The following is a 262,059-nucleotide window of genomic DNA, read 5'->3' as shown; positions in this document are numbered from 1 at the left end:
GCATTGAGAGGTAGACACAAAACAGTAAGTCAACTTTTCGGCTCTGCAAACCTTCTGCTGGCAGGTGGAAATCCTGAAACACAATTCAAACCAGCTGCAGAGCTGCTGTAAACACTGTTGTCTAACAACTGTGTTTCAAACAGCCCATCCAGGACCCAGTGTTCCCTGGAGCCACATCTCCTAACACGCTGGGACTAATATAAAGCTACGTACGCCATCTGCACACATCTGTACAATCGATAATGCCTTCTCTAAGAGAGATCTCCAGCTGGTTAGGTCAGCCAGCCTTACAGCATTTTGTATGTCAAAAGAGTAAAAAAACGGCCTTCATGAGACCAGAATCTAGTTCTTTTACTTTCTTTACTCGTATCTTCTAGTAGTCCTCAATGGCACAAGAGCTGCCATTTCCACAGTTCCTATCCTCTGGAATAATCTTTCTCCTCATAGAAATCAAAGTCTATCTGAGTGTGTCACTATTGCCTTTCCAGAACTGAATTTGTCTTTCTCCTCCAAGTGTTTTTTATACTTAGCTTTGGGACTTCAACAATGTCAAGCACTTGGAACACAGGATAATTTGGAAATGGGCGACAGGGAACAAAATAAAACCTTGTAATATTTATATAAACTGGAAGAATGAGAAATTTTGCCCTTATTAAAATAACCTTTCTACTCCCCTAAGAAGTATATTACCTTAAAGAAAAATGATATTAGAAGCGGACTGAGGTATAAGACAGAGTTCACTAGCATCACATAAGGCATGTATCTAGCCACATAGTAAAAACTGGAAGTAAAAAAACATCCTATGTCAGCCACTGAATAAGACAAATGACAGCGTTACATATGTATACTTATAAAATGTCCACTACAGGGACATAGCTGCATAGACAAATGAAATGGAAGAATAAAGATTATGTCATGGAAGACTAAAAGGTTATTTTATATCTCTTCTATTAGGGGATACAGTGTGTATGAACTGAGCTTGTTTTACAAGATACAGCTGTATTATTATTGAGTTTAGGGCAATGCATCTTTGTTTTAAAATTGCTGAAGTTTTTCTAAATGCCTGCCTATGTGAAATGATTAATGCAACGCATACTGTGTAGCAGGAGAGTGAATGGAGAATTAGAGCCTCTGCCAGTTCACCTAGAGGCATTTATCTTTTATTGTTTTCCCTGGTGCCCGTGCTGAGCCTCAGGGTAAGCTGACACATTTTTTAATATAAATTAAGCTTCTTTTTTTATGTGTGTTGAAAATCTTGAAGGAAATGAGAAATGTGTGTAGGCACCAATACCAGCTGCCATTGCATGAAAGAAAGAGGTGACAATTTCCTGCAGATTCTGAATGATTGTTTTAATGGGGTTGGATCGGAGGTAACAAGCACAAAGACACTGCGCTGCCAGAAAAGCAGGATCTCTTCTCCCCCTAGCCTCATGCAACAAGATGTAACATTTAGCTTCTGGCTCAACATGGCATCTCTTCACTGCTTTGATTTATTCCCACTTTTGCAAATCACTGTGGTATGCTACAGGAGATGCATTTAGAACTCTTGTTATAGTTCATTGAGTAGCACCGCTGTTATCACCACCAGTGGAGAATTTCACTTGTATCAGGTCTGAATGACCTAGAATAAAAGAAAAATAATAATAATAAAAGAAGAGGTGGGGAGGTTTGTTGGACTAGGATGAAACTGCATTTAGGTTGAATGAAAATCCCTTTATTACAAATATAATTTAAATCAAAATGGAAACCAGGCAATGGAAATGGAAATGGCAACTAGATTTGGCTTCCTGCCTTGTTTTGAATAATACCAAGCACCAAGCACAGAGCAGCTATGATAATGTGAGTGCATATGTAATGACTCTATTATTATGTTTGTATATGGAAACATCATTCACTGTCAGGGAAAATGAAAGATATCTTCATGGATTTGTCCATTCAGCTTCTTCAGCAGGAAGTGTTCAGCACTGTGTAGAAAAATATTAGTAAATAAAATATAGTCATAACAGCACAGACTCATCACATCCTGTGACAGAAAACTAATCATGGACAAGCATTGTAAATATATATATTAATTACTTTGGCTCTTACAATAAAAATAATGGTTTTACAGTAAGTGAAGTTGTATTACAATAATTTAATTTTATTCACTAATAAGTTAAAATATATGGTTTTATATATTTGGGCATTCCTCCCCTACTTCTCCCCCCAGGTACGCAGGTAATGGAAATTATTTAAGTTTGCTCTTTAGTTTACACTGAAAGATCAAACACGAACTGCGCTTTTAACTGAACTTCCATCATACTATGCATGTATCATATCATTATAAGGAATCTCCTGCTTCTTTCCTGCTTTTAGATACAATAGAATAATCTATATGGTTAATAGTATTACCTGCAAAAAAGTGCAAAACTTTCCAAATGTTTGTGTACTTCCGATTAGCAGGAGATTTTATAGGAACTGCCTTAAAGGCAGCTCAGCTGCTCTAGAGAAGTAATAATCTAAATGATATGGTAGATTTATAATCTTAACTGGTCAACAATTTCAGTAATTTTTTCTCAGAGAATATCACTTGAATTTCTTCATGGACAGAGAAAAAGAAAAGAAAAATGTGACAGTGCTTCCACCTAGCCTAACATGTGAATACAGAAGCTTAAAAAAAACATGCACAGTCAGGAAAGCAATGAGGTAGGTAAAGCCCTGGTGCTCAAAGCAGCACTGTAGGAGATGGACTAGTAGCTACATTTCTCTATGCAGCAGAAACAAATTGTCCCTACACTTTCATCTCTTCTCCTAATACTTCTCAGCCAACCATATACCAAGTGTGAATTCACCTTGTTCATGACGCACAAAACAATTACAACGTAGGAGGTCATTCCACCAAGGACCAGATGGCTTAAGCCTACTTAGTACTGAAAACTGGCTGAGCTGAGGCTTTCTCACATCAGTCAGAGTATCTATTCTGTACCAGCAATTCCTTGTCTGTAATCATTTAATTGTCTGAGAAATTCTGCATTTTTATGTCTGTGGAATAAAATTAGGTGCTCATTTCATTAAAGATCCTGCCACAGAAAGAAACATTTTCCAAAAATGTCCACTTATGCACTCCTTAACACGTTCAAACACAAGTGGACTGATGATTTGCATTTTAAAACACTAGCCAAATATATCGATTTAACACAAGTCTTCTTGACCTTCATCAGTTCATGATTTTCAATAAGAAACATCTCATTTGCACAATGGTTTTAATATATGTCAACAAATGTTTTAGCTGACATAGAAACATTTTTTTTGTCCTATTACAAGGCAAGTCTAAAAGACTTAAACTGTTTAAAAGATATATTAATTTTGTTTTGGCATTCATAGGAACAAACAGAAGTTTTATAGTATAGTGAACCATTCAAAGAAGCGTATTTCAAAAGCCAGCAGCTTCAAGTGTTCACAACTATTATTTCTAAACAATAATGACGTCAACATGGTAAGACATTTGTATTCATTGAGGATAAAAGCCTTGAGACTACCAGTACTTACATGTGTGCTTTGCTGACTTCAAACAACCTTTTTACTGTCCTAGAGGACTAAACATGGTTGCCTTTGAAACTCATGCATAGAAGACTGATGTCAGGTTCAAGGTTGGGTCCTGAAAGCTGATCTGTATTATTCAGCTATTAAAATACTGGGCTGTCTTGATTCTTGTGTAGAGACTGTTTCTCTCATACAGTAATTGAAAGACAATTTACAATCATGCTTGCCTTAAGGTACATGGATGAGATTGCATTTATGCACTTTAATAAAAGACCTGGTTTTCAGTAGTCTTATAGCTTAAGTAAAAGTTTTTTTTCTTTTTTTGGTGATGGATACTCAATCTGAACGTTTTATTCTGTTAAAGTATGAAAATAAGCAGGAGTGAGTGCAGATATAAGCATGTCCTCTGATATATCTTTTCCCCCGGCTGCATAATTCCTAGTCTTCAGCCTACATCTGAATATGCCCCAGCATTGCTGCGCTGAACCTTCCACACAACACAATAGCCTATGTCCTTACTTGGGACAGTGGTTCTCTGAACAAAAGCAACATCTTTGCTCCTGCTGCTATCCAAGGATGCAAAAACCCAAACAGAGATCATTACTGTCAAAAACTGATCTATGAGGGGAAAAAAAATAAAAAAAAAACATACAGCTAAATTAACATATACTACTTCTGGCATGGATGTACATGGGAAATTTGTAGAAACCTATATGGTTTAGATCTGGTAAAAGCTGATGTCCACATTTCCCTCTTGTTGTAAGAAGTACATTCATGCACGTGTTTTCAAGAATTGATCATCTTTAAAAAAAAATGAGAGAAAAACTCTGAATTAAAAAGGCCACAGGCACCTAATCAACCTGCAATACAGGATATATTAATTATACCTTACTATACAATTATATTACATTTAGGTAAAAATGTTTAGATTGAGCAATGCCATCATTTGCACATTAATGTTAATAAAATATCCGTGCAATTTTCTGAGTTTGTGTGCTGCTGAGGAATTTGAGAGGGCTATGCATATCAATGCACAGCTAGGCATTTAAGATCACTTTTTTTTTTTCAGATTCTTACCATGCAGGCAAGAGAAAGAGAGTTAAGAGGTACAGTTGGACAACTCTGAATGTAACATCAAAGGCTTGAGGATGAAACAAACAAATGTGTGCTGTAATACTGGTCAACACAGAGGTTCTTTTAGATACAAACTATGCGGAGAACAGCTAGATTTGACTGAACTGCACCTTGGGTAATATATACAGGCCTGAGTGCAATTTCTCTGGTAGGACTGTACATCAATTGTTTTATTATTTAATGGAAACCATAGCTGTTATTACAAAGATGACATATCTAAATTACAGGACATTGAGCATAATCAGAAATGCCGGACATCCTATGATATTACAGCAAGTACATCATCCTTTTACAATACTGTACATTCATAAAGGAACCTAAAACATTTAAAATGGCCTGATGCTGGGAGGTCCTGATCTGAAAGACCTTTTACTAAAACCAGAAGAAACTATAGCTGCTGAACATTCTGCAGAACCAGACCTTAGGAGTCCAGCCAGTGAAATTAACTGGAGTTTTGCCAAAATGAGGTCAGTAGAATTTGGTACAGTTAGCCAACATCGGTGCAGAATGATATATTGCAAATATCAAATGCTGAACTTTAAAGAAAAAAATTGAATTCACTTCAAATTGTCTGACTTTTTTATAATGAAATAGCCAGTGCTTTACTACATACTGATTCTGTTACGGCTATGCATATGGATAACCATCAATAATGAAGCCCATAAGCAGGAAGACATCTCTTTGGGGAAGCATGCAATTATATTCAGAGATTAGCATTACTACGCCAGGTTCCAGTTCAGCAGAGCATTTGGGCTTATGCTTCATTTAAGGCATATAAGAAAGTTTCTTTGTTTCAAGGGGGTTAGACGTACTCAAGGCTCAGTTTGTATCTGAGAACTTTGACTGGAACCTCAAATGTCTCCAAAGTAAATAAATAAGAAGACTGGGTTAGTGAAGAAACTGGGAATGTCCTTGGCTTTGGTCTCTAAACAAATTCTGTCTTCAGGTAAGCATAAAAAAATGGTTGTCCCCTTCCTGGGAAGCCAACTAAAATTAATCTCAATTCTTAGATTTGCCATTTGCTGTAATAACCAGTTGTAATGTAGTTCTCTAAAGAAATAAGGCTTATGCAATTATGCTGCATTTCCTTCTGTCCACCAGTTTCCTTTTCTTACCCCCTCCTCCTCAGCAAATATTAATTTTCTGACTATTTCAACCCAGATCTAAGAAATATAAACTTAATCTTAATTCTTACATAATCCAAAACACCAAAGGGTTTGATTACCTTAGAAGTTTTAATGAGTGGGCAATGCAACAGAGCAGTCTCTAGAACAAAAGCTGTTTGAACATACTCACCTAAGAAGTTGCACATCTTAGAACGTGAAAGGCATGCCATAGGGAGATTTTGTAATTTCCATACCCTGGAAATCAGTGACTGTGAAAAAAAATGTTGAGGCTTTTCTAGACAGACACCTCAAGGTGTTTGAACAAAGAGGGATATTGGTGTATTTGAGCAAGGGAGGGATGGGACTAACATTGGTGTATTGTAGATTGTTCTGTTGTACATCTAGAGATGTTAGAAAATTAGGGTAAAGACAAACATATTCAAGGACTGTAGAAAATACCTGGCAATCCCTGGTAATCAAATGGCTCAATCACCTTAACATAACAAAAATCAGATTATTTTACTCTGTAAAAATGTACAAGCACCTTCATGTGGGGAAAATCTAGGCACTACCAGGTGCCTACTGGAGAGCCACTACCATAAGAACTGGTAAAACCTGTCTCTTGCTATCATCCAGTCAAGCCTGCTATTTCAGAAGATCCATGCTAGCCACATACAAGCTAGGCTCAGTTAACTGGAAGTTATTGGTTCAATATAAGATTAACTGGGTGCAAATTACTGGCTACTGATACTTAAGCATCAAGGCTGTAAAAGTGCTACGGTCCCTCCAGGATTTAAGTGCTGTGAACGCATGTTTTCTCGTAATATTCTTGCCATGTGGAAAATGTATTACCTCTAGCTTAAATTGGGCAACTAAGACATAGAAATGCTAAGTGGTTTGCCTCAAGGTCTCAAAGGAATGGCACAACAAGGACTAAACCATAGTCTTTCAGAATCAAGACTATTTCATGAACAGCTAGAGCACTCTTCCTTTCCAATAAACTGTGTTTCCTATATGTGACATGGCCCTTAAAAATACCTGTGGGCTGAATGAACATAGAACAGCATTGAATGATTTTTCTTATTATTGGCAATGGTTAACATTATTATTAGGCAGCACGAACTGAATGGCAAATATTTTTATTCCCAGGACATACATGATATATGCTTGTTTGCTTTTACAATTACATGTACGATAAAGTATTTCCACGAGAATTAGGTCCTCTGGTATACAATAATGTGTGGTTTAAAACAAAAAATTAGTATGATCAGAAAAGAAACAAGATTTTGGATTCTCTGCTAAGCAATATTATCGAAATATCTGAGTACAGATTTTCATGCTAGACTCCAACCTGATCCTACCTTGAACAAAAAGCACAGGGAAATGCTTGTTGCCTCAAATAGTAACAGGATTCAGCTAAGCACCACAGAGCACAGCAACGGGCTATCAGAAAGGCCAAGATTTCATTTTCACACAGGACAGATCAGAAAATTTTCAAGTGTATTAAAGCTCCTCTTTAAATATTTCATATAAAGAATATACAATAACACAGAATAGAGCTAGGTAAATAAATAATGTTCTGCTTTGGTGTCCTGGGATGCACTTATCCCCTTTATGATCATTTGAGGCTGCACTGCATTTGTTTGCTTTCTGATTTCTGCCACCTCACTTGCACTTATAGAATTTTCTAAGATTGCAAAGGTCTAGCCTCCTTTAACAGCTTAAAATAAATTCTAACAGAATCAGATAGGAAGCCTTCATCCTAGCTCCTTATCAACTCTGCATTATTTGTTCCATAGTAATCCAAGCTAATGGTCTTTGGTTATTGCCCTGCTTAAAGGTACATTAAAGCTGTGTCTGCAATACTACTATTTACAAGAGTAAATTCATTCCTCCTCATTCCATTTGCTAATATTTTTTTATTAAATTAATGTTGGGGAAGAGGAATTTAGTACATTTCAAACCCTGCAGAAGTAATCAGAAAACATTTAGGAACGTCTGCAGTTGTCATAGGAGGAATAGAAAACAAAGTATTTTATTACGCTGATTTTTCCTATTTCTCTTTCTATTTCTCTTGGTGTTAAATGATGTACAAAATCCAAGGCTCATCTGAGAAAACAGATCTACAAATTTTCAAAATTCTCTCTCTATAAAATAAACTTGAGTGGAGGGCGGGGGAGGGAGGAGAGAGAGAAAGAAGTACTTCATACCTTACTATGTAAATTCAACTCCTAGCTGCTAACAGCCTGAAGCACTTGGACATACTGTTAAACAAAGGAATGAAAACTACTCTAAGAGACAATACCAATGCAGAAATCCAGTCATTGAGAGCTTGCTTCATGAACTGAAGCTAATTAATGCTCTCATGTAGGGTTGAACCCAAACCATCAGAATGATAGCAGCTCCACAGCTGAATTACTTTTTTAGTATGCTGCCACTTAAAATTCCACCCAGTCACTTTGAATGGATTGAGCACATGATTAAACCTTTCTATGGGAAGGAAGAAGATGAACAATTAAAATGAAAAACTCCTAAAAAACAAAGATGACTGAAGATACTTAAATACAGAAAGACTTTATAGTGCAAAACACTTTCTGCAAAAACCATCCTTTAATTATATCTATAGTTACATCTTGAGCAGATCTGTTTGGAAGCTCTAGAAAAGGCACTTTTGTCAGTTCAATCGCACATAGCTGCTTCAATAAAGAAGATGAATTAAAGTACAACAAGGAAGTATAGGGAAGACAGCATGAACTAAGCAATTTTTAAACCAGAATAATTTCTCCATACAGATGTCTGGAACAACATGAAAATAAAAACCAAGAGCAGATTGAGCAGATTCCTTTACCTGAGAAATGGGAAACAGGACAGATCATTCTTACAAAAGATAATTATCTGGAGTATTCGCAAGTTACATTCTGATTTTGCAAAATGACTTTAACTTGGGATACTATGAGCTTTCATGCCCTTCCAGTCTATTTGCATTCCTAGCTGCTCTTGTTTGTATACTTTGCTTTCTGAGGGAGACAAGAATGAGATTTCAATGTGTGTTTAGGCTGGAAGACAATGATCAGATGTATATGGCTATAAAACCACATCTGCTAATGTCTCTGAAAGATGCTACAGCTGCTTAAAATCATAACATTTATTTGTCTAGCTTATCAACTAGATCAAAATTATATTTACAACTGGATTTCTCATCAAATACATAGCATAAAGAAAGTAACATTTCAAAAGGAATTGAGTTAGGAAATTAAATCACATCAGCTTTCAGTGGAATGCAGGCATCTATGTGACATAGATATTACTGAAAATAATAATCTGTGTCAAAGGTATGAGGCCTATTGGGTTCACTGTGTTGGGAAACAGTATATAGGAACTGGGAATCAGCCAAAGGCCTTAAGGAGGGGAGAGGCAGAAGAAGCCTTAAGAGAACAGTCATTTGTAGTGACTATTGTTAGTGAGGAATGGTTTTCTTCTCAACTAGGAATAGCTGGAAGGCTGGCCCACGCTGCTCTGAAAGAGTATTAGAGTTTTATTCTGTTTGGTGTTTGGTTTGCCTTAAAATTTTTTTGTTACATATGCAAACAAAGCTAGCTTGTAAGACTCAAACCAACATGGCTTTGCCAATCACTTGTCTTAGTTAGAAGATAAGATCAGTCCTGCTGGGGGCAAATCTGGGCACTGAGGTCATAGTCCATGAGCAAAATAGTTCTGGTAGAATAGGTGGTAGGGCAGCAGGAGCTGCAGAAACCAGTAAAGCAACCGGAGGCCTAGTGACAATTCTTATTCTGACCACCGGACTAGACTCAGATATGACTGTGGTATAACATAAGAGAAGGAAATATTGATAGGGCAGCAGAACCTTTACAGATGTTTTGGAATGATCTGTGAGGTCCATAAATGATCCTGTGGTGTATGAGCTCTCTTTGTGTGTTTGCATTGGTGGGAAGCATGAGGCACAGAACTGCCATCCTTGACTGCAGCAGGTGTGCGTGAGTGAAGATGCTTACTGATGATGATTTAGGTAGGCCATATTTTTTTTCAGGTTCATAGCCAGGATATCACTGCAGATCAGTATCTGTGCAGCTTACTCAGAATGTTTCTATACTGACTCAGTGATTTTGCAATAGCTTCTATCTGGCACCATCCAGAGAAAAATTTTCCTTCCAGCAGCGTATCTAGTCCTAAGGAAACAAGAAAACACACAGAAAACTCCTAGGATGATGACTGACTTTACATAACCGGAAGAGCCCAAGCCTAAGATTCTGAACTCCTAAGTTTGTGAAGTCCTCCTGAACTCCTGAGTTGGGCCCCATCTCAGCTGTATCTTTCTTTTTCTATCTGCATTGACACTGGGAGTCAAGATAGACACCAAAAATGATTTAGGAGAGGTGAGCACCTCAGCAGAAAAAAAAAAAAAAAAAAAAAAAGAGGTCCTTAGTGTATTTCACTGAACAGGCAAACCTCATACAGTTCCCTCACACTGTGTACCTTTGGCTATATCTCAAAGGTCACTGGAGAGCTTTTAGAATTAAAGTGGAAAGCAACCTGGTCCGTATGTAGCACACAATTCAGTATTCTCAAAGCTGAATAACATACCTGGGACATGTTTATGGGCTGTAGCTATGGACCACACCATATGACCAAAGAGACACCGACACTGAAATCAGATAAAGTGATGGTGGCGAACAGCTGACTCTGCTGCATATAGGTGTAAGCTGGAAACTGAGACCTGTAAGACCAATTTCTAAAATGGGATAATGACTCAAGTTCTGTACACTTGCATAACTGCCTGGAAAAAAACCTTCCTTTTCTCTTACCAATTAAAATCACATCCAGAATGGTAGCTCAGTGGAAGATGATGGTGTACTCCAGAAAAACAATCTCTGTAGGCTAACATGGAAAGGTTTTGTGTTTCTGCAGAGGCCATATTCCATCATAGGTCACCAGATTGTTCAGTTCACTCTATGGATGACTAACCATTGCAAATGGAGTGCTAGTTCAATCCTTAAAGGATTTTCAGTACTATAGGTAGATGTCATGGTGAGGATAGCACAGGATGGAGGGATTAGGGCTTCCCGACATCAGATCTTGTTTCCCTGTAAGACAAAATGTTGCTGTATTTCTTGTTTGCAATTTAGCACGTCTCAGGGTCATATATAGATTTTTCTCCCTTTCCGTTATTACACATATGGCAGTTCCAGTGAATATTGAACCAAAAATAGAGAACTGCTCAAATTCAAGACACTAGGAAAATATTCAATGGAAAACCAGTCCTGAGTTAATGAATGGATACTAGCAGAGTCTGTTAGCTCTGAAATCCAAGAGTTAGCCTAATAGCCTTTCTGGTACCTAGATCAGTTGCACCTGTTCCATATCCTGCTGCTAGAGCTAGATGGAACATTTCAAGAGCTTACAGGTGAGAAGTTTTGGTAGTGTGGATATCTGAATATATATCTTGATCAATATCACCTTGTGAACTGTGTCCTTGCACACATAGCTCCTCAAGTCTGTTAGGATTTTTCCTCAAACAGTGCCACATAAACTACTACAGGTTTTAGTAATAACTAATAAGGTATTTATACCCTGTGCAGTCTAATTAATGTTGCTTTAATCAAGTTAAATTGCCACTTCCTCTTGTTATCTCTCACATCAAATATAAGCCACTTCACCTTACAGTCCCCCGATGGCCTCTCACTCTTCTTATGATGACTACTGTGGCTGTACAAGTCAGTGAACTGCTTATGCAAGTGAATTCATCCTTCAGATTCCTGCTGATTTTAATTCCTGTTTTCAAGCCTTTTTATTTAACATAGAAACAAAGTTTCCAAGCTACTGAAAGCAATAAACCTTCAGTCTTGCTTACACCTTCTTCTCTAACGCTCAGCTGTCCTTTCAGATCACAGTCAGATCCATGTAATGTAACCTTCTCATTTGCAGCTTCAGTCACAGAAAACTCCTGTCCTACAAATGCTTTCCTAAATTCTTCCTGCTATCATAAAGGGCCTTTCCCATGTGCCTGCTGATCCTGATTAGCACTTCATTCTTAGCACGTGCCGAAAGGCAAAACTGTGGTTTCCAGTTTTATCATGTACCTTCCTGCTTTGAATCAGGCCTGGTATGGTACGGTCTGGATGAAAATCACTTTAAAATAGTCTTCCTGAACACTCCTATCAGTATCTTGCCTCACCACTGTCAACAATACTACCACTGTGCTCCCATTCACTCACACAGAGTATCATCACCACCTTGGACCTCTAATTGTACTTCATTCACGGCCAGTCTTGCATACCTTTCTGAACAACATCCGTAATACACTTATGTATTCACGTAAAATTCTCAGCCAGGCTTCTCAGTACTTCATGCCTTGCATACTGAAACTGCCTTCTCTCTGGCCTTCATAAATGCATCCCTGCCCACTTGTCATATCCAGTCAAAATCACATATCCTTCATCATATACCCACATGTTGGCCTTGGCCAGATTCCTTCTCTTTTTACATCATCCACTATTTCCTCTTTTATATGCCACATACCTTCACATCTACTCTCCCCTTTACAACCCTTTCTGAGTCTGTTTCCTAACAACTTACTCACTGCTGTGATTTCAGTTCATTCATATGAGCAGCCCATCTTTCAAACAAGCATCTCATGTTTTTTCCCCTCTGCCCTCCCTGTAAACATCCACAAAGTTCCCTTATTACATCCTTTGGATCCTTCTTCTGTGATGCCACAGGAAAACACTTAGGTTTGTGCCTTGCTGAGACCACAGCTTGTCACACTGACCATGACTAACTTGGCGCTTCCTTACTCTCTTCATCTGTAGCTATTTTTTCTCCTTCTTTTAAGGTTTTTCTGACAGGTCATATCTTCTGCTGTGTTAGTAAAATTTTTGATATGCTAGAGTTCTGTTAGGGGCCTCTGGGTTTACTACAATAAAAGAAAAAATCCTTCCTAAGCTTTGAGTACAACGCTGAATAGCGTCTGTTTAATACACAAGGCTAATCAGATACAATCATTAGCAGTCTGAGCAGAACTGTAGCTCCAAATGAACTTCAAACAAGAGTTTTGCAGGTGAAGAATCTGAAAGAAATCAGTTATTTCCCATCTATAAATGAGCAGATCACTACTGCTGTATTTTCAAATATGTTAGCATATTTTGGTTTAAAATCAAATCCAACCATCAAAGCTTAAAAAGAATTAAAATGTATTCCTACATGGTGTAAATCAGCACGGTTCCAGTGACTTTAACAGAACTGTCACAATTTAAGGCAGGTAAAGCACAAGCACAATACAGTTAGAGAAGCTTCATATTGCTCATTAGGAGAGCAATTTTTTGTTGACAATTTTTATTTTCAGATTAGCACTTCCTTTAGTATGGACAATGAAGTGATAGCAGTTAGTTTTACTCTCCAGTACTCCTCATTAGAACAATGGTGGTTTTTCGCTGCCTCAAAAATGCATGGTTGTAATGTTGTGGTAGCTGGAACACCCTAATGATATAATATACTATATTTTATTGTACAAGGTGCAAAAGATGAAAAACAGATGTAAAATCTTAAAAATTAATGAAAATCTTTCTTATTAAAATAGATTTTGAAACAATCTTCTTACTCCTTTCTTAACAAAATGTGAATTCTGACCTAACTTGCATTAGAGCTTCCAAAGAGCACAGCAACTGTGATTAACAACCTACCCTTTCATGTAGTACATTTAGTAAATCTGCATCTCCAGGTTTTGTAGTTTGGATTTTGCTTGCTAAGTCTTCTTTTCTTGTTTATTGTAAGCTTCTATCATTGACCTTCTGCTTCCCCCCCCCCTCCCGATATGGCATTCATATTCTGGCAGCCTGACTTGACATAACAACATACAGTGGAGTCAGTAAACTTTTTGTTCAGTAGTAGGCTGTGACGTTCACTCACCATGGAACAAGGGTGGCACCCAGTGGCCAGAGAGCTTGGTCCAAATACTTATGCCCTGAAGTTTCTCCCTTCTGCATTTTAAATTCTTTTCCATAATTCTGAAGACAAAAACTCTTCCATGCTTGAGCATGCAGAATCCTCTCCCACCTCTGTACTTGAAAGACAAAAGAGAACTAAAATTTCTTCCCTGTACTCTTTTTGAATACCTCATTTTCTTATAGCAGAACATAAATCACAGGTAGTATGCACATAGCCAGGGTAACACTTATTTCTGAAGGATCAGGCAGTGACTGACTTGCTTGAGTAGAGCACATAAAAACTCACTTTAATCCATTGTATACTAGGTCCAGACCAGGTAAATGCCCTGCAGAACACTTGAAACAACAGGCTGCAGCAGTGAAGAAAATCCTGAGGACATAGCTTGTTTTTTGATCCCCCCCTTGTGGGGAACATAAAGGCTGTGTTTCTCCCAGCACAAGGCTGTGTTTTAACAGACAAGAAATTAGATTGTTACAAAGGTAGCACACACGATTGCATAGTGTGGCTATAAACACAGACATCTTTAAACAAGATTTTGTTATAGTACAAATTTTATGTGCTTTTCAGAGGTTCATGTAACTGTATTTATTTTTCATTATATGCAATCAAAGTATAATAGTTTGGATTTCAGTTGATATGGTACGCTGTGCTTTCAGTTAAATTCTTTGAGGGAGCTGTTGCAAGTAGTAAGAAAGTTTCTATTCTCTACCTGTATTTCTTACAAAAAGATCTTCCATTTTGAAAATGCTCTGACAGAGTGCCTATTTAAGATGCAAACTATTACCGTCACGGTAATACACTCAGTATTTGGAAGCCTGAACATGACCAAAATCACTACAACCCAGACGTTTCAAAATTCTGCAAAATTCCAAATGAGTGATAATGGAATCTTAGCTTGCCTATATACCTTCAGTTCACAGTGCTGCATCTTTTTTTTTTTTTTTTTTTTTAATGTCTTCAGGTCTTACTTCTGCTTCTAAAAAAACCCAGTTCTACAGAGACCACAGATCAGTTCTATAGAGATCCAAGGGGAGATTAGTTTTGATATAGTTCCCAGCATTCCTAATATTTTACCATAGGCTTTGCATTAACTTATATTCTTCCTAAATGCCCTGGAACATAGAATAGTTATCAGCTGGAAATCAAACCTGTCAACTAAAGTTTCCAGCCTGGATTTCTATGGCTAAAAGCCTGATAATGTGACCTCAGTAGATTAAATGGCTCAGAAATCAAAAGGCACATCAGAAGAATCAAGCATTAAAAGAAATCCTAATGTTTTAAAGTAAATATAATTATTTTTAGACATCTGCTATGGCAATACTGAAAGACGTGGATTTTTGTATTTCCTATGTTAGGAAAGAACTCAGCAGTCTGGATAGAATTTTCTGCCAGATTTTCTATTAACAGGAGTTCTTTGTTCTTTGAGTGTTTAGTTTTTGCTACATTACTGAAGCAGTAACAAATACTTTTCTTGATCATATTGTAGCCTGATGAATTCACAGTGGTACGCTGACAAGAGCAGGAAGATTTTCCCCATGACTGAATCATTTTGTTTTAGCTGAAGAAATGGATGCAGTAATTCTGTTTTCATTTTACATTGTAATCATTGATTGACTGGAATTATTTTTATTTCAAAAAAGGGTACTCTAAAATGCTTCACCTTCACATCAAAGAGCAAGAAATTGTCTTAGGGATCCCCTGTAAAATTAATACTGAAGACATTTCATGGCAGTTTTAGAAACTATGGCTTCTACAATTCCTGTGACTATTAATGCAAATATACCCCTCTCTTCTGTTACCTCACTTCAAGTTTTTCCCATCTGTTTATTTATTCAGCATTTTACCTAGTTCTTAAACTGAGAATTTTCTGAGGAAGGAGAACTACTGTATTGTTTGCACAGTGCCTGGCACAATGGGATCCTAAAATCTGTTCAGGATCCTTATGAATAGTGCAACTGAAATAATAAACACGTTATGTTAACAAACAATAGAAAGCAGAGTCTCCAAGAACAAGCTAAGAATAGAGGCCTTGTGTTATGAAAACACTTCCAGTAGGGTGGAAAATAAAAGATTTTCTTTATCTAACCTCTTTTAGGCTGTACATTTTTATACCATTCTCAGTATGATCTGGCCATTTATAACTTCTAATCTTACATACCTTAAGTAGATGTAAAATATTTGCCAAATAGATCTTTCTCTCTGAGAATTCTGATGGAGTATGGCATTGCAAGAGCATCATGTAAAGTTCACTTTCTAGAGCAAGATGCTACAATGTATAACTAGTAACAATAATTTCAAACAGTACAATCATTTTAGGTCAGAGGTACTGTTACTTTTTTTTTGGGGGGGGGGGGGGAGTAACAATTTTTAAGTTGCAACAACTTGAACACAGCATCAGCCAACAATTGATATCTATTAATAAGCTTGGAAAGTCTGTAAAACCATAAACTTTTGTAAATGCCAATGAAATTCCACAATATTGTGACAATTTTTCACTGGTACAGATGTTTTTTCGTAATCATGGCTGCAAGTTTAGTTTCAATTCTGCAGTGCAGGCAGGTGAACCTGAACTGAAGCTGCAGTAAAAATTAACAACAACAACAAAAATTCCAAGTGATCCTATAAGTGTGTTTCTGCACCACTGATCACAGGATCTCAATCTGAATTTTTTCAGGCGCCCAGTTTGTTTTTCCTTAACATCTGATCTATGGAAAAAAGTGTTAAATTTTGCATCATTTTCAAAATCAGTAGGTTATATCTGTAATGTCGTAACAATTTTTTTTTCCACAAGGATGAAAGAAGTCAGATAGTGGGTTCGTGCTATCCTCAACATATTTTACCATCATTCCAAAATTCTCTATTTTTGGTTGTATGTCTACACTTCTCACTCTGGAGAAAATAGATAAAAAAAATAAAAATAAAAAAAAATCTTTAATAGATTCTTAGGCTGAATCAAAAATGGAGTTGAGTAAAGTCTAATTTGAGGGATCATTAAAGTTTTATTTTTGCTATTTATGGCACTACTCTCCATATGCTAGCTGCTTTCTGATCATTTAAGGACTGTCCTCCACCATGGCACTCATAACCTTTTACTGTTACACAAATAGTTAACAGAAATATGGTCATTTCACCAAAGACCTTACATTCAATGTGGACAAGACAGCTACAAGGCAGTGAATGTACACAGACCTTATCTCCCGAGGATCACATGGCATATCACTGGAACAGCTAGAAACAAAATCCTATCTTCCTACTCCATGGCATGCTGCCTTGTCCATGACACCACAACGACTCTTCAGGTTTTTCCTCTGCCAGTAAACTCAGGAGAACGAATCCTTTCTTAAAAGTATTTCTTTAAAGTATTTAAGTACATAGCTATTATATCTTACTATTATTACAGTAAGAGTTGTGGTCACAATACATACCACAAACCTCAATATATATGCATCTAACCTAGGAATATGTACTATGATGGGACAATTTTTGTATAGACTTCTAAGGCTGTGAGATGAAAAAGTTCAGCCTAGCTGTCAGTTAAGTATGAAACATAATATTATAACAATGTTCTGACGTAACATTTTTCATGTACTGAAAAAAAATATTAAATTGGCACTCTTTTGCTTTAGAGTTAAAAGCAGGACTGAATGCTTCATTTGGTCATAAAGCTGATTTATCTCATGCCAGTTTTACACTTGTTCCTCGTCTAAAGTTATTAAGTAGAAAAGAAAAATTCATCATTACGTTTTTTTCTTGTTAAGCCCTTCTTGAAACTGGGTGAAGTACCATGTATCGTTTGAAATCCTACACTTTCACCAACAGGTGGAGCTTGCATTTTATATTTCAATTGCAATGACTTTATATTAATATATATATATGTTAAGACAAATCCCTTATAATTCAAAGGCTCAAAATTTATATATTTCAGTTAATCAAGATTAGGATCATGATACACTATTCCAATATTCGAGGGTATGTAAACAGCAAACACTGAGTCAAGTCCTCATCTTATAGATATTATAAAACCCATTTTGTTTTTAATGACTGCATGATTAGATGCATTTCCATTTTTCTTTAAATACAGCCCCTCAGGATTATATTATCATTGCTTTTGACTCCACAAATGCTCACACATGTATTACTGATCTTCTATGCATAGGTTTAAACTGTGACAAACTTAGATTGACCTTAGGTAGAACAGGACTGAACCAACATTGTAAAAAAGATGATGATGAGTATACTGCGGGATCAACTTCTTTCACTAAACTCTTCACAGCAACATTAACATATAAGACTTGCTGTTACACTTTTACTATGGATATGTTACTGATGGTGTAAGCTTTGTCCAATGCACAAAGCTATTTGGAATTACTCCCATTATTTATTCTCAGTAGGAAATTACTTTCTGGAAACCCTTTAATGATATTCATTTTCTAATCTCTATGTAACAAAATTCTTGACTACCTGCGTCTTTTTAGTAATTACTTAGCTTCCTGGAAACATTTTCTTAGAATTTATTTACACTGTCAAAAGCATCATCAAGCAAGAATCACAAAGGTAAAATGGGAAAAAAATCTTACACCTAACAATTATTCTACAATACTGTGGGAATGCGGACCTCCTTAATCCACTGTGAAACAGAATATTGCACACGCACCCTGCTCAAATGGCTTCTGATGCCATCAGTGAATTCTATGATGACCAGAACTGGAGAACAATGAAAGAATATATACATACATACATGTGTATGTAAATATAAATACACATATACACAGACACACATACATGTGTATGTAGGTACAAAATATTTTGTAGCAGAAATTGTATTGGAACATACAATTACTCAGTTTATATAAGCTAGTCATTCACAGGAATACTACTATTAAGCTTAAAAGCAAAAATCAATTACAAGTTCAATGACTTTTGAAAACATAAGTTAACATCTATGTGCCTACTCCCAGAGCTTTGTAGATTACATTACTACCTGTATGAAAACATCAGATAAACTGAGTTACCATAGAGATTAATAAATTGTACTTTAACCCGTAACACCACAGCAAAACTACCATATTTTTCTTATACTGTTTCACGAGTTTGTGCGTGCTTTAGGTCATCATGGCTGTGTTTGAAGCACCGTTTCTGCCGTTTTAGGCCCACTTTCACAGTCCATCTCTTGAGAAGAGCTGCAACAGCTCTAACCAGGGCCCTGCTCCAGGGGCCTCCTGTGCAGGTACAGCAGGATCCCCCTTGTGCAGTAATGCCAGAAATCACAGCAAAACAGAGAAAACTTTTTGGAAAGTTTCTACTATGCGTGCGAAAAGGACAAGCCGCCCCCATTAAAAAAGGGAAACAGCAACGAGGACTAAAGAAGGGCCAAAACCAAGCAAGTCCTCACACCACCACCACCTCCGACTACGGCTGCCTGACTGCGCATGCCCACAGACAAGGTCGGCTTGCCCGCCACCAGCTCCGCGCTGCCCTGCGCGCATGCGTAGCCCGGCAGCCCCGCCCTCAGGGCGCCGCGCAGCCGCATGCGCTCTGAGAAGGGCCGGGAGAGGGCACGAGAGCACCTTCCCTTTCCGGGTTCGGTCCTAGCCTACATCCTAAGAAAGCCTGGCGCTGCTTGGTCGCTCCTCGTAAGGCTTCCTCTCCGCAGCCGCGGACGGAGGAAGGAAGGGCGTTGGCGTCTTTACCGCGCGTGGGCCCCTGTCCGTTAAACGGCGCCAGATTCGGGTGCCGGCCCTTGCGCGCGCCGCAAGCTTCCCCGGCCGTGCTCGGGGCTTGCGCGCTAACTCCCGGTGGCCCAACCTCTCCCCCTTGCGTCACCGGGAGCATGCGCGGTGCCGGCGCCTGCTCAGAAGGCGGTGACGTTCGTGGGGCGGGGTGCGAGCTGGGCGGGGAGCGGCCGCCCGCGAGGCGGGGCCGCGCCGGGTCCTGCCCCGCCCCGCCGGCCCTGACAGGCCCTGAAGGGGCTCCGGGGGGTGGGGGGGAGCTCCCGCAGAGGGCGGTGATGGCTTGGCTTGGCTTGGCTTGGCTTGGCTTGGCTGCCTGCGGTGGGCACCCGTGGCGCCGTGCTGCTTCGGGAAGAAACTGCGGGGTCTCGGGGGCGGCCGTTGGGTTGACAAAACTGGCTTGCGTCTACGCTGGCTTCGGGGCTCAGGGCTGTTCCTGATGGCTGCTCCCTGTAGCAGGTTTCTGTGCTGCTCTCCCAGACCCGTGTGGGCACAAGCGGCTGTGAAAGGACACAAAACAACTCCTGCCCTGAAAGCTTCCCCCTTTTTCTGACAGAATTATCTAATCATCCAAGGGTTTGCCCTCGTCAGTCGTGGTCATGAGACACGATGCTAAGATATAAAAAGCTGAAAGCAGCCTCTTTTCAGATGGTCTGTTGCCTGTTGAGGCTGTGTCTCTGAAATGAAGGATTGTGTGATAGGCTGTGCAATACAATGTGAGCACTTCATGCTGGAATTCGTTAGTCTCAAGGTCTTGTGCCAGAGGGGGGTATCGTGAGATCAGAGGTGTCAACAAAATGTTTTGTTCTACTGTCCTGAAAGTGAAGAGAATTTTTGAAGAAACATACCATGGCCTACACTTGGGATTCCTTATCTTTGCCTCTGCTTAGAAGAGTAGATTCAGCAGGAAAGAAAGTTCCTTTTATTTCTTTTTGGGGCAATTTTTATTAAATACTTTCTGGCTATATATGACACCTTAAGTTCTATCACACTCCCCTTAATGATTTTTCTTTTAAGTAATGAATTTTGAAATGGAGCAGTTACAAGATGGTTTTGTTTTGCCTGCTGTTCTGGCAAACCTGTGTGCCACCACCATTACCCAAATCCAACAGCTACATGCTGAACATAAGTACTGCATACAATGAAAGTACCGATGGTTAAAATTCAGCATGTGTATAATGATTTGTAAATTTTGTCTTGATTTGTAAACATTAATAGAGTCTTTAATACTGTATATACCAGAATCTATTGCATATACTAGAATCATCTTTTCAATGTCTCTTTAGGAGAAGGGACAGTAGTTTTGGCTGATGGCTGTTCCAGGAAAAGTGCCTGCTTTCCGTCTGCCTCCTCTGCCAACTATTGGAGAGATTATTAAACTCTTCCGTCTCCGAGCACAGAAACAGCTTTCCCAGAACTTTCTATTGGATTTGCGATTGACAGGTGAGATATTTTATTCTATGTATTTTTAGCTACTATAAAACGTTTCCTGGTTTTCTTCAGAACTCAGATTGTGGCTGAGGTTATTACGTTTGCATGATGTCATCTGTCAAACTCACAATGGCTCAGTGGTAAACGTCTTTCGAAGATTTGATTCTGTGATTTCTTTAAAAAGTAGTTAAAGCAGTTTCAGCTTAGTAATTGGTTTTACTTGCAGATTTCAAGGAAATGAGTTCCTTTAGAGACTAAATGATGTAATTTTTAGGTAGAAACGATATTCCTGTATTAAATGTTCAGTTACTGATTGATAATGCAAGAATCCAAGCCTTAATAATACTATTAACATTGAGACATTGTCATAATTTGTAATTTGTTTGATTCAAAAATGAAAGATTTTTTTTCAAATTCTTTTGTGTCATAAAAAGCACTGTAACGCATTGTGCATTTTAATTTATTGTATATTGTGATTAGGAACATTGTGTGTCTCAGTTTATTGGGAATTTTGTAGCTTTTTAAGCCAGTTGCATTGTTCTAATCCATTGAGTAATTTCAAGCTTTGTCTCAGCACTGAGTGCCGAAGCTGGCAATGTTCTTCAATCTATGAGGGGATTCCTAACTATTCTAGGGTGGCTGGGCTTTGCAGTAATAAATGCAGAGTAGCTCCATGTAGCTGATGATTTTAAAATTCAGGCTGATAAAGTTTTAGTGTGTGAACATAAAACTCAGTTCCAGTTCTTGAATTACCATGCTCTTAAGCTTGAAATGAAAATTTCTGCATGCGTTCAGCACAACCTTACACACAAACAAGTCTTCAGATATCTGTTTTTTATTGCATACTTGAGAAGCTTGTGGTGTCAGCTGCATAATTTCCCTATCCATGCTTCTTAAGGAGCTCTTTGCTTCATTAGCTGAATTTTCATCAATGCTTCCTTTCCTTTTTTCCTTCTTTGCTGTTATCTCTTCCAATATTTTAATATTATATCCTTACCTTTTTGGACAAATGTTCCTTCCACATGTTTTAACTGCCCCAGTTTCTATAATTACCAGTTGTCCCAATTCCAGCTTTTACCTTTACTCTTGCTCTTTCCTCATAAAATTGTCCTCTGCATGTTGTAATCTTGGTAATGTTTCTCTTTATCCTTTTTCCTTCTTCAATTTCCTTGAAATGGATTTCCTGTAGTATATATTTAAAGTAGTGAGACTTTGGGATGATTAATACAGGCATGTACTTAAGGGAGCAGAATAGTGCTGCTGGTTTACAGATGAAAAATAATACTCCTTATGTGATTCTGTAATTAGGGACATTGTATATTAAAGGCCTTAAACTGAAAATAGTCCTTTTTAAACAGTTGAGCATATGGATGAAACAAAACTGAATTATGTGCAGTCTAGCATGCATGTGGTCTTTTAACTGGGATGGACCACTGTTTGTGTCTGTTCTGAAATAAGCACACTTGTATTTTAACAATAAACAATTAATTTATCTTAGTGATCTGAATTCTTTCAAAAATAAAGTCTTAGTATGTTTTTTATGTCTTACAGATAAGATAGTGAGACAAGCTGGCGAGCTGAAAAATGCCCATGTTTGTGAAGTGGGCCCTGGACCAGGAGGGATTACCAGGTCAATCCTCAGTGCTGATGTTGCACAACTACTTTTAGTTGAAAAAGATGCTCGATTTATTCCAGGATTGCAGGTATCAGCCAGAGAGTAATTTTCATAAATATATTTACAACATGGAAGAAGAACACTTAGAAACATTTAAAGATTCGAAGTGTCCTGTTTTGACCTGAAAATTTGAAAATAGCTTTACAAGTTCTATCTAAAGTGCTAGCATTTCCTAGATTTCTTCCTGATGTTCAGTTATTTTGCTTAGTTTTGACTAGAAGGAACAAAATAATTTATCTGATTATATTTATTTGGATGCTTTACCTATTATTTGGTAATAAGAATTAGTAAGAATCTTACTAATTCCAGGCCATATGAAAAAAAATTTAAACAGAGATTTAAATTAATTAGATATCAAATATCTTCTGTTTGATCAAGTTCTTTGTCTTTCAAAATGATGACTTTCCATATTTCTGATCACTTTATTTTACAGTATTTTTTTCAATGTAGGAAAAAAACAGAATCAGGAAAAAAGCAGCTGATCTCTCTGGTATATCTGTTTCTGCAGAAGCACCAGCATTAGGTAGTCTGAATTTGGCGATTATGAACACTTTTGTTCGTACAAAAGTTTATGTTTCTTTGGCTAAAATCCGCAGTCGTTTGCTTGAAAAAAAGATACATGTAGTATGACAATAAATTGCTCCTACTTTTTTATATATATATATATATACCTTTTCATTCAAGCAATCATTAAGTCTCTAGGACCTGATTCTGCAGCTAAATTAAGGCAAAGACCTATCTAGTTTCTGCAGGTTGAGATACTTCAGGTGCTTTATGCTTAGACCAAATAGTAGTTGACATCGTTTGATGTCCTTTGGTCTTACTTTTTCATTCTAATCCTAATGATTATTCTTTAAAGTTTGTAGTATTTTGCTTGTATGTCTCCATTTAATACAAATTAATACAAATTTAATATAAATTCAATGCAGATTAATATCCAGATACAGCAGATTAAGATAAGTATTTACATTTTCCAAAAAACACTGCTAAACTTTTGCTTATTTCTTTTACTGTCAGTGTAAGTTCACAACTCACTGTGCCATTTTGCAAGTAGTGTTTGCTTGTATTGTTACTAAACTTTAACATTTATGGAACTCAACCTTCTAAATCTAGCAACAAAAGGAGAGTCCAAAATCTGTTTAGATTTGACTCTTCGCATGGGGCTCTACAATCTTAGATCATAACAATTCAAAGGGCTTTCCTAGTATTGCATATTAATCCCCTGTGTCTTCTGTAGTGAATCAACAGTGAATAGCCAGTTCACTTGAGAACTGCTACCATTTCTTTGCATGATAGTAACAATGTAAGATGTTAATGAAACTGCTTAAATCATATCCTTAAAAACAAGTATGCATGTAACTATATCTTAGTAGGGTTAGCTGTTGATAATTATGCTATTTATACTTTTTTTCCCTTCAGCTTTTGACTTGAGTATTAGCATAGTGTCATTATTTTTCATTAGCCACTTTCTCACAGTAGAAATGAATATGTCTTGGTGAGGTTATTAAATATAAATATATTACAATTCAGGAACAGTGGATATGAATGAACAAGTAATATCTTGCCTCTATTAGTATTAAATTTGGTTTACGTTGCCCCCAATAACACGATACATAAGACAATGAGTCTTTCTTTTGTGATAATGTGAGTCATAATGTCTCTTTTTCTAGTTTCTCATTAAAAGCTCTATTAAAAACATACTCATAAAAGGGCTGAGATTTGAGTAGCAGAGAATGTGGGAGATTAAAACAACACTTAGAGACTGTTACTTAAAAGTTTCTTTTGTGATATTTATAAAATCACTGACATAAATCATTCAGCATTTTTTTCACTGGCTGTTTTTTGAACTGTGATCTTTATCACTGAACTGAAGTTTGGTTCCTCTTTACTGCAGAACTGAAGTACAGTGATGAACATATGTGCATAGAATAACACTTAAGCCAAGAGTCTGTCTATTCTGTCCCACTTTTTTTAAAAAAAGACCTCCCTGTATTATGCACTCTAATAGCTGTTAGGCTAGAAAGAATTATGACGAGAGAAAGGCCACTTTTAAGCAAGGAGTGGATTGAATACAAAAATTCTCTCAGGAAGACCATTTAATTCTTTGGAACATACCTTTTGTGTTCTTTATGCCCTTCCAGTGGCCTGTGCTCTTGTTTAGTTGTTCTTATTCTTATAAGAGCGTCTTCGTAATGGAAAATCACTTGGCCTGTATTTCACCATGTGCTCAGTGCACAGGAGCTCCTATAATGATGTTAGCTATACACATTTGTCTTAAAATTGAGAAAGTTTCAGTGGGTTTCTCAATCTTTTGTTCAAGTTAGCAGTGTACTACTGTGGTTTTCAGTTGATAAATTAAATGCAGTTCTCAATTATAGTAAGTGTAATAATAAAAAACCCCAGACACTCTTGACTTGGAAACCATTATTAAGAAACAATAGCATATATGGTGATAACCTGTACCTCTGTAGACAGCTGTCTGCTTCCTCTTATGCTGTTTTCTTGTTGACCTGATGTTAACTTTCATCCTATTACACATTTATAGCAATTTCAAAGAAAGATTTGACAAAGGCAGGTTAGTGGATTTGTATGCAGTATAATTGCTAGTGCAGTGTTGAAAATCTGTTAAATGGCTTGGAGTTGGGGTTAGATTTTTTTCCTAGTTGGAAATGCATTTAAAACATGTGGGAACACTTAGTTTTTAGTTAAGCTGTTTTTTTGTACTTTCTACACAGAATTTAGCTCACTTCGGGTTAAAAAAGGAATTCTATAGCTGTAAATAGTAAACCTTTGCAGAATCACACCTTCAGACTTGTATTATTAGTATTCACTTTTTAGGTAAATACTTACTAATAGTGCACTCAGTTTTAACTGCTATTGTACTTTTTCATACAGTGAAGATTAATGTACAGAATATATAGTAATGGTTTAAATCTTGCTGTTGCTGAAGCTGGAAATGAATGCATTCAAAACTTAGCATGAACTACACCTAATTCTGCTTGATTGCCTACAAACAGATGCTATCTGAAGCAGCTCCGGGAAAAGTGAACATTGTTCATGGAGATATTCTTACATATAAGATGGAGAAAGCTTTTCCAAAGCACTTAAAAAAGAACTGGGAGGATGGTTAGTATTTGATTGTGGTTTATTTATTGTTTCGTTTTTAAGGTTTCTGAGTTAAAGTTTGGCAATATAGCTGGAATTCATTGTATCAGTGCAGGTGCTACTCTCTTACTGGGTACATTTTGAAGGTAAGAAAAGAGAAGGCAGCTAGTCTTTTCTCTTCTGTTCTTATATATCAAAAGGAAACAATTAAAGAATCATCTTCAAAGCCAAAAATACGGAATTTGTGTCATGCACCTTAGTCAAAATTACAGTAGGGCTTTGCAGTTGTTAGCTCTAGTGTGTCCTCACTGTACAATAATGTCTCTTGGAAAGTATAAAAGTAAAGCAAACAATATACTTTCTCCCTAGTTTCTTCTTCTTTTGGAATAAGCCAAAAACCACCTCTGTTTTTCCACTGAACAAAACTTCTATAAATACCTTTGAAATTTGGAAGAACTCAAAAAAATCAGTTTTCCTCAAAAAAAATCAGTTTTCTTCTTGCATTGGCTTCAGCTGCATATCTTTGGCAAATGCAGAATATAATCAGAGGCTTTTTTCAAACCTGGGGTTCTCTTAGGACTTGATTTTACCTCCCTTTTGGAGCATGTGACTGTATTAGATAAATCAGAGATGAACTTCCAGGCCCCTTTGCCAAATTTCTTAATTTAAGAAATCTGCCAATCTGTGCAGGCCCAGAAGAACAGTAACCTGCTTTCTCATTTAGAACATAAAAGATCATGCCATGTGATCTTTACCTTGAAAAATTCAATGCTGTATTTGCCTCATTGCATTGGTAAGTGCCTCACAAAACAAAGTATGAACAAATGCATGTTTGAAGATGAAATGCAGTTTAAATAAAACTAGTTAGAGCGAACTAGTTATAGGTAAGATATGCTTCAGCTGTATTATTGCCATATGAAAATTAGAAAAGCTAGTGAATTTCAGAAGGATACTTATCCATCTGATATTTGTGAAATATCACAAATATCCTAGAAGTATCAAAGATAACCTACACAATAAGTAAGAAGTGACAGAAAACCAACTTGAAATTGATACAATTTCTCATTCATATTATTAACTACTGTAGAATATAAGAAACAATGTTATGCTTTCTTTCTGTTCCTTTTATTGCACTTCTGATTAGAGATAAGGGTCTCCACTAATGAAATGCCCCCTTATTGAACAATATATATAACTTCCATTGGCTAACAGGCACTCTTGTGCTTGCTATTAGACTTTTATTTTTCAGAGGATTCTTGTACAGAGGCAGAGTTGTGTCCAGTTGGAGCAAGGTAATTATTTGGGAGTTATGAACAGTCAGTAAAATGAACCCAGGGTGAAAATATTGGATGGAATGTTAAAATTGGATATTTATTCTGTACTTATAGTGTAAAACCATGGAAATGCTGTTGTCTAAATTATGTATTTCTGCTGTTCTGGAATAGCTCAGCTGAAATCAGTGGATTTATTCTGATATAACTGAAATTCAAACCTAATCATTTTTTGTCCAACTGGTTACCTTGAACAGTAACACAATTTTGGCAGTATTCTTAATAGGGTGACTGTAAGACAAGTGTAAGTGGAAATGTTTGTTTGGTATGGCACAGTAAAAATTGTTTTCATATTTTAAGTGGAGGTTGATATGCATGTTTTTAATACGTTATTTCATAGCAAAATCTTATTCAAAAAATAATTTTTAATTGTTATTTTTTTGTCTACCAAATGTTCACAGAGCCACCAAATATACATATCATTGGAAATCTGCCCTTCAGTGTTTCAACTCCTCTAATCATCAAATGGCTTGCAAATGTTTCCAAAAGAGATGGACCTTTTATTTATGGCAGGACCCAGATGACATTGACTTTTCAAAAGGAAGTTGCGGAGGTAAGATGTTACTTTTTACTAAAATTTTAAAAGATGATAAATTGAACACAACTTTGTTTAGATGCAACATTTTGCTTATAATTTGAAAGTACAAAACCCCTCTTAGTTGGCTTTAGAAAGAGGAAGGTGCTGATTCAGTTTTAATTTGGATATCGTCTGTGGCTGTAAAGCATGAAGTTGAGCTTTGATTAACAGTTCAGTTCTTTCCCATCACACAAAATTATTTTTAAAAATTTCTTATGTAGGGATATATTTCATTAAGGTACTGAAGTGCTTAATAGATTCTTTTCTGAAGTTTGACTGCTTCAACATGAATAGATTCCACAGCACTCTTTCTATAACTTTTTTCCTTTTCTCTCAGTCATTCTTACACCGTTTTGTCAGTCTGTTTTTCCTTACTTTTCAAACAAAAAGTAATTAACAAAAAAGTTATTTCCTTTGTCCTCTGAGAGAGGTGGACAGAGACAGAGAGGTGGACAGAGACAGAGAGGTGGACAGAGACTTTACATCAATTGATACTGGATAGCCTACTTCAAAATGCTTTCAGACTTAACTTTATTTCTATTGACTTCTTATCTGCATTCCATTCTCAATAAACAAATAAGGACAGGCAGAATGCTTTGAGAACTATCTAATTAGTCCAGTGTTCAGAAATACTTGGTTTTCTATGTGTGACCTAAATATATGTTTTTTTTATTTTTAATCTTTCAAAATAACAGCTCTAAAAGGAAGATGTTACTATTTTTTTACAATATTTAAATTAACAGTAATTATGTATACAAGTGGCATGTCTGTTGTTATTTTGAGGTCTTAGAAAAGCATTCTGTGCAGGTTTAGCTTGGCTGGTTAAGGCATAGTGCTGCTAATGCCAAGATGGCAGGTTTAGTCCCTGTAGGGGCTAGGCTGAGGGTCGTACTAGATGATCTCCAGAGGTCCCTTCCAACCTTACCATTCTATGATTCTATGATTACTTTGACCTTGAAAAGTTCAAGGTAAGAGGTGAAGTGGTTCCTGTAGGTGGCTCTAGAGAACATCAGGGACAAACATTTAGTATGCAGTAAACCAGATTTCTTTAATTAATTCTGAGTTCACGTGGTTTCTGGCATAAAAAAAAATCCGTTTCTGTTTTCCAGAATGATTTCAGGCCATTTGAGATTATACTACATTGCAAAGTATAGCAAATGGACTATGATTAAAAAATGCAAAGTGAGGATGGAAAAATTTTTAGGTTTTGGATGAAGATAGAAAAAAATGGGCATAGCGTTGAGAACGTAAATGCACTCAGTACTTTATGTAGCTGTAACCAGCTGCATATGCCATCAGTGACATGCAGATTATAGTGCTTCTGTACCCAACATAGCTCAAATGAGATGCAAAGTACCGTGCACTCTAAATTCCTTGTACTTAAAAAGTTGAGGAGTAAAAACATTAGGAAATTGAATGATATACTCAGGTTCACATAGTGAATCATTGTTAACTGTGGTTGAGTCTACATTCTTCTCCTCCTTCTCAAGGAGATTCTCACCTTGAGACTTACATGTTTGTTTAAACAGAGTTTCCACTGAAGAGGTAATCATTGTGCATGGTTTGCATTTCCATAATTGATTTGATATCCTGTTACATTCATTTTGGAGAGAAGCTGCCTTTCACATGAGACTGTTTTGTCTTATGATTAGGAGGAGCAATGAGAATCAAAATCTGTATCTTTTGTCTGAATCTCTATAGTAGCTTAAGTGAATCATTGTGATCTGGCATATTACAGACATATTTAGTACTAGTAAATAAACAGCAGCTTAATATTTAATACAGATAATAAATTATGTAATATTTCAGTACCAGATTAGGTATCTCTTGTATTCAAAAGCTCAGTGACATTATTGGACTTTTCTAAACAAAGAATCTAAGTACTAAAGAAAGTATGTCTGGCATAAGCTCAGCAGTAGGGGAACATTGTGTCATGGAATGGAGCCATTTGCCTTATTATTAGCTAAGATAACTTGATACTAACAATAAGGAAAAAAAACAACAGGTTTTGTTTGTGGTCAGGCTTGTTTTAGCTGGTGTAACAAGTGAAAAATTTCTTTGCATTTCTTGCTGATGACATCTTCCTGTTTCTCTGTTTCCTGGTAACACAACTGTTCAGCATGAATTATGTCAGTTTAGAACTACTGCTACTGGCTTCTCTGTTCTGACATGATTTGATTAAATTGATTAAAACTGTTGATGAAAAATAGCGTTTATGTTATCATATACTGAATTTTGAGGCCTATTAAGGAGGCTAAGGTTCTGTCTATTGTAGAACTATCTACAGTAGTAAAAGTGACACTATTAAGTGTTGGGCAGATCATTTTGTCTCCTTAGTTCTGTTTTGTAAAATTAGCATTAACTTCTGTGGAAGAAAACCCTCAAATCTGCCATAGAGACTTTTTAATATGTATTTGTGGAAAACAAAGTAATATGATGCAGCTTACTGAAGAACAAACCAATGTGCTGGTGTTAATGAGATAGTCACTGAAAGCAGTTGATAGCGAGCGGGTTTGAAAGAGGCATTTAGTATCATCTTGAGTAAATTCTGGGTTAAGTTTCAGAATCTTTGATTTACTTCATGCCTTGGTGAAATATTAGTAATAGACACAAAAATCTTGTCCAGTTAGGTGAACTCTAGCATGGGTAGATTAGTGCAGTTTCAGATACTGTCCATACTTTAAAGATAAGAACAAAGAAAATTTTGAGAAGAGAGGGAGAAAAAAAACTACAAAAATTACTTAGGTTACAAAAGTACATTCTTAGCTCCTCTGTGGGTCATAGTCTTTTAAGATGTTACTGCCCAGAAGTGGACTTGTTAACTTACCCCTTCTGTAGCTGAAGTGAAGGAACTGACCACCTGAAACTTGTTAGCTTGTTTTCCTGGAAAGTGAGAGTGGCTTGTTTAAATTGGCAGTGGAAGGATTACAGGCTCTGTCCTTATGTCTGTCTCATTTCCATTGCAGGAAAATGAAACAGTATATAGCATTGAGATTACGGAAGTGCATATCTGATTGCATTGTTAGACTTTCCAGTCTTGTTTTTTTGAAAGAGTAGTAACTATGGCTGATGGATTTTTAACAGGCTTCCTCTGAAACTATTTAAGGTAGCTTTAAATGCTGTTGTAGGCAAAAAAGAATCATTGAACTTTCTTTCAGAAAAGACTTTGAAAAATACTTTATTTGCTCTGTGCTGATACTTAAACTGCCTTTCAGGGGAATTGTTTAAAAAAAAAAGAAAAGAAAAAGAAAAGAAAAAAAAACTTTAGCAATAGGTTTAATTCTTTCTTCAGGCATAGTTTTAATACTCATGGCAGCATTTCATGAGTACAATTTTCATCAGAAGCTACATGAGGTACAGACGTTAGGGGATATGCAGATTGCCTTTTCATCATTTATTTGTGGTTAAGGTAGTGAAAAATAAGAACAGGAATCTTCAAAATTTGATTTCTGTTTAGTTAATGTAATATTCTCTAGCATTTTAGGATTGTTTTACTTAGGTCTTTTTTATATTTGGAATGTATTTCTTGCCAGATCATGAAAGTGTGGAAAACCTTCTGTCTTGACTACTACTTTACATGCTTTTAGGTTAATGTGATAAATTTTTGGAGCTTCCTTGCTCTACAGACCTTGCAGGATTTTGACAGACAACTGCAGCCTGGTGTTCTTCAGCAGATTGCTATTACTGTCTGCTGCATCCTTTGGAGCAGTTCCTTCCTTGTTAGTAAAAGAGAATCTGTATCTCAGTGGTCCTAGTTCATCATCCAGCATACTATGTTAAAGCTACAGCATGGTTAGATCTGTCCTAAGAAGCCACGTTTGAAGTGGAGATACTAAAGTCTGTGAATGTGATCTCTCCAACCACTACTACTGTGGGGGCAGAACTTGTTACAAAAAAAAGGAATAACCAGCTGCTGAAGAGCTGAGACATCTCTAGATTCCTACAGTTGTTTGCTCAGTGACTGAATTGGAGCCTCAGTCAACTGAAACAGCTTCCCATAAACTGTCCTATTTATCTGGCTTACTAAGGGAAGTTTTTCTTGTTTCTTAAATTTACTTCTCCTTCACTCAGTGTTATTTTTAATCTTAATAATTTATTATGTGACTTAAAACAACATCTCATTACCAGCTCCTCTGCAGCTGACTTCCAAGGATGTGGGACTATTTTGTTAGCTACTAGACTAATAGATATGATTTTTTATAACCTTGATGAGAAATTTCTTGTGATATTCCAAGAATTACTAAGTTGAACTTTTAAGTGTTAAATGCTGTGTATTGTTAGGTATTCTTAAATTACATAAAGTAGATATAATCTCCTTACATTTGTAGTAGGCATAGACCGGTTTATAATGGAGAAATTTTGTGAAGTATCTAATTTCCAGTTTGTGGAGCTCCATTTGATCTTGAAAGAGAATTGATGCAGTGCAAAGAAAGTAACAGTACTGTCAACCATTGCAATGTTTGACTGGAATCTTGCAGTCAGAAGTGTTTTAGTCGTCTTTTGTGTCCATACAAAATAATTTTGACTTTCGCAAAGTTCTACAGAAGTTCAAGTAGCTACATTTCATGTGCATTTGATTGCAGGACAGTGGGGGGAAAAATTCTAGATGGATGGTGTGTAAAGGTTGGTTTAATTGTTCCTTTTTCTTTTCAATTTGTCTTTACCTTAGATGATACTGAAAATCCCGCTTTAATATAATTTCCTCTTGATCATTAGTTTTGCTGATTCACATGTTTTGATTCTTCCATAGAGGCTCACGGCTAAGACAGGAGGTAAGCAACGTAGCAGACTGTCCATCATGTCTCAGCATCTCTGCACTGTTGAAAACTGTTTCATAATTCCAGGTCAAGCCTTTGTTCCACAACCAGAGGTAAGTATTGGTATGTTTCTTTGATTCTTTTTTTTTGATTAGTTTAGATTAGTGTATATTGATCTGGTGAAGGAACTACCAGCTTGATAGGATATTAATTGTATAAAAAGGGGTGGTGATGATGAGCAGTGTGAAATGCATTTAATTCCCTATAAGGCCTTTGGAATCAGGAACCAAAAGTGCTCAATTCTATGCAGAATCAAGTTGAAGAGTACTGTAGCTCTGGTTTTGGAAGAAATTTCTAAAATAGAGGAGGAGATCAGAATTGAAGAATAAAACTGTATAGTACCCTGGAAAACATAACCAAGGAGAGTGTAAGAAGCTTATAGCTGTTTGAAAGGGGGAGAAATGAGAGGATTAAAAACCAGAAAGCGTCCACTGAAACTGAAAATGCAAAATACAAAGCTAACGAAAGAAATTTTAAAAAAGCATTAATCTGTGGAATTTTGTGTCACAAAATGTCTCAGCCAAAACTTTAGTGGCACTCAGGAGACCAAAGAAGTGTTGGTAAAGATGTTGAGATATTCTGTCAAAGTGGATCACAATTTTTGTCATGCTTTGGAGCATAGATCAATGATTAGCTGAAAAAAGTTGGGAAGAGCATTCCCTTATAGACAGCTTCTACTTTAACCTCCATTATTTTTCTGAGGAATCTGATAATAGTCATGTCAGATGAGGGTTACTGAACTCCAGAATTATTATGTTAGTTTGAGAATACTGTTAGGTATTTTCTTTTCCTCTCTGCTGTGACTGAAATATGCATTAGGCTTACTGAGTTTGATTTATAACTTACACTATAATGATTTCAAATACAGTTTTAATTCTTTAAAAATTGGTGAGTTCTACTATTTCTGGTTAATTTCTCTTTTAAAAAGTAATCCATCACAATTCAGTTGTGATCAATACATCCACCTATAGTACAAGTTGAACAAAAATTATAATATTTTTTTCTCCTTTTAACAACTTTCTCCACTTTTGAAGAAGATCCTCATAGCAGATGTAATGTAAGGTCATTCTTAGTTTTGTATTAATGATAAACAGTGAGAGTCGTATTTTGTTTCAGAAAACGGGCTTCTTTGGGAGAATGCCATTAAAGTTGCTGAAAAGCACTAACAATATGCGATAGAAATGTTTTCTTTTTTAAACTGGCTAATAATCAGGAGTTATTTTAAGTATCTGATGATGTAGATAAATGCATGTTTATAATGAGAGAGTTGAAGGAAGTATGCTTTGTCCCTCACAGAGCAATAGCTAGAGTATGATTATGTAATTCAATCTGATCAGCTTCCAGTTACATTGCTGCCACTGAGTGCCTTTTGGAAAGGTGTTTTGGCGTTTCTATATTAGTTCAAGTTAATGTAGTGCTTGAGGCAGTTGAAGAAATCAGTATCATTAATAAAATTTCCAAGCTATTCAAACAGTTAATGCTCCTGGTGGCAATAAGAAACATATTTTACTATTCATGTTTTACTTACTTTCTAAATGTATTTGAGTAGCTAAAGTATCCATGTTACAATCTCTAGATAGAACGGCTGTAAGTAAATACTTCAGATGTCATTGCCCTTTCTATCATGACTATTTTGGGATATTGGAAACTGACTTGTCATACCAGTAAGTTTTGAAAGAAACATTATACAAATTGGCAATACTTGATGATATAATTTGATCAGTCCAGAAAAAAAATAATTCTTTTAACTGTAGATTGTTTTTTGTAAAGTGTAGAGTAGATGAGTAGTACTTATTAGTACTGGTATAATAACTGGGAGTTACCAGAAGATACCAGACAAAAAACTTTACTAGTTGGACAAGGCTGTAGTATAGAGAATAATGGAGTTGAATCTGCAACAGCAGCAACTGGATGTGGTTCTTCTAAAAAGCAGCCTAACAAATTGAAGCATAAAAAAGGGAAGAGAAAACAAAATATTTCTCATTTTTCCCTGGATTACTCCTGGCACTCATCTGTTGCTTGTTATTTTTCTCTGCATTGCCCTGTCAAATGTCATTTGTGCTATTACTTCCTGGAAAGAGCATATACGATGGATCTGATTATCAGTAAGGAGCACAGTTGGACGTTCCCATTCAATATCTCCATTCTTCTAAGTAGAGAGATGTGGTATACCTCTAAAAAAGGTGTATTTGGTTCAAGAAGATGCTTTTATTTTTGAATTATGGGCACTTGGTCTTTACCTTCAAGTCTGTCAGCAAGACTAATCTGTTTCTTTGGGTATTTCTGGAGGAGGAGATGTGGATTTAATGACAAAACAGTGTTGCTAGGATTGTAGCATCTTTGAGAAGTTTTCTATTTTACATTTTGCATTTGTGAACAGTTTGGGAAATACACCTAGAGAATTTGATAAGAACTATTAGAAGATGATAATAAATAAAAGCTTTTCATTTGTGATCTTTGTCCAAGATCTCTAATTTCCAAGTCTGTAATCTTTAAATTTTGCCCTGCTCATTCTTAGCGTATTTTAACTCCTTCCTATTTGCTACAGTAGTTTGTCACCTACATCTCATTCCCTGTTTAAGACAGTAACAATCTTTTCTCCCTCCTGTCTGTTCTTGGGTGGATAGAAGAGAACAATCTCTTTGCTATCTTCTTATCTACAATGGCATTTTTATTAACAGCCATTACAATTATGTGAATCAGGAATGAATAAATCAAACTGCATTTTGGACAGAAATCTGTTTTTTTTTGTTTTGTTTTGTTTTTGTAAAGATGTGACTGATTCTAAACCTGAATAAGGTTTGTTTGCCCTGAATATACGTGGAAATCCATTCTGTTCCAGAAATGTAACCTACTGCTTCTGCAAGTTCCTCTTAAACTGGTTGGTTCAGTTCCTCAGGCATCCTCCTTCACCTTTATTACAGTCTGTTTCTTGGTTTTTTTTCACTCAGGTTTATATCCTGAGAACTTCTGGAAAATCATTCCCTTTCCCTTATCAATGTGAATTTTAAAGCCTATATCTGTGTATAGTCTGATGAGGATTTAAAATACTGTTTGTATTTTTGAAGAGGTTACTGTTTAAATGTGGTAAGCTATTATTCATGATTTCAGTCTACTGTGGAAAAAAATGGCCTTGCTTATTTTTTGCTTTGCATTTTTGGGGAGTTTTTTTGGCTCCCTCTTAGACCTAATTTCCAGAAATGTCTTCCAGAAGTTTTATTATTAAATATGTGAAATAGTGCTCAGTAGTGCCAGTATTCCAATCCTATCTTTTTTTCTAAATATTGGGTGCAATTTGAGAGTATGGTAGCGCTAGTGCAATCGAAAGTCTTCTGCAGACTAGGTCTCAAAATTAGGAAGCTCTAACTTATATTCCCGCTTTCCTGTACAAAGAAGGCCTTAGTTGCCTCAGAGCATCTGTCCCATAGAGTCCTGACAAATGTCTTAGTATATGGAAATTCTGTGATCAGTTGGTGATCAGTTGAATAAAGCCTTTTCAAAAAAAGACAGTAAGGTTAAAGGCAAGAATGTATTTATTTAATACATTTCTTTGAGTTGAAACAAATACTGACTATATTACAAAAGCAGAAAGTACAAGCGTCTCAGACAGATTTGGCACCTGTTTCACTGTATTTTGTTTCCTTCAAACTCCTGTTGTAGATTTATCTTCTGTGTTCTCCCTATTTGTTTTAGCAGTAGGCTAACATGTGACTTTAGATACTATAATTGCAGATAGAACCTCTCCTTTCTTTGAAGGCTGTTGCAGCGTGTTATGAGTGAAATAGCTCAATGCTCTGGTTTTATTTCATAGGTATACAAAGAATTTCAGGTACTTCTGTATATAGTTTTAGCAATAAAAATTGGAGCTGTGTGTGTAACTTACGAAAACTTCATTTTTACTTGGAAGATGAAATTACTGCGTTTTTCCTATGCCTTCATATTAAAACTTTTTTGGTTCTTGTTTTATAAATGTCAATTTAATTCACATATTAGCAATGATAACTCAGTGTTATGTCAGGCACGTTACCAAGGACTGACAGGCTTGCTTTTCGAAATAGGTAGTTTACTTCATTTGCCTAAGGAATGAAAATTATTTCAATAGTACCTGTAAAGGTTTATATTTAATAAGATTTGGTTATGGAATGGAATAGTGCTGTACACTGTTATGTCTCAACAAAGAAAATTTGGGGTTTTGCTCATAGTTAAGTCTCTGCATTAGTGAATAATAGCTGATCAAGTATTAAGGCTAGTACAAAACAAGCTCCTTGATGAATAGATAGGTATTCAAAATGATCATCTAATAATAGTCATACAAGCAAGATGAAGTTCCATTCAGAGCTTATGGATATTAGAACAAAGACTCTTTGCATTACTTACATGAAGTAAGTTTTACTTTTTCAAATGCTATAATAGAAGATTTTAGTTTAACCAACAGCTCTTTTATGCTAACTGTATGTTTAAGATCATAGCTGCTTTGTAGTGTATTGGTGAAATTTAGGTAATAACCTGGGAACTAAGAGTTTTATATGAAAAAGCAAACTAAAAGTTGCTTTTGTTGTAAGAATCGTCCACTGTTGTCATATTCCTAAATTTGAAGGCCTGTGTCCTTTCTTCTTTCCATTTTCTTGTATATGCTAGCAAATTAACATGAATTTGATTCTCATTTAGGGAAGCTTTTAGATATGACAGAGGATGTCCAGACCCCATAAGAAACAAATTCTGTATTCTGAAAGAGAAGGTTAAAGGATTCAAGATTGTTAATCAAATTAACAGAGTTAACAAAATACATTTAAATGAAGACGCAGTCTCTTTACCACCATTGTATATTAGTTTACCATAATAGAATATGTAGCAGTGGGCCTGAAGCAGAGCCCACTAAAATAATTGATAGGAGCAATAAAGTTCTTTTAGAAGGCTAAAAATGTGCAAGCCTGGGTAATGGTAGCTGTAGTTAAAAGCTACTTTGAGTGCAAGTGTAAGCCAGAACACTTTCAGATTTTTCTTGTATGTGGTTACTTACTTTGTATCCTGTGTGTTAAAGTTTGCAGGCGTTTTCTTAGTCATGGTGACATTTCTATTCTTTTGTTGCTCTTCAAATCTATCATTTGTTGTGTAGTGGTAGATTCATAGCTGTTGGAGACTGCCCAATAGACATTTCTTTAACAATTAAAAGTGAAACCCACAGTAGGTGGCAGTTTGGGGCAGGAGAGTCATTTCTGGCAATATCTGAATGGTAGTGTTAATTCTTTAGCCTGATATGCAGCTACAAAATACAGTTAAGAGTTTTGTGGCTTTTTCTTTCTCTCTCTTTTTTTTAAATTAAAAAAAAAAAAAAAAAAAGGAAAAAGAAAAATCAGTTTCCAGTGCAGTTGAGAACTGAAAATGAAAGGCAGATGTGTCTATTACTTGAAAACCAATGAAATGAGCATCTTGGATAGCAAGTGTTTCCTTTTTTATTTTCTTTTACTTTCTTTTTTTCACTTGCGTTTCAGTTAAAGAATAAAAAGTAAATGACATAATCCCATGCTATATGTTACTGATAACCTTATTTGCTAAATATGTAACAGCATATTTTTAAACATCTTTTCTCTAACAAGACATCATTTTTAATTGTACTGAGAGTTATAGTTTAAAATGATTTCTTTTTCTCCAGTAAATTTTACTTGGAAAGATAAAAAGAACTAGGTTTGCAAAAATGATCAGAAAAAGTATTTTTGCCGCAGACTTAAGCTTTGTTTCCTACCTCGTTCTTTTTGCTGATATCATTAAATATAAAAATACTTTGCTAAAACAAAATTGCAGCCTTGGCATAAGAAAAAATATGTTATTTTGATAAATTCTTTAAAATAAGCAGACTCTACTTAGCACAAAAAAAGCTTCAACTGGTAGAAATAAGTGTATTTACACGTAGTCCTTCAGGTTGTAACCTGCATTGTTCTCTTGCTGTGTGGATGGGAAATGTTGCTGTTTTGCAGGGTAAATCCATGGTCCTTGCTGCTTTTTAAAACAGGAAGTGCAGAAGATCACACCTGCAATAAGCAGAAACCCTGCTGAAATGAATCCTATATAAACAGCTCCTCCTGGTTCATGTTTACTGCTCTCTGGAATGGTTGTGTCCAGAAAACTTGAAATTATTTCTCTTGTGTACCAAGATGTTGGTATTAATCCAAAGATTCCTGAAAGAATAAAGCAGACTCCTCCAGCAAAACAAGTGTGGCTTTTGCTGTCAGTGTCCCCTCCCAACTTTGTGCATTTCATTCCAACTGTAGTGATGCAAATCCCAAAGGCCGATAGGATACAAGACAGTACCATGGTGGTCCGTGCAGCCTGGATGTAGACAGGGAGAGAGAGAACGGAGTATTTCAGGGTACAGCTAAACATCCCGGTGCTGTACCATGTGCAGTCCATCCAAAGTCCTTGCATCTGTGTTATAGCTGTTATGATATTTGAACCAACATCTGCATTTACCTTCCAGTTAGGTAGGAGGGTGGCTGTGATGTCTCCAAAAATGCCAAACAAAGCAAGAATAAAAGCAAAGAACTGCAGACCTGCTGATGCCATGAGGATTATTTGCTGTCACCTTTTTGTCTGCTTGTTTCTGTCTTGCAAATGTGTGCAACTGGTTGGTAGCTTCGCAGCCAAGGCTGTAGCCGTCTGTGTGATGGGGAGAAGGGAGGGGGAGGAGGAGAAGGGCAGGGGGGAAGAAAAAGAAATCAGCAAACAAAAGAGCTTGCATTTAAAATTAGAGCTATCTGAATGAATATCTGAACGTGACCCTGCAGCAGATGAGAGCAGCCGAGCAGCTGTACAGAAGGTACTTGAACATAAATGATGACAAATGGGCAGTGTTTGAGAATTGATTGTAAGAAGAAGCTGCCCTTTCATACATGATTGCAAGCCATCAAGCATAACTTGTTTTGCTGGAGTTGTGTTCAGTAGTAATATGCAGATCGCTGGCTTACTAGGCAAGAATACATTGTAAGTGGAACATTAAAAACTTACAAATTTAAAAGCCATTCTGGAAAAATACTGTGATAGAAAATATATGTTACTCATAAAATACCTCACCTTAAGTATATAATAGATGGTTGTAGTCTGTTCCTGTTGACTATTTTTATAACTATGCACGTTGATAATACTACTTTTTGTTTAAAGTATGGCTAAAAGTAACCCTTTCATTTCTGCTGTTGAAACATTATATGTTGTTCTGTTTCATAACTGTCCCCGAATTTAATGCTTTTGAGAGAGAGAATGAGATGGTATTTAGGTTTTGCAGTATTATCACAATAAAGTGGCCACATATGTAACTTAATTTTCTAAATTAACATTTTATTTTCAGAAACGTAATTCTCAGTTCTTGACTTAGAGCAACAGTCTTGAGTCTCTTACAAGAAAGAATAAAATACACTTTTCTCTCTCAAATAAAATACCTATTTTAACACTAAGGAACAGCTCTGCTGTGTTTAGTCCAATTTTTTAATTGGCCACTTCCCTGCCTGAGATCACTGGCAAATTTGCCACATTGTTATTTTTAAAATTCATTCTAAAACTATATTCTACTATTCTTGCATGAAGGGTCAAATTACATTTGAAACGAACATTTAAGTAGTGTGATAAAATGGCTATGCACCTGGGAAATCAGAACTATTGCTGTTACATCAGTTGTGGCTTTGGGATAGCAGATGAAGTTAAATGGTTTGAAACCTGTGTGACTAGGAAAAGCTAAAGGTGTCCTGTGTTTAGAATTGGAATGTACAGAGGGCAGGTTGTATTTTTTCAGCTTGATAGAGAAAGAGAAGTCCTTAGTTTGGAATATGATCTCTAATACCTTCTGTTTAACCGATTTTTAACTTTTTCTATTGTGTAAATATGAACAATAGTATTAAAATAGTCTTTAGTATTAGAACTTAGGGGAAAAGCTGAAATAGTAGGAGGTGAAGTTGAAATAAGTGAAACACTTTCTGGAAAAGTAGAAAATCTCTGCAGTATACTTATTTCACTTTATTATCTATAAGGTGACCATGTTTTGATGAACATGTGTTCTTTCTAAGCAACCAAGTTTTCAACAGCATTATATTTCAAGTTCTGTAGAGTAGGATTAGCAATAAACCAGAATTTATATATTCTACTTATTCCAAGTAATTATTCAGAGATGTGCTATTTCTGTCGAGCATACATATTTTAATAAGGCTTACAATTAAAGTGAGAATGTTAACAGCTATTCAGTTTTAAAACGCTATCTCAAAGACCTGCCTATTTCAAAATCCCTTCAGTGTGTTCGAACTGTGAAGAGTTGCTTTGAGAAATGCATATTATTTTCTGTATCAGGCCCCTAGGAAAGAATGCTTAGCTTCCTTTTGCAGAAGGAACTGACATGACTGGATAGCTCAAAACTTTCATTCAAAAGCATAATCTGAGTCAGCTGATTAGCATCTTGAAATAGCTTTTTTCATTGCTTCATTTTAAAAAATTTCAGCGTATTCAAATGTGCGAACACCAACCTAAAGCACTGCAAACAGTAATCACACATTATAATTAATGGGGTGAACTAAATCAAAGGCACAATAAATTCAAGTATAAGCACTGTACACTGTAATAAAAGATACAGTTATTTTACATTCCTCTTTGTGTAGCACTTACTGCTAGATGTGAGGTCTAAGATGTTTTCTTCACTGTAGAGGCCCTGGAAAAATATAATTTCTCTTGATTAGAACTATCCCTTCTCATATAAAACTGCATTGGCATGTATTAACAAGAATTTCTCGGTGTTGTTTTTCCTCTCTTCTCTCAGAGTGTTCTTTTTCTCTCTTCTTCTAAGTGCGATCCTGCTGCTTGTTCCCTCTCTTAGTTCCATCTACCAGAGAATAAAGGATTACTTTGTTTAATGAGTTTTGTTTGAAAAACACTTAGTAAGGGAAAGCAAAGAGATTATAGAGAAAAACACATGGAAACCATTACTCCCAAATATATAATAGTGCATAGATTCTATGATGAGAATTGCAAACAGTGATAACAGCAAGAAAATCTTCAGAATCCAGAAATTGTGAAGACTTATATACTTTTAAAAGTGGGGTTAGAATTCATTTCTGGCAAACTGAGAGCTAGAACTAGAGGATGTTTTTTTTTTAATCACAGATAATCTTCTTATGAGTTTACATTTCCTAGGAAAGAGCTATGCAATATGTTTTGATTTGTAATTGGAAGAGCAGTGCATTTCTTTTCAGCTACAGTTTTTGCTTATCTCTTCTTGATATCTTCAGCAACCTATATGTTGTTGTTTTTTCATGAGCCTATGTAAATGAATGAAGGAATAAAACCTAATAATAAGGTTTATATGGTAACTGTAGTGCATTGGTGAAGTGGCTCACCAAGTCAGTGTGTGAAATTGAAAAGTTAGGGGGAAAATCTTGCTGACTGGAACAGTCATATTACCATAGGTTCTACATCTAATCTTTGCTTTCCGTGTGATATTCTTTGTGTTACAAAAGATTTTGGGAAACAATTTTGTTTCTTTATTTTCATTTGCTAATGAAGAACATTTGATACCCTCAGAACATATAGGGGTTTTCCTTTTGGACAAAGTGAAGTTTAATAGCTTGATCATGGACTCATCCGAGAAAAGCTTCTATAACCACTCTTTGACTCTTGTGTGATGATTCAGTAGCTGCAATATAAGCTAATTTAATGTATGCATTTTGACATAACATATTTAGATGTTCTTAGGAGTTTTTCCTGCTTGTCAAGAACTTTCTGCAGTACTAGGAAAACTGATACACACTACTGTAAAAAAGAGAATTAGTAGATAAGTTCATAAATGCTGCAAAAAATGTGTCTTGTTTCATAAATCTATTTGGAGTTCTTTGGAGCAGTCAGAGAATGTATGAACCAGAGTGTGTTTTACCTATGTTTTCAGGAGGCATGCATGATGGTCCTCGCAAGGCTCTTGAAAGAATTAAACTCTCAAAGAGTAAGAGGAAAGGTCTTGAAAGAGATAAATAGTTGGGAAAAAGGGGAAAAAAGGACAGAGTAAATTTTCACAGTGAATGAAATTTAATTTAATAGTGGAATTACACAGCAAATCAAAGTGATACTTGTATAACTTAAGTAGTCTGGGAATGAATGAAGGCTGATGTGATACATTTTACTCATGAAAGTTATTCACAATAGTAGAGATGAGATCTTTGAAAAATTGCAAAAGGACCTTTATAATACTGCAGATTGGATGATAAAACAGCAAATTAAGCATTAATAAATAAAAGTGGCACACAAGCGGAAGACCCACTTTCACTTCACATATACAATAACAGTCTCTGAATTTATTAATCTGAAATGAGGCTTTGGGACTACTGTTCCATAAAAACAACTCAATTCAGCAAGTTAAGTTTTAGGAATTAGTAGGAAAGTGCTGTACTACCCAGGAAAACCTCATCTTAGTGCTCTTTGCCCTGTCTCAAAGAAGTGATTAGTAAGACAATCAGAAATCTTAACTTCTGTATGAGAAGCTGTAAATAATCTAGAGCCTGTTTTGGAAAGGAACTCGTTCTGTGGAAGGTTAAGTTAGAGAGCTGGAAAATTTTGAGCGTCATGGGGAAGTAAAATCCTGTCTTTTCCAATATGATAACAAGAGGTCATATATTAAAAATAGCAGAAGGCACAGCTACAGAATGAATGGGCTACTTTGCACAATGTGTGTTTAACTGTAAAAGCTCATTACTACAAGATGCTGCAAAATGCACAATGCTTGCAGGGGTTCAAAAAGCAACAGGGCCCAATTCCCGGCAGAAAAATCCCTTGAGGTTTAGTAAATGTAAAGGCAGCATTTCTGGCTCCCTGTGCCCAAACCACAGAAGCGTGGGAGGGCATCCTCAACAATTCTGCTATCTGCTTGACTTCTCCTAGTACTCTTTCTCCATATGCATGCTGCTTGCCGTTGCTGGAGGCGGTATTTCGTCTCGATGGACCTTTGATCTGAACTTGTATACTTAATTATCATATTCGTATATTCTTAGTTTACATCAGTAAAACTCACCAGTGCTTTGGCTACTTGAATAGTATTTGGGGAATGAGTATCATTAGAATTAATAAACTTTTATCTAAAAATGGGTTTTTGACCTTTGGCTTTACTACTATTCTTTCTGAAGAAGTAGGGAGGGACATCAGATGAAATTAAACAAAGAGCTTACAAAAGCAAAACATTCTAGGGAAATTTTCTAAACCCTGAGGCTGATTTGAGCCTTGCAGTAGTGTGAGTGGAGTTAAATTATTTCAAAGCTGTTGTTACACAGGAACTAGATTATAGCTGTTAATGTGGTGGCACGATTATTTTCTGCTAAAAGTGAACCAAAATGAAACCCTCACATCAGAACAAGATAGCTGTGAGATATACGTATCTGGTGTTAGACACAAGCAATCTGTTTTTATGGAGTTGTACTATAGTCTGCTTAGATTTCAGTTCCTTATAAGAGGAAATGACAGCTTGGAAAAGGATATGTGGGTTTGCTTTTAATACAGCTTTGTTGCAAGATACATGTATGGCCTATTGTAAGACCTTTATTGCAAACAACTAGTAAATGCAAAAATTTTCTTATTTCAGCTCATTCTGATTTAGAGAGTTGATTTTATCAGCCAGGCAGCAGACTACGCTGAATTAAACTGTACTCCATGATATGTTCGTGCTTCCTTTGAACATAAAAATAATCAATAAACATATTATTCAACTGATATATACTGAACTTTCAATAGTGTAGCAGTTATTCTCCCCTCACTCATCAAGTGTATCTTCAGTACAATGAAGGTTTAAGTGTTGAGTATTATTTTATAAATGTTTCTAATATGTTTGGGGAAAATTAAAAAAAAATGTGTTACTAATGAAATTATCCACACACAACTTATGTGCTTTAAATGCCCTTGTGTACTCTATATGGACTTTCATATTTCTGCTCTCTGTTTTATGCAGGTTAGGGAAAAATAGCATGTGTAGTTCTAAGGGAGTGGCCAATTGCAAGTAAAAAGCTCTCCGCTGTATCTGTTGCTACAGTAACCAAGCAGCTTTCCTGGGGTTCCAAAGAAAACAATGCCTACAATGGAGCAAATGCTGAGAAGTACCATTTTTTGTTTCAGAAGCAGAAATTATTGCCCACTAGCCTTGAGATTGCAAATTGAGCTGTTTTTCTCTTAAATAGTACACTGCATCTGGATTGTGGATTTGTTTTCCCTTGAGTAATTTTTGTTAAAGATGCAGCTGCTACTTCTAAAAACAAGAGTCATCATATCTCACTTAACAGCAGTTCTGCAAAATTGAGGGGACGAGGCGATCCCAAGCGGTCCCTAGTGGCTTTTTGTCCCTATTTTTTGGGGGGAAGTAAATGCACTGTGTTATTTCATGGCAAAATTGTAAATGAACATACAAGTATGTAAATCAGCCCTTAGTATTTCTGTACAGGGAGCTGGATGGTCATGTGAAGTATGCATTTGCCCTGTTAAAAAAAGAAAAAATACACTTGCGTATCCAGGGTGTTGTATTTCCCTAGTCATTGGATCCTTTTGTTTAGGAATATAAGTGATTTGCATTTACATCTATCTGTCATGAATGCCCCTGGGTTTTGGCTGCAATGTAAACTTGGAACCACAGTCTGATGTTTGTTACACTGTTGTGACTCTAAAAGAACAACAGCTGAGTTTTTCTGGATATGCATGGTCCTGTGAGTATCTGATCAGATCAGAGGTCTCTTGCACAGATAGGTACTTCAGGGGAAGTTGTGAAACTTATGGGTACAGTAATGTGCCTATTTGGGAAGTTTCTAGACCCATACAATGAACGATTTGAGTGTCGTTCAGCATTATTAATGCATCTGTCATACCAGTTTATTCCTCTTTTTTGTAAAATAGACTTTGTGTTTGGCCACTTATTTCAGACTTGCTAAACAGAAAAAGAAAGTTGAGAAAGAAAAGGAAAGCACACAGAACGAATTGAATGTTATATTGTAGATACTGGCTTTGATTTGCCTTTGGTTATAGTGAAGACATTTCTAGTTAAGGTTTTTCAACATCAGTATTCCAATTTTGATCACCCATTTCTTAGCATCCTCAGTAGATTTGTTGGAAAATCCTGTGTCCTGTGTTTGGACTACTTTTTAATCTATCTTTTAGCTCCTCTCTTTTTTTTTTTTTTTTTTTTTTTTAACCTTTTTCCAAACAATTTTACAATTTTATGTTGCAGTCCTGAGCAGGACATCTAATATCCTTGACAGCTTTTAGGTCAGCTCTGTGCTTTGAAGCTGAGTACATTTATGTAAGGATCTGATCCCAAGTGAGTATGTTCCAAAGCAAAACATGTACAGGTATATTTATTGGGACCACTATAGTATACTGTAAGTATATATACTATACTATAAGTATAGTTGCAATCTGCAGCTGCATCTGTGGTCATACAGCCATGATCTCTGCCAGGCTAATCAGTATGTGTATTTTGCTGCATTGCACTAGCAATATTGCTTCCATTCTGGAGGAGGTTTGGTTGCTGGCAGCTTAGAGCACCCTGTATGAGACTGCAGATGACACAGTCGAACTACTTTGCCCAGAATGAGATGAACAGTAGAATCAAGGTACACCTCAGACACCACCCAGTACTCTCTTTGTGGGCTTATGGGTTTCTCTTCCCTGTCTCCAATCTTTTGTGTTGCCATTACCTTCGTACTGTATCATTTTTGAAGGGAGGTACAGACTCAGCTTGGGGCAGATTTCTGTTTGTACCACCAAAGTTGTTTTCTTAACTCTTGTCAAAACAGTATTTGATTTCTTTTTTCTCTGACATTCAGTGTGGGCACAAGTTTTCACTGTGATCCCGTGATCTTCCTGATAGGTTACTGCTGTTAGTATAGAAACTATCAGCGCTTGAATAATTCAGAAGCTGCTTTGGAGAACGTGTTTATTTGCATTTCTCTCTGCAGATTCCATCTGTCAGGTTTTGCTTTGTTACCTCACTTTTTAAAGGAAGATCTTGTGACTTTTTTTTTGCAGTACTTATATTTTATTAATTTAAATAATTTTACAGCCTTACTGTTGACTCCAACTTTCAGAAAGAGAAGAAAAGGAGAGAAAAATACTATCATCTGTAACATATACTTGAGGTTGGCACTGTTAATACTGAAAATTTACTATATGTTTTTTTCATCACCACCTTTAATCAGTGTTTCTTTTCCTTTCTCTAGCTAGTATTTAAGCTTTGTAAATTCTGTCTACACACAAAACTTACATTGTTCTAATTTCAGCATTTTTATAGGACAGAAATAAATACAATTTCTCTAATGTTGAAGTACTGAATTGTACATGGCTGATGTGATATTCCCATTGAATAAAGCAATCTTTATTGATGGAAGGTATTTTTGTGCCAGAAAATATGTCCACTGTGATTAATTTTTTTTTTTAAAAAAAAAAACAAGCTTAAAGCAGTTCTGATTACAGCTTTAGGATTTTTTTTTTTTAAGTACTGTCTTGCTGTGGGTTTTCTCAAAGAACTATCACATTGAGAATATAGTTTGAACAAAAGGTTTTTTTTGTGGTCTGTATTTATCTTTTATTTGCATCAAAACTAATGTTTTTTCAGTATAGTGTCAAATAGAATTTGTTCTGTAATTGCCAGTATTGGCTTTCAGACCTTTTGAAAAGATGTGTCATTTTCGACTGTATATAATCTGATTTTATTTTTTTTAATAAGAGACTGGGTATTTTTAATAGTCTGACACTTAAAATATGTATAGTAATTCAGTACCAGTATTGTACAAATTTTCAATGTGCTCCTCCACACAATTTTTTTTTAATTATTAATTGTTAATATCTAGTTTGGAAGATTCCACTTCAACATATTACTCAGTATTGTTCAGAACTGAATTCTTAGCCCAGCATTTTGCATAGAGAAGTGTGAGCATATAAGTTTGTTCATTTTGTTCATTTATATGTAATAAAATGTTACTGTCATTTCATGATATATTTTGTGTGTGTGTATGTATGTGTCTATATATATATATATACATATATATAAATATATATGTATATATATATATAGACACACACACACACACACATATGTAGGATGTTATTTCATACTTTTTCCAGACAGAGAAAGCAACAGTCGTCTGTGAACCAAGCTGACTTTAGAACTATAAAAGGATAAAAACAAGTTTGAATGGGATCTGTGTAGAAACACTCAAATGTGATTTTGAATGAACTATGATACACTGTGTAAATATAGAGAGTTCATTTGGCACTTAAATTGACTGTGAACTTACTTCTACCTTGCATTCTTTAGACTAGACTAGAATTTTAAAATGTTAATATGTTGAAAAGCAATTTCTTGGTTCACATATTAGAAAAGCCCTAGAGCAACAGAAAACATGTAGGGAATGGATTTGGTTTCTAATTATAATATCAATTTTCTCCAACTGCCCTTTAGCCTGGATAGTGAATATTGTCTCATTTGTATATCGTGTCAGAATTGTCTTGTGGAAGGATCTGAAGAAATATACACTAATTACTTTACAGATTACATGGAGGTTGTGCCAGATGGAGGAAGTGTCATGGGGGGAAAAAAGTACTAGCTATTAATGGTGTGTGAACTAATTAGAAATACATAGATAACTGAGAAATATAAAAATTCATCAGGGCCTTGAAAGTTAAGGCAAATCTTTATATTCAAATAGTATGACATTAGTCACCACACAGCTATTATGTTATCATCTGTCACAGTAATGTCTGATTCCTGATGTCTAACCTGTAAACTTACGAATAAGAAGATTTCTCAAAGGAATATGTATAATTCAAGTATCATCTGCCTTTTTTCTAGGTTGATGTAGCCGTAGTGCATTTCACTCCATTGGTGCAACCACAGATACAACAGCCCTTTGAGCTAGTAGAAAAAATTGTTCAAAGTGTTTTTCAGTTTAGAAGAAAATACTGCTGCCGTGGAATTGAGTAAGAACCCTTAATGAGAAATTCTCTTTCAGATAATGTTTTGTAACTGCATCAGCTATTAAATCAATCAAGAAACACCCTTAGCGATGTATTTGAGTTTATTCACTCTGTTTACATTTTTACTGCTTAAAAGCCATCATAGTTTATCAGCTCTTTACATTTCAGAATGTTCTCTGGAGTGAAAAGTATGAAGTGTATTGCTTTCTGTTGAATTATGTTAACGATTACTGTGCATTTTTGTTAATGATGTCAAAGTTGTTAAAAAGTTATGGGATAAACTGCTGATAGTTTGTCTTTCTCAGAAATTGGAAAAAAAACACACACAAAAATATAAGCAACTACACAAATGCTGTTGAAGTACAATTTGAACAAGAGCATATGTTGTTTGAATTAAGTGAAAGTCTAGAATTCTAAACTGAAGCTTGCGATGTGAAAGAGGAGACGTTACTTGGTCTGTCAGAAATTTTATTTATTTAGGGATAATGTCAAAAAGGTAATATTCATACTTCCATGCTTCCCTTTTATGGTATTCTATTGCCTCTTTAAATTTAATGCTGGATAAGGAGCCCTATCTAGCTGAGGAGAGACCACTGCAGCCTGTTCTCCAGGAATCCTATTAAATTCTGGCATAGACACACTTGTCTGATTTGGTAGGGGCAAAGCCCTGCGTTCAGCATTGTAGGAATGTGCAACAAACAGTTGTTAGGAAACAATAGGCATGCTGCTGCAATTTGGGCCCTCTGAGTATTGCTGGGCATTGTTTTGGTTCTGAAACAGTCTAGATTTAGGATGTGCACCACTTCGCTGAACTACGAGCCATGTATGTCTCTAGTATAAAGGCAAACATAGAATTTTACCTCTATAGTTTTTTTGGAGGGAGAGTTTTGCTTGAGGTGGTAAAACACATTAGTATTTGTCAAACATTTGATCTAAAATCATACTGATTTGCCCATTTTGAGTATGTCTTTAGACAATGAGACCCCCCCCCCCCAAACTCCAGATGAGTTGATATTTGATTTGCAGTTTTGTTTGTGAAAGACAGCGTTAGCAAACGGCATCTGTAACTTGGTGTGGAATATTTTTTGCCGAAGTTTTAAAAATTCAGCTGTTGTGTAAGCTGAAAGGGCTAGTACTGCTTTACATTCTTTTGAGGGAAGGAGCGGGAATCTGAACTTTTGGACGTCACATATCCCATAGCAGCTTATCGTGCTTTAGCCCAGTGCATAGCATGCAACTAAGAAACACAATCCTCTTATTCTTTAGCTGACCTGAAAAAGAAAGAAGAAAAAAAAAAAGGCAAATTCTGGTTTATAATAGGGGCTATTGAGTTAGTTATATCTCACACATACTGTATAAAAACGAGTTAATATGTGTGTGTAACTTCTATGATCTGCAAGAAACATGGCATGTAAGAGTATACAAGCCCATAGCAGGGGTGTGTGTGGGGGGGGGGGAGAGAGAATAATGAACTTGTTTGCGTTACTGTTCACAACAGAATTCACATGCACACTAGTACTCAAGATGGTGCATATTCTGTGCGTAAAGCATGATTAAGTGTTTTTGGCTCAATATTTTAACAACTAATTCAGAGATGAGCTTAATGGAAGGGATATCAAAATCAGGATTGGTACATTTCAGCCTTGCTGACCAGTATGCTGTAATAATGGTAACATGTCCTTGAGTGGCACACAGTTCAAACTAGGATAGGCTGAGAAAATTCTTCTCTTACCTGTCATTTTAAACCCTTTCTTAAGTAAGTAAGTTTGTATTTTCTCTGCCCACAAAGAGCCACCTTTCACTTACCTAAGCCTTTTAGACTAGCTTGTCCAGCCAACTTGTTAAAAAAATGGGGCGGGGGGGGTGGGAATGCATTGTAATAGATGCACAACATAGGTCTTACCTATGTATGACAGAGGCAGATGATGATCTAAAAATGAAATGTCATACTTCTTACTTACCAAACATGCACAAGAGTTCTTTCTGCCTTTCTGACTGAGCTTTCAGTAGTTTGTATAATGTATTTTTATGAGACATTGAAAAATATTCAAAAAAATACGAGACATTAAAATACTACTACTCGTTAAGATTTGGGGAACTTGTAATAGAGGGGTGCTAATGTTTCTGACAGCAAACAGAGTACAGGAACTGATGTGACCTTTTTGTGATCAGTGACCAAGAAGTAAATAAAGTCTAACTCCTGGCACTTTTTCCAAGTTGCAAATATTAAAAGTGAATGATTATGAAATATTCCTTCCTTTTGTTTCTTGGCTTTTTTTTTCTGCCATTAGGATTGCAGTATTAATGTCAAATGATAAGTCTTTCCCATTGGAACGGAACAGTTGTCTCGAGAGTTGTATGGTTTGGATCTGATTTAGTTTACACAGTTTACTCTGTTGTTGCTTTTTAAATATAGGCTAATTCTAAGAAGGCTCTGTAAATTGCTCTTAATGTTAGCATAAACAGTCAGTCATGTGTTTAATGTGGGACATAAGTATATACTTTCCTGTGTTATAAATTGCATTTGTAGAATAAAGGCCCCTTGTGTCCATGTTTACTTAGGCAGTGAGACTTACTAGGATTACCAGAGCTAAGGTAACGACATACTTAATACTAAACCTATATTAGATACAATCTCAACACTACTTTCTGTCTCTTAAGGGAAACTGAATAATTTGATTGCCTTTTTTTATTCCCCTTTTAGGATCTTGTTTCCTGAAAGTGAACGTTTGAAGAAAACAGAACAGCTGATGATGGCAGCAGATGTTGATCCAACTTTGCGTCCTATTCAGCTCTCCATGTCACACTTCAGAAATCTGTGCAATGCATATAGGAAAATGTGTGATGAAGACCCAAGCCTTTTTGCATACAACTACAGAGAAGAATTAAGGCAGAAGAAGAAATTACCTAAAAATACCAGTCCCTCAGAACAGATTGAAGAAGAGAATCAGCTGTAACAGCTGTGATCTCAGCAGACAGATTTTTTTTTTTTTTTTAAGTCTTTGATCTAGAGGTGTTGATGCAGTAAAAGAAGATTTAAATATATTCCTACATCTGTGCATGTATAAAAGAGATACTTTTGTACTGGAAGTGCTGGAGAGAGAGGGCTTTCCCATTTTATTTATTCATTCCATTCAACTGTAGAAAAAAAAAATGAAAGGACACTCCACTTATAAGATGTCTATAAGTTCTGTTTACTTCAGGGAATGGTCAGAGCACATACCAAAAGCAAGGTATGTTTCATTAGACATGTAATTGAGATACTTCTGAAATAATCAGTTTTGTATGAAAAGTGCATTATTGAATCAGAAGGAAAAATATTTCTTGTATTTCAGCATGTAAGATGATGTTTGGGTTTTTGTGTTCTTTTTATCCTGGAACATCCTATTGTGCACAGTAATTTAAAAAACAAAAGCCAAAACCCTTGTATAAATATACTCAAGTGACCGGCTTAAAGGAGGATAAAGTGCACAGATTACCTTAAGGTCTGCTAATACTCTTCTCATTTATGCCAAAGCAAAGAACTCAGGGTTTAAATCTCCAACTAGAAAAAAGCAGTACAATAAAAAGTAGAAAACATTGCTAAGTACAATACTTACTTGTCTTTTACTGTACAGGCTGGTAGAGAAAATAAAAAATACAGTCAAATAAAAGATTACAGTCCAAGCTTTGTTTTTATATTTACATATATATATATATATAAAGTATAAACAGCATCTTAAAACATACAAAAATGAAATTTCGGCACTATTGTGCACTAAAACACATTAAAATAACTTAATTCTGCTTTAAATAAAGCAAAAATGAAAACTAAAGAAATAAAATGCCCAAGGTATTGAAAAAAAATCACTTTGTAAAGCTAATTTCTGTTGTAATCTCCTCTGTCCTCTCACTAGCATCTTTTCCACATAACTTAAAATGCTAACAAAGCCATCCTTCCCCTACCCTCCTCAGGAATACTACAAAATCTCAATAACTGCTTGAAAGGGATGAACTAATTTACAGACCTTGGCCAACTCAATCTATTTTTGATCCACAATAAATTAAAATAACTTAAGAATCCTTTACAGCTGTTTTTGTGGGAAAAAAATGTATTAGTGCACAAAATCAAATACATAGTAGTTTTCCTGCAGCTTCCATGAATTTCCTTGTTTTAAAGCAAAGTAAGTTTGTTGAATTTTATGTGGACTTAAAATGAACTATTTAAATATAGTGCTTAGAAAGCTAGGATTTTCCATGCCTTTCCACAGTTTCATAAAAACAGTCCTCATTAACTACAGATGCTAAGCTCTGGACACTAAATTCTCTCTCTAAAATAGAGTTCAGATCCAAGTTTGCAGCATCAGAATGACTGTCAAGGGATTGGTGACGTTCTTGCATTGCCAGTAAAGTTCCTCTGTTACGCTTTGTGCTGTTTACTTTTCTCTTAACTGGGCAGAAATGGCCACGCACCAGCTTTGGATGCTCATCTGTCTTGAAACTATCCCCTTCCTCATTTTCAGTGGCCTGATCTCGTTCAGAGTCAGTACTTGGTTCTTCTGAAATCTTCAGTCGTTGGAACTGTATTTCAATATCTTTAGTAGGACTGCCTTTCTTTAGGCTCTGATAGTCATCATCATCATCATCATCACTGAGAATATCAGATTCCTTGACAAGAACATTGGAAAAGTCTGATGCACAGCTCTGTAAATGTTTATCAGGAGAGGAATTTTTGGGCTCCTGTGTGCTCTCAGTGGTGTGGCAGCTGCTGCTCTGAGTACTGCTACTCAAGCTGCACTCATCAGAATCCTGGAAGTTACCTTTCCCTGTGTCAGTGTTCCACTCGCTACTGCAGGAGTTCTTCAGTACCTTCAAAGACCTCGTGGAAGCTGTGCAAAGAAAAAAAATCAGTTTTATTTGTTCTGCCAAAAGATACTAGGATTATACGGTCAATCTCAATAGCCCTGTTGTAATTACACTGTATGTGGTCTCATTTGGTAATCATCCAGGGTCAGGTATGTCACCGTTCTGGTAGTCAGTGTAATCACATGTCAGATTTCTTTCCAGCAGGGTTTTATGCTTGCTTTCATGTGCAGTATGTACAAAATAATGCAGAAAGTGTAGTAACGATTTACACAAATCTGTAGGAAAGCAAGACAGGGTCCAGTACCTCAAGGACGAGAGGGCCAATTGGAGGTTTGAGTGGAACTGTTCCAATACCTGTCATGTTACAGGAACGTTACAGACAACCAAGCAGGTGGAGCACTTGAAAGACTAGTAGCCAACACTTACTTACTTACTCATTTTGCTAAATAGTCTGAAGCCTGTGCTTAATTAGGGTATCTGATGGGGTGCAGATTTAGTGCACTGAGAGAAGCAAGATCCCTGCCTTTTGTCAGTTCTTTGAGCTTTAAATGTTACTACAGCTGAGTCATTGAAGAGAACACAGAGGAAAGAAGTCTAATGCCACTTGCCAAGGGGAGTCCATTTCTACTCAGTAAAAGTGATTTGGAACTTACTAAGCTTTCACTTAATAAAGCTAATGACATGTCAACATGAGAACACAGTGTGGGATATGGCAAGCTTGCTTTGTCCTCTAGCCCTTGCCATGAGAGTAGGGCTGTGTGACTCTGCCACCTCCCCAGCCTACAGAAGAAACAGGATTTGAGGTAACACACTGTCATCATATTAATAATTGTGAACATCCTACCATCCTGGATTCCAGGCTGAATTTTGCACCTGGACAAAGAGTCTTACCCAGTTTGGCTGTTGCAGGCACACGGTTCTTGAGTGGCACAAGGCGATCTTTACAGGTTTTCTCCAGTGGCAGCTCACATTTTATGTGACGTCTGAAATTCTCCCGCAAAATAGAACGGATCACCTTCACAATGTTAGTCTTGTTCTCGCAGTCACTGCAAGTTTGAAAAAACAGGTAACCCAATTTTCTCCTCTGAAGAAAGACAATACTGGGATAAAAGTCAGCCTTCCTCTTTGCTGCTGAGTGCTTTAGTGCAGTGTTTGGTTCGGACCATTTGTTTTGTAGCAGTTTTGCAGCTGACTTTATGTGTTGCTAGACATTTCTCATACTTTTGCTTTTTGAGACTGTAATTATTTTCCTTCAGAAAAACAGCCCAAAAGATAACCTCCTGCGCTTAGGGATCATGCTATAAGTAAGTAGTCATTATCAGAAGGACATTTCTGCTAACCCACTAAGAATATCGTAAAATTGGTTACTTTTTGCCTATAATATACTGGAACTTAATGATCACATATCTGTAAATTTCTAACATGGTCTTACTCAGCTAAATTCACTCCAATTTCAAAATGTCATACTTTATGTAGTTACATACTGGCTCAGTGCCTGGAACCAGAGAGTGAAAGCTGCATTACAAGTGCTGACACAAAGGTCACTTGGAGAAAAAGCGTGTATTCTTTCAAATTCCATTAATTTAATTTGACAAATATAACCTCCATATAAAGCTTACCTGCTGCACAACTGAAAAATAGTTTCTGGTCTGCCTTCTAGTTCTGACTTGGTGTGAATCAGTTCCCAGACACAACTGTTTTCTGTTCCTGTGCATGAAAGGGAGTATTATTTTTGTAGATACTCCAAAATCCCTCCTCTCACAAAAACAGTGTTAATACAGGTACAGAGTGATCACACATGATCTCACATGAGGCAGAACCTAAAGGAAAGTCCCCTGAACTCTCACTTTCTAAGCAGCCTTTCCAGTTCTGCCTTTGAAAACAACCTTCTCTCTTGGAGAGTTACTTTACCCCATTCTTATACTTCCCACTGCTTTCTGGCTGTTCTGGCAATTGTGCAAAGCATTTGCCATTAAATACCTTGTGACACTTACACAAGAAATAGAACTGGATAGGATCGTCTTTGCTTGCTTCTAGCTCTGTTTCCCATGTGCTCAACTGTGAGCCCACTGTACAAGAAAGATCAACTTAAAGAGAGAACACAAAAACAGTCCCTTGCTACAACAAATGATGCAGCTGAGGTTTCCACATGGGAAAACACAATGGTCAGCGTTTTCGTGCTCACAGAGAACACAAGGTTGTCAACAGGGCATCACCCATGGCTAAACACCTTCCTGGTCATGGTATCTTTTCATAGGGGATTTCCACTCTGTCATTTATCAGTCCTTTGTGACCTTCTCAAATCACAGCAATAACATCACTGCAAGTCAGTCTCCATGTCATCTTGCATCTTCCTGAGCTCATTCATGGAAGAAGAGGGATGAAGCTGATGTAACAAATGGAAAAAGTATGTTGCTATATTAAGCCAGTACCCTCTGAGAGCAGGGGCAACAGTGGCTACTGTTTTCTCTACATCTGCCTATTTCCAGAAGCTCCCAAAAGACATACGGAAGAAGTAGCATTACAGAATCTCAGAAAACTCTTCATTCCTAGTGTACCCAGTGCAAGAGAATTACCTGCTGTATTCCCCAGTCGAACTTGAAGAGCAGATAAAGGAATCAGCCAACGAAATTTAAATGGATCCAAGTCACCATAATTATGTGCAGCACGAACATTAGTGGGCTGCAAAGGGAAAAAGAGGATATTTCTAAGAAGAAAAGGCAAGTGTATTTTTTGTTTTGCAAAAAAAAGACCCACATCTAAAGAGAAACTGCATTTCATTAGACTTTCTCCTACAGTAGGCTAATATTGACTTGTAAATGTAGCTGATGTAGCTGAAATAGTGATAGAATCAGCCTTTGAAATTTGTAATGGCTTCAGCTTTCAAAAGTACCCCTTTTTAATGGATAAAAATAATACTTTTATGTAAAAGTACTACTAAGGAACAAGTGTTCCACAAAGAAAGAAACCCACAGACAGTTGATTAGCAGGATACATTAATCATGTCGCTGCTGCCACTACTTTTAAAGCTCCTCCATCTGTTAGGATAAGCATGTTGCAGTACTGCACCTCTGGTATTTAGGATACACAACCTGCTGCTTGATCTCAGTATTCCAGCTTTGTAAATGGGAACAGACGAAGTTATGTTTGTAATACGCCTTTTCTTTCAGAGTGATCAAGGGTCTATAACCAGAGGCTTTAACCTGCACACCAGATTAAGGTAGCTATCATAAATGCCATCTGGAGGAATTCCTACATGGCAATGTTTCATATTTCACCTGACAGAACTAACATGTGGCTCATTCAGAGATGATGATGATGCTTACTAAAGGAGAAAAAATAATTTCTTGCTACGAAGATACTGAGTACTCAGTTTGTTTCGGCTATGAGAGCTAGAATCCCAGCCTAGCGTCGGAAGGTGGCATGTTACCACAGTCACTCCCCCTTCGACACTGGCATGGTCCATCTTCGACAGCAAGGCAGTAGGAGCCTGTGCTAAAACATCCACTACTTCAACTTATACCAGACTTACCATTTTCTTTTTCAGTTTGCAGTTCTCCTTATGTACAAGTATTACAGCCCTCTTAAAAACTAGAAGAAAGAAAGAAAGAAAAAGAAACACTTATCAATTACAGATGCAATATTCAATGAAAATGCTATCTTGGAGAAGCTGATTATTACAATCACAAGAATTTAAAGGATGATAAGCAAAGTAATTGAAAAGCATCTGCCCTGTATTAACATAACAGTGGATTTTTTCATCCTACACTTCTTCATGCAATGGCAACATTTTTTCTCAGATTTTGTCCTGAACACTAACAATGGAGCCATTCTGCATGTTTATTCTAAAACTATCAGCAGCCTGTCTCCTGCAAGTCTTCACATAAACAGACACAACACATGTAGTTTAGATGTAAAAGATTTTCTCTCTGTAGAAAAAAACAAACTGACAGATGTCTTCAAGGGGAACAAAAGGCCTATAGCAAAAGACTGCCACAAAAGGTGGTAAATCTTTTCTTCCTGCCATTCAGCATTTGGATAATTGGAAACATTTGTCTCAGTTCCTACTTTTTTATCTGCAGGAATTCTCTGGCTTCCACAACATCTGACTGGAGTGACTCACTAATGTTATCTAATCTCTCAGCCTCCTGTGAGGCAGGGACACATTCCCTGCAATCTGTGAGGAGGGAACAGAAACAGAGAGACAGTGAAGCTGCCTCTGACCTATGGGATGACTCTGCTCCCCAGGCCTTGATTTGGGCTGGAGGGCAGTACAGCTCTATCTCTACTCGTGCATCCAGGTTTCCTTCCAGTGGGGGAGGAGAGAAGGCAAGGAGTGTGTTAACTGGGTCTCATCCCTACATGCAACCAGGATGTGGCCATAGTGAGCGCTTTCACCCCAGAGTTCAGCACAGCTTTCCTACATCTCACACATTAGGTGCATTTCTTACACTGCCAACACAGAGTCCCAGCTGAAACTAAACACTGGGTTACCCAAGTGGCAGACGAGCAGTCTAGGCTAAGCAACAGGACTGAGTCCTTTCATTCATACATGTTCTGCTGAGAACTCTCTGGGCTCAGGTGCCTGGTGTTAGTGGACCACTGAGAAGCTCATCCAAGTGAACCTGTGGAGGTAGTTCCTGTTTGTTCTCTGAAGCACTCTCTCCCTTAATCTATCATGCTTTGCCAGAGGAGGAACATATGACAACCCTGGGAAAGAGACTTGTCTCACATGAATCTGGAATTGTTCTGTAAATGTTTTCCAATGTAGTTTTAAATAAATGTTATTTAAAGAAAGAGTCAAGTGGCTAAAATGTTTTGCTGGAACCTTTTAACTATTTATGTAATATAATTATTAAATGATTAATACTATAGATATTATTAAATAAAACTCTCAATTGTATGCCCTCATTTCCACATTCATTTTTCAAGTTAAAATAATCTGGATGCGGATTGCCAGACAACACATTTTGCTGTAATGGCTGTAAATCAGAGGTTAGCCTGGATTCACAGGGGTGAATCATCACTGTTTTCCTACCAGCCTCCTCTGAAAGCTTGGTTTAGCAGATTGTTCTAAACTTTTCATTTTTTTGTGTATTAGGAAACATAACAGTTCTGCTGTGCTTGTTGTCAGATGCGAGTCTATCCTAGATACCACAAGGCTACAGGGAAAGGAGATGGGGGCTTTCAGTAGTGAGAAAACGTAACTTGGTTATCTTTAGATTTGGAAGGATAGAGAGTCATTATTGAAGGCACTCACCAAACACTGTAAGTTCAAGGTCTTTTCTTGCTTTGCTCAGAGATGGGAAAGGATTCAGCCAGGAAACTGTAGAATGCATCAGAAGTTCTCCCATTGAAAGCTCTGTCACCTGTATAAATTATGAACAACAGATACCTCACTGTTGTGATCTACAGCTGTTAGATGTAAGATGTTTATGAGTACAGGTTGACATCCTTAAGGATGTACATTTTCTATATTTAGTGTATGGACAGAGAGATGAAAGAGAAATTTACACTTAAGTAGGAAAGTGTATCAAATAGGAAAGTGATCCCCTTTCCTCCCTTTCCTAAAAGGGTAACAAGCATAAAAAGTAACTGCACGTAAGTTATGCAAGCTGGACAGAAGTTCATATTATTAGTAACTTAGAAGACTATTAAGTTGACTTGATGTTCTATCACTGCCATATAGCCAGTTGTGAACCAGCTGACTTCTTAGCTGCAAGTATCTTTGTTTTCTATAAAGTAATTAGCATTAATGACAATGTCAAAAGCAGAATTAGTGGAGGTCTTTTATTCATACACTCTTCTTTTTTTCTGTGGAACACAATGTAAAACTGAAAACAATCTTTCAGGTTGTCAGGTTTGTTTCCCATCAATGACAGGAAACCAGGTGGCCAAGAAAACTGGGGATATGGCTTTTACTAGGGGAAACAAAACAACCAAGTAGGCAGCTCTCATGTCTGATCTCCATCTTTATGGATTTGATCTCCTTAGTAAACTTTTGATGTAAATAGCCCAGTTGAGATCTTATTGCCCCAGTTCTGGGAGATGTGTAAACGCAATCCATAATGGTTTTTGCTCTGACAAATAGCCATGGATGCCTCAGCGCTAGAAGCGTAGAGAATGACAATAATAGACCTTAACGTGAAAATCCCTAGAATTGCCATTTTCATTTATACGGATGAAGAAGAATCTTAAGAACTTCAAGAACTCTGAAGCATAAAATCTGAATGCCATCGGGCATAGATAATCTCTAAAATATTTCAGAAGAGGAGGATGTCTATTTTTTCCTATTGAGAATTATGTCTACTTCTGCTTGCAATTCTTGTTAGTCCAGAAAAAGGCTCTGGCAGCTGTCTGAAAATTTTACAGTAATCTGCTGACAAGAAGAAACTTGACAGGACAGACAAGAAATGGAAGTCATGATGTTAAAAGGCAAGGGAGAGCCCAGCACAAGTTCCCAGGGCGACTTCAGAAAGAGACAGGGGCACCCAATGGCTAGCAAGATTATGTCTCAAGAGTGAATAAAACAGGCTGCTTTTTTTCTTACCTCCTTCTCTGTTCCACTTTGGTCTGCAACCAGCTGATCAAATACAGTGCCATAATCTTCATATATCTTCTGCATCTCATTGATGTGACTGGCTACTTTTTCCATTGCCTTCAGTGCTTCTACAAGGTTTAATAATTACATAGATAGCTAGGTAATTAATTGCACTTTATAAACATGAGATTTCTTTTACTGAATCCTCTTTGAGGTGGGTAAAACTATGCAGCGTTCCCAGGATGTGGACAATAGTATCCTAGCTTTAGAGCAGTATTTTCTCATAGCGACCGTAGAAGGTATGCTTCACGATCAGTGAGTGAAAAATGCTTATCTGGTGTTCTAAGTGCCTCAAAAGACTAATAAGCATTCTTGTGATAAGCACCCAAATATATGAATATTTATAACACCATAATAGTAAACATAGTTTGTTTGTTTGTTTGTTTGTTTTTACTCTGTAACAACCTAGGACCACTAGGACATCTAATGTAATTACAACCATACTAGAGTAAATAATCTGATGAATTTTAATGGTAACATATTGAATTTGGCTCATCACAGAACACAGAAAAGAAATAGATTGTGCAAGTTCTTAACTGACTGTATCCATGATATTAAGTGTTGGTGGTCAGAGTTGGTTTAACTCATTTCCTAAACAAGAACGATGCTGGTTTTCATTACACTTTCCTGTTAATGCACACAGGAGTCAGAGAGGGGCACTTAGTTTCTCCAGTCCTGTCGGCTGTTCACTGTGCAGTCTTTCAGCAGTCTGGCATTCACTCTGGCCTGCAAGTCATTCACCCCCAGTTTGGTTGTAATGGCAAAAAGACAATATTAGAAGCTCTTTCTGAAGCCGGTAATAGTCTCGTGACTTTTTGCTGACAGTGTATTTTGCCTGAATCAATTTTGTTAAAATGGAAATCTATTCACAGAACAATTCTCTAGACTTTCCTCCTTCAGGAAACTGACAGCACTTAACTGGAATTTGCCAGTGTGAAGTCCCATGGATCTGAGCCTAGAAAAACAATCAGTTCTACTTCCTTCCTATGATATTAGACAGACAATTCTTTCTATGTGGGAAGATTGCAAAGCTTTGAGGCAGGTATTTTTTTATGCAAGAATCACAGCCAAGCCTCACATAACTTTCTTTGTTGAAGCTGCTAAACTTCTGACATATTTCACGAATCAAATAATAACCACAAGATGGAGCTTTGGTTAGTATTTCCCCTGTGAGGAGAAAAAAAAAATAAATAAAAAAGCAACACTGTTGCATTGCCCTGACATATGGTCCTGTCACAAAAATTAAGGAGCAAGATGTCTAGTCCTGTTTGTCACAGCAAATCCCGGGTATCCACTTTTCAAAGGGACTTGAACATGCAAAGCAGTAATTTTTGCTAAAAGCAGGAGAAAGCTACGTATTATTTTTACTGAGAGGGAGGAAATTCTCTCTAGGTTTTGATAAGTTCTCTGACATCTACCAGAGCAGCCACCTTCATCTCCCGAAAGCCTTGGAAATCAAACTTAAATCATATTAATTCCTGTAAAAGAATGACAGAAGTTACCTGTCAAATGATAGTGCTCCTCACTCTCGTTATCTGTCAGAGACACCAGCTCTTTTAACAGTAGAGGGTATTTCAGCACTCTCTGGACAGGCTTTATGAGATACGACTCCAGCGTAGAAGAATGTTGCTTCGTGGGGTTTCGAGCATCCAGAAAGGCCTTAAAGGCACTATCTGTTTTGGCTAAATATAAATGTAACAGTGAGTCAGTTTAACAGGGAAATCACAGAAACTAGAATAACTTGAAAGCACAGAACTGCAACTAAGAGCAATAATTATACCAAGCTGATGTTATTCCTTGAGACAGTTCTTCCAGTACACCACAGGCCCATTCTGCATTGAATTAATAAACTGATGGCAGAGAAAGTAATTCCTAACTTATTCTAAAGTCAGTTTATTGCAGTTTTGATTGACATCCACCTTTTCACCTGCATGAACACACAAACCAAATACAGCTGCTGCTTCTGCTGTTTCTGCAGACGGCACAAACTTTCGGAAGATGTTTCTATTGCTACTCAGCCTTATGCCTAGGTGTTACAAAAGGAACCTTATCCCTTCAGTTCTATATCGTATTTTAGCAGAACTGTGGATCTTAGCTATTGTTACTGTGACCTGCCTATTAGACCTTGCTTTATATCAATATTCTCTACAAGTCGATGAGATTTGTTACAGTAGTTCACTGAAGTTTAAATTTATGCAAATGAATTACAATAACAAAGACAATATATTACCTCTCTCAAGAACTTTCTGAACTTTGATGTGGTTTGCACAGAAGCCACTGTACAGTTTAAAGTGGTCAGCATAATACAGAAAGGAACCTCCGAGGGAAAACAGCAACTTCTGAAATCAACACAATCAAAATTTTTGCTTCATTATTAGAATCATAATCAAATGTTCAAGCCACATAACAGAGGCTTAGTGCTGTGATTATCTGCTGCCTGTCTATAGATATTCTCTATGTGCATGTGTACATACGTCACATGAATTAATTACTGGCAGTGGCTCCATGAAGTGCCTGTATTTCTCTGAGTGTAGACTTCAGGCTATTTAGGCAAAGCCTGCAATCTTCTCAGTTTTCTCTTAGAGGACACCACCACTGCGGACACTCTGTCTTACTGTATCTCAGACAGCACAGAAACAAAAATCAACAGACACGTAACAGTACGTCCTGGGAAAAAACATGGGCTATAGGAAGCAAGGCACAAAGCTGCTAATGCCAGAAGGGACAGTGTAAAACAAGCGCAGAGGATTGCTTCCCAATTGTTTCCCTTCTTTTAGGCAGGGGGTAATTACAGGGCACCTCAGTTTCTTAGATGTTTCTTAGATGTTTCTTAGATGAAAGCGAGGTTGGGAATATGTGGGAGGGACTCTGAATCATGAGGGAGATCTTTTTAGAAAAATATTTCCCAAAGCAAAGATAAGAAAAAGAAACAGTGAGGGAGGAGGAGGAGGAGGAAAGCAGCCCTCTTCCCCTTTTTTAATCAATGTTTGCTCCACAAAAGACAGCAAGTGCCAGGGAGACCTGCCAGCACCTCCCAGTTCTGTGACACTGACTGCATCTCTGGGACCACCTACTTCCTCCAGTTAGGTCAGGTACTGAGTGCTGCCACCGTAAGAGACACAGCACAGAGAGGGCACAATGTTCAATCGTTTGCACTTCACAGGCCCTGCTGGACCTCACCACACGAGAAACTCCTGCTGCATCTAACAGAAAAAGCTTCCAGTTTGTAGCCAGTAAACTGGGCGTAGTGGGGAGCACAAGGCAGGGCAGAATTCAGCATAGTGACAGTAAGCTTTCTGCAGAAGAGTTATGCATCGTAAGCATTGCTTGTGATATTTATAGAATATTCAAGTTCAGAGTTTATAGAATATTTAAAGTCTACACTGCACCTTCCATATTACATCCTCTGCCATGGGAATGAGGAATATAAAACCATGACAAATAGCACTAATCTTTAACTGCTGAATAGGTATCTGTAATCTAAAGCAAAGTTTCAAACATAAAAGCAACTGTATAAAAAAACAGGTAGAACTTAGAGCTCTTAAAGCTAGATCTCCACAAACATTTCCAGGCACACTGCGATATAGTAAAAGATCAAGTATTTACTCGGAACTGGGATGGTGTTTCCAGTGTATTAAAATCTGAGGAGGAAGAAATTCCATCTTCAAGGGTCTCCAGAAACACCTTCTGGAAATCCAGCATTTCCGGCAGGCTGCCAAACAAGGACTCCATCTGTGAATATCAAACATCAGGCTATGAAGCACAGCACTCCATACCTCTAACAGAGTCTTGAAAAAACAGTCCTTGTAGGACAATGTGACATACAAAGACATGCAAAGGCCAATAACATTTTCATTAACAGTTTTCAAATAGGCTTTATAGAAAAGTCATTAAAAAAGGCAAAGAATTCTTAGCAGCGTTTTAGTCATAAAAACAATTACCATTAAAAGAAGAAGTGACTCATGTACCAGACAGAAAGATATTAACTGGTGTAACTCTATTGCTTTGTTTGTTGTTTGCTTTTTCAGTCGTGCTCTCAGCAATGGAAAAGTCCAAATGCCAAGGTCTTAACCCATAAAAGAATGAAAAGAACATCTTTCACTTATTCCCTCACCTCATCTTGGGTAAGGAAAGTTTCATTCTGAAGGGGTTCCAAGTACAGCTCAAACAGGCAGCTCAAGTCCTGCAAGAAACAGAATTTAATTTATGGAACAGTTGGAAATTTTTCGTTAAATCACAACTGAGGGATAGGCAGTTTTCAGGAATGAAACAGAGATACAACTCCTTCTCTGTAACAAAATCACCCAGATTATTAGTGCTAAATGATTGCTAAGTTAATAGCAAATTCATTTCGATGTAATATTTTTGTTTCATCCTTATGGCTCTACAGCCTCATTATAACAAATTATATTTTATTATAGGATGGGGAGAGAAAGTTACAGATGGTAGTTTTCTAAAGAATATTTGTGTACAGATATGTACATATTCTGAAGAATGTTCATGTACCTGAACAGTATCAAGTATTTTAATCAGGCAAGTTAGCCATAAACCATACAAATGGCCCCTCATTTAAACATCAGTAGTAATAGTCAGAAGGACATATAACATTTTAAAATCCTCTCAGGTATTAAAGTGATTGGTTATTTTGTCAGGAGGTATATGACTGAGGACTTTTTCCATCTCTGCTCCAAAGAATTCGTGCCGCTGTTGAAGACTTACTGTCCCACACCAGAGCATGACAGCTGGGTTGGGGCCTGAGAAAAGAAACTGCGGGAACTCTTACGAAGAAGGAACAACGAGCATCTCGCCGAGAATCCCACAATGAGTTTTTACAACGTGCCTGTGCTACAATTTTGCCTGGTACTACCATGCATTTCAGTCACCTCCATATGAAAATCATGAGAGAAAAACTGAATCTGGTTACAATTTTGGTATGATTTCACCCAGGGAGAACTGTAGTGAAAGCATATGACTAATAATTTAGCATCACAGATTCATGCAGGCACCCTCCTCTGTGGTACAGGTAGACTTATTCGAAGATGCAAAGGCAGAGTTTGAGCCTTTGTTCAAGGGATTCCTGTATAAGAGACACCAGCTGGACATGCACGGGGTTTACGTTCTGTAAAGCTTCCTCAAGTTTACAGTGTATGTCTAGAGATTAGTGGATATTCTGAAGGCAATAAATTGAAAACTTTCTCTTGTTTACCACAAGTGATTGCAGCAAGCATAGGCATTTCTAAGTATGTTTTTTGAGATCAAGTAACATAAATGATTCCTCCTTGCCAAAGGCCAATGAAATCAAGCTTTCCACATTGCTTTTGGCATCCAGCCCCATGAAGTTTGGATTTATAAAAAGAAAGGACATATATCTAACAAATTACAGACTTACCAGTCAAAGGAGAAATAACACGTATGATGCTACAAACAACCTTTTAGCTTTGAAAACTGCCGAGTCAAAATAATTATGCACTATTTTCCACAGTTACACTCTTTGCTAGTTGGCAGGAGGCTTTTCTGTTCTTCTACCAAAATATATTTTCATTTGGAAAACCATGGAAACATTCCCTGGAAGACCCCCAATATTCAAATACTGTAGATTTCTACCTACCATGAATTTCCAGTCTCCAATATAGATACAAATTGACTAGAATTAAAGCTACTAGACCAAATCTTACAGTCTCTTTTACAGGAACAAGCCTACTGAAAGCAACAAGAAAAATTATGTAAGCAAACCCTGTAGGGTATGGCCCTTGTAGAGGGCAGTTCGTGTGTATTCACATGAGTTCATACATGCTCATACAAAATGTGTAAGACCATCCACAGATCATGGTCAGCTTCACAAAGAAGGCTGCAGCTAGTCAGAAAAATGTTTTTGTTTTGTTCTGTTTTGTTTACCTTGACATAAGATTTCTCAGTGTCCATAAGTTCTTGGATGACTTTTCTCAATCTATCTGCATCAGAAAGGTGCCGAGCCAGTGGTCGTGGTGGCGGATCCTGGTTGTCCTTCTGTCCTTCCATACTGCTTGCCTGGACTTCCTGGAAATTTCGGCACAATGCACTGATCTGTTCTGCACTCTGATAGATGAAAAGAAAGGGACAAGCACTGACAGTTTAGAACACAAACAGTTCCATAAGCATTTTTAAATTCCTCAAATTTTGCTTTTGCTCCAAATTCAGGGGTTAGGGCATGCCATTGTTTTTTGTCAAACATATCCTGATTGCTTTGACCAGCTTGAACTTTTAGCAGTATTACATCAAAACAGTAAAATAAACCAGTTTCTAGTTCCTTCTCCTTGCAAATCATTCTCACTCTTCAGATACAAACTTGTGGGATGCAAAAGATGAGAGAGTGCACTCAGGGATATTATATACTTTGATTCTTATGATGTTAGCATCACACTGTTTTCCATCTCTCTTATTTTGCAACATTCACTGCACCAAAACAGAAAAAACTAGCAGGTACAGATCTCTTCTTTAAAGCATCCAGAATGAGTGTTCTATTTGTCATCTATTTTTGTATGTATGTGTGTGTGTGTATAAAATACATATATATTTTTAAACAAAGGAAACTCGGAGCTCAGGTTTCAGATTCCAAAGGCCTGGACTGTTGAAAGATGTTTAGATGCTTCCCCTTCAAGGAGGTAACCAGTTATCAACTTTTTGCCTTCAGAAATGGGGAATGGACACCTAAATCTTTGAGCTTCTTCAGAAGAACGTTAAATATGAAAAAAAACCCCACAAGTTGTTTTTCAAGCAAGGTACAAGTTGGAGATGGAACAACAATGGTTAATCTTATACAGTAAAGATGGAAGAGAAAGAGAGCTTTTCTAACAATATGGAATGATTCTGTAATTGTTCTTGCATGACCACCACTGGCACCAGAAAGTCTCTTTCTGACCGCCTGATTCACCACAGGTCAGCCATGTAGTTAGGTTCACTAAGATACTGGGTTATCAAATGAGCTAATGTAAAAGTTATTCTGAAACTAAACTAAGCTATACTAAACCTCCTGTAAGGTGGAAGCTACACATACTAGCACTATAAAGTTTCAGCCATATACATCCCTCACACCTATTTTAGTGGAAATAAATGTTAATATGTCAAAATTTGCCATGTAATCCATATTACTCTATTGTTTCCCAGGCCTCAGTTTTGAACAGTGCCACTATCTCTTAAAAAAATTAAAATTACTTCCCTTACTAATATGTGCAAATATTTTTCACAAACCTGTGTAATGACAGCTTTCAGGACTGTGAAATTTAGATAAATTCCATATTTACAGCATTAAACAAGACTAGACAGAATTCAACATAAATTTAGTGGTGTTTGTTGGAATTATTGCTTCACTGTGAAGGAATACACCAAAAAAAAAAAAAAAAAAAAAAAGAAAAGAAAGAAAATCACAGTAACTCTGTACCACTAAAAATACTTAATGTGTTTTGGAAATAAATTGTAACTTCACTTCAGTTAGTGGGCTATTTTAAAACAACTTCTAAACAGCTGAATTCCAAAGTATGTGAGTGTTATTTTCTTTGATTCTGATGTCAAAAAGTTTTGTATTTTATCAGAATGACTCAGATTTTATGCTCTCTACAGCTCAAGGTGTGCGTGGGCAGCTTGATTTACATCAACATGAGGCCTGATCAAGGACACTGTATCAGGGACATGAGACAGCCTATTGAAAGCAAGTCATAAACATCATTGTCAGGCACAAATTAACAAGAAGGAGTTAGAAGTGCTCTGTTCCTCCCCACTCCCCCTTAGCACAAGGTGGTAGGGCCTTGGAGGACAAGCTGCAAGTCCTCCTTCCATTTCAGTCTGGGTTTCAGATGGATCTGTTCCCAAGAGCCATTCAGTAAGAAAGTGTATGGACTGAGATGATATCCTCAACATAAATAGTATTTGAGCACTCTGGTGCCAGAAATGGTTCTGCATAACTGAACCAAGCCCAAGGTGCTCACTGGGGTACTTCTCAGCCCTACTGCTGATGTCTTGTGATTTTACGAAGGTCACTACATTCCCGAACACGGGAGCACCTTGCTTCTGCCTCTGCATATTGCCTCTTTTCCGCAGTGCTGCTTGTAAGCTCTGATCTTTCCCACAGCCTCCTATCATCCCATTCGAGGGAGGCTTTCAGGCTGTGCAATATCCAGCCCTGCTTTTCATTCTCTGTACCCACTACAGTATTTACATTTGGGTCAAAGCAAGCATGAAACACTACTTGATCAGGACAGAAGTAGTTCACATTCAGCCCTACACTCTGCACAGACCATAGCAGATATAAGATTACATTTTGCCAGTAAAACCACAAAGTGTACAGTGGTTCTGGACCAAGAGCCCAATACTTGTGAGAAACTGGAACAACAAACTAATGAAGAAGAATAAACTTTTTTTGCTTCTGTGTTCCATTTTCTCATGTTTTTTTTTTTTTTTTCCTCTTTCAATCCACATTTATTCTCAAAGCTTCCTTACTACCCAGACTGGAATCTTTTCCTGCCTTTTTTCACTCTGCCCTGGATGTTTTTTCTGACCTTCCTCACAAAAAAAAAAAAATGATCTGCTCTTTTTGCTATTTAAAATGGATCTTTTCTAGAAACACCCTAATGACAATCCCTATGATCACCTCTCCTACATCAGGTGTGGTGCTTCACCTGGACACAGTATGAAAGGCCTAGCCTCTATCCCCTTTTTTATTGTAAGAAAAAATTTCCAAGCCACCTTGGCATTCTGGATGTCAAAGTAGAGTTTGGCAGTTCACTGCGCATAAGTCAAGTACTCTCAGGAGGAGCCCCAAGGTGCAGCACACATGCACTCACCATGCAAACCTATGTTCTTACTCAAATGTGTGTGGCAAAACAAGAATTATACCATGTGAAAATGACATTGCAATGGCTAACACAAAGGCAGGTTAGACTCACAGATACATCTGGTAAACTCCTCAGGCACACAGCTTGTATCTGCACAGGGCCAAGATGACTGGCAGCCCTTATTAAATGGTAACAAATGATTTATGCCAAAGTTTATAGCATCCAACTCATCAGAATCAAAGCATTTACATTAGTGAAAAAAAAAGCCCAGGTCTGACTGTGGCTGAGGCTGCAATGTAGCTGAGCACAGAGAAGAGGTGAGGACAGCAGACAGCTGAAGCAATAAACTTTCTCCATAACACATCCTGTGGCTACTTGATTTTATGTATTACACCTGTGGCAACATGTAAAGGAGACTGAAGGCAACTTCAGCTGACCGTTAGCACTGCAGAGCACACTGAGGCTAAGGATCCAAAAATGCAGACAACCTAAGCAACCAATACTGCTAATTTGAATGGCGGAGTTGGGAAAGAAAACTGGAGCTTATGCAGATACTGTCTTGTCCTCTAAGAAAATATAAGGACCTAGAGGAGCAACGTTAAGAAACTCTCCTTTTATCCCTGCATGTTTTCAACTCATAGTTAAATCTCACATCATTTTGAATGGAGCGTTTCCTGGAAATGAAGAACTGCTTACAGTAACGCTAGAAGGGAAAGCCCTAGGCCACATAACTGTCAGCTTCACGTATAGCTGTCAAAGACCACAGTTGTGCTTCATCTTGTTAGATGGAGATGAATCATGTCCCATTTTCAATAATACTCATGAGAAAAATATTAGAGAGTATTTCTTTAAAGTGAACAAAGGATATGCTTGCTAGGAACCTCTTGGCGGTTTTCTTTGCTCCTTGTACACAAGCATATCATCATCTAAGGCCATGCTATCCCCAGCAGAGTTAAAAATCTCCATAAAATTAATTGGAGAGAGAGCAGAAGACATTAATCAGCAGTAGTTAAGCATTAGCACCACAATTTCACAGCTACCCTGTGACTTTCTACAGAGTGACATTGACTGAGCACAAGTGGCACACAAGGTTAATTAGTGTTACGGTCTTTCTGTTCACTGCTGTTTATTTTACTGTCTCTCATTTATACACCTCAGGTACTCTACGAGGTACTCTGGCAGGGTTTGTTTGAAAAAGTGAAGGAAAGAAGGACAACTTAAATATATATATATATATATATATATATATTCTTTGATTAGTTTTCAGATTCAGGTACCCTTGGGTAAGATATTGACCACATCTGAATTCTTTATCAAAAGAGGAAGCATGCTGATAAGGCATGTTGCAGAAACAGATTAGTCCTGTATCTTTAAAAGTCCCGTATCTCTGCTCTGATATAGGTATTTTCAGGAAATAAAACTGAATGCACCTGTCAACAAAAGAAATACAATTACATGGGATTTTGAGAAATGAACCATCAGCCAGAGACCTTTTTACATCCTTCACATTGTAAAAAAGGAAAGCCTTTTGAGATGTCTGCCATTTTTCTTGTATATGAGAAAGCATTTCTCTCCTGCACAAAGGCAGGCCTTGCAGCCATCACTTCATGCACTTATTTTTGTCACTATGGACCGCTCTCTCTCATCCTCAGACTGGGAAACACTTTATAACCAAAGCAAAGACTAGAAAGTTGCAGGTCTTGGCTTCCTTAAGGACCACTGAAAAAGGTCCTTAAAATCCTGAGTTCTGGACACAGTGATAAAGTACACACATTCCTAAATTGTTTATTAAGATTGAAAAAGGCCAGTACAGTTTTACTGAAAACTGCCTTGTGGGATTTCCACCATAGCTATCTGGGGAAGACTGAGCCTCAGGCAACAGAAGTTAAAATAGTCATCACTGGACTTACCTTTTGGTCGCTTGCCTACTAAGTCACATCCCTTCTCCTCCCCCCCTCCTCGCCGGAAACACGTTCCTTTCTCCTCCGTTAAAAAGGAGCTTGGAAATGAAAATCTAACTCTACCTCAAAACGACCAAGAGCACAAAATTGGCCCTCATGGACACTGCTGAAAATTTTAGGGTCTGTTTTGCTTAGCTGCATTTCTTGCATGCTTTTTAATTAAAATGTTTAAAATATTGCTAAAGGAATTTTGTTCTAAATGCTAATTCAGATCTTGGCTTGTATCCATAAGCCTATTTCGAGTTATGCTCAAGGATGGAGAAAGAACCCTTCTATGGTACATTATGGCACATTATGAAAAACAGCCCTACCAGATCATTGGAAGAGTCCCTAACAGGCAATACGGGAAGAGCTAAGAATAAAGTTTTGTCTTGCAGTCAAAATTTCCCAATTTCAGAGAGATTTTTCCCTCTGAAACTTTATGCTATTTCTTCTCATTTAGAGGTTGACATCATAATGCCTTGTTCTGCCTTTTCTTTTGTAAATGAAAAATGTTCCAGTAATGCAACTAGGTATTACCAACCTTATTTAATGAAACAAAAGTACAATAAGATGACAGCTTGATGATTCATAACTCTTTCCTGACCGAGCAGGTCAAAATCTGAAAGAAAACTGAACACTTGGCTCTGTAAAACAGCTCAGATGCAACCCAATTGACTGGGTGCCAAACCTATTAATCTAAATTACACAGAAGAAAGTCTTCACTCTCACTTGCCACAGAGAGATGCCTATCTTTCTCCTTGACCACACAGAAGGAACCTCTGGCAACTCAGGTGCTTAACTGAAACACCTAGTTATAAACCAAGTCACGCAGACTGGAGCTGGGCCCAAGCTGCTGCATCAACCAGGTCCTGAGGACTGGCAGCTCCTGCAGAGAGCACAGCCGCTGCACTCAGCCTCTTAGAAAATCAATCTCCCAGGGCACCTGATCCAATGCATATCAAAGTCAAAGGCAAAATACCATGGAAGTTTAGATTCTGACTGTAAGAAATGTAAAGATGATGAAAAAGAGCACAAAAAAAGAAGGGGAAAAAAAAAAAAAAAACAGAGAAGAACCCTGGCAGCCCAAATCTCAAAACTCCTGTCAGGTAATATTAAAGCACATTTTGCAGATTTTCCCAAAATCTAATCTAATGTTAGCAAAGTGTTGTCATTCTCTCCTTTTCTCTCACCTTATCCCAACGTAGTCAATCTTTATGCAGAAAGTTCACGTATTTTTCTACCGTCTGTGTAATATCACAACTTAGTCATTTATAGCCTTCTTACTTCCCCCAACAGTTCCTTGACTGTAGCTTTTATTTTCTCCACCCTTTTCCACAATCCCAAATTGTTTGTCAGAAAGAGAGAAAGAGTTAAAACATTAATTTTGTAGCTACTTCCAAATCTTACTGAAGAATCTTTGCTAAACACTTCTCCAAATCTGGATCCCCTCTTAGTCCTTTCTCTGGCAGATGCAAGCAGTAACTATTTGCTTGAGCACTGCAATATCCACCAAACCAACCTCCTTCCCTTCCCCAAGCCTTAAAAAGCCCAAACCTTTTCCAATGCACTTTACATGCCGGTGTAAAGTCATCCACTGAGGACAGGTTACCAGAATCCATTATTTCATTATATGCTCTAATGGTCCCTACTTATCAAGTGCAAAGAGCCTGGCATGTGCGTGCAGCTCAGCCACCTTCCCTAGTTTAATAAAAAGCACCCCCCAGCGCAATACACACGGCGGCCGAACTTACCATAGAAAACATCCTGTGCAGCGAGCCGTAAGCGGCCGCTGCCTGCTGCTGGGTTTTGCGAGCCAGCGCTAAACTCTTTGCTCTGGTTTTACTCCTCCTGAAGGCCGGCATTGTGGCTTGCAGACACTAACTTTGCCGAAGGAAAAGGCCCTTCTAAAGGACACCGTGGTTTCACCCTCACGCACCTCTCTCCGTGCTCGGCTGCAGTGTGCCGGTGTGCAGAGGCACAGCAGGAGGTATTTTTGGTGCCGAGGAATGAAAATCTGAGACACTGTCAACATCCCAGTTTAACTGGGCTAAGCGTTGTAGGAGAGCACAGGCAGGAGACCATACCTCCTTTTATTACTGCAAATGCAATGAAAACATGCCAGGTAAGAAGGAGAAGGGTGATTTTTTTTTCCTTCTTTTTATAGCTTAAGGTAGTCAATGCATGACAAAATGCAGCTACAGCAAGAGAATGTGGGTTTTAAAGAGCAAGCCTCCCCAGAAATGCACCTTCCTCGGTGCATCTGAAATTCACTGCATAAACAAAACATCAGGTGCTTTGAGAAAATTAGCCCAATACCTAAAAATATCTAAAGGGTGCTGACTGCCCTGAAGGTCAACGTGGATTGCCAATGGTACAGATGCTCTGTCAAGGGTATTCGCCACTAAATGCTGCGGCATATAAATGCCCTCAGAACGATAAAACGGAAAACAAAGAGGCAGCACTCTGGACGCTTTGCTTACATAATTGTGCTTGTCCTTTGTTTGAACTTTCCATTTGTAATTACATCAATACAAAGAAATTTAAACTGTGCTCATTAATAAATTCATGCTGGAAAGTGTCAGTCCCCATGCTGATACACTTATACAAAAACAATCATGTCTACAAATAGATTGTTCTTTTTTTAAAAAAAAAAAAAAAAGCAACTTTAAATAAAACATTATAGGACATTACACCATAGAGCTGAAGGGTCAGAAGACTGATAAGCAATTCATTAGTAAAGCGAGAGCTGCGCCAGAGGAATAATAAACATAATAACCCCCACGTTCACCTTATTTCAGCACTTTCAGAGCACAGTGATGCAGAGATATAAGATTTCATTCAACATTGCCCTTTCCATCACCGATGCCACTCTAAAGCTTGCAAACCCTTTCCTTGAACCCAAACGCTGCCTTCGGCTATGTGCGCTACTGCCATGGGTTTCAAGGATTTTCAACCTTCCTATAAGCAGGGACTTAATGTAGCCCCCTTGTTTAATTACTGCAATTCAACTTCCATCCATCTCTTTCCAGATCATTAGTGCAACCTGACAGCTCAGCATTTGCTAGACCATAAAGCTCAGTTGCTGAGTGGCTGTCGAGCTGAAGAACAACGACCCTGGATCCCTGAAATAACAGGCCACTGATAAAGCATGCAGAACACATCAAAGTAGTAGGACCCTTCTGCTTGGCCGATGGACTCTGCCTTTTTTAGGACTGGGCTGTTGTCAGATTCACTGGGCAAGAAGACTGTAAAATAGAAAACCAAAGGGAATGGTTTTGGAGGAGCGACAGAGACGTTGACTAATGTTTCTTTTCCCATGGCCACAACAGCCTGTTTCAGACATCCAATTCCATGGACTACTCTGTAGCACGTACAAGAGCTTACTTTCCTTAGCCATCATCAGTGGTTGCCTCTCAAGTTTTCTGCAGACCTTAGACATCAACAGACAAAGTCTGAAAATAAAAGAAAAATCACTAGTCTTTAAAAGTTAAATGTTTAAAAGACAGCATATGGACTTGAAAAATCACACAAGCCAGTCCATCAGCTCCATGTTTATTAGAGTACAACTGTACTGGCCGAAAAGGTACTGTTTCTCCATTTTCTGTCAGCATGAGTTATGGCAACTTCCAGCTCCACTGTTGTAATAGAGAGGTATTAAAAGGACAACTCATCTACTAGGACCAAGAAAAAGCTTCTAAAATGCAGGTCCAAGCAGTATCATCAATCCTGATGAAAAACAACGACAGGTCTTTTTAGTTCCATATTAGGAAGTAATTCTTCCCCAGGCTTGCTAATTAAGCCTGAGTTATTAGTTAGCCATATGTCAGCTGAAAGATGTTACCAATTAGCAATTTTTTTTTAATGTGCATTCATTAGGAAAAAAATGCAATGTTTTAGTAACACTTCCAACTCTTACAGAGGAACTTGGATATATCAAAAAAACAAAAAATACAAAGGTAAACAAAAAGCCCCACCAAATACACCAAATCAAACATTTTTTTTAGCATTTCTTTTTCTTTAGACTCAATTTCTCTTCTAGGACAGATCTCCTAAGTCAAATGCACATCTGAAATAACCAATCACCTTGAAATACTTTTACGATGACTGGAAAAATGACGTATTTTTGTTGTTTGTTCTTTTGTTGTTTGCTCTGAGTAACACACATTCCCTTCAGAGACATCTGTTTTTCATCTTTCCATGGCACCAGGTTGATAGACACCATAACAGTAACATCCTTCGTACTACAAGCTTCCCTCTACTGTCCCGATTTGTCTAGGTGCACTTACTTAGAGAGAGTTTGTTTCCCATCTAGCTTTTGCCCTCAATGTATGAAGGCAAAAGGCTAATTTTGCTCTGTCTGTATAAAATTTGAATGAAAGGAAACAGTGGCCTGCCTTTGGGAAAATTTGGGGCACTCATGGGCTGATTTATAACATCAGTCTGGACCACCAGTGAAGCAGGAGCATAGTTTGTATACACAGTATGTGACACAAGTGGTCTCTAGGGATTACAAGTTTATGCTCAACCCTGTCTTCAGATTTCTACAGTCATTTAAGAGGACTTACTCTTCTTTTTTATAAATGTGGGTGGATTATTTAAATTTCTCTGAAATTTTTTCTATCATCAAGCTTATTATACTATTAACATGTTTTATAATGTCTTCAAATGCTATTTTCAAAATATAATTGACTACAGTGAAGAGATTTGCTTTAATTACAGCACTAAAAACAGTTAACATTCTGAATATTTAAAATGAATTCTTATTTAATTTTTAAATTCCAGCAGCCTAAAATACTGTTTGGAACGTTCTCACTCAAAGAGTTTTGTGCTGAATGCAAAACTTTTCTTGAATGCTGAATTAGAAACTATGGCAACCACTGAGACATTAATCTTTGCAGTTGCATTCATCCTTCACAGCATATTTTATGAGCATTCTTTCGAGTTGGAGAGGTCAACCCTTATCTTTTTTTATTACCAGCAGGCATATTATATTTAAAATGTTAAAATATGCACTTATCACACTGTAAATACAGATAAAGACCCCATGGATTCCACACACTGACCTTCCCCTTGGTTTTGGTGGGGTTTTGTTTAGACACTAAAGAAGGATTCTGCAGTTTCAAAACAAAATAATCATAATGTGAATGAAGGTCTAGCTTGAATATATTAATAAGTAGAGACAGAGGCACACAGTGCTATGGATAACAGGTTACAAAACATGAAAAATCTGCTGGGGTTTTCCTTTGTATTTAACTCAACTGTTAATTTCTGATCCCAGAATTTTTTCACTCTCCTGCTCTTCCTTCCTTTCAGGTTTTTTTTTTTTTTTTTTTTTTTTTTTTTTTTTTTTTTTTTAAGTCTTTGCTGTTGCAGAATCTGGTGCAGGTAGAAGATTCTTGCAGTTTTGGCATCTCAGATCTACCTTTGACCTTACACGTTCCTAACAGCATAAAATAGGGATCAAAGCCTAATCAGCCTATGAGGATACTCAGGACACAGTCCTTGTCCAGGATTACCTATTGCAAGTTTATCCAGCATACAGTGACTCTGTATCCTGTGAGTGCAGTGTTGCTGTAACTACTGGGCACATCACATGCCTACGCACGTGCTTAAATCTTTCTGCATTGCAAAGCAAAAAGTGTATCTTCCTGCAGGCACTGTAACTGCATGGTATCTCAGTCTTAAAAAGTAAATAATCTACAGCTGGCAGAGAGGTTATCCAGTTCCTTCAGTCTGTCAGAAGTGTGATTAGATATCCCTGCCTTTGATTTCCATTTGAAATGCTGCCGTGACATCTTGCACTGCTGGTGACTGAGGTTGCCTTTGGAGGCCTAAAGTGAGGGACTCTAATGCAGCCTCCTGTCTTTCATCAAGGAAGTTCAAAGCATCTCCAGAGACGATGCTGACAATACCTTACTGTGGTGAGCCACTATTGTTGTCACATGCTTCTCTGTGAGAGAAGTTACAGAGAAGTCATATTCTTCTCTGAGCCTCACAATTTTTTTCCTAGCACACACAAAAAAAAAAAAAAAAAAAAAAAAGAAAAAAAAAAGAAGCTGCATTGTAATTCATCTCTCACTGATTTCTTCCATTTGCAAGCATCAACACCTTTTCCTGCACCTTTTTCATTGACAAACTGTCACAGCACTTCTGAAGGGATGTTTCCTCCAGTCAGAGGAAAAACAACAAATACCACCTTCCCCTGAAACCTCAAGCAACACAATGTAACTGCACGACACGGAAAAACACAGGTTTGTACCTATGCATGCAAGTACTGCATACAACTCTTGCTGTTGTTTCTTTCTGTTCTTGCATCTCCCCATCAGTAACGGTGTATGCAGCTCTCTCTCCAGAGCCTTCAGTTCTGCTGGGGCCAGCAGTACTGGTTGAGCTTGCTACATGCTGGGCTCTCTGCTAGGGTGGCACAAAAATTAACACATCTCCCAGTGGGCCCTTTCACACTTTCAATGCAAAATTGCACCTCCCGGGCACAACTGACTCAAGGAAAACTACTGCTGATGAACATACTATTTCCCCATGTTAGTTCTTAGACTCCCTATATGCATCTGGAATGAACGACACTTGCACTGCAGAGAAGTAGAAAGGATTTGGAGACTGGTATGTTGATCATTGTTAAATCCCTTTCCTACACAGGACAGAAGAAAGACGTTAATTGCTGACTGCTCCCCAAGCTTTTCGGTCTCATCAGCTGCTAAAGAGAAGTTCTGAAGATTAAAATAGAGGAAATAGCCTTAATGTCCTATGGATGGTGAGTAAACCTTCAGGCAGACAGCTCTTTTGCAATTAACAGCATGCTGTGCAAGTGTGAACTGCCTGGGCGCTGCAAAATAGAGCTAATAAGAAGCTATCAACATGAACATCATTTAATTGGATTGCCTCCATGCATAAAATAGGTTTGGGGTCATCTCGGCAAACCAGTAGTTCTCTCTTCCTATTTTATTTTCCCCAAAGGGATCTCTGTCAAGGTTCTGCTCATTTCTACTTGCTTTTCTTTCAATTTAAATCAACAATTAGTGATCACATGATCAGTAATAGTATTTGCTTTCCAAGATTTTTACAATCTTGGCTTAACAAAATTACTCCCCACTCCCCGATATAATTTCCCCCCACACACAGCTTTATTTCAAAGTTAATGTTTCTTTGGGGATGTTTTGGGGGTAGGGATCACTAGCTGACTAGCAAGAAAGGATATGACTTACACTGAACAGAGAGAAATATGGCTCTGAAAACTACCAGACATGCTGAACATACGTATGCAGCCACATCATCCTAAATGTGATAAAAACACACCTTGCACTTGTCAGTTTTGAGGTTTTATGCACATTAAACTACAAATCTTCCTTCCAATTCAGTAAATTTTAACTTTCTCATCCAAGAATCATACTAGGAAATTGTAACCTTGTTGGGGGAAGAACAAAAAACATTGTTTTTGTTCTTGACATTTACCCATTAAAATCTTAAGAGACAGTCTCCCACTGCTTATATATGCTCTTTCAGGTCTACTGAATGAATGTCTTCATCAGATCAAAATAAATAAATGAACTACCATAACTGAATACATGGAACTATATTCACTGACAGTACCAACAGAAGGTTGTTGTGTGTGCGTCTAGGATAACGATGCCCAGCACTTCTTATAGATTGCACGCTTGTACACCATTTTCTAGGTTACGAGTTAGAGGAATGTATCATTACTACTGTCCACTTGCTTTCTCTTGAAAAATAAAATAGCATTCCTATCTTCCATAAACATTAAATTGCTGTATTAGTTTTCTACTAAGATTGGACTAATGATAGTAATGATTATTAACTGCTTCGACATCCACTATTCCACAGCAAACTTTTTGCCCTTCCCTCCCCTCAAAAGCAAAACATTTTCTTTTCTATAATAATGGAATGTCCAGCTGGACTAGCAACGGCATGCACATTCCTTCATTCAGGTTTGAATTCAGCCCAATACATGATGACTCAGGATTTTTACCCTTAAATTACTTTGCCTGCATGCGAAGTTGATGGCTGTAGTACCACTCCTTAAGATAGGGTTTCCAAATCAGGTTTAGACAGTTTGAAGACAAAATACAAATTTCTTCAACTTCAGAAGGGCGTCCCTCCAGTACATGCCTATGTTGTGTATAGAGGAAGCCAAAACCATATATGTAAAAACTGTTCAAAATATTTGCTCATTTTTATTGCAGAAATACCTATCTGAAATCAACCAACATGTAACACTAGTGATTTCTGCTTTGAAATTGTGGCATGTGTATTTTGCAGCTGTTGAAAGCACTGTTCCCAGAAGCTGATGGTGGTGGTTGGACGATGCAGCATGGAAACACGGGCTTTGCCTTCTGACCCAGCCTCAGCCTCTCCTTTTACCCTCAGCTCAGGCACCATCCAACATGCAAACTAGACGCTCAATTGCACATGCACTTTAGAAAGGTTGGAAGAGAAATATCAATAGTTACCCAGGTTAGGAATCTTTGCACATTGGTGCCTTGAGTATGAGTAGCAAGACTACACTCCTAGCCCAGAGCAATGAGTGGACATAGGGAGGCCAAAATCAGATTTCTCACCATGGTTCTTGGCATGCAGCATTCATGAAAACATCTACTTCTCATTACACTTGCAAAGGTCCTCTGGCAAATAGAGAACCGTCCAAAATTGGCACAACAAGGAAGCTTCAAAAGCACTGAAAGGATGATTTGACACTATACAGGACACCAGAGTTTTCAAAACAGACTTCTGAAATGCACAAGTGTGTCCAATATATTTTTTTTTCTATTTTCACTTTCCCTGTATCTACAGAATAAATATGGACATTTCTAGCTGGGTCACTATGCTGACCTGTATCTCCTCTCCATAAAAACCTGGTAGCTTTTGATGAAAATACTCCACTCTATTAGGAAACACAGATTTCTGTTTGCAAAAGGTTTCGTGTCTTCTGTTCATTGCATTAATAACGCATTTTTTATTTATTTTTTGTTAGAGGCAATGGAGATAGACTTATACTGATATAGACATATTGGCATATGACCAATAACCTGTCCTGAGAGCAGATCAACTGCTTCAAGAAGCATTAGCACAGCAAAGCAAAGCCAATTTCTATAAGAGTCCCTCCTACTTAATTTATTCCTATTATAATTTTTACATTTTGGAATGGTATATAGCGCTTCAAAACTTTACAAAATTAAACCTGCTGGGCATTATGCAGAAAATCTTGCATCTGCAATGTTAATTTTTAAAGATTCCAACATAAATCCATTCTGCATTCATTGACTATTTTACCATGATTACAAAGCATCAAAATAGCTATTTTTACTGGGTTTCTTAGATGTGTGAAGGTATTCACCTTTTTATAAATAACTCTAAGATATCCCTGAGAATATAGTGACATTATTTCAAACATTAGCAGTTTACTTTAATTTTTTGCTATAACCTGTAAAATATTCAAAATGAAAACATCTTCCCTTTCTCACAGCTGTATTTATATGAAGACCCAAATTTAATTTGAATGGAAAAAAACTGATCTCTGATGATACTCAAAAGATTTAGAACAACTGAAAGTCAGAGCACAGCAATATTACAAGAAACCCTTAGAATAGGAGTGATTTATACAGTCAAATTTCATCTTTTAGTTATATCAATCTTTCATAAAGGGATACTAAAAAAATGCAGAAAATACAAAGTAAAGACAAGCAAGTTAGTAACATAATACTGCATTTCTTGTTAAAAGAAACCACGGGCTATAGAAAACATTACTGACTAATACAGCTTGCAATTAGAAATCATGAGTAGCTCAATGAAAAGTTACATTTTGTATTCAGCTTTGTGCTACTGTGATGCTTGATTCTTGGCAACTGTCAACATCTCAGGATTTAACTAAGCACCAGGAGCACAGACAATTAGTTCTCGAAATGATTAAAACTCAGCTAAACCTAATTGCATTGACAGTCATACTGCGTCCCCAGATTTTCTGATGCCTTCTATTCTTCTGTCAACAGTACACCTACACCCTGCAGAAATAACAATTGCAGGGGCTACATGTCACTGCCACATAACACTATTTAACACTAATTGAAAATGTACTGTAGCAGAAAATGTTATAAGTATATAACATCTATCCTGGTTAAAAAAAAATGGAAATAAAGTTAAAGGAGGTTTTCTTTAAGGCTCTAAATGGGGCATCCCAGAAACTATAAACCTGACAAAACTGATCAGCGTCTGGAATGGGTGGTTCTTGATGCTCATGTGTTGTTAATAATGTTTTATAATTTCAGGAACAGCTTCCATTTCTGAAATGAAATAATCCTCTGTCATACTTCTAATTCATTAGTTAGCTCTAAGATGAAAGTTAAAAAAGAAAATATCCTAAATTTATTCATTTCTTGGATGACAAAAAAACGAATAAATGAATGACTGCACGTTCGAATGTAGTACACATCAAACAAAACACTTATTCCTTTCAAATTACCAGGCACTGATGAAATGTCTCATTGTACTTTCATTTAAGATGATCTTTAACCCTAGCTTGGTGTAAGATGAAGAGGGTAAGAGTGAAAAACAAAAAGAAAAATACTTCAAATGAGAAACATAAAGTCTAGGAAACAAACATACAACCATTATATCAAAAGCTTTAAGATTGTTTTTTGTGTACTTACATGTTATTAGGAAAAAAATCAACCAAACTTCAAAGGAGTCTGTTCCCTCAGAGCCAAGTGATTACATCTACAGCTGTTGTCAACTGGGAAATGAGCATCTCTAGCTGCCTCTCCCCTGAAATAATCCCAAACTGCCTGTTGTTCCAAGCTGTGCTCAGAACCTCTCAGCGCCACCAACGTCTTCTTCACAACGCTGTAGTTACAGCTCTTCTCTCCCCCATACTTCTGTGAGTATTATTGCATAATACTGAGGTGTCTGCACTACCCTTCTGCCACAGGCATGGATCAAGTTAGCACATGCAGGAAACAGAAGGCAAAGGGAAAAAGGAAAGAAAAAAAAAACAAACAGATGCTGTGCTGTGCTCTTTTAGGCTGCACAATTTCCTCAAACTAACTTTAATTAGCAATAGCTATTGTTCACTGGTGATCAGTCCCAAATCACAGCTATAAAACCAGAAATCATTTAGATTCTTTTTATAACCAATCGCCAGAGCACAGAGTATACACTATTTTCTAAATTTACTGTGGGATGGCTTTTTTCTTCTGAATTCTACATTTATTGGAGAAATCAAAAGGGTCAGACAAAGAGCTCTGACAGTAATAGGCACCCTCCAACAGAAAGACAGCAATCAATTACAAACCATTTGCAGAAATTGTAGAGCTGTTGCAGACTCATTTACAGCTGCAGTTCGAGTCTGACTGCCTTTGACTGCCAAACCACTTTTCCCCCTTGCACCTAGAAAACTAGGACAGCTTCAGCTAGTTTTGAACAAAACAACACAAGCAGACCCACATGCCAGCCCAAGAACTGTTCCGCAATATGGTATGGGCAGTTTCTTCAACAAATTGTGCACAATCTAGTAATACTGATAGACATGACTAATTTGAGACTGGAGAGAGGTCAGGGAACAGACCTGTCTGTTTTCCGCGCTTTCCTTCAGGACTGCAATTGCAGCATGTAATTTAGAGTACCAGAGTAGGTCATTCAGAGCAATAACTACTGTAAATTAATTGTTCTCTGTGTATTTAACTATCACCAAGCTCTCCCTAATTTTCTGTCATCTGGTGTATTTGACATAGACAACCAGAAATGACTTTGGCAAACAAATCCTTCGTTTTTCTACTAAAGCAAAGCTAAAGTGCAACAATCTCTTCCCCCTCCAGCCAGACGGGAACTCAGTCACATACAGCATCCTTGCTGCGCACTCGAGGCAAGGCAGGCACGGCAGATGCAACCAGGTGAGCAGACACCCGGAAGCCCACTGGACCCTGGACCCTCACTGAGCACCACGGCTGATCTACGCCTCAGGCGGCCAGCAGCAAGCTCCTCCTGCACTGCAGCCGGGACTGATCCACTTTATACTTTACTGGTCGCAAAGACACTGCGGGTGTGTACCCAGTCTGTAACACAGGATACAGATTACCCCTGTGGGACCCTCTTCCCATCCCTTACGGGATAGAGGTCCACAGTCACTGTGGAAACCACATACGGGCACCTATATTGGACTGAAGGAGATTACAGAAAAATTCCAAAAGTAGAAGACGATCAGCTCCTCCAGGTAGGAATGGCACAATATATCTTCTTCATTCTGCTGTTCAAAGTTCTTACATTTTGCCTTATCTCTACCTTTCATCTGATCATCTTCTTCTGGTGCAAAAGGCAATACACTCCAGAACCATAAAAACTGTAAATTTCAGTGACCCAATAGTGCAATGCAAGTGTTATCACACACCTGCCTTGAGACGCAACCAGCTCACCACCAGAAGTAACAAAAGCACATCCTTTGTCAAAATTGCAATGCCCAGTAAAACCACTGCCACAGACAGGAAAACACTATCCATTGCAGTATTTGGGCAGGACAACACAACATGCGCTTGAGTTGGATACAGGTTACAATTTGATGGACTTGCTCTCTGAGCAATAAGGACAAAAATTGCCATTTCAAGAGAAATGCTTTCAAAAGTGAACACTAATTTTTGGGGGTCCCTGCCTCTGCCTCCAAAGTCTTGATCTAAGGAAGTTCTGAGTATCTACTACTCCAGCTGACATTAAATGGTAAATGTAGATACATAAAGGTTCTCCAAAATAGACTGAACCGAACCAATCACTGGTCACTCAAACCCTGAGCTGCTCAAAGTCTGCAGTCCAGCCAAAAGGTATTGACATTAAATCGATGTTGCTATTTCACTGCAATCTTAGGTTTAGCTCAGCTGGTTAGAGCATGGTGCTGCTAATGCCACGGTTGTGGGTTCAGTCCCTGCATGGGGCTACGCTGAGGGTTGGACTAGATGATCTCCAGAGGTCCCTTCCAACCTTATGATTCTATGATTTTCTAGACTGCTCATTAATGACAAGCTTAAAATCTTAACAACAAGGCCCCCAAAAAGTAGCAGCAAAAAGAAAACTAACTAAATTGAAACAGTTAAAAAGCACCAGCAGTTTTACTGTTCTGTCAAGAACTAGGTTCAAGCAACACATACAGATGAATTCAACAAACTCCATCTATTTGTCATCTGCCCCTATCACAACGCTGTTGGAGATGCTACAGCTGGTCCTTAGATGTCAACCTGCCAGACTGACCTCAGGTTGATAAAACACTAAGCACAGGTATAAATACACATTTTTTTTCAACTAATTTGTGCCATATAGTAAACATTTTCCCCCAAAAAGCAGTGTGTTAACACTAAGACAGCACTGTCTTGTTAATTATCGTGACTGATGCAGCAAACAAGTTCTTACCCTGAAAGGCGGATCCTTTTCCCTGTGTGGTACTTGGTCCAGAGTGCCATCAGTACTGCTTCTTTTCAAGCTGGCTGTGACATCAGGCACATTACTGAAATCTGCATTTGAAAGAAAACAAATAATTTAAAGGGTTACAAGACAGGAACAGGAAAAGTATTTGCTTTTATTTTTCAAGGAACAATAGAACTGCTATGTGGGGAGGGAATGAATACAAAATCCTCCCCTCCTGCCTGAATATAACATAACAAGAGATCAGAGCAAAGAGAAACAATTCAGACTATGCATGGAAACTCTAATGTCAAAACAGTAGCTGGACATCTAACACCATCTAACACCAACATGAAGCAACATGCATATTTGATTTACAAAAATAAACCTAGCGTTCTTGCTAACAGCGTGCTTTCTAAGGTAGTATTATCTACAATCAGCACACTCCGTGCCAATTGCTGAGACAACCAATGAGAATAATTAAATGCACTCAGTTTTTCTCCTTGGATGATCACACTGTTCTGTGACATGATTTAGTTCTGAATCCCTTAAAGAGATTTAAAAAGAAAAGGGGAATTTTGCCTTGGAACAAACATCACAGTTCATAAAGCTGACAAAATCTCTTCTGGTCATTACTAGTTTGCCTTTTTTTCCAAATTTGGAGCACATGTATGTACTGCCTGGGACAATCCAAAACCACAATAGGTACTGCCCCACTCTACCTATAGACAGGTTATAGCAATCAATAATATTTACATGTAAAGTCAAGATGTATCCAACAATGCTGGGCATTTATACTAAGAGTGATATTATTTTTCTTCCCATCTCCTCAACTGACTACTTAAAAATCTATAGAGATGTTTATATGGAACTTCTACTTAAAAGTCTTATAAGAATATTCCTCTGATTTTTGATCTGCAGTATTATCACTCTAAGTATTTGAAAATCTAAGGCAGCCACCAAAAACCTAATGAGGATTGTTAACAACCTCAGATTGAAAAATAGTAATAAATTAAGGGGTTTTTAATTTGTTGCTTTGCTTTCTAGTTTTTAAACCTCTACGGTATAATTCACATCACATTTTCAAACTTCCTCTGAACAGCAACAAATGCTGGATTATTTTTAAGTGAAAACTGAGATTTTCATTTAATCACTGACTCCAGAAACTAAGGCTGTTATTGAAACAAGAATCACTTGCCTTGCAGTCAAATCATGAGAGTTGGCAATAATAAAATTGTGAAAGACAATAGTATCTCACCACTTGGGTGTTTAAAACCTGAAGCAGAGCTTTTTGTTTTGCTTTGATTTTTAATCTGAGGCAGTTGTTGTTTCCTCTCCGTCCTGTTGATCTGATGGACAGCTACTGACTGAATTTCCCCTTTCTAACTAGCTCAGAGTTTGCTCTGCAGTCAGCCGCCCAACCTCAGCTTTTTGCTGCAAATCTGGCTGAGGATGGGGCAGGGCAGTGCTGGTCTCCTGTCCCTGCAGGACAGAAGCAGCTCCTGTCAGCACCTGGACCACAGTGGAGATGGAAATGGGAATTTTAGGGCAGAAAAGGGCCCCTCATAGCCAATGAAGAGCCTTCTTGGGAAGACAAAGCACGGCAGAGAGATTAGCACTTCAAAGGAAAGTCAGAGGGAAAGAACTGTTTTTCTCTCCACATGGATGATGGGAAAAAGTAACTCAGCATGATGTCATCTTGATAATCTATTTTCCCATGTGTTATTAAGTCAAGTTTAGCATCAAGGTTGACACTTTTCCACCCAGATGCCACAGACTTGATTACTACATCCTTTACCCATCCATTTGTGCCTTTTCCTGCTAGGGTGAGGTATGGCTCCCGATACCTCAGCATTTATGTAACAGTCAATACTCCAAGAGTTACCGTCTTTGCAGAAATACCACCTTGTACACAACAAATAGTCACCCATCATCTTTAAAGACTTTACAAAGAGTGTACCCTTTCCAATGATTTTACTTATGCTTTTACCCTTCCTTCTTCACCATGCATGCCTGAATAATTTTCTTCTGGCCTCCTGACTTCTAAATGTATTTTGATCTTCTCTTCTATATATGGGTCCACATGAATGTCTATTGACTTCCACTGCTGTCAACCCTTTGGTTCACAAAAGGTGAGCCAATCCCTAAAAACATGCACTAGCTTTTAAATAATGTATTTTCTCAGGGGTGAGGCAATGCAAGGGACGCTGTTTCTCCTTTTGTACTCTCCTTGTTTCCTCCTGGATTTTAATACACTTCTTGTTATTCCTACCTCCAACCAAGATACATTTCACAGTCACATAAAAGATCTACAATTTGATCTCAGGAAACTATCTAATGGGAACAAAACTACATCCTTTCCCCGATTTTATAAAGTGGCCACTAAACTTACTAGTCCTTTAAAAAATATGAAGTAAAACTCACTTAGGTAAGCAATAACAAAAAGGTGCAAGTGTGAGAGACATAAATACAGGAAAACAACCAGAAGATAACAAGAAAAGAATGAATCAAGAAAATGACATCTAAAGTAGGCAGAGTATTATATCACTTTATCTGGATGATCTATCTTTTCCTCCCTTCATCCTAATCTCTGTTTTTAATTTGTAGTCTACAGGACTGTCAGAGGTAGATCTGTATTGTCGTGTGCATTTTTATAGTATTTGCTATTGGCTCAATCCATTTCTGACTGTAGTTAAGGCAACCAACAGTAATCGTCATTTTAAATAGCAGTAACTTAAAAAGCGATACAGAGGGGATCCAAGGTGAAAAATGACATCCTACTGCATGCTGTATGCCAAACTAACGCAGGGAAGGAAGGAAGGAAGAATGGCTTGTTGATCAGCTTAGCATCCATATCCTGTCTCCCTTTCCTCCTTTTACTATGAAAGAAGATTTCCTTTGGATTTGCTCCTTCAAGCCATCAAAACTATTCCCAAAGAGCAGAGAGTCATCAACATCAGCTGCATAGCTAAAAACCACAGATCTCCATTGCTCATCCTCTAACCCATGCAAAGAAAATTGAATATTAGAGAATGGGCAATTTCAAATAGAAGGCCTAAGGACATGAACACAACAGCATATTTAGTACTGAAATTCTCAATACTTGTAGTACTAAATGGAAGAGGAATAACAAAACAAACTGTTTTCTTTAAATATGCAGATTTGGATTTAGCTCTACAAGTGGATTTGTACTAATAAAGATGATCTGAAGTAGCAATGTCAAACTGTTATATTGTAAGCCTGGGCAATCATCATCCTTTCAAGCAAAACTAAAACTAAAACTGTAAAGAGTGCCTACAGAATTCAGAGTAATGTCACAGTCATAAGAGTACAGAAATCATGTCAGTATATAACATTCTGGATCTTTGCTGGAAATGACAGCAAAAAAAGTATGAAAGTGGATATACATTCCTAAAATTCCGAAAATCATCAAAATGCTATGTTAAATCAGCAATTCTTGACAATCTTTTTTTTCCAGCCACCTCTAATGTTACTTACCTCACCACAGTTACATTATAGACCTGTTGAAGAGAACATTGGCTACTTTGCTTGGAAATATATTGTCTGAGCAGAGTAATGTCTGGCACAGTAGTGATGAGTATACCATGACTAGCTCTATCTATACAGCTCCACATTACATTTATCTTATCAACATGCTTGTGACAATTCTATCTAGAAGAAAAAGGAGACTGAAAATGTTGGTTAAACAAAACTTAGTTTAAATTTTGTAATGTAATTTTTCTCCACTGCAGCGCACCTCCTTGAACGCACACCTTGCTGTTGCTTATATACACACAGAGTCAGTTTAAATGTATATGACTTCCATCTGAGAAAGACAGGAACTTCAGAAACAGACAGCTTTTTTTTAAGCAAACAGCAGTTTCCTTACACTAAAACACAATGCTGGCTTGTTCCTAGCTAGGGGAGTAGCAACCTCCCATATACGCCAAAACTCTCAAGAAGGCACAGGGGCAAAAAGCCACTGTATGAAAAGGTTAACTGCACCACAGTAAAGGTGTACCACACTTTATGCTTTGTTTCTAGTAATGAATGACGAAGAACTAAGAACCTTCTCAGCACCTTCAAATAGCAACACTCTCACCAGGGGAAAAAGGTGTGGAGCATGCTTCAGGATATGGACCAATAAATGCAAATGTTCTGATGAGTTTCCTCCTTAACAACATCGCTCCTGCTCTTTTGCATCTTGCTAGTAGGCAGACACATGATTCACAATCATTCAAGAGAAATGATAATGTAACCACCAAAACCGAAAGAAAGTATATTTCCTAAGTCATGCTCCTCACTACTAATTATTCAGTTAAAAAGTGGGCATAGAGTATACAGATGGGACAGTTGGTGAGAAAGACAAATACACACAGCACGCCCAAGAGCTCTGAACGCCTACAGGAACGTCTTGCATCTCGGCAGTGGTATGATACACGTACAACTGGTCAACAGGGAAGTTATTTAAACATTTGCGAGTGAGGAGGTACAGTGGAAACACATCCTCTAACAGATGTGTGAGACAATAGTAATCTGTGCTACAATTCTGGCCAAGAAACCAAAGGAAATCAACTGGAATACATCAATATTAACCATCTGGCAATTCATTTACCATAAAAAAGCCATCAACAAAGGCAAGTGTCACTTATCTTCTTTCTCTGTTTAATTAAAGAAGAAGACTTAATTACTTTCTAGTCTCTGCTGCTCTTACCACCTTAGCCACTCACTGCAAAAAAGGAAAAATTATCATGAGAAGCAAGCAGCAGCTAACAATCTTGTTTCTTTTATAATTCTTTAGGACTTCGGTTTTACATTTTTCTCATCAACTTCAAAAATGTTAAATACTCATCACAAGCATATTAAGTGTTACCAAATATCAAGCACCATGTATATGGTGTAACCACCCTCTTTTTCAAAGTACAAAAAGAAGGTGTGTTTCCACCTGCCACTCTACTGAACAATAAATTGGATAAAAAATTCTTTCTAGTTCAGTGCAGATGACACAGCACAGTCTCTCACTCCAAGACAAACTAGAAGCGCTAGAGAAGCATGATCTTCATCTTTGGGCAGCAGCTCTGTGCATCATTTGGTAAATATCTTCAGCAAGTAAAGAGGCATTTCAACAGTTACAGGTAATCTTGCCTTTGGTAAAAATATAGTGACTACACCAAGGTGGAAAATAAGTTTTCCATTCCACAATATTCCTGAGATTTCAAGAACTGTTCACTTTGTATCAGAATTAAACTATGTCCTTTTACATTATATTATTGATTTTTTTCAAAAATTCTGAGGAAGAGATACAACAGAGCAAAAAGAAATAGCTTCATATTAGGATATTCATCCATGATGTAGGAAAGAGAGGAAGTCTCCTGCTCTGTCAGATTCAAACAAAAAATAAATGTAAGTCTCTACTGTCTAAGGTAAGTGGCTTGTTAATAGCTGACAGCTGCCAAATGTGACTCCTTCCTGGTATCCTCAGTTCCCTCTGCTCCACTTACTGTATCACCCAACATTCATTACAACAAAGAGGTTCAGACTCCAAAACTCACCACTCCCATAAGATGCGAGTAACCTAGTTCAAATCTTTCCACCAATATCTGAACGTACATACAAAGCAGAAGAGCTTCAACAGGGGAGAGAGGCAGAATAGCAATTAATGACTAAAAAACAACTCAGTTTGCAGTGGGTGCAAATTAAGATCTACTCATGCACAGCAGAGGACTAGACCTCCTTCAGCCCCTAACACCTAAAAACTGACATACGAAACTGAAATTCAGGAGCAAGGATGATAAATGATTCACAGATGATGGGAAATGGAGGACGATGTTATGCATCCAGTTGAATAACAAATACCTATGCTTAAACAAGGAATGAAGTTCTGGGTTCACTAATTTAACCTAACTTCTTTGATCTCTCTCTCTCTCTCTCTCTCTCTCACACACACACACACACACACACATTATTTAAAGACAAAGACCACAGGATAGATTTAATCTTTCTGAATCTTACTGAAAAAGAGTCCTATAATAATCCAAGGGAGATTTTTAGCTGAAATGAAAAAGACAGAAATTAAAACAAGGTGGAGCTGACTAGCAGGGAAGATAACAATAGACTAGTTTGAAAATACTCCTAGGCCTGGGAGAGACTAACAGTAGATTTTGTCCAAGGTAGATTTGGGGAGCAACTGTACTTAATATTTTCATTATTTGTCTCATCAAAGAAAATACAATAGGAACAGCACTGATTAAACATGCTGATCATTCAAAGTTAACACCATTAAGACCATGACTGGACTACCACAAATAGGATACAGGATGATCTTGAAGATGGATCCACAGTCCCAGGATGAATTTCAATAGAACAGCGTTTCAGGTTCATATACAAACAACTCATTCTATAAGCTGTGGCTTATCAGTTGGAAACACAAAAGGAAGAAAAATACGGAGAAGCGGGTAAAATACATAGTTTCGAGGTAAAGCTAATTAAGCAAAGATTTGAATCTGCCACAGGTTAATTAGTTCCAAAACTGGTTTAGACCAATTACAATGGCCTTGGTCTAATTTGTAAAAGACAGATACTCTGATCTCTGATCAGAGCACTTGAAATATTTTTAAACAGTGGTATTGTCTGTTGATTTCAAATAATGTTGCAAAACAGCAGTAAACTGGATGAAAGCTTATTTCTGTGAAGCTAATATGAATTTTATATAATTATCCATAATTACGAGGAATTAGGAGGTTGATTCCATTCTCAAGGAATGCATGCATTCAGTACTTTCACTAACTCTTTCGTGCTCTAGATACTGCCAATAACGCATAATATAGCCAATTGTTAGCATGTAGGATTTTTCATTTGCAGATTCTTCCATTACAGAGTTTGCATAACATGGAAATGAGAAATTATGTTTGAGTAATGAGGTTAAGGGAGGTGTATGGAAAGCTGCATTTTTCACTGTTGTATGAATTCTCCACTCTGATCAGTAAATTAAGACAAGCTTGCAGTACCCATTTCTTCTAGCTGGTATTACTATCAAGAGAAAAGTAAGTTTCCCAGAGATCATAATAAATGTTTCTAAAATCCTGGGAGCAAGTAATACTAAGGCCTGAGCCAAATCTCAGAAAGGTACAGAGCCTTGGTGGTCCTAATTCCTTTAGGCTTACTGGAAACCAGGGAGTGGTAGATAAAGCATTCCAACATTGCCTGGAGACAAGAAATATCAGCGGGGTGAACTCTAACAATGTCTCCCTTGGAGATTAGTACTCTTATTTAACTTCAGTTAAATAGTTTGGCCTGGCAGATTGCATGCATATGTTTACTTCTCCTGTAAGAGAAAGAATCTATAGAATGGCTTTCAAGAAACATTCTTTAAGGAAGATTTTCACAAGAGGGTTACAAAAGGTTCTGGGTTCACTAATTTAATTTTGAAGAACTGTTACTCTTGTTTACATCAGGGCCAGACCTTTCTTTTGTTTCTTTCTTTGGTTCAGGTCCCAGGATCCCTGGGATCAGCTCCATAGAAGGAACACTCAGCTGCTGTCCCCCAGGACAGAGCCCAGGCAGCCTGTGTAGCCCTTCTCATTTCTGTTTAGGCTTCACAGAGCAATTTCAGCCAGGAAGGAGACAAACAAGAGTGCTCTAGGAGAAAGTAAACTCTCGTGAAAAATTCAGTAGACAATTTGGCTGTAGTAATTGTTCCACAATTGCCATTTGCGCTGAAGAAATTGCTAGTAAAAGTGAGGAAGGTCTAGATAACAAGGTGGATGGGTAAAGCTAGGTAGAAAGGTTTAGTAGAGCTGTGATGGAAAAGCCCAAGAGGAGACTGGAATTGCAACTAGTTGACCCAGAGTTTCCATCATGAAGGAAGGAAGCCTGGAAGGATCCGGAGTCTGGATGCAGACTGTTCTTTAAGAAAGACTTCACATAGAAGCAAATTATTTGCCCCCTAGGCGAGTTTCTGCACAAACAAAGCAGATCCAAGGCAAGGCAGGTAGGCAAGCTTGCAGACAGGTAAGTGAAATATCCTTTAAAATATGTCATATCCTCCATCACTTAAAGCTGAAAGACAAATCAATTTGTTGCAGCTTTCACTGAAGTTTGAATCTGGGCCAATGAAATAGATAACATGGATCGTAAGTGTAGGCTCTTACTAATCTCCTGTTAAATTTTACACAACTATGGAGATGGTCATGTCAGTTCAATTTAGTGATTTTAAATAGAATTAGGTAAGCTTTTAACTATTGCGCAGTGTCAGTCCATTTTTTTCACAAATACTACACTTAAGCACTCAAACTCCCATGTAGAACTAAATACAAAACAATCTGCAGGCAATAACTGTGAAGCTATTCCTATTTCACTGGTATTTTGCAGTGGTTAATAGCTCTTATGCTGCTTTAACCAAGCGTTCAAAAGTAGTAAAATACTAAATTTATGAACAATTCAAGACTTCTTCCTTTTTGTTTACAGAATTTTCAAGATTTTTTTTTTGAAAGCTTCTGACCTAACCTCAGAAACAAATTAGCTTGAATTCTCATTGTTAAATTAACCTGCCTTAAGCCTATTATTAGTAAACTATGGAGAAGCTCTAGTTTCTAAAAAACTAAAATTAATCATTTTAGAGAAACACACTAGATAAAAACTATTCAGATGATTTTTATCTCTGTGAGACATTTTGGATTTTATCACCTGATCGTCCAAGCCATTTTGCAGCTTAAGCTGGTCCTGCCTGGAAGGTGCATTCTCTGCTTAGCTTCACTGCTGCAACAGTTGATTCTTTGGAGAGGCTAAAAACTTCTTTCAGAGATTCAAGATGTTAAATTTGGAAAGAATATTAAAATACAGCTGCCCTAACAACAGTCTTCCTAGGTAGGGTTCTTAAAAACAGAATTAATAGATGCTTGTCACTGACAAGATTAATTGTTGCCAAACAAGAAATGCAGTTACTGGCCAGACAACAAGGTTCCGTTCAGAGCCTTTCTCATCCAGATGTTTTGTCCTCAGACATCAAAGGATCAAACACCAGAAGGTGCTCTATACACATACTAATGGACAACACAACCAGGCTGCTTCTTTGCATGGATCTGAGAGAACTGCAAGAGTCTGAAATGCTTGGCTAGGATAAGTTTCTTTTGTTCTCATCCTCCAGTGAGGAAAGCAATGCTTCTTCTTTAACCGTTTCACATTTTCTTGTTCAGAAAGTGCCAGTATGTTCACGCAAATATTCTTGGATCGTACAGCTTGTTTAAGACACGTTGGACCACATGCTGAACAGTGGCTTAGCTCCAATCAACCACCTACTTCTGCAAGTGTGACTTTCTGTAGGCTGCTTTATGCTCACTTTTCATTAATTTTTTCAAATATCTGCAGAAACATCAATTTTGAAATTAGAGCAGAATCCTTATGATCTCTTGGGAGTTCTTTTGTTGGTTAGCGGTTCATGGTGAAACAAAGTTATTTGACTCATTTGCTAATTCAGTAATCAATAGGGATACAAATTAGCAACATATTAGAAAACAGCTGCCTACACTTGTGTAGCAATGCTTGATGACCCTCTGCACCTCAGTGATTCGCTTTTATAGGGTTATTTAACTTGCTAAACTTTCTCATCTAAGTATCTGCCAGTCAGACAATTGCTCAGGATTTTCAGTTTTGAGCTTAACACTGCACATTGACTTCTCAAATTGTTATCTGTATATTCATTTCTAAAGCACATAGCAAATGCCTTCTTAGATAGTGCCTCACTGAAGAACAGTGTTAGCCGCACCTAATGCATCACACTCTTATTCAGAACTATTCCCTTCAACAGAATATACTTCAAGCCACTTGCAATATTCTATGGTTAAACTAGCTAGACAAGCTGGGGGGGGGGGTTCTGGGGGGGGGGGGAAGTGAGATTCATGAAGTCTCAGGAAGGGATGGGTGAGCTTCAACTACAGCTGTACATCCATTCCTTCGAATTTAGATGATAAAGCAGATCAGAGAGAGCAAAATGGAGGAAAGGAAGAATTCCTCTGTTCCTCCCTTCGCTATGGGGGAAAGGAAAGGAAAGCAGACAGACTGCACAGATGCCCTGGTAGTGGAGATGAGTGACCGGGATATGGAAAAGGAGAAAGAAATGGCAGAGGTTACATTGTGGGGTGAGTATCCTCGAGATCCACCATTGCTCTCATGTCCTTCCAGGCAGGTGTTCGAGGATATGCAGGGGTGTCGTCCAGAGCTCCTCTCCCAGTTTCTGCTGCTACTGTGGAATTACTTACACAGGACAGGCTTAGTCCCTTCACAGAGGTCCTCTGCACCTAGGAAAGCTGGGTAACAAACGGAGCTGGCCCTGTGTCAGATATCAACAGTATCACCTCAGTAGTGCGTTTGCTCTCCCATCTCAGATTTGTAAGCACAAACGTAATGAAAACAGAAGGGAACAAGGGGAAAAGAAGTTGTTACTTCAGTGTTTAGCAAGAATTTGCGGCTAGCTTGGACAGCTAGTTTTTATAATTACACAATCTATGTTACCTCTATGAAACACAGAACACCATCTGCTCTTTGGTGTGCTTGACATTTTGCCAAAGATCTCAGTCTGTATGTGGATGTTTCTAACTTTATATTATTAATAAATCTCCTTGCTGCCTGTACTGTCTCTCTACAAGATTTGGTAGGGTGGAGAATGTCATGATTTACACCTATGCATTGTCACAGAGCCGGAAGGTGCAACTCCACGGGGTTTCATGGAGTTTACACCAGGAAAAAACAAACTGGCCCGCTGACTTCACAGGGACTAAACCATAGCAACATTTAGCGAAACGGAACAGAACGCTCTTTCAGTAGAAAAGCGCAGCAAAGAGCATTTCCATTTTATAGTATAAACAGTCTTCTAAGCTGCAGTGTACTCATTTAGCAGGAAGCAGACTGGACAGTTTGTCAAGTGCCAGTAAAAACTCATTAAACCACCACTCTTGGGAAACATTCCGTATTACAAAACATGCAGCAGGCAGCAAGTGCTCCTATGGATTCAGTTTACGGACAGGCAAATGCTTTCTTCAAATTAATGTCCACCCAACTACAGTCCAAGGCATTGCCAAAGGCCAAAATAATTTTTTTTCAGTGACACAAGAGAGCACAGAAGCAGGACATTTGCATTAATGGCACAAAATTAACTGGAGTGGAAGCCAAGGTAGCACAGCTATCTTTACAAGCATGTATCTCAGCTTTGAGCTCACTTTGACAAAAGGCCACATCATATCCTACCATATTTACCACAGAAGAAATAGCTTCCTGCTGAACTAAATATGATAACAAGTGAAAAAAAGAAACCTGACAAAGTCGTTGATCATCCGATACATAACCAGTCAGGCCACATAAAAAACTACACTGTAACACTAAAATGCACTTTCTAGTGCTTTGCCTCACTCCATGCAAAGCTATCGAGTATCTATTATTAGAGCCAACAGGCAAGTGACAGCAATGTGTGCACACTGGTAAAACCGGTAACATCTTCCTCGCAGATCAGAGCCTACCTCTAAAATGAATGCGGGTATTCTTATGACTAAGGGTGCTAAGAAGCAATACTCGCCTCTGCAGACTTCAAAATAGTTTTATGTGAAATGAGAAATTTTTTGATTCCTTGCATACAGAATGTGACTTTGATTGCTTGCATACATAGGGTGGTGAAGGCCTTACCCTACAGCAAGATGAGGAGAATTTAACACAGGAACTGTGGCTAGACAAACAAAGAGAGCGTGATTTGGGAAGGATTACAAGTAGAGGTTATTTTAGAAATGTTTCCTAGTTTTGTTTATGAAATGCTTTAAACATTAGATTAAAACACATTTATGAAATGTTTTACGGGTAATTTTTCACAGATTTACAGAAGATCGGGAAAAGGCGTGGCAAACAGCAACAAGCAGAGAGGTCAAAACCAGTGCTTCAGGCAGAGCTTACAGCTACTGCAGGCAACAAATTACAATGGCTTCAAGTTCTTGTGCCTTTACCTCTTTCTCTTAAGAGGAGAAGCATGGGTCTTTCTGATACAGCTTTCATTACAGCAGGGTATGCTCTACGCTCACAAAAAGGCGCACACAGTGACATGCGGAATGCTGGTCAGCCACAGAGCCAATCTATAACTATCTCCCTTTTTCTCCCTAAATTCACGTACAGCTTTCAATGAGATCCGATAGCAGCCAAATAGAAAAAAGTTTTCCAGAAAAGCTGTGAATAGCAATTAAGTCTTCTAGAGGCACAAACATCAGCCAGCTGTTTATGTTCATGTAAAGTTTAATTGAAACAGTAAGAGCCTGGGAACTGAATACAAACCAGTTGTTAATAATACATTTTTAAAAGAACTTTAGGCATAGCAAAATTAAACCTGTGGCAAACTGATGTGCTTTGCTTCTGAGTGTGTTTATTAAGATTAAAATCAGAAATAGCTTTTTTTCTTGGTAAATAAGAGTCAATTCTCATGTGAGGGTTCAAACCACAGATCTTCCCGAAGCAGTTGCATTTTGGATAAACATCTCAATTTCAAGCAGACTAGGTGCTGAAGTATCGTCACTCCTCTCCAGCACATCTCATAGCTATTTGTGAGATTGCACGAAGTCCGACTTTCACACTCTGGCTCCAGGCATGTTTTATACAAACAGAAATAGCTTTATCAGGAGCAACTCAAATTAGGCACATCCCAAGATTATTCTGCTGCCCAGGCATAGGGGTATGCTTCTGAGAGGTGGTGGAAAAGCACAGGGCAAAACCCATACTCCAAAACAGTTTGCAAGAGGTGCTCTAAGGAAAGGTCAGCCAAAAAACAGTTTGCTGCCACTGAAAATAACTCGCCTTTCAGCCACCTCTGCCCCCACAAACCTTCCTGCTCCCAGCTACAGGCTCCTGCTGCTTACCTGGCTGCTCTGTCCCTTGTCAGACCTCTGCACTAGCCAGTTCAACCCACTGAGTTTGCAGGGAAGTGCAGCAAAAAAAAAACTCCTGAACTAGTCGGTCCGATGGTCGGATGGCTTCAGCAAGGCCTCCAGCAAGTGCAAAGGCCAGCACAGGGGAGGGACTAGGGCTGCATGGCTGGGAGGGAGGAGGAGGAAGCCTCCTCCTTTTCAGTAGCAACAGACTACAAGATTGCCTTCACTGCCTGTGGACCACACCTCTAGAAAGACAGGCAGGATAGGAACATAGATCTCTCACACAAGATATATGCCCTACAGCAAAGATAAGGAGCATGAGGCAGAGTTAAGAAATAATGTCTTCTTTTTTCTCTTCCACTTTTTTTTTCCTTTTTTTTTAAATAATTCCCTTGCAATTTAGTTCCTCAGCCCTCCCAAATGAAAACTTATCCTCATGGAAGCTTGTTTAAGTATATCCAGACTTTTTTTTTTTTTTTTTTTTTTTTTTTTTTTAATTCACAAGTTAGGGTTGATTTCAGCAGTGTCAGTTAAACAGAAATGGCAGCTTTTTTGGCACAGTACTTGCTGGAAAGAAAAAGAATGCTCAACTCCGAGAGCAGCTCACATACTATAAATTGCTCTCCAATGGGTTTTCACACCTACTAATGCTTGCTTCTACTTCCTGCCTCAGCACACTACAGATATCATTAACACACATAGAACCACCCTAAAATTATGGTATTCAATTCTTGTCCCTTCTTCAAACATCCATACCATCTTAAAATGAGGCATCTTTTTCCTCCACAGTTTTAAGAATTCCACCGCAATTCACTCATTTTTACTAATTCTATACAAATATTTGTTTAATTTTCTTAGCACTGGGGCTCAGAGCAAATTGCTTTGTTAGTTGCTTTTCCACATTTATGAGTATATTTTTAAAAGTGTTTCATCTTATTTCTTTTCCAGGATAAGCTTATTATGGCACACGGCCTTACCATATGGGAGGTCAAATTATATGACCACAGCAGCAATAGAAGTCCAACATAAAGCCACAGGGGTATGGCAACCACTTGGGGAAAATGAATCATTCTTCCAAAAAATTCCCTGGGAGTGATTTTTAGGAGTGGCAGTTAGTGGCTTTGGAGAAAGTCAATCACTTCCCTTTTGTACAGTAAAAGCTGCCAAAGTCTGGCACAAGGTAAAATTGGGCATTCTTAATACAGGAGAATAAGTGGGAAAAGGCATTCAGAGTTATACTAAGCAGTTACAAAACTGTAAACAAATGTGGACAAATTATTACCACCTAAGTTATATAAAGTGAGTGATTTACAGGAAATTCTGTGCTGACCCTCCAAGTGCTGAGAATTTCCATTTTCCAACCACTGTATTTTTTTTTAATTTATTAATCTTCACAGTATTCTGCAACAGATAAATAGCACTAGTTAATTTTTTAAAAGCAAGGAGGTGACAGCAGAAACATTAAGGTTTTTAATGCCACATATATACCCTTGATAAAAAATGTGTTTGACACTTGAAAATCTCCCCCACTGCAGGAACTAGCTGATTTTCAAAAGCACTGCCTTGGATGATCAGGCAAACAAACATCAGAAATATTTTTTTAAAACTGATCTTAAAATAGACTCACTCAACCCCACCAAAAGAGTCAGAACAGTGTCAACAACTGGATTAGAATTTACGTGTCCCTGGCTCCAAATCCCTGCTCAGATTATTAAATACCTTTTCTTCTTATCTAAAATACTAATTCAAGTTCTGAGTAAGTAAAAGGACATAGAACAGTTAAACCCCTAAGATTATCTACTAATTCAAAGCAATGCACTTTCTTCTGTTTTCATTTGAAACTGATCAGGTGATCAGAAACTAAGCATCGGTATTTGGTAATTCTGTAAACATCAGTCTTTCTCACGAAGCTTAATTTAGAACAATTTGTTCCCTTTCAGAACAAAATATGTCTGCATTAGCTTCTTTTAAGCAGAAAAGCAAAAACACTATGTCCCTCTATCCATTAATTCTTAGAGTATAATACATACTCCAGTAATTCCCTATTATAATGGAATATTTGCACAGGTTGTGAATTTATCCCTGAGGAATGACGAATCTAGTGAATGGACATATATATTTATTACACTGAATAATCAGACTCCAGGTAATGCTGGCTTATGATATCAAGCCAGCAAGCTGAATAATAGCCCTGGTATAATTATGTAATTAATTAGCTCTATCATAATTTTTGTTTTATGGCACTAACTTTTATATGCCAATAGCCAATTTAATGGCATTTGAAATTGAACTAAGGCCCCTGAGAGAGTTGCTACTTACCGTATCACAAATCTTGTATTCAGATTTATTTTAATTTCAAAAGATGTCCTAATAAAATTGTTTTATAATTAAATCCATTCTTACAGCTTCTCCTATGTGATTCTTTTATTCCTCCCTTTTTTAATTATGAAAAAAATCCAGTCAGAAAACACTTGCCACCATAATCATATAAAAATCAGAGACTCTTTTTTGTACCTCTTCCTGCCCTCTTTTACACAACAGCTATTTTGGGCCAGTTGTCGGCAGAATTTTACTAGCATCCCCCAGAGGTACAAAGAGGAAACTGCATCTTTTCCATTCAAGAAACTCAAATTAGATCTGCTTATACCTCAACTGAAAAATATTCAAGGTGGGGAAAGGAAGGAAAGCAAATCCCCAGATACTTTCTATTTCAGACAGGCATTTACAAGTGTTCTAATATTACAAGATGTAACGCTTCGACCGGTAATGGAAGGGATGCAAAGGTTTCTTTTGAGTTCACCAAGCTAGAGCAATTCCAAGGCAGTGTGTCCTCATCTTTTTGCTGACAAGTCTCACTTGAGGAAACTGACAGAGTTTTGCCCATCATCAACTGAATCTTGTTCTTTCTCACTGCTGCTGCTCCCTCCTTCCCCTTTCATCCTGCCCCTGCAACCACTTCCACCTCCTCCATATCTCTGGGGCTGCCAGTCTTGCCACACACAAGCTTTCCCAAAGCACCCAAACCACGACAGACAGTGCTAGAGCCCCTCTGGCTCAAAGCCAAAGCTAAGAAGTCCAGGTGGATGGGACCAGCAACTACTTCCAGCTGAGGACACATCCCAGCAGTAGCCACCATCTTCTTCGTTGCTGGTGGGCTGTGGGGTGACCCTGTCCTTACTGTGCAGGCTTTTGGCATCCTCCTCGCCTGGTGTTCCTCATGTGGAAACCCATCATGATCTCATCCTGACACAGTACCCATAAGACATGTCCTCTGATCCATGCTCAGGACAGGGATATTAGGTTGAGTAAGAGACATGAGCAGATGGTAGTAAAAGAATCATAGTGAAAGCTGATTTAATTGATGTTCTTCTATACAGTGAATAGCTGTATTAATCTGGAAAACCTTAGAGATAATAAATCTGGGTGGGAGCAGAGCTATATGGCTCCATTCTGAGGTGTTGTTGATTATTATGTTTAAGATGCCCTGAATGTATGTGGAACCTTACCATATGTGAAGCATGCTAAATGCAGAACTAAACTTCTGCCTCTGAAAGACACATCATTTCAACCACTGATGCCTGGGAAATGGATTAGTGGAAGTACCTGGCATCACACAACAGTTAAAAGTGCTTGACATCACTTGATGGTGCTACCAAATGAATTAAAAATATAATTTTCCCACAGAAATGATTATATTCTGTTACACTTCTAGAAAACAATGTAACAACAGAAAGATTTGAAGTGTAAATGGAACTTAATACAGTTTGAATTTGAGTTTCTCTCTGATGCATGAGAAAAATTTTAAATATGCGTGAATTTAAAGGAAAAAAGTGGTATCACAAGTGAGGTGAAAGTAATAAAATTAGCATCAATCTCTTACCATTTGCTGTGTTCTTTTTGAAGTTATCCAGAAACTCTTCCAGGAGCTGTGACTGGTTTGGAGGGGGCAACAAACTTTTTGGGTCCCTGGAAACATCACCATCTGACCAGGAAGCACATAATGGTTGCTGAGCTCCATAATGATTAATTCTTAGTGTGAGCATTACACTTCTCTCTGAAAACAGTAACTCCATCTGTCTGAGGTCAAGATCAGACACAACCTCTCCATTTATGCTCAAAATTTCATTGCCTACTCGTAACCCTGGAAGCATGTGAAAGGAAAAAAAAAAAAAAAAAAGAAGAAGAGAAGAGAATATAAAATGGAAACATCACTGTTGTTTCGTTTTTTATTTTTGCTTTTGTATTCACATATCCCAATCCTACAATCAGTCCATTAGACTTGACAGGAGTTTTATATGTGCCATAATTACAGAATTGGATCTCACGCTTACTTTTGTAGATGTTATACATGATACTGTGATCAGGTTTTTTCTTTCTATAGCTACTACAGGATGGGGATGGGAGTAATCTTCAGAAAACACTCAGAGACATGAAGTTCATTTTAAAAGATGGCCTATCAGCATATGCCACAATAACTCGTATTCTGTTATCTCAGTCTGGGAGGCAGAAGGAACTAGTTAAGCAGATCAAATCATTCTTGCCAAACTGGAATACTAACAGATGAAACTTTTATGAGCTTTTGAGTAAGTCTAAACAGTGGCAACTGTCGTCTTTCAAGATCAGCAGCAACCAAGTGGTCATTTCTCTTAGATGTGTGATGAACCTATTGTTTCTCTGTTTTTCAGAGAACAGAACTGATATGACCATGCTGTGCACATGAAGAGAATTGCACTTTCTGAGCACTGCAGAACAGAAAGCTTGCAGCACAGGCTCTCAGAGAAAGTATGAACGAAACTATTTTGGGGAGGGACGCTACTTTTAATTGCCAGAAAAAGTGGAAGTGATGGGCCCTGAAAACCAGCCAAACCCATGAGATGAACAATTTCACCAGATTGTTTCTCTGTGCAAAAGCACTTGGTTGTATTGCTGAGAATAGAATTTGTCCCCAGGGGTGACCAAGAATTCTCATCACTGTGTTAAAAGGGTAAGTCAGTTACTCCGCGTAAATTATCTTTTCTAGTACCACATACTTTCTATGGTCTTCAGGAAAGAGAACTATAACTCGTAAAAACCAAGAACCATTTCCAACAGCAATGCTAAAGCTCCTTCATGTTTTGGGAATTAAAAGGGTAATGAAGAACAGTATTTCTTATAAATGCAATACATACCTTCCTTGTATGCCAGTCCATCAGGGAGAACATCACTTATAAATATATTTGTGAGATGCTGATTTTCATCAACTTGAGCTGTGACAGCAAAACCTGAAGTAGAAGAGGTTTAAAGGTAGAGCACAATTAAATAAACTTTGTATGAAGTACTTCTCATTTTATTTTGCATGCTTAGTACGTTCTACCTGATCAGAGAGTTGATACTTATTATGAAACCACACCCGCAAATTATAGAGAAATTACAATATAAAGGCTTAGTCATTGTACAAACAGTTAAAGACTTTTTAACTCCCACGAAACATGATGTGCTGTAAAAAGACAACTTGTATTTTGAAAAAAATATTTTCTACCTCAGCCCTCTATGACATTTCAGTAACATAGTTCAGTAGAACACCTCGATCTACCTTACAAAACTGCATGGGAATGCAACTCCTATTTCTCCATTCACTTATTTCCTGCATCTCTTTTATGTGCACAGTTAACACATTTTCATTTTTTTCAACTTCTTCCTTTCTGCCTGTCTGCTTGATAAAGCCTGTACTCTTTAATGAAGTAAAACTCCCAACAAATAGTGTAAGGTTTCAACTGTAGCGTATTTATTCAATGCAGACTATAAGCCTGACCAGTAAAATGGATGAAAAGGAATAAAATGATACTTTTTTTTAAATCCCAAAGACATTTCAATTTAAAGGCCCAATCAAAATGACAAGGTCAATAAACTGCCACTGACTTCAACGGGCATGAAGGCAGCCCAAATCCCCCATTCTGTCTTTCCTCCCTCCCTCCTTCTCTGCCTCTCTTCCTCTTTCTCACACACACAGAATTTTACCTATCTGAACTCATTTTTTTGTTCGTTGCTCTGCTCATCTTTTACAGAATGCTAACTAAAAGATTCACATTTTGCAAGAAATACAATTTTTTTAGGCTTAGCCGCCTGCCATGGGTGGGGGGAAAGGCCTGTTAGCATTTGTTCCAAAGGACAGTCTGTTGATACTAGGCCAACAGAGCATCCTACTACCAAAAAAGAGGGCAGTTCTCGGTCATGGCCCGATGGATTGTATTTAGCTTGGTAAGCGACATTTATCTTCCGACAAGTCCACGCTTACTCAATTATTTGGCCCATACAGCAGAATTAGAAAGTAGATCTTTCCCAAATGGAGAAATAAAAGAATGCATTTGTCAGTGTAAAACAACCAGTTAAAGTCTGCTTTATATTAGCTCAAGTCTTTTGTAGACTCCATTTTTGAGCTATCAGTGATGGCTCTGCCTGCTCTCAGAGACAGAAAGCTCCTGAAAAGTGAGTAACGAGAAAAACAAGCAAAAAAAGATCCCTGGGAGCTGTTTGGGCTGAACTTACCAAAATCACTTATGTTTTCAGTCTTTGTAAGATGAACGTGATAAACACTTAATGGACAAATTTCTATTTCATCATATACCTGTTAGAAAAAAAAATCCAATAACATAATTTGTCAAATAATGAAATTGTAAGCATCAAAACCCCAAAATACAACATGGGAAATAAGCATCACTGAAATAAGTGGGACTAAAAGCAGAGTAAGCTAAACATGGAAAATCCAGCCTGTAGTAGAGACTGACATTTCACGTTTGTACCAAAAGTCCCAGTTAAATCATCAAACTGTTCTTGAAGAGGGTGTTTGTGGTGCCTAGCAATCTCAGTCTCTTCACAGATAGGAATACAGCCCTCTCTGAATAAGGATGGCAGAATGCAATCCAGGAATCTTATTTTAGATCTAAACCACACATATTCATTCAACCGCAGCTACAAACATCAAGGAGCCTTATCTAAAAGGAGTCACACTTTCCTGGTCTACTATGTACTCATATGGTTCAGGAGCACAATACTCAGTATTTTCATCAACGAGTCTTCTGAGTTGTAGGCCATAGTGCCTTGGTTCCAGCTGTTTCATCTAAGGAATAAAAAGAATGGTTTGGGAAATTCATTAGTTCCAGAATCCCAGATGACAAAGTCCCCCCTGCCAAGCACACAGAGCCCTTTAGAAATCATGCAAAAGTATGCTTCAGCAACTCATTTTCTGACTGTTTCTGTAGCAGAAATGTAACTAGCTGTACTGCTCAAGTGCAATTTCCATTTTCTCTTAGAATCCTCCCAAATCCTTTAATAAACAGTATGCCTTGGCTATTAGATTAACATGGCATTGTTATGTATTTCCAGCTATATTACAACTCCTTTCTGCCTTTTTGAACTTGCTCTCACAATCATCTTTTCTGTGACTATTCTCAATGACTCAGTTCCGCCAAGCAACTGATTCTTCTGATGTAGAAAACGTATATACACGTATGGGCTGCTAGGCAAGGAGTGGGATGGGAAGCAGATTCCCTAAGGAATGGTTTGCCTTTATTGGACTTTATTGTTATTGTCAAGTTTCATCTATGATCAGAGAGTTTCACCTATTTTTTTCTCCACATGAGGTCAAAGCAAAAATCCAGTTTCAACAGGAAGTCAAAGGGAAACAGGAGTACTCCTAAAGGATATTTGTCTGAAAGTGCTGAGCCCCTGATGGGAGTCTCTCTAAAAATCAGGATGCTGGTGAGACTACTGCACAAAATATTTTGCTTTAGCATATTAATAGAGCAACTTTGCTAAAACAGGAAAAAAAGACTGCATCCCTTAAGGTTATTTGAATTCTTTAACAGATCTCTGCAGTTTGAAAACTTAAATCTACTGAGTAAGTAGTGCTTAGCTGAACAATTTATTCTGCGTAATGGTATATGTATGTGTACTATACCTTGAAAAATTATATTGAAATGCACATTTTTTTTCTGTATCTGCTACCCAAAAGCCTCAGATGGAGAACAGAAGTGAGTAAAGGGTAAACCCCATAAAGTGTGAATGAAAAAAGAACCAACCCTTTGAACTTTATCCTTATACACATACCATGCAAATATGTTCTCTTAAAGAAGAAAGATTCCTTACACTCACCAGAGCAGAATGAAAATGTAAGAAGGAAAAGAATCAGGAAAGATGAGCAGAAAGTATTCAGCATTAGAGTATGCTTATGAAAAGCTTTACACACAGGATAGAAAGAAAAAATAAAACAGAAAAAAGTTTAAGAAAAAAGTCAAATAATTTAAAACTAAATTTTCAAGTGATACAGACATAAAAAGATTAAAAATAAGCTTTACAATTACAGATATTTTGGAATGATGGAGTGAGAGAGGTAAGGAATTTCCTTTACAACTTAATTTTATGTTTGTAAATTTTATTTCCTCTTTCTATGGTCTTATGGAAGTAGTTAAGGTACCAAATGTTTCAGCTCTCCTCTGCCATCTGGTGATCAAATACTGTCTCAAAATTCCTATAGCGCAACAGGTACAGTCAATTTTTAAAAAGTAAAACTAGGGAATAAAGGGCTTCTTCAGCATTCAGCCCATCTGGGAAAGCAGTAATATCATTTCTTCTCAGTGACATTACGTAGATGCATGGTGACATGACTAAATCAGCAGGCTTGTTTTGATTCATCAATCAGTTCATTCTAATTTTTTAAAACTAGTATCATTTCATCACTTTTATTGTTTACAACACTATCAGGTAAAAATAGCCATTAAATTGAGGCATTTCCTTCATTAGAAGCCTCATAACTCATTAACTTCAAGCCAGTTGTATTAACGCACATGAAATTCCACACTAGTCTAAGCTATAGTTGTATTTTGTGCAGAGTGAGACTCATTTTTTTCCTCCTTGTTTTCTGTTTTTTACTTGTAAATTAAACTGTATTTACCACTTGTCAGAAAGTAGGAAGTGAAATTTATTTTTTCTAAAAAGTTTGTTTTTATAACTTCAAAATTATTTGATTCATGAAGTCAGAGCCAAATTCAATCTCTGACATGAGTGAAGACAGAGGCCCCTGACCTTTCCGCTGTAGCTAAGATTAGTATTTCTACTTTATCTTTAACCACTGATTCAAGTTCTGTCACAAGAGCTATAGCAATCCCTCCTCAAATTTACGGCACTGCCTTTCACAGCTGAATGCAAGCTTTGAAATTCAGAAGCAGAACTGGAATTTAGCTAATTAGAAGCAAAAAGTAGTCTTCTAAGACACAAACCTATATGACAAGTCTTTGTCACTGCAGTCTTCACGATCTCAATCTCAGTCTCATAGCGTTAACTCAACTAGTCACCATTATGCATCAAACAGCCCAGTTTGTTGGGATGACAACCTAGACTGGGCATGTGCTAAGATTTCCCAGGCACTGACTACCCAGCAGACTGTCACCGCTCTTTAAGGATTCTTTGTGCATTGTCTTGAGCAAGGTAACTTGACAAGTTTTCCATGACCCCGCTCCCTTGACTACAATACGTAAATAATACAGCTGAAGAAAATGGAGCAAACACTCAGAATGTGCCTTAATACATGGACAGGGAGACGCTGGTATTATGCTGTTGCACTTTAGGTTATATCCCTGTCATATCCCACAGCTACTAACAATGCACAGTTATGTCTGAAAATTGAATACCTTGCACGCCAAAGATAAAACATCTTCCACTCTGTGTTCTGGCTTGAGGGTTAATGCCACTCCTTGACCATCGCAAAAATGAACATAGGTTTGTGCTTCCCAAGCACTCTCCTTCTGGATGCTCTCTGGCACTGAACAGTAGACATTCAAGAAATCATCAACCTGCTGCTGAAAATAAGGGAGAAAATTAAAACTTTTCTCGATGTTGCAAAAGAACTCCAAAACATAGTAAGTAGAATTATATTGACAATTTGCAGTAGATATGAACCACCATATTTTTAGACATGGTGCTACATATTTTCTCATGGCAAGAAAGGGATTAAGTTCTATTACCTGTTCTCATTCACCATCACTGTCTTGCAGTACAGATCTTCTTGAGAATGGATTACATTTCTACTGCATTCCCATTATGGGCTTTCATGTCTTTATTTCATATTATTTGATGATTTAACCCTTAAGTGAAAATACATAGCTGCTATACGTTATATCTCAGTGGGTGAAATTTCTGAAGAGCCACCAACTTCTACAACTTTTAGCTAATTAACAAATACAAAAAAAATGGCTAAAATTTTGACAGAAAATGATAACATAGTAAACTTCCAGCAGAGCGCACTGTGGAGCAAGGCTTGCAACAGCAAAATAAAGGACCACCACAGAATAAAGTGATTTTATTCTAGTTGCAGTTTAAGATCATATATTGTTTCATAGATAGTGTAAAGTATTTGCTTGTTTAGCATTTTGGTTTGCATTCACACTCATTCAAAAGCCACTCAGCTTGATCTAATACAACATCCATCCCCGCAAAAATCCTTGTTGTTTTCTCACCTTCACTTTTACACTCTCTTCTGTAATGTACTTCAGGCTAGGTGTTTCAAAGGAAGCCACGTAAGAAGAAGAAAATCACTGAGATCTGTTCTGAACTTGGAGTTTCACCTATATATTTTGGTCTGCCTATATAGCACCTTACTGCCCCCATCAAGTCATTTAAGTTTGCAGAGTCTCTATGAATTTCCTTTACAATCAATGGAAAGGGACAATAACCTATTAAAGTGGCAGAGCTGTGGCTCATGAAACATCTTAGGCAGAATTCTGCCTATCTCTGTTGTTGGTTTTTTGTTTGCTGAGGGGGGGTTGCTTACACACATTGCAATTCCTCCTCCTGACTTTGCAGGGACACAAACCCAACGGTGCATTGCAATTAAAAGCTCCAAAAAAATCACTAAATAGCAACTACTTCCTCCCTTGCTGCAGGCAGCAGTTATTGACAACAATCTACCAGTAGCAACAAAGCGACCAATATTATTTCTATTTTTGAAATAACAACTGTGGCTGTAAAAACGATATAGTAAGCAGTTCTATTCAAGAATTTACCAAACAATGCAGAAAGTCAGGTTGCAGCCAAACCAGAGTGTGGCACTGTAACAGTTCTATGCAAGAGTAACACTGGTTTTGTTAGAAATACAATAATCACTCAATGACATTCAAGAATCATGTATCTACTGCTCAACTATGCATTGTAACTAGCTTGAAAATTAAATATTAATTAGCACTGGCTCATGGAAATCTCACCAACGTACAGCCACTACTATATGGGAATCATGTTATGCTACTGCAATTCAGGGAATGTTGACATTTACACCAGGTAAAATTTCGCCTCAATGGCGGTTGTTCCAGTTTGCTCATAAAACTGCTGTTGTCTAAGAATAAAATCCAGCAGAGCTGCGGTCCTCTCAGAAGATACTAAATCAAGTGTCCGGGAATAAACAATGACTTCTTTCCCACAATGTAAATGATAGATAAGGAAAAGGGCAAGGCACACATGCTGCTGCAGTTATGATGCAAAGAGTTAAACTATTAATTCTCAGTTGGCTTCTTGCAGGAAAAACTGAAGCTATGTTGCCTGAGCTAGGAAGATGCTCCCAGAAATTCAGAAGTTTGTAATTACCAAGATGGTATATTGTACTGCAATAGTAACTCTTCAAATTTGTCCAGTTAAAATAAATCTCATTACTACCAGAGACAGAAAAAAAAAATCCACAGAACATCAAGGTGATGAAAAATAGGCTTAAGACCACCTTCGTGCTTCCCTGAAGCTTTTAAGCACAAGATAGATAGTTCTTCAATCAAGTGAAGATGTTTTCATTTTTTGGTTGTGTACACTGGTGCTCGAGAATAAGCTTTGAGATAAACTGATCTCTCTCTTATTAAACAAAAATATGTTCCTTAACTGTAGTCAAGATACTGTGGCTTCATCCAAATTTTCCATCTCAGAAAATCTGACATGAAAAGAAATTTTTTTTCCTGTTATGCTTGCAGTGACTAATACTACAATAGTTCATTCATTCATTGCCACATAAAGTTATAACAACCCATCCAATTTTCCAGCAATACGTGCCAGGATTTACAGACTGCTACACGTTGTGCCACAGTGTTGCTGAAGGACCAATAGGTTACTTCACAATTTCCCACAGTCTTTGCCTGTTTTTAACATCATTTTCACGGAAAATACAGCCTCCTGGAAGACTTCACTACTTGTAACTCACTGCGCTCCTCAGGCAGCATTTTATAAAAGTTCTGATCCTGTTTTTGCTTTTTATTCAAAATCAGCCAATGAAACTGGATTGATTCCAAAGTAACGGTTTTCAAAGCTATGATGAATCAGTTCTGAGTTGTCGTATGACTCATCAGAATGTCAGGATCTTAAAAATGCCCACGCTATATTTAATTCCCATTAAAAAATGTCTAGAAATAAGGTTGAGATCCAGAGCTCTTCAGTACCTAAATCAAATTTTTTAGTCTCGAAAAGCAACCTTGCTAAACTTTGTAACTGTCTGGAATCCAGCTGACCCCAGCCTGGCCCCAAAATAGCAGCAGCATCACCCTTGCACCAGTGCCCTCTACCCAGAGAGTGGCGCTCCCATTCCCTGCCCAAATTCAGGTGCTTTTATCCAGTAACCATGGATAAGGCATAAACCATGTTGAGAGGGGCAGGTCAAGAAACCAGGGCCTTTCCCTTCTCAGACTTAGCACCAAAGGAAACAGATCTCTCCCCTCCTTCTCTGTTGCACGTTTGAAACTTTCTGGATGTCCTCAAAATGGTTTGGGAAGAGCGAGCTACGCTAGAGGATGCAAGACCTACAAACAGCACTGTTGAACTAGCCAGCACTGTGAACATCCTACTCCTGAGGGTGTTGGGGCTAAACTGAGTAGCTCCTATGAAACCACTTCAGTATAAACCTCCAAGACTTGCACCTAGGAGACTTTTTCTGTCCTCAGCACTAGGAGGGACAGAATCTTCCCAAGTTTTCACAGGAACTGATAGGCATGAATTGTATTTGCTCTTTCTGAGAGCTGAAATACATGCAATCTCATAGCACATCAAACATACATTTCAGTGGGATTTGTGAGTGCTCTTCATAGGAGATTTTTCATCCAGAAATCCTATATAATTATACTATACTTTTAAAAGAGAGTGCTGCTTTTTAATACATATTTTCCCATCCCATGAGTATATTGCAAAGTAAATGGGATAGGAAATAACGGGCAAGTAGTCAAGTAACTCAATGAACTCATTTGCTTTGAAATTTTTCTTCAAAGTACACAGAAAAAGCAAAGGCACTCTCAGGAGGCAAAACAGCATTATAGGTTTAGCTATTGTCAGTAGGGGAAGTGGTACAGCTTTTCACAGTGGTATAGCTTTTGTTTTATTATCTGGCCATTAAATGAATACTGATGTGAAAATAAATCATGTATCACACCGTACACACACACACACACACACACACACAAAGATAAAAAAAAAAAAAAAAAAAAGTGAGATGATGAACTTTGTCCAAACTTCTCTCATGAAATTCACTGAAGAGCTTCATTATAGTTAATCATTTTTAAGGTAGCACTTCATTTTAAATGCAGATTTTGACTGTGTAATATTGTAGCATATATATAATATATATTTTTTTTAAAGTCTTCTTCTAAGTTTTAAACTACATAAAAGGAATATCTGGTTCAGGGAACAAGTGAGGAATAGAGATGGAGGATTAGTGGAAAGACAAATACTGTTTTTTGGTCTGCTGCATGTTGCAATTAAATAAATCTGGCTACACTATAATCAAAACAGTCTAGAAACCCAGCAACTAACCCTGGGATGTTCTCATTTCTTTTGACTAGGTGTTCTGCCTGGCAGCTACTCTTTTGCACTGTAATTACAGTGCTCTGTCAGCAGATTTGCCTCAGTTTCAACAGTTGGTTTGCTCCTAAGTTTAATGTGCACTAACACACGTGTTCGGATGGACAGGTCTTCTCCACAAACCAAAAAATAAGAAGTGGGAAAATTCTGTCACCTCTCTGAGCAACCCCACCCCAACCCTCAAAAATAGTTTCCTCATTTTACGCTGTGAGAAATCTGTTCTGGGAATGAAGAACCAGCTGCACCCAATTACTACAGCTACCACTTCTGATGAGATGTTACGCCTGCCCAACCTCAGGATCCCTCTTGCCATCCCTTTTAAAAGGGAAGAGATTGGGATTCAGTTGTTTTGCTTTTCTATGAAATAAAATCTGCAAGAAAACACGAATCATCCCATGTCAGTGATGTTAGGCACGATAATACATCATATGCCAGAAGAATAATTAAACTCAAGTTTTGTAAATTTGTCTGCTTAATCAATAATGATAGAATATGAAACCACAGAGAGAAATCATTTCACAAGATTAAATCTGAATATTTTAATTGGAGAGAATCTGCGCAAGCCTACCAAGGGAGAATGATTCTGTGTAAGCTCTACAGTACATATGCAAAACTTAGTGGTCCAACATGTATATAATTGTGAAATTCACAGTGTCTTGCTTTGTTTCCAGAGCACAAGACAGTGATATTATACCTAGGGATGTTTTGGAAACTGAGAGGAATCATGATTCTTGTGCTCTCAATTTGCTCTCTGCATGGCAGGAACAAGAAATAACTTTACCTCCTGTGTAGGATGTATTTCCATGAGCACTGAGAGGCAGCTAGTTTACGGGGTAATGCAGCTGAGAGAATACCACTTCCTCTTCCTTTACCTGGGCAATGCCCAGTTATATCTTAACTTACATTTTTCTACTGGTATGCTAACTAGAGTTTAATTAGACTTAATTGTCTTTCAAAATTTACAGGTTTGGTTGAACTAATCTGAGGCAAAGCAGAACAATAAACTTGGGTTTTGATCCACCAAGAAAGAGGCTTTCAGCCAAGCTCATTTCCAATTCTTTCTCTCTCAGACATCAACCTAAAATATATAGACAATGTATGTCTGCAGGCATTAGTGCTACAAAGAAGTTGTTTTTTAAAGGCTATCATACGTATTCAGAACCTTATGTTTTCATTATGTCATTTCATTAGCAGAATTATCATTGTCATGTAACACTAAGTGAAGTTTTATGATCCTCGTCTGGGTTTCTGAACCAGCCTCACCATACACTTGGTAACATATATTCAGGAATTCTAAAACATGATGGTGAAGAATAAAGACAGACTTATCTTACCTCAGCAGAGTTGGCTGAATTCTGGGTACCAGCAAATCCATGTCCTCCAGCTGAATCAAAAATCTATTAAAAATATTACAGATAAATAAGTAAGTAAAACACATTAAAGCTTTATTTATTATCTGTATTAGGTAAATTATTGTGAATAAGTAAAAATGAAAGCTAAATGAATAAAGATATATCAAACTATTAAACCCTAGAGATGATTTTTGCACTTTTTATCACTTCATTCCGATTAGAAGTACTAAAGAAATATCAATTCTCCTTCCATAAATAAAGCTGAAGCAAGTCTTTTCTTCCAGACTATACGCACACTCACATTCAAATACGTGCACAAGCATTCGTGCCCTGTTTCTCTTTTCCTTGCTCTTTCTTATCTACCTTTTAATTATAACATAAAAGTCATCTACCTTCAAATCATGCACTATGCCTGTAGTTTCTACCTTTGGTATATTCATAGATACAACTACAAATCTCATGATTATTTAAAGGAGCTGTTTCAAATCAGTGTTGCAGTTCTCTAAAACTCCCTGCCTTATAGTTCTTCTTCTCTTATACCTGAGCAGTTAGCTTCACACTATCAATGAAACTTTTTAACCTAGCTTTCAGTTTTGAAAGCACACTTGATCCAAAACCAACACTAGTAAGTAACGAAAATAGCTGACTATCATGTCTGCTTGGAAGAGAAGAAATTAGACAGAGATTTAAGTTCCCCACCTGTGTAGAAGGCAAAATTACTAGCATGCCATGAAGGTGTTATTAACGGGATTATTAATATAATTTTTAAAATATATTAAATGGCTAAAGATACAGTCAGATATTCTGGTGATAAGGGCTTCATAAACATGCAGACAGATCCACATAATTTACATATTATTTTAGGATTTGCAAGTAATAATGTTATCCTCCCAAAGCACAAATATAAACAACTTATTTCACCTCCTTCTGGGGTGAACAAATCAGGACAATATCAGACTTAACACTGAGCTTTTTGTTTAGGTTTTTCTTTTCCTTTTTAGAATTCTTTTTGTTCTAGCAAGAGACTTTGGATAATCCAAGACAATGACAAACTCTTTTAACGTTCCAGGGAAACACTGTTTCTGACGATGTGAAAAAAGGGCACCATTTCTGAACTTACTTTTCCTTATCTTACCCACAGATGCGGTCAACGTATTTTATTGTTTATGATTTTTCAAAATAGTTTATCGTTTAGACTCAAGAAAGCAGATAAGCATTTAAGAAACTAAGGATAATGTGAGCCTAGACATCCCCCATCTGCTACAGTTCAGTTTCATTAAATGATTTCTAAAAAGACTGAGCCACTTCATTAATGTTTACAAAAGCCTTCCAGCACAGAAACTTAGTACTTTATTTATTTTTATTAACAACATAAAATTGGACTTAGGATAAAATTTAAAATGTCTCTGACATAACGATGTTCCAGACTGCACCATTTGAATTTGTAGCTAGGGTCGTGTAGACAACACCATACCAACTTGAGTCAAAAAAACTTCAATGAAATCCATGAAAGCAAGAAAATGCAAATTTTTTTAATTTATTGTTTGACACAGACATCAGAGCACAATAGGCAAAGAAATAAGCACCACTTTTCTGCTGAATCCCATTTCCCAGTGGGTCATAAGAGATCACAAGAAAGGTAGCCTCAGGCCCATTCTGATTTTGATATTCGAATACAGTTATGTGCATACACACACATCTGCGCAATGATGTGGCTTCTCTTTTCAGTCACTTTCTAGAGTGGCTCAGTGTTTTAATTTATGCTCTTAAAAATTCTTTGCTTTTATAGGTATGAGTCATAACTCAGTGTTACTCATATGTAATACTCTGCATTTACATTTCCTTAATTTTAGTGTCGGATGTTTAATAAAACAGATGAAAAAAAAAGAGCTTGTGGAGGAAAACCAACACCTTTTGGGGCCATCTGGTTGCAAGCTTTGGAATAAATAGGGTGAGCAAAGCCTTTCCTCCTATCTGCCCGGGAGGGCAGGAGCACTCGGCAGAGAAGCACCTCTGCCCATGCCCTGGATCCCCTCTGTTGCCTGCCAAAAAGCGCCAGGGACAACAATGCCATTCTCCTCTCCTCATCATGGAAATATGATTTGCCTTTCTCCGAGTGCCACAGAATCCCCTCTGCGGGCTATAACGCATACAGATGAACGTATCACACACTTAAGACAATGAGAGGTATTCCCAGCTCGACTGGGAACAGAACTAAGGAGCATAATACCCCTCTCCTCAGGCCACTACTAACAGAGGAACAGAGGTGTAGGACTTGCAGGCCTGCCTCATCCGTCAAAGGAAAACACGTGAAAATGATCATCTGGGGAAAATTTCCGCTTCAGCTCCCTCTTCCATAAGGCACAGTTGAATGTTTATTCTTGTTCAGCTTCATCATAGAAACACATTACTGTTGATACACCATAGCGCATAAGAGCTACCCAAAGAACTTCATCTCAGATAAATATTTACCCATTAAGAATACAAACTGCTTGACCAGAAAACCTTGATATGTTATTTTGCAACACTAAAGCTGTTGCATCAACTCTTGGACTATTGCAATATGAATATGGATAGGCATGTTTAAATATTCCAAAAGCAGATTGCCTTACATATGTAGTAGCAGCCAATTTTTGACTGCTAAGTGAGTGTAGATTTTTATTAAAAAAAAAATCAAAATACAAGACCTAGGAACAATGTTATCTAATGCACAGTGCACAAAATACTGTTTTGCAGTAGATGCTACAGACATAGCAGAGGCTAGCAAAGAGACAGTGCTCTGAGCGTGAGTGCATGTGTACACCTTCTGTGTAGAGCCATGGAAGTATTGCTGCTCTTATTTATTGTATTTCAGGGGAGAAGACCTTTTGTGACCTTTTGTTTCACATTTACTTGTGTTTTTACTGGGAAAACATAGACTCCTGACATGTGGGGTTTACACTGAATATATGCACAGGCCATTTGTTTCATAAGCAGAAAACAATCCTGTGTGATGCCTGTGATTTCATAAGCAGGAGCACAGTCCTTCAGTGCGGGCATGCATGAGACCGGCTGGAAGCGCTGGCACAACCTTTCTCTTCTTGGGCCCATGTGCTCCAACAAGACAAACCTGTGCCAAGCTTTCAGCTGGTGTAAACTGATACAATTTTATTAGTCAGCTATCTACACAACAGGAAAACTGGCCTTCTGTATGACAGCAGTCTTCTCCTTTTGGCTAAAAAGAACTTCCAGGCAGCACATGCTGCTTTGCACATCCCCCCATAAGAGGTCCTGCTAAAGAGGTGCATCAATCTCTCCTCACTTACAGGCCGACATGTTATTCTGTATTTAAATCGCAATGTACTTCAGAGTCCCAGTTATAAGTCAGCACAACACTGTCTTAAGGGCTGTGCATACCAGGTGTCTCCTAACATACCCTACTTCCAAACAGTCTGCAGTCTGGCCAGAAGACAGGTTTCGTTACAAATTCAAGCCCAGTGGTCTTGCACTGCTGATAATCAGCTAGCCCATTTGGGTCAAAACCTCTCACTCACCAATCTCGCTCATCACAAAGTAAACCGAAATTAGACATATAGTAACACTCCTTACAAAGTGAACGCTCCCACTGTGAGTTGGCCTTGTCTACTGAAATGGCAACCACAACCCTAACAGACAGGCGACATCCGCTAAGCCACACACCAACAGGGTCTCATTGAAGGAGGCCTCATTAAAAATAAGCCTTTCAATGCTTTCAGTGGCATTGATCCTGGCAAATGACACCTACCTGAGTTATGGAAGGTCGCTTTTCTTTTCCTCTTCTTGCCAATGTGTCCAGTCCTTTCAGTGAAGAAAATAAACCCTTCTTACTTCGGACTCGTTGTGACAGAGACAGGGTACGCTTCCTGAGGGCAGCTTCATCCCTGGAGCAGATCTATTTAAACATATAGACAGGCCTTCCTGCATCACTTTCATAGGAGCAAAATAACTACAGTTATTTCAACTTGAGGCATCAAATGAGAGTTACTTTAGTTCATCTTAGTATAACATGCCAAGATTTAGCGACAGTGCTTTAACCTTCCTGCTGCTTGTTTTGGTATTTTGGTATTCAGTTGGCGTTAGAACGTATTTTATGTCATGGAGCAAAATTAGCAGGTCACACAGAGAGAGGACCTGAGAAAAGATTGCTTTGTGCAATGGAAAAAGTTAATGAAAAGACTCTGAAGAAGAATGATTTTGAGATGAAATTCCTGGAGAGAGGAATTCCCAAACACAGAAGGTAAACATGCTGCAGCATTATGTTATTAACAACCAAAAACACAAACCACACAGATAAAAATAGCAGCAGAAATAAGCACATTCCCTGAATGGACTTTCAGGAATGGACATCCAGTCTTACTTGTGCTGCAAATGTGATCTAGCCTGCTCTGCAAAGATCAGCCTCACAGCCCTCTAAGGTTAAAGAGCAGAGGCAAACTGTTACTGCCACAGTTCACTTGAAGCCAACACGGTGACAACAGCTTACAGCAGCCGAGTATCCTCCTCATTAATCTTTTCAAACACAGGCCACAGTCAAAAGTGACTTATAATTTTGGATTGCCTCCAGTTTTGGTCTATTCTAAAAATACTAACAGGGGGTATCAAACTGTTTCCAAAAAAACAAGCCCTCTGGAATCTTCAAAATTGGTAAGTTCAAACCAGAGGGACCAAAATCAGTTCTGGAAATTTCAGCTTTAGGTTTATTTCACTCTAAGTGATTAAGCTGTGAACTCGAGGAGGATGAAATGGAGTGACAAAATTTCAACACATTGACTTGTTTACATCTGAAAAGTACTCTGTTTTGTTTCTTGTTCAGATAGAAGTCAAAAGTAGCAGCTTCTGGAGTCTCAAGGGACAAAAAAGTGTTATGTCCATATTCTCGTGGTTTCAAAGTCTGTCCCTAGGGAAGAAAATTATTTGCTGCCAAGGAGCAAGCAGAAGGGAGCAAGGCTGTGTGGACAGTGTGTGTGGGTGCAACTATGAATTATCCTAGTACAATTCCAACATATAAATATAACATTAATGTTGGTTTTATATTACATACCCATGAAAAGCACACACAGACTTACCAGTGCATGGAAGGATGAGACAGAGAAGATGCCGAGCCTCCCCAAGGCCAATTTCGAAGGACGACTGGCAGCAGCCAAAAGGCTCTTCGGGTTTGGGAGCTCCCCACCTTGCAAACTGGCTAGATAACATCGCATTCGGAACAGGTCCATGTTAAATTTTTCCAGGTTCTGTTCCCATTGCTGGATCTGTTTAGATACAAAAAGGGACAATTAAAAGGGGGAGAAAATGTCTCTGCGGGCTGCACCGAAAATTTGAGCTCTTCCACAAACCCATAGTAAATTACTTTCATCTGGTGGTATATGGATTAGATTAGTTATTCCCCGCCAAAACACATTCAGTCATATTGTGTTACAACAACTCAAAAGACGGCTTGAAATAAAACAAAGCTGGTGGTCTTAAATGCATACTGACAAGATGAACATACCATGAACTTTGGGTAGTTCGATAGCCACAAAAGCAGTTACATAAAAACATAACCCTGTGATTCATGAAGGGCTTTTTTTTTTTTTCCTTTTTCTTTTTGGAGATTAGGTTTGTTTCCTTCAGTTTTCTGAGCTTAGATTGTATAGCTGGCTGGCTGAAATCATGCATGGCTATGCTAATTCAGTAAACAAAACAGCGATGCTGATAGGTTCTGTTCATGTTTTAATGCTCTTCCTATGGTCTCTCTATCTGTAAATAGGATACAGGCAACGCAAGCATGTATGGTTCTTTGTCTGTTTAGATAATAGGTAAAATACGGTTATGCTTAGGCAGAGTCATATTTGCCCAATACATATCATTGGACCCCAAAAAGAATGCATGCATACCCTTGATGCAATATTAAATATATGTAACACAGATATGTGTATACGTAACAGATATCTTAAGCCAATTTTAATATAAAATTAGGAAACTGAAGGGATGTAAATATATATCTAGATGAGTTAAGTTCTGAATCAAGTCTGAAAGGACAAATTTTAAGTCAGTGTTTGCGTATATACACACTCATCTACACAAATGCACACTTTTACATACTGCACAGAAGTCAAATTTTGCTTTTCATTTCTCCAGTTCACACATTGGTAGTTACGGTTAAAATCTGCCTCATAGTGTACATTAGTATTGATGTACATTAATATTGAGCAATACAACAAATAAAAAGAAAAGGGCAGCTGTGTTCAATATATTAGACACATTCACATGGGAAGGCAGAAAAACAGTAAGTCCATGCAGATAAGCTGAGGACTGTTAAAATCCCCTGACAGTGTTCTCCTTCAGATGTCAGCTCAGATTGCTATATGTTAGCTTGTAAACAGGAGGGTCAAGGTTGTAGAGAAAGTTTATCATGTTTGCTCTAGTGTGCATTGACTTCATACCTTTCCCTGTCACACCTTACTTGTGCCTGTGTTAACAGGACATTGTCACCTTAAATTTAGAATAATCATCTTAAAACACCTTAAATTTAGAATAAACACCTTTACAAACTCGAAAACAAGTTGATAAAAAAAATAAAAAATAAATAAAAATCCAAGGTGAACAATATGACCTGCAGGTTTGCCCTGAAGCAAAATCAGTTCAGTTTCCTTATAATGCTGCCAAATATCATAACCATTAAACACACATCTTGCCTCAGCAGAATCTTCGAGAATCTTCTTCTGCACACTGTTTTCTAGAGGTAAACTTCAAGAAGAGGCTTAACAGCAACGGTTCACCATTTTTTGGTTTGAGGCCCCTATTCCTCATTGCATTGTGAGTGACAGAGACAGAAGTGCAAACAAAAATATGATTCACTAAAAATAAAGCAACCGTTATTCTAAATTTCTTGCGAGAAGCTTTTTATTTCTGTTTTAAACTACATGTAACTGTCTTGAAACTTCTCTTTTCCTATTGTTGCTAACCTGCTGGTTTACTTTTGAGACATTTCTTCATTATAGCTGATGCCACTTAGCTTTGCACAGATGCTTAGAATTTGGGTACATCTCGCTTGCAGACACCTGCCGGGGAGGTCAGGAACATTACCACCAGCAGAAACAACTAATAGGGCATGAACTGCCACAGGCATGCTGACATGAGAAACACAGCCTTCCAAACAAATCAATTTTAAAGAACTGCTATGGAAAGGATAGGTTACTGCCCACTTGAAACATACCCCATACTGAGTTCTCTAAATGTTTACTTTAATTGTCAGGCTTCACTGAGCTGGAAAATGACCATTTCCCATAGTAGTGCCATTCTTTTTAATTCTTTTTCTTGGTATTTAAATTATCTTGAAAGTGGAGGCACTATAGGATATCTCCCATGAATGGGACAGGGAATGTCTGTGTTCATGGGTGAAGCGACTTTTTCATGTCCTGTAGGGAACCCAAAGCAGTTGATCAGCCAACATATTACCTTTATGTCTAGACTCAAGTCTCTTACTTTCCCCAATGAAAAAGTGAAGCAATGCAAGAGTGTAAAAGGCCCTGTTAGCAAAATGCCTAGGCTTGTGCTACAACTGTTGGAGATGCTATCTATTCTGACTTCCTTACACATGTGCTCACAAGCTGTAGCATCAGTTACAGCTACAGCAAGAGGCAATCTTTCTGGCAGTGTCCATGAAAAAAGGGAAGGGAAGACAATATGCCATTTTGTATCATTCGTAAATGCAAAATTTTCATTTATATTTTACTAATAGAAGAGAAAGAGAAAAAAATCTTCCAATGAATATTCTAAAAATAAAATACAGAGATTACAAAAGATCACAATATGAACGACTCAGCAGAAATCTGCAGATGAAGGATAGAAGTATACACTCAATGCAGGTGCCCTCATTTAATCTCTCACCACAGACACGAAAAACATGCACCCTCAAAAATAACAATTATTTTTTTCCTGGGTTTATCTGATTCTTTACTTTGTATTCTTTTTCTCTCAGGCACCCCAACAGAATATTTTTCTGTTCTCCAGTACCGTGTGCATGGGACAATTCCAACAAGAGGTTTTGTCACTATGCTTCTCTGTGTGTTGACACCCAACTAGAACAAAAACATCTTGTCAGCTTTCCACACAGCCCCAAACTGTAAACTAATGTGAAGTGCTTCCCTTCGGGGTGACATCTCTGTGGGTACAGAGCCTAACCCAACTTTGAACACCTCAGAAACAGAACAAGACTTGCTCCGGGTGCTGCTGGAGTAGGGCATCCAGTTCCCTTTGAAAGGAAGCTGAACACAAGCTTTTATGTGTTTCTGAGGCCTTCCTCAAAATCCTGATTAACATTTATACTAAAACCTTATTTTAAAATAAAGATAATCTAAGAATGAGGAGTGGGGAACAACATAAGGACATTCTAAAGGAATGATTAAATTACAGTGTTTTATCAGTCATGCAGGATGCTAGTTAATCAGCTCCAAAGCAGCAGTAATCATGACGTTACATTTAATGGCATTAGCAAAAGCTGTGGGCAGGGAATTTCTAGGATTGTCTTGTAGTCTTATCAAAACCAAAATGTCTGGAACCAATTGGAGACCAGAAACCAATACCAGCTGCTATTTGTCTAAACCCTTTAAACTATGATAATTCTTCCTAAGATTTATATTCTTGAGGACTAAATGAGGGAAGCTCACAATATAAAAAAATGAATAAACAACAACAAAAAAAAAAAAACTTCGAAGTTCTTTGAAGTATGACCTGGTCCATGAAGTTAATTTACAATTGGCAGACTGGATGCTGCAGTCCTTTTTCTGCTATTGTGTGAGGCAAATCTCAGACCCATGTGGGAGGACTACCTGAAAGAAAGCTCAAGGATTTAACTTCATCATGCGTATGCAAAATGGCCCTTTTGAAATCTGTTCTAAAGCAAATGGGAAAAAGTGGATGCATTAGACAGAATGAGAATTGAAGGCAAAGCCTAACAGCAGTAAGTGGTCCCACAAATAGATAAGAGATGTAAGTCCCAACATGGGGCATGCCAATCAGCACCCCTTATGACCTGCTTAGTTAGCATGACTTGTAACTAGAAGAAAGGGGAAGCTGGCCAGACTGCCTGCCTGCATTGCAAGCTAGAGCATCCAAACCCCTCTCCTCTAAAGTTTCAATCATAGTTTAAAAATCCTCATGCAACTTTACAAAAAAGGTATTAAAGGAGGTGAGCAAAGAGGAATGATGTCATTCTTGGTATGGCAAGTGTTAGGAAAGGATTACTAAGTTTAATGGCAACATGAGAGAAGACAAGAAGAAAGTTAAGAAGGGGTCACCAAAATTAATTTATTTAGACTCATAGCAGCCGTATAAGGTAGGGAGAATAAAGGAGACTATGGCAGAAGGGTATAAAGGAGTAAAAATTAGGATCATGAATCATTTAGTTTGGGCCACCAGGAGAAATTAAGGCAAGGACATCTGGTGTCAGGACAGGGTAGTAACTATGTGGGAAGTAGTAAGTGAAGAGATTAATTTTTGCGACAGAGAATTAGCCAGGAATGAAGTCTCAAAAGTTAACTAACAAAGAAACCATAACATAGTAAGTACTTTGGCAGTAAGGACTGGTTTCAGCTCTTAAGTAGCCATTTGTGGAAAATTAATTAAGACATGGAGAAACAATCATAAAATATTATATAAAATATAATATCGTTAAATTCAAAATCATATGAACAGATGAGCTAGAGGAAGATGCTAGAAAGCTGGCCTTTGCTAATTCAATAATCTTGTGAGGTTTGCTATAGCTATATAGCTAAAGTAGCAGGTTTGGGAAAGCAAAGGGCGAATCCAGTCAAAACAGACAACACAGATCAGTGTTTTCCAGCATGTGGTTTGGTGAGCTATTAAATACTTCCTAAGAAGTTACAAGAAGTGACTAAGAAAGAACAGTTCCTATATGCCACACCATCTTCTCTGTACGTGAAACTTCTGTCGGCATCTCCACCTCCACTAACAGATTTCCAGGGGTTCGCAGAGTGCAAAGAGAGGGCCCTGACACTCCGCAGCGAGGACAGGGACGGTCACTGGAGCTCAGGGGTGTCCAGCGGTGTCCCAGGCTCCTCATATGCTACACTGCAAACAGCGTCCCAAGAACAGCTCTTCACTAGGGGTTGGGGGGGGGCTATCTGTTTTTGTTTTTTGTTTGTTTTTGTTTTAAACAATTCCTGAACCAAGTAGCAGAGCTCAGTATAAAAAAAGCAAAATACGAATGGCTGAAAAAAAGCATATGTGAATGGCTGAAAGTGGTGCCAGAAATGACACTGTACTGACTCAAAAGAGAAGTACCTCAAGTATAGGAAAAACTCACTAATTTCCTAAAAAGAGAGTAGGCATGAAGAAAAAACTTCCTGGATAGGTCATCTGAAAAAAATACTGTTTTTCCACCTTGCACTTAAAGTAACAAAAAAGAAAAGATGCACAGGGAGGAGGGCATTCTCTCAATGCGTAAGACTTTGAAAGTGATTTGATTCAGGAAAAGTTCCTGCATCACACAGAAGTATGAGATCCTTACTTAGTTACTTAGGCAACTCACTTTCTACAGTAATGAGAAATTCAGACTTTTACCCTACAAAACTTATTCTCCCCGGATTGAAAGCGTTTCTGCAAGCTGATCTAGGGAATGCCACGGATTTGAAAGAAACCCCTGCTGCAGCTTTACAGGAACAGCTTTTCAACCACATTACAAACGACACCAAACTCTTGGCATTCCAGTCCCCAGTTCTCAGACACAAGTCATATTGTACCCATCTGGATAAATGAGTCACTCAGTATCTGGGGACAGGGAAAAGATTCTTATTGCCATTACTTCCTAAAGCAAACTTGGAGGATCACAAATGTCACCCTCCCCTAAATTCCATTATTATAAAACCCATTACTAACATACTGTTATAACTTTAAGTTTTTTAAAAATAAAGAATGGAATGTAATAGAGCAAAACAACAGTGATGTGCAATCAGCACAAGGATTTATGTTTCACCTGCCTAGTGACTTAATGCAATGGTTAAGAAAATTCCCTGGACTTTTTACTACTAATGCTATTTCTCGGTTTATTTGGAAGGACAGAATTTTCATCACCTCCAAGCACAACAGGTGAAAAACATCTTCTTCCCAAAACCCCTATCACCTGATACATGGAAGAGCTCCAGCATGTATTTTTAATCGTCAATAACATGATTGAAACCAGTAATATTGCATGCATGTTATAGTTACGGATGTACTTTAAAAAGCCTCTGAATCTTACTATCCCATTACCTCCTCCCCTAGAAAAACAGGGAAGACCTGCCATTTCTGTGCATCCCTCCCACTGGCTTCACCCTGTGAGACAACTCTGTGCAACCCTCCACTTGGTAATAGTTTATTCATTATTTTCATTATTATTCATTATTTATTCATATTTACATTATGTGAAAGAAAGATGGAAATTCATCCATCTGTAAAATAGTAGTTACAGTCATGAGGGGAAAAGAGATGACCTTCCTCAGCTTTCCTGGCTGCTGACTCACTCCCTTCCATAGTGACGGGCTACTACCAGAAGAGAAGGATTTTCTTACTAATGGAGAGAGGATACTGGAATGGCTCTCGCACTGAAGAGTAACACCTAAAAAGAGCAGAACCGAACTGCTCAGATGAGGAAACAGAGCTCTGCTGTAGCCAGTTCAAAGACCACCCAAACAGAAGATCTGTCATAACAAGTTTATAAAGTATTTGTCAGTTTAGGAGGATATAGAGGGGGGAAAAAAAGTAATTATGCATTGTAGTTAAAGTTGAATTGAGTGCAGCAAAACTGGCAAGCACTAGCAAAGCTCTCTGAGAATATTCTCTCTTTGAGTTCTCACTTAAATGTTAGAGAATATTTCATCGGAATCCCTATAAAAAATGAAAATATGAAATATGGCATTTTGAAGCCTTAGCAGTAGAATTCCCCAAATTATTCCAGTTATCATCATATAGGTCTTAGTGAGAGAAAAGATAAAAAGTTAGTTACATTTTAAACAAAAGAAAGGAATTAAGTTACTCCTTTTGTTAAAAAAAAAAAAAAAAAAAAAAAAAAGAGAGAGAGAGAGAGAAAGAGAGAGAGAGAGAGAGAGGCCACCACAGGGAACAGAAGAAAGATACCAATGGAGATTTCATGAAGTACTCAAAGTAAACAGAATACCATCTTATCGATCTCCTTATTTGGATTTGTGCAGTGACAGATAAACTATTTCTAATTGGAGGAAAGATAGAAAAACTCCACTGAAAATTATTTCTAAGCATGTGCCTGTTCTTCTCATTAATGTTTCATCCTTTCAGTGCCTGCAAGTAAATAGTTATGTTCATAACTCATCTGATAAGTACAGTTAAGTATCATATATACAGAAAATATGAATCATGTCAGACAACTGCAAATAGCCTGGAAAACATTATTATACCAATATATTAAAATTTGAAGAGCAAAGTCCAGAATGCTTTCAAGCAACTATTATTCGTATTATTGTTCTGAAACGAGACAACAGAAAAGTACCAAGTACCTGAATAAATACAGCGAGAGCCCTCACTGTGAGGTAGATTTTCCATGCCATTAAAAGTGTTCTGCCAGCATAGGCAGCCCCACTCCTGACTTAATGTGCAATATTTTGTTAAAAGAGCTCTGCATAAAGGCTAATAATCCTTTTCAGTAACTTCTGTTACTCCAAGGGGTTTGAAATGAATCTCAGCATCATGGGATTTTCAAATATGCCACCTTTTGTCCCAATTCTCTGGGGGTTTGGAGAGAAATTGCACCCTGAGGGAATATCACCACCCCCAGCATATTTATTGCATACAGTAATAGAAACACACGTGGTTGCCAGAGCTGTAAAGCTAGTGGGATTTCCAGCCATGTTGCCAGTGGCCTACTGGAACTTGTTGCTATACGAACACTGCTGTAGCGGGTGCTTCTTTGTTCGCTTCTTAACAAATTCATCAAAAGCTATGTGAAGGGCTGCCACTTGCTCTCACACAACTCGTAGATCTATTATTACGGGGCCCGTGAACCCAGAGAGAGGGAACATCTGATCTAGGCTGAAAACTTTTCTCAACTAGTCCTACAGCATCATTTCTAAAACAGCACTTTCTCTAGAGAAACACCATTTTCCTTGTAAATTGTTCCTTTGCACTTCTTCTGTTTAGCACTAACTTTATCAAATGCTAGCCTGTAAATCCATCAAATATAAAAGAAGCATCAAACTCTAGCCTCTGCAGTCCACCTGCTGGACACAAGAAAGAAACATATGTGTACTTTTAAATACGTGTGGTTATTTTTAAAGTCCAGGTTTCCTTACTGCAACTGCCTTTTAAGTGATGGTAACTGCGAGATAATAAAAAAACTTGCATGCTTGTAAAACCCTGTGAATTACTAAGTCTGCTGCACAGAAGTACTGGTTTTAAAATAAATACAGATGTAAAAGAAAATAGAAATTCAAAGTTGGTGATTGTTTTTCTGAGAAAGAAGAAGTAAACTGAGTCATGATACAGAAATCACAAATTTCCCAGACAATCCTTAATGCAAAAAAATTAAAATGTAGATTGTGCTTCATCTATTCACATAAAGAATATCCTGGTCCTTCTGAAGTCAATCACAGTACTTCCACTGACATCATCCCCCTGCCCCAAACTTAAAATATAACCAGTGATCTCTTCTGGAATGGGATGTATGGCACATTTATGAGCTATTGTATCTGCAATATGCTATATTTCAATGTGAAGGACCCCTAACTCCCATTCATTAACAACATCATCAAACCTAAACAGAACAAAACCCAGAATTTACATTCTTCTTGTTTCGTAAAGTGTGCAAAAGACAACTAAAAATTACTTATTAAATAATTGAGCTACACATATGCAAACTTTTCCCCCAGGAACAATGGTTTTTTTTCAAAACCAATGGTTTACTAATTATATCAAGATCTTTTTATAAAAAAACCTTTGTGATATATTTAAATCAAAAGATTAGGAAACCTGGTTATTCATAGACTTTTTTTTTTTGAAGTCACTTTGCCAACAAACCTTTAGCAGCTGTAGCAAGAGATGTTTATAGAGATCAAAAGGATGAAGACTGGGAAAAGGCTCATTATAAATTCATTGTTTGCTAACTACGAGACGTTTGCAAATGATCCATCTCTCACTCTGTCTCATTGTTTTGACCTCAGTCAATGTCTTGAGAAACTTACAGACACAATGTTAACAGGAACAAACTCCTGCAGCCCTAGTGATGCATTTCACTTATAACAGAATGCAGCCAACTTCTTGCCTGGACTGGCCTGGAAAACAATGGTGGTTGTTCAAGGATGGACTATCTAATTAGCAGAAATTAAGCGACCATCATGAATGCTATTTCAATGAGTCTAAATAAACTACTAATATCAGGATCTAATGGATGGGTAAATTAATTAAATTAATATGCATTAGGATTTGTCTTCAGTGCGTCACAGGCTACAGTAAGCACTGTGTATTCCAGTCTCAAACTCCGCTGCAATAAAGGAATGTTTATGGGTTTTCCTCCTCTATTTATCTCACTAGACTTTAGACCATGAAATACGTGACATGGAAATTATAAACATTTGAGCAGTGTAAGAGCTTATGAACATTTGCACTACAAATCGTTACACAAACCTGAGTATTTAAGCTCTGCTCAAAAGCTTTAGATAGAAGCGTACTGCTAGAGCTTTCTGGTGAAGTCAGGATGAGTCAGTCTGCCTTTGGTCAAATTCAGGCCAGTATAATAAGAATTTTGAATATGATAAGTATCAAATTCATGAAGCTAAGAGTGTTCTACTAACACCAAAGTAACATAATTATGCTACACTGGAGCAAAAGGAATAAACTGTGGTAGCTGCTCGTGAGGCCATAATATGCAGCCTGAAGTAACAACAGAGCAATAGCTACTCCAGCTGCAAAGGTAGGAACAGACAAGGTCTCAAAATATCAGTCTCAGTTATCAGATGTTTTCTGTTAATGGTCTAACAAGATAAAAGATATCACTACTTCAATTATATTCAGAATTGCTAATCTAACTATTAGACATGGTTAGTACACAAGAGGCCCTGAGTAGTAAAGCCTTTGTCTGAACATTGAGATGTCTCATTAAAGCATCTTTTGCCAGTCACTGCTTCTAAAACCATGGGCACAGCCCATAAAGCATCACTGGACTGATTTCTGGTTAACATCGTAAAAGCTAGAGTATGGCTTTATGTATATGCAACACTATGCACACAGTAAGGTGACTATTTTAACTGAAGAACAGTTCTAGCACAAAACATTTGCTGCTCATCAATCAGCCCTGGCTGTCTTAAGCATGGCTTGGCTAAAATCCCAAGGTACCTATACCCCACGGTGTTGTTCTGTTTTTTGTTTTAAAAACAAAACTTCAGTAGTGAAGCTTCCTCAGTTCCAAGCTATTACTTTAGCCAAGATTCACGCATTTCTACAATCATAATATGAACCTGTGATCAGAATAACACGTGAGGCATTGAAACCCTACACACAAATTTGCAGGGGGACGCCACAGATGATTCAGAACATTTTGTCCGCTCCACCTATGGGCGAAAAACATATTGACTCTAGCTTGTACAATGCAAGCTTTTGCAAACGAAGCAGTGATGGGCTTAGGCCATCACTGAGATTAAAAAGAAATTGCTAGCACACAAATGGAGTGCTACAAGAAGTGCTGTTAGCGACTGAGTAAACGTCCCCCGTCTTTCTGAGTTGATATTGGAGCAATGCTCCAGCTGCTGTCAGCATCACTCAGGGTATTCACGTAAGTGCTTTCCCATCTAAGGTGTAAAAACCATGTCTTAAATTCTTGTTCTCTTTTAGACTCCTACAGGGCTTTTGTAGACCTGACATTTCAGTTATGGCTGAATTTCAACTGAAGCACACATTTTTGCTGCTTTAGTCCTTCTTCCAGTTTTATTTCGATAAAGTACTTGTCACATCCTCTCTTAAGGTGCAGAATAGTATTACTATGAACCTAATCTTAAATCTCTGTTGTAATTCAATAATAAATTAAATATTCATAGAACATACTGTATATTCTGTGATATGCTCTGTAACAGCTAGATATTATTAATAATTATCTCATAAAACAGAGAAATAAAAATTAATCACATTTCTCCAGAAGCAAAAAGAGAAGGAGAAAAGACATAACTTATGTGCTCACAAAACAGATTGGTCCAATTCTCAGCTTTGAGTGCTGGCCTACTTCCTGCACTGTTCTCAAATGCAGCAGAAACCTGGCAATAATTATGACTACCATGCCAGCTATCTCCAAGACAATTTCTCTCAGGCCTAGAAAGCATTAACCATCAGAGCCTAAAGCAAGAAATAATGATTAATATGCTTCTATTGTAATATCCTGTAGTAGAAAGAAATGGTATTCTTTCCAGTACCTGATTCTCTATGGCCTTCCTGTTTTTTGGATCACTAACAATAGAGAGCTGTAACTCTGCCATTTTTTTCATCTTGCTGTCCATGTCAATCTTCTGGAAGAGACTCTTGGTTTGATTTTTCAGCAGCCTAACGGTGTCCTCTTTGCCGAGTTTCTTTGCAAAGAGGGAAGCACAAGCCGAATGTATGGCAGTAACCCAGTTTTCCAGATCCGTCTGGCTTGTCGCCTGTGGAAAAAAAGCATGGTGCAACATTATAATCAAATAAGAGATACCAAAAATGAATCAGCAGCTCTAGGAGATAATACGTATCTGACAGGCTTACTGAGATCTCAGGCATTTTATTTTAAAATGACTCAAAGTTTTATCTTTACAACTATGGAAATAAAGGAACTGCTAGCATTCTCCACACGCCCTCACGACTTGTCTGTAACGTTCAGCTTCTTAAACCTGCAAGATCTGAGGGGTCAGATAGCACAAAGAGACCTAGGAGCTGGAGAACAGATGAGACTTGTAGCCCTCAATCCCTCCAGCTAGTTAAGGTGAAAACTGACAGGTTTCACAGATGAAACTCCTCTGGTCTCACATGGCAAATGGGATAACTTTAAAAGCAAGGTCTAAGGAGAAATATTTGCTTACTTTAAAATGTCAAATTAGTTGAAAGAGCACAGCAAAGTAAGGGCAACACATTTGAACAAAATGTCTCCAGATATATTTACAAGTGCACCTATGAATCAACATGTTTTCATGCAGGCAGTTCACATAATACTCTTCTTTATTAAAATTTCTAGTGGTGCAGCTAAGCAGCCAAGATGTTCAGATTATTTTTAGCCTTCTTTTTGAAAGTCTTGCTCAAGCAAATGCTCTTTGAGGCCAGCAGATTCATGGTTGAGCCTATCATTCTATAAATGTGGAATGCTTACAGAGGTATAAAAATGTTAAGAGTACAGTTGATCTCCCAGAAGCTTGTGACCAGGAAGTAAATGTCTTTCAGGTTTGCATCACTCATTTTTGCTGTCTGTTCTCTTTATTTTTGACCTGTAATTAACTGAGCCCGCTGGAGTAATATCAAATCATACCACACACTTGCAATAGCACAGTGCAACAGTACAATTTTACTATAATTTTTAAGTGAGAGTTACAGGCATGATGTGTGTGTACATATGTGTATATATAAAATCATATCCATGAACACCTTAATTGGAAACAATCACAAATTTATGTATGCTCATTGTTACCTGAAAAAGGTAGACATCTCCAAAAGAATTGCTGAGACAGAATACATTTTCTTTCTTAGGATGCTCTGGAACAGACTGCACTATACTGTCCTCTGCAAAAAGGGCGTACCGAGGCAAACTGCCCTGTTCCATCGAATTCCTTCCATAGGTCTCATAAAACAGCAGAGTACAACCTTCAGGTTTAGGGGAAGGACCAAAAAAAGAGAAAGTTAGTTCAGGTTCTCATGTATTAATATTTTGGGGAATTAAGACATCCTTCAGTGACGGGGAACATCAGTTTCATTTCTCTCTTGAACTGAAGAGAAAAGGAGTTTCCTCTAAACAGAAAAATAGGCAAGATAATGCTGAATTTGCCAATGAAAATTTGGAACAGACAGGTAATAGGGACACATTCGTCCAACAAATATACAGAGACTGAAGAAAAAACAGAACAACTCAGTAGATAGCCTTCTAAAACATTAAAGCATGTACAAAACATTAATCCCTCCTTATTTAAATCAGCTTTTGTGTTTCTTTATTATTTAAGGGAACTAATCCTCTCTCATAACAACCACCGAGACAACCTTTGTATTGGCAGAAAAGATTTGCAGAAACTTTTTGCTCCGCCCAGCATACAAAGCATCATACAAAACTTACCAACTGTATTTCTGTGAACCTACCTGCAAATTGTGGACTTAAGCAATGAGCTCAATCCAATTAATTTGAAAAAGTTTAAAGAGTCTAAGTTTGGTTACTCTCAGTCTCAGAGATAGCATAACATGCAAGATCCTAGACTTGCATCCAGAAAACAAACTCCATCCACGCCAATGACAATCGCACATGTAACAAAAGGAATTATTTATGGAGGACAACAGAGGAGACCTGATCCCAGCCCCCAGAAATGTGTTACATTGTCATGTTGTCTTTGGCAGCGAAGCTCCCTTAAGAAGTGCCGGTCTCCTCCATCCCCTGCCAGCCACTCATTCCTGTGCAATGTTGCAATCCACTGTTCTCTATGCTGTGCTGGTTTACCTGTCCCTGAGGCCACAGTCTGAACAGCTCTACTAAAATAATCTTGTTAAAAATTATCTCTTTTTTTTTTTTTTTTTTTTTTTAAGAATTTCTTAGGTCAGTTCTACATCTAGAGAAAATACCTAAGTACATCTCACTTTCACTCCTAGGAAAGGGAAGTTTAATGATAGCATTTATTATTGTTATTTTTTAATTTAGCAGATAAATTATCACAGTGCCATGACTAGAAGTTTAACCTGGAAGACCCAAGATCAGATACAATACATACATCTTGAAAAACGAGGATAACCTAGCAGGTTTGAGCAGTCTGCTGAGGATAGTTATGAATTCTCCATCAAGGCAAGCCTTTTCCAAAAGCCATGCTCTAATTCACTCAGGAACTTATGTAGGGAAGGCCTATGGCCTGAGTTACACAGCAACTCAGGCTAAATGATCAGTGGTCCCTTAGGGCCCAGTACTCTATGAATACTGTTGTAACCCCTATACATATTCTATTCAGAATTTGAAACTCAGCCAAAATAAGGATTAACAGTTTGCTAGGGCTACATTATTGTTACTTCTCTGTCTGCTTTTTGTTGTTGTTTTTCCTTGAAATCAATGAGGTATTACAGCACAAGGCAGGCCCAAAACCTAGGCTGGTGGTGCGTCTGTGTGTGACGGACTGCGTGTATGTATCCACATACAAATGTATCTATAAAGTGCATATGGATGGGACATTGCAAAGCCTACAAAACAGAAATGTTTCCTTTATATATGATTTTAAAACATTTACAAAAATCTGAGTTAAACCTTTAACACTTCTCTAACATTTAACACTGTTGGAAATCCCAAATACATCATCCTAATTTAGGCAAATCTAAGGCAGAGCTTACTGAGAGGTAAAATCTAAATTCAGAATCAAAATCAAGGGCATTTTTATTCTTCTGTCTTATAAAGAGGGAGAGTGGTCCTCTTTGGGTTTGTAGGGCATATTTGATATGAAAAGTTATGAGGTGGAAACCACTGCCTCTCTTACAGACTCAATCAATAGAATTTGAAAAGCAAAAATCAGTCAGATGGATCTCGTTGCATTCTCTAGGGCCAATGAATGTAAAACAGCTACAAGAAAAGGGAAACAAATACACAGTAGAAATTAGTGACCAAATCAGTTGACAACAGAAAGGTTTTCAAAGGAAGGAATCCAAGAAATAGATATGCCTGAAAACTACCTATGTGCACCTTTTTCTATTACTAGCCACAGTATCTGGCAGATTATTTAGGGTAACAGCAAATCCTCTAGAGCTGATCCCATCTTTCCCCCTTACCAGCCATCCCTTATTCTCCCATAAGACACAGAAGCACTTGGAGATCTCTGTAGATGCAAGAGAAGAAAGAGGGTTTGTTCCACTCAATATATTAGGCACAGCATTTTTTTGGTCATTTCAACATAAGAGAGCAAACAAAACCAGAAAAGCTCCTCTTCCACTCAGCAGCAGCAACACTGTACAACCACTTCTACTTCTGTGTTTTAGGAAAGTGTAAATTAAGTTCTATTCTGGTACATGGTAGTATTTTGGTACGTGGTAGTTCTAAAGTCCCATGTTTCCTCTATATGTTATCAGAAATATAACTAAAGTTGTGTTGCTCTTTATGCTTACATTTACTTGTAACGACAACAACAACAAAAATGGTTGAAGAGTATGCATGTATGTTTAGGTGTAATGCATCTCCAGGTATACTTTTGGACTACATGAACTGAACCCTAAAAGTAGCTGGTTCAGAGATTCTGACAGCCCCACTGTGACTGACTATGATTCAAGTGTTTTGATCAAACTCGAACTGAGGGGGGAGATTGATGGGAAAGCAATTTCCCTTGTTAAAAATAATTAATTAGACAGGACAGATGGGAAAGAGAGTTCCTCCTGTTAAAAGGTTACTATTCAAGCTAAGATCCTGATGGCCCTGAAAGTACACTGGAGGTCTCAGGACATGTATACTTTCAAGTTTGGCAGGTAACCAGATGGTTATAAGCTTCTGCATATTTATAATTAAACACATCTCAGTAGAGTGCAAAGAAACATGCTGTTCTCCATTTGCATATGTGGCTATTTTAAGTCATATTTTAAAATATCTTGGCTATTTAAATTTCAAGAACAAATTAACCACAGATTTGTTCAAAACCCTATATAAGGAGAACTAAAGCAAATGCCTTGATCTTGATATGGCATATTATGAAAACAGAACTACGCCTTGATATCCAGACAGGCAAGTTTATCTTGGCATCAGAACTCTCTACAGGACAATAAAGGTATGAGATCAAGGAAATGAGGAATGTGTATTTAAAACAGCTAACAAAGCGGAAGACATTATGCACCATGAATGCACCATATCACTCATCCTATATAAACAGCATACCGTCTAATACTTTTTATAATATTAGCATTTAATAAAGCTTTTTACAAAGAATATTATTATTCCTCTTTTACAGATGGGTAAATTCAGGTAGCAAGAAGGAGCATAGCTTGCTCAAGGTCACCAGTAAGCTGATTTCACAGCACAGAACTGAACTGAACACAAGCCACCTGAGCTCCCTTTTCCAGAGCACCAAAGCTTCATTATCCCAGAAATGCACGGACTATCAGTATATAATATACTTCAGTGTAGGCACTTGACAAGATTGTTAGGAAACTACCTGTGTTTTAGAAGAGGCAGATCAGACTTGTATTCACACTCCATAACACAAACACATACAAGAAAAGGGTGGCATTCAGATATTGTTTTTCTCCTTTGTATATACTGCTTGTAAGCATGATTCATGCTATCTGATGATTGGGATAAGTGATTTAAACTGTTAAGACTGCCTACATTTTGATCCCTTGATAACAGGTCTCTGAATTGTGAGGTAGAATTACTACATTCGAGTTTACTTCTTTTAAATCAGCACTATCAACTATAACTTTCTCAGCACTTGCTGTTTGCTGTTCCATTTTTTTCCAGGGTTACACTCAAGCAGAATTTTGAAAAGGGCAACCTGTGGGAAAGTTGTTATTTTCTCTCCTCCAGTCCCAGATATGCTAGGAAATTATTAAGTTTGATCATTTCCTTACTCATTAACTTAGCATTATATTTACTGAAAGGCAAATTCCTTTGGATGTAATTCAGAAAAAAAAAAAATCTATGAACTCACGCATTAAATTTCTCTACCTCCCCACAATAGATGTTATTTTCCTTCTCATACTTCCTGACACCCATACACTTCTTGCGGCACACCTACCTCCTCCATTACTCTGAGCCATCAACGTGACCTGCTCGCTCGAACACAATAATCACACACCAGCCCACTGGCAGCACTCTCTTTTAAGTGGATTGCCTTCCCACAGGGCTGTTTCACAGCAAGAGAAGATGGGGAAGATGGCAAAGTGGGGACACGGAAAGGCAGCAAGACTCGAGCGTTCAGTAACGCAGGGAGCAGGCAACGTGAAAGACTCATCCTGAAAGCGAAGGGAAATCGGTGAGTGCTACAATGGGGCCACAGCTCTGGGAGCGAGTGCCCCACGCCAAGCCGTGGGTGCCACCGGCAAAGAGCTTCCCCTGCTGCTGCTGCCTCAGCTTCCTCTGCCCAGAATTGCACCTTCACGGGGCAACTTTTCTGTGTAAACGCCTCAGCACGGAGGCATTCAGCTCTTTGCTATGTTACTGTTTGAAGCACACGCAGCAAATTGAATGTTTTTACCTTGACTCACCCCAACTTTAAGTAAACCCAGGAAATGGTGGCCTGTGCACCAGGGACTCCTCCTGATCCCTAAATTTTTCCTGCCCCTGATACAGAGGTGCAACTTTCGTATTTTCATAAGCTTTGGCTCAGTTTGGTCTTTGACCTCCAAACATCTAAAAGCATCCTCTGAAGTCCCAGTTCTGCCTGAGTACAGAAATGGGAAAGTCAGACAAAACAAACCCAATTATGGTATAAAACGCAAGGTTGCACATGCAATACTAAACACATGTAAGCACTACTTTGACTTAGAAAGCTGCATGGGCCCATGCTCCATTTTCAGCACGTGGGTAAACCGCAAAGTCAGGCATGCTCACAGAGCTGCTTACAGAAAGCAGCATGCATGGAAAGCTGCTGTCACACAAAGCAAACACTGGCTGGTGTCAAGCTTAAAGAGCAGCGCTGCGATTTACCTTTGAGCGTTACCCAGTACTGCTTCCACTTCCTCCGGGTGACCAGCTCCAGTTTTTTCTCTTTCTGCAGAGTCACCAGGGGTTTGAAGAACAGCCACCCTGCCTTGCGCACCACTCCTTGCTCTTTCTCGTATAACAGATCGAGCTGCTCTAAGGAGCTGAGTGACTCGCTGCTGGAGTCTTCGGTTTCCGACGAGGTCTCCGTGTTCTCAACATTTGTCCTGCTCATCTCCAGCTCCCGCATGAAGTTCTCATAAATATTCTGCCTCAAAGCATCACTGCTGACAGCGTTAATGGATTCACTTCTCTGGGACAGGACATGGCTAGAGCCGGGTGACCATAGCAAACTGGAAAGCTGGGACGGCACCAGAGTGTCCATAGTAAAGTTGTCCATTCTGCTGTCAAAGTATTCGCTCCCATCTTTACATTTTGGCTCCTGTATATAAAGCAAATTGCCAGCAATCAGTCACCAGAGGTACGCTGAAAAGACACATCTTATTTGGCATTTACATTCGTTTCATGCTTGGCCACAGTGAATTCTTTCCTCAAAGGCAGCCTCTTTTCACCATTACATCACAGGCTCCATCTTGGCAGCCACTGACACCATCAGTACCACCACTCAGGTTTTACACAACAGCACTCCACTAAAGCCTAACCACTGTGTCACAAGTTTGGTAACCTGGAAACCTCCACCAGCTCTCTGACTCTGCTGATCACCGCTCTGGCTTCTGTTTCCCAAAATCTAATGGACACTGGGAAAATGACCATAACCACCCACTAACTCTGAACGCTTCTGTTTTCTCCAGCTGAACTGCAGGCACTGCCATTCACTCAGACTGCCTGCCTGAGTGCAAGGCGGGGGACAATGTCATGGCAAGGTTTTTTTATTATTATTGGATTTTCAATACTTGTACTTCGGTGATGCTCCATTCGCGTGAGGCAGCTATATTTAACTTTAGCACACCTAGGCTAATTTTACCTCCACTTCTAATTTGTCATATAAACTGTGTTTAAGCAACACAAAAAAGGTCAGAAGTTCAAAATGTTTTAGGCATGTTAGTATTTGACTAACTGACAAAAATCTAATCTAACAGAAGATACACTTGCTGACAGGCATGGATCCATCTTGCAAACTGCACAGGTTATTTTGTGACTTTCTGTAAACCTCATGAGAGCCTGACTATCCCACCAAGCACTGACGAGCACTTTTCCTAACTGCATGGTACTTTTCACCCCTGCATTGAAAAGGGAGGCCAGTTCTATCTGAAATGATCAGGCCTCATGACACTTCATGTATGATTTCAACTCTACCTTGTGACATGGATGTTAACTTATGCCCATTGCCTACCACTACTTGTCAACATGGGACCTTGATACCAGGTCTGGCCTTTTCCTTCTCAAGCCTTTTCCATTGAAGTGCTGACCTTAACTTTCACATGCTGCAGGGATGGTGAGGGATTTTCCAGCTACATGAGACTGGGCTGGATCAATTTCACTCTCAAGAACCACATTATACATCTTAACAAGCAATTTATTGTCCTCCCAGCTTAAGTCTTACTGATATTTAAATACAACTGAGATAGAACAGCTTAAAACACAAAATCTGATGCCTTTTGCAGCAGAGGAAGAATTTGAAACCATTGCTTGAAAAATTTTAAGAGGAAAAAGAGAAGAGATGGTTATAAACAACCAAAGCAGAAGCAAAGCTATTATCCTTGATAATAACAAAGTTATTATACTTTCCTTTCAAGTCTAGATTGTCTCTATAGTAGCATTTATTTGCACACAGACTTCTGTACAAGGATAAAGTAAATAATCCTTGGTCTCCTGTGTGCTGGTCTCATCAGAAGCTTTGAGAGTAACTACTTTTCTGTTTTTTGCTTCCTCCCTGATGCTCTTCAAAAATGTAGTGGAAAAGCTGTGCTGTGTTTTGATAGTATAATGACCTACAATGCACAGCCAAAAGCAATACAGATCACATGCAGTTGCAAGTGTCACAAGACAAGTCACCTTTCAATCAGCAGACCACTGCTGGCAGTAGCCTCACTAAAGCCAGGCTCAACTGAAAAAATATGTTCTATTAAGGTATATTTAAGTTCAACTCTAGTCGTCCAGATCTCTGTCAAAAAGGATCTAATTATCCTCAGACTGTAGCACTGACCCCCATACTTTTCATAAATCTTATTAGATTTTTAGTCAAAGTGCTCTGACAGTAACTCCCTAAACATGAGCAATTTTGCATTTTATACAGTAATGCCAAATATGTCTATACAGCACAAGGCAAGACATAAGACCTTAAACTTCAATGACTCATATAATATATACTCATATTTGCCAGAGTTACGTTATCTGAGAACAGATTAAAAAAATCTAGGAATCAGTGATAGTAAGCAGGGCAGCTTCACTTCTCCACATGCACGCTGAGGGAAGGTTTGAAGTAAAAAAAAAAATCATATATGTAATGTGTTTGAGCCCACAAAGTGACTACAGAGCAAGAATCAGAATTGCACTGGCCATAGGCAGTTTTGTGCAAGTGGAAGTTTTCTTTGCCCTTTTTAATTAACTGTCAGTGTATGCATATCTCAAAATTCTGTGTTTTAATTGTTTCTTACTATTCTCCAGAATCTGTCAGTTCCTGTAGAAAAGAGTAACATTCAGTTTATTAAGGATATCGATTCCTTTCAAGTTTGAGATGTATCCTGAAATAGTTACAGATAATGCAGAAGAAGAAGAAGAAGCTAACCAAGATATCAGCTAGGCAAAGTGATGTGTATTATTACACATATAGCTACGAAAGAACAGGGAATGAACTAATGGAGGCTGTTAAGTCCACGAGGACTCAAGTGGATAATGGGATCTAATACCAGTTTTCAATCCAAATAAAGACGCTACCTCAATTACCTTTTCTTTCAAAATTGTCTTCCTTTGGATTTACACTGCTACACATCAGTGCTCTGGCTTATAAAAATCATTAAATTTCAGAAACAATTCTCATAACCAGGCTATTTACTTCATTCAAGAACTTGTCTTCTGCAGTTGCTTCCAGTTGCTGGATTTTAACACAGCATACGGTCTTTGATTAAAGTTCTGCCTATGGTACCAAGACAGATGCATGCATAATTGCATAGTTAGTCTATGCCACCATCTTTAGCAAAGCCTGACTGCACAACAAGTCTGCCTAAGCTCTGCCCACACATCAGTCATTGTTGCTCATGATTAATGTATTGCAATACAGCATCTTCGCAATACTGGTTCTGCAAGAATTTAAACAAGTGAGGATATGCCATGCAGCAGAGCACTAGCAATGCATAGAGAGTACACAGTAGGATATCCTCCTGAAAAGAGAGCTGGGTTATGGCACAGAACGATTCAAAGTCTTTCATGTGAGACCATTATTAGGCAAACTTAGTTCCTGGATGTATCAGATCAAGTATCAAATCAAGCCAGACATAGCGAAGCATCCAAATAATTGGGCAGGGCATAGCGAAGGGCTCATCTGGAATATCCTATATCCAATTCTGGTTATGAATGACTTAAAACAGGTGCAGAGAGGATTGCCAGAATGAAAAAGGAAATAGACTTCCTATCTTAGAGACGCGAGTCCAAAAAGGGTCTGGTCTGCCTAGCCTAGCAAATGTGAGCTGAGAGAAGATATTATTTCTCCCTTTAAATAAATCATAAAAGATTAAATAATAAGGAAGGGTAACTAAAGTAAGAGACAATACCAGCACGAGAACAGTTTGGCCAGAACTATATTTAGTCTGCAAATTAGGAGACAAGCTCTAAGCATCAGGATAAGAAGGTTCTGAAACAGCCTTCAAGGCAGGGAAAAGTCTACCTGATTTTAAGATGCAGTTTGTTCACTGTTATGAGGGACATTCTCTTCTAATGGCAGGGAACCGGTCTCAATACCCCAAGATTGTCCCTTCTTATCTGGAATTCCCTTGAAGTAGACGCTTTAGCCAGCCTGTTCCACGGGGACAGCTGGAGGGTCTGTCTACCCAACCAAGCAAGTGCTTAGGCCTACTTATACTGAAGTATTCCAGCTTTCAACTACATTCCAACCTAAGCGCTTTACAACCAGTTACTAGTAATGTAATGAGGAAGGGGCACAGCGTTCAGAGCAAGGCAGAAATGCTACAACCACTATGATGAACTGTGCTACAAACAGGGCTCAAATTTCACCAAATCAGAACTGCAAACAGTACTTTCACCCTTCTAAGCCAAAGGACCCACGAACAGTAAAACTGTCATCAAGTTAGAGCACAGTAGCCCCTGAAAGAGTTTACAGGTTTTTCAAAATATGTGAGACAGAAAGGAACTGACCAAATCACAGAATGAAGGTGAAATCATAAAACTACTCATAAAGTTACTGGTTTTACTCTTCTTGCAGCTGGATATTTGGCTCAAAAACAAAACAAAACAAAACAAAAAATCCTATTTCCTATGCCCTTTTATTAAGAAAATAAATAAATAAAATAAATTTAAAAACCCACCATTTTTAGAGCTGGGGCTAATTTCCTTCTACCAGAATCTGATTTGGATTGATGCAATCTCACTAGCAAGATTTCCTTGCTGTTTCCAAAGTCAGTTTACTGCATACTGGATTCAAAACAGCTATGAATCGTGTACCACAAATACCATTCTGAAAATGTCATAACTAACACATGGCAAAGGTCCGTGATCCAGGGATCATATGCAAAGCCTGGTTGTAAAATCCAGAACAGCTACAGATATTTGTATCAGTGAAGAACCTGATATAAAATGCTAAGAGCCTTCTTTACTGATTTGTTTTTTTCTGCCTCCTATTTTACAGCTGAATAAGAAGGTGAAAAGACAACATCTGATAAAATACACAAAAAAGTCTTGAACAACTTAGCAATCCAAACAAATGGCTTTCTTCTTCATTTTCCCAGTTCTCTATCCCTTATCTAGGACTTATGCAAACAAACCTTATCCCGACCTCATTTTTGAGCCTCAGTGCTCCTCAGAATTTTATGTTGCAATGACAGATGCTTCTAACTAAACAGAAAAGCTGTCAGAATTTCCAGCGGGGGAGATGACGTTCACTACACCTGCCATCAAAAGAGCATAGTATGAGCTACTGTTCCACTGGTGCCTAAGTGGAAGGAGCAGGAGCTCCCCTTACTCTCTGCTTACCCTTGAAGTAGCCAACACCCCAATATGACTAGAAGGAACAAATCCTTAATTAAGAGAAGTGCAGTGACTGCTCCTGTACAAAAAAACATGAGGGAAGATTTAAAATCTTCACTTTCCATCTCTGCTTGTGAACTCGCATATACAAGGCCAGGCATAGTCTGACATTTAAAGAGCCAATTCTGGGGCCTGCAGTTGGAGACAAGAATTTCATTCCTGACCACAGGCATCCTAAATTCCTATTAATGGGATTAGCCTTAAATTCTTCTAAAGAGACATCCTTTCCCTCCCTCTTGCCCTCCTTCCACCTCCTTTTTCATACAACCAACTCCCAGGTAGCCAGATGGCAATTCAAGCTTTTCCATCTGGTGAACTAAGCTCACACACAGGAAAAAGGAGGGCACACAATTAATACCTTCACAGAAGGCAGAGGCAGAACCAGGAGCTCCACTGCATATAGCTGCTTGCCTAGCTAGAAATAGACTGACAAAGAAATAAAAGTCAGTGATGAAACCAATAATACAAATAAGGGAACACTTGCAAAGGTATTTGTAACATGCTTCTCAAATTTGCTTCTATTGCTCCTTCCATATTCCTTAGGCAAAGCATGCTGATTTACAGCATATATGATACCTGTTATGTTTTCATAGTTAAAGAGAAGCCACACTGTAAGTAATGCAGTAAATTAAAAAGCTAATTCACTGAGATACTAGGCTCCAGACATTCAAGCTAAAGACAGCTGAGAAGGTGGCAAAATAGGAAGGGGAAACGTGCACGCACAAAAACATATCTGTTTTTGGTTGTTGTTGAAATTTCAGATGGCTTCAGAGCTGGAATCCGTCTCAGAATTCCACAAATTACCAAAGGAGGGTAATGATCAATGAGAAAGATGAACATGATGCAATCGTTACACTTCTGAGAGAAATCAACAAACCAACTTCCAGGCTCTTACACTGGGCTTTGTACATACCTGCAGCTTTCTTTTCTTCCTCGAGAGGCTTCCCGTCCAATCACTGATGCGTCGCATTCGGCTTTTTAATGTGTCTTTCTTGGAGGCATCCTCAGCGAGGGGCTTAGACTTCCTGCATGGGAGTGTGTAGGAAGAGTAATGTGCAGGACTTCCATGCTCTACCCTGGAGGGAACATCAATGTCTGAGGCAAATGAGACACGGTTACTTAAGCTGCCATGAGTGTCAATATATTCATCAGATAGCCTAATCACAGGCGGAGGGGTGCTTTCCAAATTTGTATCCTTATACAGATCTCGGAGTGAGGAAAGAGATGAACTTTGGTTGAATGACTTCTTGTTGTCATTTGCTGGGAAACTGGCATGAATGCTTGTATCTGGAGTGCTCCTAGTCAAATATGGAGCATCCAGCTCATTGATATCCCCAGCATTTCCCCAGAGAGAGTCATACCATGAAGACTCAGAGCTTAGGGAGCTTCCTTTACTAGACTGAAGTCTTGAGTCAGTAGGTGACAGACGATGACTGGAAGAACAGTCCGCACTGGAGTTCCTCCTGACATCAAGCAGGTTGTTCGATTTAGATTCTAAAGTAGGTGAATATCTCAACAACTGGACCGGTCCACTGGACTCCTCTGTAGGTACTTTGTTGTTGCTGCTGTTGTGGAATTCGACCCTCAAGCAGCCATCCAGCTTCCCCAGTGTTTTAATGAGGACTTTTGGGCTCCTCCGGTCCTCTGATGGTGAGGTTGATGCAAGACTCTCATTCTTTCCATAGCAATTTAAAATGTGTCCATTGCATTCTCGGGAGGCAGCATGATTACTTGCAGCTTGAAGGCCAATATAGTGAAAACCATTCTCAGGCAAAAATGCTGCATTACTTCCTTGGCAGTAGTCCTCTGAGGCATTTGTCCTGTGTTTGGCATGGGCATTGCTTTTAGGGACCTTCAGCACAGTGTCACTGAGTCTAGATGAATAAGGCTGACTACTCTTGAAGTGGGAAAGGCAGCTTCTGGCAAGGGACCTTGATTTATAGTTTGAGCCACTACTGGTATGTCCCCATCCATGCAAGGAGCAAGACTTTTCATCTTTAGCATGTATGCTGCGAATTTTCAGAGAGCAAGTCTTCTGCTTGGCACCAGTTGTAGCAGCAGCATGATTTTTTGATCCCTGAAGACTGTATTGGCTTTCTGAATTCCCCATTTTCCACTAAATTAAGAGGAGTTTCATTAGAAACAATGGCCAGAAGACAAACAGCTAAAAGTACAAGACCATCCTTACTCTTTATGCAGGAAAATGCCTTTTTAAAAATAATATGAAACAATTGCTTCAAAAATCCATTAAATAACCATTTACAACATTAAGTTCATAATAGAAATTATTTTAGGGGCAAGCTAGGAAAATCTATTCTTTTTATGGTTCATTACCCCTCTGTTATAAAGCTGGAATCTAACCCCATTGAAATCATGTCAACACCTTTCTCCACCCACACCCTTGGCAACATCCTTTTCTTATAACTTAGAAAGTCTCTGGCTCCCAAGAACAATGGCATAATGAAAGGGAGACAGCAGGATAATCATTACTTAGATGTAAAGTGAACTATACTTTCAGAAAAATCCCTTCTGCCAGGAGACGTGCAAACTGCAGTTTCAGCTTGACTGGCCTCTGTGCAATAAAACATTGCCTCAACAAACTGTTCAGCAAACCCCAACTTCATGTTTAAATGGAGTCAACCCAGGAGAAAAAAAAATGGAAAAAAAAAATACTCTGAAACAAAAAAGGACTTGGTTAGCAAACAGCCTCATCTCCCATTACAGCACAAAATCACATTATGTTCATTCAGCATACGGCAGTTGGTCAGTTCACTTAGCAGAAAACACTTCAGCTTTTTACCAAATTCACAGGGAACTGCACACACTGAAGTAGTTGAAATGCCAGAATGAGAAGGCAGAAGGTTTTTGCCCCACACAAGTGCACTATCCTTTTTGTTATTTGGAATCAATTTCCACTGGTTGCAATTTACAGAAGTAACAGTAAAGTAAGTTTTTAAACTATAAAATCATCAAAGAATGTTTTCAAGGGGTACTGCACTTCTTTGCATGTCATATCTTATACCATCAGCCTTCGGAGAATTCACCATAGCCTCATTAAAACTTTGGTAAAATCAAGCCATCGTGAAGAAACAGTTTTACCTAAGAGTTTACATGTATTTCAACATCTCATCCTTCAGCCCCCAACCCTTTAGATGAAAAGTATAGTATAAAACAAGAGCATACCTGTAGGATTACTGCTAAATGTAGGCACAGTTACCAGCTAGCATGCTCTGCATCGTCTTCGTGGCCAGTCACTACACCTTCCAAAAATGCGATGGAGTTGCATGCAGCCTTTCTGGAAAATACCCCAAAAAAGACACAAACGGGTTCTCCGTCAAATATAATGCATATGCTTTACTTGACTTATCAGTATAATCAATACAAAAGGAAAAACAAACAAAACCCACAAATGGAAAAGAGAGAAATAATTAAGATTCTCAGACTTCAGACATGCATTTTTATCAGTGCACTTTAACAACTTGCATTGAATTAATACAACCAAGCCCCTGTTGCAGAAGTCTTTTATTTTCTAATTCTGTCCTTTTCCCTTCTTATTGACAAATTAGGACAAACTTCGAGGAGCTTCTGCTTTGCTTCGGCAACATCAATAAAAGATCACTGGATTATGCAATGATCCATTACAATTTGGGCCAAGCTGATCAGAGCAAACTTTCTCTGTATTTGCTTATCCTTGTCCTGCCTGAATTGACCACGACCCCTGCAGTGAAAGGCCCCAGGGTAATTCACACCCCTAACCAACCAGCAACCTCTCTCTTTACATTTGTTCTCATTTTAGAGTTAATCTGTCAGCAAAACAAAAAGAAGGCAGCACCAAGCACTGCACACACCAGAAGGTAACAACACATAAGTTCTTCCTGACCATATGAATATATCAGTTGTTCAACCCAGCACACAGAGATTGCAATTAAAAATAGAAGGACAAAATCTGAATTTCGCAGAATATACCAGGAGCGTAGCAACTGAAACACTCAGTAACCATAGCGTACCACTTCAGGCTCAATTTTGGAATACAGGTTTTTAACTAGAAACCATTTTAACAGATACACTACCTCCCAAAACACTTTTTTTCTGCATAAATACTTTCACAATTCTCAGTTAAATAATTATTTCATTTGCACACATAGTTTTACTCTTTTTGACTCACTTGGTGGCTATTTACTGCATTAAGAACCTTGACAATACTTAAAGAAGTTCACTGGTTAGCTAGGTATTTTATTAACCTTACAGAAAAAAAAAAGTTAAAGGTTGCAAACTAGCATTAAAAGCAAGTCTTGACAGGGAGCTGGGAAAAAGGTCTGCAAATAAGTTCCTCAGAAGAAGTATATCCTTTCGGATTATGCCAGAGATGTTACAGACCTATAAACACAAATTCATGGCTGTTATCACAAGACCTTTGACAAGAACAGATAGACCACAGAAATTTCAGCTTACCCTAAGAAAAAGATCTGTTTAACTTGTTTCTTCTTTCTAACCTTTAGGAAGGATGGTATTCAGGACTTCCTTGCCTTGTAAGTTTGATTCACATATGCTGCTAAGAACATCCATGAATGTAAAGCAGTTTATATAACATCCTATGTAACATGGATTGAACAAATGGGATTTTAGATTCAAGAGAAAACTAGAACTATGGGTAAATAAAAGACAACATGCAAATTTCATAAAGTTCAAAGTTGTTAAACAAATATGAACCTTCAGTAGAACTGCCTTCCTCTACCTAGCAGGCGCAGATCACACACAAGCAGGAGTTTACATTCAGAATTCTTCATCTGGGAGCAAAAACTACATTCAACAAGAGGGCTTTGAGGGGCTTATTTCTATTCATAAGGGAACACTGAACCCAATTTGTCTGAAGAAACAGGCAAAAAGACCATCTGGTCTCCATAGTGACTGTGCAATGGTTTGGTAATCCTTTTAACAGAGTGGGTAGTGAGCAAGCTGCTGTCAAGAACCTCTGAAGATAGACACTCAATTCTTCAAGGCTTGAGCTACTGCCACAACTTCCATTGTGCATGTCTGATCCAGTACACAGATCACATAATGAGTGAATGAACAAATTTATCTCAGGGTACAATATCTGCAAAATAGCGTCTCAGTCTGCGTAGGAATCAGCCAGCAGTACAGCACAACAGTCAATAAATTCCATAGAAATCTCCACAAGGGATTTTTCTCAGAATCCCAGCTGTTCGGAAAGCTACGGTAGGCTAAACATCCATACACACTGTAATAACCAATCATGACATCTGCAAGACTGCACAAAGACCGTCACTCGGAAAAATCAGCTGTAATGCCCATCTCTGGCGTCACACTTCTGTGGAGTGATTTGCTGCCTGCTGATGACAACAGGGGTGAGCGGAGTGAACTGCCTTGTTCTCAAACGCAGCACAACACCAGGGAGTAGAAGAGCTCTAGGACAAGCTCAGACTACTCTCATTCTGAAAACTCACACAGTTTATGCTATTTTAATTGTGGAAGCACTGGAAATTACAGAGCAGGGGACTTCAGCTTCCCCTGTACTTCTTGCAGCAACCTATTACCACGGAAGACAACATGCTTTTCTCTGTCAGCATGCAGAAGTAGCGGGATGAATACTTCTTGTGAGCAAAACCAGTTTCTATGAATATTTTCTGCAATTATAATCAGTATATTTAGAAAGCAGCTTGCTATGCCTAAAGATGACTATTAAGAGTTTATTTGCTTTCAATTATACCCACATTCCCTAAAAAAGAAGTTTTTAATCTTCACCCTAGTTCCCCTTGACACATTTAAAAAACACAGCTATGCAAACATACTAATCCGAGAACCCCACCATCACCACCACACCCAATAATTAACGCAAATCATAACCCCAGAGCTAAAAACGTATTTCCCCACCTTTATGCTCCTCCACACAAAGTTCTCCTCACCTTTTTTGGCTCAGAAAAAGCAAACATGCATGCTCAGGAACCATTCCAGAGAATAGTCTGCTACCTATATTCCCTCATTAATACCACAGTAGTTAGACAACACCACAGTAGTTAGACTGTTTTAAAATGCTGTTCTTAATCTTAAGGTAAGGGCACATACAGTAATGCTCTACAACTTTAAGGATGCTTTCCTTGCCAATCTTAACCTCTCAAAATAAAGGTTTACAAAGCTTGACCCGAGAACTCTATTTCATGCAAAACTGTATCATAACAGTAATGTTCTGGTACTCAGTTTGTTATGAGATACAGAAAGACATTTTTATATTATGAATTAGTGGCAAGTTTGAGTAAAAGGTGACAAGTCTTCTGTGTTGAACTTATCCTCTACCGTGGAAAAATATACCAAACTTGATTTAGCTATTACCACTATCTGCCTTCAGTACAGTGACATCAACTAGGCTGAGACTTTCTAAAACTAAAGTTCAAGATATTTCTCTCTGTTCAGTTGTACAGAGACAAAACCATGAACTCCCGACTCATGGGAGGTGAGCACAAAGGCTTGAGTAGGTGGAATACTCTGCAAGCAAAGTCAGTAGCAGGCAGTAGCCATAAATCAAACACAGAAAGACAAAATATTGCAGTGTGAAATCGTCCTATGGTTCCTCAGCAGATTTCTGCGACTGGGACTGACAATCTCAGCGTCCCTGATAATGTAAGAGCTCACCTAAGGTAAATTCCAGCCTGGATAAAGAAGGCACCGAGATATGAATCCATGCACCGATGCTACTACTCCATGGTATTCATCAGCTGATGCCTTTCTTCCTTCAGATGGCCGCTGACAACGAACCTTCACTGGTGGGTTTACACAAGTGATCTATAAATCATTTAATCCCTGCTGAAGCTTCACTGAAAATCTACTGATGCTGTGCTAGGAAGCTGATGCTAGCTTTACTAACCATCAATGCAAAAATGATAAAAGTAACAACAAAGAAAAGAACAACGTGGATTTGCCTGGATGAGAGTAACATTATCCCATCAAATTAGTACCACTGAGTGAGGACTCATTAAGTGCAGAACGTCATGAGATATTTTAGGACTATCAGGAACAATAACTGTACGTGCATAGCGTAAGTGCTTAAATGAAAAAGCTCTACTATCTTAAACACAAAAAGGCTTTTAAAAGATCAACAGTAAAAAAAAATAACAGAAAGTAATACCCTTCACTCTTTCAGTTCATCACAACAGCTATCAGGACACAGTTTCAGCTTTTTGAAGAAGCCTGTTATTGAGGAAGGGATAAAACATTACACAGGAAAGAAACAAGCTGAGTATTTTATTGCTAGTCACAGCGTAAGCAACAACCATGTATACACCAACTGTTGGACTTTCTTCATCTCCGTGGAGTTGTGCAGGGTTGATATAGCACTGAATGACTATTATTTACAATAGCATAATATTTAAGATGCTTTTGAGATGGACACTGGACCCAGTTCTTTAGTACCCGCCACTGTGCATAGTCATTTGCAGCCGTGTCTTTACGAGCATGGCTGGCCTGCATGCATGCTGAGTAGGTGCACCAAACCAATCTGTCATCAACGGAGGTGGGATAATGGACAGCCTGAAAGTATTTCAGAGTAATAAGAATGAAGCAGAAACTCTCCTTCCTTTACATAAAATGATCAACTTGTCATTTTATTTTAGTGCACAAATCTAGCTAGAAATGCTGCAGGCCTTGATGTAGACCAACAACTTCATTTTTTTCTACATCAGGAAAAACTTTTTTTAATTGGCTTAGCAATTCCTGGTTTTCCTCTCTCAGTTCAAACTACTTTTACATTCTCTTGTGCCTAGTGGTTAAAACACCACTTATTTCAAACAACTTCTAAAGTCTTAGAAACTGTACACAGCTATCTCCCAGGTACTATTCTTTTCACGGGTTTTGCAAGGAAGCAGTGTGCTCTGTGAATTCTTACAGGGATACAGAATTATAGGTTTACAGTTTAAATTAACTTCTTAATCTACTTTAAATATGACAACAATACAGAATGTTGGAATGTGAACTTGCCCTCACCTTCTCACGTGACTACATATGGACGGATACTAATGAGGGAGGGAGTTAGATTAGTTGGATTAAATATGGAGTTTCTTACTGGAAACAATTTACTGTATTTTTTAGAACTACGCACTTTGGTCACATGTTTCCACAAATCAGAAGCAGATTTTTTATTCCTGCAATCTCAATCACATTCCTATTACAAAAAAATATACCATAATAATTGTACCATGGTATTCTTGGCAAGGATATTTTGCATTATATACCACTGTATTCAAAGAATGAATAACCAAAACACCACAAGTATGTCTTAAAAAGAATAAATTATTTTGCCTTAAAGATCCAATTAAAAAACAGAATTTCTAATTCACTCACTAGTTCCTTTAGAGTTATATCCTATAGTACTAGGAGTTGTCTGGTAGCTCACAGATTAAATTAAAAACAATAGTTTTTCTCATTAAACATATGTAGGCACTATGATCCAGCCATTTTTTGTATGTTGTTAAATACATTGCACATAGATTTCTAATTTCATATTTTAAGCATGAGGGGGATAACCTCCTTTTCTGGTTCCTTCTGTTAAAATAGCATTAACCTTAACAGGTCTACATTATGGATATAGTATATCAGAATAATATATCCCATACCCACGATATGATTTCTTCTTTTACTCAACCTTTCTTCTGAATCCAAGGTATCGCCAGTTTAATTAAATTATGCTTTATAGCTTTCAAGTTAGAGCAATATGGAAGGCTGGGTCAAGCCTGAAGATCCTTATCCTATTATACCAGTGCTGATACAATCTAAATCTCTGGAGACTTATTTTTCTTTGGCAGGAAAAACAAATCTCACCATTTGTAAATGTTATTGAATTTATACACAATGGCTAAAGTGCACATCCATTTAAATAAAAGCTATTAAGCTGGGTTTTTTTCTTAAAAAAAAAAAAAAAAGTATCAGGAATGCCAGCTCACATCTTGGCTTAATGCAGTAGCTGTAGTAGTTAAGGAGCTGATATGTCAGGGGGTCTATTTTCTGCCCTTGAAGGGGAAATGAACTCAGTCATCTCAAAGGTCTTTTTCTTCTCCACTTACTCTGGTTATAAGCATATTGGCAGGCTCTGGTACACGTTAACACAGTGTCTTTAAGGGATTTCAAGGCTTCTGGAAGGGAGGGGTGCTGCACCTGGCCAAAGCCAGGATGCACCACACAGCCGTGCCTCAGCACGAGCCCCACAGCCTGTGTGCAGACGAGAGGCCACCTGGTGCCATGGAGCAATGCTGCAGAGCCCCAGCTCAAGGCCTACCTTTTCTCAGACTTTCTGCTTAAGCTTAGGCAAATCGCTGAAGAAATCTCTGCCTCAGTCCTCCCTAACAGGAGGCGAGGCTGGAGCTTTCAGCTCAAGCAGGGATTCTCAAAATCCCAACCAGAAACATCTGCCCATCCTCTCCTGTCTCTTCAGCTGTAGCCATCTCATGCAGCTGAATATAACCACAGTCAGCTAGGTAGCCACAGGGATGGGCTCTCATATGTACCAAAAATTTGCCAAGAAGTCAGGTTCTAAGGATGCGGGGGGGGGGGTCTTTCTTCCCCCCCCCTTTTTTTTCACTAGGAATCCTTGTGTGTTCCAATTTTTAACACCGCCCCATGCACAGTCCCACAGACCCCACCAACGGGGGATGCAAATGGCAACAAGGCCAAGCAACCCAAGATAGGAACTTCAACCAATTTTGTTGCCACCGCAGACCGTTTTTGGTGTAACTGCTCCCTCAGAAAGCCTGTCTGCCCAGCCACCTCTTAATCCTTGGCACAAGAGAAAAACTGTCGGTAGCAACTGGTAGGACAGCATACTTCAGCCTGCGCGCCAGCGCGCCGCAACCGCAGCGGAGCTCCCAGCCCACCTCCTGTTACACAACCTGCTTCGCGGGGCCGGGGGCAGACGTGCTGCATTTGGCATGGTTTTGCCTACTTCTCAGCTTACACATTCATAAACACCTGAGGGTGTCGATTCCAAAGTAAATGCTTTCACACCTTGGGCCCAAGGACTTCTTGAAAAAAAAAAAAGAGAGCATCTGGGAGTTAGCTGCTAGAATTAAACTTGAGATTCGGTCGCGCAGACAATTAAAAACAGATCTTGATTTCAGCATTCCAAGAGCCCTACAGCAAAAGCCCAGTTTAGGGCTTACTTTACTGTACCACTATAGTACCGGCATGTCACTCACATATTAAGAGAGTAAAAAAGTACACTAAGGACTGTGTTTCCAAGGGTCTTGCTCTCTGTCTTTGCAGCTGTAGAACACCCTACATAGATCCCCTTTCCCATCAAAGCTGATTAGAAACAAATTTTTTTCCATCCCTTGTCTCTACCTAGTAATTTGCTATATGTTGTATAATTTTACCAAATCGCCAGCTCTAAAGGGAAAGAAATGCATGATTTCCAGAATGAAGTATGAAGTCACCAGTACTCAAAATTAACTCAGTGACCACATCAGCAACAAGCATAAACAAATTAGCAAACTTTGGTTTTATTGCACAGGCAATTAATCGCTTCCCCTTAAAGAAAAAAAAAGGCAAAAAAAAAAAAAATCTGCATTTCTTGGGCTTTTGTCTCTCCCACCCCATGTCATTGAAAGTAGCATCTTCTCAAATTCTGTACAATTATATATTAGAAATCCATGTAGAAAAATCAAAACTCATCCAGGACCTACCTCTGCCAGAAGCAGCAGCAGCTCTGTTTTCCCAAACCATCCCAATTCAGTAACAGGAGTAATCTTTACTGAAACATTTTCCCCTAGCACTTCACAAATGCATAACCTTGGCTTGGACATACTTTCTATTTTACTGCGAGTTACTGAAAACATGGGTCAGAAGAGAATGAATCCAAAAACAAGATTGAGAGTGATTACTGATGATATTTATTAGTAGAGTCATTTTACTGTTACAGAAACTTAATGCTCCGCAACATTCTTTCTCATACTTTTCCTTAAAACATCCAGCCCTGTTGTAGCAGAGCTGTAAAACGAAACTTGCAGTGGTTTATTTAGCAATTCAGACAACCGAGTTCGACAGACAACCAGCAAGAACTGTTTTCTGGAGGAAAATCAGTCGCCTTACGTGAAATATGCGGCAGCACAGACAGCACGGCTGGCGGTCGGAAGTTCAGGCGCTGCAACAGCCTGTTCTGCCCTCTGCCTTCAAAGGTCTCTAAGTCTTCCTCCAGCTTTAATTCCCCGCGCTTCGCCTGTGGCCAGGAGACTGCTCTCTCCCAGCATCTCCCCAGCTGGCGCAGCCCCCCTTCCCTCTCGCGCTTACCTGCCCCCAAGCTCCTGCTTCGGCTCCTCTCCCCGAGCTCTGCTGCGGGGAGACTTGCGCGCGCGCGCGCAGGCTCTCCCTGCTCTCAGTACGCCAGGAAACTGTGTCTAACACTTCAAAATGTTCAGCCGTTAGGAACTAAAAACAGATCCTGCGCTCGGCTGGATGTATTTTTGTCTGCAGGCTACACACCCTCCTCGTGTTCAATTTTTTCCATTGGTGGAACAGTATGATGCAGACTTAACCAGAGAGCGGTTTTCCATGGGCTGCTTGAAACGATTAGCCCGGACGGGCTGCCACAAAGCCCCGACGCCACCGGGGACGCGGCTGTGACTGGGCTCTTGTCTGACCCTGCATTCCACAATTACCACACGAGCGCCGGAGGAGCGCTACGAGGGAGTCTGCCGAATAAAGGTTTGCTGGCCCGAAGGCAGCTTCGGTGTCTTTCGCCTCCCGTTTTTCTTTTCCTTCTTTTTTCCTTCTTCTTCTTCTTCTTTTTTTTTTTTTTAACTCATTACCACTTAGTAGATATACCCAGCATCCTTGTACGAGGCGCCCTGGTAGAAACACAACTCCCCAAACCACAGTAGGACCGTTATAGTCACAAAAACCCTCCCCAAAGCAGCTCTGAGATGCATTTAATGATCCTGTGCAATGGCATCACGTATACCACAGCAAACTCCACGTTCTCTTTGTTGGTGCTCTTTTTTTGTCATGCTTTTCAGAGTACCGTATGGGGTGAATTATCGGTTCTAAACAACTGACATCGGGTAAAATGTGTCTCTTTAGATGCAAATGGCATCTCAAAGCTTCAGTATACAAAGCTAGGCTGTTAAATCTGTATTTAGGCACATGAACAATTCCTTATTATCAGAATCGTGCAACACTTCGTTGATTACAGCAACAGTTGTTGGTAACCAGCTCAGCCAGAAAGCAAGACATTTATTCAAAAGTTCTCATAAATTTGCAGGCCTATGCTTCAATGTCAAGTTTGAAAATTTTAGCCAAGCTACACCGCAGATGACGTTGAAAAGAAATGCAAAAAGCACTAAAATAGAAATCATCCGTAACCCACCAAAGCCCCCAAATTGATATTTATGTCCACCAAAATGAAATAACAATATTCTTAGTAACATAGGAATTGCTATCTGAAAAAATGGACCTCTGTTTCGTTACATCCAGTATCCTCCCTCACTGTAGTATCACTCCAACACTAAGCAGCTTTGGAATAACTTCTCCACAAAAAGTTCTATTTAATTTCCAAAGCACAATTATAGTTAACTCCTGCACTGAAACACAAAGATTTGGATGTCTTCTAAAATTTGACGGAATAACACCATTGAGTACGTTCTAATCATCTATGCAAAGGTCAAATCTTTCTTAGAATTCTACTAAGTTTTCTGTAAGCAAGTTCCATAGGTTAATTTTTGTAAACTGTAACAGAGCAGTATATGACTTTTATGTCTGTACTCCTAATTTTAAGCCCAAATTTACTTCTGAACACTTCCCATCTGCTTGTTTTGGTGAAAACTTTGCTCTCTATGCAAAGCAAGTTATTCTCTTTTTCCCATTCCTGATATATTCTATTCACTTACCATTACTGTGGTCCAACTATCTCAGGAACTAGTCAGATCCCAGTTCTTACAGTAACCTCAGAAGCCATGTGGGAGCAATGACAGCTCATGAACCAAAGCACTAAGTCTTTCTCAGGAACAACAGCTGGCCTCTGGTCCCATCTCCCTTCCCACATGGAGTGCTGCATCTTCCCTCTCAGTTGATTAAATAAAGCATGTTAGTATGATCCCTTACTAAAAGTTAACATCCGCCTATCCCAGAAGCCTTTCATCTGCACCTGTTTCACTTGAATTTATCTTTCCTAAAAGTGGATGTTCAGTAGTATAAATACAATTCCCAAAGCTGCCTCTCAAGCACCTTGTCCAATAATAGTAATTCTTCCCTATCTCAAGCAAAGTACCTGGCCTGACATATCCTAGGATCCAGCTGAAACACATTAGTGGCTCACAGTCTCCTGGCAATGGATAATAAAGCTGTCTGTTCCCTTCCTCTTTCATTTTCAGAGAGTGACTCCCAAATGTCAACAGACATTCTTGCTGTTAATGCAAAGCACTCAACCTTGTACTTTTTTCTTTTTCAGATTCACTGTGTATAATCATTCTGGTCCTTGAGGTCATTCAGCTCTTACTACATTATTTCTAATCTATCTGCATATTTACAATGTCCCCCATTGTATCAGCCAGTTTCATTAACACATTCCCACTTTTTTTGTGACAATCCAATCAATGCTCATTAAATTTGGACTCAAGACACAAGTTGCTACTCCCAATTCTTCCATTTTGCTTCCACCTCTAATGTACTTAACTGATTACTTTTAGCATATTGACTACAAGACATGTTAAAGCCATATTATTCTGACTTCTACTTGATTTACAAAGAACTAGGAGAGTATAAAGTGAAAAGAACAGCTCAGCTCATCATATACTTCCTGTCAGATGCAGTTCTGAGCTCTGAAGGCTTTTGCAACTGGTAATCCCATCCACAAAAATGGGACATCACACAGGGCAAAGACCACATCTTGCTTCTGTTGCACAGACCTGCCAGGGCTGCCCTGTCAGAGGTTTACCACCCATGACCTAACGACCACTGTGAGTAGCTCCCTGTGTGCAAGGGTCCTTTTCCTTCAAGTTCTCCTTGCAAGCAAGCAGAAGGGGCAGCCCTGGGCTTTGTCAGAGTCTGGTCCATGGCTGAGAGCATGAGCATCCTTTTTCACACCCCAAAAGTCTCTCCACATCCACCTTCGCTCACCTACTACTCTGCTGCTATCTCTTTGGGACAACTTCGTAACGAAATATCTCCTGGAGATCACCAAGGAGCATGCAAGTTCCATGCCGCACACAATAGGTTAATCTATTACCACCATCTTATGTATTTATGTGTATTACAATCTTTCAGAAAAGTATCACCACAACATTGCTGGGGAGGAGAGAAGTGCCATTAGGTTCACTTTCTAGACAACTGCTAGGTCACAAAGAAAATCAAAGGTTATGTCAATATAATAAGCAGAAGCTACGTAGCTGGTGTTGCTGTAGATCTCTGCTAGCTTAATGGCTCTTAACATCTTTGTTTTACAGTCAAAACAAACTATATAGGTTGTGCAGAAAACTCTGTGATGAAGCTAAAAATAAAATTTGTGGTTTGATAGCAGGTTGATTATATGAATGCTCTAGATTAAAAAATGTTATGAAGATTGCATGTAAAATGTACATCCTATAGAATGCTTTAAAGCAAAGAACTTATTTTATATAAGAGGAGATAAATGAGTTGATCAAGATTAAATAGAAGCTCTTCTAACCCATGTTTTGCACTACTTACAAAAATGTTTAGCTTTCCCTTTGAAAGTGCTAAGAGATCCTGCTGTCAACACTGTTTTTTTCTAAGCAATGAAAACTCACCAAGAAAAAGAGAAAATATGAACATCCTCAGCATGCCTGCTAGACATCTCCTTTACTACAGTTAGATCACTTCCATAAACATATGTTACCTCGTAAAATATCTTTCACCAGACGCCATCCAGTCTATTTCTAAAGGATCAGCTCCCCACTTTACCTCCATCCTTGGTGCCTTTAGCACTCTAGTGGAACTGCAGCAAGAAATACAGCCGTGTCCCATTCAGCAAATAACGAAGGGAAATCTTGGAGCATATGAAATCCCCCCAGAAGGCATCAGCTCCACTACAGAAAACTTCCTACTTTTCTGTAAACCAATGATCACCTACTCTGCTTCCTGGTCTCATTTCTAAACATTTATCAGATAAGAGAGGACAAAATTAATTGAGACCATTCTTTACTTAATTCTCATTTAGAGGAGTTTGAGCAAAGACTGAAAAGGAGCCTAAGTATTCCTTCTCTCTGGAGTCCATAGATCCAGATAGGCCATTTCATATACTGAATGACAACATCAAGTCCACACAGGCAACTCTGGGTATAGGTCAAAATTGACATCAAGCAACTAAAAATGGGGCAGGTAAGCAGAAATTTAGTCTAAGTCTCTATGATAGCTGAGGGTAAGTGCTCTAAATAGCTAAAATCTTCCTATCAGAGACTCCTATTCTCTCTGTGCAATGTGGTAACACACATGATCGCAGGAACAGTCACTGCCACCTCGGGGAGCTGGCATGCCCTTCCCCATCTCAGCAGAGAGGGACTGCTGTCCAGGTGTTCGCTGCAAGCACCTCACTCCTCAGGAATGCCTCTTCCTGTGCTTCAAAACAGTGAGAACCCTCTGACACTTATGGCACGCAACAAACCACACCTGACATTTAAAGCAATATGAAAAATTTCCTTCACTTTCATGTCATGTGGTTCTTTAACACCACTGTGCACATGGGCTTACTATTTGCTTCTGTGTTATGATCTATTTTTCAGTGAGTTATAGAAAATAGTTGGAGTGCCTGTGGTTACTGTCTTATTAATTTCAGAATAATTAAATGAACAAAGATGAAAGATGATCACATGATGCCAGGGCATGTGGCAGAAGCATTAGTGAAAAATGGGAAATCAATTGGGGAAAAAAATAGATGAACTATGCAGCAAAACCACCTCCTTTGTCTAAGTGACTGAGCGCACAGGATGAGAGATGCATGGCCTGAAGTGAGCGATACTCCTTACATACTTCACCAGCTCAGGTCACTGATGCTAAGAGATCCAACTCACAGTAGGCCACACACAGCTGTGAGCCTCCTCGTTTCTCACGTGAAGAATGAAGAACACCTAGCATCGTTAGAAATCACAGCACTGCCCCACACAAGTTAACGTCCAAGACCAACAGGGCCCTCACAAGCTGCGGTAGCTATTGCTATAGAAAGGCTCTCCCTGCAGCAGTCCTAAATGGCTCACATTTTTCACTTCTTTTTTCTTCCAAATTAGAGTGGTAAAAATTTGAATATGTTTAAGTTTTTGAAAAATGAGGAAACAGAGCAGTAAGGATATACCAGGTCAAGATATAGACCCCATCTGAGCAGTGGGGCTGCCTTCAGTACCACCAGGGCAGCACTGATGCATCTTCTTTGACAAGCATGCCATTTCAGGGATAGACTTTTTCAATACACAATTGACAATAACAAATTTGGTCCCAGGCCACCTGCTCTAGGTGACCCTGCATAAGCAGGGGGGGCTGGACTAGGTGATCTCCAGAGGTCCCTGCCAACACCAACTCTTCCATAATTCTGTGAAATCTTCCTCAAGAACTACTTCTCCCCAAGTATAATGAAAAATTCTTTTACTACAACAGGTATGTGTCAAAATTCTCTCCATTTAGTACTGTTACTTTGCAGGAACAAAATTTTAAAACTTGAAAAATAGAAGTTGACAGGTTTTTGAAATGCTCTGGGTTAAAAAAATAGAAGTAGTGTCTTATCACATGCTATTAAAAAAAGCACATGTCTATTAAACGTAAAAATATTTGAAGGTGGAGTCATTTGTCACAAGAATATACTAGGAGATCTTACAACATAAATATTTATAAAGCACAGACGTTATTTCACATTGCATTACCACTATAGCTTGTTCCATTAACTGATCCAACAGACCAGCTAATTGCTTGTGCAAGACTATTTGCTATAAGACAGAAGCACAAGCATTTAGAGGAAAGAGGGCGAAGATGCTTAAAGGTGTTGTTTTCTAACCAAATATATTAAATAACTTTTTCATTATAAAGTTGATTCTTGTCTCATGACTTGTTACAATAACATTGCAGACCTTGTGTTACAGGTGGATATAAGTATGATAAAGTCAGATTTGTATTTTCTTAAACAGCCTGCATCAAAAGGCATTTAAGACAGATTTAAAATAGATCTTGTTACATAATAAATTTTAATTAAAATAGTTGTGCCTATGCATATGATTTTATAGGAAGTTTCAAAATATGAATGTTTCCCCTTAAATCTCAGATCCTAGGGTTATATGAGTATACCACAAATGCAGCTAAAAATACACCTCATCTTTCTGCTTCTAGAGAAGTACTTCAAAATAAGAGATTTACAAAACAAAAGAAAACTAAAGAAGTATTTTATTTCATTCCTCTTGCACCTTGTTTGTGGTTTCTCATTATTGTTATCTGGCAAACCTACTAAAGGGGGCAAAGTATAATATTAGGAACTTAATACTGTATTATTAAATGAACAAAAAGAAATACTATAAAAACTAGAGCAAATCTGGGTAACATGTGTTGATTATACTCACGCACTTATTAAACGTCAGGATGCACAGATCTTGTAAGTTGGTGCAAAGCTATTTGCCTGAAGCAGAACTAACAATAAGAACAAGTTCAACATCTGCCAGGGTGTCTAACTGCTCGCAACAATTTTTCTGGTCAGAGGGGGCATTGTTTAAGTTGACAGGTTCCTAATGGTCTGAATTATTTAGCAATTCTCAGAAGACTCTTTCTACTCATTAGAGAGGAAAACGTGAAACAACCCAGCCAGGGTTCTCTTACTCCCTGGGAGCGGATCATGCTAATTGAGAAGAACATCACAATGTGTCTCACTTCAATCACATGAGTTAAGCGAGCAAGAAGCTCCTATTATCCTTACAATATAATAGAGGAGGGAGAGCACTGGCTTGTGCAAGGACAGACATTACTGTATCATCATCATTTCAAAAAAACTCACTTTAAACAAAAAGAGCATATGTTGTTGATAAGCACTGTACCTAGCAAGTGAAGTAAACAAGTAAATTCTACTAAAGAGAAATTGGGACTACAATGTTAAGCCTGAATGCTAAATAAAAAACATTAAGCATTTTAATATAAATGACATTCTAGGAAGGGAAAAAGCTATTTATTGATTTTTCTTCTCATGCACCGTATGACAGATGACAGGTATAAATATACTAATATAGCAGCAAGAGAGGTTACAGACAAATAGAGCTCGTACTTAAAAAGCTCAATCATTCAAAGCTATTCCCATATAAAGAAGTAAAGAAACAGAATGACAGCATCTTTAGTTCTAATGGATTATTTCTCAGTCCCTTATCTTAACAGTAATCAAACACATTCTACAGCAGCAATTATCTCATGTAATCCTCGCCTTATCGAAAAGGGGCAAATGCAACAGTCTCAGAATCAACAGGGCTAGATTTTTTTTCTTTTTTAATACAGCATCAAGAGACCTCCAATTATTTGGAATCAATTTAAAATTATAATATCTGAACAGAGTTCCTCACATAAACTTTTTATGGAATGTTAGTCTAGTAATTAGGAATGTCTGCAACAGAATTCTACTACTAAAACACAGACCACACCTGAGAAGAAACTATGGAAATACACACATGTTGGAAAGGGTATAAAGGAAGACATGTAAATATTTAGTAGATTACCATATGGAACACAACAGCTATACAGAGTTGCCAATTTGATGGAAAGACAAATGGATGCAGAAAACTTCAAAATTAATATTATTACTCCCGTTCCTAAGCAACCAACATGTGGATGAGAAATAACAAAGATAAATTATATTAATGTATAAAATAGGAGTTTAAATATTCAGGAAATTCCTTTTCCATTATTTAAAGAGATACTACAGAGATAAGCCTTTCAATTAACATGAAAAAAACCCACTAGTTTACATAGAAAATTTATATTTTGTCATCTGCTTATAAACATTTCTAAAAGCAGACGATTAAGTCAGCTAGCTAAATGGAAAGACATAAAATATTTTGTCGGCATGATGCTGTGAATAACTAACTAAAAGCCCAAAAAAGCAAAGAGACACCATGATACTGGCCATAAAAATCATTTCCAATAACCACATTTCAGCTTGCAGCTTAGATCATATGTAGCATTTTCTTGTTTCAGAGTATGCGAGATTGATTATTATGGGCTCAATTGTCCCATACACAGGAAAACAACATGTAAGGAATAATTAAATCAGCAAGATTCCCCACACAGAGCTTCCTACACATGCTTATACTCAGTCAAGGGAGAGGTGGGGTGCCTCCCAAGAAAGAAAAGTGTAGGATTATGTGAGAAGCCTAAGACCATCTACATGAATTCCCATGGCCAGGGATTTCCTCTTCCCCTTGCTGTGCACAGGGTACCCTTTCCCCCTTCTAGTCTCATCTATATGGAGGGCAGCAGACCTGGGCTTCAATTCCTAGCTCAGGGACAAAAGAGAGTAAGGGGGACGAGAGGTTTCCGAGGTCCTCACTGCCCATACCTACTGCCTTCAATTTTAAGCCACTTAGGATGTAATCCTTAATACCACAGTGCGCAGAAGTTCATAACGTCTGGGTCATTCTTAAATTCAGTATATCCTGTGTCCACAGCCCCCAGCCTGTCGTCCCCTCCAGTGTGCTGTACTCCATCTCCTGCAACCAACTGCTCAGCCTGCACAGCGAAAACAGGCGCTCTGCTTTCATCCACTTCTCATGGACAGATGCAAGGGGCTTTTCCCTTTAACCATCAAGACTACAGGAAAGATTCAAGCCTTTGTGCACAGATAATCCAGAGTTTCATATGAATTAAGAACACTGGTGTTTTCTGTTTCCTATTTTCTCTCAACAGACTTGAATTTCTTTCTCCTTGCCCGAGGTAGAAAGCTCAAATCAGAGAAGGAAAAAAAAAAAATCTTGACCTCAACAGGATATCTTGTTAGGGTAATGGCAGCCTCAAAGACTCTTTCCTCTTCCCTGGCATCTGAGAAGGGGTTACAATTAAAGTTCCCATTGGTTCACTCTTTCCATGCAAAGCCCTGAGGGGAATTCTATAGCATTTTTTCCACGTATAATGACACATTAGCTCTATTTGCAATAAAGGCAACCCACAAAGCAATGTTTGGATGCTCTTTGCCTTCAGCATCTATAAGCAATTTGCAGCAGCAGCTCTGTTTTTCTAGAGTGCTCTCCTCTTTCTAAACAGCATTCAAGGCCATGTGAACAGTTTATTCTGAAGCAGTGATTTCACAGTCTTGCCTGTTCTCCCCTACCTTATCAAGCGGCCTTTCAGCTTCCTGAAATATTATTGCTGACATAATGGTATTCCTAAGATAGAGCATTATCCAAGCCAACTGCAGACAATGGAAAGTCCCCCACTGACTTCTGTGGGCTTTGAATCAGGCCAAAAGCAGTGAAAGTACCCAAAGGATGAAGTCACACAGATCTGCTTTTAGACTTCAGTATAGTGCTTAAAACTGTGCCGAACTTAGGCATTGTGTTCTTGACTTTATGCTGGGCTGCGAAGGTACACTGAGCCAAACTATTAAAACACAACCCTTGCCTTGGCTTAAACTCAGATTAACACATCTTTACTGTTCCACAAATTTCAGATCACAAATTAAAAATTAAGAAAAGATTACTTCCGAATAAAGGAAAATCATCGGCATGTTTAACTATACTAACAGAAGAGCAACACCCAGCTCACCTAAAATGCTCTCTACATATCTAATTTATCAATGCTGACACTACTTTTGTAACGTATGAGATACAGCCTGCAAGAAAAGGTTGCAGACTATTTGTGAAATGCAAGATGACCTCAGGGCCATTCCCAGGAAATCCTCTATTCTTCAGAAATATTAGGCAGTCATTACCTTCTAGATCCAATCAAATCCTGTTAAATATCCCCTAGTGATATATAAATTGGTCAAGCTTCCAATGAAAGATTCATGTCTGGACCTAGATTTTGAACAATATTCAAAAACAAGGAATGTCTGGATCTTAAAGCTTCACTTAATTGTGTTTGGAATAAATCAAATCCACAGTCTAGTCTGCATTTCAACTCTAGATTTTTCAAAGTGGTTCCAAAGTAATGTTTTAATTCAGACCTACTGCTGCTTTTGGTAACTAGAGCTGCCTGAAACTTTTAAAAATTCAGCTCTTTAATAAAGTGTTTTTCTTGAAATGTGAAATTCTGGAAAAACAAATAAAGTACATGGAAAAATACCTGCAATATGTTCTGGTGAGCTACCATTTTTCAGCAGCAAACTACTAAGGGCTCACTAATAAATTGATAAACGAACACACACACACACACACACACACACACACACACACACACAAACCCACATGCAGAACGTCTTGTTTTCAGGGTTGTGTGCTGCATTTACAAAGTTGAGCTCAATTGTCAGCACTCAGCATCCCTGATAGGGAGAAAGTTTTGTCCTTTGAGGACAGCAGTTAGGCCCACTGGCATCTGAAGAACTCAGTGAAACTGCACTGAGTGTGTGACAACAGTACATCGCTTTGGCTAAACCAGACGAACCCTAGTTACATAGTTTGTAGCTCTTACAGCAGCAAAGCTGATAGCTCAACACAAACCAAGGATAAATCTCAGTAACTATACTTGCAGAGATTACAAATAACTTTTGAGTTTGCTTTTCTGCGTTACTTTGTCAAGGCACAGAGAAATAAATGAACTGAACTCTGAACAATGCCGCAACTAGTATCAGTATCTCCAGTGAGAATAGTCAAGCTAACAAGGGTCATGCCAGGTTTTGGAGGGAGATTTTTTGTTTGGAATTCTTTTTTGTTTGATTGATTGATTTGGGTTTTTTCTACTATTGTTTAAGAAATGTACTAATGCAACAGAGGCAGAATTTATACCTACTGATAGAAAAACACAGAAGGGAAGGACCAGGACCAGAAATTCCTCAAAGCGCCACAACACCACTCTGCCCAAGCTTCTGGGATGTTTAGTCGAGAGCAGAAACAGAAACACATCTTCACGCTTTCTGGCAGCAGAAGTTGAGAGGCCCTTGAGTCAAATGTTTATCAACATTCGCTAGCCATCGGCTGATAGGAAGGATGAGGCCGCAGCCAGAGCTTTCTGGCCAACAGCTGTACTGGGAGCTCCTGTATCCTGGCATGGAGAGAAGCCCAGCATCATTACAAACTCACGCTAATAGATGTAGCTCACTGCCTGGCTGTTATTTGGTGCCCCTTTTATGCCTGGTTCCTACAGGTTTCTGTGATGGACATACAGTCATTATAGAGAAACTGCTTAAAGATGTGAAATTTCTAATGGGAAGCTTGGACAACACATGAAAAAATCTAGCAGGTCAGTGAAAGAAAGCAGCTGCCCTACTTGCATGTAGCATGTATTTGGTAACAACAGGCAAAAATTACATTTGCTCCCTGACTCTCACATAATCAGTTATGTACAAACACAAATGGATTCATTTGCATTTCTCAAAGAAGGATTACAAATAAGATTTTATTCTTCTGAGAAAAATTCAATCGGCTGTCTTAAAAGTAGATAACTCTCTCTTATTTACCAAATGCAGGCTGAGGATCAAATTTAACCAATCACAATATGTAACACTTTCCACCTGCTTTGCACCAGTATAAATGAATGCACAAGAAAGAAGGCCAAGAGAAACCAGATCTACTCAGTTCTTGCACAAAAAATAATAGGGAGTATCTCTCAAGCTAACTTTATGAACCACTTCAGAACAAGCATTTATGCTTATTGGCTGGGAAAATAGGAAAGGCTTATATCAAGCTTGCTTCAAGCACAATATTGAGGGAGGGCAGTCTTTTCAAAACACATGAAGCGAGTTAAACAAATACACGAGTTCAGAGAAGACTCAGGGGATGGCATTTCTGGCAAGCACACAACAAGGACCAGTAAAACCATATCACGTTGTTAATTGGTGAAACAGAATCCCTGGCAACACCAAAAGTCCCATTTACTTACTAGGAAGCAGAACTTCCCTGGAGAGAAGTATTGTGTGGCTGTTCTGTTATACACGTATTTATATTTAGACCTATTAATTTCTCATTTCTTGTTATATAATTGCATTTCTCATACAACATAGAGCTATACATCCTCAGAAGCCCATAAACAGCAACTTTCTTCCTGTGCTTGACTCTTACTGTTGGGTTGTTGTGCTGCTTTTTCCTCTTTCCTCCCGTGGGACTAGAAGCAGCAGCTTCTTTCACTTTCCCTTGTAATACAAGTCTTGTTCAATATTATCCGTTCTCTGTTGTTATTTTGTACTGTATGGGCTGAGGTAGCCACACAAGATCTAAATGAGGTGACAAATGAAACAGTAACTTCATCCCATAGACTGCAGGCTCCAGGTCAATACTAGAACTGAGGGACGAACACAGCAAAAAGATGAACCTCTTTTCAATAAACTAAGCTCCGAATCTCATGGATTCAAATCTGGAAGACTTAAACTATGAGGTCACATGTAAGATTTTTCTTTTAAATGAGATAACATAATAATATTTTACTTCAAAAATAAAAATCACATTTGTGTGGTATTTCAAAGCAATTTTGTTGCTAACATCCACAGGACTGCTTACAGGGCAGACTATGAACACCCTCATGATGCCTGACTGTCATCTTTACATTAGGAATGACTCCAATTAAATCACTGCTGTTACTTTTGAAGTAGAGACATTCAGAATCTGGACATTTGAAATGGTAAAGAAAAGAGCAACCAGGCCGCTTGACTATTTAATTTCTCTATTTTGTATCATTTCATCTGCTTCTTTGCTTCCTCTATATTGTCAACTAAAAGCTGAACCCTTAAGCACTTTAGTATATAAGTGAAGTGAGGAACTTGCATTTCAAGAGCATGTTGAAGATTCATGTGACTTCTGTAGGTCAGTTAGGGAGCAACGGAAAAACTTTCTTTTTTTAAAAAATGGTGACGTCAACTTTTTCTGAAGATTCAGTCAAAACTATGTGAAACGATGGACTTTAAGTCTTTTTTTTTTCACTAGAATGAACAGTTTTCAAGCTGATCCTCTCCCTTTAGAATTCACAGTGTAAAGCTGAGAAATAGGAAAACAAAAACAAAACATTTCACTTAAAAAATATTAAACAACCAGAAACTTTATGAACTAAACAAAATGAAACTGTCCCCCCCCAAAAAAAAAACAAAACAAAAAACAACAGATGATAAAAGTGTCAAAATTGTCTCATTTTTGCACTAAAAATGCCTGATACCAGATGGGGTTCCCCAAAGACATATGGTCCAGGCTCTTACTTATCACACTGAAGTAAAATTCAGATCTGATCATTTTAATCCAGAATAGCTTATTTTATTTCCCCAACCAAGAGTTAAAACAACTAGCACAGCTCTCCTTCCTCGGCTGGTTAAACGAGAGGCCTCTGCTCTATTTCTCCCCGCTTTGAGAATTTAAGGTAAGTGATAATTAAGAGTTGCAACTCATGACTCTACAGACCATCCATTTTCTTCCTCCCATAGCTCAGAGGTGGGAAATTCGCCACTTTGCTTTCTAGTCTGAAGATCTGCCTTAAGAGAGCTCATCTCTGAGCTTCTGCAAAAGCCATACCTGTGGGAGTTTTAGTTACAGCACCAGTGGGCAGAAGAGGAAACCCGCATCTACAGCAACACGGGTCGTTAATCAGCCCATAAGACCGTTGTCAAGACCTGGACTAGGGACTCACAGACTGCACAGCGTTTATAAAGTTCTCACTAAACATCTCCAGAGGGTGCGGGAGTCTACAGAGTTTAATGCAATGATTGATTTAGCCAAGATCAGGTTAAAAAAAAAAAAAAAAAGAAAGAAAAGAAAAAAAGGCTGAAAAAGAAAACATTGTTGCTCAGTCTCTCTATGGTGCCTCCTTGTACTTTAAAAAACATCCTGACTTTCAAAATTTCCAGGTTAAAGATGTTTTTCCTCAACGCCATCCTCGAACGTTCACTGTTCTCCTAGCTGATCCTCGACTGTAGAAAACTGCCTCTTCAGCCAACAGCGCGCAGCTTCGGAGCGTGGCCAGCTGCCCCCAGAGCTGGTACCAGGCGCTTTGCTTCCGTGAGGAGCCGCGCGCAGAGCGGGGTGGCCCTCAGAGCCCGGCGGCAGGCGCAGGGGCGCCATGTGGGTGGACGGACGCCCCGCAGCGTAGCTCACCACCAGAGGCCGAGGTGGTGCCCCGCGAGGAGGGCAACGGAGCCCTACGTGCCCACCACAGCGACCCCGCTGTCCCGCCGCCCGTGTAGATCCGGCACGGAAACGGGAACCCACCGGGCGCCGGGGGACAAGCGGGTCGGCTACCGCGGCAGGCCGCCATGGACAAAGCCGGCAGCGCAAAACGGGAGCTGAGCGTCGTGACGGGTTTCATCAAGTCCGGCCGCTCTGCGTCGCCGTGACCCGAGCGGCGTTCGCTCACCAGGATGCTCAGCGCTGCAGAGGGAAGGACGCCCTGCTGCATCACCCTGACCCTCCCCATCAAACGGCAGGAACCAAAGGAGATTTAACCGACGATAAACGGGGGCTGTTAGTCTCCCCTGAACTGTTTCTTACTGATGCAAAAAGCATTTTATTTTCCTTTGCTTTACGTTAGTTACTTCAGTTAAATAACCGGCTGCTTTGACAAATTTTTATTTGACTCTCCTCTCGTAGCCACCACATTTAATACGTTTCGGTCAGCCACCTAAAATAAATATAACATACTGGAATTGTATTTAAAAAGTATAAACATTTCCAACACATAGAACTTGACACAGACGAGAGATTAACAATCCATGAAAACGTCACGTGTAAACACATGCATTAAAGTGTCAAAATTAATGATTTGCTAAAATTAGGCACAATCGTACAGATGTTTAAATAAAAGTGACTCAATATCATGTTACTTACTAATACGCAAAAGGATAAGTTAGATAAAACGAAACAGCTGTGAGGCAAAAATTATAATTTTTAACTAAAAATAACCCTAAAAATTAACAAAAAACAAGGAAAATAAACAAGATTAACCCCTCAGGAGTCACATAACCTGCTCGGTAATTTAAATAATCGCTCAAATCATCAAGTTCTGTCTCAATTTCACCAATCTATTTTCTCCTAAAAGTTACTTTTTTCTTCTGCCTACAAACTTCTGTGACAACTGCACCAGCAGTAAATAACAAAACGAGAGCAAGATAACATATGGGAAAACTATCATTTTTCATGTACAAAATTAAAAAGCAAAAATCAGGAAGAAGGGCAAGCCATCTCCATGGCCCCCATGGCTGAGCAAACACACTCACCCCTATCATATATAGGTGACCCTTCAGTGGAGGCACAAGCAACTCTAAACCTGCTATGCTCCTGAGGTACTGTTTGCACACACACGCACGCATACACTCAGCATTTGAAAACAGTAGAAGTCTGAAATTAGAGACATCAGATCTTGGTCTGATTTGTTAATTAAAAAAAAAAAAATCAGTTTGCATTCAAAAGTCTGGTTTCCTATACAGGAGGTGAGTGGGTTGATTCACCCTGTCCTCCCTTCCCACTTCCCTCCCCAGGCCACCCATGAAAGTAATGCAATTGCATAATAAGAATCAGATGAAATGTCTTTTCCTGCTTAATGCTTGTACAATAATTGCACTCAGTCGTGAGGCTTCTTTGTACAGGCACTGCGTGAAAGGCAACTCTAAACCCAACCCTTCATTTTTAAAGTTCCCACTAACATGCAGCTAGATGCAACAACTTAACACTGAGACATATCTTACTGGCAAAAAAACATTACAACTTCTTTTTGTTCTTCATCCAGAACAGAATAAACTAGATTTTGAAAAATAGGAAGAAAGGTTAAGCACAAACACCCCTCAAGGGCAGGATAAAGTCTGTTTACGCTCCTTTATATGGTCATGGAAGTGATGAATCCATGGCTCTGCTGCTCACAATTTAACTGTGCATGAGTCACTTTCTATATGAAAGTATTTCCAATGTGCAAGTACTCAACTATAAATTAACTAATTCACTGATAACTCAGCAGCAGATAAAAGAACATTAAAGGACTCCATCTTAATGCTCTAGACACCAATCGTGTTTACAGCGAAACACATACAACAGAATTTACATGACAGTGGTCCCACTGGAGTCTAAGGAAATAAAAATATTGCTATACCAAGTAAATTTAACCGAAGTTGCTGAATATAACAACTACCCTCATAGCAGCTGAACAGCTTTTGGAATAAAGTATGTGAAAAGCAAGGGCCACATCTGAAAACACAAACCATAAGCAAGGCAGCTGCTGGGTTCTGTGTTTGCTGGGAAGACAAGCACATGTAGCCAGAAATATTGAACAAGCAGATGGAGGAGACAGCAGAAATTCAAGGTCATCCAGAGAAGCACTTTTGTCCTGGCCCTGAGATAAATCAAGAGAGCCCTTTCTCAGTGAGGTGGCAGTTGAAAAGAGGACTGGGACATTAAAGAAAAATAGAAGATCAATCCTACTGTTTCCTACCGCTTGATTCCAACTGCTTGTGAAGGAGGACTTTATGTATTCACTGTAAAAAAAGAAGCTTCCACAAAGAAATGCTTAATTCTTCAGTACACTCCTCTTCCTAATGTAAATAATCAGTCTAGCTAACCCGTGTCAAAAGGCATACTAGTATTTTTGTATTTTAACATTTAGTATTTTACCAGTATTTAGTACTTTAACAGAACAGATGCTAACTTTCACTAAAAAGAAGAAAAAAAATAGCTTAAGAAATGATATCTGTTTGTTGGTCTGACCTCTTGGGTCCTTGAGCCTTCTCAATTATGGCTAAAGGAAAGTCTTCTAAGGACACTTTAAAATGTACCGGCACATGTTTCATGATAGAGTGCTCTTCACCCCTATGGCAAACAATCCCAGAAAGCCATGACTCTTGAGATCTCTTGATCCTTCTCTGGTAATCACAGTCAAGGTCAAAAAGAGAACTGTAAATACAAAAATAATTTCTAAGGGTACTTTTATTTTTTTTCTGTCAAAAAGCATTATTTGATATGGAAGACTAAAGAAAACTTGCACAGTCTCTCTCACAAGGAAAGCATTTATCCAGTTAGATTTCAAGGTCTGTGCATTCTTTTTTGCTTTAATGCTTTTTTTCCTTCCAGGGAGCAAGAAGAAGAGAGGAAAGAAAGACATAGAAGTGATATATCGTGATCACAGCTGGCTTCCTGTCCTGGTTCACATCAACAATGTCATGAAATGAAGAATGACATAATACGCAATAGCTCCCCTGGCTTTGAAAAGCCTATGTTAGGGTGGCGCATACACTCCAGAGTACTGTGGCCAGAGCACACAATTTGGGTGCTCAGAGTTTCCATTTGTCAAAACCTCAGAAAAGCGTTTTAAGCACAAGTGTAACTTTTAGCACATCTCTAGCCAACTGAGGTCCTGTATACTGAATTGATACTTAAGGCAGTTCAAATCCGTACTCCTTTTAAAAAGCACTTATTTTTGATGATAGCCTTTTCCCAAATTCCTCTGACTTAATAAAGTTTATGTAGGCTGATATTAAATTACAATTATGTAATTTTTACAATTTCCTTGAAAATACATAACACGAGGTGTGTCAAAAATCCACTCATGACAGAAAATTTTATTATTTTAGTAGATATTTAATTAGGTAATTCCTATAGAGATCATTTTGAACAAGGGCAAGTATATTTTCAGATACGCTTGAAAAGATGTGTAATTTTCATTAAAAACACACACACACACCATTCACTTTCTGGGGAACTCTACAGCACACAACCAACATCAAAAGTTTATAGAAAAAGTGCTTGAAACACAGCCCGGAGATGTGTATACTCCATTAAAAGATCGACAACAATTTTTTATATAAATTTTCCACTTCCCATCTCTAAATTTTGGGGAACATATATGTGCCAACCTTATGATCAAGACTGGAGATAGCTTTTGATATCTGGATATATTATTTAATTCTAGAAAAACAACTTACAAATCAAAAGCCATAAAATTACAGGAAAATAAATTAATAGTCTTATCTGAACAAAAGAGCCCATAAGGCTAAGAACCAGTGAGGCAATGACTTCTCTTAGTTCTTTTTGTATTTTATGGAAGGAATAAAACATCTGACAAGATGCTGAGTAGTCCAGAAATCATTTTTACATAACCTACCACCAATTTTGCCTTTTGCTTCTGATTCTTAGAGGTGAAATCCTGGCTAAATTGCAATTACCAGGAGGTCTCTTACTGCAAAGCCCAGATTTCACTCCTACCTTATGAATTTGCTTCAGATTAGCTTGTAGTAAACTGTGCCCCAGAACTGTGAGGCTGCTGGGGAAATGGTAGAAAACAGCGCCACAAACTCCTCCCTTTGCTGGGCACCTATTGCCGCAGCCCTTGCGAGAGGGTCGGGCTGTGCAGGGAGGGCAAAGGCAGCACGACCTTTGGGGCTTAAGTTTGGAACTGCACAAACGAGTGACAATCATGGTTTTCTCCACTTTCCTTCGAAGTCCTTTTCTTTTCTCTCTCTCTCTCTCTTTTTTTTTTTTTTTTCCTTCCTCTGGCCCCAATCACAAATTACCTGGAAAACTATATGCAAAAACCATGAGGTAAAATTTGAGACAGAAAGTGGAACTACCTGATTTCTTTCTAAAGGTTAATCTTGCTCTAGCAACATTCACTTCATCACACCATGTGTATTGTAAGCATCTCTGTAAATCTCAACATCTGTCATGTTATTCCTATCTAGATAAAAGTTGTGATTACAGCTGAACAGGTAAAAAATTTCCATCAAAAAAAAAAAAAAAAAGAAAAAACTAATCGGGAAATTGTTTGATATTTGACATAAAAAGGGAGGTCATCTGCCAACATCTCAGTAGCCAGCCTTAGTTCCAGCCCTGAATGTAAACAAGAGACTTGAACCTGTATCCTTGAGCAGAAGAGCACAGAGCCTGCCGATATAAACTCCTCTGTCTCTTCCCCAAGCACTTCTAAGAATTTGTTTGGGAATCTAAGTTTTATGAAAGCAGAATGAGCCAACAAAGTTTCACTTTTGATAAACATTTATTCTCTAGTTTTAATTATTATTATTTTTAATATTCCAACTGGCTTGTGTTTCAATGACTACAAATTAGGATAGCCAGAGGCTAGCAGTTAGCATGTGCAGATTCCTCTTGTGTTTTTATTAATGGCAGCGTTGAAGGGTTTTTCCTTACTGATGTCTGACGAGATATACAAGGACAGCAAAAGTGGTCAAACTATTGCAGAGTTCCTGATTTCGGAATGGATAAAGCTACTTCACATATTACTTTCTGTGTTACGTAACCATTACTAGGACTTGGAGGAGCTGTGATCCAGGCAGAAACCAGGGAGAAGAGAGATGACAACTCTGCTCCAGATAATGACTTTTCCGTGGCTGCAGAAATACCATGAAACTTGGAGCCCGTGCACCATATGGGGAGGGGGTGACTGATAGGAGGTGATAGCTTTAAGTCCCACTCTATCCTGCCCAATAAATCTGTGTCTGACAGATCCCCACAGGCCTGTATATCGTTTTGTCTTTTTGTAATTAGGAGACCAGCTGCAATTCCTTGGCCAGAACCCAGCCAAGCTTCCCATGCTCCTTCTGTAAGCTTCACCTTCACCAACAAATATTACTAAGCAGCAAAGTAACTGAACATAAAATTTAGCTTGTGAAAAACTATTCCATATGTGACCTCTGTACCAGGCAACCTGTGAATCTACATCAGAATGACTTTTTGCATGAGGTCATGCAAGGAAGAGGGGAGGGGAAAAAAAAAAAGGGGGGGGGGGGGACAGTCTGGATACTCTGAGCTTCATTTCCCACCAGCCTTTCTCCTATACCCATCTCTCCACACAGCATCTACCACTTCTGCTCAATTTGAATGAACAAGAAGCACAAATTCTAACATAAATACCTACAATCTATTGCAGAGTAGCTCTTTGTTTCATTCCAGTGATAAAACAGCTAGTTAAATACTTACCAGGAAATACACACACACACACATTCCCTCCCTCCCCTGAGTACCAGAACTGAAGTCCAAAAGTAGAGGTCAGTATCAGAGAGAAGTCACTTCCATTTTGCATATGCAAGATAATGAAATACAGCTTCCCACAATCCTTCGCCTTCCTCCATCCTCCAATAAAAATAAATAAAAAAATGAAGTCTCTAAGGCATTTTCTGATATCTTGAGATTTGTCACTGGAAGCAGCAATTATTTGCAAGAAGCTGAAAACGAAGAGCACGCCTTGGATGCACATGCCAATCTGCCACTGGCAAGCTTAAGAACAGAGAAACTTCAATAACTGTCTTGTGTGTGTTTCTTCTGCTGCTGCTTCTCCTATTTCTCCCAAAATGCTCCATTTCAAAAAGAGGGGGGAAAAAAAATAAGATCAAAATGACTCCTCAGTAGGCCTGGAATTTCTCTGCTATATAGTATCCAAGCTGCAGGTTTAATTAAAACCTGTGAGCTAAATTTACCTTCAAAGCCTGGCATCCTTTGAAGACTTTTCTTCAAAAGGTTAGAGAAAAGGTTAGAAACGTAAGTGTCTGGGGGCTGCTACGATGCAGTACAGTAACCTCCACAGCACCATCTTTGTCACTGTTAGCGCTGCAGGAGCTAAGGGCCAGCAGCCTGACCCATCAGGGTCCACACTGGACAGTGGGACCAGGGCAGGGGACAGCAAGGATATTCCTAAATCCACTTCAGCTCTTATTTCACAGTAAAGCTGTACAGGTTTCATGCAGTTACTAAAAATCAAAATGCTGCCCTTCACCCCCCCCCCAAAAAAAAAAACCCAGCATATTTCACAATCAGCCAACCTATGAAAACACTGGAACGTGCTAAAGTAGCTTCTCATCAGCACAGCAAGCTGGCAGCCCAAACAGGAGTGCATCAAATCACTGTTCCTTCCCGCTCTCGCCCTGTGTCGCCTGCGCATCCCCTTCCCACGCTGCACCCTGGGGCACATCCCCAACAAACTCACCAGAGAGCACTGCTCAGTACTAAGTAGTGGGCTCCTCCAAATCTAACCAAATGGGTAACAATGGGCTATATTTTAAATAAATCTAGAGAAGAGCATTCAAAGGAGATAAAAGGATTGTGGAAGAAAAAAAAGCTGATGTGTAATAAACGTTTGGTTCACCTTAGCCTTTTAAGATACTGATCAGAAAGCGTGTTAGCTTTGTACAGGACACAACAAGGAATTGCATCCTATATCACTTGACAGATCAGTTTGATGCTCTGTTATTACAGTGATATCCTAAGTAGACAGAATTGTTTTAAAATAATAATAATAATAAATAAGGATAATGACAAGTCTCTCAACGTTGCAGCAAGCACATTATGCTGCTACTATCAAGGGTGCTTCGAAACAATCCGTGCTATGATGCTTTCTTGTCTCCTATGCTAAGATAGGGCATGCACCAGGTTTACTGCAAACATCAAATACTAGTGAGCAGTCTTCCCAGGCCTCTTGTTGGATGCCGCGACCCGCGAGCTCCCTCTGAAACACCACGGGGGAGTCACTAGTAGCTAATTACCAGCAGAGGTAACTGCCTGGCTGCCCATGGGGTACCCCCATGGCGGGGAGCAGGCTGGGGCCAGAGGGACCGACGTGCAACAGGAGCCGCCAGAGCACAGCAACTGCGGATCCAGGTCCTCCTTGCAAACCCTTAGCTCGCTACGCAGGTCCTTTTAGCGTTCTCCAGCCGTGCGCGGCACATTGTATGGAGAGTGGCAGATAACAGAGCAGAAAGCATTAACAAGAGCAGACCCCGGGGCGGGGGGGGATTAGGCCCCACCTATGCCTTGGAGGATACTGGGCTGCTTCAAAATTCCCCTAAAGAAGTTAGCTAAGGATTTATGCAATCAATTTGGTGTGCTGCTCAGAATGTCCTTTGCCCCAAGTTATTCATCACTGCCCTGTCTAATTCACCGTAAAGGAATTCCTGAGGAACTGCCGTGCAGGCAGGAAGGCTCTGTTTATCAAAAGAAAGACCAAAAAAACACCAATAAGTGAATGTTTTCACTTGGCACAGATTGCTTCATTTAAGTAGCTTTCTTTAGCAGAGCAAAAGCTTTGGAACAAAAATGAAAACAAGTAAAATTACAAACAGTAAAATTTATTTTAATTAGTCACCAGGAAACAAGGTCTGAACTAGGAGAGACAATACATAGGAGTCACCATTAAAGAAAATACTGTTTTGTTGCATAACTGTCAGTGTTACTATGCCAAGAGTGTTCTGCAGTGAGAGCAACTGCCTTAGTTTTATACTGCTCGGTCCCTTCAGTTTTGCGTGATTATTCCTTCTTAATCCATTGCTGAAGAGCTAGGGTGGGGGAAATAAAACCAAAGTTTCTTTTTTTTTTTTTTTTTTTTTTTTTGCTCAGTTCACCAACAGCCCAGTGTATTTTATCGAAAAGCCTTTCTGGGTTTCTAATCCAAGAGGAACCCTTCTCCTGGCACACAGATAGGTAATTAGGTAATACAGACAGGCAAGTAGAAGACTTGCAAACTAGTGCATCCTAGGCACACTGCAAGGATAGAAACTGTTGCCTGAAGAATCAGAAAATTGTATTAACATTTCTTGGCCATTCACATGAGCAGGCAGGAATATCTGCTGATGGGCAGAGGACAGCAGACTCTCCAGAGCCAGCCTGTCCTGCTGTGTGTTTGTAAAAAGTAAAATATCGTGTTTTAAGACCATTAGTCTTAGTGTCTTTCTCAAACTGAGAAATTAAATGAGTAATGAAATTCTCCCTACCGCTACTCTGTATACCTTATACATGACATTATTCACACCACCATTACTTCTAGACTTCAGCTAGTATTTCAGGTTAAGTGCTTATACTTTATACCACACTTCAGGAGTGCTGCATTTAGGGGTAACTGGGAAGTGAACTAGTTCCTATCCATATCTTTTGAATAAACTAAAGCTATTTCCATTCATTCCAAATTTTCAGATGTGGCCCTTCCTCTCACACAGCATTTGAAGTACATTAAAAAAACAATACAATTGCTGATACACATTATTTTAACAATAGCTTGTATTCAGCCAACATCAAACAATGTATTATAAAATAATATTTCTCTTCCTCGGTATTTTCTACTCCATTTTATCCCCTCTCCAAGCAACCACTCTACAGATCAAAAATACCAGCTGCTATAAAGCAAAAATCTTTGTTGATGCTTGCAAATGGTATCAAGAATCAAAGTAAGTTTTGAGGAGCTGTGCTATAAGATGTTAAATATAGCTTTCATTGTCCTATTTGGATAATTTCTGCTAAACCATTTTCCAGACATTCAGAGAATAAGAGCAATAAGCAAAGCTTCCACATAGTTTCCAAAAGATGTATATTTAAAGTATTTCAAATCTAACCTAGTGATTACTGTAAAAGCCTCACGTTATATTCTTCCCCCTCCCCTCTAAAAACTGAAGGACAATACAAGGACATTCAATTAAAAGCCATAGAAAAATTAGAATTATGGCCCACAACTTTTACAGCATAATTATCTCTCTCTGATAATATCTTCCTCTTTCTTGCAAACTCACATGAAAACATAGGTTGCACGGACATAAATAGATATTCCTCTACCACCGTTGCTTGGCTATCTTGTATTACTGAGTTTAGCACTGTTGGTAGTCACTTCTCTAAAAAAAAAAACTGTTATAGGGGTCCTTTTTGAGAAATCCTTCCACAACATGTTGTTTTTGGCCTGTAGCATGTACTTAATGTCATACACACAAAATACTCTTTCCCAAATTATTTGTATAAAAGCTTAACACTCTATCAATTAAAACAGGAAATGGAGTGCAAAAGAGAAATCATGCACTCAGATTTTCCACAAAACCGTTGCTATCAATATACCAGATTCACTACTCCACGCTGTGTTTATGATTAGAAGCCTTCACGGAAACATCAGCTGGTTAATAATCATCTACATCTGTCACAATATCCAATTTAAGCATCAGCCCACATCCTTCTATTGTTTTATTAGCTACCTTCAATAAATGATTGTCAGAATTATTTCCTCTTCATTTGCAGGAATCATCTAACAATGCAGTGGGGTGAGGGGGGTAGGGCATGAGGCCACCTTCTACTACATTTGGGATGACAAGACATTTAAAGCTCTTGCATGCTGCTCCTCCAATAAAGCAGAGTGTTCATTAACTAGATTTTACAGCCTATCCTTCCCTCCAAGTTTTTTTTTCTTTTTTTTTTTTAAAAAAAAAAAACACTATGACTTGAATGGCCCTGACGGAGGCAGTTTGCCCTTTGTTAGAGTTCATTCCAGAAACAAAGCTCTGTGATCACGGTGGCTGAGGGCAGGCGTATTTCATCCATGGATGTGTAAGCGCTTCCAGCCACCACCCAGGCGACTGGCAGGGGGCCCAAGACAGCAGGTCTCAGCAGGCCCTATAATCAAATCTCAGTTGTGGAAATATTTATAATTCACAGATATGCAGCTACTTAACTTGCAACAGGAATACAGCCCTGAAACCTATGCTTATCAAGTAAATGTACAAATCTAATCAAACTGACTTACAAGACTTTTTAATAAGGCCTTTTTAAAAAAAAAAAATCTGTTTTGTCTACTTTCTTGATGAAGGTGTTGAGTTTTTTTTTGTTTGTTTTGTTTTTGTTTTTTTTTAGAGGGATATTTTGTAAATGTACATTTTGGATCTCTGATCTAGTATTTTCATGAGCAATGTCTTGAAAATATCTGTTATTTAGAATTTCTGAGTGGACAAAAAGCTAAGGTCTCAATTTTTGACAGATTGAAAGTAGATTGGTGGAGCAAAAGGCTATTTTTAAATTTGATAAGAAAGTGAAAAAGGACAACATAAATTTTGTGGGCAATACATATGTAGGACGAAACTTAAGAGCCAAGACAACAATTAAGAGTGATCTGCCCCAGTGCAATGCTTGTTTCATTAAAATCTTTTGATCAGTGCACTGTTTGTTTGGCACGTGGGACCTCTGGCACACATCTGTCCACAAAAGCGGAAAGTTGCCTCTGTGACACACTTGTTCCCCAGTGACAAAGGTTACAAAATTCTGCTTGAAGAAGGGAGAGAGCCAAACAAAGGAAGGAAAATGTCTAAGGGGAATGAGGGTAACACTTTCTCCCCTAAAGTACTGAGAAGTCTGTGGCTTTCTTGGAGACCTGATGAAAGCCTAGGAAGCCTCAAGGTTAAGGTGCTGGCACAACGCTACCAGGCCTTGATACTGTCCATGTCCACCCTAAAGGGATCCCTGCCCCCTGCCTCAAGGGGAATTTGGCTCCCTTCTTGTGGATTTCCTTCAGAGGTAAGTCAATTTGGGCTGACAGGTAATGCTACCCATAACAAACTGTTGTCACTAATACTACTGGAAGATAACGAATGAGATGAAAACGGACATAACGTTGCCAGGGTCAGATCTCCTCCTTTAGAAAGCCAGATTACAGAGCTAACCAGAGGGAAAACACGTTTCCATCACTAGGTCAGGAAAAGAGGAAAGGTGATTCCTAAATACACACAATGTATTTCTAAGGGGGATCCTCCATCTGCTGGAGACTTCCTGCTGAAATTACTTAACTGATCTATTAAAAAGTCATTAAGAATATGCAAACATTGCTGAAAGCAGCTGCTTGTCAGGCTAGCTTTTGATCATGCCTGCTGAAATATTAAGTCACTTGATGCACCTGAACGCACTGAAAGGAAAGAAGAAAATATGACTGCAGAGTATTATCTGAGCATTCACGTGCGAGCAGGATAAAATCTGATTCCACTCAAGCCACTTCGTGTTCTGCCACTGAACAAGGCAGGCTCTACTTGAGCTGGTTTTCCTCAGTGCTTTAACTAATCAAGGCTAGAACACAAACATTTGACCAAGGAAGAAAAAAACTTGGAGAAAAAAAATAGTATTTTCTATGATGTTGAGCAGGAGAAATCCCATAGAAAGAAAATGCCAGTTAAGTAGTTGAATACTGCAGCAGTGAGACCCTGTTTTCTCCTCAAAACTTAGCAATGGGTAAGAGAGGATCTGATTTACAAACTCTGTAAAGAATCACACAAATAGACAGTCAGTTGAGCAACTGATAGACACCAAGCCCTGCAAACAAAGTGAACGCCTGCTCCCCATACTCCACAGATCAACAAGGCCACACATTCGCTCTCCTTATGTTACGTCTATGGTTCTGGTGATGTGTGAGACTATGACGACACCATCACAAGCAATGCCAGTCAGAATAAAAGCTTACTTTTTTTTCCTCCTTCTTAATTAAATGCATACAAACGTTCAATCCCGATTTTCATCAAAATTTTGATGTCCTGAAAACAAAACACATTTTCTATTCTTTCCCGCTGCTCCCCCTCTCTGTTCTTTCCGACTTTAATTCTGAGCAGCTTCACAGCAGGAGCAGGGTTCGCAACGTGCAGAAGTCAGCTTAGGCCAATCACGGGCACCAGCAATTACGCAGGCAAGTAACACTTGTTCAGCAGGCAGCGACTTGAGAGTGATGGCCTGCCGCTAAGGGAACTCCAGGTACAGCCACATCCACTTTCTTATCAACTTTTCAGCTCAGTAACTGCCTTTTGGATAGGGAAGCAGACACTATCAGCGTGACGCAAAACCCACTGTGCTGGGTTTAAAAGCAACACGGAGTAGCAGGGTAAACTAAAGTAAAATGCAAAGGAGAAATTGGTGAGATTGCTCTGTAGCCATCATTGCTCTACCATACCCACAGTTACCAACAACAACTCCTGCGCTGTGAGTGATCCAGTAGCCCCTCCCTCGGCCTCCCTCCAGACTGCACAAAAATGCCCAGGGAGCTGCCCTGGAAACAAGCTAATTTGTGAGAAGTAAGAGCTGGGGACTCACAGCATACATTAAACAAATATTATGCCTCTGAGCACCGTAACCTCAGCAGATACACCCTCTCTGGGATCTTCTGAGGTAAGGAGATGGATGCAGGCATTCACCACAATAGCTAACAGCTAGTGCTTTGATACTTATTTCACAGAAGAAAACCATGAAGCACAGCTACTATTCAGACTCACAATGTCCTTGTCAATGTTTCAACATAATTCAAAAAAAACATTCAGTTCCTGCACATCCACTCAAATACACAGCAGCAGCAGAGAGTAAAATGATTGGATTCCCACAAAATTGAAACTTGCCCTATGAACCATTTCTGCACAAATGAATAAGAAATATTAGGCCCTCAGTGAGCTACAATAACTGCCCAGATTCTGCATTTACATGACTTTATTGAATCTGGATTTGAGAAACTACAGTTACACACATGGAGAATACATATGAAACAATAAAAGCTTGCTCAGAAGCCTACTTAGGCAGTCTTTGAGCCTTGAGTCTTATTTGAATCCCAGAGATTCAAGTACCAGACTCAGTACCATTGATTTACACTTTAATTACATTTAGCTTCTCCAGCTGCAAAATGAAAACAATATCTAAATTAATGCAATTAGTGCATCTGGGAGGGGTTAAGACCGTTTGATTAGCAAGCAGGTCTAACATGCCAGCTACATAACTCGATAAGATTATTTCTTCCTAAATACAAATACACAACCCATCTATATTCAGGTCAGTAGCTCAATAACTATAATATTCTACAAATCAAAGATGAAATATAAACATTAGTGACTCTAAATACTGTTGTCCATGCAGTCAATCAAGACACATCACGGCAAAACTTTGATTCACAGCTTTACAGGAATGTTGTTGAAAGGTTTTTGCTATCACTGTAAATGTTGATAATTCTGCTATTACTAAGAATAACCTGCAGGAAAACAGTGCTAGTACTAGATGAGTTTTCTGCATCCAAAAAAGCCAGAGATCTGCTGTTGTAAACCCGCTGCAAATGTACAAACTGCCTTGATCGGTTTCCAATCACTGCGCTCTTGCTGGTTTGTGCTGGCTTACATTTGCTGCTACCATGTTAACAAGCTGCTGCGGTTTCTAGAAACAACTCCTACAGCACCTTGGCAACCTTCAAACTTTCCTAAGGGAGCAGGGGAACAAGGCGAACCAAAGCTTTCGATTAATCCCTGCACGACGCTCTCGTCGTCGACAGCTCTCAAAGCAAAAAAGTGGCAGGAAAATCGAGGTCTCCCTTTCTAAAGCAGTACGTCCTAGCCACTGCGCCAGACAACCGCTTTCCAGCGCTTAGCACGCGAGAACAATGGCTCCCAAAGCGACGGAAACGGCACCATCCAAGAAATCCAGGCAACAGCAATACCGCAGGGCTTCCTGAAACCGCCACCAGCCACAAACAATCGCAGAGAAGTCGGCTTGAACTCCAGTTTCGGCTCCACCTGCGCAGCAATGGAAGTCTGCACGCGTTTCCCCCCCCCCCCGAGGCAGCGCGTGGCTCTGTCACGCGGCTTAAACTCTGCAGGGCAGCGGCGAGGACACGTTCCCAAGGGTTCTGCTTGCAGCCTCTCTCGCTCAGCAGGCATCGCCCGCAGAGAGCAAAGAGAGCAGGGCGCAGTGGGGAGGGAGTGTCATCTCATCTGATCTTAGCCGACTTTATAAATTAACCAGTAATCCATATTCCCCACTACACTTAATGGCATGGCATCAGCATTTCAGAGACTAATTCATCCCATCCTAAAAAAGTGCCAGAAATAGCTGGATACTTGTATTAGCGGTTCTTTTATTTTTGAGTAATCTTGCAGTTAGAACACATGCATTCTTCCTTTCTTGCTATGAAAGCACAAGATACATCTACTTTCTGAGGGTTTTTTTTCATTCCAATAACATACTCATTGACATTTTCAACTACTACTTTTCCTGGAAATAAGCCTTTCCTCTTCTGTGACAAGTTGCACATCTTGTAGTAATTGAAAAAAGGAGAGCACCAGATAAGGGTATCCTGTCTGCCTTGAAATAACTCTCCAACTTCCTTTACCAAGAAGATAAGAAACATCTGCACATACAGACGTTATTGCACAAAAGCTACCTCTCTTCAAGGAAAAGCCTAATTGAAAAGTCAAATAATTTCTACAGCTCTAACAGTCTTTCTCATTGATGTAGCCCGGCCTGGGAATTTAGGTACATTACAACCTGAGCAACGAGGGGGTGCCATCGAGCTGTTCAAATTGCATGCAAGCTCTGTCTGTCACCCAGAGCCTATGCTAGTAATGGCCTTTTAGATCATCAAGCAAGTATAAACCATCTTTTTCTAGTTACTCTTCTCCATCACCTTCTCTTCTCACCTTCCCTTACTCTCACCTCACATCAGTACCATATATTGCCTCCTCTGAACAACTATTCCTTACCTTCTCTTTCCTACCTGCTGTCTAGCTTCTGGTCTGACAGCATTCCCCTCCTGCCCTTCCCAGTGACTCCCTCCCACTTGTCCCTTTCCTGCTTTCTTTTCCCTACCGCAGCCCATGAAAGAGTCCCCCAATATTGCCCCAATTACCCACATTCGGTGACATGGCAAATTAGGGCTTGCTTCATTAGTCCATCCAAAGCTGTGGCTCCTGGTCTGAAGTTGGCTGTTTGGACATGCTGGCAGTGCTCTCTCACAGAGAGAAGGTCATCCGCTGCACGGCTCTAGTGAACAACTTTGTCGCTGCCACCAGCTTTCTGCAACATGCTTATCTTGCTGCATCACTTGGCTTTTGTGAGCTGGCCTTTAGGATATGGTTAACAACAACTGTCATGTCTTACATACTACACATCTCATACACAGGAGAGTTCGGGACATCTAAGCCTGTACCTGTGAGACGGCCAGATGGGCCATTCTGTGATCTTGCGGATTTCACGTCGGCCTTCTCCCACTGAAATCTTTGGATTTCATGTTCCTCTGTGCATCCTGAGTAGCAAAAGCTTCAACTTCTACCGTATTTCTTCATTCTGTTTGTGCCATGGTCAACACTAGCTTTGCATAGTAGAAGAAGTAATTTTTCTCTCATCTAACAGTTTATAAAAGAAAAAAAGTATCAAATTCAAAGTACTTATTAAAAAGGCAGAGCACTGATGCCCTGAAATTAGATAAATCAAATTAGTTCACACACACACAAGTGTACCATAAAGTTATTTGCAGCTAACTGCCTCCCTCTCTATTTAAAGTCTCAGAGTAAAACATACCATGCCACTCAAGCTGTTTTCTGTTGCTCTGAAAATACAGAAGACAAGCACAAACTTGTTTTAACCACTTAGTTCAGAGGAGCAGATGGACTCCACCAGCAATGTAAGCTGTCATAAAACTGCAGCGCAAGGGTGATCCGCATGCTCTGCCCGCCCTCCTGGCCCCAGCTACCTTCCCAGCCCCTTCTCTCCCCAGCTCTGGTGCTCGCACAGCCTTTCACTAAGCTCTTCAAAGACATCAACCTGGAACAAGACTATTGCTACACTATTTCCTAAGGGCATTAAAAATGCCTAACTCAAACTCTTCACTAAGAGAGTGCTAAGAGAGTCTAAGTTAGTGCTGTACCAGCAGAGCACGTTGGAGAGATTCAGTGTCTGCATTTGGAAGAGCTGGAGGTGGCACCATGATGGCCAACGCTCATGTCTACATGAGCCCAGGCTACATTTCAGGGAGGATAACTTTTCCGCCACTTCACCTCCTTAAACTGGCCCTCCAGGAGGTCAGATAAGCACCAGTGTCATCACTGAGAAATGAGGGGAGCCTGTAGAAGGAGAGAAGGGAAGCACATGGGCCATATCCAGAGCCCTCTGGGTAGAGCTGTGCAGCAGCATCCCAGCTCGCGGCTGCCAAATCGGCTCTCTGCCCACTCACCCCTCCAGCTCCCTTGGCCCTCCTCGCCTTGACCCTGCACCACATGGCCTCCCTCCTCTAACTACAACAGCACAAAGAAGAATTACTCAATCTTTTCCCTTGGGTTTATGACATTTTAACAAGTTAAATCACCTCTCAGGAGAGCCCAGCATGCAGCAGAGACTATGGCACCTACAACAGGCAGCAGGCGGGGAAGGACACCCTCCCTTTCAGGGTGAGCCCATCTAACAGCTCATTGCTGCTATCTGGGGCACCACAGGCTCGCTTATATTGCGTTACACTGCCAACGGGAACCACGCCCTATACCACTCAAGCTCCCCAATGAATCCAATATCATATAGTTCTTTTTTAAAATATTTCACAACCCTTATAAAACACTCTGAATGTATTTGCACCTAGAAACTCTACAGAGAAAACTTGGTAGGTTGAGCTCTCACTTTAAAAGGTCTAGGTAGGAAATTTTGATTTGTTCAGGTTAGATACAAAACTAAAAGTCCCAACAGCTGATCAACAGATAAGCATATCATATCCTATTCATATAATTTTGCAATTATGTCCAGCTTTCTTCTTTCTAAGCTAGCAATATCCTGATCTCTCATCGGCATATAATGTTGCTGAATTCAGGCAAAGTCCTCTGGACACGTGACACATCCTTGATCTTTATCAGCATAGTGAAGACCAGAATCTGACCTAACTCCATCTCAAATCTTTCACATTGGTGTAACTGAGAACAGAAGTTAGATCCGCAATTCTCCATTTGCCTCAAAAGCATGCTCTACAAATAAGTCATTGAATAAGACATCACAGCGATGACAACAGGTAAAAACAATCTCTGATAAAAAAAGAACATTTTTTCTCAATTAAATGAAGAAAATTGCATTGTTTCTCCTCATGCAAATCAATTTTTTGTGTTTTTAGTACATCTTGTTTTCAGCTGCGAGCAAAGGAATTTGAAGTGATGCAACAACTAAAAAGACATGCACAAAACTAAACAGGAGTCAGCAATGTGACTTACAAATAACTAAATATTCTTGGATTTATTGAAATGAGCAAAGATAATTATTTCATCTTTCATCAATATTGTTGGGACTTTTTCAGAACTACTAAGTTCAGTTATTTAAAACAGGGAAGTAAACAATTTGAAGAAATGAAAAGGGGAAGACAAATCTGTTCAGAAAACATGAACGGTCAGAAAACTTGAAGGAACTGGGTTTGTGTAGCCTAGAAAAGAGAAAAAAAAAGGAAAATAGAATACTTTTCAAGATATTAAAGACTGCTATAGATAGACTCGTCATCAACTGCTGGCTGTCCTCATCAAGAATAGGCAAGAAATAAATCAGTTTGATTTCCAGTAAGAAAACCTTTATATAGATGCTAGGGAAAGCTTTTTAAGTGCAATGATATCTAAGACCAAGTTACCTTAGGAAGACTATATGTACAGATCAATAGGCAAGGAAAGGGAACATAGAAGGGAAATGAAATATTATACCTTACAATGGTGCTAAAAGCCTCCAGTAACTGACTGCCAAAATGAAACAAAAAACAGTTGTTGCCAATTGTCAGTAAGTTGCATCCACTTGACAGGAAATAGGAAAGAGTAATCATTTCAAAATAAATAATGCACAGATTTCAGCTAATGGCTTTGAAACTTTTTAATACTGTATTTGCTTTAGAATAACTCTTTTAGATTTAGACTAAATTTAGGGGTGGGAGGAGAATGTTTGGAAAAAAAATATCCACTAGTTGACAGCACAGTTCTGCACCTACCTTTTTCTAATGAAAACTGACCTCCCTGACAGTTTTCTGTATGAAGTAAAACACAATGTTTTGCCACATTTTAACCAAAAAATAAGCTGCTACTAAGCAGCTGGTGTAACACTTGCTTTCTTCTTTTTTCCATAACCTTGACAAAACCAGTGACTCTATAACTTAGCTTTACAAATCCTCTCTGTTATAAAATCCTGCTTTTAAAATTCTGCAGAGTTTTGGCTAACAAATAGCATGGGACATAACTGAATGGGACATAACAAAGTTGATATTTATGGTCACTGGCAAACTCATTCAACCAGGTTTGAAGCAGAATTCTGCATAGCTGTTTATCACAGCAGGCAACACTCAATAATATAACCAGATTATGATCTCTATCACATTAGTGTAAATCTTCCTCAAAGTTGATGGAGGGGATAGGAGTGGGGCACAGAGACAAAAACAAAAACCCAAAAAACAAAAACCCCCAAACACAGCAGTGGATGAAGTTTGACCCAGATCACACTGATGGCAAAATCCCCACGGTGTCCAGTGACGCCAAAACTTTGTCTATAGAAATTATTAGTTTTATGCTATCACACCTAATTCATTATCCTCAGCCTGGCGGGGAGGGGAGAGAAGGGAACGGTGTGGGGGATAGACACAGGGACAGCAGCAACTTCTCCTGACAAAACTATAACCAAGGGACAAATGGGACTTAGGTATCCCAAGCTCTACTCCTACGCCTTTTCCTATAGGCTGCATGCCTAGTTTGGCAGTAATGTATTTCACAAGGTGTGCTGTGTGAGTGCCTGTCTAAATGCACGCAGAAAAGCGACAACTTGTAAAGCAACACATTGCTCTATTTCACCACATTACGTAAAGAACCTGAAATGGGCCATATTGGGCTGGATGCACAGGGCCATTTAGGAGAACCGGTCTCCCACAGTGACCAGTGGCAGAGGCAAAGCCACGGGTTGTTCTGCAGAAATATGGTAATCGTGAAGCAACCTGTCAATGACTGCAGAATGATTCTTTTTTTCTTTTGTAAAGAAAGATTTGAAATTGCGTGATCTATGTTATTCATTAAATCAAACTAGATGATCACAGTAATAATGTCTGGCCTTGCAATTTATTAATTTAAAAAAATTCTCAAGCATTTGACAATTTCATCTCTTTGTTTTTCTCCATCAAGTCCAAAGAACTTAGAAAGCCAACCATCACCTCTTAGATTTTACTATACATCTCCCTTTATAGATTCTACAAAAGTGTTGGAAATCAAGTATCTTTTCGTTTCCAACTTCTGTGAATAATCAGAACTTTTTTCAACACAATTGCTTTCATTCCAATACACATAAATAGCTCCTTGACTCGCATAAAACTTGAAACCACTTTAATCAATTGGCTATATTTAGTCTGGATAAATACTGATTTTGAGATTCTGAGTATACAGGCAATCCTGTGCTATTTGCTAATACTTTGATCTAAATTCACATTATTTTAAGAAGTGAAAAATATTCTGGGAAGAATAAAGACAACAGCAAAGAAATTACAGATTGTAGAAGCTAGAGGATACGTACATTAGCTAAAAACCTAGTATGTTCCAAAAGCATTTCAGAAGGCAGAGATGCATGTAAACGTATCATAAAATGAAACAAAAGAATCCATAAATTTGTTACTTCGCTACTTGCTCAGGAATTCACTCTTGATTTTTCCATCAACATACTGCTGTATTAAATATACTTAACAGTATTAAAAGACAGTACTATAGCCTGGCTTGTGTGCGTGCATGTGTATGTAGTACATCATCCTCTATTGCAGCAGTATACTGTACGTGATTTACGTACATGCAACAGAAATGAGTATTCTGTAGAAATGTTACAGGAAATGATACACAGGAAGTAAAACAACATAGATGTCCCACAATCATTTCCTAAACTTCTAGCACAGCAATCTGCTAGAAACGCTGTTGACAAGAGAAATGACCAAACAAAATGAAGAAAAGCACTTCCCTCTCCTCAGCACGCTATCTGGCTTCTGAGAGGAGAAAAAGATGAACAAGACAATAAGCTATGGAATAACTGGTAATTTGCCACCTAGAAATATTCTTTATTACGTATTAACCATTAGTATTGTCATGGTTCATCTATAGTGGCAATGGATGAAGGGCAAGGAAGGGTTTGCCAGAGCTGTGAAAACAAGAAAGCCAAACATTAATGTGTGGTGAATGCTCAGGTAGTGGCTGGGGGGAAAAAAGGATACATGGGGGGAAAAAAAAGTCACAGCCTTTCTCAGGCCAGATCGTTTTGGTCTTCTCTTTTGCCTCTCTCCATCATGAAATACCCTGTTCCATTCTGGTATCATTCCACGAACATTTATTATTATGCAGTAACACTAAAAAGCCTCAGGCCATACAAGCTCCTAGTGTTTCAGGCAAGAGACAGTAAAAATGCAGTCCTTATCCTCCAGCTATCAACAGATGTGAAGAAGTAACAATGTCTCAGTCAAGTTTGCCAATGTGCAACAAAAGACCACATCCTGGAAGCCAGATAAACTCAATAAAACTATAGTGTGGACTCTAAGAAGTGCTAGAATATATCTCATTATTAGGGTTAAATCAAATGCACGATATAGAGAAATGCTCTTTATGTAAATTTTACTAGTGAAAAATAGTCAAGAAATGAAGAAATATGCCAGCCTGTGTCTCATTATTACTCCATATTCTGCTATTACCACTCAAGCCTTAATACAGTCATTTAATTAAAAAAAAAGAAAAATTCGCATATAAGAATACATGAAGTATTTATAAAATACATGAAAAATATATTGACATCATTGTCCTAGTCTAAGAATCAACGAATCATCTTAATACTATTCTTTTCTGAGAAAAAGGAGTAGAAATATTCAATGTAAGTTTTGGTACAGATGTGTGTGTGTTTTAAGTAAATTACACTGACGCATACTTTAAATGCAATTATTTATTGCTATTTTTTCCCCTTGTCCGCCAGAGGAATTGGTAAGCCTACTTAAATGCAGTATTCAAGAGAACATCCATGTCTCTCCAAGACACTTTTTCTTTTGCTTTGAGACAGAACTCAATTCCTCAAATGATTCATGTGCAGCTGTACCATTAGGTACATTAGGCATTAGGTATTTCACTAGGTATATGATCCCAAGGTATTTCATCCGAGTGGCAAAGAAATATAGAAGTGAAGCAAGTCTTATTTAATGACCTGCTCCTAAAAATGGTGTTTGTACATTTCAGCAATTTTTAAAATTCATCTTTTTTTCAAAAAAGAAACAGAAATACTTATATAAAATGAAACAGTTATATTCTATTATTTTCTTCAGTAAAGCTGCTTAAAAAACCAAATACTTTCACCACAAAGGTATTGCGAATTTTTGTCAGGATTGACAGATAGTCTTTGCCAGTAAAAGCTTCCTTACCTGTAGAAAAAAATTAGAAATTTTTGCAAGAATCAGTACAAAGTTTTCTTTAACTAGATAAAATTTCATACTATAAAAATATGTATAATTTTCTTCAGGCAATCGAAAAAGATTTTTGACACTTACACTATTACCTAAAAATCAAGGAATCATAAAACGCACATACATTCTGCATAAACACTCAAATCATCTTAAAGCACTATGGGTGAAATTCCTGGTCCCATGAGAGTTGATGGCAAACTTCCCATTAACTTCAATAGGGACAGGATTTCATCTGTTGTGCCAACTCATAAAGCAGAAAAGGGTAAAAGAAAAGCTTTGAAACATAAAACTAAAACAATAAATAAGATTGCTTTAATCACCTCTTCTGATGTCTTTGATCCTTCAGGCAATTTCTGCCCCTCCTTCTGATATATCAACAAGCTGAAGGTTCAATTCTTAAGTAGTTGATTTATCTTACACTCCAGTACAGCTTTGGACCCCATCCTACCCCTTTCCCTTTTTAAATGACTAGCAGAACAGCACACAGCAGATCTTATTCAGCTGCATTTGACTAGTACAGGAAAAGATTCATTTCTTCTGTGCTTTAGAAATTCAGTTTTGCAATGACTCATGCGTAGCAACAATCCAGAGCGCTAAACTTCCTAAAACTGCTTTTTCAGGTTAATGGGAAGTTTCTTCGTGGTTGGTGTGCAAGATACTTTATTAGAAATGAAGAACAGTGGGCAACACCATTTGGTTTCCATTCAAACGCTGTTCCAGTCACAAATGAAAGGGAGTTTTGCAATTATATTTCACCTATTTGGGTGTACTTCAGAAACTTCAAAGTAGTTTGAAGCACAGAAATGTACTTCATAGTAGTACAATTCTGGAAATGCAATGGCTTGGTGGGTCCAAAGGGAGAAAAATATCTGAAGAGTAAATTTCTTTCACAAGATACTGGACACTAGCAACAGCTGTTAAGCTATTCACTTCTGTAACCTGTGTAAAACTACTCTACTACTAAACACTACTACTACTACTACTGAAACAACCAACTGTATCAGTTTGTGAAAAGCAGAGGCTTCACACAATACTTCAATGAATTAGCTGAGGCTATGTTTACTGACACACTTAAGTGAAAGGTAAATTCTGCAGCCTCGCAGGAACTTCTATGAAATATATACAATCTGTTTTGTTCATGTCCATCAATAATTAGTTTTTAAATGCCAACAGGCCAGACAGAGAAGAAAGATAAATTACAGGTCATGCCTCAAAAGATATGCAGCATTAAAACTGAACCAAAATTTGCTTGTCAGAACCAATAGTGAGAGGCAGTTTTTTTCTAAATTTTAGAGAAAAATTGTGAGTTTCTTTTTAATAGTGCCCACAGGGCTTTTATAAGACATCAAAGGTTGTGAAAAGAAAACATGAGCATCTCAGCATGAAACATCTTCCTGTATTACACAGTCAATCATTTTGAAATGTGGCATTCTCCAGTATGACAGCGTAACACGTTTAGGAGATTGGCCCTATATGCAAATTCAGAGGAAGATTCAGATGTACTTTTTGTACATGATTTTCAACTTTCTAAATTGGTTCTTATTGGCAAGACTCAGCAGGCATTTGTCTGATATGTTACTACAAAACCCACGCATGTTTCAGTGCTCGTGTCATGGACCATATGTAACGGTGATACAGAACCTCAGCTAGATGTTTCCATGACTGAATTGAACAACAGCATCTGGACAACAATTCCTGTGTAGACAGAAAAACAGGACCAAAGTATTCAATCCAAGTAACACTTTACATTAGCATCCTATTCCTGTCAAGTGACAGAGGCTGTGTGTTCAAGACCACTTGTAAATGGTGTTTTAGAGGGACTAAGGACAAAGGCAAAACTGCTGAAACAATAACAGTAGAACATTTTTGACTGGAGTTAGTGAAAAGCTCAGTACTTTACTGAGATGTTTTAATTTTGTCATAAGTTTTCTTTAGGAGAATTTTCAAAAGATTCTCACGTTCTCTAAAATCTAAGGGTTATAGAAAGTTCAAATCCAGTCCCCTAGTTTGCTAATTCTGAGCAATCTAGAATTAAAAATAATAATAATAATCCTATGAGTCAGACTGAGCACAGACACAACAAGTGTAGGTCTCTTACATCAGGACTGTAATTACCAGCCTGCCATCCACATACTTTCCAAACTGAAAATCTAATTTTGCCAACCAAAGAGAGGCATTTTAATATGTTTAATACAGTGTCCTCAGAAACATTTAGAAGACTTTTTCCTCCCTCTTTCCAACATGGGACAGAAATAAGTTTAGAAACTTAAAAGTCTCCTCAGAAAGGAAACTTCCTCCAGCTACGTGGCTTCAGAACTAGAAGAAGTTAGAAGTCGGTCCCCAACCAATACCTCGTAATATGCCTGTGTCCAGGACGTCCTACCTCCAAGAGGAAACCAGCCCAACGGGAGCAGCAGCGCATCTCCTTCATGCAGAGCAAACAGGTCAGTGAACTCAGGGCTCAGCACTTACCAAAACGTCATTTCTGCTGCCGCTGCTCCTCTCCTGGAGCAGGCTGTCTACAGCGCCCACGCATCCACACCTTCACTGCCACTCCAGCACTTGAGCTAGTGGTTTGAACTAAGTGGTTAAAACTGACTTGGATATGCCTGAACTATACTGCAGCTCTTCTGTGACGAAAGGGCCGATAAACCCAAGGTTGTAACCCTTTTACAGATAAACAGAGAACTAGCATTACCAGTTTATGCTTCTCAAACAGAAAACAGTCACTCCAATTTTTTTTTAAAGGTCGTATAAGGAACATTTGATGTAGGTATTTTTTCCACAGGGGAAAAAAAGATCCATATGATACAACCTGGAGAGGATACAATATTTCAGTGGGGAAGAAAGATTATGCCTGATGGTTTTGCAGAATATTTGGGAAAAGTGTGCAGAAATGAGAGATTATATTCAGAAGACTGAGTCTCTGTGAGCAGACAAAAAGCAGCTGTCAGAATTTCAAACAGGATTTCCATATCCTGTTGATTATAGAGTTAAGACTCTATGTGGGAAAATAATTATCTACCCTGAATGACAGCAGGCTCAGTTAAAATGCTTCTCAGACAAATATGAACACAGTCAAATACTCCTTTTGTACTTGCGCTTACACATGCACACAACACTACCATTTGTGCTCAAAGTCTGGACCTGCAAACCAAATAAAACCTGCTGCAACGTTACAGCGTATCAGCTACACTATGATAACTCACCAGGTTCATACGTTTGCTCCCTGCCACCTCAGAAGGAGGAATAAGCCATCCCGCATGATAGGTATCCTGCCCTGCACTTACTGCGGAGCAAGAGCACGTGCACAGGTAGTTACCACGGCTCAGCTGCAGGCTGACACCCTCCTCGCACACCTTAGGGGAACTGGTGCCCCCATACCCAAGGCACACTCCCAGCAGCTCCACAGGAGAAAGGTGCCACTTGCATCTCAACACCTCACCAGCAATACCAGCATATCAGGAAAAAAAAAAAAAAAAAAAAAAAAAAAGTGTCAAACAATGTATACAACAGGGGTAACTGCTCTTCTGCTGCAGGGCTGCATCATTAAACTTTGCCAGGCACACCCAATTTCTGTTGTCTTCTTAGCAAGTCTGATGATCTATGCTGACTGGACAGTTGAGCTGTGCTGGAGGAACAAGTCACAAGAAAGATCCTAAGCAACACTGAGGCAGCTGATAAATTGATGCATATCTAGAAGAGATGACTAATTGTACCTATTGCCTACAAAACAGTGGAAATAGAAACACTATTTCAACTTGAAGTCCTTAGGGCTTCCTTCCCAGTTACACTGAAAAAAATGCATATACCAATTTTTTTTGTTTGTTTGTTTAGGAAATCAGTAACATGGCTCTACGTTTATTCAGTTTACGTAACAACAAACTGGCCACAAGGCTGTTGCCTATCAGTAAGAAATTATTTCCTAAATACAAAGCTTAATTGGTAGGCACAGGGCTTCCCTCAGCACACTGACATTTGCTTTTGCTTCCTCAGCCTGTTTTGAACCTTTCAACTCTTCTAGACTACAGCTGAAAAGTAGTCACAGGGGACTGCCCAAACTGCCACAAAGTTTCTTTCAACTATGTCCTTATCTTGTTTCACGTGATTTCTGAATAGACATTGTTGGCACTGAAATTAAACGTCATGGAAAGAGTTTTTAAGACTGCTCTATCCCTTGGTTTATGTGAACGCACTGGTGCATATCCTTCTCTTTACATTTGATTACATTCCAGGTAGTTCTATTGAAAATCAGTTTTGTGGGGGGGTTTCCCGGGTCCACAGACTTTTGTTTGACATTCTCTCATCTGATCAACCGCATGAAGACGACTTTCATTTGGAAAGCAGATAAAGCCTTGTTTTTAATTACTTTAAAAACTTAGGAACAATTTGTTGCAAGAGTCTACAGATGGAGTTATGATCATATCTTAATCGAACATCTGAGTCCACAGTCTTGCTGCATATGCCAGCAATACTAGGCCATAATTAAAACAGCCATTAAAGCAAGCACACAACAACCTACTTATCTCAAATAAGCTTTGCTTCAAAGGGTATTCCTCTGAAAAATCAGATGTCAATCTTGCTTCGGTTACACGACCACTTGAAGACCCAGCATGAAAACATACAGTGAAGTACTCCACTATTACCATCACAATATGTCTATCTCAAAATAATGAGCTCTCTTCCTAATTCGTACTTTCTACATCTTGCACATGCACAACAAATCACTCTCCAGGATAACTTAAAAGTGGTTATGTAGCGTGCATGTGTGTGTGTGTGCACACACATGCGTGTGTGTGTGCACGCACCTGAGTGAAGCCCAAGGGCAGACCGATGCTTTGAAGCCTAAATCAAGCTCATGGAAAGCAGGTTCTTCAGTCTAAGGAACCAGGAGCCCTCAGATGCAAGGGCTGCTCTGCTGTAAGTGCAGGGCAGGATACCTAGGAAGTGAACATTACCAGAGACCTTACTAGTATCAAGCTTATGTTGCCTTTTTCAAGCAAGTTCTAAGGAGATAAATCAGGACAAGGCCTACCGGGTATCAATGCTTTACTCATGAGACCAATTTTTAAACCATCTATATATCCAGAACATACTTGGATGAAATAATCAATGAAGTCCAAATGCGAATCAATACTACCAGAGTCTGAAAAACTCTTCTTATATATGGGTTGGCTGCTGTAAAAAGAATCAGCTTAACACAAATGTAGAAACAATCAAGCTTGGTACTGTGATTCACTGAGTAATTTCAGGTTATAAAACTGAACAGATGGCATTTGTGATCTTTATTCAATATCTTGGACTTTTTAATTAATTTCTGTTCAAGTCTGTCTACTGGCATAACAGCCACCGATCCCAGGTTTCAAAACAACTATTGCTCTGTCTGACAGAAACTACCATGTCAGGGAACTGCTGCAGGCTCAGCTCCCTGCTGCTTTCACCCGAGAAACTGGTCAGTAGGTAATTAACAGGAGAATTAAAAGGACAGCCCAAAAATGCAGCTACACCTTAGCCAAAATGCAAATTAATGCTTTAATGCACCACACTGCTTTATAATTTTAGAATGCTTTTGGTACATTTATCATTAGCAATTGCCATAATTTTCTCTTCCATATCTTCAAACCATCTTCATATTTTAGTGAGATTCACCTTCTCCCACTGACAAACTCAGGCTAGGTTTTCACTGATTTTTGGAAAACTGTAGATGGTCATAATTAAAATAAAACAAAGTGCACAAACTGTGAACAGATTGCAAGAACTTACAAGTCAATAAATAGTGCATCTACCCCACAGGACTGAATCATGGCAAAAACATACAGTATTGTCTGTGGTTCCCAATCCTAGAGTCTTCCAACAGCTATTACTCTTACCAGACCTGATTATAGAACATAGTATTTCCTGTTATCAATACAGACTAAACAGAAAAAAAGTAAATTACAAAAACAACTTTTGTAAATGCTGCAGTGTATAAATGTCAGTGGCATTTTTAATTTGAGACAATACAGCACAGAACAGTGCATCTGACCAATAAATCTAATTATATTAATCATAATGCCACAGCATCACAGCTATCCTTTAAAAAAAAAGTTGGCTATTTTGGGGGTTGTATTTTTTAATTTTTGAGGAGGAAAAGCTCCAAGATTCAGAAAAGCTTCTAAACCGCTTGACACTTGCACAACTCACAAATGTGCTTTTATATAATATCCTGAATTTAAAAGCTAGTATTAAAAATAGCCTAGCTGTTTCATAAAAGCATTCTTTTATGAAGTCAGGTACTCTGCTAACCAGATTACAGCAAATGAAGAGGTTGTGCCTATGAATTCCTCTGTTTTTGGTGCCCTAAGTTCCTTTCAACTTACAGAACTCTAAAGTCATTAGAAAATGTAGTAAAGTTCCATTATATACTGATTTTTTAAAAGGCAAGTGTTAAAAAAAATAATGGAACGTAAAAATGTTTTTTACTGTTCCAATATGATTTAATATCAATCAACTCTAAGTAAGAGCCACCTGCATAGCGGGTATCAAACTCCTCCCTTGCTTATTCACCCTCAATTTGCCTCAAATCGAGCTCTTTGCCAGGTGAGAAAAAGCAATCCTATCATAGCACTGAAAGGGACAGAATCCTTCTGAAACTACACCTACCACACAGTGGAAGTGTTTAAGATCACCTCAGACAAACTTGGATGCATTCACATCCCACCCTCTTTCCTAGAATTTCATGATTTGCAGAACTGCTCAAAGGGCTGCACTTCTTAAAAAGTGAATTTATTAGGGTTCTGCAGTGGACTCCTGCTACTAAGCTTGAACACAGCTGTATTTTGAGTTAACTAGTAGCCCATAGTGCTCCAGTCCTTTTACAGATCATAGTATTGAAGCCACTGCGATTCTTCTGATTAAGAATAGCAAAAACTGCTGAAGCAGTTCAAAATAAGGAAGAGTTGAACAGGCACTCTCCCATCATCTGTTTATAAACCACCACAATCAAGCCTTTTAAAAATCTCTAAAATAACCCCTTTGTTTCACGTGCTAAAACTAACTATGGTGGGAGAAACTTGCCCCCAAATGCACCAGGTCTTTCAAACCTTCTGCAGGAGTCTCTCTGTCATATGCCATGCATAAAACCTGTGACTAGAGCAGAAAGACATTAGACAATCACCAGAACTGAAATCTAGCACTGCTTTGTGCTTTGGAGACAGTGAGAGATCAGGAGTAGTGCATCTCTTTGCCGGCTGTTTTCTCTCTGATTCTGGAATGATGCAGATTACACCAGAAACTGTAAGGCATCTGCCACATCATAACACTCATAATAGCTGGGCAGGAAAAAGCCTAAACCCCTCCCTCTCCTTCTCAAGTTAAATATAGAAAATGGCATCTATGCTATTTACAGACTTGAACCCTTGTCTGCACTGAAGTTTCGTAAATATAACCTATTTTGAAGTCAAGGCATTAAGATTTGGATCAGCGCCTAGAGAGAAACCGAATTCAGATAGGCTACATTTCCTTCAGTGCTGGTGTTCACTGTTGGTTGCCTCTAAGCCTTCAAAGGCACCTAGCCAATATGAAATGTAAGACTCAAGGACTAAAGTGAAATTTAAGCTAGTGGTGTCTGGACCTTGGCCTATAATTCTTTCATAACACAATTTATATATTCAAAAATACATAAACCAACAAAATAAAAACAAACAAACCTTGCATAATTTATTTGCTCTCTGCATGCCTTGCTTCCCACTGCATCCTGGAGTAGAAGCACAAAGGATGGGGTGTGTTTCTTAACATTGGCCTTGCTGCTTCATAAGCTGAAGAATTTTTACTGGAATTCTCTGTTTTTGCAGAGCTGACAGCCTGAAAAAATAAAAACAGTTTTGTTAACATGTGTATGCTCAGTTGCATTAGAAATAACCTTATTTCTGGACCACTGCCAGCTAAATCATTAATATCTCACATGCAAAGCCAACAACTACACATGCAAAAAGAGCAGCTAGAAACATCTCGCACATCACTGACACATTCTGTGCGGACAGCTCAGGCACAGCAACTAAAAGCTTCCTTCCCCATCCAAAGTCAGCTTAGAAACTGGTGGTACAACAAATTGCAACACGTGCTTAATAGGAATTTGTATTGAGCTGCCCCGAGGGAGGGTCCATCCTGTGGCAACTCCCGTATCCCTGATCCAGCTAACACAACCAGGGAAGAGGTGCAGGAAAAGGGCCAGCGCCATCACGGTCCCTTTGCTACTGCTGAGACACTAACGCAGAGCAGTGCCTGGGTGCCACAAGAGGACTGCGTCCCACACAGGGGTACATTTCAGAAAATCTTTTGGATCTGTTCCTGTATGTTTGTATTCAAAGATCTTGCAGCCTAGTTCTGGGTAGGCTACCAAATCTCAGCCACAACATCTGCGAAAAAGTCATGTTAGATACAGAGAACTCCCGTGGAATTTTTCTTGCACCAACTGAATAAAACTCTGAAAAAACACTTGTTTTAAAGCAAATGGACTAATCTGCTGCTCTTTTGCCCACACCACCTCAAAAAGATAAGATAGAAGATATAACCACTGTACTTCTTTAATGCAAATACACTGAAGATGGTCTCTAACCGAGTTCCTAAATGCTGGCAAAGATAACTTCATTTGCTATAAATTCTGTCATTTTCAGTGTTGCAAGGTGTATTATAATATTTTCTGTGATTGGCATGGCTGATTTTCAACAGCTTCTTTGTGGTGCACAGCACCTCGTCACAAAAATACCATTTTTTGTACAGCAGTAAAATGGACATACTACTACAGAATTAAAACCAGAACAAGTATTTTATTGTACTTCTGCTTTAAAAAGCAGATCTTACTGAAGAGTCAGGTGATACAGTCAGCATACAACAAAATAGAGTCTCAATTAAAAAGTAACATGTAAACATGTAAAACAGAAACTCAGGGTTACTTTCCCACATAAAGTTCTCAAGGAGAAAAATAAGGCAATAAAATGCTGAAAGTTTTCTTTTTACAGGATTATTCACTGGAATTAGAACATGTTCCTACCCTGAAGCAGGCTCAAACTGACTTCAGTGAAAGCAAGGCTGTCCCATTAAAAATAAAACACAGACAAAACAGCAAATAATGCAAGCTGCAAAACCAAGTACAAGTGGGACAAATTAACAATGGGCCAACAAAGCAAAAAGCAGTATCAATCTGCAAGTTACACCCAAAAGGAAATGTGAGTAATAAGGTTTAAGTAATATTTGTTCTCAGTTTTACCATAAAACCACTTGTAAACTTCCAAATGCAAAACAGAGCTTTGTTGTTGGGGAAGAAGATTTATCTACACAGAACATTTTAAATACACACCACCAAAACTTTCATCATCACCAGAGACATAGTCAGGTACTGCAGAGTAGGGCTGCAAGTGCCAAGACAGAGTTTATCCAAACTGCATTGATCCATGCAGTAAAAAAATACCTTCTGTCACAAAGTCCATAGTGTCATTCAGTGGGTGAGAGTATGGTCAGCTCTTCTGGCTGCCACTGTGGCTGATGCATACTTTTTAATCATACTTACTTCTCTTACCCAGTGGCATGGCATAGCTGTGCTCTTCCAAGAGACACAGCTCCTCCTTCTCCATAGTGCCCAGTTCCTGCATACCAGCAGATAAAACTCAAGAGCTGAGCTTGCTCTCCCCCCAACACAAAATCCCTCAGCTAGCTGTGCACCTTCTCCTTCTATGTTCTTTGCCTACTGGCACCACATATCCAGCTCTTCACAGATAGGCTTCTTGACTGCAGCTTTGAAAGGCAAGGAGCAAGCACACTGCAAGATCCAGTACGATGCTACATGCAAGACCTGCATCAGTAGAGGTATGTAATTTTACCAATGCAGAGTAAATTCTGCCCTCACACACAAACATGACTCCCCTGCATTTTCTCTGACCCATAACTATAATAGAAATGTAGCTGGCTGTTAGCTGATTGCATCTATGGTAACCTCACAAAAATAAATCTCGGTCACCCAATATTTGTAAATGTACAGCTAAAACAATTCAGTCTGGGCAGGAACTGACAGAAACGAGAGCACAATGCTTATAGCAGGCAGATGCTGCATTACTTTTGATACGAAGGAAAGAATTTATGGCAAAGTAGTACAATATCCCTCTAGCAGTCAAATCATAATAACAGATTTAAGGACTATATCCTCCTCTCTTCAAAAAATACTTACTGGTCAGGGAAGAGGACTAGTTTTTCTGAAGTACTTCCAGGACTCCCTGCTCCCAGCAAACTAACTCTAAAAAGGAGCCACAATGTTTCCCCCTAAAAAGTCCATCAAGTGTTGAAGAAAGAAAGTGTTGCCACAAAGAATGCACTCTTGCCAGCAATGCAACTCTCTGCCAGCTCTGTGATTCCCATTTTCCTTTATCTTCAGAGGCCTAAACAAGAAAGCTAAAAATAAGGAATATCTACAGACTTCAGAATAAGTGGTAGCATGTTACATACATACAAAGGTTTACTCATTCTAATATCTTTTTATAGCACAGTCCAGAAGGAACCAGGCATTCTTACATCAATAACTTTACAACACTGATTCACTCCTTTTTCCCCTTTCTTAGGACAAGTCTTTTAATATCAAATGTTCTCATTAAAATTCTATTCAGAGTGAACTGCTTGTTAAGGAACCAATCTTAAAAAATTTTTTTATGTTTCAAAAAAATGAAGAAAGATTTAAAAAAAGAGGAAGAATAATTAAAAGGCAATTACAAATTAACAATTAAACTTTCGTAACAGTCAGCTGGACACTCATATCTGAAATGCAACTCTATTCTTCTGCACACTAAAGATGACAAAGCCTTGTGCATTTAACATGAAAAATACAGAACGATAGTGTTTGCCATTTAGTGTAGGACAAATGAGTAGGCATATCTGTGAATATGTTTAACTGAATATGTTAGACTATTTTAGTGCTGTGGTACTATAACTTGAGTTGGTTGTTGATCTTGTACTCACATTTTCATTTTCCTGCTCAGTAAGATGGTAAACAAAAATAGATACCAAGAAATGGCTAACTGGTATGGCATTAAAGTAAAGACATTACTGGAACAAATGCACCACGGACACTTTCATCTCTCTTGTAAAACAACAAGTTGTGAGTTACGTTATACATTCGGTAGTAATATTCAACTTATATAGGGTAGGCTGTACCTCAGCTGCTATTTGGGAAGGACCTGACAAACTGATTCAGTACAGGCACTATCTGCACAAGCAGACAGTGAATACTGGCTGCTTTCTTTCGCTAGGTTGCCACACATCTTCAGCACAAGCTACAGCCCCTGGTTAAAGTCAGTGAATGGTGACCAGGTGCTGAGCAGCTCAGAAAACAGCCTTCATCGTTCCAGCTACAATACATCTCCTGTGTCTTAAAAGAGGTATGAGACGCTACCAAACCCCCACAGGTCTGATGGAAAGGAACCACAGAGGGAAAACTGCTCACGTGGTTCCCCTGAAGAGCTAGTTGCTTACAAGACAAAATAATGACAGCGGAGTGCCATTGCACAAAGCACAGTGCAAGCAGCTGACCAGAAGAGTTATGCGCAGTATAGATCCAGCCCTTGGCCTTTTGACCACCAGAACAGGAGAGAGATTTAAATCTCTTCTGCTGCTGCGCCAGCTGCATTCAACCAACAGCCCGTGAGCTGCAGGCAGCCTTCTGCCAAAAAAAAGACTATCGGTTCGCTGCACGTGGTTTTCCTGTCTTTTTCTCTCCCCTCCCTGCTGGAGAAAGTTGGCAATAGTGTGTGCAAATCAGACGGATTATCCCAGAAAGCTTTTCCTGTTTACTGGAAAAAAAAAGAGAGAAAAAAAGAAAAAAAACAGACTCGCAAACCCCACAACCCTTTCAGCATCATCACATCACTCCAAATGTGCAAATGTACTAGACAGGTATAAGAGTAGATGAGCATATATTCAATATGCAGCAAGAGTCCTGGGCACCCAGGCTGACTGGTGATGCACTAAGCCCATTCTGCTCACGGGCAGTAAACTCAACTTTCCTCAGATCCCATACTCAGCACATACAGTCAGCCTATCCACAAAGGTAAGCGTGTACCACAGTATGCAACTCTGCCCAGGAGGAGGAAGCTTTCCCACCAAAGAAATTGAACTTTCCTGGGCCTGCAGTTTTTTTTTTTTTTTTTTTTTTTTTTTTTTTTTTTTGGAAAACTTTACATGCAGATCTACGCCAACTGTTCTGTTGGAATTGAACCAAGTAGGTATGCACTTTGGAGATTCTCAATAGCACTTCTTTCCCCACCCGTTCCGTTATTTTCAAAATACACTTCTGAAAGTACTTCAACGTATAATTTTCTTTTTTACTGAGGATTCAAGTTTCAGAGGCAACATACGCATAAAACTGCAAAAGTATTATTTCCCTAACATTTGTTTGTTCCTATTAAAAAAAATTAAAAAGCCCCACTTGTTATCTCTTTTACCTTTAATTCACTGATTCTATGGAAAACTAATGATCATCACCTAAAGCTTCTGATTCTCTGCTCAGTAGTTTTAATTAGAAGGATGATCATTGATTAATCCACTCGAATCACTCTGGAGAAGGTGTGATTTAACAGAGATCATTCCACTCCAAAGAAATATGCATCAATTAGTTCTGGATTAAATTGCTTTATTCTTCATTCAACTTCTAAAAAGAGCAAAAAAAAAAAAAAAAAAAAAAAAAAACCCACAAAACAGCAACAAAAAAACTTTACTATTATACTCTGCAACACTTTTTATTTTAAAAAAAGGAAAATGCACATTTTCTTACCTCGTATTTCTCAGCCATCTATTTAACTTCTTTAAATTATTGTGTTTTTTAAAAAAATAAGTAACCTCAGGCTGGAGGTTCCAGATCCATTTGCAGAGCCCTGCCAAAAAACTGCAGTCATGAAGTGGGTTTCAGCATCCCATCTCAGGACAGAAAGTAGAATGTTCTTTTTTACATGTTTCCTCACTTCTCCCCTTTTCCACCGCGACCATTTTTTTTTAAGCTCTCAATCTTCAACAGAACTATCCAGCTGCACACTGGCCTAAATCCTGCTTCCGAGTCTTTTATCCCTGAAAAAGGGTAACCATTCCTTGACCATGCCTATATGCTGCAACTCACATTGCCCTTAGTTTGGTGAAACCCATGTTTCATCTTTCCTTAGGGTCACAGCTCTACCTGCCGATACTCTGAACAGCAAGAAGGGCTGGCTAAATTTATCTTTTCATGAAAAACCCCTCCTGACCTCCACATGTTAACAGAAGGCATGCTCGTGGTATGATCTCCTTGCCAACTGTCCCACTTGTGACTAAGTGGAAAGTATCTCCTTCCTGCAGGTCTAGATGCAGAAAGGCAGATCTCCAGGTGAATTCAAGCAGATAAACCTCTGGCTCCTTTTCCTGTCATCCAGGAAACTCTCTTTACTTGTCAGTCCACTCCTATAAGAAGCAGGGGTAGGCTCCTCAGCTTTACATGCAGGAGCAACCAATTCCCTCTTCCAGTCACCAGAAAGAGGCATGAGGAAGGCAGACATGGGGAAGACTGGGCAGCAAGGCTCAGCAGGGCAGCAAGGCAACAGCAGGGCCTTCTCTTCTGCAGCCTTAATTACATGCCTCATGTTGTCTCTTCTCCTGTATGTATTTCTGCTAGTACTTAATATACTTTATTAAAAGTACAAGCCCGCACGCAGGACACATCAGAGTCCTGTAGAGCTTCTGGTACACAGAGGATTTTTCCATTGGCCTCTATCAACTTAATGCGTAATCATTACTATGTGACATTAGCAGGAGTCAAGAGAGAAAACTGTTGGTACACCGGTACGGCACTTTAAGAGTACCCAGGATCAATCCTTTGTGAATCATTTCTCTGGTGTCACTATGCCTGTTGGTGAAAAGATTTTTTCTAAAATCCTTTATTTCAAGGTTATTTCATAATCAAGAAGTTATGGAGAGAAGCAAATAAGCCCAAGCTATTGCAAGTGGCTAGGGCCAATAGCTAAATCCTACAGAGGCTTCCCATTGCCTCGTCAATCCTCATGGATCAGTTCAGTGGCGCAGACTTAAAAAGAGGGCAATTGATTGAAAAGGGACACAGAAATACCAGAACTGAGCCTGATCTATCTGTGGTCAATCACAGCTTTCAAGTGGTGAAGGGATGAGAGAGAGAATGAGAGCGAGAGGCCTCATCACCAGCCTGAGCCTGTCAATTTGGGGACATTTTTGTACTGAAGCAACTTAAGAAAATAAACTTCCTCAGCCAGGCAGAGATCAGTCACAAACATTGTCTGAAATAGAGATGAACTCTCTTATTGTGTATTTAAAGCAACACTATAAACCATGCCATATCTATATAAAGCAACACTGTGAGCTTAAAGCAACAGAAGCACCGTTCTCTGTCAGAATGCAGACTGAGCACCCCAAGAGAGATCCTCAACAGCACTACTGTTTGGGAATGAAACTGTAGATACAAAAAGTTAATGGAAAAAAAGGTCTGCCTGACAGAAAAATTCACTCTTGGGAAATCTAATGATTTTTTTCTAACTTTACATTGTATGACTATTCACCACTAAACACAAGGAGAAGTTCTTTTGTCTTTTTTTTTAAATAGTTGTTCATTTCCTAAGTAACATTTCAAGAAAAAATGGAAAGCTTTTGGAAAAAAAAAAAAAAAAAAAAAAGATAGAGGTTATTTCTGTGAAATTCTCCACGAAACTAACAAAGAAAGACAAAAAAAAGTTGCACATGGTAAAGGTAAGCTTCAGATGCTCATAAAGCTAGCAACATTACCAAAAGCTCATCATTCACATTTGATGGTAGATACCGAATTTAATAAACTTAGATAGCTACAATTTACAGATATCACACTATAGGAAATGCTTTTGAACATATAGCATTATCTCTTACTTTTCTGAGTACTTTAATTTACTTTTCTACATACTCATCTTATACATTTTTTGGAATACGATGTCATACACAAGAAAACAGACTAGATATTTTAATGTTGTATTTTCATCAGGATATTCATAATGGGTTAAAAGCAACAGAAGTGACTGAAAAATACCTGACTTCAAATACTATTCTGAAAGATAGGCCAAAATTCTGTCTTTATGCTTAACTATGCTTGTGAAACATTCGGCACATCAGGTCAGGAGAAAAGTTTAAGAGAATCACTGTAATTGTTCCTGCTAATCTGAGGAGTCGACCTCCCAGTAAAATTACCCACCATTAACTCCAGCTGTCACATAGGTAAACCTATGATTTGCCACACTGATTAAATCTTATCTACGATTTTGTAACACAGAAGCCTTGAACTGCTTAATTGTTTTAGTTCACTCTACAACCCATATGCTTTTTCCAAATTAAGAGCAGAACGTTGACCCTGATGATAAAATTTTTACTTACACAACTTAATTAATGGCGTTTTTGTTGGTTGAGCATGCTCAGAGCCTATGACAAGCACTAATAGTGCTAAGGAAGAAACAGAATGTCCTAACAGCCTGAATGGCCTGAAAATGCTCACTGGACATTAAGTACCACGACTACTGCATGTACAAGGACATCCATGGTAACCTTCATCTTTGGGTGCGCAATGCAAATCTGAAAGGGACAAAACATCATTCTTCATCACTGTGAGCACGGCAGACTGCTAGAAATATTGTGAACACAACCTAGTCATTTGTACCTAACAGTGTACCTATCTGTTGAGATAAGAAGCTATTTTTTAGCCCATTAACTTGGCCAACACAAGAGGCTAACAGACTTTTCCCCTCCCTTTCCACCTCACCTGCCCAAATACAAACATAGGCCTTTCCCTTCCAGAAAAGCTTCCAGTGCCTGTTAGTTATCACAACTTAGGAAGCAAAAATCCATTTAAGTTACTGTAATCAGAAGCATTTCTTCTAGTTCTACTTACATCAGTTAGCACTTCACACGAGGAAGAAGTGTTTTATGCATTCTGAAAGAGCTGGGGTTTTTTTAAGGGGTTAAAATAGGGAGAGGTGAGACTCAACAATATCTTTACAAATCAGAAAGAACAAAGTAAATGTAGGAGCTAAGAACCCAGACTACATGAAGCCTTCAGACCCGGATTTAAGTAAGACTGATATACATGAGCTGCAACTTCATTCCCACCCTTTAGGACTATTCAGACCTCCCCTTAATCTCATCAGCCTCAGGTCATCAACTTCGTTAATCAGATTTATTCAATAGCTTAAAAATAGCATATCTTAGATTCTTGGGTTTTTATGTTTTGTTTCAACCTCCATAAAACATTCCAGTAGCATTTTCATGCTTCTCTGTTTTGAAATAAAGTAGATACTGAACTCCTTTATTCATGACTCCAAGAGTTGTGAGTTTAAAATAACAAAGATATGTTGGTAAAATACTAAAAGTGGGCAATGTTAAAGCCCCACTACAACCTTGGAGAAAGCAAGTAGCAAACAGAAAGTTGATCCTGATCCTTTTCTCATACTTTGGGCACTGCCTCTTGTCCTAGGCCCTCCAACGGTGGTGTTTGGACCAGGCCATACATTCCACACTCAGCTTCATCAGAAATTATTGGATGCATTTTTTATTATAAATAGAACAGTAGCAATTTCATCTGCTTTTCAATTATTGTCTCAAGTATGTCTTGGCATAAAGCTTTGCTGGAATTTGGAAGACTAATAAACACCTAGATACCTTTTTCTCTGACAAAACAGAGGCAGCTGGAACTGGGAGATCACCTTGCCTAATGCTTCGTACCACCCAACATATTCATTACCCCAGGCACAGGCTGCTGAGGTTGGAGCATGTTTTGTAAAGTGAGAGTACTCAAAGATTTTATCAGTAAGCCTCTAACCTGCTCTCTTGAGCATGTGCAAATAACAATTTTCACAAAATTGGGTAGGTCAGCAGATCTGGATTAACTTCCATAGGGCTACAAAAGGCACCCTGACACCCTCACTCTGCTCCCTGAAGGTATTACAGGTCTTTCAAGGAACAGCTGGCTAAATAACAACGACAAACCAATCTAATTCTCTGCAATACATTCTTTTAAAAACTGTTGTAGTACTTCTGTTGAAAATCTTTCCAAGAGAGATCAGCCTGAAGCACAAAAAAAAATACTGTGGAAAATTTTTGTATAAATGAAGGCTGGCAAAAACTAAACACTGTTGAAAATATGATGTTATAACAGAATATAGGGTGCATGCTTAGAGGTGTTCCTACAACCTTTACCTCTAATATTTTATATACAATATTGCATAACATAGTTCAAAATACAAAAGTGTATTAAAATAGCTTTAAACTACTAATAGCCCACCCTTTGGTTTTTGTTGCTTTGACATTTTACAAAGCAAAAGGCCGCATTATTGCAGTTTTAGCAATATACAGTACTAAATATTCAGATTTCTGTGCTGAAAACCCCTCTCTTAGGAGCAAAGGAATGGAAGGGGTCACATGGTTCAGCAAGTCTCAGTACAAGCAACCATGCACTGAAGATGTCTAGTTTGAAGGGTTTATGGAATACATAATCTATCTGTTCACATCATGATTCACAAAAGCATTCACAAGATCCAATATGAAACTCGCAGTCTGTGGGAAGAGACTAAAGCCACAACATGTAAGAGAGCACAGGAGAGATTGAAGCTTCACAAGGTCCTATCATAATACTAAATGACACGCTTGCATCGCCAGTCCCCATGATTTGTGAAAGAGGAGCAACCTGCTAACTCCTAAAAGTTTTGAGTTTTGGGAGTTTTGAACCAGTGGTGTATAGGTTATGTCACAATTCTCAATAAATCCGCTACCTACCAACTGAACATCCTTTGGCTCCCAAAGTCAGGATGCACCCTATGCTGTCTTTGTAGTTAGGAGAGAGAGGACAACCCATGTCCAGAAGACGATATAGATTGTACCTGAGCAAAATCCCTTCTGGAGATGACACTCTCCACTGCCTACACAGATAGCCTGAAAGACCAAGCTCTTAAGTTAGACACCTCAGTAAATTGCTTATCCTAAGCATGAAAAATCTGAGCCACAGAATCTTTCCTTTTTTTTTTTTTTTTTTTTTTTTTTTTTTGAACAACAACAAAAAGGGAAAAAAAAGAAAAAAAAGACAGAGGAAGAAAATTACTTTTCAATGGTAATATAGTTTTCCACTAAGGGGCTGATACCCTGGTAAAAATTGAAAGTTATAATGAATTCCAGGATTCATTCGAATGCTCCATTCTTAAAAAACACAGTAATGAAAGGCTTACATATGAAATTTAGCAGTAATAACTTTGGGGTCATATCCATAGTGATTTCTTTGGCAAAGCTTCCACTGACGACACTTAAATGTGATTTCAGTGGGTGTTCTGCCTGAGAAAGGACTTTGGGATTGGCCCACATTCCGTATACTTAAGTCACCCCAGTCCCAGTATTATATAGCGCCAACCAGTCACAAAACATAGCATTATTTAAGCCATTTGCATGCCAGAATCTCCAATTGCAGGGTGCAAAAGCCAGCAGGAAGCATTGATCATTCCCTTAGTAGCAAACCAAAATGCAATCTTTTTTACTTGGCTTTCTTATGATATCATTTACCTTCTATAATAGCAATTTCTTTTTTTAAATTGTGGATTTGCACAGTATTTAATTTGCCAGTTTCCTCATATAGATATAAATTTACTGAAATAGCCATTCACAAAATCCAAAGCCCAGGGGTGGAGGCCTAAAAATAAGTATATGTAGTTTGAAATCTTTTATATCCATACACGATAAGAAATATGGTTCTCTTCTGGTGAGCCATAAAATGAGAAGAATGGGAAAACCACAAACAAGCAAACAACAAATAAAAATCCATATCTTTTGCCATACTCCTTCAAAATTGCATGGATACTTCAATGCAACCACTTTGGCTAAATGTTTCAAATGTTGGTTTTTCAAAGTATTTAGCCATATAAACTATCCTTTTGTTTCTGTTGGCTTGAAATGTTCCTAGGCTCATGAATTCTTCCTTTCGTATCATTATTTAAAAAAATACAGCCAACATTGCCTTTATAGAGTAAGAAAACCTGAGAACCATTTTCCAGTTAACTCTTCTGGATCTTCACGAAAGCAAAGTCAGCAACAACAATTTCTGGCCAAGTTTTCTAATCATTGCCAGTAATCATTATCATTTCACAGTATTTTATTTCCCAAGTAGTAACACAGAAAAATCTCTACAATCATAACACTAAGTTAAGTCACAAGAGTGGTGGAATACAGGCTCTAAAAAGTTACAATGGGCGACATACTACAAAACCAAGGAGCAATAGTAAGCAGCACTTATTGCCCTACTGAATACCACAATCCTAAAAACATTTCAAACAGAAACCACTTCTTTTTTATTTTGAAAGACTAAACAAATCAGTCCTGACACTTATCTCTCACCAAATTGCAGAATGGTTGATGTTGCAAAGGACCTCTGGAGATCTCCTAGTCCAATCGCCTTGCTCAAGCAGGGTCACCTACAGCTGGCTGCCCTGAACCATGTCCATGTGACTTTTGAATATCTCCAAGGATGGAGACTCTACAACTGCCCTGGGCAATCTGTTCCAGTGCTCTGTCATTCTCACAGGAAAAAGTTTTTTCCTATGTTCAGGTGGAACTTCCTGTGTTTCAGTCTGTGCCCATTGCCTCTCGTCCTGTCACTGGGCACCACTGAGAAGAGTCTGGCTCCATCCCCTTGACACCCTCCCTTCAGATATTTATACACATTGATAAGATCCCCCCTCCGCTTTCTCTTCTCCAGGCTGAAGAGGCCCCGCTCTCACAGCCATTCCTCACAGGAGAGAGGCTCCAGGGCGCTCAGCATCTTAGGAGCCCTTTGGTGGGACTTGTTCCAGTAGCTCCACATCTCTCTTGCACAAATTCAAGTGTTTCAACATACTCCAACTTCATCAGCTCTTCTATGCTGCGTTTTTAAAATGACATACTAGGAAATTTTATAATTTCCACCTTCTTAACTTTTCAAATATTTTTTTCAGTCTTTCATACAACTTCTTTACTCTGCAGTATCAGTGATTAAACAAGCAGTTCTTCTCCACTTCCATATTTTCCACTTACTTAACCTCACTCTCAAATGATTAATTCGTGATGTAGTTATTTCCATAGCAGGTTAATGATTTCACAACCAACAGCTGTCAGCGAGTGTCTAAGCAAGTACATGAAAAGGCTGCTTCAAACACCCAATTCAATAGGAATGAAGACAATATAGAAAGGTAACAGCACTGGGTTTTACTCATATAAATACTATGTGTATATGTTTTGCAGATTTTCTTCTTTACTCCCCCAAGGCTTCCTTCCTGTTATGTTCTTCAGGAGCACAAAAGCCAGCAAGGAGGAATTCGAAATAACTTGAAACAGAAATACACTTTCACTTGCATGCATCTAAGCTTCACTAAACATGTTAAGGAATGAACTCAGCAACAGAGCAGGGAAAATCTGCCCACCGTTATTTTGCTAAAGAAGAACTGCCCATTCCAACAAACCCTGAATTAAAAAAGAGTATTCAAATAATGAAAAAATATAAGCTTATGAGCTGATTCTTTAGTCAGAGAAATGTGATTTCTTCCAACTTCAAGGAATGTGACAATAACAGCAAATCTTTTGCTTGATAAGTGGCAGGCAATTTTCCATATAAGGTGAAAAATGTGCAATAGAAGCTCATGCAACACTTAATTTTTTGCCTGATCTTAATATTCAAGAATAAGTGAACATATAAATCAATTTTGCGAATAAACTTAGAAAGTCCATTTTGTATGCTGATAGCTATAAGCCATCTAAATCATGCTCAGTGCACAAGGAATTTTGAACTTAACTCATTTAATCCCTTTTAAACACAGGCTGCATTTAGACTTAGCGTGTACAACCTCGCCAGTGCATACATTAATGTATATCTGCAACGTATGGGCCCAGTTTAATTCCTAAATTCCCTTTATACTTTACCATACCCTGGTAACCTTGCACATTCCTTGCTCTGACTAATAAACTTGCTGCTGGCAGGGAAGCAGGCACACGAGTGCCTCAGCAGAGGCGGAGGGAGAGGAGGGGGCTGCACGGCTGGCTGGAAGCTAGCAGAGCGACGCGGCCACCCATCATTAGCTCTGGGTGCTCGCTGGGCTCACCGGGAGCGGAAGCACAGAGCCAGCGGGCTAACAGCACATGGCAACTATTACTACTATTCTTCATCATGTTTATCTTAGTTCTCATCCAATAGTCTCCAGATAATAACAACATAAAAATAAGCAGCATTTGCGCAGTCGTCTGCGTGTTACAGAAAGGCTGCTGACATTGCTCACTGAGAGCCCGATGGAAAGATTTCTGTGATCTTAAAGAGCTCTCCACCAGGCTGTTACAACAGAGAAAAAATCCTGTTTCAGATGATCCCTGTTGCACAAAGCAAAATATAGCATCTGCAAAAGATCTGTCAGACCCGGCAAAGTAATCGACTTGGTGTTGAAAGTAGGTCTAAGTTCCAGCGCTCCCGTTTCTCTGCTGTTCACACGATGGAGCTATCACAGTGGTCTGACCAGCTGCCTAATGACTCAGTTGGCAGGCCAACGGGCCCTTTTTTAGGCATGAAATACCAAGGACCACTACTCCCAGCTGCCTGCCTGGCTTCAGGGCTAGCACTTTCATCAGTGGGATGCAATGGGCCATGGTTTCTGTCAAGAAGATGGCTTTCTTTGCAGAGTCAGGAAAAAAAAGGATGGCATTGAGGTAGCCAGGAGCATTGCTTGTGTTTATCCAGCGACTGATTTAATGGAAAGTAACAAATGCAAAGGTCTTCCTGAAGACTTCCATCGGCAAACTGGAGGCTGCTACACAGGGCTGACAGCAAGAGGGAATAAAAAAGAAGAAACAGAAAAAATCCCCAGGGTTCTTTCAAAAAAAGACTCAAAATTGATGGGATTATCAAGAAACAAAAGACTCCTTAATCTGTTTCTTAAAAATTAATTGGCAACGAGGAGAGAGAACAAGAGGATTAATATCACTAAATTAATTTTTTTTACAAAATCTTGAAGTCCATGAACCACTCTCCAGAATAGATGCTATAGAAGTCTATGAGAGGAAAGGCAAGAACGGGAAGTGTCCACACACATACCACACATATACATACAAAACGTAGATGTTTCACATAGGAAGGGAATATACAAAAAAAGAAATACGATCACTGCACGTTAACGGCTAATTATTCTGCATTTGGCCAACTGTGAGAGTATTTATTCATTTGCTTTTGCTAACTGTGCCATGACTAGTTTGTACCAATTATTTGACTTCATATATCTCAGCTTGCACATCTGTAAAATGATAGTACTGCCTGAACTGCAGAGCTCTATGTGAATGAATTGTCATAATCTGTGACCCATTCAGTACTACTGCTCTTACTGGGCTATCTCATTTGATAGCATTACTAAACAAAAGCTTACTGAATGCATTGGTTTTGCTATTTATAATAATCAACAAGCTGTTTACCTACTTTTAAGAAATATGACAAGTTTAGACTAACTCCTGAAATGTATCTTGCAGAATTCCATTCGAGGAAGTCCTAATAAGTCCACCAAAAAACACTGAAATGACACACCAAAAAAAAAAAAAAAAAAAAAAGCCCACCCCTGCTCATATGGTCATTTTGCATATACTTCACAACGTGCCTTTCTTATCATTTATGAAGCATAAAGAGTACAAATGCAGGAATTTGACTCCTCTATGGTTTTCCATTTCAGAAAAAGTAGATACGTGGTACAACACAAACCAGTTAAAAAGCTGAAAAAATAATGATTCTCTACCAGACTCCATTCTAATAGACATACAATACTGTCTTTAATATGAACACAGCCGCTGTCTTGGTGCTGTCAAAGAATTATAAAACTGCATGCAATTTTAAAAACAAATATCAAAAAACTACATGCACGATAAAGAAAGAAAAGATGTGTCAGGAAAGCTCGATGGAATGGAGGAACAGCTTTGGGAGATTAATGCATTTAATGTTTTAGGGAAACAAAGACAAAGAAGAAGTCTACTATAATTACAATACCTATACGCCTGTCAGAATACAAAACAAGCCAATGAACCAATCAAGCAGAAAAATCAGTTGAGGCAACACTTGTTCCCTTCTCAGAATGAGCATAAAACAAAAGGGACTCCGTTAAACTGGATAACTAGCTAATATTCTTCAGTCATATGAGCACTAAAACAGCAAGGCTAGTCAACATGGAAATAATTCCAGGCACAAGTCTACTATCTGAATCACTGAAAATACTCATATACTGAAAGTTTTGTATATACTAGGCTCATTGGAACAACTGTTTCATTTAGTTGAAGCTGCTAATATAATTAAATATCTAAAAGACAACATCAGAAAGAGCTGTGTTAACATGAGGACAAGCAGAGAGAGTCAACAGTCATTCACTGAGAAGCGATCAACTAAAAGTTTTTCCACAGTAGGAACTTCTGGCAATTACCAGCCTGCCTTCATATCAGCAGTCAGCAACATAGGCATCGTCTCCTACTATTAATCACCTAGGACGCAAAATCCTGACCCACTAAAAACTTCTCCAGGGTTTGTGGCTGTCAGAGATTCTGTTTTGTTGACTTTCTTACACGGCACCTATTGCCTTGCTATGTAAACAAGTATGGTCCATGGATTATTACCAGGCAGCAGGCACTGGAACAATATGCATCTGCATTTTAAGAGTCAAGTTATGTTGTTTGCTGTATCTTCTGTGAAATGCAACCAGGAGAATAAACTCCAAACATTATGTCATTCTTACAGAATGACTCTTTCAGCATGTTTAGAGTCATTCACATCTAAGGCACATTCTCATTTCCTGGGATTTTATCTGATCTAAATCCCACAAGGAAGTTTTCAGTTGTGTATTAAAATGCACGCAAATCAACAACACTCCAATTCTTTCAAATAAAATAAAACAGTGTATTTAAAACCAGGAAGAAACTGGAGCTGTCAAATTATATCTGACCACACATATTTTTGTAAAATTTACTCTTTGAGAATTTATTTTATACACTTAATTCAGATGCTAACTCTGATGTGGCTAAACCTAAACATGCTAACAGTTGTCTAACTTTCTAAGATGAGAATGCAAAATGAAATGTCTATTATCCATGTGATAGCAAAAAACTCACATGGTTAAACCACTAGCTTGGAGCATTTTAAGATTTAGTGCCTAAAGCTTCAGAAATTATGACTCCTGCTCAAAAAATAGTTCAGAAGGTATAACAGTAACCAGGATAAAATATACTAGAGAGAACTTTTGCTGCATCCTTACAGGTATGGCTCCCTCATAAGCTTCCTATGGGAACTAGCAAGTCGCTTAATCATTCTTGTCTTTTTGCTGCAAGATTGTGTGTCTGCATGCATATATGTGTGTGTGTGTGTGTGTGTGTGTGTGCACGCGCATGCATGTGGTGTGGTGTGTGTGTACACACACACACAATTAAAACAGAAGAAAGGTAATGAATGGGAAAACTTATTCTACTCAAAACAATGACAACTAAATTATTGATAACATTTCATACTATAATACTAAGTGCAATATAGTCTGTGTATTGAGTTTTTACTAACATGAAACCTCAACTACAGCAATTCTACAAAGAAATCCTTAGTGAGGAATGGAAAGCAAACACCAGCAAAAGGAAAGGAAACGCCAGTAAAATACGAAAATTCCTCATAAAAAGATCTTTGGCGGAGGAAGTTACCTGCACAGTAAGAACGTCTTACCTCAAGAGGATATAAAGAACACAAGTAAACAAAAAATTAATGTCCAGCTCCCATTCTGAGAACCAAAAAATTAGTTCCACATAGCTTGTTGACATATTTGCCAAACTTACTGTATTCTCTATAGCACAGAAATCCTAGTGGAAAAGAAATACTGCAAGAAACAATAATGACGTCAGCATCGGGATGTGACACGTGAGGGGGAATTTCTTCACTATGAGAGTGACGGAGCACTTTCACAGGTTGCCCAGAGAGGTTGTGGAGTCTCCTTCTCTGGAGATATTCAACGCCCACCTGGATGCAACCCTGTCTACCATGCTGTAGGTGACCCTGATTGAGCAGCGGGGTTGGACTAGACGATCTCCAGAGGTCCCTTCCAACCCTACCAATTCTGTGATTCTATGATCGAGATCAAGAGAAATAAAAACTGTTCCAAACAACAACAAAAGTAACAGTAAATTATTTCAAAAGAAATAAAGAGTACTTATTGGTCAATCATAGTTCAAAATCTGGAAAAATCTTTTATGATTTGTGATGGAAAAAAAGTGTTTTAAATAGCCAAGACACTTTTTGTGATGTCTCAGTCCTACTTTGTTACTTTTTATAGTTGGCATGTTCAATATTCTAATTTCTATGCCAGTTTTACACAAATAAGTAGCAGCTACTGATTAAAAATTGACTTCAATTCTGAATTCAATTAATGGCATTTAATATCTTCCCCTCCTGCACAACTGCGATCCAAAGTTTATAAAGCGCAGGGGAGTAATAAGTAGTTGACTAATGGCAAATTCAAAAGCAGCAATGAAAGGGTGCTCAAAGTTACCCCTTAAACATTTTAGCCTACAATACACTGCCATTAACAACAAAATAATTTGTAAATAATCTATCATTTTCAGCCTTGGGTTATATACTTTTCAGATAGATAATTGTGCACATTGAGATCTTGCTAGGTACGTTCTCACATAAAACAGTTGGGTCAGAGATTTGTTTGTGCAAATTATGACAGCTATTTTCAGCCCAAGCATTATACCAGCAAAACCCCAAATCTTTTATAGTCCTAACCCCTTTGCGTATCACTCCAGGAAACATTTCATCCTGACAAAATTGCTGACAGTCAAATACTGCAGCCAATCCTAGTCCTGCCAATGAAGGACAACGAAGGCTCCTAGCAACGTGTATTTCAATGTTCTGCGTAGCCTAAATTTAAAACACCTTTGGAGGCAGGGCACCCATCATTTCCCTGAAAATTCCTCTATTACTTATGAGATCTGACTGTGAAAATGTTCTTCCTGATATTTATCACTAAGCCAAACTATGCCATGTACACATCTTAACTTACTCCACTTAAATCAGATGTAATTGTCTGAGTTCTTCCACAAACTCCCTCCAAAATATACACCATCTCCTAAACATCATAATTGTTTAGACTACTATGAACTGCCTGGATAGGTATCACATAACTTCCTAAAGCTGTGGTGCCCAAACCTGAATGCAACAGTCCAGGATGCAGTCCTGCTACTTCTACAGCAGACAAGAAGCACTGCCACCCCTGATGCCTAGAACTCAGTGCCCAGCAGCGAGTTTCTGCTTCCGTAAAACACAGGTTTACTACGTGGGGATACTCTATGCCCACAGGCACCACGGTTACCGCCGGCTCCCCTCTGCTGCCTTTCTACTTGCTCCCTCCTCTTTCAGGGAAAGGGCCTCGCCAGCTTCCCAACTACTCCAAATTCCAGCCTCAGCCCCCAAATTCGGCCCTGTACCTGAAACACTTGGACGATCTGAGTATTTGATGTACATCTTGAATTGTTTACAAATACCGATCTTATTCCTCACCTCACCCCCTTGGCCATCTCCGAATAGCCACTCACTGGTAACCACATCGAATCGCTCTGACATCCCTTTGATGTTTGCTCCCACAGAGCACAATCAGTGGTGACCACCGGGGTCACGACAAAAGGCTCCCTTGAAACATCTTCTGCAACACTTACTGGCACCACAAAATTAGCAAGATCTTTTCCATTACCAGAGGTAACAGACAAAATCCAAGGCAACGAAAGAATCTGTGGCTTTAAAATACGCTACTCAAAATATCTGCTGATGGTCATAAGACAGAGAGGGAATAAGCCAAAAAACTGTATGATGTAGTCAGTTGGCAATTGGAGAAATCACATACAAAATGAAATGCATTCAGCAGCATTAAAAACAGGGCTGTGGGAAATTGTTTGTGGTCCATATAGAGATCTAATATTTTTCAATCTTCTAGCATAACAAAGTACACAAAATTTTAAATTCTAAATGTTAAATATGAAAAATTTTTTGCAGTATTTCTTAAGACTGATAACTCTGTGTACCCATGAGGCTTCATTTTACAGTTTTTTAGCCAGCCTAAATGAGAAATTAGAATTTTTAAATTTTCCACATAAAGAGTCAACCAAATCTTTTAACTGAGAGTCAGAAAACTGTAACTGAAAATTACTAGCCTCAACATACTCATTATTGACAAACCCTAAATCCTGTTAAACACAGCTTTAATAGGATTAAAGTGGCATGCAGGATGATGTATGCAATGCTGGTATGTAAGGAAAGCTGAAAAAATGTGGATCAGTCTGTAGATCCGTAGAATAGCAATTAAAAAAAAAAAAAAAAAAAAAAAAAAAAAAAAAAAAAGCCTTGGGAGCAGCAGTAGCTCAGTGTAAGTTGTACACCCCTTCTTAGCAGTTGCACACCTCACTGCTGGAGCTATGGATGCTGCTGCAACTGCTCCACCACCAGAACAGTAAAGTCAATCCATACGGACTTAAGCATGCTCATGCCCCCTCACCCCATGAGCCTGACAAACAGAATTATCCGTTTGCTGACAGCTTCTTTCTCAACGTACCGGCTGAGAAGGTGGCATGTTTGGTCATCCCAGACTTCGCACGTAACACCACTCTCAGCACAACTGTCGGACTGAATACGGCAGAGGCATGCCGACGGACAGCGCAGCGGGCAGCCAGCAGTGCCAGCTGCGGACTTTCTGCTAAGGACTCACCATCATCTTCAAGACCACAGCAGGTCAGAACACACCCCACCACTATGGCAGTATCACTGCTCAGTCGTAAAGATCAGGTCCAAAACTTGAAATTTCAACCACGTTTTTGCCATAAGGAAGCAGGCAACAAACAGTGTGCTACCTATTTCATGAAGAGATGTTTTCCAGAGTCTAGCAGGCACTTTGATGTTTCTAACAGGAAGAACATTCACTCTTGCACAAAGTTCTTCAACTTGTAAATGTGCTCTGTTGTCTATCACAGCCAGAAAAATTGCGTGTACAGGTAAGTACAATCCAGGATAAGTTTCATGGTCTCTAAGTCCTTCAACAAACATCAAAATCACTGAGCATGAGATTTTCTGCTGATCACATGCCACTGGCTACACATCTAAGGAGGCTCGGGAGGGTAAATTATTTTTTCCCAAGTCAATAGTAAATTGGCTTCCTAAATTGTCTCCAGATCCTTTCCAGACAGCAGAATGGAAATAATTAGAGGTGGTTGGAAAATGGAATTTTTGTCCTGTGGGGAAAGTCTGATAGTTCTATATTTATTTTTACCCTGACACTGGCTAAAGTGTAAAAGCCTTAAAGTATTTATTAAAGCAAAATATTCCAAGGTATTTTAATACATTGAAACAGCATCATCAAAACATTTTAACTCATTTTGCTATAAGACAAGAAGTCAAAGAGAATGCATTTTGAATTCAATTATTGCTGTGCCAGCTAGGGGAGGATGGGGGAGAGATACAAGAACTGACAGCCGTTATAAAATTACAAGACTCAGTAATCAGTGACTAGGGATTGGGGATGAGAGGATGCAGCAGAGGCAGAGAAACAGAAGGAGAAAGGAACAGGCCACACGAAGCAATACAGTATTTAAGAAAGATTCACAGCACCAAGAGAAGGCCAAGGACCACCACTATGTAGACAAGCACTCGTATGCAGGCAGGAAGGCACATGGGCACACAACCACACCAGGGAACATGAGGCATCACATGAAGGACATTGTCCAAACTGGCAACTACCATCTCCCACTTACAGCTGGGCAGCCCCCCAGACTGGGTGCATCCAACATCTCCCCCAAAATCCACACTCAAAGCCTCAGAGGAAGCCAGGCCACCACTGCGACTTGTGATCGAATAAAGCTGCTCTCTTCTGGCATAGGAGACAACTGAAATCACACACATAGATGGTGAGAATAGGAGGAAGCTGGTTTTGCCTGAGACAGCTGATAGAGGTCCAGCACTGCTTTCCCACCCAACATCACATGGCACAGACCAAGCTCTCCATGGGAGAGAGAGGCAGCTCACAGACCCAGATTTGCCTCTGGAATTTATCTGTCTCGTGTCTCCCTTTCAGACAGGGCAAACTAAAGCCGTAGCCCCTTCATATGTACTTTAAATACATATAAACATTTTTGTAAGAACTGCTAAGGGTTAATGCCAATATTCGCACACATTGTGCATCTCTGCTGCCTGCGGTCAAGACATCCATGTGCAAACAACCTCCCTGCTTCATGCAACTCGCGCAAGAATAAGGCATCCCTCACATGGCACCATGATGCAGCATCCGCACAGACACGAGTCCATGCTAATTATTTAGTTTCTTCCTTGAGATTCTTCCTCCCTCCATAAGGCCACGCAGCAGTCACTGGTACTGGCAGGACAAGCTGTCTTCCTCCTGCTGCTGCTGCTTTGGATGTGAGATGGGAGGAAAGTGAGAATTACATTTAATCACCATCCCCTTGTTAAGCTTCTGAAGAACAAGATAAATAACACATTCTGGAGGTCTGGGCAGTAGGACCTCAAACTTAAAACAAATCTTTGTTTCAGTTAGCCAGCTACTTCCTGAAATCCACAAAGTCAACTTTGTCCCTAATTTCTACTGTCATTTACGTTACAGCGCATGGGCGCGGTTCGCCCGTCGCCCAAGTACATACTGATGTCTCCACTGAAAGCAACCCCAGAGGTGGGCCTGGGAGCCAAAACGTTGCGGAGAAATCTGCAGAAAATTGACCTAGAACAGCGGTATGCGAACAGTGAACAAAACATAAGGGAAGGGACTCCTGCTCAACGCATTCGTGGGCAAAGGAAGAAAAGGTACATCCTGCTGTCGCTTCAAAAACACATTTTCATTCTTAATAAATTGACAAAGGAAAAGTAATGGTGAGGCAGAGGAGACAGGAATTGGAGGTATACAGCCAAACCACATGACCCATTTTTCATACTCACATCTAGGCAGGTATGCCCCCTCAGTGCACCACAGCACTGGGAGTGTGCTGGGCTGTGCTGGGCATTTACTACTGTCACAGGTCCTTTCTGAGCAGCTCACAGACATCTCCCCACTTGTTTTCCAAGCAGTCTTTTCTGCTGCCTAACTACAGACATGGATATACTTTTGAGCCAAGGATCTAGGTAATCCAGAGTCAAGTAATGACTTTTTCCCTGACAGCCTGAGGTGGCATTTTCTCCAAGTAGCACAAAGTAGGATCCTTGACAGGAAAACGTCCAATGCCATCACTCAGTTATGGGTTTTCTCTCTAGTTGAGACAACCACAGGAAACCTGAGCAAATACGAATTCCACATCATCTGATTTTTGGCTTCTTCAAATGCCCTTGACTGGTACCCCTGAAGAAGATGATGTCTTTGTCCACAACCAGTTGCTGAAACAACCTTCCCTGCATGCAGCATTTCAGCATGTAGCTGTGGAGCTCTCCTCGGCTCCTCCTTTCCCTCTTCTAGGGGTCTGGCAACCTTCCCAGAGGTATATACATGCACATGTGGCCCAGGCATACCTGAAGCAGACAGGGTCTATAATACAAAACTACTAGATGTGGACATCAGCAAAAATGCTTCTACCTTCATATCTTCCTCAAAAACTTTCTCAAGCCATGGGAGCCCTCAAAGTCCACCCAGCTCTCTAACACTTGATCCTTCTGCCCACCAACACAAGCACAACAGGATGTGTGAGCCCATCTCTCTGCATGCAAACAGGTAGATTTCCAGAGGTACTGCAGGAGGTACGCAGCCTTGGGGGGAAGGGAGGGTTGTTTCTGTTTTTGTTTTTTTAAACTTACAGAGGGCAGCATAGTGGTTGCTAACCGAAAAGAGATGCCGCCACTGTTTCTCACCCAGCAGACAGAGCAGACAGTGAATGGAGCAGACACACAGCCACCTGGCCATCAGCCTAAAACATCAGCGCTCTGAGGTCATTTACATACTGGTACTATTGTAACACGGACTGCAGCGCTACATACGTATGGTAGATACACACACACGTGGCAGCTGGAGATCCACCACATTGAACCAGCTGCAGCCATACTTCCACATTAAAAAGAAGTACATGCACATCAGGCACCATCCAGGCCACATCGCTAACTGCAGCCTGCCATCATGTTTTGTGCCCGCAGTATGTGTGTCGCTACACTCTGTGGAATGCGATTTGTGGATGCTGCTGACAGCCAAAGTTATGATTTTTACTATTGCATACTTACACAAAATTTATTCACTCTTTTAGTAGCGCTCACTAAAAATCAAACTTTTGCCACTGCCTATAAAGCAAGGCAGTCCAGCAAGGTTAGCCTGTTTGCTTTATCTCAAGATACGTTCTTGTGTAACCAACCTGTCTGAGCTCCAGTTACTCACCACATCTGTGCCCCTAGCTTGTGGAGAAAGGAAGGAGAAAAGCCTCAGCTGCCCAGCATTTCCAAAGCTGGAAAGTGCCACTTCTCAACCAAGTTCAACTCTGAAACCTTGACAGACCTGTGAAGATGCTGTTTCTAGCTGGTAAAACCTGATGTTCAGAGGCAGTAAAGAAGCACTAACTGCTTCAGTCAGTGTCCAGTCAAGGTCTCATCCCATAGAAAACACACAGCAGCTTTTCCTCCTCCATACTGGATAGCCATGAGCGACAGCCATATCCTTTCCAAAATCAGAGCAGCATAAAGTTTTTATAAAAAGCAGTTTCGGTAAATAAGACTGATACAATTCAAGCTCTAAAATAAAAGAAATCTCAGTCTTACATAAGATTAGTCTACACTGAAAAAAAAATGAGGAAAATGAGGAAATTTCTTCATTTTTACTGGGGACACTCTGCTCAAGAAAATACTTATTTGTAAGGTGTTTTGAGGATGCGGGCCCACAAACTCAGGTCAGGTCCTGAGGAAAGGCTGCAGACACAGAAGGAAGCCACTGCATCAAGCAAAGTTCAAAAGCTTTGCCTTTCTTACCCATGCCACTTGGAAATGCTACTTCAAAGTGGCTTTATATCAAAGACTGAGGATTCTTTAGCTATACAGTCCAAAAGAGTTTGGCGAAGAAACTGAAAAACTACCAGAAAAAGATCCTTTTGGTATTTGGATTCAGATGGCCACCAAATCAGAAATGAATTGCTGCTTCTTCCTCTTTAAATATTTCTTAATAGTGGGGCAAGCCTTGCAAGGTAAAAATAAATAAATAAATAAATAAATAAATAAATAAATAAATAAAATACGTTTTTCACAGGCAGTCAAAGAGAGACAAGATATCAAATGATGCCAGTTTCCTTTCATCAAAGATCTAGATGCACAGGCTATGTTATGACATGAACATGTTCAAACTTGGTCTAAACAGACACAAGCAATTTCTGCCCACACTCAGAGATAGCCAAAAGCCTTTTGAACACTTAGCATGGCTCTGAGCCAAACCAATGAGCTGTGGTGAGAGCAAGCATCTCACCTTTAGCCCTGTGCCATCAGCTTGGGCTCAGCAGCACGCTGTCAGTGTTCACAGGGCCAGTTCAGAGCCTGGGCAGAGCTGCTTCCTGTCCACCTAAACCATAATGCACTGATGGACCCGTAGTCATACTCACACCTTTGGCTTCAAGCCTCTACTTAGGTCTTGCTTCCATTCACACCAATCATTTGTGTTACTGATCTAATGAAAAATATCTTAGGCTAGTTTTCAATGTATGCACACATCACACAAAAACAAAGTTTTCCACATCAAGTCAACGAAAGGTGCTGAAATAAGAGTCTAACTATAGTCTTATATCTGGCTTTAATCTTGAATTACGTTGTTTTACAGTAACTTTTCTACTGAAAAATGGGAATTTACACATTCCCACAAAAGTTCTTTACGAAAACAGCATTTTTATTTCAAGTGAAATACTTCCAACAACCCTCCAAACAGCGTGTCTGTTTATTTGGCTGGGGGCAGGGGAGCAAGAAGACAGAGAAGAGCAGAATTATGCCGTGTTTATAGCAGGTATAGCTGCCAGGCTCCTAGCCAGTTTTAAGACTTGCAGACTTTGAAAGTTCTTGTGTCTGGTCTCTGACTCAAAAATGACATCTCTACAGACAGACAGAGGGGTATGGGACTGTAAAACCAAAACATATTTTCTTAACACTGCTCCAGAAATATCCTCTGCTAAACGTGTAACAGATGCATGTTCCTCATTAAAAAAGTGTTGCTATACATTATGTCTTGGCTGTAGACAGATTCTGGCACAGCCCAATACACTGCAGACATATAATTCATGTGTATAGTATGTGAACTCTGTACCCTGCTTCTCAACCTGCTGATTTCCTATTGTGGAACTCGGGCCATTAAAATGGGAGCAAAGGGAGAAACCACACAAACGTGGAATACCAGTGCGAGGCTGATATTTTAACTGAGAAATCAACCATTCAGAGCTTTTGAACATACTTTCCCCAACAGAGTCCCCAGGCATCCAGCTTTTATTTCCATATGTGTTGTGAACTGGAAAAGCAAAGCCAATTCCAGCTACCTTTCTTTGAAAGGAAAAAGAAATTATCACTTCATGGCAACTATTTCATTCCCAGAGTTGTGTCGCTCTTTTTGCTAAAATTTAAAGTTTGTTTCATGGAAAGGTATGTCCTAATGATGAATTACAATATTTTTTGGTTGATTACTGCTTAAAACCATCCCATGCTAAGCATAACTTTGTAATCCATAGGGAGACCCTCAGTTTTATTCCTTGCCTGGTATTCAGACTTCCATTTAATTACTGGTTACATAGATTTATAGGCAGATTTGCTAAAAACAGTGACTCTCTGTGTGCAGACAATAACCTTTTGATGGGTATGGTAGTAAAACTGAAATTCCTATGTAAACAGGACCAAATTTTAAAAGTAGCTGGTGCAGCTCTATAATGAAATTGGCAGTACTGTGTGGGTACTTTGTCTTAGAGAATGCTAAATGGTGCATAGCCAGCATTCGCTCCATAAACTGTCAAATAAGAGAACCGCAACTGTTCAGCAATTTGTTTTTCTAATGTAATTCTCCGCTATGGGAAATGTCTTTTCCATGGCCAAATGTAGAGGCTGTCGTGATCCAAGAGAAACACAAGGGAGAAAGATTATGTCTAAGAGTGTCTCCCAGTAGACAAAAAAGGTGAGGGAAAATGTTTCTTAAAGATCCAGGTTCAATAGTATTATGAGAAACTAAAATGCTCAGGAAAAAATTACTTTAAAGATGTTATCACTAATTATCAGGCATCAATAATGCTACTGTAACAGCTAAATCTTTCTTTTCTTTTTTATTAAACAATAATGATAATTAAATTTTCCCTACTTTAATGGGAAGGATAAACAACAATGCCTGCACTAATCTAGTAGCTTTCTTCTGAGGACATTCTACTATATTACAAGATGGATATCACCTTTAAAAGGTAGAAAAAAATCTTTGATTATCGAAGAAACAAACATTCAATAAGTTAAGTAACTGGTAACTACACTTCAGCAAATAAAGCAGTAAAGGAAAACTGGTTTCAAGTTTCCTATTTTGCTCTATAGTCCTTTTGTCATGCCAGTGCAATTTTATACCTTACGTCAGTACCAAAAAGCAATAAAAACAGTAGTTTTGTTTCTAACAGCATTGTTCAGAGGGCTCAGTAAAATAGTAAAGCGTTCACTACTGATGAAAGGGTGCACCTGCTTTAGATTTTAAAAGCAATGTTAGAGACCAACTCTTTCACATACATACTGCGATGAAGTCTCTCTCTCTCTCTCAATAATAGAAAAAGCAGCACAGCTCTCTTTTTTTCCCTCTTCTTTTTGGACTAGACAAAAAGAAAGAAAGAAAGGAAAAAAAAGAAAATACAAATTTCATCATCTGAATGCAAACCTCATCTGACCTGGTCCTTAGGAAGATGCATTGCATTTAAGTTTCTGGGACAGCTGTTATGAGGTTGATTCTGGAGAAGTAATCAGATATACAATATTTTTACTCTGTGTACCGGTGTGTCCACACCTGAATAATAAAATAAATAATAATAAAAATAAAATAAAAATAATCAAAGCAATCCTGAGCAGACTGCGAGGCCCCTCTATACATGTAGGTACCTCCCAGCGGTGCAACTGTAGCTATTAGTCTATTGCATGCTGCTGTCCATTGCATGTCTTCAAGTCTTTCATAACAGTTATTTGCCTGTACCCCAGCATTTCCCTACCTGTTGCCAGACTAGGTGCTCCTCAACCATAACATCAGCATAGGTAGGACTGAAGCACTGTATAGGATTTGATAGCTATTAGCAATAACATACCAATTGTAACAAATCAACTCACCAAGACGGGAATGCCAACACAGGTCAGTAGCCTACAGCATGATTGCTGAGAATCAAAGTTCACATCATTTCATGTCCTTGAAACGTCAACACAATAGTGAATTTAAAGTAATACTTCTATCACTCTGTCAGCAATAAGAAGAATCTTAATAATCTTAGTAATGTGGTGTGGATCTTGACTTGGTCTGGGACAAACAAATTTAAGTCATTCATGCACTGAAAACTGTAAGCTTGCACAGTAAGTATAAAAAAAAATTGAAAGCATGATATGACATACAAAGGCCCTCAATATTCAGAGCATTGTGCAGATATTTCCCTGTATTGTATTGCTGTTAACTACTGAACTGCGATACTACTTAAAAATTATCCTCTCACCCCTTGATACCAACTGCACATAGTTGAGACAAAAGTTTGTAGTTTTATCAGCAAAAATGATGCTCTCACTAAAGAGAGTGGAGGAGGAGAAAAGATTCACAGCAAGGCCATGAACACCAGGCTGTGAAAACTTGGAGGAAGAGATTCAACAACAACAAAACAGTAATACATTACTATAAAAATACTTTATAATTTCTTAAAATGATTCAGCTTTTCAGGTGCTACTTGTGCTTTGTGATAATGAAAAAGTATAATAACACTTAACTTTAGTATTTTTCCATATATAAATAATTTTACAGGAATAGTATATCAAATGTGGACCACAGTTATGTGGATAAATATCTACACTGAAACAACTACTGTTAGGTGACACTGATTTATTTCATTAGAGAAATAAATTAAAAACAAGCAACCTACTTATTTCATCATCAGTTTCTATGCTTTAGCAGCAGTATCATCAGAATTGGAGCTTCAGTCCTTGCATACAAATGCAATGCAGTTAGAACAGAAAATGTATTCTTCCCGCAAAAAACGAACCGAATCTTAAGAATCAAAGTGTAGGTAGAGAAATTCACTGGACTTTCAGTTACAAGATGCCTTTACTATGTATAGAGCAGTCTAGGAATTTCCTCTCCTATTTTTGGCACTTTCCTCCAAAGTCGATGCTGAGTTCAAGATAACAGGAAGAATAAAAAGCAAGGGCAGGCATCTCCCATATATCTTATTCCATTACCTTCTACCAGACAGTGGAATACGACAGGTAACTGGAGGGGAATACACAGTCAGCAATATGTTTATTTATACGTTTATTATAAACATATAGCATATCATGGCTGATACACCTGAGGGCTGTGCTGCCATCCAGAGAGACCTGGACAGGCTAGAGGGTTGGGCGGAGAGGAACCTCATGAGGTTCAACAAGGGCAAGTGCAGGGTCCTGCACCTAGGGAGGAATAACCCTAGGCACCAGTACAGGCTGGGGGTTGGCCTGCTCTTCAGAGAAGGACCTGGGAGTGCTGGTGGATGACAGATTGACCATGAGCCAGCAATGTGCCCTTGTGGCCAAGAAGGCCAATGGTCTCCTGGGCTAAATTAAGAAGACTGTTGCCAGCAGGTCGAGGGAGGTGATCCTGCCCCTCTACTCAGCCCTGGGGAGGCCTCATCTCGAGTCCTGCGTCCAGTTCTGGGCTCCCCACTACAAGAGAGACATGGAGCTACTGGAAAGAGTCCAGTGTAGGGCTACAAAGATGATCAGAGGACAGGAGCATCTGCCCTATGAGGAACAGCTGCGAGAGCTGGGCCTCTTCAGCCGGGAGAAAAGATCCCCCCTCAGTCTTCTCATCAATGTGTATAAGTACCTGAAGGGAGGGTGTCAAGGGGATGGGGACAAACTCTTTTCAGTTGCCCTGCGTGACAGGACAAGAGGCAATGGGCACAAATTGAAGCACAGGAAGTTCGGCCTGACCGTGAGGGGGAATTTCTTCCCTGTGAGAGTGACGGAGCACTGGCACAGGTTGCCCAGAGAGGTTGTGGAGTCTCCTTCTCTGGAGATCTTCAAGGCCTGCCTGGACCCAACCCTGTCTAACATGCTCTAGGTGACCCTCCTTGAGCAGGGCGGTTGGACTAGGTGATCTCCAGAGGTCTCTTCCAACCTTACCAATTCTGTGACTTGGGAAGGGCAAATAAAAGCTCATGGAAAAACAATCCATTCAAGCTTTATTTCATAATTGCTCCTGGTGAAGAGCAGGACAGAGGTTAACATCAGACTGCACCCAACTGTAATGGTAGAAGCACAAGGAGCAAACCAATCAGACTCCACGTACCACAAGAAGAATGATTTTAGAAAACTAATCTTCTCATTAAGTCAAACCCACCACAGACATGTATTCATTGGTGACTGTAACTTAGTTATTTTAGTCTGAAATACTTGAAGCTAATCAATGTATTACATATCTGAAACCTTGTACATCTTTAAGCAATATTTAATAAGGGAATATATACAAAATATTTCAGTCCAAATAAGACATTCCTGTTGGTTTAAAACCACAGCAGAGAATTTAAATAACTTCAACAGTTTCTCAAATCTCTTTTTTTAAACAAGATGCTTTGTAGTCAGTTGGTAAAGCTTGAAAGCATATAATTGCTTAACAAGCTTTGTATTCCAAACAATGGTATCCTAATGGTTCAAGTTTCTCTTCTTTCTGTTGTCATATATACAACGATCACACAAGTTAATTACATAGCCGACACTGCCAAATATCACATACTATTTTGTAAAGCTCTATTGGAAATCATGACAATTATACGCTAACTGCTGGTACCACTACCATGTTAAAGTGCAGTCTCTCCAGAACTACAGGCAGCTCGCATCCACAGTCAAGATCAACTTTGTACTGGCTGGACTAAACTGGTACAAAGTTGATAACTACACCAATGTTAACACCAAATTCAGAACGCAATCCTTTTGCAGTAGGCTTGTTTCCTGAGTTAAAATGAGAGGTGAACGTTCTTCTGTCTTTGTCCAATTTATACAGAGCTGAATTTAGTGTTTCCTTTTAAAAGCTACTTTATTAAACTTGTAGTGCTTCGTAAGTGAAACTAATTCTGTGTACAGTTAAAGCACATAAGAATGCCTTCTATCCCTGAAGGGAAGATACTTTTAAGAGCATTTTCAAGTGACTAATATCAAAACAAATCAGCAGTTTATATTTTACAGCATTAACTAAAGGAGACATTATGGCATGTATATATCTAAACGCTTTACAGTATCCCTGCAGAATGCATCTATAAATCTCATTTTTATATTTAGATAAAATACACACTATCTTTAGGATGGTGATGATGCAATCTAAATGATTTAATTAGAATAATATGCTCTGGTCCTTGGCCACTCTCTTGCTATAAAGTAGGAATTTCCTTCGGGCAGGCACAGCACACAAGCTAAGCTGTGATTGCTTTTCCCAACTCCAAAGAATGTACTGCAGTCTTGCTTCCCATTCCTGCAACAGACCAAAAGGGCCTGCTAACTTCTTGACGTGTTTCCTTTCCCTAAGTCTTTATAAGGAAAACAGAAGCAGTTGTTACCACAATACAGGGTTTAAAATATTAACTAGTAAAGGCTATTGAAAAGCATGTACATTTGTACTATCCTCTGCTATATGTCAAGGATGAAAACCGTAAGATCTGTAAAGATGTTTTTTCTTTCTTTTTTAATTCAAGAGACTTCAAGATCTCAATCTCTCTTTTTTTCTGAGGAAAGGAAGGAGGAAAAGAGAAGACAGATGCTATCATCATCTTAAATTTTCTCAAAATTTACATTTTGTAAGGATTGGCTTCTCTAAAGTCAACCAGAAATAAAGAAATTTCTCTTTTATTATTACAATAGAAAACTATTTTTATACAAACTTTCCTCTATATCGCTTATATATTTGAGAGTGACAAAGTTGAAATTCACTTTATTTCACTTCCAAAAAATACAAAGGAAGGAAAACAAGCAGAAAGAACAGACAATTTTTAATTTCTCTTGCTTTTAATTTCTACTAACACTACAAAGAAAAGAATTTGTTTACAACGTACAAAAAATGGTTCCTGACTTCATTGAGCAATAATTTTTTTGCAATTGACTTTCGTAGAGTCTCAATTAATATCCTTAGAAAGAATATGTCTTCTCAATCCTAACTGAAGATGGTAAGTTCACTTCTAAATGCATACAAGAGACATCTGACTAAAACTATTTTCCTTCAGGCAAAAAGTAAACATCTATAAACATTTTATACTAACATCACAAAGCAAAGCACAGACTATGCACTATTAATGTGCAGTTTTTCTTCTTAACATTTATAAGAAACAGGCAGAGATACACACCACAAGGCTGGGATCTTCTCAGACACAGTAAGGCCCTGTCTAGACAGGCAAAAGTTATCACAATCAGTTAACGTGGTTCAAAAACTCCATTAAGATGCAGGCCAGCAAGTATGAAACCACATTAGCAAACCACATAGCAGAACTAGGCAACAAAACAGCCAAGAGGGCTACTAAGACCTTCTCCCACCACTTACAAAATGATGGTGATGACACGAGTAGCGGATGGGCAGCTGCAGCTCAGTTGCATTAAGCTGCTTGTGACTGAGAACAATAAAAAAAAGAAAAGAAAAAAACAACTAAGCCAAAAGAAATGACACCCTAGCAAGCTCACTCCTTCAAAATCAAGGCTCTCTTCGATCATTTATACACTTTATGTGACAGCAGGGCATAATTAATCAGTCAAATTTAACAAACTATAGACACATGTACAGTAAGGCTATTATCTAACTCCACTGCTCTTAAACCCAAACACAGTGACAATATAATACAGTGACAATATAATACAGTTAAAGGAACTCATGTGCAAAGAGGTGGCAGCCCACTATTTTATGATGCCGAGTACAAACACAAGCTGATCTGGTACCAGCAGTAAGATACGGACAGCCAACAAAAAAGAATACTTTATTTACTCATCTGTTAAGCACCTGGTGAAAGGTTTATTCTCATCTTTCACTCTCCTAGCATTAGACCACTATTTGTTTGCTGAAAAACACAATTTTCCTGGAGTACTGGATATAAGTATATATATCCTAAAAATATGAAACCCTGCACAAGAGGAAAAAAAAAATCCTAAACCAGTCACCAAAGGAATGAAAAAATAAAGATGAGTGACTAGAATTACATCTAACGCAAAGCAAACTTACTTCCTTTGTTACAATCTTCCACATGATCTCAAAACTTTCAAGGCTTCTGAACATTATCTATTTCCTTTGCAAAATGCATACCACAGCATATTTGATTCATGGTAAATGTGATAAAACAATCAGAAAAACATATGCAATCCATTTATTACTCTTATTTTATTACTCTATTTCATAAAATTGATTTTAAAATGAAAAAAGAAATTGAAAAATCTAAAGAGAAAAAGGAGGAAATAAGATTACTTATTAAATCATTATCTCAAAGTCTACAGACAGCAGAAGCACTTCTAAATCAGAACAATGCAACACTGTACTATGGCCCACAAGAAAGAGACAAAAAGCAGAAGAGTGCTCATATTCTAATTGCCACTGAAAATAAAACCTATTTTCAGCTATGCTGTCCCAAGCAATAAACTACAAACATTATAACTGCTATTAAAGGCCTCACAAACCATTTGCTGAAGAGGAGTAAGCATATACTTCTGTGGTTACACAATATGATACATAAGCTTTTGGGAGGGGGGAGGAAGCCATAAACTATCCACAATCCACCAGGGAAAATCCTTCGTCTTTGAATCAAGAACAGCCTCCATAATAAATTCCTTAGCTATTGTATTATATAATCTCATTGCTAGCATTTGTCCAAACTTTTCCACTGCATTACTTTGAGTCACTGCAATTTAATTTATGGAGGAAAAATAGTCACACAAAATTAAAAGTATTTGCAGGAACAGTTGCAACTTCTATATTCCATTATTATTATGTTATCATTATTCCACTTTCAGAAGTGATACATTTCACTTGGGCACTGTCAGAATCTAACCATTCCCTTTAAAAACCAAGGCGACCCTCTCAGTCTTCAAACTGATGTTTCACAGCAGCATGAAGGATTCCTATCTGCGTGTCAGTGTTTCATAAAACACAAGACCTGATTAACCCAGCACTGCAAATGTTAGCAGACAGAGCTGAGGGAGCTCACTAAAGCACACAGGGCAGAACGGACAGCGAGGACAGGGCATCCCCATCACCCTCTGCAGGGATCTCACGGAAGGCAATTCAGAGCACACAAAGCTGAGGTCTTCTGCAGTGGACTCAGAGTACAAGCGGCTGGTGGTAACACCACCAGACAACTGTGGAACAGCTCCAATCCGGCTAACAAAAGCAGGCTTTGGAAGCATACCTGGCTATTAAAAAAATAATAATAATACAGGACCATCACTGGTCATGTATTTACACCCCCTGCCTTGAGGTCACGCTACTACAGGTGTTGAAACAGGAGGAGTCAGTATACTGATGGCCTTTTTAGTTGTGAGAAAAACTAATTTTCTGCCTGATCAGTGGCCTGACCTGACTCACCACACAATCAGGAGAACCAGCGCAAGGGTCGTAGTGGGATGCTGTAACAAGGAAGGAAAAGGCTGGATTCCCCATCTCTGGCAGGAGTGAGGTCTTCGCTGCCTTATGCTGGGAACCAGTTTCTACTTCTCAGCCAGCATCAGGATTGAGAAACATAATCACTATATTTCACTTGGTGGATCAGCACCCACTATTGTCACAAGACCACATGATAACTATTTATTTCTACATGTGCCTTTAAAACTTCTAACTTGCCCTGGTATGAAGTGCTAGACAGACACACTTTGCGAAGAACGGTGGCTCCCCGTAGGAGCTTACAAACTAATATTCTTTTTATAAAACATTGCACATTCTGCTACGCTACCTATGGTGCTTACTGCAGTCCAAAGTAACAATTATGCAAACGCTTGGGCACTTGCTTATTTCTTCTGTTACAACTACTCCATTAAGCTTTATGGAGTAACTTACACAGGCTCATTTTTAGCCAGGGACGCAAGGCTCCCTAGGCAACACGCAGAATTGCCACAACAGGCTCCAGGGTCGGGGGAGGCAGTTCGGAGCACCTACGGTCACACTGCGGCTCCATAGGCAGTTCTGGCAGCAATACCACGACCTACCAGCTTAAAAAAGCAGCCCTACCTTCCCTACATCCTCTTTCCTCTTCTCTTCCCCCCCCCCCCCCCCGGTTAACCAGATCATGGAAGCGATCCAGGTTAAAATTAAATCTGGTTTTCGCTCAATTCCTAGATCCAGTTCACCGCAGGGCAACATACGTGTTCGTGCTGGCATGAAGGGGGAGAAGAGGCAGAGGCAGGAACGAGCAACCAGGGCAGCACCAAGTTATGCCAGTTTAAACCACTCAAAGTAACATCATACCCTGACACTGTAGTTTCAGCCCTGCTACATTCAGCTGACCATTACTGATGGTAAGGAGATAACAGCGCTACTCCCTGTCCCATTCCCATCTGCATCTCCTTGCCCTCTCCTGCCTTGGGGCTCCACAGCACCCGCAGGGACCCTGACCCAAAGGCTGTAAGGGCAGGAAACTAGCAGGCCTTTTGGGCTCGGTTGTCTTTTTGCCGCATTAGCTCCACGAGCTGGTCAGATGAACTGGTACAATAGAGGGAGCGGGATGGGACTAGAGCAGCTCAAGGATCTCCAGCTGTCCTAGTGCAAGGGCATCCGGAGCAAGAATGTCTCTATTTCCACTGAGCACAGAGAGGCAACTCTCTCTGGGAGCAAGGGATGCCTCCCCCAAGGACTGTTCACACAAGTAAACGCACAAATATAGAGAGCAGGACTTGCAGGACTGAGGCCCAGAACTGTACATTTCGCTTGTGTAAAAGAACATACAAGGACATTACTGTAAGTAAAGTACTGTAAAAAGGTCATACAAAATACCAGTTTCCTTTTACATTCTTGGCATGTACAAAGATCCCAACAGTTCCAATGGGATTTTCTTGTAGAACTTTACTGAAAGTTGATTAAAGAGAATGACCATAAATCCTGGTGTTAATTTAAAGCAAATTATTAACTTAATTTCAGTGGGAGTTTTGGGTGTGTACAGAACACTACTACATGGAGCCTGTGCAGGGCCAAAGACCCCCTCGGATTTGTATGCGCAGATCCCTTCAGAGTGACAAGAGCCCTGTGGGCATATATAAAGGCAAAATTCACTCCATACTTTAACGAGCTGATACGATAATTATCTTCATCACACCGCCTTCATGAGCTCAACCTTTAAAAGTTGTCCTGGCTAACTGTTATTTCCCTTTTTACCTTACATTTTGAAAGCTCACTACCCATCACCTTTAAACCAAGGTTTGCAACGGCAAACCTTTCTGTTTCGGGAAAATTTTGATTCGTGGCTTCTCGGGCGGCCAAGTCCTCCGTCTTAATGACGTACCGCGACAGAGTAAGGTCCGCAGGTAAACAAATACTCGCTAGGAAACCCGGCGCGGCAGGACGCACGGAGCGGCCGCCTGCCCTGCCGAAGGGGCTCCGAGGGTGCCCCGAGCGGGTGGCAGCGAGCGGGTCCCCAGCTGGGGGTGGGCAGGGGACAGGCCGGCTGCAGCCACCGACGGCCCCATCCCAGCCCCCGGCCACCCCCAGGCGCGTTTCCGAGCCCACCGGCTCCGGCGGGGACGCGAGCGGGCTGCTCCCCCGCCGCCGTACGGGGCCGAAAGGCGGCCGCGGCGCGGAGCAACCGCGCTGCCCCCGCCCGCCGCGGGGCTCCGCCGCCCTGCCCGGGGCGCGGAACCGTGCGCGCCCGCGGCTCTTTGTTCGGCGGCCCAAGAGGCCGGAGCGGGCACCGCCGCCGCCCCGCAGGACCCGGCACCCCCGGGGATGCCCCCGGCCGGCTCAGCACTGCCGCCCCCGGCGGGCGGAGGCCGGCGCGCAGCAGCGCGGAGCGCACGGAGCTCGCCGGCGAGACCCCATCCCGCAGCCGCGGAGCTGCCCAGCCCGCACGGGATGAACAACAGAGAGGAGATTTCAGCGCACATTCGCTCGCTCGCTCCCGCTGGGGGCTCGCAGCCCTCGCACCCCCGTCGGCCGGCCTCCGCCTTACCTCGCCCGCGGGTGCGGAGCTCCGCAGCCCCGAGGACTTTGTCCCTGCGCCCTTCCTGGCGCGGCGCGCCCGGCTCCGCGGCGGCGAAGTTTCTGCCCCCACTTCGCTGCCCGCACCGGCGGCGGCGCTTCCCCGCCCGCCCCGTCCCTCCCTCCCGCCGGGGGCGGTGGCGGCGGCTCGGAGCGCGGCCTGACCCCGCCCCGCGCTGCCCCGCGGCTCCTCCGCGCCGCGCCGCCCTCGGGGCGGGAGGGCACCGCGGAGCGCCCGCACGTCGGGGCCGGGGGAGCCGGAGCGGCGCGGGGCCCCTCGCAGCCGGCGGATGCGCCTCTTCCGCGGCGGCGCCCCGGGCCGGGCTGCGCACCTGCCCTCGCAGCGCCGGCAAGGGGTCGAGGGTCCAGCGCTCTGCCCTCCTCCTCCTCCTCCGTTTGTCTGAGCAATGCCCCCTGTGTTTTTACCACTCTCCTCTTTTATTTGCAAACTTACTGCAAGGTCTGTAGTTACCTAGCTAGTTAATAAGAGCGGCAGGAGAAATTAAACACAAGAGGAACCTCGAACCTGCGAGGTTTTAAATGGAAGAGAAACTGCCTGGGAGAGCTCTTCACAGGGGGCTCTAAGCAGCAGAACGGGTAACGAAATGGCTCCTACAGCACAACTGCAGTTCTCATAACCATGTGGAGAAAGGACTCAGCCCATAAGCAGCCAAATCATAGGAGCACAGAGCAACAAGAACACCCTTTGCAACTGTCTATGTTCAGTTCTTCTATTGCACTTATTATTGCACTGCATGAGCACAGCTCACTAGTATGCTGTTACATAACTAACATTTGTTCAACTGGTAGCCCTGTCATTCTCTCCCCAAGGGAGATACGGGCTTGGGGAAGAGAGGCTTTATTTTGGATGGTTGACTGGGAGAGGGCTTTTTTGGTCAATTTTTGTTTGTATTAATTTGATTTTGATTATTGATCTTCAGTTTTAAATATATAATATTTATGTGGACTACTGTTTACCTGAGTCCTGATCATACAACAAGGTCTCACTATAATCAGACACTACAAAACCACAACCAGCCCCTGCTCCAGATTGCTTACCCAGCATAACAGGGGAAATGAAAGGGTGAGAGGAGAACAATGCATTTCTAATCAAAAGACTAGATCAAAAGTATTCTCTGAATTGGAGAGCAGTGTGGCAAACTTTGTGGTGGTCCTTTGTTCCTCAGCTAGTTCATGCCACAGCCCACCCTTAAAGTTTCATCTCTTCCTCAGGCAGACTTTCCCCTTCCTGCAGCTAGGTCCGTTGTGTCAGAGGAGCAAAACTGTGGATGAAAGTGAATCTCTACAGGAGGCCAGCGTGAAAATCAAAGGACGTATGGGATCATGGTAGCCTTGGAGGGTTAGACAATACACTAAAGCATTCTATATTAGAGTTTTCTGCTGGCTCCATGCTTGCAATTACATTTCTGTATCTAGTAGGAAACAGAGTCATCAGAATCACTGTCTGTAAAGAAAAGAAAGTCTTCTGGCCAACAAGCTTCCTATCAGGAAAAAAAAAAAAAAAAAAAAAAAAAAGGAAGCCTACCTGTGCATAACAGGACACATAAGTATATTGTCAGTGAGGTATTATGATTATGAAGTTTCAGTGAAGAAACCTGCACAGCAGCTGTGAATGCTTTTAATATGCAACACAAGTAGTTTGAAGACTAAAATGAGCAGCGCCTCACAGAAGGTATGGTTTCTTCTACTGATCTTCCAGAGAGAGTTTAACCAGGGTGTACTATCTAGGAATATATATATTACGACATCATTACCAGTGGAAGAAAGCAAATGAACATATGCAAAACGATTATTCTCTTATAGTTTTGCATACATGCAAAACAAAAGATGCATCAGGCAAATAGCAGGGCTTTTTTTTCCCCCATTATGTTTAATCATTCAGAAAAAAAGCCATAGACTCTCCACTACTGGATGGGAGGAGTCTGTCAAAGGTTACACAGAGCCTCTATCTGCACTATGATCTGGTGTAACAAATATCTGCTAGGACTGGGGTCATTATTACATAATTAATAAGTTTAATTTGGGTTATGTGCTATGTTCCAGACCAACTTCTCCTCCCTGGAGAAAGCTTATATATGCCTGTAGTAAGAATAGTGCTTTGTCTGTTCACAGCTCCCCTCCATAAAGACTACTGGCAGGCTTTCAGCAGCCTCTACTTGCTCTACACACCAAGTGAGAGATGGAATAGAGCAGATCTGCTGGAGAGCTATTGAAACCCATCAATGCTAGTACTGCTTGTAATGATATATGAAAGAGTATCAGAACTTTAACAACTATTTTATGCAGTGGTTAGCTCTTGAACTGTCAGGATCATGCCAGGGTTGCATTTCCAAATTCTATTTAACAGGCATAAGAGATAACTACTTAGTTTTAAAAAGAAAGTGAAGCTGAAATTCTCTCATATTCAGACAAACTCAGGAGTTAGGGATTTAAAAACAAACTATCTTAAAAGTCACACTAATTGCTGCAATGTTGATAGCATCACAAAAATGGTGGTTCAGTTTATAGTACATTCCAAGAAGGAAAATATCTAGACTCACGAAGTGCTGAACTAGTCACCTAACATAAGAAAGAGGAATTTCATGAACTTTCATCAGCTGTCCCTAGTATTTAAAGCCAGCATCATCATCAAATGCTACATACTGTAAATTCACTCTAACACCACTGCTGATATTCTTTTGCAGCTATCAAGAAACAATCTGTCCCTCACACAACCATGCTCTTTTGCATTCCCAGGCCCAGTCCTTGCCTCACGATTCGCTCAAGCAAAGCATCTATTGAAGGAAATGGGAGCTTAGCAGGATGAAAGAGAAAGAGCTAGGCCAAAATCAAAATGTGGATGTGAACACCCCAGTCTTTTAAGGAAGTTTGGATCTTTATGTGGACCCTAAGTTTGCTGTTCAGAGCTTAATTCTCATGTAAGATTGCAAAAGGACTTCCAAAAGACTTCTACCCTGCTGTGTCCTGTGTAAGTAGGTTTTAACGAATACCATCTGTGGCTGTTCCTTGTGCACATCATGTTTTTAAGGTGCACAGCAAAGCACTATTTTTATAAGAATATTCTGTTCCCACTTTGCCCCCTGTATTTCTCACCTGCTTGATTTTGCCTCTCCAGGAACTACTGCGTTAGATGTTTTTTCAGTTTTGACCACTTTAATCCTCCTCTCTTTGGTTTGCTATGGAACAGTGTGTCTGGCTGAGCCAGTGCTCACATGGATTTTTCTCTCAGTGGTTGGTGTTTCTGTTCATCCTCCAAGTGTCTTTTCCTTTTAAGAAGTAAAATCCTTTAGCTATCCCCTCCTGACCTTCCTGCATGTCTGGCTTCTGGGCACCTGCTTTGTTTTTGTGCTCTGCTCTTCCCCAGCTGTCCTCGTCCCATCCAGCCACTGCAGCTGGTGCTCGTTTTGCTTACCCACACCTGTTCCTGTGGCTTCTGGGATCCAACACTGCTTTCTGTGGTGAGATAAGAGGTCCAACAGGTATTTTGTTGAATTAAGCTTACCCCAAATCAAGCTGAGGAGTTGATTCTGTGCAGTTCAGGGTAGGGGACTAGGGCCCTACTGGTCTGTTCTGCCTTGGGCTTTCACCACTGATGACTCTTCTGGTTTCTCTTGGGCTTTTTGTCACCAGTTGCTCTGTATTGCAAATGCTCTGCATTCCTCTCTCACTACTGTTCAAGCTTTCTACTAGCTTTCATTCCAGGTTTGAACTGGTATAGCACCTGCTGGCTATAGTGTAGGACAGGTTTGGGCACTGGTGCTACACTGCACTTTGGGGACAAATAGTGCTTTGAGCTTGGACCTGGCCATATAAATCTTGACATGCCTTAAATGTTTACTCAGTCAGAAACCTGTGCTTCCTTAAAGTATTTGGGATCCCTTCTACCCTACTTGCTCTTCTTTTGAATATAATGTGGAAGTGTAAGGACTACTTCTATAAGCGTTTTTCAATATCTTTTCCCAAATGATTAGTTCTATTAGTGGAAAACTCATATATACAATGTAAATCATCTGATAGCCAATGTCATATTATATAATTTCTACAGATACAGGGAGAGTTTTTTCCAACACTTTTAAAGAAATAGTCTCCAAGAGAACTGGTCTGTAATGAAGACAGAATACAGTTCTTCAGTAATGTTGAATTAATAAAGGTAAGTTAAAGAAAATTAAGATGTTTGCCTCTTCTACTCCTTACACACACACAAACATACACAAGGAAAAATATCTATCCTAGATACCCAGCCAAGCCAGTGCTTTAACTTCTGTGCCCCCTCTACTGGTTAGCCTTCATGCATCTATGTTAATAAAGGTACTCTCAAAAGTTGTATTGGAGTTATTGATGATGCTGGCACAATAACAAAATTAGCCAAACTATTACAAAGCATAAGTAGCTTCCCCAGGCTCACAGAATTATAATTTCGAAGTTATTTGCTCTAAACATGTATTCAGATAGAAAATATTTTTTGAATATAAAGATGGACAAAGCTAACTTAAAGCACTGTAAAATTTCTTTTGCAGAGGAGCATCTCCAAAACACAGGAGATCCATGTGAATGGGATGTCATATTGGTTCCTTTACAGTTTCCTATTGGTTGATGTAAAATATTCCTCCTTTTTGTATTTTTCCACCAAAACCTATCCAATTATGAACACATATATTCATCGCTCTCTACAGTCCCTCTCTGCACAATATAGGTATACATATGAAAATATTTTATTTTTAGTTTATGTGTTGAAACTTTCAAGTAAAAAGAAAACTTCAAAAATAAATTATCAAAAAATCCAGAATGATAAAATGAAAGATTTGATGCAAGCAAAGTACATGCAGAGGAAAACAGACCAAGACATAAAACTCAGAAATAGATAACAGTTTCGTTGGAGCCACATTTGAGATCTAGAAGACCGTACTGAAACCTACATAGGCCTCATTGACATCAATGGGACTGGGCTTTTCTGCCCAGAAGCTTTCAAGCAGCAAGTAAAGGTACTCAAAGCAAGCACAAACCCAAGAGAGCCCACACATCTAGTGCACATATGGAAAGGGAGTCAAGCAGGATATGGCCTGTGAAATAAGGGATAGGAGCTGGTCTGTCTTGGGAGTTGAGAGGCCTGATTAATAACATTTGTTACTATATGATCTTTTAGGCTGTAAGATGTTAAGTGGGACAATTTGAGAGAAAAAAAAAATCAAGATGGGCTCAGCCATCAGCCATTTTTATTAATTAATAAAATAGAAGTTACACATTACTCAAGTAGCCCAAAAACAATTTGATTCATGATGTTACGTGTAAAGAATAAAAATTATTTAGCTTAAAAGAGGTATGAATTAGGAAGCTGTTCTGTAGCCTTATCACTTCAAAAACAGCTGAAAAAGCTAGAATGGAAACAGGAAGCTGATGGGCCAAGAAAATCAGCAAAGAACCCAGCTCTGTAAACCACTTTTATTCATGTCTCCATGTAAGAGATTGAACTCAAACAAGGCTAATGACCATGGCATTACTCTCAATGAATATTTTCCATGTGATGAGGTATTCAGGAATATACCACAGCAAGCAAGCCCAAGCAAATGAAAGCAACAATATTGTACTCTATAGTGTAATCAGTGCACAATCTAATTTCTGCTGAATATCGTAAGTCCCTTGTGGTTGCTGCAAAGGTTACCCCTTCTCCCCGGTGCTTAGACTGCCATGTGCCTGTTTCAGCTTACCACCAACCCTGTACTCCAAATTTTGGCAAAACAGTACAAGACCAACAAAAATGTTTTAACAATTACAACAGACAGGACTGTCAAAGACCAGTGTGTGGCGAAGCATGCAGGTGGCCTTTTAGAGACTGTGCTCCAGTGGATCCATGAGGGGCCCGTTGAGCTCCTCAGCTCTTCCTTTCCTCAAACACTCCCAGTCCTTCTACAGAAAGCTCCCCTGTTGACATCTGTGGCACAACTGGACATGCCAAGGCCAAAATCAGATGCTGGCATTTTCCCAGAAGGTTAAATAGCTCTCAGATGCCCTGCTCCAAAGCCTAGGAAGCCTATGGAGTTTTATACTGAATCAAATAAGATTTATCTTAACCCCAAAGAGAAGTGTTTTAGTTTTCAAAAATATCAGTTAGGCAAGTGCCTCCTCTGGTGAGGGCTATTTGTCTTCTTAGGCATCAGTGGAAGGCGGAGAGGGCAGAGAAATGACAGGCTTCTGGAGAACAGAGAATCATGCCTAATTCCACAGTTTCCAAATGGTCTTCTTAAAAGTTCTTTGCGTGTGAGGCAAAGATAGGCCCCTCAGCCGCTTGGAGATACTAATTTCATTTAGAAATACCAAAACCTTTTTTTTCAGCACATTTTTACACTCTCAAAACATCAATGAGAAGATCAATGGTGGGACTCCAGACCAAAACATTTCTCAAGCTTTTATCACATTTAAACATTTTCATTTTTTATGTCAAAAGCTGCAGAACTGCCAGGATTGCTGACACAACCCTTCCCTCCAAATTGAAGTGAGACCAACATTTCTTCTGCCGCCAATATCATCATTGCAGTCACAAGCTATCTTATCTTCCCCAGCAGGCCATTTACAGACTCTCCAGTTGCCTTAGTGTATCAGCACATCTACAAAACGGCTCCTAAAAGGGACTCTCTACACCTTCATTTACGTTTCAGCATTTAGTTTCTTTTCTCTTTCTGGCCTTTTCTTTTTGCATTTCTGTTGCTTGGACCATTGTCACAGTGGCCAGAACTCAACTTTGATTATTCTGTGAATTCATCAGCCCCTTACTGCTAAGAAGGAAAAAAAAATGAAAAAGAAAAAAAAAGAAAAAAAAGTGATGTCCCCTTTGTCATTTAATAGCAGCAGGCAGGACTACAGAACAGAGTGAAAGAACAGATCTGTCATGCAGCAGGTTGACCTTTTTATACATTCATTTTATGAAATGAGTATATTGTTTAAAGAAACTTTTGCATTTGCATTTTTTTCATTGCAATTTCAAAGAGAAAATATTTATTATCTGTAAAGAAAGAATGTGGGCAACATGTCATGACTTGTGTTGCAGATTATTTTTCCTTTGAGTCTTTACTATGTGCCAAATCACACTCAGTTAAATCACATTCAGTTAAAATGCATAATCACTGTTTTTATAAAAATAGTCTTCCTTGCATAGAAATGGGTTTGTCAGCTCACTAGAACAAGGTCTCACTTCTTGGTACAATCAGCATTGTTTGGCCCAGACCACTGATGTGAATTCTGAGGTATGGTAAAAAAAAAGTGTAAAAGTAACACTAATTCCCACAGTTTTCACCTCTTTCCTATCCTTTCTTATATATCTCAGCATTCAAACTCATGGAGGAGCCAGGCAGTTGTGACTTAGTTGTTACATTGGTTCTTATCAGGCTCCAAAAAATTAAAATCAAAAAAAATTAAAAGGGTGTTTTCTAATTATGTTCCAGGTTTTAATAGCCTGAAATATGTGCCTATGCGTTGTCCTGAACCAAGACTTTTTCCTTAATCCAGGCCTAAATTGCCAGCATAAACTTTTGTGACACACACAGTTTCTTTGGAGGCCGCTTATCCAAGCAGTAAGTGTGTCTGATCCTTACTAGCACATGAAATGCAAAGAAGTGAAGGAAGTGTCTTGCAAACTGTGACCACTGGTACACATGAAATAGAGGACTGTGTGGATCTCAAGAGCAAATATTTACTGAGAAAAATCAAGAAAAAAAGACAGACAAATACATATAGAGGTTGAGAGTTACAAAACACTACTTACATCAGAGAACCTCTAGATATGCAGAACATCCCAGCTTAACCTCACATACATGACTGAGACTACTGACTGGGAACAGGAAAATTATGCTATTGCTCTTTTCTGTGTGCTGCAGCATTTGAATTCATCAAGCTACCCAGCGGTGACGTTTTTCTTCCATTTGCCAGTTGCTCCAGAAGAGCACTTGGGTAGAGGAAAGGGTCAGAATTATATATTTCAGAGGCAGGCCAGTATCCTTTTTCATAATCAGACTGTACCACTGAATCCCAGACCACAAATTTCTGCAGCATACAGATTTTTTTTACAATTAAATCCTGATGAGGAACAGAGTGTTTAAGAGGGTTGTGCTAGTCTGTGCTGTTGCTTTGCAAAACAAGCAGACAATCACAGAGCACGATACCTGGCGTTTACTTGTATTGGACTTACTAATCAGACTTTTACTAATTTAGAACAGATGATGCAGAATTAAGGCAGACACCCAGTTTTCATGGTCTTCCATTTTAAATTCATGCTGTAGATGCTGTTTCAGGTCTTTTGAGGGCTGACAAAAGACAGACTGGCTTGTTTAATAGTTTTTCTTCCTTTTTTAGGGGTTTTATAGTGGTTTTTATCACCAGAAAATCTTAGTTCCTATTCCTTTTTGATTTTCAGAGGAAGAAAGGGCCATGTACATAATTCTGGTGGGAAGTTTGATAGAGTTCTTATCAACCCAAGGACTTCTTGAACCAAAGTTGAGAAAGGAGCTGGTGGCAGAGAAAGACTGACAGGGAATTCAAAGAGGAGTAAAAACTTTCTTCCCACATGGGAAACTAAGAGCAAGCTGGAAGTAGCAGTCAATGTGGTAAGTTAGAGCAGATTCTGGGCAGCAGCAGTGAATCTCTCTTAGAACCACAACTTAGGAATCCATGAACATGATAGAGATGACATTTCATGAGACTGACCACAGTGTTAGCAATGTTGTGGTCCTTTTTGCACATCAGTTCCCACACAATGGGGATAGTTTTACATGGAATGACTCACAACTAATTCTTGTCAGTGAATTGCACCTTCCGGACCTGAGTCAAGAGGAGGCATCAGTGTGAGAGAAGTACCCAAGAACTTGGGATGAATCATAGAATCATAGAATTGGTAAGGTTGGAAGGGACCTCTGGAGATCATCTAGTCCAACTTCCCTGCTCAAGCAGGGTCACCTACAGCATGTTAGACAGGGTTGCATCCAGGCAGGCTTTGAATATCTCCAGAGAAGGAGACTCCACAGTCTCTCTGGGCAACCTGTTCCAGTGCTCTGTCACTCTCACAGTGAAGTTCTTCCTCATATTCAGGCAGGGTATGAAGGGTATTGCTAAGTCATCAAACACAGATCTTTGCTGGGCAACTGCACTGTATCTGGCCCATAGATTCACTGAGCTTCATTTACCAGGACCTTTTCTGCCTTACTGTTCTAATCATTTATTACCTCTTTCCTCTGCCAATGAGAAACTTTTGAATAACCAAAATATAGGTAATCATTACCAGTTCATATTCATTTGTTTTTGCCTTAGTATCATATTCTAAATTAAACTACTCTTTTAGTATTTTCCCTCTCACATATCCATAGACAGCAAATATATTCCTCCTCAGAGAGAAGTTTTGAATGAATATCCTTTAGGAGAAGTTATTTTTTCTCCCTTTTCTTTCAAGATTGACATTGCCATAAAGATGCAGCTTGTTTTTCCTCCTGAAGAGGTAGAAATAATCATTCCTCCACCTTTGATATTCCAGCAGATCTAACCCAACACTGAGCACTCATTTCAGGCCACAGTGATGGTTTGCTAGTGAGAAGGCAGCTCTCCATTGCTGTGCTCCACCCTGAGCTGGCTGAACATCAGAAACACTCAAAGGGACACAAGTATTATGTCTGGCCAGAGAAAGGGAGAGATGAAGCCAAATAAACACTGCTTTTAGGGACAGAGCACAAAGCAAGGACAAGTCAATGCAGAGTGTGTTTTACTTATGAGTCTCAATTGTATGAATGAGAGGAAACCCTGAACTCCTTTTTGAATATGGGAGCAATGAGGAAGAATGGGTTGGGGTAAGATGATGCTGAGTTTGTGAAGGAAGAACTTCTGGATTTAGTATACCTGGATGTTGCTGGTGATTCTCAGCAGTCAGGGATGACTAATGCACCTTCCTTTTTTTAACCCTGAGTCAGATGAGCATATTGAGTTTGAGGGGCTTCAAGTCAGTTGTAATCACAGCACAGCAGCAGATGTCTTGTACTAAATGGAAGCTGATGTGACAGCAGAACTAGTGTCTTAGTTCTTGGCACTAACCCTCTTTGGTACTATTGTATTATGAAGTGTACCATAACGATGGACCCATAGCAACAACTACATGAAAACTAGATCGCTGAACCACAAAGTACAACCAAAAAGGTAGGGTTTTTTGACATTTCTGATTTGTTTTCAGTACGATTCCTAAGGAAACAAGATTTAGTAAAATGCCGTCCATCTGCCTGACCATCAGTTTTTGTCATCATCAGCCCTGTGTCTGCTGAATCCCTTTGCAATCTGGATTGGTTTCAAACAAATATAATGAAAGAGATTTCAAAGCTTCCCACATTTAGCAGGAGACTGCTGTGGGGTAGAGAAATGCTCATATAGGCCCGTCAGCCTCACCTCCATCCCTGGAAAGGTGATGGAACAGCTCATTCTGGATGTCATCTCCAGACATATGGAGGATAAGAAGTTGATCAGGAGTAGCCAGCATGGATTCACCAAGGGGAAATCCTGCTTAACCAATCTGATAGCCTTCTGTGATGGAATGACTGCCTGGGTAGATGAGGGGAGAGCAGTGGACGTTGTGTACCTTGACTTCAGCAAGGCTTTTGACACTGTCTCCCATAACATCCCCCTAAGCAAGCTCAGGAAGTGTGGGTTAGATGAGTGGACAGTGAGGTGGATTGAGAACTGGCTAAAAGGCAGAGCTCAGAGGGTCGTCATCAGTGGTGCAGAGTCTAGTTGGAGGCCTGTGGCTGGAGGCCAAGCTCAGTACTGGGTCCCATCCTGTTCAACTTTTTCATCAATGACCTGGATGAGGGGGACAGAGTGCCTCCTCAGTGAGTTTACTGATGACACTAAGCTGGGAGGAGTGTCTGATACACCTGAGGGCTGTGCTGCCATCCAGAGAGACCTGGACAGGCTGGAGAGCTGAGTGGAGAGGAACCTCATGAGGTTCAACAAGGGCAAGTGCAGAGTCCTGCACCTAGGGAGGAATAACCCTAGGCACCAGTACAAGCTGGGGGCTGACCTTCTGGAGAGCAGCTCTGCAGAGAAGGACCTGGGAATGCTGGTGGATGACAAGTTGACCATTAGCCAGCAATGTGCCCTTGTGGCCAAGAAGGCCAATGGTCTCCTGGGCTAAATTAAGAAGACTGTTGCCAGCAGGTCGAGGGAGGTGATCCTGCCCCTCTACGCAGCCCTGGGGAGGCCTCATCTTGAGCAGTGTGTCCATTTCTGGGTTCCCCAGTGCAGGAGAGACATGGAGCCACTGGATAGAGTCCAGCATAGGGCTATGAAGATGATCAGAGGGCTGGAGCACCTGCCCTATGAGGAATGGCTGTGAGAGCTGGGCCTCTTCAGCCTGGGGAAGAGAAGACTGAGGCGGGGATCTTACCAATGTGTATAAGTACCTGAAGGGAGGGTGTCAAGGGGATGGGGACAAACTTTTTCCAGTTGTCCCATGTGACAGGACAAGAGGCAATGGGCACAAACTGAAGTACAGGAAGTTCCACCTGAACGTAACGAAGAATTTCTTCCCTGTGAGAATGACGGAGCACTGGAACAGGTTGCCCAGAGAGGTTGTGGAGTCTCCTTCTCTGGAGATATTCAAAGCCTGCCTGGATGCAACCCTGTCTAACATGCTGTAGGGGACCCTGCTGAGTGGGGAGGTTGGACTAGGTGATCCCCAGAGGTCCCTTCCAACCTTACTGATTCTATGATTCTATGGCATCAATGCTGCTACTAATGGAAAGGCAGCCCTTTCCATTTTGTCTGTTTGCTCAGAAGAAGGTTAGAAAAAACAGCTGGCCAGTTAGCACTAATGTAGGTGACTGCCTGAACAGCAAGTGCATACTTCTGAAGAAGCCATGAGACACACTGCTTTCTGTTCAGGTGTTGGAATAAGTAAAGGTAGAAGACCTAGGAAGGAGCTGGAGGTAGTGGAAGAATGGGCCTCAGGGAGTGGTTAATGGTACAGTGGTATGGAAGCAATGGGGGCACAGAGAGGAGCTGATCATAACTGTTCTGGGAAGGAAGAATGAACACAAGAAAATAAGGTAGATCAGAAACCCAGAAAGTAATCCATTAGGACAGACTATTTCTCTTCTCTAGCTGGTTCAAATTCATTCCCTTACCAGATTCCAGCAAGCTCCTTCTTGCTATGGACCACAGCCCCATCACTACAGCTAGGTAGCTAGACTTGTTGAATAGACCTGTCAAGAGCTGACTGCGTATTTCATTTTCTACCTTGCATGTGCTTTGGAAGCTCTTAAAACACATCAGCCTTAAATACTATACATTGTTGGCCTGAGTTCAAGACCCAGGAGCAGTTTAGGCACCATGTTTTTTTTTTTATTATTATTATTTTTATTTTTATTTTGCTTTTTTTTTGTTCTTTTTTTTTCTCTCCAGACTCACAGAGTCTGGAGTTGCCTATCACATGAATATATATGTTACCCACTTCATTATAAAAGCCAGGCTTCCCTTCTGTTCAGGCCTGCAGGAAGATGTCTAATAAAATATTAAGATATGTTTGTTTGTTTGTTTGTTCTTCTGATGAAACCCCTCCACTTGGCTCTGAATAGTTTCAGGAGGAGCTAACTGGTTTGATTACATTTTCTGCATATTTGCAGATTTTATTTTGACATTAGGCAGCTCGAAGCAAAGCCTGAAAAGCTAGCCATGTCAGTGCAGGCCTCCTCAAGGGCAGCATCTCTGAACTGAGAATAGTAAAGGCTGATGAGTTCTGTCTCCAGAAAACCCCAGCCAGCCTTCTGGAGATAAAAGACGTATGGCAGGAGATGCCATGGAGTAGGAAACAAAGACACCTCTGCCTATTTCTGCTTGCTGAGAGCCTTTGCGTTTTCTCACTAGGGGGACCATGTGCTTTAAAGGCAGTTATAAAAACCACAGAGCCTAATTGTGCTTTCTGGGCATCCATTTTACAGGTGTGTGTTACATCCAGGGGGAATAGCCCCTTTAAATAGACAGCCTTTTAATCCTGTAATAAGATAATCTAATGCTTTATGTACCCAATAGGACACAAAAAGCCTGGAGCATATTTCATTATCAGATCCTATCGCAAACATTGAATAACCAGTTGTCATGATGCTCCTGAAGCTACTAGGTAAATACAATCAACCTTTCTTTATGCATGCAGTTAACTGAATCCAAATAACTGTGTTTTTCTGAAGCCTCAGGAAGACTGTGTTGCAAAGAGTTTAAGTGTTATTGAATATGTAGACTAACTATAAATAAAGGCTTCCAAGATTTGTGTGCAATTTGTGACCATGCAGTAGAATTTTAAGAAAAGATTTAGCCAAGACAATTACTAGAAAGATCCTTTCCAAACATATGATTTACCCCCTAAAACTACTATAAAAATAATGCTGATATGTCATTGGACAGAGACTGAGAAAACTCAAAAATGATGAGGAGAAACTGCTATCCAGCATTACTGACCTTAGTGAGCTGAGATCTGCTCCTTTCTTTGCTTGGGTGATATACTATTGAGCCTACAGGACATAGAGAGACTGATCTTAATGAGAACCAGCGCAAAAGCATTCTCTGTCTCGCTACAATTTATTCTGTAGTTTCCTTGGGTGTGCATGCTAGATCAGCAACCACTATTCTTGGTCACTTCTTATTACTGTTAGACTCTAAAAGGGTCCTGAGAATAAAATATATATGTACACACACACACACACACACCAGTAGATTTCCAACAAATTATTGCATGGTGATAGAGAAACATGTCTATGTAACTACATATCAGGTACCTCTTTCATTCTCTCGCCTTGTAAAACCATATAAGGTGTGTCCAAAGTCTGTCTTCTTTGTAATGCTGACTTGAAATGGCTGCTGGAAGTGCAAAGTCTTTCTTTGCTGCTGAGGTTTGCCTATACCGACTTGCAGTACTGCTGCCCTTCCTTCTGCTCAGGGCATGCTAAATGTACACTCATCCTTCAGTAAAAGAAAATCACATGCCCAAAGGCCTTTAACACAAAAGGGTGGGATATAAGTGTGTGAAATACCTACACATGAGAATGCAATTGTGCCTTTCAGAGCTTTACTCAAGGCACTGACTTAATGCATGCTTTATGGTTATTCTGCAACAGGCTAATGGACCATAAATACAGTCCCACCTGCTAAGAAGGCTTCTTCGCAATCATTTTGTTAACCAATATCCCATACACAAAATTAACTGGAAAATAAACAGTATTGTACACAGATAAGGACACTTTGACAAGCCAACTGCAATCAAAATATTTTCCTAGTTCCATTTCCTTCCAGCCTGTCCCTGCTCACTCTTTTCAGTAAGTGTGTTGTCTCTCCTGAAACGCTGTGATTGCAAATAGCACATGAAAACTCCTTGCTTTCTCTTCAAGCACTTAGAAAACTTATCTTGACATGATAATTAGTTTGAAATGGATGACTAATCATAGGAAGTTCTGCCTAAAGCAGTAGCAATGTGAAAGAGAGATATGGAAATGCAAGAGTAAGTGAGATGTGACTCACAGTCACACTTAGACTTTTCCTGTGAATGTGTCAAGGCAATACTCTTTTAATACAACATCGGTGATGGTGAATTTAGCTGCTTAAGTGCAAGAACAGTTTAACTTACAGCTAAAGCCAGCTACATACACTCTATTAGTTTATGGGGCACCACAGTTTGGCTCACTGTCTTTTCCTATGATCTCCTTTCCTGGCTTTGAGTACACACCCAAGATCTGTATCTGCAGTTCACAGCAGTGACATCCCAAGATCTGCACTGGACCTAAGGTCCCCAACAGAAAGAAGAACTGAGATTCAAGAGATGTGTTCTGTGTTTTAACACATGCTCACTCTGTCTATATTACTAAATTAAACAGCAGCAGGAGATATTCTTGGCCATTGGGTTTTGATTGTTGGACATTGATTGATGGAGCTTGGTTTTGTTAAATAGTTCGAGCCATGCTCTGCACAATTCTGCCTCCCAAACTATTTCTGGGCACAGTTAGGGCAGACAGAACACCATTCTCCATTGGCAGCCTAGGTGCAAAACTGCTCAAGAATAAGGACGTGGCATCGGTCCAGAGAGTGGTCCTGGACATTAACTCAGTAGTACAGATACAGCCCATATGTCTCTGAGTCAGTTCACACACAACTAAGCAAAGCAGAGTAAAAAGATAATGAGATTCATATTGCTTGCCTACCTTACAGTGATTTGGGGAATGTAATTAATCTATTTTAGTAAGTGCTCTGAAATCTTCTACCTGAAACCAAATAGCAGCTATTTCTCCTCAGAGCTAGATAATATACATATATCGTAGAATATAATATCTATTTGTAAAGGAAAGCCCTAAAGAGATGGACACACGTGGTGCTGCTTAGCTAAGGTTTCTGAAAACACTTATTCCCCAGATAAAGATCAAGCTGTTTCTAAGCACATACACTGAGTTACTCTGTTATCTTACATTTCGATGTGTGAGCTTTTTTTTTTCCCTACTATGAAAGAACTATACACCAACAGATAATTCATAAAATGTAAGGGAATCACAGCAAGTGACACATACTGGGGGTCTCCAGCTCTAAATAAAAGAAGAAGCAGAGTTTTCAGAAGCACTGAAGCAACTGAAATGAATTTGGAAGAGGCCTGTTATCTAATGAGATGGGAAGTAGAGAGGAATGATGTTCTTGGATCACATGTTATGCTGCACCCAGGAAACTAAAGATAATAACTGTGCTCCTGATGTTTGCTAAGAACTCAGTAGCCCTGAGATAGGGCCAGAACAAAGAAGAGAGAGCAAGAGTACGAACTCTCAAACTGAGTGATCAGATATTACAGCAGTGGGTGCTACAGAAATTGCTACAAAAAAAAAAAAAATAAAAAAAGTTGCACTCTAGTTTCTTTTCAGCATTCTTTTCTTTAAAACAGCTGAGATCATTGTAGTCATCTATATTTTGTCATTTCTTGACATGACATTTGCCATTTTCCCTTTCTGTGTATGTCGTGCCAATTGTCAGACCATCACGGAAGACTTTGTGAGTGACATGAGGTTAATTTCAGGTATTAAACGGCTTAAAACTTACATGCCTTTGCACTTAAAAATGAGTCAGTTAAAAGTTGGAACATAAACACGGATTTTTCTTCAGAGAGAGGCAAAGGGAACATAGAGAATTTTTCTGACTTATGTATGGATTCACATCCCCCTCCATTTCTGTTTGATTTTACATCCAAATCATCCTGGGTGGGGAGGTGGCACACTGGAAGGAGATGAGCAAGGAAACTACATGAGCCAATGATGTGGTGAGAAATGGTCTAACTCTTCCCCCTTCATTCTTCAAGGTCACTGGCTGCACATGGCCAGGAACTTAGGAAACTAGGGCAAACTTCAGTTTTGCAAATCCAGACATTCCTCATCTTCAGGTGCCTCTTAAAGCCCTAATTAAAAAACAAAACAAAACAAAACAAAACCCTCTAATGCTCTTACAAACCATCACTTTGCTTCTACTTTGCATTCTCTTGCTTCCTCTCCCCCTTAGTGATCAGCTAATTCTTTACAAGCACACCAGAGAGCAGTTTTGCAAAAGTACCTTTATCTAGACACTTTGTGAAACGCTTCTATCCGTGGCTGAAAGGTAAAGGGACCTAGAGCTAAGTGGAGCAATACTCAAACTTGCCATCAGCACCATTCTTCAGGCCATAGCACCAGTCATCAATTCCCGTTTGCAACCCGCACCACCCAAGGCAAAGTCTGAAACATCCCACTGAGGGCCTCCTATAACACATCTACTGCACAAATACCATGACCAAGTCTTTCTGTTCTTTGCCATAGAAATGACCTAGCTTCAACATGCCAAGTCTAGCTCTACTTTTTGTACACACTGTACTTAGGAGCACTTCTATTAATGCAGCAAGGCCTCAGAGCTTTGTTTTTCATTCTCTAAAAGATGAAGGCCCTGCATCTTCAGGCTGTCATGCTGGCTTTAGGCTGGTGGAACTCATCTGTGATTAGTGGAATTGCACCAGTGTAAAAGTGGCATAATGGAGTAGAGAAGCAAGCCCATAGGCTGTAATTTGTTCTGACATAATAGGAGAAAACTATTTGTCTTAAATGCATTATCAAGTGACAGTGCACTGATGAAATTTGTCAGACTAAAGCCCTGGAAAGTGAGGTCCTTTTTCTGTCCATTAATCAGGCACAGAATGGATAGAAAAGCGCAAGCTTCACCAGCCAGGCTGCATGCTGCTCTCCCAATATGCCTCATCCCCGAATGGGGTATGCCCTCTCCCATGTGACAACATAGTTTTGTTTCCTTGTCCATTTATTTCTTGACATCTTGCTGGCAAATGCCCGGGGGGACACCAGTCAATGTCAATGTCAGTTATGATGCTATTTTATTGTGCTTTGGAAACGTATCCACCAAGAAGTGTATTGACACCCCTCACCCCACATAACAATTGGATAACCTACTTTCACTCCTTACTGACCTACTTATCTTCACACTGGTGACCTAGATATGAAAGGCCTTGTATCCATTTTAATTTTATGATCTATCACCATGAATGAACTCAGGAGGTTATGTGTATATACAATTTAACAGCGTAAATTTGATACCACAGAACAACCCATCGGAGGAGAGGATCACATTCAGAAGAGTAGTGATTAAATGAAGAAAAACATTATCCTGCTTCTTTTATTTTTAGAGAGGGATCATTTGCAGCAACAAAAAGACTAAGATGTTAGGCATAGTGATGGATTAGTAAAAGGTAAAGAACAATCAAGAGAATATGAGAAATAGAAATTGTTTTGATTTTGCAGTTTAGTACCCCTTTACTGATACACAGTATTTAGCAAATACTATTGCATAAAGTCTGAAGACTAGTTATTATTATTGACAACTCAAGTTTTCTACTAAAGTCCATTATAAAGAAATGTCTACATAGTGCAGTAACAGCTCAAGTGACCAAATACAAATATTTTAGCTCATAGTTATCTGAAACAATTATCTGTCTCTGCTATCTGTTGAATCAGTAAAAATTCTACAATTACAAATCCTCTATTTGTTCTCCAGATGCTCGTGGCTAAAGAAGATTTTTTGTAGCTCATGACATGTAAGCAACTGGTACTGCCAAAGCATATACAGATACCCCTGATGGCCCAAATATCCAGAGCCAGGCAAGCTGGAGGAAACCTTCAGCATTCACCTGCTAGGTTTGGATTTACAGTAAGACAATTTACCCACTTTGTCACCATGCCCCTCCCATTGTACGCACTAAACACAATTCTTTTTACAACTCACTCCCTTTGATTTTGTAACATGCTTTATATACGTGTTCTCAATCACGTCACATAAAACAGGAACCTGAAGCAACGTCAAGCTGTCTGAAAAGACTGCAAGTCCTGCTGGCATTGCCTGTTCTCACGGACGTTACTAGTGACATATTTATTCATGATTCCTTTTCCTTGGCTTTTTATATTGGCTGGATGGGAGCTAATGAGATTCCTTTGGTTTGGCTGCCTCGGGACAAACACAATTATTCATTGCCCTCACCGTCTTTTAGGGTTGAAGGTGAAAGCCAGCAAAAATGGACACTACCTTTTCTCTCCTCACAAGGCTCTAGAGCCTCTGACAAACAAAAACAACATTTCTGCATGCAAAACCAAATTCTCTCTTTTTCCCCAAACGGTAACATTTGCTGTTGACAAAACTCCACTCTTACTGACTTGTGTTTCCTGACAGTTATATTCTGTTGAAAAAAAATATAAAAAATGACCAGGTTGTTACGGCTTCTTAGCAAGCTGTGTCACTGTAACACTGCATGGGAGAGGAAGAGATCTGGGAGAGATGTTTGTATACCTGCCTCATTATAAGCCATGACACTGAATAAACCATGCAATATTTTTTCCAATTTTACATTACACTACCGTATTTCTTTTATCTATTGTTTGGCTATAAACTACAATGATCCATTCATAGAATCTGAATGTGTGGGCAGGGGGAAAATGAGCTTTTCAAAAGCCCTTTTTTGCCAAAGGCATTCACGTGTGCCCATAATTTGATGTATGACTTTGTGAAAGCTGTCACACAGGTATTCCACTTGCTCCAGCACTGATGTATCAGCATACTGGCATAACGACACAAATATAATCTCTCAGCACTGGCAGCAAATTTTCACTCTGCATTTTAAACCTTGACAATTTAAAGGCCTGTTTTCCCATTAGCCTCTCACGTACCCCTTGCCAGTGCAAGAAGAGCAGGCTTAGAGGTGTGATGAGTGAATCACATACCAAAAGTCCAAAATTTTTCAAGGTTCACAAAGTAGAATACTGAGTAATACTTTTGCATGCGGGTGGATCTGCATTACATACTGGCACAGGTTAGGATTATATGTAAGGGCAGTACTCCATATGAGTCTACAATAAGGGCATTAGATTTTCTGAAACGGTTTTGCCTGAGAAACAGGGAGCTGTTATGGCAGCTGATCAGCTTACAGTGAAAGGAAAACCAAGCCAGGCTTCCTCTGGGAGACAGAAGGCACATCACCGCAACACCCCGTCTGGGCTTCAGCTCAGCTCAGGTCAGTGTCACCTCGTTGTAGTTACTCAGATGTCTCGTGTGAAATGAGGCTGTTATTCAGGTTCCACTGGAAAAAAAAAGTTGAGCTTTTTAACCAAAGTGATACACAGCCCAGAAAAATCCTTGCAAATACACCATTGCAATGGCATTCCTTCTGACATGCTACCTAGCAGCCTCAATCACTAAAAAGAAATGAACTTTCCAGAAAAGAAGTGTCCCCTGTGCACCTGAGGTGATCATGCAGTCCTACAGCGAGGCACAGTGTGGGTGTTTTGAGTTAGTGTGGGCATTTTGAGTTACTCTCGCTTGGTCTACAGGGAAGAAAGAGTATGGTCACAGCAGCTAGGTGCAAATATCAGACACCAGGTTGATGCATTCAGGAAAAAAAGAGATCCTTTTTTTTTTTTTTTTTTTTTTTTTTTCCCCAGAAAATCTATAGGTAGATAGCTAGGATTTGCATAGGAGGCTTTCTGTTATCAGGTGCTATTTTATCCTTCCAGAAGGACTGGGCAGGGAAGTAAGAGGTTGCCACCTCAGTGAATCAACCACAATTTCTCCTCTCTTTTCTGGATACGAAGTCTTGCCTTTTTTTATTTATTTACTTAAATTACTACAGTAGGTAAGGGCAGCTTAAAGAAAATGAAAAATACAAGTAAAGACATCTACTAAAGCCAGAGCATGGATACATGAATAAATTTGCTTTCTCAGAACACATCTGCAACAAAATAAACAAGAAACAAAAGTTCTGCTGGAACCTTTTACCAGACATCAACAGATACTAGCAGGGAGTAAACCTATCGCTTCTCAGTGCCTACAGTATGCCCCGGCCTGAGTCCAGACCACTGCACCACAGCTGGCTCCCAAGGGACTAAGCGTTTAAGAGCGCCTCTAAAACGCCACAGTGGCTGCACTGTTTCTAAATCAGCACGGGCTCCTGTTCAATTAGGCTCACCAGCTTGACACGGCTGCTACCGTGCTAGATCCCAGCAGGGTCTGTAGCGACCGTCAGTCCTCCCGTGCCTGCTATGGGAGCTGGGGGCGTTGCAACGCGCTTAACCGTGCGGCTGCTGGCAATAGCCGAGGCAATGTCAAGATGCCAGCGATTGCGGAATAGCGCAAATGTCACCTCTGGTGGTGAAACACAGTGGTCCTGAATCACCGTCTGATAATTGCACTGGCTTGTAGGCGAAAAATACTGCAACGCGCCTGACATTTCTAACCCTGCAAAGCAACCTATTTGTGACAGATACAGTTGTAACACCAACCTGCAGATTTGTACTGCTTCTGAGAAAGGGAAGGTAATGATCTAGTGCTGCTCCACAGAGCAACGACTGTAAGAACATTAAGAATGAATTTGAAAGGAATGGTTTCTCGCAAGGAGGGTTGAGTGCTCAGACAGCGCTGCGAGCTGATGCTGGCGCGTGTGTTGACCGCACGTGAGTTTTCTGCAGAGGATGGACTCACGGTTTGGTTTGCTGCATACATTTGTCCTTGATTCTTGTTGAAAGGCAGACAGCTCCACAGGCAAAAGTTGTTGCCTGACTTGAGTAATAATCACTGATTAATCCTTCCACTAGTGGTTAATCCTGACCGCTTACAGGGAGTTACCATTAGCTGTGAAGATTTTGTGTGCAGCATGGACACAGACTTGACGGAGAGCCCTTGTTCCCTTCTTTCAGGTCTAAAGCCCGTGAGCTCACGGAAAATGCCGCCTGTTCCTACTGCCCTGGGACAGGCTGCCTGAAAGTTTCCCTCCCTCATGATCCAATAAATGAACCCTTGAAAATGCTATGTTTCATGCCATTACTTTTTCCTCTACACCATTTCTCTGCCGGTTGCAGAACTGGGTACCAGACTCACTTTCTGGCATCGCTGTTGGGACCGTTTTAAATTCAGTGCAGGACTGAGGTGACACTATATTTGACCTGGGAGAGTTAGAAGGTATTTTTGGTTCAATAGCCTCCTACTGGCTCCTTCCTGCTGAAGGCCACATAACCACTCTGCTCAGTGCTAGCAGCAGAAGGATGACAGAAAAACAGTGTTACCTAAATAAACTGAGATGGGTTTGAACAGTGGAGTTTGAATCTAGGTTTAGCCAGAGTTCAGATTTCGTTTCTGATCCATTCTGCATCCATAGCTAACTACAGTATGAAGTCAGAGATGTTCAAACACTGTGATAGTGCCTGCGCAAAATGCAGCCAAAAACAGCAAAGCAAGGAAATGAGTCAAGAGCATACAGATCAGAGAGCTGGAAAAAACAAAACAAAACCATTCTTAAATGGTCGTGATAAATGCTGATTCAAAGAATGAAAAAAAATCAATAGCAAAGTGTTTCAAACTACTACCAGTTGTTAATGAAAATACTTACAAAGCTCCGAAGTTTCACTAAGTTCAGCATGAGCAATTCTTAGAATGAATACTCATAACAGAAATCCGCATTACTAGAGTGGACTGGAATTTTTTGATTAATATTATTTTTCATGGTAAAGTACAAATGGAAAGAATTAATTTGTTCCTTAATTTCTAAATGATTACAAATTTCATTTTCAATTCATCTGAAATGTAAAAACCATTTTCCTTTCTTCTTCTAACAGTTTTGCATTACTTTTCATCCAGTGAACAGGAAAAATAGTAAGTATATAGATAATGTGTTAAAAGCAGAAAAATGAAAAAAAAAAAAAACTTTCACCAAGAAATATATTTAAGTTATTTCTTGAGAATTTTGGTCAAGCAGAATGGTGACCTTAAGAACCTTTTTTTCTACATTTTTTCCTTCTACTAGAAGCACAGTTTTTCATTAAAAAATCCTGGCTAATTAAAAAAAATCAAGCACTTTGAATCATGCCTCTCCTTTTCAAATTGAGGGTTGCACACCAAAGGAGCAGAAAAAGAATGAGAGTTCAGGTCCTTTGTCTCACAACACCAACAATAAATAGTCATAGAGGGCAATTCATAAGAATTCATCACGTGAAGAATTCATCCAGGTTACTTGGTAACTACCTGTAAATAATGAATACATCCAGGGAGAATAAAAGTCCCTTCAAAATAGTTTGTTAACAAAAGGAAGCCAAAATTTCTAGTGAACATATTCGGTAGTGGCAAGTTGGAGAAGTGACTGATACTGTAACGAGGGAAGCTAGTAGAAAGCAACAAAAACTGTATTAATTAAATAGAGTGCAGTCCTTGCAAGTGAACTGAAATAAGATGACATTGTTAATGGTAGATCAATGAAATATTTAAACAAAGATTTACTGTAGGGGAATTTTAAAATCTGGTCCTAAAACATAAAGAGCACTAGGGATTTTTTTAGATTTATGAAACAGCAGCTGATTATGTATAGATTAACGTTAATGAACCAGGATGCTCTGAAGTGTCTTCTTTTCTAGATATGGCTCTGTAACTTCCATTAGCATCAACAGACTCTTAAATACACAAATGCATTAGTCATGCATCAGATCACACCGTACATTTTGTTAAGTATTCAAAGACTGAAGTGACTCATACAGTCAAAATTTCTTTTCCCATGTGAATCAGATGCAATGCTTGACAAATCTTAACTGAAAAAGAATGACGGTGTCTTTTGAGCAATATTTTTTACAGTACCTAACTGATTTAGGAGCCTGTCTGTAAATTAGTCACATTGATTTCCAAACAGTGTTTCAAAACTGTGCAAAAAGCACGTAAAAATATTAGAAAGCACTCGTTAGTTACTGAAATAAAGTCTAACTCGGCATGGTCCAGCCCACATGAAGTCAATTCACACCACTGCAAGATGAGTACCTAATGTTACCAAATCACAGTGATCATGTTTTGCAATCACGTTGCAGAGTATTAATGAATCAGATCTCAAAGGCTAGCATTAAAAGTGTCCTTGCTCTTCGCAAGCAGCCTGTTTTATTTGACATTTTCCCTTCAAACTCTCAGTTTGGTCTCTAGGTTGAGTCATGTAAAGATTCCAGATGAGTTAAACAAATCAACATATTCCACAGTGATTCACTGACAAGGGTTCTGCAGGATTTTGCATATATTTTAACCCCAAGCAGTGACAATTATCAGAGGGTTGGTGTTTGTCTTCTGTAATTTCTAATTCCAGTTGCTTTTTTCCCCCAGCATCCCAATCTGTTTTTAATTAAAATCAGACTGAGGCAAACGTTGTCTAGTATGAAAAATTTCACCGTGCGCATACCATGTAATAGCTGCAGAATTTGGCAACTTTAAGGTGTGTCATTGTGCTTTAAAAAAGGCAAGTGGCCCGACTGTGTGCATACATCACTTTTTTAAGAGTTTGGGATTTTTTTTTGTGTGTGTAAACCTGGACTGTTAATGATGCATGTAACCCTTTCCTTCTGTTTGGAAGAGAGCTACAAAAACGTTTGGGAGGAACACAAAGCTTTTGAAAAATTCCATGTGGGGCCAAATATGGCACAGCAGTGCTGAGGCCATGGGGTGCAGACCACAGGTGGAACTGTAAGGGAAAAGGGAAAAAGGAAAACTATTCCAAGGTGCTCCTACATACCCAGGCTGTGCTCTAGGGAGCTCTACGTTTTTCTTTTACCGAAATACAGTGAAATTACTCCATGGTTTTAGTGGCCTACTGGATCCAACCTTCCTGGGCTTGGGGAAACAGCTGATAAATTTTCACAACTGAAGATGCTTTGAACTTGCCTTCACAACTGTGTGCTTGCAGGCATACCTCCACTATGACACACAGTAAAAACCACATGGCTGTTCTGCCAAGCACAAGAGCTGTGTTTTCACTGATGAAAGAGATGATTTATGCACTGAGCACAATACATGCGTATACTTGAATGCTATCGTGATGTACAAGAGTCAGGGAAAGCAAGCAAAGAGTTTATACTCAGCTCAACTTTTATACTCGGCTCTTGGAGCTGATCCACAGGCCTTCAAACGAGAGGACAGAGAAAAGGTGTTTCTGAAGAGAAGAGAGAGTTTAAACTCAATTTATGCAATTTAAACTCAAAATGCTTTAAACGTGGGGAACAATTATAAAGATGGCAGAACAGGAAAATGGCAAAGAGGATGGTATAGTAGTCTGGAAAGAGAAGGAAAAAGTTTGTTGAAGAGGAACAGAAGGCAGGACAGAAAAGCATCTTTCAGGCTTAGTGGTTCCCTGTCAGCATTTATAGCTCTTGAGGAGGCAAGAATAAGACTACTGTATTTCTCTCTCCTCGGCCTGTCTCTGGCTGCATAGCATGGAAATTGAACACTACAGCTGTGGTGGAGCATAAAGCAGAGCAGACAGAACCACTGATTCAATGGAAGAAAAGACAAATCTGTCCAAAGGATTGAGTATTACTATCCTGGCTGCCACTTCTGCTCCAAATGGTCATTTCTGCTAGTTGCTTAACCGAAGCTTAGCTGCTTTTGTCTGAGCAGCTTGATGTTTTCGGGTCTCTCTGGTTTAATGACAAAGGTAGAGGTTTCCTCTGTGGGACAAAAAGACCTTACTTGATGAAGAAGGTCTCAGGATTCCTTTCTGTTCTGTCTGACTTACAGTAGATCTCCTTGTCCGTCTCTGTGCCTCTCTCACCTCCTGCTAGAATGAAATGGGATGGTCTGTTATTTCAATCCATCTTTTCTTGTCCAAAACACAGACAGTTGCTAGCCAGTATGCCAGGGACTTACATTCCTTAGTCTCTGCCTGACTGCAGCATTTTCTTTTACAGCTCACACTGTAGCCTACCCAGTTTGAATATTCACCCTGACTTCTCCAAACCTGAAGGTCCTCAGCTGGTGTGAAGATGAGACGTGGTTCCTCTTCTGGGCAAGCTCCTTTTCACTATTCCAGTGCAAACACCTCTGTACCCTGACTGCTCTCCCAGTTTCCCAACTCTGATTGCTCACACAGATAGTAAGGAGTCAGAAAAACCTCTCTACAAACTTTCACAGTCGTTGCACTGTGTCTTCTGGGAATTTCTTTGCTTACTCTTGAAGGTGCAGTAAGCCTTCCTGAGCTCCATAACCACTGCATAATTTTGTGGTATCTCAGAGAGCTGATGTGTAAAGTATTTTGGTTCATATCCTGCCTCAGTCCTTCCTTACAGCTAGCTCCAAAAGTCATTTCAGCCTTTTACTAGCCAGCTACATTTCTGCTTTTTGCCATGTGAAGTTCCATGGTCAAAACACTATCTTATGTCAAGCTACATCTACTCAGTACTGTGCTGAGCCCATTTGGAGCAGGCTGCTTTATGGTACTGGGAATGATAGGAGCTGTATGAGTGCAAAGCTCCTCTTGGGCTATGCTGCCCTGCTAAAAATCACCTGAGGTGCTCTACCTGGACCAACAACGCCTATCACTCCTGAATCAGATTTGACTGCTGAAGTGGAGACAGAGCTTTACACTGGATAATTGGGCTACCCCAGACGCTTCTTAAGCACAGCCACAGAAACCCATGGGCTAGTTTTTTTGTGGCTTGCCCTCCACACCGAGCCATTCCTCTGGGGCTGGCTGCCCAGGCTGCTTCAAGTAGTGAGTGCCATCAACACTCCAGCGCATAAAAGCTGATCTCTCAGTCACCCTCTAATCCTCAGCTACGGCTTCAGTGCGCAGAGGCATGTGTGTCTAGGCAGCCCGCAGATGGGCTGAACTGGAGCTGAGGCCCGAGGAATGCAGAAAATCTGTGCAATAAAACTGATAATTGTCATTGCAGGAGAATATGTCATTTCTCATGGAAGTAATGATCAAACGAGCTATAAAATATAGGGCCAGATTCAAAAGGATGTTTTTCTGTGTATTTCTTCAAACATTATCTCTTTGTTGCTGTGTGAAAGATTTCCTGAAAGATGGGGGGAAATGGTGATCAAACTACATCATGAAAACTATAAAACTGCTTATATATACTTGAACCCTTCCAAATGCAAAAATGATTAGAAGGATACCCCCTCCATGATTTTTTTTTCCTGTAATCACTTTATTTTTATTTGAAACAGTTTGAAGTTGAATTTTTGTTAAGGACAGGTATAATTTTTCAGACACAAGTTCGTTTCCCTCCCCTCCTTCACACTGTCCCAGCAGAGGAATACAGAGTCTCTAAGTGGCTTTACTTGACAGGAGAGAACTTTCTAGCTGATTCATTTCCTTATTTTGAGTTCAGAGCTGCCTTCTTAAAAATATTTCCATTACTTTCAATAAATAAAACAAAATCACAGAATTTTCCATAGCTTTGTAAGGATAAACAGATATGACTTAAGAAAATGGCTTAAGCATGTACAAGCCCCAATTACTTCCCCTTATAAATGCAGTGCTGAGGGAAGAGTGCCCAAAGCTCTGGCACTGGGGCTGACTGGCAGTCCCCAGACTAAATCGGATTTTCTTCATGGCTATGGCAGCAGCCAGGCTAGGCTGGCTGGCTAAGGCTTCCCTCTCGTGGTAGCTACAGAGAAAAAACTTTCAACAGTTTTCGGTGCTCCTGAGGTTCTCCTCAACTCTGCATGCACGCTGGAAGTGTTGCCAGTTTGCCTGTTCACTGGCATTTGGGATTTGGTGGGTATCAGCAGGCAATGGCGGAACCCCCAGGGCAGAAGAGTGCAGAAGGCAACTCAGGAGTTATGAGAATGATCCATCTACAAGTCGCTCAGGCCACAAACACAGCAGTGAGCTACAAGAAAATAAAGGGATATCAAACAAGTCTTAAGTCACTTTGATTCTGAAAGAATAAAAAGATTTAACAGGGTAAAGGAAAAAATGCACTAGATTTACATCAGCCAAAAGAGAAATGTATTTGGGCAGACAACCTGACTCTTTTGAGTGAGAGCTCTTTTGAGTTAGAGCTCTTTTGAGAGGTGTTTCTTTCAAGTCTCCCAAGGAATGCAATCAGTTATTCTGTCTTGTCTAGACCTAGATTGAATATATAATTTCTTCTAGTTACAGTAATTGGCTACCTTTGCCTTCATGTGGAGACCCAGGAATGCTGCCCAAGATCTCTCCCATCTGGAGCTTGCAATGGCAGTAACACAGTCTTTGTGCTCTACCTCAGCCCTTTAACTCTTGGGAAGCCCACTAGGATGTGTCACATGTGTCTGCACCCGTGGGGCTGCCAGGGGGATCAATGCCCCCGGGTTGCACTGAAGGGCAAAGAATTGCTTTTAACCTCATTTGAGTGACAGTCCTCATCCATAAGAACATAAAGTTGCCATTAGAGAAAATCGTACTTGGAGCATGTGTGATACTTAAAAATGTGTCCTGAAATAAACACTGAATGGGTCCTAACAACATAGACTTTTATAGAATACAAATGTAAAGACTTAGACTGCAATTATGTGGAAGTGCATATAATAGCAAAGGAATTGGAAAAGAATCTATATTTTATTTCTGGTATAGCTTTATAATCCTAAAAACATGCGTCTGAAGTTAAACTTTATTACAAGGCTCTATTTATCTGAAGTCAAAAGCTGCACGATCCACTCTTTGCAGCGGTTGCAGTTCAATAGCTGTCTGCGTTTGACTGCTTTGCTCCTGGAGCTCAAAGCTCAGCTTTTCCTGCCTTGTTTTACTCTGGAATAGGGCAACTGTTTTGCTAGGAACACCTCTCCCAAGATCAAAGGTGGCCACACACTCAGGCTGGCTCTGCTATGGCCAATGGCCCTGAAAGTACACATACAGCTTTGCCACAAAACAGTGACCAGAATTTCCAGGATCAGGAACACTCATTACAGTTTTAGCAAAACAAAAGTGGTCATTGACTTCACCTTCGCTGTGTAACTGTGACTCAGGGCATGGTTTTACCTTCCGTGGATACAAATAGAAATGCGAGGCTGGGAGGAAGGATCTATGGGGAACCAAACCAGGTAAACATACTACTTTTACTTTGATCCTGTGAACAGCGCCTTTCCAAACCTGAATAGCAGCAGTCATCATATGAAGTGCTAGAGCTGCTAAAGAGGCTCCATCTTTCAACTGGTCCTTATTTGTTTCTACTGTTTTTTGTTGTTCTAGATTTAAAGACCAGTAATCTCAGGGACAAGTAGCTAAAGAGAGCCCTTGTTATGTCTCAAAGCCTAGTGTGCCCTCTGCAACCACTGGAAACTTATTCAGGGTGGTAACTGAATTCTCCTTTGGGGATTTTGAAAGACTAGAAAAACAGAATGTAAAATTAAAATGTAATGTAAATGTATTGTGGAATGTAAAAGTTCTGTGTAGTCTGAATGTAAAATATATTCTAAAATACAGAAATGCAGTTATTTCAGGAAAAGGTATTGTGCAATTCTGTGTTTCTATGCCTGTTACTTGTTTCTTTGGGTTTAGTTGTTGCTAGGCTTGAAAATTTAGAGACTAACCAGTTCCCATTGACTTAACCAGGAAAAGAACCAGAAATGCCACTGAACAGACTCCTGCGACATAGATATCGCTGATAACAGGAGGCTAGGCTTCATGGGTCAGGAGGATCTTTTCTCTCTAAAATCCCTATGTGTGCACTGGCTCATAGCAATTTAGCTAATGCCAGGATGTTGTTATGATATAGTTAAGAACTTCCTTATGTGGTGATGAACTGTGACTGTGTCTCTGCCGTGCACCCATACATATTCACCATTCTTGACCAAACGTTAGTCCCACAGAAGTCTGTGCAAGTTTTGCCAATGACTTCAACAGGCTCATGATTTCATTCCATAATTCTTGGCACAAATATGTCCTACAAAACAGTGTAGGCCAATACTCCACATCATTATGGGAATGAGTAACAGTGGGATTACATACACCAAGGTTGCAGGAACTGCAGAGCAGCTTGTTCCAAAACAAATCTGTTATATATAGAATCTCCTACCGGTTGCCTCTCCCACAGTATATGATACTCTCCAAGACAGCTATGATTCATCATGATTAGCATTAAATATATGATGTTTAGTGTTTTCCTGATGCTCCTGAATTTATGTGTATGAATAAAGAGAGAGAAATTAACTCCACACACTCCTGGGTTGGAACTTCTTAAAAACAAACACATAAAAGAACAGCAACAACAGGCCAAAAAAAGCGCATCTTTATACTGTATACTTTATATATACAGTATAAAAAGTATACTGTACTATACTTTATAAACTGTGATAATCTGGGAAATCTAGTGTTCTGGATGGGAGATGGGATAGGATAGGATGGACCACTGTTAAAGATGAATTGTTGCTTTGACATTCTCTGCAGGAGTCTGTTGTAAAATTGCCTAAGAAATGGAGCTAGAACAGAAATGAACGTCTTTGTCTTTGGAGATTACCTTAACAGCTAAGAAATTTCATGTTGTCCTTCTTGTAATAGCATTTATAACCAGTTATGTGAGGTTAAGATACAATTGAGGTAAGAAATGATGATTTCAGAGCTATGTTATGAACCACCAGTAAGTCATTCTCTTATTCTGTTACTGTGGTAAAGATCAATACAAACGAAAGCAAAAAAACAGTATGTACAGGAAAGCAATGAGAAAGCCCCTACAAAACACCACCACTGACTGATGTACAGAATACCTATTCTAAAAGGGTAGAAAAGACAAAGACATTTTACTTCCTTTGAATATCTTCCAGATACAGACGATGATAACTGTTTAAACCCTGTGGGGCTGGTTTTACTTATGCCAGAGCCCGTTCCTGCTTCCCCTGCTGTGCAAGGGAGATCTTTCACCAACAATAAATGGCAGGTCCCATCTTCGTACAGTTTGAATTCTTCAGAGAAACTATTGCTGCAGGTTTGTAAGGGTTTCAGTTTCTACCAAACCTAAGGAAAAGTCAAGGTGTTCAGCACGTCACATTAGTCACCGAGCAAGGTTTTGTGCAGGGCAGAGCTTTCACCCCGGAAACTGCAGAGTAGACTGATCAGCTGCTTAACAGAGCATTAGGAGAGTCGCTGTGGGGAGCGTGGGCAGGGGTGGGCAGACAGGGACCCTCTCTCCTGCAACCCATTGAGCTCTCTGCTTTAGTTTACCTGGAGGCACACA

At 39.2% G+C, this 262,059-nt stretch overlaps 3 protein-coding genes across 5 annotated transcripts; 1 reads left to right on the top strand and 2 right to left on the bottom strand.

Annotated features, from left to right (window-relative positions):
- The first annotated feature begins 19,278 nt into the window (after positions 1-19,278).
- Positions 19,279-52,008, top strand: TFB1M (transcription factor B1, mitochondrial). 2 transcript variants are annotated; one of them, XM_062572411.1, is made up of 8 exons: positions 19,279-19,357; positions 20,740-20,896; positions 22,436-22,587; positions 25,577-25,685; positions 27,397-27,548; positions 32,323-32,442; positions 48,231-48,358; positions 51,060-52,008. In XM_062572411.1, the coding sequence occupies exons 2-8, from the start codon at positions 20,764-20,766 to the stop codon at positions 51,310-51,312; spliced, it is 1,047 nt and encodes a 348-aa protein (XP_062428395.1). In that variant the 5' UTR covers positions 19,279-19,357; positions 20,740-20,763; the 3' UTR covers positions 51,313-52,008. The 2 variants fall into 2 exon arrangements, with proteins under 2 accessions (XP_062428395.1, XP_062428394.1); XM_062572410.1 differs by having other exon boundaries at positions 19,287-19,304.
- Positions 38,291-38,950, bottom strand: CLDN20 (claudin 20). Its single transcript, XM_062573735.1, has one exon. The coding sequence runs from the start codon at positions 38,948-38,950 to the stop codon at positions 38,291-38,293; it is 660 nt and encodes a 219-aa protein (XP_062429719.1).
- TIAM2 (TIAM Rac1 associated GEF 2) lies at positions 51,526-231,587 on the bottom strand. 2 transcript variants are annotated; one of them, XM_062572409.1, is made up of 28 exons: positions 231,498-231,587; positions 194,810-194,963; positions 143,292-143,399; positions 141,022-142,224; positions 134,895-135,330; positions 129,720-129,892; positions 128,485-128,709; positions 117,142-117,327; positions 115,821-115,967; positions 112,040-112,102; positions 106,520-106,687; positions 103,840-103,950; positions 103,380-103,458; positions 102,023-102,115; positions 100,735-100,995; positions 83,968-84,068; positions 65,697-65,876; positions 63,916-63,984; positions 63,408-63,533; positions 62,032-62,140; positions 61,304-61,483; positions 59,751-59,869; positions 58,461-58,569; positions 56,733-56,791; positions 55,777-55,882; positions 54,820-54,907; positions 54,092-54,246; positions 51,526-53,223 (listed from the first exon to the last, which is right to left on the bottom strand). In XM_062572409.1, exons 4-28 carry the CDS (start codon positions 142,216-142,218, stop codon positions 52,580-52,582), a joined length of 5,184 nt encoding a protein of 1,727 aa, XP_062428393.1. In that variant the 5' UTR covers positions 142,219-142,224; positions 143,292-143,399; positions 194,810-194,963; positions 231,498-231,587; the 3' UTR covers positions 51,526-52,579. The 2 variants fall into 2 exon arrangements, with proteins under 2 accessions (XP_062428393.1, XP_062428392.1); XM_062572408.1 differs by lacking the exons at positions 83,968-84,068; positions 100,735-100,995; positions 102,023-102,115; ... (11 more) ...; positions 194,810-194,963; positions 231,498-231,587 and adding an exon at positions 81,228-81,300.
- Positions 231,588-262,059: the final 30,472 nt, after the last annotated feature.

Source organism: Rhea pennata, chromosome 3 (assembly GCF_028389875.1).
Source record: "Rhea pennata isolate bPtePen1 chromosome 3, bPtePen1.pri, whole genome shotgun sequence".
Classification (NCBI taxonomy): domain Eukaryota; kingdom Metazoa; phylum Chordata; class Aves; order Rheiformes; family Rheidae; genus Rhea; species Rhea pennata.
Note: the sequence above shows the minus strand (reverse complement) of the source record. Positions and strands in the feature narration are given on the sequence as shown.

What these genes read in the sequence shown, in the direction of transcription:
- TFB1M (XM_062572411.1), top strand. Translation starts at nt 20,764, where the DNA reads ATGGCTGTTCCAGGAAAAGTGCCTGCTTTCCGTCTGCCTCCTCTGCCA. An exon ending in ATTGGATTTGCGATTGACAG is followed by an intron (nt 20,897 to 22,435) that starts GTGAGATATTTT and finishes TATGTCTTACAG; the next exon opens with ATAAGATAGTGAGACAAGCT. An exon ending in CCTTTGTTCCACAACCAGAG is followed by an intron (nt 32,443 to 48,230) that starts GTAAGTATTGGT and finishes CCTTTTTTCTAG; the next exon opens with GTTGATGTAGCCGTAGTGCA.
- CLDN20 (XM_062573735.1), bottom strand. Translation starts at nt 38,950, where the DNA reads ATGGCATCAGCAGGTCTGCAGTTCTTTGCTTTTATTCTTGCTTTGTTT.
- TIAM2 (XM_062572409.1), bottom strand. Translation starts at nt 142,218, where the DNA reads ATGGGGAATTCAGAAAGCCAATACAGTCTTCAGGGATCAAAAAATCAT. An exon ending in ATTTTTCAGTTGTGCAGCAG is followed by an intron (nt 54,247 to 54,819) that starts GTAAGCTTTATA and finishes TCAAACTTGCAG; the next exon opens with TGACTGCGAGAACAAGACTA. An exon ending in GCCTGCAACAGCCAAACTGG is followed by an intron (nt 53,224 to 54,091) that starts GTAAGACTCTTT and finishes TTCTTTGCACAG; the next exon opens with CTTCCACGAGGTCTTTGAAG.